At 41.0% G+C, this 243,793-nt stretch overlaps 4 protein-coding genes and 2 long non-coding RNA genes across 21 annotated transcripts; 3 read left to right on the top strand and 3 right to left on the bottom strand.

The window, feature by feature from the left end:
• Positions 1–1,690: 1,690 nt before the first annotated feature.
• On the top strand, positions 1,691–65,188 carry EDAR (ectodysplasin A receptor). 2 transcript variants are annotated; one of them, XM_069877407.1, is made up of 12 exons: positions 1,691–1,731; positions 38,848–38,916; positions 39,617–39,739; positions 41,345–41,526; positions 46,394–46,479; positions 56,975–57,061; positions 58,231–58,356; positions 58,443–58,517; positions 58,819–58,891; positions 59,792–59,951; positions 62,847–62,907; positions 64,166–65,188. In XM_069877407.1, the coding sequence occupies exons 1-12, from the start codon at positions 1,699–1,701 to the stop codon at positions 64,483–64,485; spliced, it is 1,395 nt and encodes a 464-aa protein (XP_069733508.1). In that variant the 5' UTR covers positions 1,691–1,698; the 3' UTR covers positions 64,486–65,188. The 2 variants fall into 2 exon arrangements, with proteins under 2 accessions (XP_069733508.1, XP_069733500.1); XM_069877399.1 differs by having other exon boundaries at positions 1,692–1,731; positions 58,228–58,356.
• Positions 65,189–75,690: 10,502 nt separating this feature from the next.
• On the bottom strand, positions 75,691–110,900 carry CCDC138 (coiled-coil domain containing 138). 5 transcript variants are annotated; one of them, XM_069877574.1, is made up of 14 exons: positions 110,833–110,900; positions 110,062–110,200; positions 109,359–109,438; positions 106,820–107,004; positions 105,143–105,301; positions 101,902–102,021; positions 100,522–100,599; positions 100,332–100,442; positions 98,195–98,359; positions 97,361–97,477; positions 96,548–96,740; positions 92,293–92,469; positions 77,642–77,780; positions 75,693–76,521 (listed from the first exon to the last, which is right to left on the bottom strand). In XM_069877574.1, the coding sequence occupies exons 2-14, from the start codon at positions 110,193–110,195 to the stop codon at positions 76,350–76,352; spliced, it is 1,830 nt and encodes a 609-aa protein (XP_069733675.1). In that variant the 5' UTR covers positions 110,196–110,200; positions 110,833–110,900; the 3' UTR covers positions 75,693–76,349. The 5 variants fall into 5 exon arrangements, with proteins under 5 accessions (XP_069733703.1, XP_069733693.1, XP_069733675.1 ...); XM_069877602.1 differs by lacking the exon at positions 92,293–92,469 and having other exon boundaries at positions 75,691–76,521; XM_069877592.1 differs by lacking the exon at positions 105,143–105,301 and having other exon boundaries at positions 75,691–76,521.
• A 4,092-nt stretch (positions 110,901–114,992) lies between these two features.
• On the bottom strand, positions 114,993–155,825 carry RGPD4 (RANBP2 like and GRIP domain containing 4). 4 transcript variants are annotated; one of them, XM_069877549.1, is made up of 30 exons: positions 155,674–155,824; positions 151,571–151,638; positions 150,975–151,086; positions 149,937–150,089; positions 148,885–149,115; positions 148,317–148,462; positions 146,916–147,108; positions 146,141–146,231; positions 145,317–145,526; positions 144,622–144,800; positions 144,354–144,529; positions 143,919–144,042; positions 143,394–143,555; positions 142,922–143,059; positions 142,687–142,833; positions 142,020–142,202; positions 141,857–141,940; positions 141,210–141,348; positions 140,936–141,033; positions 135,828–140,409; positions 134,824–134,901; positions 130,347–130,514; positions 119,333–119,425; positions 118,848–119,041; positions 118,104–118,332; positions 117,489–117,587; positions 117,177–117,319; positions 116,430–116,703; positions 115,944–116,278; positions 114,993–115,349 (listed from the first exon to the last, which is right to left on the bottom strand). In XM_069877549.1, exons 1-30 carry the CDS (start codon positions 155,746–155,748, stop codon positions 115,044–115,046), a joined length of 9,210 nt encoding a protein of 3,069 aa, XP_069733650.1. In that variant the 5' UTR covers positions 155,749–155,824; the 3' UTR covers positions 114,993–115,043. The 4 variants fall into 4 exon arrangements, with proteins under 4 accessions (XP_069733650.1, XP_069733639.1, XP_069733622.1 ...); XM_069877521.1 differs by lacking the exons at positions 114,993–115,349; positions 115,944–116,278; positions 116,430–116,703; ... (3 more) ...; positions 118,848–119,041; positions 119,333–119,425 and adding exons at positions 124,693–125,273; positions 125,868–126,202; positions 126,354–126,627; ... (3 more) ...; positions 128,772–128,965; positions 129,353–129,445 and having other exon boundaries at positions 155,674–155,825; XM_069877530.1 differs by lacking the exons at positions 114,993–115,349; positions 115,944–116,278; positions 116,430–116,703; ... (4 more) ...; positions 119,333–119,425; positions 134,824–134,901 and adding exons at positions 124,693–125,273; positions 125,868–126,202; positions 126,354–126,627; ... (3 more) ...; positions 128,772–128,965; positions 129,353–129,445 and having other exon boundaries at positions 155,674–155,825.
• A 5,438-nt stretch (positions 155,826–161,263) lies between these two features.
• On the bottom strand, positions 161,264–236,685 carry LIMS1 (LIM zinc finger domain containing 1). Of its 7 annotated transcripts, none has more exons than XM_069877365.1 (11): positions 236,604–236,685; positions 179,270–179,429; positions 173,105–173,171; positions 170,621–170,741; positions 169,654–169,803; positions 168,315–168,465; positions 167,428–167,520; positions 166,030–166,078; positions 163,747–163,822; positions 163,170–163,361; positions 161,264–162,762 (listed from the first exon to the last, which is right to left on the bottom strand). In XM_069877365.1, the coding sequence occupies exons 1-10, from the start codon at positions 236,633–236,635 to the stop codon at positions 163,214–163,216; spliced, it is 1,047 nt and encodes a 348-aa protein (XP_069733466.1). In that variant the 5' UTR covers positions 236,636–236,685; the 3' UTR covers positions 161,264–162,762; positions 163,170–163,213. The 7 variants fall into 7 exon arrangements, with proteins under 7 accessions (XP_069733466.1, XP_069733476.1, XP_069733454.1 ...); XM_069877375.1 differs by lacking the exon at positions 236,604–236,685 and adding an exon at positions 204,442–204,528; XM_069877353.1 differs by lacking the exon at positions 236,604–236,685 and adding an exon at positions 196,475–196,606.
• LOC138731446 (uncharacterized) lies at positions 182,066–190,964 on the top strand. 2 transcript variants are annotated; one of them, XR_011339167.1, is made up of 4 exons: positions 182,066–182,251; positions 183,945–184,065; positions 186,026–186,084; positions 189,944–190,964. It is a non-coding gene; the product is annotated as an uncharacterized lncRNA (long non-coding RNA). The 2 variants fall into 2 exon arrangements; XR_011339165.1 differs by lacking the exon at positions 182,066–182,251 and having other exon boundaries at positions 183,267–184,065.
• Positions 198,976–201,034, top strand: LOC138716800 (uncharacterized). The gene is made up of 2 exons (XR_011336733.1): positions 198,976–199,465; positions 200,354–201,034. It is a non-coding gene; the product is annotated as an uncharacterized lncRNA (long non-coding RNA).
• Positions 236,686–243,793: the final 7,108 nt, after the last annotated feature.

Genomic DNA, 243,793 nt, shown 5'->3' with positions numbered 1-243,793 from the left:
AGCCATTTTCTAGTAATTTGTCTGCTAAAATGACAAATTTCCTTATTATAGCACTGAAAACAGGAACTTCACTGTCTTCTAACAGAAGTGACTTTACATATTTCATAAATCTAAGCCAAAGGCACTGCTCTTGTTAGCTGGAGTTAGTGGCTGTTTGGTTGGTCTGGACATGAGAATTATCTACTTCCCCTTCCTCTTTTTTGTTTTTGTTAATGAAAGCTTTCTACTTGACTAAAATACATAGCTATATTTTCCCTTCAGGTGATGTTATCGGAAGCTTTGAGTTGGGGGTTGGGGTAAAAAAAGTTCACTTACTAAGTAAGATTAAAGCAATTAAAGGCTAAGGCTCATGTTTAATTTTCCCTCATAGATGCAATTTTTCATGCAGTGACAGCATCAAAACCTTTTCAAGTTTTATAGCTATTTCACATTTGGCAGAAACAACAGGAAACCATCTGTAGCAAAGCAGGATTGTTGTAAGCATGATATTCCATAATGAAAAAAAGATTAAAAGAAAACACTGTTATCTTTATGTGATAGCTTTGAAGGCGCAAGGAACAGAATGCTTGCATTCACCCATCTATTTACTAGCATCATAAAAATTTTCTAGATGAGGCAGCTACATAGAAAGTGGAGTATTTCAGCAGAAGGAAGAAGTCCAGTAGGAAATTTCTAGTTGAAATTTCCATGATGGATGTTAAGATTGTTGTGCAGAGGAGCGTGTATATGACTGTTATCTGCATATTGTGACTTACACAACAGAGCTTATAAGCACACACATGACTTCAAATAGGCTAGTTCTCCCACAGAAGGCGAGTAATCTACTTGTTCTAAAACTTCAGCTCCCATGCTTGAAAGTCTTTTCTGGACCAGGGAAATAAAAATAAGTCATGGGAATTCAGATGGCTCATATTGCCCTCTGGCAGTATTCCCTAATGGAATATTGCCGTAAGTGTATTTGTTCTTGCTTTGTTGTGTTTTATGTGCTGAAAAGGAGGCACCCAAACTGAAACAGTACCTACTCACCAGTGAGAAATACTTTTTGCTGAAAATTTAATTGTTAATTGTGATGTCAGATCCCAAGGCTGCAATTTTAGGAGTGCTCATGGTGGCCACTGAATAACTCTGCAAACCATACTCAGTCCTGTAACGTTGTTATAGTGCTATAATCATGATCAGATTTCTGATCAGGCTAAAACACTTATCAGTATCTGTTCAACAAAGCAAAAGAACAATTCTTTCAGGTGTGTTCTAAAGTTTAGACTGGGCTCTTTTCTCCAAGTATGTTGAAATTTTGACTAGCGAATAAGAAATGGATCAACCTTTCTGTAATTCCTTTGTCGCTGATAATGTTTCAGGTACTGATAATCAGACCTAGTTTTAAGATAGCATTTCACCGTGCAAAAGCCAAAGTATGTCAGGGAACTGCAATATCTTCTTGTTATTAATGTCTTAAATTATAGCTAGACACCCTGTTTTTCCAGTTTTCAAGGCAAGTTATGAGGGTTTTTTTTTCAAGTGCTGAGCTAATGAGACATTAAAGGTTTCTTTTTTCAAATAGTTTGGCTGTTGGGTTGCTCCTTTCACTCACACCTGCCCCTTAACTTAGAAATTGTCTCCACCTCTTCGGCATCAAACACTGAATTTACATAGGCACAAAGAAAGTGTGGAAGGCCAACAGCTCTCGCCATCATTAAGATGGGAATGCAAGAAGAACAAAGCAGCACAATGGTAAGAGAAATATCACAATACCCTACGTTTCTGCAAGGCTGACTAACCAGGGCTTTCCCACAGGAGGGAACGGTGCTGAGGATACGGCAGGATTAGCAGATGCATGTAGGGCTGCTGGCAATGACTAAGCTAGTAACAGCTAGCAAGTCAAAGTTCTAGACATGAGTCAGATTTTGAACTTGTTGTGGTTTGTAGCGGCTCAAAAGGCTTTGTACAGCATCAGTGTAGAGTCTGTGACTGCAAAGTGATGGGCTTACAGCTGGTAGAGCCACTGTCGGCTTTGGGAGGGAACGCTTGCTTTCAGCAAAATTTTGTAGTAGAATTCAACTCCGTGCATTGCTCGCCCACAGCACAGCCTTGGGTGTGCGTCTCACATTATTTTTATGTTTTTCCAAAGAACTCTTACTTATTAATTCAGTAAGTTCTTCCTAATTATACAAGCATCCCTGAAGAATTTCAGAAATGCACATAAGAAGTGTGGCAAAGTTATTTCTTAAAATATGTGTTGCAAAAAGTAAGAAAAGAAGTGGTGGAAGGATGTATGTGTTTACCACTTAAAGTAAGTAATTGTTTTGTATGTGCACATGTTTTTTTCTTCTGGAATTCTAAAACACAGAAGCATGGTATCTGGATTTGTTTTGTTCCTTCAGAACTTTCTCTTCATTCGTTTTAAAACAAGTTTGGTGGAAAGACTTGAGTCAGAATATCTGAGATACTCCCTTAGTCCTGATGTCATGAGTGGTTTTGCCATTTCTCTTAACGTACTGTGGATGTTGTGCTTTTATTTGCTGTTGCCAGTGCCTGTGACTGAAGTGGACAAAAATTTAAAGAAAAGGTTCAATTACTGCATGAGCTGCCAAAACTGTATTAATTTAATCAAAATGAAAGAAAGAGAAAAGCCTCTGCTTTTTCCCTTGCAAAGCCAAGTGCAAAGGCAGTGCTTACAGCTCAAGTTCCGCAGAAATACATGAAGTAAAGCTGCAATCTGTGGTATTTTCCCTTTCATTACTGATGCTATTTGGATTAATTTAACAAGTGTTGCACATCTTTGCTTAGCTTAGTCCATTTTTGCAGAATAGATGAAAGTACATAAACAGTTGTGTTTAACTTTGCAATATTTTTCATCTGGGGTTTTCAGCCTTTCTCATATATACAGATGAAGTATTTTTCCTTAATCACAGAAGAGCAATTAGCAATGAGGGTATGAAAAGTGCATAAAACATCAGCCATTCTGAATGTTTGATTCGGGCACATTCTGAGGTGGGAACTAGATACTTTCTATTAGATCATGTTGATGGATTTAATCCTATAGAGGAACTTGGGTGTCTAGCAGACCTGTCACTTCACAAACTAAGTCTAAAATTTAGATGCTAAGAAATTTCGCTCACCTGCCCCTTCACCGCAGAGGTACCTACATTCCTTAACACCCACGTTTGCATCAACCGAGTTCCTTGCATGCCTGAACGCGTGCTTCTGGACATGCTTTACCTGGCCTGGCCTGTGCTGGATGAACAGACCCACACACCACATCTAAGTCCTGCCAATGAGAATGGCCAGTCTCACATTTAGTCCATGCTTAGGAAACTCAGGTGGGAGATCTTGGGTACTTGCAAGGGTATGTGAAGATGTGGGCTCTGGGGAGTACGCAGTTTAAGATATTTAAATTTTTGTCAGAGTGAGAACTGGAGCTGAGTTTCCAAACGCTGTCCCAGGTGGTGCCCCAGTCACTAGATTTAGGAGTCATGTGTCTGAGTGAAAATGAAAAAAACTTCCTCATGCAAAGCAGAAAGGTGTCAAGAGGAGGGAGCTGGACAGCCCTGTGAAAGTGTCCCATGAGCTCAGGACAGCCCTGTGAGGTGGACAGCCCATGCTGCCGGTCTGGGGGCTCAGGGCTGTTCCCTCTCTGTGGACCCCACCCAGCCTCCCCGCAGCCAGCAAGGCTGATCTCCAAACTGGTGTTCAAACAAAGGAAGGATCCTTTCTGTAGGCAGGCAGAGATGTTTAGCCTTGTGCTGCCCCATGGATGATGGCTTTATTAAGGGCAAACTGATGGAGAAGCTGTAACGCTGTGTTTAGTGAAAGAGAAGTGAACTGTTGAAGCATTCCAGAGGCAGGATTTTGCGGGGGGCTTTGCCAGTTTCTTAAGCCTTGCCAGGATCTGAGGCATATCTGTTGGCTTTTGAGGATATCTGGTTTGAGGCATCTTGCTCTCCGCAGGCTCTTGCTGTGGCAAGGATGCTACCAGGTCCTGTGGCTTCCACAAAGCACTGAGTCCATCATGACATTGCCCCTGTTGTGAATCTGGCCTGATCCCTGCTGAAGCAGGGAACTTTCTTAAGAAAAATGTCCCAGAGATTAGCCCACGCTAGTTTAAATCAGGGGTGGCTAAGAGGCAGGTATCTCCAGGAGCACCAGCAAAGATGAATGCTGATTTCTGATAAATCAGTGTCTTATGGCTGATTGGCAGCTCAAAGTGAAGCTCTTCCCACTGGAACATTTGCAAACATCTTGTTGCCGTGTGCATTTGTCGATGCCTCACAAGGCAGCCTCCTCCCATGCTGAAGTGCACCAGGTGCCCTGACCTGGCCACCTGCACTATGAAGTCTTTGGGGCCTGAGTTCCTCCTTATACTGTCTCTGTGGGCAGGAGTGCTGGGAATAGGAGCTTGGGGGTGCACAGGTAAGCTGGAGGAATGGGTGGGAAATTATATCATGGCCACACAAGCACCATTTGCTTTGCTTAAAATGGGGGTAAATACACACAGTTTAAAAAAAAAATCAAAAGAAAAAAAAAACCTCCTGCAAATATCCAATAACCCTGTGGTTTTGGCACTTTCTTGAGAGACAGGAGCTGGAAGTTCAGCTCCCTGTTCCAAATTAAACAGAGGGAGCATTTGATGTTGTCCCATGTTATTCAAAGTGTGTCATATTACTCCACTAATAAATTGATCTGTGGAAACCGTATACTCTGAAATGTGCTAACCATACCCTATATGCAAGCCTTTAGTTTTTACTGAGAAGAGAAACAATGCTTTTTAATCTGTTCAAGAATAGCTATTCAGGGTGCAAGTAGAGAGCACATCTGAGATTTAGGAGCAAGATGTCACAGAGGCAAACTTCAGTACTTCAGTGAAGGAGTAATAGATGGAATGGATGTGGTTGTCATAGGTTTTCATTTCCAGGCTTTTGACTGGCTTTGAAGTAAAAATGGTCTACAGGAATTATAGTATTTTCTGAATACTGAAGGTAGACTTCAATAAACCACTTTTATTGTAGACTGGTTTTTATTCAGGAGACATTGCTAACTGCACTGATACACTTTGCTCTTTATAGGCCCACTAATTTCAGCTACTGATGCTGCTTTGCAAGCAGGGCCAGTACAATGTGGTCTTTCTATTTTGAAGATGAAGTTATTCCCATTTGGAAAAGTTTGTTTTCTTAGGGACATAAATTAGGAGGAGCCATTTTGTAGCTCTCTATTCAAGAAGAATATATGTGTAGGCGAGAAACAGGTCCTCAGGGATTCAAGTGAGGATCTTGTTATGTTTGTAATGGTCTGAGCAAGGAAAATGTACAGAACTGGTTCCTTGCAAGCAGGCAAACTCAGTCTTTGTTTCCTTAAGGCTTTAAACTTACATCATCATCAAGTGCCAAGAGATGGGTGGGCCTTATGGCAGATTTTTGCAGATTTTCATACCCAGTATGCCATAACATGATAACAAAAATGAAACTCTTTTAATTGATATATAAGTGGGTTTGGGTCACTTTTCACTACCTATCAATAGTGCAGAAGAAAAGTAACACACACTGCTTACTACTAACAAACAAAATGCAACTCTTTCTGTTGTACACGAGTGGGTCAAGATTTGATGTAATTAAGCATAACATAAAAATAACTCTTCTGTTAATAGAATCATTTGTCATGAAAGGATGAGCTCTCAGTAATGCATGGTTTTAATTAACTGTCACTTGCTGTTGAAGTTAAGATGCAGTATACACATTTGGCAGTTAGGCGTGTGCATGAGTTTTTGGAGATGTCTTAGAAGGCAGAACCAAGGTGGCCAAATAATAACTCTGAAAGCAACATGAGGGCACATGTGAACACAAGCACTTGCTATCCATTGAAATCTTTGTCCTTTATACAAGTTTCCTGTTCGTATACTTTTTTGGAGAAGAATTAGCTTTCACTGTTCACAATTTAAAGCACAACACTAAAACATGCCCCCAGGTCTCTGCACAGAGTGGCATTTTAGACAAGCTGCAAAAGAAACACGGTTCCTAAGTTGTCCTTGTGCACTCAATAGTCGTACCTTCCAGAAATGCTGTTTCTATAACCATTTACTTCAAGTGAACACTCAAGGAAATAAATTATTTTCTATTATAGAGTTTTACTATAGAATACATTTCTACAGCCATAAATGTGATTTTTCCACTGCTCCCACAGGACAATGTATTTAGTCAGCCTAAGCTGTCTTCCAAGAGCTACCCCAGACCAGGGCCTGGAGACTCCAGAGGACTGCGTAGACTGGGCTGTTGGAGAGGAATGGATGTGCCAGGAGGCAGGAAAGGACTCCTCTCACAGCCCTCACAAGTGATAAACATGTGTTGTTACATTTCACTTGGCAAGATGACTTTGACATTACCCATCCCATTGTAGGCAAAGGCTGACGATGCATGATGCCACTTTGCCCTGGTGGCAATGGGTCCCAAGCAGGAGAGGGGAAATTGCCTGGGATTTCACTCCAAGTGAGATTATTCAGATGCAGAAACAGCATGGTCTGGCATGTCTTTGCCACCTTCAGTATATGGGGGAGTTGAATGGCTGTGGAAAACGGCTGCGTGAAGGGACCGGTTAGACCAGGGGATCAGGATGCAGCCCATGGGAGGGAGGAATGAATGTTCAAATCCATTTCAGGGTCCCAGGTGTATGAAGAGCAGAGATGACATGAGCAGTGGCTGCAGGAGCAACACAGGGTGGGCGTGGGGGAAGGGGTACCTGCTACTTTCCACCAATATTCTTCTCCAGCTGGAACAAAGTGAGGCATTGTGGTGAGAGGGGTAATGGAGAGGTAGAGAAGGGGTCGTTGGCACCACAAAGCATGCATGTTGGGGGAGAAACTGAATTAATACAAGACAAAAGATTGAATGGGGACAAAAATAGCAAATGTTTGGAAGACAGGGAGAAAGGTGGTATCTCTCTGGGGGCTGGAGAAGGAATTTCTGGGGAATCCAGGGTATTTGCTGCCTAATTCATTGCTGGGTCTCTCATTAGGCCAGGAGGCCCTAACAGTGCCTCTAACTGCTTCTTGAAAATTGTAAGTTAATTTTAACATGCAGGCAGCAATGGAGAAACTGCCTAGAGCCACGTATTTCTGTTTCCCTCTATTGCTGCTCCCTCCAAGATAGGGCAAGATAAACTGGCCTTGCTTATGCTTCTTTTTTCTTTTTTGCAAGGTTGTGCTCCATTTATTACATTTGACTTTGGGTTCAAGTAGCATTCTGTAGCGCTGTCAGGAGCTGAAATGTCAGAATGAAATACTGAATGCTATTTCCTCAGATGCTTGGTGTTGGAAATTATGGAGGCTTCAGGCAAAGTGTCCACAATGGATTCCTGTGACTGCTGCCATGGTGTCATGCATGACATTCAATACATTGGTCACAGGTTGAGGAAACTGATTTCTCTATAACCTCCTGCTAGCACCAGATAGAAAACATCATCGCCCAAGGAAAAAAAACGCAAATAACAAAACACTCCACAGGGAAAAAAATATAAATGGTAAATCTTTCAAATAGAACAGGATACCTGTGGCCAAGCTGAGACTGATGCTGCAGCTTCACTTGTGTCAGTTCAGCTTAAGTGTAGATGTTTCTTCTCCCATCCTAGTGGGTAGGTGTTGAACATGTTGTACAGGCTCTCTTCCAGCCCTCTCTTTTGCCTTATTTTAAATCTGCCACAAACTTAACCTGCTTTATTCACATTTGTATTGGCATGAGGTTTATGTGCTAGCTGGGGCATGCAGGTACCTAGAAGTATTCATAATTTGCATTCTTAATAAAACATAATTTAAAAGCCTAAATATAGAAAGTGCTCTATACCTGAAATGGATTAAACCAGCTCTTTTTTCCCAGATCTCAACATCCCAAACATCCTTGTGAGCCCAGAAATTTTGGAAGAGGCCCTGTAAAGGCCTGGCTCTGAACTGCTTGAAAAAGAGAATCAGAAAACCAGATCTAGAGCTCTCTCTTGGGTAAAATCCAGAACGTGGTGATGGGTCCTCCCCTATAGTAGGGACAATCTGTGATGCTATAACAGCCCTTAAGGATCCTTAGTTTTGCTGCAAATCCCATATTGCTTCCTGGTCCCAGGATCAAAGATGGATATTATGAAATGCTTAAAACCAGCAAGCTTTTCTGACTTTAAATTTTGTATTAACCACCTGTACTGTTATTTTTGTGTTTTCTTTTCCCTATCAGTGTGATTTCAGAATATCTCCTCACAAATGTTTTTGAGTGCCATGAATTAATGCAGCATTATTCCAAATGCTATGGTAACTTTTCATCCCTGGAAGAAAGCTCCTTAACTGGTTCTGAACAACAAAAGGCATTATTACACCCCAACTTTTATTTGGCCTTTGAAGGATACAACAATATAGACGATAAATATCCTGGCAAATTGCTGTCTGTTATTCTGTCTTTAAGACATTTTCTGCCTGTGTCACTTCAAAGTCTTTGGTAATTAGTGTAACACCTGCTACTGCTAGAGTTCAGCATCCTGAGTTCTGGGATATTCAGTTGTGTCTCTCTACATCCTGACAGTATTCCGAGTACTCTCTTCTTTTCCTCCTGTCATTTGCTTCATATACCTCAGTGTTCTATGGGTTTGCTTCCCATCAGATGGTTTCAGTGTAAAATTAGGTCCTTACTACCGCGGGTTTTCTTTCAAAGGAATTTAAGAGGCTGAAAGAAAGTGTCTAACCCAACCTTGCTTAGAGAGGATGGATATGCCATAAATGAGGAAACCAGGTTTGGTTCGGGAAACATGGGGATGACATGAACTAATGCCACAGTCATCCTTATCATCTTGTCTCCCACCAAGTCAAAAAACTCCTTTTGGTTTTTCACAAGCAGGCAGCATGCTATGACTTCTCTGGCAGTGGTGGTGGTCTCATGCCTGGTCCTACAGCTTGGCTGTTGAAGGCAAGGAGAGGCTTTGCCGAAACACAGGTGCCCACACAGACAGCCAAACCCATTTCACACTTGTGTCCCGTGCTGAGACTGTTGGCTATCCCTGTCTCCTTCCCTGGGCACACCTACTACACACACTCCTTCATGCCTGTCTGTTTTTCCCTCCACCCACTACCTGCATGAAGAGTTTGATTTGTCTTTTTTTTTTTTTTCACCTCAAAGTGATAGCAATTCCTGGTGCATTTATCTTAGACGATGCGGTTGTTGTAAGATGAAGTACCTGAAGCAGCCAGTCTGCGGTTGATTTGAATGCAAGCGAGTCTCAACAATGAGCTTAAAGGAGACTGTCAGGTATAAATCTTGTCTTCAAACAGCCAGGGTGCATTCCAGACTTCAGAGACACCTCTTTGTGTGGAAGGTTGTTTTTTTTTTTATATATACCTCCTTTTTCTTTTTCTTGGACCTGGAAGAGGATGAAAGTGGCGGGGTGTGTGTGTTCATTTAGGCTGATAATGAGAGTGGGGCTCACGGGCATGGTAATTTGGCAGCCTCTTCATTTCCTGTAACAGTTTTAAAAAAAAAAAAATCATCCAAGGGCTGCTTAAAGACAAACATTTTTTGTTTAACTACTAGTGGCTCATTTTCTGAACAACCATGCAATTAATCTTATTTGTGTTAAAGAGGCAGGCTGCTTTTTTGTAAGCTTTTCTGAGCTATAATTAATGAAGATCAAAAATGTTACAGAGACATAATATTTAACTTTCCATAGGTACGACTACACAACATCTGCAGCAATTAGGAAAGCAAAAGAAAAAGGCAGTGTTGGGGTTTTTTTCCCTTCAAAGTGTCTTTGTTAAGCCTCTTCCCAGTGTACAACTTTTCAGTGCTCTACCTGTGAACACAATATTTGGTGAGGACACTAATCGATACTAAGCCCACAGATTTTTAATTTTTTTTAAATTGCATTGGGAGATAAACACATGTTTCAAAAATGTTATCAGCTAGACCAGATTTTTGAGGACTGAGCTTGTGAAGATAAGTGCAGAACTACTCGTGCTGCTTCTTGAAGGACCAGACACAAACAAGAGTGTTTATTGCTTGCATAGTAGTTTTCAAGCAAACGCACGTGTGTGTTGAAACTTCAAAAGCATCACAGCAGTTTCATGATTTTACATGTAAAAAATCCTGGATGTCTTTGCCACTAGGAATTCTGTAGCACAGATTATCTTTTAGCTGTGCTGCTTAAAAAAAAATAATTAGTTTGTAATAAGTAGCAGCTTATTTTTCTCTGGGTGATTAAATAAAGAAAAACTCTGGAATGCATCTCTTGAAGATATATGACACGAAATGTGCATAGTATTACCTTAGCATTAGCTGCCTTCTGCTCCAGCCTTTCAGCTACAGAGAAAAAGGAAAATCTGGTTTTCACTGGCTTGAAATCAAAACAGAGATTGCTTCAAGTGTGTCACTTGGATTCACAAAACAATGGCATGCTTTGCCTTTAGGTACAAACAACATGACTTCATTACACCAGGGGTCACTAATTTCATATGCATGTGGCATTTTACTAATGCTTTGCAAAGAAGAGCTGCAGTTCATCATTGCTATTAGTATCAGAACTCTTCTGGCACTGCTAAGATAAAGTTAGCTCTGTTGTCTGTGTGATCTGGGCTAAGTCTGATCTCATCATTGTTTGAAGAACAAGCTATCCCAGTATAAACCCCAAACCAACAGAGGCACTCTCTGATATGTACTATACCACGTTAAGAATGAAAGAGGAATCAGTCTTTTCCCTTTCTTTGTACCTGGGAGGTGACATACGAAGAAGAAGTTATGACCTAAGGACATCCACCATACCATAGCTGTACCCTAGAAAAGCTTGTGCCACCTGATGCTCAGTCCCGCTGTCTCCTGTAACAATAAACTTTGCTTCTACAAACTCAGAGGCAAATATGAGCAAGGGGCATATGGCAGCACTGAGCACCCTGCTGCTATGCTGTTATAGCCTACACCTCAGCTGCTCCTTCCCAGGAAGACAGAGATCTGGTGCCCTTGTGACAAGGAGGTCCTTACATTTAACCTGTGTTTGATGTCTGAAGATAGATAGGTTTGGAGAAACGTTTGCAAAGCTGAATCCTGGGAAGTTGCACATGCTGATTACATCACGCGTATTTCTGTTTACTTTGTGACTCATAACTTTCCTAATTATATGCAAGCAAAAAAAAAAAAGCCTAACAATTTCTTGTATTTAAATGAAAATTCTTCTATCATATACAAAAGACATGTGGCCTCTAAAGCTCTCCCCCTAATTCCTCTCAAGGTCAAAACCCAACAAGTTTTTTATGGCGAGAGAAGGGATGTCAGAATGCTCATGTGTGAGTGTTTCCCTCTGACTGATGGCTTCAGTGAAAGTGTTTATGCAGAGACTGGCTGCAGCAGGGTGGCACAGTGGCCATCTTAAGGGTGTCGGGACAATTAGCAGCAATGTGCTATCAAAGGCTTCACAAAACCAGACACAAGCAAATGCCAACAGCTTCACCATTTTTTTCTTAATTAGAAACCTGTTGTACACAAAAAATACACAGTTTCATCACCAAAAGCCGTATATTCACTAAATGATTTCAGGAGATCAGAGATTTTTATGTTTTAACTGAGGTGAATCCCTCCCACAGTCCCCTTAGTTACTCATCTTTCCAAGCACTCTTTCATCTTCTTATCTTTCAGACTGTAAGATCTTTGAGGATGAGACAGTTTTTATTTGTGTACTGTATAACACCCAGCAACTTTAAACTGAAATGTTTGCCTACACTGTAAATAGTTGCTAAACAGAGTGTTTTAAGAGGGTGCCAAGGTGTCAATTTCTAACTATAAAGAAGGAAGTGAGAAACTATGTGAAGATACTGTAGTTTTCATTCAAAATGAAATAATACAACTTGAAGATTTCAGTCTGAAAACCCCAAGGACAGTGTTGGTCAGTACGCAGTTGAGACTGCCCGTGCAATGACAGTTTTACTCCTTTAGCTTCTTTCTGCTCCATGCAACTTGCATGTTAATTATAGCCATTGTCATGAGAAGTTTTAGTAAGTATGTTTTTGGGAAGAGTTGGAGAGGTCTAAGAAGCTCACTGTGGTCTAAGAGGTCACTATGCTCACATGTAACAGGCTCTGTTTGCTCAGAGAAATCAGTTTTTTTTCAGGTTTGTCTTTGCCTCTCCAGCCCATCCCATTTTACCTGACAGATCTACCATGTGGGGCCCCAGATTTTTCACTCTGCTCTCAAAATGCAGGCCTGCTTTAAAGTCAGAGCAAGAACATCTTTGATGACTTTATTTATTATACCATATAATACCTGTACGTATGTTCAGTTTATAGATAAAAACACAGCTAGTTTAAGTCTGTGTGGCACTTTTTCATATGATGTGATTATTTCCTCTTGTGACCGGTAGGAGTATGAAGTTAGAAAAATAGAATTTTCATCCTCAGTTCATGTAGGAGTAATTTATATTTGTGGGCACCAGCTACTGGAAGTTTATATCTGTTTTCTTTCCCTGACATCCATCATAACCTGAAATCAGAAAACAACTCTGCATCTTGCTTTTATGTGTTCTTAAGGAAGAGATTGTTCAGTATTGCTTTTTTTTTTTCTGCCTGTGATTTTAAATAAGTAAAAGATCCTTCTGAAGAGCTGTAGTCATCTGCATGCATGTGTGTGGCTACTGACACTTAAGATGTGCTATGTAAGATGTCCATGTGGGGCTGGCAGGTCTGACAAAGGACCCAGAGGGGACCTGCAGCTTTTGGAGGGGCACACAGGGGTCAGGCAGGGTCCCATAGCATATCTCAGATGGCAGCCAGCATGAGCAGCCACATTGAGTCCTTGTTGAGTCCAGCAACAAGAACTGCTTAACGAACAGCTCCAGAAAGCTCCTGATTGCCTCCGTGGTTGTCAGATGACTTCCTTTTCCCTACGCGTATCATTCATTTCTTTCTTCTTTGTCCCATGGTGGTTCCCAGCTCTCCAAGTAACCACAACTTTTACACTTGCTACTGTGGATAGTGGATTCCTAACTTGAATATGAATATGATCACTTTACAACATCCTAGGAGGTTTTCAAAAGCGTATAGATGCTTTAATATCACAAATATGAACTGATCATTAGCTCTTAAGAAACTTTTAAGAAAGTCATAGTAAGAACAGGACGCCAAGATATTGGCTGAGGGATAAGATCAAAGCAGGGTTTTTTCGAGTTCTAGCTTGAAAAACATTGGATATCCATAAAGTGAGCTCATTCCATTTTTTACAAATAATTATTATAAATTTCCTATGCCTTATACAGCTTGCCTTTGTGTTTCCAAAGAAGCATGGAACAAGATCAGGCCTGTGACATTACTGAAGAAGTAATATGAGATTTACTTCAACACATACTATGCTAGATAAAGAAATTGGTAATGCAAATGGTAATGCAAAATGCTTTTTTCAAGCCTGACAAATTGCAGTGACTAGAGATTTAATCCAAACCTTTAGCTCAGTCTTAGCATGGAGAGGAAGATCACAGGGAATTTCAGAAAATCTTGACCTATTCATTTAGTAAAAATTTGCTTCTCTTTGTATCCATTTCTTTATTAAAGACACATGACAAAGTATATCTGTATAAGTTGAAGTTGCAGTATATCTGTACCTGAGACAGGTCACAGATTTGTATCTTACAGTGGTAGTAGGCTGGTGTAGGTCAACATACAATATTGTTTGTGAGGAATAATCACATTTAAAAGTCTAGCAGAGAATTATACCTTCTGCTTCCACTCGTGCCCTTGAACCCAAATTTCTAGCACTTACAGAAACCCTCTTTGTCTACATTACATTGAATCTGGGAAAAGCAAATTTGAGTGTGTAGTGGCATTGATCTGTAGTAATGAAGTGTTTGTAAAAAAAGTGTTTACTTTACCTTGCTTTTGAAGCTAGAAGGTGTAACACAAGACCTATCTTGAAAGAATATGCCTGATGCCATTGAGACTTGGACAGCCTGCATTCTTGGTAATTGCCATCAGAAGTCAGAGCAGAGGTGTCACACCAAGGATTTAATGTATTTTCTAAATAGAAATGTAGGCTGGATGGTAGTTCAGAGGAGGGTGTATGAGGCATGAAGTCTGGCACATTTGAGGACTGTCTGTACATTTGTACAGACTGAATGCCCTGAATGCGTCCAGATGAGGACAGGTCTCATCAGCCCTGTGACCACTACCACAAAGTCCTCAAAACCACTTTTGCAGAGGAGTTTGCATTAATGTTAATAAAGGTTTCACATAGAAAAGACCAGTCTTTTCAGCCAGTAATTTATTCACACACACACACAAACTCTGCCAACAGTGTTTCCAAGTGACTGAAAAGATTTATAAATTCAGTTCTAATCTGGAAAACAATTTTAGACAATAAAACTGGGAAAAGGCTTTGGAAAGTACAAACTGATTGAAACGTAGGATTTGCTAAGTGAAACAGCTTATATATTTACAGTACTTTCTACCTGAGAGAATTACTTCTTTTTAGAAGAGCAACAAAGCTGGTGAAGGGTCTGGAGAACACGCCTTATGAGGAGCGGCTGAGAGAGCTGGGGTTGTTTAGCCTGGAGAAGAGGAGGCTGAGGGCAGACCTCATTGCTCTCTACAACTACCTGAAAGGAGGTTGTGGAGAGGAGGGTGCTGGCCTCTTCTCCCAAGTGACAGGGGACAGGACAAGAGGGAATGCCCTCAAGCTCCACCAGGGGAGATTTAGGCTGGACATTAGGAAAAAATTTTTCACAGAAAGGGTCATTGGGCACTGGCAGAGGCTGCCCAGGGAGGTGGTTGATTCACCTGCCCTGGAGGTGTTTAAGGCACGGGTGGACGAGGTGCTGAGGGGCATGGTTTAGTGTTTGATAGGAATGGTTGGACTCGATGATCCAGTGGGTTTCTTCCAACCTGGTTATTCTATGATTCTATGATTTTAAGGGAAGCTAAATTCTTTCCCAAAACCATGGGGAAGCACTTTTAGCCAGGTCTTCTTCACATGTGCGGTTTCACCCCATTTGAACTCAGTCTTCAGCCTGACCAATCCAGCTGTCTGCAAGTATCCCCTCCAGTCATGCTGGGAAAGCATTAGCTGTTCCAGAGGCACACACTGCCAGACCTGGAGCGGCATCAGTGAGCCATCCTCAGTGAAGTCAAGCTCAGTCCAAGGTCTGAGGAAATTTTCCCCTCAGAGGAAAGGAATGCTTGGCTTAGTGGCTTCCCGTCCTTCCTGCATGAAAAGGTACTTTCTTTTCTCATCCCAAACCAAAAAAAAAAGGGGGGGGAAGTGGCCCAAATTATACCACCATACCTCTAGGACTTAGAGTGTTACAATCTCAGTATTCACAGTGTGAGACAAGCAGGAGACACGTGAAAGCAATGAGGGTGTCCCTGCTGAAAAGCTCCAGGGAGGGTCTCTGACACCCTGAGCTGCCTGAGTTGAGCAGGAGGAGGAACCACAGAGCATTCCCTGCCTGCTCACTGACACGTTTGGGATATCGTGCTCAAGGGGAAACATGGGCTTACTCAGGATTACTGCTTCATGCCATGATGGATGGCTAATTATAGGTTTTGCAGTGAAAGAAGAAGCCCCACAGAGATCTTAAGCTGCTAGAATTTAAGTTGAGATCTTATTTCTGGGTTATTATTCCCACAGGCCAAAGTATAATTACAGTGGCATCTTATGGTTCCTCACAAAAAAAATGTTAAATGAGCATAGTGTACAGTTTTAAATTAATCTTCTTATCAGGCAATCACTTAGACACATTGCTTCATATTATGCTTCCTCCTTTTAACACCATTGATATCTAGGGAAGTCTCTGTTTTGAATCTTTGTACAGCATATGGTAAAAGGACTGAGCAGGTACGGCCTGGCAAGCTTGATCAGGCAAGCTTGGGTACCTTCTTTGAAATCAGCACAAAACCTTACCCTGTATACCAAACAAACAACCTCTGTGCTATCCAGTACGCCTCCAAAAAAAAAAAAAAAAAAAAAAAAGCCAGGGAAAAATAATGTTGTTCCCCCTACATGTGGAAGAATAAGTTCTTGAAGAAGTCCAAGGTCTCCTTTGTTCCTAATGGGAGCCTAGAAATAGGGTTAGCAACACCTGGCTTCTTTAAGGTGGGATATAGCAATACAGGTCTGTGTACACATCTTAATAATGGCCAAGAAAAAGGCTTCCACGAGTTGTCTGTAATTGATCTTCCCCAAAAGATAAAGCGTATGAGAGAAATATTGGGGAAAATTGAGCTCTCGGATTTCCAAGTAGGTCAGAAGAAATTTTGCCCTCTCTAAAAGATCACCTTGAGTAAAGTGATGGAAAGGTGGATGCAGTTTGAAAGCTTGAAGTTGGCATGGAAACGGTCTTTGCTGGTGGGTGTGCACTTCTGGAACTTGAAAATAAAAAAGAGCAGATTATGACAAGGTTAGGAGCCATTGCAGGCCATGCCTTGGGAATAGGCAGTGGAAGAGAGGAAGAATTAACCCATCAGACCTGAGGATCGTGCTTTTACTTGTTTACTGTTGTGTCTGCTGAGAAATTTTCAAAGTCAGGGTAGTGTTTAGAGGGTCCTATGAGTTTACTCAGGACAGAATTGAAGTGCATAAGGCCAAAGTTTGTACGTCTGACATGTTGTGATGTACTACTGAGAAGCAGCATGCAGATGGATGATGCAGAGTCGTTAAAACAGAGGGAAGACAATAGAGGGAAGACAATAGATAGGACTGTATTTTCATCTTATTCATATAATAACTTTAATCCCAAAACACATGGAAGGGTTTTTCAAAAGCAAATACAAATTGTACATAAGAGCGGGCTTGTTCATACCAGCATGTGTCTGGCTTCATGACACAAGTTAGAAAACAAAACACTGTGCTCAGTGATACTTTCCATTTCCACGTGGAGCATGTGAGTTTGGAGCACGTGAATGGAGGGGTAATGTTTTGGTTTTAGAGGAAAATATCAGCTGGTGAAACACTGTTTAAAAAATGGACTGTGCATCATGGAGGTGGCTCAGTTATTTAATCTAGAAAGAGCGGTGGGACTTTGATTGCATGGCTACTCTTCCAGGAGTGAGGTGGTCTTCTGTGGTTGTGTTCTCCCCAAACTCTAGCTTGGTAACACTCCCTTTCCCAAGCACTGAGGATCCTTCCCTAACCAGGGCTTAAATGGTATACCTGTTTACCAATTTTAAGTAGCACCGTCAGCACCTTGATACTTCAAAGATCTTGTTAGGTTTCTGGTTGGGTGCCAACACCCTGAAGGAAGGGTGCCCACATCATTTGGCATGGCAGCCAGTGTTTGTCTTTGTCTCGCCTACAGTCATTGGTGCCAAACCTGCCCCTTTGCTGAAGCACAGGATCTCTCCTAATGCTGTGCCTGCTGACCGCACACCACACATGCAATAGCCTTTGCAAACACAATCCACTTTCTCTGAGATGTACAGAATCCTGAGGAGTGGATCCTTCTTTAGCAAAGAAAAACTGTTGCCTGAGATGCAGGTATATGGAAACAAAGACAAATGGATGTGAGCACTTTAATTACCAAGCCAGGCAGACTGTTGCAGAACTATCCCAACCCCCAGTTCTCTGAAAACATGTAAGGGATGAAAGTGAGTGATTCATGAGGGAAGAGGGATGTAGTCATAACCTAATACCCCAGTTCTAGGGTAAGCTGAGTATTGTTCTTAAAGTCTGTTGGCTTTACAAAGATTTCAATTTGTGTGACAGGATGCTAGATGTATTGCCGAAATAGCCTGTCAAATCTATCACAGTGACAAGGAAATATTGGGCTCTCCTCCTTCCCTCTGAAATTCCTTGCATACCTGGTGCCAGCAGTTCAGCTGATAATGCAAAGAGGGATGAAAGCAGGCAGCCTTGTCTAGAAGAAGTGACTTTTCCAATGGGTTGTGACAGGCTCCCTTCATCTTTCTGTAACATGTCATTTTGATGTAAGCAACAGACTACAAATAAGCCCTTTGGTACAGCAAAGGCTACAACAGCTTTCATATTTTGACTAATTCTGAAGTATTACTTAATTGCTAATGTGCTAGTGACTATTCCATTACTTGGAATATATAGTGTTGCATTTCAGGCTCTGAGCTAGGATTTGGCTATTTTCAAGATAATTTTGAGGTTTCTGATCGGGCTGCTAAGTATGGGTTTATGTTAGGGTATGTCTGCAGTACTTGTAGTGGTATTGTTGTGATTGGGAAATTATACGACTGCTTCCTTTGAGTGCAGTAAACCCACATTGGTTTTATCTACATGATCCTCTTTTATTAATTCTGTCAACTACCATACTGAGCGCGTTGTTTATGTGTCATGGCTCAAATCCAGATGCCGCCAGGATCACTGAGAGTTTCACCGCAGACTTCAGTGGAATTTCACCTGCGCAGCTGTGCCTGATGCTCCGCCTCGGGGAGGGAGCAGTCTTGTTCTTCCCTGAATCCCAGATTGTTCCTTTGAACCAGGGTTGTTCAGACAATGTATGTCCTCTCAAGTGTCTCAGCCCCTCCTCATCTGGGAACTGTGGTCTCTAGCAGCCATAGGGAGGCAGGGACCTCAGTGACCAGCACCCTACCCCACAAGACTGAAGCAGGTGCTGTCACACACTAAGCATGGGACTGTATGCAGAGACATACTCTCTGCCTCCAAATAAACACTGCTGGAAAGTACAGGTTTGAGATCTCTAATGCAAAAGAAAATCTCTAAAGAACAGGGGATAAAAAGTCTGCCTAGAAGACAAGACAGGGATGACAGTGCTTTTTTTTTACTTTACAGCAGGCAAGCACCATGGCGAGGTGTGACCAGAAGCTACTGCATGCTTGCCATGGACTTGGCACAGCAGAAGACATACATCCATGCAGCAGTGCTGGTTTCAGCACAGAGGCTGATGGATGCCTTGGGCCCTGCCTCTCCTGGTTTAGCCCCACCATATATTAAAGTAGCCTGAGGTCTGCTTTAACTTGTATCCAACTATGAGTGCTCCCGCTGTGGATCGGTGAGGTGCACAGGCAGGGTACAGGAATGGTTACAGGTTTTCTAAGTTGTTTGAAGCATCCAGGGCAACTTGTCAGACTAATCCATAAAGATATAACTAAAGTCTACTCAGCTGCACATGAGCTCACCCTTCTGAGACAGGTCCAAGGCCTTGCAAAAATAATCACGTTTACATAAGAGAGCAAATATTTCGCGTATTTGCTGCTTCCAAACCAATCTACAGCAGTCCGTCTGCCATGAGAATTATACTCTTGTATTTCAGCCCCTCAGTTTAAAGCATGTTCCCACCATGCAACACAATAAACAAATTCTATTAGACTGCTTACCTGTTCAGGCTACGCTCAAGTCACCGTTATCACGGCGTGCTTTCAGAGTAACTTCCCTTCCCTGCAAGAGGGAGGGCTTAATGGACAACCTTCATTAATGCGAGGCTCAAAACAGGAGCAACGCTGCACAATGGGGTTAGTGTGCTGTGTTTGAGCTACCTAAGAATATGCATCTGAGGTCTGCCTATGCCTCATATAGTATAGAAAAGTTGTATTAGACCTTTCTGACATGGTGGAGCAATGTCTAACATACCCATGGAGAGACATTGTTTTTCCCAATGAGGGGAGACTCCTGCTTTCCAGACGTAGCACTCAGTCAGTGAGTTTCATATTCACACATAGAATCATAGAATAGTTTGGGTTGGAAGGGACCTTAAAGATCATCTAGTTCGACCCCCCCTGCCATAGGCAGGGACATCCCACTAGATCAGGCACAGCTGCAAATACTAGCACTGCCAACATGCAGGATTTAAGCACAGGACATCAGTGGCAAATCTGTAAAGCATGAGAGACTAATTACACTTGCTTCCCTCAGATTGCCTTCTTAGCTGTGCAGTGATTTAATAGTTAGGCCATTCCAGATTTTTCTGTGCTGAATGTCAAGTTAGTTAAGGAAGCAGGTTGAGAATGCTCTAGCAGCCACATTCGGAAGAAGCCTTACAGGTTTATTGTGCTTTAACTTCATGAGTTTAGTTCATTCCCCCACTCCATTTCCTCTCCCAGACTCCCTCCATGTTTACAAGCCTTTAGTGTTATTTTAACTTCTCACTCTTGCATTCGTCATAATCTGTGAAAATCAGAGTTGACACGATGACAAAAGTTGTCACATTGAATACATTGTTTACTTGGCTCTAACAGCTATTTTTATAGTCTCTCCAGAGAAAGCCTTTTATTCAAATTTACCAGAGATACTCAACAAGTTTAAATAGAAACTTGCCATTTCCTCTTCCAAAAATTCTTCGAATGATATTTTCCAGCAATGGACTAATTGGCAACATCTTGCTTGACAGAGGCACACATCCTTATACATTAGATTTTCTCAACGTATTCACACCTAGAGTTTAGGGATTGGCAGTTCAGCCTGGCATTGCACAACCAGTAAGCAGCTCATCTAGGAAGCACTCTGATCAATTCCCAAAACTCAGTTTTGTGTAAACAAGGAGCAAAAATCCTACCAACTTGTGACAAGAGTGATTCTTCACACCCAGACAGAGGTTTCTCCAGCATTCTGCCCTCTGTATTTTATATACTGAATCTCTCACCAATTTAATTTCCTCCAAGGCTTTTATATTGTTCTAAGGGAAACAACAGCTAAAATCTTTTTCAAACCAGTGGAATGAGACATAGTGTTTGTCAGAAAAGGCCTAAAATTTGTTTTGCTTGCTTCATGCTTAGACTTGAATTTCCCAAAACAGCTTCTCCAAGAAGGGATAGTCTCCTGTTACGTATATCCACCGAACACCGCAGTCACCTCTGTGATCCAGGACTGTCTTTATCTGGGGTATTTTCATATCAATACCTGCAGACAGTTTAACCTAGAGGATGGGTAGATTACTTCAAATTTTATTTGTTACCAATAAGGACTACCCACCCTCCTGACAATTTTAGCTTAGAAATAATACCTTCCACAGATTTGGGCTAGCTAGGTTCACTACCACCACAAAATATTTTATGATATATGCCTTTGGCCTTCAGAAACCATGCACCAGTTTACATTATCTCTGCAGCAGTCACTATTAGATGCCTACATGGGTGCAAAACAATACTTCTAGCTATAGGCAATTGGTAAAAATCAGTGTAGTCAAGGTAGAAGCAAGGGAGCAGGTATGGTAACCCAGAAGCAGTGGCTGTGATTTCAGGGTGCTCAAGAGATCTTGCTGCAAACAAAAAGGTCTGAGTTCTGCATCCTAGGAACGTGTTTGTTTAGATTAAGAAAAAAATTAAGGCAAGATCATCCCTAACAACTGACCCAGCTCTACAGCAGGCAAAAGAAATGGCTAGAGAAGGTCAGTGGCTGGCTGTCCTGCAAGCCACCAGGCGGCAAGCAAAATTGGATAGAAAAAAAAGGAAAAAAAACCAAACTTTGCTGTTCTACAAAGTCTCATCTATTCTGTTTCTGATTTGTATAACATTTTACAGCTTTTCAAACAGCTATTCAATTTGTCTTTCTCAGCTCTAAGATGGGTAGGTTTAGCCTTGCCTGCTGCCTCTTCCCAGTGCCTGGATGCCGAGCTGTGTGAGCACTGGAGCACCCTGCACTAGTATCATTTCCTATTTGGGCTGATTATCTTGCTAAGCTATGCATGCCCTCTCCGTGCCACCCTTCTTTCCTCCACAGCACTATAAATGTATGTCCCTTCATAGACAACACACCACATGTGGAAGCATTACTTTGCTGGTCGTCTTTTTTTTTCCCGACTTGCCATGAAAAAGCATGGTTTTAACAAAAAATGTAACTAATAAGAATACATCAAGCTGATTTGTGAAGTAAATCTCACAGTCTGTCCTGCTCAGGAGGGGAGGTTAACCCATTAGCTAACTCTAAGCAGCACCTCAAGGTCCTCCAGAAGGTATGGAAGGAAATGTTAAAAGTATAAGCTAGGTCTTTATGTTCTGATCTAGCTGAAGAGCAAGCCTCCTCTGTTCACATTAATCCAGCAGACTAGAGCTGTCTTTGATGCACACAGTAGCTTTCTTTTCAGGATAAACTCAAAATTATGTGGTCCCATCCCAACAGCAAGGATTGAGAATATCTGACAGATCAGACACAGTCTTCCCCCCACCCTGTATTTCTTCAAAAGCAGTCAGTTAGCATTGGCTTGCTCATGCGATAGTGTAAGTAAAGCTTTGACCTGTTTCTTAGACTCCTTTCAAAGCAGATACTTGACTCCAGCAATTGCTTTCTCAGGGTGCAAACTCAAGCAAGCTATAATACACCTGAAAGGCACTCTAGTCTATTTTTAATGCACTTCTGAGGAGACTAAAAAGCAAGTAAAAGCTAAAAATATATATTCTCATCACCTGGCTCTTTTCTTCTTGGGACTTGGTATTACTGCAGCCTGTAAGATGGGGTTCTTTTAAACATTAACTCCTGTCCCAAGGTGGAAATTTCACAATTTGAATGTCCTGATTTCTTGTTTAGTAGGGGTCACGTCGTGTTAATGATAGGAAAATTTTAGGATTTGTATGAAATTGAAGCTTCCCATGTTTCTTCCAAGTTGTTGATCTTCAAAATACAGAGGAGCTAGCTCTGCAGAAGCAGTCACTGCTTTATACAAAACAAAGCTTCTGAGGAGTTCACTATCTCCATGCGAAAACCATCCTTCAGTCTTTCACACAGAAAAAAATATGGGCAACACTAAGCTATTGCAGGTGTAGTCCAAAAAGACAAGATATAAGCTTCACTGCAGCATCTCCTATGCTCTACATGTTACATACCATTCTGCCTTGCTTTTTTTACTTCAGGACACCAGTTAAATACAATTAGTGACTTTCATTTTTCTACAGGCCACTTAAGGAGTAAACAACCTAATTTCAACATGGCTTATCAAAGAGCAATTGAGTATGTGCAATGTATGCTGCTGAGGTCTATCGTTTGGTGTTGTTTTATTAAAATAGACATTATGTATTAAGGCATCCTTCAGTAGTTTGAGCTCAGGGTTGGCCACCAAGTGACATACAAGACACTCAGAGAGGTTGATGGACAAAGGGGAGCAATTTCTTTGCTCTGCTTAAAGCAGTACTGTTCTTGCTAACCCTCACAACTGGAATCTCTCCTGACCACGCAAGTGTGTTTGTCTGTAGTACATTCAGTCCTCAAAAAGAGATGTTAGAATTTTACGATGAAAGCAGATTTTTTGCAGCAGAAATATTGCAAAGATGTTCTGCCAGAAAAATCTTTTTCAGCAACTGGAGCATCCAACTCAAAATAGCAGCTCGTGATGCTGAAGTCATTGCTTTCATCTAGCATCACAGTGAAAGGATTTGAGCTGGCATGGTTCAGCAGTCTGCAGGAGTTACGACGACAGCTTTCTGAGGGTGCAGATTGCTTTTGTTCCCCAGATGAAAACACTCTTTCCATGGCAGTCTCAACATCCCCTTCACCAACCTGGCAAAGCAAGGAGCATAGAGAATGAGACTGTGTTTCTATGACACCACTGGCATAACAACAAATTTTGTAGCTTTTACTCCAGCAGAATGAAAAAACAAGGGCAGTCGTCAGGCACAAAAGGAATGTATTTGCTGCTGCACAAACAGCAACACTGCAAAACTGATATATATCACACAAATCCAAAATATTTTTTTGCATCTTAGTAGAAATGCCAACATAGATTATGGAGAAGAAGGGAGAAGAGCAAGTCAAAAAACTTACCAGCTTCAAACATGTGATGCCCTAACAGATGAGATTTTATGGTCTCTAGTAGATCCCTAGATGATTGCAGTACCTTTATTCTCTCCACAACCTCATCCAGGGATGTATGAAAAAGAGTTTATAAACTCTTCAATGAAATGCTCTGTACAAGACAGCTGAGGCCTTCATAAAAATGTTCTGTTCAGTTTTAGACATTAAACTCAGGAAAGATGAGAGTAAGTTGGAGAAAACCCAAGTAGAATTGCAAACAGTCAGTGCTCTAGAAATTGTGGCTTAATGGTGCAAGACTGCACGCATTAGGGCTGTTTTGTGTAAAATATGACCAAGTTGAGACACAAGGTCAGACTCAAATACCTAGCAGGCTACTGCAGAGCAGAAGGAAATAATCTGTTCTTTACATCCATGCTGGGTAAGATAAATGGCAGCAGCTTCAAGTGAATGAAGAGAGGTGCAGATTAGATGTTAAGTGAAACTGTGTAATACCATGAAAGGTAAAGCACTGGAATGAATAGACCACGGAAAATCATGTAATCTCTGTCACTGGAGGTTCCCTAGACCTGGTTAGAGAAACGTTTGCTGGGGTAGCAGAGAATGATTTTATCTTAGTGTGAAACAGAAGTGTGAAATTAGATAACTTCTTGAGGTTTTATTTGGTCCTCGGGGAGGGGGGGTTAATTGAACTATTTTATAATTGATAAGTATATAATAAGCACAGATCTTAGAATCACCTTTTTTTTTCTGACAGGATGCATTTTACAGTACTGATAAATGGAATTGATAAAGGTCTATCTAATTCTCTGTAAAATCTAATGGTTTTATAGTGAGGTGGTTTGGTATTAGGTGTGTCTTGGAGGCATGTAGACTAATAAAGAAAGTACATCTGAGAAGATGCAAGAATCTTGTTTTAATTAGGCTAATTTAATGTAGTTCTGAGATTTGTTTTAGTAGCTTTATTCTATTAATGCTACCTCATCATCAAAATCACTCCTTTGAAAACAGGGAGATGAAGTATAGGAAAAATGTCCACACTGGCCTTGCAAAAGAAATTTTTATGTTAAAATACTGGGCCATGAAAGTAACACACACAGACACAAAAAAAAAAAAAAGCTGTCAGATGTGATAGAAATGAAATATAGGGAGAAATAATTTTTTTCCAAGTTCAGTAATAAGCTATGTGAAAGCCATAAGACAGAGATGCAATATCCAAACCAGTAAATATCTGTGATCCAAGCTTTCCAATAAACATCTATGTGAACTGAAGGAAGTGTTTGTGGTATCTTTTGATTTGCTGGCAAGTTTAACCCAAGAAGAGCCTTCAGCCTCTCATTGCTGCAGTTACAGCATGTTCTTAAGTGCTAAGACAGTAAAATAAATGCTTGGATTTACAGCTGTAAGCTATTCTTTCTTATAATCCTGATAAATTTAAATTTTCCATCAATTACCAGAAATTATCTTTAATCTTCTTAGAATTATCTTAGCTAGTTTTAGCCAGCTCTGCTTTCCGCCTTGCACTTGTCTTCTGTGTACAAGATGAGTGGAGCGACGTGCTTCCTACCAGGTATGTGATGTTTCTCCTCCGTCAGGACTGTAGGGCCAGCAACCCACCTGCCCTATCCCAAGTCTAACATATCTAACTTCACCCCTTGTTTATCAGCTGTGTGGGACCTAGTAAGGCCATATCTTTGTGCCTCTTGGGCCTCTTCCTCCTGCTTCAGAAGCCTCTTCTTTATGAAGTCCAGTTGTGCTCCACCAACCTGTGGCCAGGTAAATCCAAGTTCTTAGGCATAAGGCTCTCAGATAAAGCCATCCATGGCATGTCTAGCCCTGAAAAAAAAAACTGAAAACAGAACAAAGTAAAAAAAAAAAAAAAGCCACAAAACACAGTGAGAATCTCCTCCTCCAGAAGCTCCAAAATCCAAGGACTGATGAGTCAGCACAAACTTTCAGCAAGTTCTGCCTCTTCCTAGCCTAGAGGGATCCGAAGTAACTATAACACTTCTGCCCAGCTCTGCACCACAACCTGTTAGAACATACCCAAACAAGGACATAAGGAGTGACCCGGACTAGCTTAAATCATCAGACGCAGGTACAGTCCTGGCACAAGTATCAAATTTGTGCTTTACATTTCTCTACAGCCTGAAACAAGACACAGAGAAGCACCCATCTCCTCTCAGAGGGTATAGCTGTGCAACTGCAAAACACTGCGAAGGCCACAGTGAGAAGGGATTTTCTCCAGCATGGAGAATGTGTTGCAGACAGCACTCTCCCCAAGCACACATCCTGGGCAGCCCCAGTCCATCTGCCAGCACAGGCTCTTCTCAGCTAAGCAGTTCCTCCCGTGCACCACTCAGGATGAGGGCTTCATTCAGAAAGGCAGTTTGCCCAAGTGCCTTCTCTGCTGTGGTGCAATTCCTGTGTTTCACCTATGGTAGCTTATCTGTGTGTATGCGTTCCTTAGCTATTTAGCTCCTGGGTTCAGGCCAGAATGCCTATGTGCATCCTTTCAGAGTGTGTGTAAGCAAGGTTTTGTCCGACCAGCAGATTTTTCTTTCTCATTCTTGTCATCATCCCAAGGCACTTGGCAAGGTACTGCAGGGCTTTGCCAGGGGACATGCAAGCAGCTCTCTACACTGCTATGGGGCATGCATTGCTGCTCTTTGTTAAGCAGTCTTCTCCCATGCCTTCAAGTAGAAACTGAAGCCTCATGACAGGGATGGTTTAAGGCTCATACTCTTCCCCATCTCACTGCTTGGCACGGGAAGGCTCCAGTTCTGCACCCTGAAGCCTCAGCAACCCATGCTGTTCGCTCATGCTGCAATTGCTTCCAACCCTGGAGGCCCCGTGCGTTGTGATTTCCTCCAACCCTGGAGGGCCTGTGAGTCTTTCTGGAGTCGTGTAACCCAGACATCACCAGGCAATTGTTCCTGCAGGTTGCCATGGAGTGACCAGCAGGCAGAACACCACCAAAGGGTAACCACACCTGTGTTTCTGCTGCCTTCCTCTTATGTCATGTTCCCCACTCCTGTCCTCACTCTCACTGCCTTTTCTCCAGCTTAGGGCTCCCGATCCAGGTGCCAGCCCCCATCCAGCTCCGTGCCAAGACTTTTGCCCTGATTTGTGCTTCCACTCAGCTTCATACCTCCTCCCTGGCTGCCCTCCGGTCTTCATTTCTCTTCTAACCAGAGAACAGGGAGCCCTGTCCCACCCAAACCTTGGTATATAGGTGTGGCAACACCTTGTGGGGTTTAATGCTTAGGCAGTGCTCAGAATAATTAAGGGGCTAAATGGATTCCTCCCACAGCTTGGAGGCCCCAGGAGAGTGGGGATGTGCATACATTACCCCTGCAATCCTGCACATGGCATTCTGACACCACACGGATCTTGTTTTCATGTCATTCCAAGCAGCCTTTGACGGATACAGGTTTGCAGCGTGCAGACAGGACCTTTGCCATGTCAAAATGCCTCCAAGCAGCAACCACCCATGTTGGCAGGCTATTGAGTTTCTACAGAATTTTGACAAGCCTCCAGATGAACATCAAACCATCTCAAATGTCCCGAGGGGCTAAGAACTGAAAAGAAAAAAAAAAGAAGGAAAAAAAAAAAGAAAGTAAAAGAGACCAAAAAATTATTTCACATCATTATTCCCTCCAGCTTTGTAGCTAATTTAGAATCTGTTGATCCTGGTGCCAATAAACAGTTTATCTTCAAACTCCCTCTGTACTCAGACTTGGTTTCATTCTCAGGTTAGTGTTGGTTGTTTAGCTAGCAAGTCAGTAATCTGACAGCATATGTAGCAGAGATATTAATTATATATATATGTGCTTGTGCATATATGTTCCATTAAGCAGAACCTCGCATGGTAGCTAAGTCTTTCTCTGGAAAAACTTGCTTTCTCGTAGGTGAGTGCAATATTAATTTGTGTGCTAATGCACTGCCCCCCAGTGGACTTGAGATCTGGTTTAGGAGATCCAGCTTTGCAAACCTTTACTTGTAGGGTGCATAAGGAAAATACTCACAGGGCATATCTTAAATTAAGGCATTGAATTAGCCATTTGTGGGACGGTCTTAAATCTACTCAAAGATGTTTTATGGATAGTTCACATCTGATTTTAAATGTGCAGTACAATATAGTGCTGTCCCAGAATACCTCCTTTCTCAGCAAGTACTGCAGTCAGAGGGAACAGGTCTTCAGCTGCTTCTGGATGACACCTCACATTTCAGAGCTTCTAAGGGGAGCTATAGAAAATTATCCTTTTTAAAGAATAGCCATACCCAAGATGTCTCAAGGCTGACAAAGTGTTGCACAAAACTACTAAAGCAGCTGGAAAAAGCTGCATTTATTCACTACAACATCCCTCATCACCCAATAGGAAGATGTATCACTTTCTGGTTTGTAACAGAAAATACTATGCTTATTGTATCATACCAAATGTTTGTGGAGATAACTTTAAACTCTATCACTGACTCCTTGTGTCATTGCTTCCCAGAGGTCCCTTTCCTACTGTCATTTAGGTTTTCCTACAGTAACACTGAATATTATAAAACCTAAGATTTGGTTTACAGTTACAGTCAGACCCTGAACGTGTCCAAAGACTCCCTGGACATGTCCAAAGACTCTTTTATCAAAAAACAGATCTAAATGAATATAGATATTAAAAGTGCGTGCAACTAAATGTCTAGATGGTAGAAATCAAGACTATAAGCCCACGATGTTCACCAGTGCTTCCGCTTTGTTCTGGTGCTATTGTCATTTTTCCCATAGTGCTCTGCCACATTCCCATCACATCATCTCTGTGTTAGGACAGGGTAATGCTCCTGAAACCACATCTCCACATTTTCTTGTGCTTGTGTCACTGGAATGGGATGAGGCAATAGATGTGCGTATGGATGATAAAAATATCTTTTACTGCTCACGGCATAGTTGGGTTGTAGCACCATGAAAGGCATCTGAATCAGCTAACTGGTACTTAATGGAAGGAGGGGCAAAAAAGAAATATAAAGCCAATGAGAAATACAGTGTATTTGAAGAGTACATTTACGCTAAGCTTAGCAGTACTCAAGTCAGAAGCAAACATGAGCCTTGCCCAGGTGACAGGGGGAGGCAGTCATGAACAACTTCACAGTGCGTGTGGTCAAAGCAGTGTCTGGTACAGCACAAGCACGGAATCACACAGAATCACATACTCACTAGGCTGGAAAAGACCCTCAGGATCATTGAGTCCAACCATTCCTATCAACCGGCAGAAGTAGTATAGCTTCCTTTCTGTACATGTATTTGCCAAACACTCTATAGGCTTGCCTTCCACATCACTAGTTTGTCAGTCTAAACTCCCCATTTTGTCTATGCCTTCAGGGGTTCCTGCTGTCAGGTCAGCTGGTTGCAGAGCGTGACTCTCAGACATTATAGGGTGGACAGCAGTGTGTGCAATGGTTTCCAATTTCCCCAATACCCAGGCCACAAGTGCCCAGGCTGAGGCACCAGTAGGATGTATGGGAGGCAGCCCATGCCTTCTTTGGTGTGGCCATCCTGGCAGGAGACTCACTCAGCTCACCTGCGGCTAGCAGCCCCTGGACACCACTGGCCCCTTCTCTCAAGTTGGGTGCTGGCAACCGGCTCCCTCTCCCACTCAGCCTTTGCAAGCTCTTCTCCCTCATCAGACAGCTCTTGCAGCTGGGGAGGATTTGGGTTGCTTGGACCCACAGTCATTCATCCTCCTTGTGCCTTGCGGCTTGCTTTGCATGGTTTCAGCAGTCCACTGTGGGGCTGCAGCGGGGCAGCTGGTTTTTGTAACGCTTTTGGCTGGTGGTACCATAGTTCTGAAAATATTCTTCCCTCCCATCTACGCTCGGAATTAATAGCCCCAGTTGTTTTGTCAGTAGTTTTTGCACAAAGTCTAAGTCTTTTGTAATGTGCCTAAGTCTTCTGTGAAATCTCAGAAGAAATAGAGACATTGCACAAATTATATATGCAATACAGTACAACCTTGGTAGTGAATACCAGGCTCCTAAGTTATCATTGACAGGATGCTTTAATTCCTAAATAAACAGGTACCATGGGCTGTTTGGACTTCAATAAAGCATTTGACACTGATATCTACGGATATATGGGATAGGTCCAACAGTTAAAACACGAGTAAACAGAGAGCTATGGACAGGTCTTGTCAGAAAAGCAGTTACTGAACTGCAGGCTCCTGCCTGGTGTCTCAAAACAAAGCATCCTGGGCTGCAAGTTACATTCGGAATTGGCTGAGCATGCCAAGCTAGAAGTCAGTATTCCTGCTGAAATTGCCAAGGTGCCATCACAAGATTGCTGCTTTGTGGGAAGCAGTTCAAGTGGTTACTCACGAAAGCTTACATCTTGCATGGCTCTGCTGGTGGTGGTACCTCAAAGTTCTCATGGTGTGCACAATGGTGGCTGCGGTGGCAGAATAAGCATAGAGAAAGGAGTGATGTCTTTTATTAGACCAGCCAATAGACATAGGAAAAATAAGTATATCAGGCCTAGTTCCTTCAGCAGTCCTAGAAAGCAACAGTAAAAGCCATGCCAACTGCAAGGTAGAAGAAATCACTCAGGAATCAATCTTGCTATGCTAAACAATCCTACCATATAAGAGAAAGAGGTGGTTAACTCCTGTGGAGCATGGTGGGTGTTACCTGGGAGTAAAGTGACAGGCTGTAAGCTCCTGCAGAGGAGAAAAAAAGGAGGAGGGGGGCTGGGGGGAGGGGGGACGAGAAGGGCCATTAGCACCTGTGTTATATTTTTAAATGCATTATTACATTTCTGGTATTTTGTAATTAACCCAAGTTAATTGTAAGCTCTTGGGTTGCACATTTCCAGCTCAGAGGATAACCAGTTTTTGAAACTAGCTTGCTAGTGGGACGTAGCCCACTAATGGGTTTATCAGATAAGGTACTACTAGGTTTAATGCACTCCTTAATTAGGAATGTAAACACCTTCATTAAAAACAAAATGAGGGCCTTAGAGAAATTATGAAGAGATTTTATGATTATTGACTCAAAAGAGAAAGTATTCCAACGGAGAAAGCCATTTCTCCTTCCTTCCCTAGGAGCAGAGGACGCTTACTTTCTAATTGTAACCCTACACGGCAGGTTAAGCACAGAGATTTCCCACTACTGGGATGTTATCTGAGATGTGAGTTATCCAGGCTGAACAGAGATGTGAGAGGCAGTTAGCCTTTTTTTAGCACATGGGTATAAATAGAAGTGTTTGCGTAGACACGCGTGCCTGTAAACACACAAATTCCATAGGTATGTGCATATAGTGGATTGTGACTTGAGCTGCTGTTAGCCAAGGTGGTGGTTGTTCCTCCTTTCATCTGTACGCATGGTGGCTGGCATAAATAGCAGCCCCAACAGGCTGTAGCTCGCAACTATACATAGATAAGGGGGATTTGGTTGCTCAGGCATGTTCCTCTGCCTGGCTTTGGACCGGGAGCTGCGTTTTGGCCTCTCCGCCGCATCCCTTCACTGTTTTCCCAGAATGATCTCTTCCCTCAGGATGGGTGGATGGATGAGGCACGTGGGGGTTGCTGCGGCCACATACCACCCGCATCCCCCTGCTTGGGGCACAGGGTCCCACGAGCTCTCGTTGCTGCTGCGGGTGCCCCGTGCTGTGCCCCCCACCTGCCTCTCCCCTCGAGCACCCTCCAGTATGGTGCCTGCTCGCTGTGTGGCCCGTTCCCAGCGGAAAGCTTCCCCTCCCCATGCTTCCTCTGCCTGCTCTTCCCAACAATGGTGGCCCTGGCAGCTGGGGATGTAGTTTTGAATTTAAATGCAGCCAGCATTTAGTTTACAAAAAGAATAAATCCCCTTCAGAGTCATGTAAAAAGTAGAATAATGAAAAAACTAATGTTTGTTGGCAGCATATGTATCCCTTTGTCTGCAAGACAGAGGTCTGTTGACAAACGAGTTTTTTCTGGGACTCTAAAATCAAGTACCAAAGTATAAATGGCCATCACCTAATACTGACTTCATTACATTTGCCAAACGCAGTGTAACTGTTGCTTAAGGCACTTGTAGAAGGAAAGAAAGCTTGTGGCTAGGACCCTTCCAATGACACCCTCCCCCATGCAGTGACTTGCTCAGGGTAGGTTCACCCTCTGAAGGTGCCACCGTGCTCTGCTGCAGCCCCCTCCTGCAGCCCCCAAGCTGCTATTCACTGTGCCTGCAACACACAATTTTTCAGATGTTTTCATGTAAAACGTGGAAAAAAACCAGAACTTTGTGTTGACCTCACTAACACTTTTCTGGCTTTTAGCTAAGAAATGCAAATGTGCTGCAGAGCTAAAAGCAAGCATTATTTATTGATGAACACCATGGGATTTCTATTCTATTTGCAATTTCTAGAAGTTCTGTTGATGGTCACAGTAGGATTTCACTTCAATTTCTTCCTGTAAAGTATTTCTAAATTTCTCCACCTCTGTCCTGACTGTCAACCATTACTGAATTAAACACATGTTAGTCTCTGCATGGTGCTAAAAATCCTCTGATTCTCAAATGCTGTGAGATTTGAAGGTACGTGGCAGCTTACAGGATCAGACCAATAATGCAAGCCAAGACTTAAACTGTTCTTAATCAGTTATCTATTATCTAGAAAGCATTAAAGCCCAGTAAAAAAATGGAAAGATGTTGAAAAAACATCATTGATGCTTCAATGGTTTGTATTTTTCTTTTAATTTTCTCCTATGAGTGGAAAAAAAAATTCTTTTCTTGGGAAGAGAAGCTTCTGAATCTGAAATGAGTTGGGTTTGTACAACCAATTTTACCTCGCCCCTGGAAGGAAAATGCCAAAACCAAGTTTTGTCTCCCTCAGATAGGAGCAGATGGGGAAACTTCTTAGGAAGTGGTGATGAAGAAAAAACAAAGCTGATGTGGCACTGGGACAATCCAGTAATTGGGGAAGTGCTGTACAACTGCTTGTTCATTCTCTCTTCAGAATTACTAGGCTGGGATGTCTGACATGCTCATTCAGAATTTTTCATGGTGATGTAAGATCCTTCTTGCAACTATTTCCAAAGAAAATTCGTGTGCCCTCTGGCAGCTGTGAGCTGGCAGCAGGGCAAGCTCACCTGGGCAATGGAGCAGGAGCTCTCTTGAGGGTAATGGGGCACAGCCCTGACATGCCTCCAGCACGCTGCTCCCACCACCATCATTGCCATTCCTTTTTAAACGAAAAGCCCAAGCCCTTCTGAAACAACAAGCAAGCAAACAAACCAGAGGGAATAATATGTCAGTTGTAGCACTTCCCAGCAGATGTTAGGAGGGGCTGAAAATAACAAGGAAGCCTTCACGTAAATCACCTTCATAGTTATTTATTTTCAGAGAGGTGGAAAGCAAGCCTCTCCCACTGAGGAAACTTCTCATGCAGACTGAATAAAAAGTCAAGATTCTTTTCCCCCATTACAAATAGGAAGTTTCTGATTTTTTTTAAACTGTGCATCTGAGTAAATCCCAGAATTTTTTTTACTTATTTTTTTTAATAATAGGAAACAAAAGAGATCATGTAACTGAGCTTAAGGGGCAGGGCAGCCTTTTGACTGGGAGGAGGTACAAGTTCCTGCCCACATTTTTGCCCTAATGAGTATTTGCTTGTTTGTATAAAGTAGCACCGACAGGAGAGCTACCACAGCAGCCTATGTGGCAGGAGGTCATGGCTGCCTTTTCTCGACACCATCACTTCCCCACCAAAATATCAGCCTTTCTAGCAGGAACATCACTGAAACAAATGCATTGGGGTGACACGTTGCGGGACCAATGAATTTCCATTTTCCTGCCCAAAAAGCCTTTCCATGCTCACTCCCTGATCACCTCCCCAAGCACCTCAGATTGCTGTGGCGGCAGGGAGGGAGGTAGGTTTGCCTGCAAGCCACATGCCTTGCGAGGACTTTGGAGTGGGGTTGGAGACCCCCGTGCTCCTCTGGTAGCCCTGATCTGGTGGGGTTGGAGGGATGCTGCTGGAAGATGAGACCAACATCAGCCTGGAAGAGGCTCAATCCAGGCCATGCCCCAGTAGCAAAAGGACAGCCAGTTGTGGGTTCCCTGGGAATGGGCAGGGAGATTTCAAGGTGCCCACAAGCCCATGCACCTCATTAGTGCCCCCATTTCTGCAGGAAGGCAAGCCAGCCATGAAAGGTATGTTAAAAAGAGCCTTGCTTGCTTGCTTGCTTTTTTCCTGCATGGTAGCCTCTTTTATTAATTTTTTTTTTCTCTGAAAGCCTTTTCAAAAAGCTGATGGCTTGTCTATAGGACAGCCAACACCTGTCTTTATGTAAGGTGAGAAAGCAGATTCAAATAGAGACTTTTAGATGTATCTCCCAGATAAAATAGTCTGTAAGAGACAGGTAACTCTAATTAGGCTTGATTGCCCCATGTCCTCAGTGCACAGTGCCCTCATTAACAAATTAAAGAATCTTTCATGGCCTCTCTTATCAACACAGCTCCCACTGGAAAAAATCTTGGTTCTATGCCTGAGCAATAAACTATTCTTGTGACAGAATTGCCAGTCACAGAGGCAATTAAAGCTTTAAGTGTAGCCTGAACTGTTCTCTCTTCCTTTTGATGTTTCAGGTAAAAGGAAGAGAGTTGTATCACTTTAATACCTTTTACATCTCTCTCTGGGTTAATTCTTAAGGTGCAAGGTCAAAGAGCTGAAAAAAGATACGGTAAACAGTGCAGTTTGTATTGTCCTACAAATGTAATATTGTTCTGTACTGTATTTTTTCACAACAATACAAACTGTAACCAAGGCTACAAAACAGTTTTCGTCATCATCTCTATTCTTTAATTTGCTTATACTTCTCTAAGTTTTTACTCTCCCGGAGCTTGTGCTGCCATAATTGTTGTCTGGTGACAGGCTCAGGGAACCTTCTTTCCTCCTGAAAGAAAAACTCAGACTGCATTTCTTTTTCATGAGGTCAGAGCCAGACTGAACTCTGCTTCTGAACTCTGATGCCTGTGAGGCCCTGCAGCAAGGATTATGTACTTATCACAGCCAAAAAAAAGGATTTAGTAGCATCAGGAGTATACAGAGATTATCTACTGAGTCTGTGCAAAAAGATATGATGATCTGTGGAAAAGATTGGTCGTAAGGTTCTTCTCACAAACCCCAGGAACTCAGACCAAGCTCTGGACTTTTTGGTGACACCTGTGAAATACATACAAACTGTCTACTTTTATTTATATGAAAACTTTTGTCTCATATTCTGCTATCCATTGCTGCTTTTGGTAGTAGTGGATTGGATGTGGATTTCTGATGGATACTGATGTGCCAGCTACTCAGGAATTACATTCATAATCATAGACCAGCTAACCAAACTGCTTCTTAGAAAATCCCAGAAGAAAAAAATGTATAGAAATACCAAAACAGTGAAGCTGTCTGAGATAGCAGTTGTGCTTTTACCTCTCACAAAGTCAGGTTTTGTGTCCTTGAAGTATATCTACATCAGTGATGTAACTAAAACATTCAGAGACACCAAAAAATCCTACCTCTCTACAACATTAAGAAACACATGTTTCCGTACTTCAGTCTGTGAGTTTTTCTCCTTTTTTCAACTATATTTTTAAAAACTAAAATGTTTATGATAGGAAATCAGCTGTTGCACTGTGTGAATTAATGAAACCACAAAATTAAAATAAAAGCTGAAGTTATCCATCAAAAGCTGCGAGCTTTAGCTTAGACCACCAGCTGTGGTAACCTCACTGTTTGCACTTTTCCTATATTTGTTCTGTTTACTGTAAATATCGTGGCAGTGCTACCTAATCATCTTAGTAAATTATTATATTCAAAGGTTGATTACTGAGAATGATGCTTATTCTCCTTTGGTCAGCATGAACTAAACATTTTGTGCTTGTGGACTTATTAATTTGTTCGTACCAGTCACAAAGAACATATAGAAGGGCCTTTCATCTGAGAGGAGAGATATTTGAGTGATAGAGTTCCAGGCATTTCTTTTCCTATTGCTCCAGGCCAAATTTTTGTCTTGCAGTCTACAGGATAGAAACTGAGGCGTGGAGTCTCCAGCACTTCTTGCTGTGGTTGCCACTAGGAAAATAGTTTTCCTTTTCCTGTCAGTTTATGTGTATATTCTTAACAGCTTTTAACGAATATACCCTGAAAGGCAAATATGGCTGTAATTAGCAACCCCCTCTAGTCATAATAAGGCTTGCTGCATGTTGCACACCTGATCCACAAAGGCACAGGTCTTTTAGACCCGCTCTTTAGAGACACCCATGTGGCCTAAACAAAAACATGACTCTGGATCTGTGGAGGGCTCAGTGGGCAAGCTGCTGGAGATCTCGAATTGCTTGGGGGCAATTGCACTGTCCCACTGAAAGTATACCTACAGCTCTTTCCCACTTGCTGTTGCCTGCCGTCTCGCAGGAGAGAGTTGTTTGCTTTAGTCACAGCACAGCAGAATACCAAGGAAAGGTGCAGCACATGTTGACTCATTAAGAACTAACTGGTTTTAATGATTAGAGGCTATAATAACTGATCATTCTTTTTCCTGCATCTGTGCAGACGCAGGCATACTGTCCAAGCTTTATAGAATCATAGAAACATGAAGGCTGGAAAAGACCTCTAAGAACATCGAGTCTAACCATCAGTCCAGCACCACCATGCCTACTAAAGCATGTCCCAAAGTGCCACACCTACACATACCGGGGAGAATTTTTTCCTAATATTCAATCTAAACTTCCCCTTGCGTGACTTGAGGCCATTTCCTCTCATCCTGTTGCTAGTTACGTTGCTCGCCTTCCAGATGGAAGCAATGTTACCACTAGAGCATCCGTTGTGGTGTGGGCGGGATTAATTTATTACAGGTAAGACAGACTAGGTGTCAATTAACATGCCTGAAAATTGACAGCAAGCCCATGAGTGGCCTGCCCTGGTATCATACTGTCAGGTATCATCCCAGCTGAGGAGCTACCTACAGCTCTACTGCCAGCAACATCATGCATCTGTCCTCCTGCACTCCTGTGTTATAAAAACAAAGTAAGTGTTCTGGTGTTTAACCCTAAAGGAGGGGGGAGTGGTGGGAAGTAAAACCAGAAAATAACACTGCCAGTTTATAGCAGTGCACTGGAATAGGGGGATAAATAATTAAATTTAAGGTTTTGGTATTCCAGTTTGGGGCAAAAAGTCTCCCCTAGCATTCTAAGCTGTCCATATTCAGCATTTTTCACAGGCTTTTTCCAGTTAAAGTATTCCCATATGCTTGACATATTGCTATGTGTAATGATGGTATTCAGGGGGGAAAAAGCTATGTTTACATACAAAACATAACCCAATGTGCATATTTGTATTGAGAGACAGAAAAATATTTTCTGTGTGTATGTATTACTTGACACTTTTAACACTTTATGTAAACAAATACCAAATGGATGAAAAAGTTTCTCTTATACATTAGTGGGCTACACTTCTTCATTTCTGTTTTTCAAATCTGGCTATGATTGCATACAAGTACCTCAAACAGCAGACATCTGGGTGGCTTGAAAGCAACTGAAGCATGTTTTTACTGTAAGATTATAGTAATAATATAAACTTACAGATTCAAGCTTTACCAGTTACATTTTTGGTCCTGAGCAGCCTCAGACTTGATATATAATAAATATAATAATTTTGCAATATCAGTGGGGACAAAGCCTTAATAGTATTCATATTTAAAGTCTAACAAGCTCTTCTATAATTAAGTTTCAGTTTAACAGACATATGCATGAAGACTATATATCCTTGGAATTTTTCCAAGCAACTGAACTGTCATAGCCAAAACTTTCATCCAACTTAAATGTTTTACAGTTTATACAATTGCATGACTATTTTCTATCTCTTACCTCCAAATTTAGGCCAATTTATCTCTGATTCTTTTTTGTTTCTAAGTTTCAAAGTGCTATTTCCTGAAGAAACGAATATACTCATAACTCAGGTTTTCTACCCACCCACCCAGTTACCTGTCCCAGCTAGCCCAGTTGCTGGAAGGGATGTATAAAGCAAATTCATAGCTTGATGCCAGAGTGATATAATCTTTTCTTAATCTACTTAGTGTTTAAAAATGTAAATGTTAGAGGCTATCTCAAACACTAGAGCTCTACTCTCATGTAGGTTGTATGCTCAAATGTGGCACAAAGCAGTAATTGTATTCTTCTGGGAGACTAAAAGCCTGCAGTGTCTGAGACCTGGAAAATCTAAAGAGTAGTTTACATCTGCTAGGACCAAAGCGTTGCAACGGTGTCACAAACATTTGCAATTTGAAGCTGTAAAATCCCTAGAGCATATTAAGTGCTGTAACAATACCATTAAATATGTTGTATTGTACTAACAAAGCAATTTGTGCTTTGTTTTCCTGTCTCTTTTTCCTCCATAGAAAGAAATCCAGTACATGAATATGTAACATTAACTCTTATTCAGAATCAATCATTTGAAGAAATGAAATAAATTAGCACGTGTGTTTATAACAGAAATTGCAGCCTTAATTTCTGCAACCATTCCAATTGCACTTCAGACATAAAGTTTATCTTCTTCCTTGAGTTTAACCTCTTAAACCTGTAAACTACTTACAGCTGCTTATTGAGAACAAAAGGCAGCTAATGCTTCTGAGTGAAGGTAGCTCTGGGCTTTCTCGATGGATGCACAAGTGTTGGCAATGAAGGTGCAGCTCTGGCTACCAGCTGCCCACGCTGTTTACTGCCAGTTTGCTTCCTGGCTCTGTTTTCAGCTGCTCCATCTACATCTTTCCTAGACCAATCTGATCTAGCAGGGTCAGGCACTAAGCGATGTGGACACAAGCTGGGCTATGGATCCCTAGCTGTCTTTCATTCAGTGGTTGAAATGTAGCCTTCACTTCCTTTGTGGGAGGATTTCTCAGCAAGACAAGAAGTTCTGGGGCTCCAAACTGGTTTCTCATCTTTGACGGATATTTATAAAAATTGCAAGACTGGGTTCTCTTTTGCCATCGGTCTTCTCAAAGAGAGAAAAGGGATGTGCAGTACAGGTGTGTAGTTCATGCGTGTGTGTGTGAGTGCACGTGCACATCTCCCCCTCTCATTGTTTAGACCTCCAGGCAGCACTCCCATGTAACCTTTGTAGTGATTATGAGCCCTTCTGTTCTTATTTTGGCAACACACATAAATATTTACTCATGTTCACAAACAATCGCCCGTTCTATCTTTTCAGGTAAAATATCAAGAGAGTATGGCTCACCTAAGTGAAAGAAGATGGACTCATGTGTTCCCTTTTCTGGTGGTAGGTATTTGCATGCATACAGGTCTCTCCAGCTTGCAAAGATAACTACATTCTGCTTGGGTCTTTGCATACATCTCTGAATTTTCATGGCACAGCTACAGGTGACTTAGGGACTGAACCCCTGTGAAGGGATTGGTTTCCATTCAATGAAACACCTAGGCATGTGCCACTTAGACTGAGGCTGCTAGGGAGGAGGTGCAAGAAGGACTCAGAATGAAGCAGAGACAGAAGTTGCTCAAAGAGCCAATTAGCCTGAGTGTCACATGAAGCACAGCCCTAGCATAGTTGAGGCTTGACGTATCTCATTGTCTCATGCTTTTATAACTGTCCCTTGCAGTCACATTTATGAAGGCTTGTTAGAGCTGGAGGGGTGAGCATGCAAACTCAGGCATTTGCTGTGCAGGAGATCATGAGAATTAATAGGTCAGGAATCACAGCCTTCAGTATTTTGAGGATTAGCTGTCCCAACAAGCACAAACATTAGTGCTCTGAGAAAATCTTAGCAAGAGCAAGATGTTGAAAATTGTACCTGCCTCCGTCCCAGGTAGTGTCACAACCCTTTTGGTTCTGATTTTTAGCAGTGTGTCACGCTGCAGTGCCAGCCTTGCCACCACACAGCAGCTGGGAAAGGGGAGGGAGTGAGACACCAGAGATGAAGGCAATGGAAGTGACAATGCTCTGGAATGCTTTCTGGTGACAGGTTTCCCTGGTGTACTCTGCCAGCGCCGAATACTCCAACTGCGGTGAGAATGAATACTACAACCAGACCACTGGCATGTGCCACGACTGCCCAAAGTGTGAGCCGGGTGAAGAGCCTTACATGGTAATTTCAGCTTCTTGTGCTGGCAGAGGGATGCATATTGGGCACCAAATGGAAAAAACAAAGGCTTTGTTACATGGCAGTAACATATGGATAGGAGGGAAAATAGAGAAGGACAGAGATGCTTAAGCAGGAGCGCTCAAGCCTATGAGTGAGGCACCATTTGCGTGTATGCTGGTAAACCACACCCCAGGAGCAGCCTGTTAAAAGTGACATTGTAAAAGTTGTAAGGTAAAATTTTGACACACGGCCTCTGCTAGTCCACTGTCACCCGAAAGTTATTTAAAATTTGTATGCGGCCACTCCAGCATGGTGTGGTAAATCAGTGAGTCTGGCATGCTCTTTGGCCCCCCACACAGGGAATTTAATTTTGCTCTCCTGCTAAGATATTTTGGCACTGGAGGAACTTGGATGCTTCTGCAACATTTTAAATTATGGTTCCTAAGTAACCATTTGATTTACAGCAGATAATTGTTGCTTATTAAAAAATAAGTTACTGAAATCCTGTTTGGTTTTAATGGGATAAACATCCTATTGCAAGAATTTGACACAGTTGGTAGTCCTGAACAAGTACATTGGAATAATAACCAGTTGGTTTTAGTTTTATTTAATCTGAACGTAATGTTCAGCTGGGACGTGTGAGTTCAGGGGTTATGAAATCTCATACAAACATTGCCTTTTGTGTTGTTCCCTCTGGGCTCTCCAAGCATGAAAGCAAAATTGCTGATATCCCTGCTGCAACCGTGTTTCCGTTGTAATTTTCTCCTCTACTTTTCAGTTTTCAGTTCACTTCCTATCTGGGCAGCAACTGAAATTCACTTCCATGACTTGCTAGAAAATGATATAAACAGCTACGGGGGGCCACTTTGAAGGAGTACAATGCTCCAGTTTCCCTTTTCCCTCTGTCCTGGTTTCAGCTGGGATAGAGTTAATTTTCTTCCTAGTAGCTGCTATAGTGCTACGTTTTGGATTTAGCATGAGATTAATGTTGGTAACACAATGAATTTTTTAGTTGTAGCTAAGTAGTGTTTGTAGTAAGTCAAGGACTTTTCAGCTTCCCATGCTCTCCCAGCAGGGAGGTGCACAAGAAGCTGGGAGAGAGTGTAGTCAGGACAGGATCCAAGCTGGCCAAAGGGATATTCCATACCATATAATGTCATCCCCAACTGGGAAGTTGGTCTGAGGTGGGGATCACTGCTTCGGAATGTGGTAAGCATCAGCCACCAGGTAGTGAGCAATTGCATTTTGAATCACTTGTATTTTTTTTCCCTATTCCTTTGCTGTCCTAATTAACTGTCATCATCTCAATCCACGAGCTTTACCTTTTTTTCCAATTCTCTTCCCTCCTCCCACACAAAGGGGAAGAAGTGAGTGATCAGCTAAGTGCTACTTAGTTGCCAGCTAGGGTTAAACCATGACATCTTCACCAGGACACAGTGTGCTGGGTTCTTATATCCCTCCCTGGCAACAAGGAACCAAGCAACAAATTGTTTTCCCTTGGCATGACATTGCACAGCAAAGCCAATGGGCCAGACTATGAGTATTCCGTTTTGGTAGAAACTGATGTGCAGCACAAGCCTGCTTTTCAGTGACTTTGTTTTGTTGCAGACATGTGGATATGGCACCAAAGATGAGGACTATGGCTGCATCCCCTGCCCTTCAGAGAAGTTTTCTAGAGGAGGTTACCAGATATGCAGGCGACACAAAGACTGCGAGGGCTTTTTTCGAGCCACAGTACTGACACCTGGCGATCAGGAGAATGATGCAGAATGTGGGCCATGTCTCCCAGGGTAAGGATTTTACCTGTCCAAAGGACAGCAAAATAATTTTTTAATATTAAAATCTCTGACAGCCTCTCTTTATGTCCCAGCTGACTGTAGGTACTATACTGATGAACTATACACTTAAATGTTTCAAAAGCACCGTTGAATTTGGTGAAACAGAAGGACGTCATTAATCTTACTGAGCCCTCACTGAATAAACAACTGTTTGGGATAACTAGAAAGTACTAAAAGTGAACAACTCATGTAACCGAGCACAAAGTGCGCAGTGCCTTTTTAGATGCTGTAAGAAATCCAGCTTGGCCTCCAGCTGCAACTTTGTAGGGCCACCTTGTAAGTCCTGCATGCTACAAAGGAGCTCCGTGAGGATGTCTTGGATGACCTGTAGTGTCCATGGTGGGCCACAGCGTGTTTAGGAACATAAAAATCTCCTCTGCAGATGGGACTAGATGGCAAATTTGTCAGTAATTGACAGCATTAGCTAAGGCGGCTGTTGGGTGAGGTTTACCAAGGCATTTTGGTCTCTCAGGGTCCTTTCTAGTCAACAGAAAGGGGTCTAAAGAGCTGCTAATGTGGAGTGTGTGTTGTTGTTCAGAGTCAAACAAGTTCCAGGGCTAGCTAAAAGCACTTAAAATAGTTGCTGTTTATAAAGTCATCTTTTTAATATCCTCTTATGCTCAGTATAATTCTGATGTTAAAGGAGAGAAGGCTACTGTAAATCACAACCTCACCTTACATGGCTTTTGGGCAGTTTGCAGGTGCTCTATAGAGCATCTATGCTCCACGCAACTTACAGAGCTGTTAGAGAGGCCCTACAAGCTTCTAGGTTTGTTCTGTTGGAGTCTGTGAAATTTTCACGGTTTACAAATTAAAAAGAAGGACTTGTCTAGCTGCCAGTCAAGTAAACTGATGATGTGATTTGAAAAGAGCTCCCTCTTGGCTTCCCCTCATATATCATAAAGAGCAAGGAAGTTAAACAGTGGTCACAGTTTCTGTTTTGCAATTTTTGTCAGGACTAATGAGGTCACCCAGGTGGGAGCAGGGTGCTAGCTGAAAGTAATCAGCTTGCACAGCTGGTGCTTGGGGAGTAATCTCAAAACATTGTGTTTGCACAGGCATAACCTGTAGCAGAAACTGGCCTAATAGCGTCTGGCTCTCTGCCACTCTGTGTGTGACTCTCAGGTCCTGGGATTCTTTGGCAAGGCCAGCAGGTAAGGAGAAACACCCTCTTACTCTGAGCTTGAAGAAATTAAATTTTCAAGATAAATGAATTATGAGCTAAAACTAGCTCTGAAGCTGCCTTGACTCCTCATGTGACTTAAGAGACCCCAGATGTTGCTCCTGTGCCACAGTGGGGGAAATGCAGAGCCCTTGAATTAAAGCAGAGAGCTGGCAAGCAGCATTGACCAACTGGCCACCCTTCCTCGTTGCCCCCTGTGGCACAGAGACAGGCAGGCATCTACACAAGTGGCAACTGGAAGAGTCCTCCACGTAGTCCTCAAAGTCAACAGAAATGAAAAATTCAAGTCTCCGTTTCCAGAGGACTGTGCTTCTCTAGCATGCTGCAGACCTTCCTAAGGCAACAGCCCACATGCTGCGATGTGTATTTAGGGATATCTCATCCCTCTGCTATTTTTCACTAGCTCAGTAAAGCAGCCTGAAAAAGATGAACATTTACCTTAGAACAGGTGCTATATAATTATATATTTCTCCTGGGGTTTTTTTAGTTATTAATAATCATACAATCATAGAATCACCAGGTTGGAAAAGACCCACTGGATCATCGAGTCCAACCATTCCTATCAAACACTAAACCATGCTCCTCAGCGCCTCGTCCACCTGTCCCTTAAACACCTCCAGGGAAGGTGACTCAACCACCTCCCTGGGCAGCCTGTTCCAGTGCCCAATGACCCTTTCCATGAAAAATTTTTTCCTAATGTCCAGCCTAAACCTCCCCTGGCAGAGCTTGAGGCCATTCCTTCTTGTCCTGTCCCCTATCACTTGGGAGAAGAGGCCAGCACCCTCCTCTCCACAACTTCCTTTTAAATTAATTTTAGAGAAGAGGGAGACCTTTGATACATGAATATGGGTCATCCACTGCTTCTCCGTATTCAGGTTCCCTTCCATATAAAGTAGGAATAAAACTATTTATCAGGCTCACAAAAAAGTCACAAGACTGTGATCAGGGGAGAAATTAAAGGCTTAGCTCTGAAGCCGTGATGTCCAAAACCAAAGTTCAGCTGCCAGTGAACTCTGGAGGTGCATAGGCGTGACATCCTGGGACATGGCAGGCTTCATCCTCTGCTCCTGTTCTCCCATCACGGTAAGTAGACAGGTCAAGAATGTGGGAATTAAGTGCAACTTAGGACTATTTCCCTCAATGGGGTCATCCATTAGGTGTTCCTAGAGTGTGGCTGAGAGCAGCCGACTAGGAGCAGCAACAGTGAGTCAGAGCGAGGGTCCCTTTAGCCTGGTTGTCTTCAGTAGCCACCTTAAGTGGAAACAGAGGACTGAGAACAGGCCAAGTGTATGTGGTACATATCCCTCATGCTGTCCCAGCACCTGTTTTCAGTTCAGAGTAAGTCCCTGGTCTCCTTACAAGATGGAATTGCAAAGAGATCATTTTCTTTTAAAATGTAGTCAGCGATGCCTCTGCTACTGATGCACCCCTTTTTCGTGCACTTGTCCATGGTTACAGCATACACAGGTTCAGTTCTCTTCTTTGAGTTGTTTTAAGAGAAGGAATGAGCTCTTCTCTCTGTTTTCCAAATGAAAAGTTTTACCCAGTGAATTTCTAATGAAATAACATCCCTTCCTGCAGTTCTGGGTGAGGCAGCGGATGCCTGCACCTATGTGCTCATCACCTCCTTATTGTCTCTTTGCAGAGTGTACGCTGCTGAGAACAGGGCACCCCTAGTCCCAGGTGACCCATTCCTCACAGCAGGGTAGACCTAAACCTAGTGCCGTGTCCCTCAGTGAGACATGATGCCACTAAGGTTAGCTTCAGGTAAACCATAAACCACCATGGTGTTAAGCAGGAAAACACCTCAGTCCATTCTTTTTGGTCTAGCCTTTACTTTTGGATTTTGCCTGTAACACTTCAAAATCTGAGCCTGGCAGGTGGTAAGTAAAGAGAAATAATGAGCCTCATAGTGGAAAAGTAGCACCATGACAACTCATGATTTCATTAATGGGCCACTTCTCCATAGTTAACCCTTGAAAACAAATCAGGTATTTCTAACATCACTTTTAATATTTGGTGCATTGCAAAGCAGCCAGAAACACAAATCTGTTGCCAGTACTTCATAGGGATGAATCATTAATATTTGCAGCTGCAGAGCTTCCTACTTACGTGGGTGAACAGTTTTATTTGACTTGAGCAACCTCTTCAGTTCTCCTCACATGTCCTCCACCATTTTACATTGTGGTGAAAACCAAGAAATATTCCACCAGATTGATGTAATTAACTGTCAGGAGGGCTGTTTGTCGTTGCTAATCCACTGTGGCTATTAGACTGTGAATCCTAACTGTCCTGTATATTACTTTTTCGATTTATATGTATCTTTGGCCTGCCACTCTTTTTTTTTTATGGTTTGACAGTTATTTCCTGCTTGTTTATTAACTGCTTCACAAGCTGATGTTACACAGGCCCCCATAAGAGAGGAAAGAGATGAAGTTTTGCTCCTGAGAGAGAAGTAGAGTGGCAGGCAGGGCACAAGGGACATTCAAAGGGATGAATAAGGGCAAATCTTTTAAAACCAATAAGAAAAAGAGGAGGATCCATGTTCAGTTTACCTGCTCTCCGAGGTATCTCTAGATGCCGTTTCTCCCTTGTATCCGTGCATACTCCATTTCCGGGGCCTATAACCCTTATTTGTAGGCTGGATCATTCATTCATGAATGTCCGACTGATTTTCATGGACAGTTTCAGCAGTAATTTCCTAACAGTGCATTTGTTTTCCAGGATAAAAACATACTGCACTAGCATAGATGGGTATATGAGAGCAGAAAACAGATTCCTCGTTGCATAAAGTGCTTATGGTACTGAGTACCTGTTTACATAGAATGGATTATGAATTTATTAATATCTTCATTAAAATTTGTAGTGATTTTCAAGTGATTAGTTAAGTCCAGAATATCAACTTTGTATGATTTTGATGTAATTTACTCATTAGGCTGCCCGTGGATTCAGTTGCTGCATAACCAATTACCTTATTTCAACACTGAACTTATTAGTAGACCAGAAGTTCAAATCATTACATTCTTTCCTTCACACTGTAATTCCACTTGCAAGGACTAATTTTTAGACTATTAAGCAAGGAAATAGAAAAAAACCAAACCCAAAACAAAATAACAAACAACAAAAACAGTAAAACCTAATTTGGCTTTCCATATAAGGGTGGTATTATCCTGTATTTTTTATCCTAATTTGGCTCAGGTTTGTCTCTAACATTAATGAGATTATTCTTATGGTGTTTGTGAAGAAAATTAGCCAACCATATCCAACTGGTGGTCTTGCCTGAAAGATTACTGCTTCAAAAAATAACATTCCCTTATTTTGAAAAATCTTATTTCAGAGCATGCTGTAAACTGCAGCCTGAACTCAGCAGGGAGAATAATGTTGTTTTAGGCAATGATACTACATCATGTCATGTAGGCTTGATGGTTGATTAATTGTCTTTTAGAGGGAAAGGAAGAAGAGAAACACTGTCTCTATTGAAGCAGTTTTTTTAAAAAAAGAATAATCTTTGCATCAAATTGCTTATAAAAGTTTTTTAAAATGATGTTATCTCAGTATAATTGGTTGCTGCTGAACCACGCTCAGTTGAAACATATTAATTTACACTGTTTTGCCTCATCTTGCCCTTCATTTCAGTTACTACATGCTGGAAAACAGACCTCGCAACATATACGGGATGGTTTGCTACTCATGCTTGTTGGCGCCTCCTAACACCAAGGAATGTAAGTGTTCTGCAGTTTCTATGCATTTTGTCTGGTTTTGACTTGGAATCATCTAGAAGCTCAACATGAAATCTTTCAGCAATGATTTTTATGTTCAAATATTAAGTCCATCTTCAGCATGGCAATATCTGCTTCTGACTAGCCTTGCCAATGAAGGAGGCAAATGCTGAGCATTTGGGCAGAGATCAGAAGCTTTGATTTTAGGACCTGCTACTGTTCAGTTGTGCCGCAGTTTTCATCTGCTAAGACCTCCTGTGAAGGACTTCTTATGGTTGCTTAACCAGTAGCTATAGGAAATCACAAATCTTTGTATTATTGAGTTTCAATTCAGCTATGAAGAAAATGTGGGACACTTAGTGAGTCCTAGTAAAGTGCATCACACCTTTTCATACCCTTCGATTTCAAAGTGATACAAGGATTGGCAATGGTGTGTGGTAGTCAGCACTCTTAAGAGAGCTAATTATATAGATTTCATTGACAAAAGAAGCTGTAGTTGGCTAATAGAAAAATACATAAGTGTGTTTCACCCTAGCAGTATCTAATCATTTGCATGCTGTGTGTGTGCAATGGTTTATCAATCCTCATGCCATGGAGAGGATGCTCGGCCACATACTAGCACTGTGTTGCAGAGGTAAACCCCTTGAAGACTGCTTTAACCCCTAGTGAGAGAAAGAAAAGGTAAAAATAGGTTCTCTCTGATGAACAAATTACTTCAACGCCCCCTTGGAGAATCTGGTAGAGATCAGGAAAAAAAGGTGTTTTTTTTTTTTAAAAAAAAAGCAATGATAGGCAGTCCCCTAGAGAAACCTGATACATCTAAAAACAAAATCCTGCTCATGTTGTGTTCTTTTAAATGTTTTTATCATGAAAAAGACTGCAATACTTTGCTTCCTTGATTTGAAAACAGAGGTTGACACAGAAGTCCCCGAGCATTTATTTGTGTACATAAATAGCAATTACTGAGTTCAGATGCAGCTGAACTGTGTATCATTGGTGCTCTGTGAGCCACTTCAAAGGAGGATAAGTCATTAGCAGCTACCACCTTTCCTAAAGTGCTAGTGCTCAGATGAGGCAGCATATAATTACCACCTCACAGAGCTCCTGGTGAGCCATAACAACCCAGGTGGAAGCGTGTCCTGAACCGTCTGCATGCAAACTGGCTGGTCCCTTGTAAATCCGCTCACCCCGTTTGGCTGCAGAAACCCACCAGGTTCTCAGACACCACCTGAGAAGACAGGAGTGGGTGAGGGCAGGGTGAATATGATCTTGCTGAGATGAGCTCTGTATGTGGAGATGAAGTAAGGGTGCTAAGGGAGGATCTGAATGTGAGAAGTGGGAAGGAGGTGGAGAGGTAAGTGAAAACATGAGGTTAGGAGTCTCGATGGGAGATGAGGGAATATGGTTAAGAGGATGTGGACACATCTTCTCCTGTATGCATGCATAGGCTGGCTGCCCTGTTGATGGGAATACAACCATGCCTGCTGGTAGCCAGTAATGAATCACTTCCTCAGCTCTGACAGTCTGTCTCAAACACATGATGAAAGGGGTTTTTAATAGTATCAAACATGCTGTAGCTTACTGATTTGGCAAGGGCCAGATCTTGCGTCTATTACTCAATCCAAAAAACCAAATATTTGTCTTTTATAGGATATCTGGCAGCTACTATATCTAATGTGCTTAGTTCTTTGGGGAAAGTATGAATTGCACAACTGTTTACCCATGTGCAATTTTTAGCTTGAAAAAAGGACAAATAAGTATGTTATCTTTGGGCAGAATTTAGGCAGATGCATGAATTGACAAACTGACTGAGTATTAAGGTAGGAGAACACATTAGTCCTAGAACGAGTAAACATTACCATTTTAATTAAGTCTGTGAAATCAACCATTTGATTACAAGTGTTCAAAAAGTGGGGAAACTTCTTAAAATCCAAATCCCTCAAATTACTAAGCCCAGGTAAATTTGTTTATGATGTCTGAACCTCTGGGCCTTGGTTGGAATGGCAGTTCCCTAATTCACAGGCAATAATTGGTACTCCAGAGGGAAAATCAGCCTTGCTGCAGGAACCACTTGAAAAGCTCACTGTTGTTGTGGCAGGCAGCATAAAATCTGGTACTAGCAAATGATCTTTATCACATATTTTACTGTCATCAGATTATACCAGCCAGATAAAAGAAAAAGTGACATGTCAATGCTGCATAACTGCATAATTTTTTTGAGGCTTACAATTCCGAACTCATCCAAGTGTAGCACTCTGAGCACTTAACCTTAATGCGAGTATGCAGTTCCTGTCATATGAAGGATAATATCAGCTGCTTGGCAGGAGTGCTTCCTCTCTGCAGAACAACTTCTGTTTATTTACTGGCTGTCATGGTGGAAGACCCAGAATGAGAATTCCAAATGGCCCCAGGAAACTTCTATTCCTTTCTTGAGATTTTGAAATATCACTGAACAACACTTAGGAACCTGAATACGACACTAAATGGGTTCCTCTCCCCTCAAGATGCTTTTCTTCAAATACTCCTAACTACAACACACTGCTGGAGAAAAGAGACCCAATGGGTTACAAGGAGACAAGGATGGCAAATTACTTAAAAATAGGAAGCCGGGGGAAACAAGCTCTGGCTTTACACAGACAGAAAAATAGGGGCAGATAAATCCCATTTTAGGCTTTCATTAGGTTTGAGACAGGGTAGAATCATAGAATAGTTTGGGTTGGAAGGGACCTTAAAGATCATCTAGTTCCAACCCCGCTGCCAAGGGCGGGGACACGTCCCACTAGATCAGGCTGCTCAAAGCTCCATCCAACCTGGCCTTGAACACCTCCAGGGAAAACAGTGGTACTCTACCTAGCTGGCAAAACATATTGCTGGGAAAGTGCCTGGCCCACGTGTTACAGAGGGAGAGTGAAGTAGGGGGTGTGTGCTCCTGCATGGAAACCAGCTCAAACAATTCGCCTGATGATGCATTTTACCTGGCAGAAAAGTATTTGAGTTTGATCAAAGGGTAAACAAATAGCTTTCAACTCTTAGGAGCCTGCTGTGCAACTTTCATCTCCTACACAGTCAATAAACCTTGAAATGGCTGAGGAAAAAAGATGAACACCCTGAGTCCCAGCATCTGGAAATATTAGCGTAGAAAGGACTGGAGTTGAGAGAAATTCCCTGGTGGGCCTCTCAAGGGTCTTGAGACATAAATAGCACAAAATAGCATGGAAAATCGGGGGAGGAGAGCAGGTGACATTTCACAGTGGTTCAGAGATTTAGTGGAGTCAAGCTCCGCCAGGGGAGGTTTAGGTTGAACATTAAGAAGAATTTTTTCATGAGAAGGGTCACTGGGCACTGGAACAGGCTGCCCAGGGAGGTGGTTGAGTCACCTTCCCTGGAGGTGTTTAAGGGACGGGTGGACGAGGCGCTGAGGGGCATGGTTTAGTGTTTGATAGGAATGGTTGGACTCGATGATCCAGTGGGTCTCTTCCAACGTGGTTATTCTATGATTCTATGATAGTGTTGAAACTTTCTCTCTGGACAGAAGGATGGGAGCAATAGTGTTCTGCAGTCTGGGAGAGATACTGGACTCTGGCAGATTGTGGGCAGCGGACATGTAGGGGAAGGGGCTGTGCAGATGTGAGTGTAAGGATGCATGTTGTGTATCAGAACGGGTTTTCTTACTGGAAAAAGGGTAAACATCATCATAAAGACTGTGATTTTTCCTGTCTTGTGCACTGTGAAAAACCGGTGTAAGGCTTCTGGGCTCTCTCAGCATGCAGCTCACCCAGATCTCTTGTTAGGAGCTTCAAGACTGGTTTGCTAAGCACAGAGGAGTGCAATGGAAAACATCAAAGATGCAAGACCTTCTGCATGAAGCAGATCGTGAGCCATCAGTGCCCCTTGCTGACATTAAATTGAGGTGTGATACCTCTGTGATAAATAGCAGCACTGCAGATAGTAGGGGAGGCAGGTTGCCTATGCAAATCAAAGAATGAATGTAATGAGCACCAAACCACTTCAAGATGTGGCTTCCCACGTTAATAAGCTAGATTTTTTTTGTCAACACTGCTGGAATTGGAGTCACTTGAGGCCTCTGACTATGTAGGGGGGAGGGGGCTTGTGTTTGGGTATTATTATCCAATGTAAAAGTACATGTGAAAACCAGAAGATTTTAACCTACATGGAGTTTCTTGGTAGAAAGGTACAGTGACTGCTGGAAGAGACTGTGTCTTTTAACAGCTGCAATTCTCTATTAGTTTATGTATATTAACTCCGCTCTTCTCTTAAAACTTTAATATTTGCCATTCCAGTTCAAAAATGATGGAGGAAAACAATAACTTGAAAAACATTTCATTTGAAGTTCTATTTACACAACTACATAAAACATCCAGATCCTTTTCCACTCATAAATTATTTAACGTGAGCAGTTTGGTACTGATTTAGGATTTTCTTTTTAATATACTGTATATATTCATATATGTGCATGAGCAAAAAATACTGTTATTTCCTCTTGCTATTTTTGCTGATTGTATACAAGCAAACCTGTGTAAGTTTTTAAGTCTAACACCTATGGGTGATGGCTTAGAAGAAGTAAAGAAAAAAAAAGAAAGAAAGAAAGGAAGAAAAATGGAGGAAAACAAATGTAGTCAAGTTATTTTTTTCAATTACCAGGAAATGAATAGCATCTAGAAACATGAAAGATCATTTTTATTGTTGTATCTTTAGTACATGCAAAAGAACTAAAGAGGTGAGATCGAACAATGGACTAACAGGCTGATTGCTTCATGTAACGAGTTGTAATCAGGGGATCTAGTCCATACCCATGTACTGAAGACTGAGAACTCAGCCTCCTTAGTTGAAATGCTTAACACAAACAAGCCTAGCGCCAAAAATACCTGTATTGGTGAAAAATAATTACTTCAGAAATTTTTATTCTGACTCTCCGTTCTTTGTAATAGTACTGATTTTCTTTCCTTGCTAGTTTTGTCCTTTTGCAATATTATCAACACCTGGATTTTTTTTCCTTCTGTTTCAAAATATGCTTATGAGGCTTATTAGCTGGAGCTAACAAATTTTCCAAATTATTTTTTTTTAGTTGTTTGATCTCCAGACACCCCGTTCCTCTTCACATGTGTAATGGGAGAGATGTTGAAGGCGATACTTTGTTGTTCACTGGTGGCATGGCCTAATTCTTGTCCCCTTAGGGTTTGTCTATGTTAGGAAGGGAGCCTAACCTTAGGACAAAATTGGCCAGCCTCAGCCATAAAACTTAAAGGGGAGGGATCTAAGAAGCAAATATGGGCGTTGCTATCTTCAACTGCTGGAAAAGGTGGCCCAGGTATCACTCAGGGGGGCAACTGGTCCCAGCGCAGCTTTCCTGAAGGAAAACTCTGATGACTTTGATGTTTTCACCCATGACAGAGCTGCAGCTCCCACCATGAGCAGCACCTGCCCATGGGAAATATTGGAAGGCAGCATCACTGCCCAGCGTCTTGAGCTGTAAAACCTGCAAGAGCTGCAGCTTTCCACCACCTGTAAAGGCATAGAAAGTGGGAGTGCAGCTCCTTGCGGATCCATTTTCTTCTTTCTGATGCTCTGAAATCACCATAGTAGGGTTGAAATGGCAATTATCACCTTCATGTTGTACAGAGAAAGAGGTGATAACACTGAATTCCTGGAGTTAGACTTAATTCATGAAGCATGTGGCTCTGACTTTCCAGTACAGTGCAATGTTTATAGCTCCCGGTGAATCCAAAACAAAACTTCAACAGATGCAAATAAATTACATTTGTTGCAATTTTGTGCAGCCTATAATCATCACCACTTCCCCACCTGGACAAAATAAAAGGAGAGAGAAATAGAACAGTATAAGGCATTAACATACACACAGCAGCATGAAGTATTTCCTCTTATTTGGCTGAACAGCAGAGATACTTACAGCAACAATGACCAGAGCTAAAATAAAATTCCAGGAGAATCTAGTTATCTTCCTTTTTAAAAGGTTTTATCTCAGGAATCAATTTGCTTTGAGCTTTTTCTGGTTTATTAACTGCCTTCACTAGCTGAAGTATATGTCTGTGGCTCCTGAAAACATTGGAGTAACCTGCCCTATAGTATCCTCCATTGTCTAGGATAATCTCTTTTGTTAGAGGTATTTATGAAATTAATATGCAATATATTCAGGGTTGGTTAATGTTTGATTACAGAAGTCATATGTAGATGCCTTAGAGTGTGGCTTGGGTTTACCTGCTGCTTCAACTTCCTTTACTTTCCAAGTGCACAGGGTTTCCATATGAAGGGTTCTTTCCTTAAATTTTAAACAAACCCTTTCCTGTGTACTTGCACACAGATTTACATTAATCTGAAAATTCTGACCTCTGATTTCCAAATATCTAGGTCTTTATTTATGACTAGGTTTAGTTATAATCTGTTTTTTCATGACTTTATTGGCCGTAAACAGTCTACCATTATTGAATTTCAACTCGATATAATTTATTTGTCATCTCGTTTTCCAGGGTGCTAGTTATTTATTTGTGTATGTGCTTTATCTTATTTTGCTCCTGTGAAACAATCTCAGTGATAGCACTTGCAGCTTGGCTGGCAGTGGTGAGTATGCATTGCCATTCATAAGTAGACCATGGCTATGAGAAGAGGAGTGCGTCAGGGAAACAGGCTGTGCTCAATGGCAAGAAATAGATGCATATAAACACAAAGACGTTTTTAAAACATTTCTTATTTTGGGATCACTCTGGTAGTCTGCTGTATATATATTCTGAGTGTTTTTGTAATAAGCCATTAAGTATTTAAAAACTTTAAATAGCTGTTGCTAGCTATGAGCAGCAGTCCTGTGCGTGGACCAGTAAACTCACACCCACAGCAACATATGTCAGGAGCACATATGGTCTCCTACTGCACCAGATTTTATTCACAAGCACTTGTAAGGGGTCAAGTTGGTAAAATCTCCCCTCCCTGTGCCCTCCTTCTCTCACATAGCTGGTAGTTCTGTTTGTCACTTATTGTCAGTCTGTCTCAAGACACATGAACAACTGTAATAGTCCTGCTTCATAAAGCAGAAAGGTTCTTTGAAATAGAAAAAGTGTTTTATTGCCTAGCATTTGTTCACTATGAGGACAAAAGGCTAGTTGTGCGGCAATCTAAGTTAAAGCTATCTTTTGAGTTAAAATAAAAACAAACTGCATTCAATTGTGAAGACAAATTCAATAGTTCTTTTATACACAAAGTATGGGGATTTTAATGAAAGAGTATTTAGACCCCAGAAAGTTATTACTAAATAACAATCTTTGAAAGAATACATTTATAATGCAAAAGCTGACCAACCTTCAGTGATAAACTTCTTTCCTAATGTCTTTATCATATTCCTATAATATTACACACAGGTGTCTAGGAACATGAACCACTCTTTTGTACAGCTATATTACGGCCATCAGTCTTTTTTTGTGCTTGAAACAGAGTTGTTTCCATATGTTGTGCTGTAGCACCATAGGATGTCTTTGCCTGGTGTATATCTAAGTCCTTATAGATTATCTAAGTGTCTTCTATATTGGGACCAGAATTAATGATGTGATTGGGATGCAAAACTGGATATGCACGTGAACAACTGATATTGCAGTCATGGTGTAGTTCTGGACTGGGAAAAAGCAGCAGCTATGAGTTCTATTCCTTTTTGCTCGCAGAAAGGCAATGTGAACTGAACTTCTGCAGAAGCTGGCATTTTTGGTTCCTCTTGTAGTGCAGGTGCATGAATTGGCACTTTCTTCTAAGCCACATCTAAGGAAAAATCTTGGCTCATAATGAATATGCCAAATTATTAAATTTCTTAATGGGCTTAAAATATGCATAACGACCAACTCCCACCAGGCATATGTAAAAGGCCATCACATTCTAGCACTAGCTTTGATTTTGACATGACAGGCACTACAGAACAAACAAAGGTGGCCCCATTCCCATTCAAAGAATATTCTGCGTATAGGCTCTGGAACCAAAGTTGCTCAGTCTTCTGCACAGAGAGGCTCATGTATGTGTACACATGGCATGGGCAACATGCCATATCCTGACATCGGGATAGAGCTGAGTGAAGTGTGATGATGATGCTGAATGAAGAATGGATGATCTTCCTCCTTACTGTTCCAGTGCTACATGCTGCTGCATGACTTCCCACCTTGGAAGTCTCTACTTCCTTTCACAGACAGGTGCAAAACATGAGCTTAACAATACCAAATGATTGAAAGATTGATTAGGCAGAAAGAGTAAAATGGCCTTGTATATCAGATGAAGGGGAAGAGAGAGAGGAGAGTTTTGATAAAACTTGCTATGGAGGAGACGAGCTGGAGCTTGTTAGATAAACTCCACACAGACAAAGCAGAACGGCTCGCCTGCGTTAACTGAAAGGCAGTGTAAGAAAAGCTATTGTTGGCTTGTTGTAGCTTGCAAGGTCTGTACGGAATTGCTATTGGCTGTAATTGGATTTGCCAGGGGGACTGCTAGAATAGGCATAAGCCCGGTAGCTGTGGACATGAAGAAAAGCATCAGGATACCGTATTCACTAAATTTACTCTGTTGTTCAGTCATGATAAGTAAATGCAGCAGTTGAGACTAAGGATGATTCGCTTCAGTTTTGTGAAGAGCTGTTGAAAATTTAACATATTAGCTGTCAATAATCTCTTCTATGTGCAGATGACATCTTCATCTACTGATATGTAAATGGTCTGCTGATGTACTGCAGTTTCTGGAGCTCATAACTAATTCTTCCTAGAAGGAAGCGTGTTACAGAGAAGGGACCAGAGGCAAGACTTATGAAATCTGCCCATCATTTACACAGTGTGAAAAGCATATGAATTAACAAATTAATATGTTTAAAAATTTATGAAAACACTTCTTCAGTTGGGAGGAAAAAACTCTCCAATTATAACAAAAGGATTCATTTCCTTCCAACAAATGAGGTTTGAAAGAAGTTTTACCATTGTTAAAGAAAATTTCTTTTGAAGACATCTGCAACTCATACTTTGTGGCCACTTTAAGTGCACTTTTCTCATTCACTATGTGCAGCCATGTTTTATGTTAGATAGTATTTTTTTTTCTTTTTAGAAAACACTTCTCTGAATTTGAAGAACATATATATTGCTTTGTTCTTAAACATGGAATGTTTCTCAGACCATTCCAGACCATTTAATTTCCTGTGAAGTTTACCTGGTGGTTTTAATTTCTCAGAGCATTTCCTAGGTCAAAAGAATGGCATGGCTAGTTATCAGGTACTCAAGCTGCCAGACTAGGTGGTGGAGCTGCGTGCTGTGTGCATCTTGCCAGATGAATAGTACAGTCTTTCACTTTTAGGTCTGCTGAATTTAATTATCGCTGGACTTTTTCCATAGACAGCTACTACAAAGCAGGAAGGATTTCATACCCTCTCCAAGCCAGAAGATGTTTTTCAGTGTCTCTTGGTAGTAGCTGTTTGCTTTACCAGTCAAACAATGGTGTTAAAGTTTATTTGAGAATGAAGAGAAATTGTTTTCTCCCAACCCTAATGTTTTTATTCTGTTTTGAAATGCTATGCCAACACCATCCTGTATGAAAGCATTCCCAACAGCCTTATTCCTAATAATATGCAGTATTGACTGGTGTTGTCAAAATATGTTAATTTATGACTTGGTTTACTGCTTTGAAAACTTGGTGAATGATACCATCTGAAATATTAACTTTTAGACTTAACTGTAGAAGTTAGACATGGAAACCCCTGTTGGTTAGTCTCGCTCTTCTGCCCACATGACATGTTCCTTTAAGTTCTTAATTTCACTATTTCTGTGGATTTCTTCCCTCCTCAGAATATAGATTCAGACTAGCAGGGGGAATCATAAAAAAGGTGCTGCCCAGCTAGACTGCAGGAAATTCTAATACTCCCTTTTGTGATAGTACAGCTGCATGGAATAGAAAAGCATTCAACACTATTATTTTCCACCTTCCTAGTTTTCTTGTGGGTTCATAAGGGTCTGCATACCCTCATGAATTTCACAGTGATCGTGCTACTGAGGGATGTTTGTTAGAAGCACGAATTTGATGAGTCTAACAGTTGGGACTTGGGCTCTGTGGTTACAAATAATGATGTGGGGGTTGTAAACAGTTTGAGTCCTGGTTCAGGGTGGTGGAAAACTTTCTGCTACCCAGGATGGATCTGTAATATGGGAATCTATGCATAACAGTAGGCCCTGCCTGCGTCTGGGTTGTTCCAAGTTCATAACCATTCAGGAGCTTTGACATCTTCCATTCCCTCTAGATGTTATGCAGAAATGTAGTCCATAACACAATTTTCAATGTGCCTAAAATGCTTACGGGGATTAGTGAAATTTCAAAAAGCAACAAGTACATGAGTTCTTTGCTAATGAATTGGAAGTGCAATCAAGCTAAGTAAAGGCTCTGTTTATTTGGACCAAGATATTCATTTGACTGGACGAAGTCACCATTAAAGTTTAGTGCATTTCTGTTTATATTGCAGGTGCAGGGGCTACCTCTGGCATTTCAGCCATTTTCCCAAGTACCTCCGGCACAAGCACTTTCTCACCTTACCAGCACGCTCACAAAGGTAAGAATGCATTCACAGATTTAATTTAGCAGCTGTTTGTTTTGAAAACGGCATCAGCAGAGTGCAAGCAAGCTGAAAATATCTTTGGTGAATTTCATGGCCACTGTTTCTAGATTTCTAAAACTGCTATTAAAAATAATTCAGAATAATTTTTAATTTCTTGGTTAATCAACACTGCTAGTTTAGTCAGGTGGACTTATATTGGATTTGAACTGTACTCAGTAATGCCAGCGGTAAATTTAACTCATTATATGCAGACTTACAGAAATGGCACCATGGCTCTGCAAAGCTTAGCTTAGACTGATGAAAAAAATGTGATGCACGAAGATGGCCGGTCTCTTATTGAGCTAACAGAAGTCGTTCTCCAGCATGATTATTAAGTTTAAAAATAAAATGTGAACCTGACAAGACCCAACAGGAAAGATGGAGTTAATGAGGCACTGACAATGCTGATCTTCCCTGTATTTTCTGGAAATGTGATCATGAGGATCACTTTTTCAGAAAAATTAAATTTTTCAAGCATTTTAGCACATCTGTCATGTTATGCCTCCTTTTGTGGCTTTTTGATTCCAGTCTGCAGCATCCAAATTCTGCTTCTCAATACCTTTACATGTACCTTATTTTAAATTCACTTTTCAGCCATGCTGTGTTTTAAGTCTCTGTTAGAAAAACATCACTTCTTCTACAAGGGCATTGTGTTCTCTTTTACTGCAAAGGTTTTGAGGCAGACATAGTTATCAAGTCATTTTAGCTCTCACTCCAGCTGTTTGGCGGGGGGGGCTTCTTTCATTTGTTTGGGTTTTTTTTTCAATTCTGCTTCACAGAATAAAGTATTAGGGAAGATGCTAGTCTTGCTTACTTGTAGCTTCCTGTATTATTAGCAGATAATACCATATCCTACAGTTTTGTATCTGATGGATCGTGTCATCAAATATTTTTATGAACACTGTTAACTGGTTATTGCAGCATAAATGTCACAATTTTTAAAAAGCTTTTAATTAGTTTGCCTTTGAGATATAAAGCTAAGCTTTCAATGCTTAATAAGTACCAAGATTCAGATCAACTAAATGAGTATGCAGAATGTAAGTATAGAACAGACTGCAAACAGTTAACTGCTCTCTGGTCTGGAGTTGCCCCTTTATGAAAGTATTTTTTGTTTATTCCAGCAGATCTTTCAGGACAAGGACATCTGGCTACAGCTCTTATAATTGCAATGTCTACTATCTTCATAATGGCTATTGCCATTGTCCTCATCATCATGTTTTACATTGTGAAAACAAAACCTTCTGCTCAAGGTAATTGTTAAGCACATGAAATATAGCTGCAAATACTATATTTAGATAGCTTCCAAGGATAATTAGTCTTATTTTTTATATTCTAGCCTGTTGCAAGAGCCACTCAGTGAAAAATGTTGAAGCTCAGGCTAACACACAAGAAGAGAAGAAAGAAGTGCAAGGTATAAATTGCTTTAGTTTTGCTTTTTCTGTCCAGGACAACATCGGCATTTAATACACCTAATGCATTTCTTTTAATTACAGTTTCTCCTAAGAGTTGTATATAATCCATGTCAGTTTACTAAAGAATTGTATATAATAATATTTATACTTCCAGTATGTCACTTAGTCCTCTGATAGCAATTAAAAGGTATTAGGAGATTTACATTTGCAGTAAGGTTGCCAGCATAACCAACTCCTGAGACAAAACATGCGTTTGGAAACTCAATGCAAATTTAAATTTCTCTAATTGTTGATCTGCAGATAACGTTGTGATATTTTCTGAGAAAGAAGAGTTTGAAAAACTTACAGCAACTCCAGCTAAGGCTGTTAAAAGGTGGGTAAGAAATATATTTATTTCCAGTTTGAAGTGGGGGAGGGACGTGGTCACCATCTACCCTGGTGCAGAGGGCATGAAGAACAAAACACAAGTAATTAGTACCAAGATTTTCAAGCGTATCAGACCAAGGAATAACCTGTCAATGGGAAAGTTGCAGCTGTTAGAGTTTCTGGCAGAGTTAAGGTGACCACAGCCACTTTATCTCAAAACCTTACCTTGAGTACAAGGTGGTCTGAGTCACTTGGAGCTGCCCCTCTGCTTTCAGCCTTTTACAATGAGAAATGGGAATTAGATGGGCATGCTGGTAGTTTGCTGCAGCAGGACTTTTCCTTCTTCAGTTTCTAAGTGAGGATCACGGAACCTACCAAAGAGAAACCTGTCTCCACTCCACTCCCTGTGTGACCAGTTCATTGTCTCTTGGGGCTCCATTTCCCCTTTCAAGGGGGACCTGAGTGCTGCTCCTGCATATGTGCTCTTACTGAGGTTCCCCTTCACTTTTAGGCAGGAGGAATAAAAACAGCTGCTTCAGGCCTTTAGGAAACTCCTCGTCCATAGTGTTATCTAGGTGACATGATATAATAGTTTATCCTAATGTTGGGTCTGCCTGGCAGCCATACCTGGCAGAGTAACACAAATAAGGCGGGCTAAACACTGTCCTCAGAGGAAAATCCCTCTATAAAAGGATTCTTGCAAGCTGTGCATGACTGTGTACCTTGGTGGCTGTCGTACTTGTACCCTGTGCAGGTGAATGCAGTTACATTCACAGGATTTTAGAGGAAAGGCAGTTTAAAAAATAGAAGATATTTTATTCTTCTACTCTAGGATAGCAAAATAGGAGATGATTGGAGTCAACCCACAAGAGGCTTCACTAGGATAACCATATGGTTCATTTTACAGTGAAAATGATGCATCTTCTGAGAATGAACGACTTTTGAGTCGTAGTATGGATAGTGATGAAGAAGCAGCAGTTGACAAGCAAGGGACTCCAGAGAGATGCTTGTTATCTTTAGTACATTTGGCCAGAGATAAATCTTCTACAAGCAATAAATCAACTGGGGTAAGTCTATTTTGAGATCTTAAAATGGAGAGGATTTTTCTATGATTTGTGGGTTTGGGTTTTTTTTTAAGAAAACCATGTATGAGCTATCACTCCCAAAAATACATCATAGTGCAGACCAGACTAATTTACAAAAGCTTCTCCTGGCAAATTTATTATAGAATCTCTTTTGCATAGTGATATATATGTGTGTGTGTGTGTGTATATAATGATCATGGATGAATAAAACCAAATTTCCTACAAGTGTAATTGCTTTTTTAAGAAGTGTTATATTTTAAAGTCTAAAGAAAGAAATAACAAATCACAGCAACCCCCCCAGTATAGCTAACACTGATATAACTATTCCCAATCCGCATTTAATACAGAAAACCCAAGAGAGAAAAATAATGTAGCAGTATGGCTGGATTCATATGACAGCAGAACATCTAAGTACCTTGACCCTGTAGCATCGGTATTTCCACGGTGCAGACTTTTCAGTAATATCCGGTGTTGTGCCTGGGTTTTGTGTATGATTTTGAAAAAGAAACACATGCTTTCAAGGTCACTCCTGTGCTCCGAAGGACACTGCAAATCCACTGTTTGTTTTGCTGCGGAACGCGGTCGCTTCTTCCTGCTGAGCGTGCATTGCTAAGGGCATTTTATCTCACTTGGAGTATTTTAAGGCATAGTTAAGGCCATACACCACCCACAGAACTTCTCAGTTTATTAACATGAAACTATCTGCTTCGGTATTTTTTATGCTTTTACTATTTCAAAAATAATTTTTAAATGGCAACAGCTAGGACAAAACTACATCATTAACATCAAACAACATATACATCTTAAGAATAAAAAGATTTTGAAATACATCTTTTCAGGTTTAAATGTTTTAAATTGCTAGGACGGTTCATCTCAAACTTCCCAAAGTAGCTCCTTTTTTCAGCTGAGACCAGACACACAAAGTCTCAACACAAGAGAAATGTTTTTGTAATTGCACACAGTTATGGCCATCTGAAAATAACTTACCACTCCAATGCTCCCATTTTAAAATTCAGTTTTCTGAGGTCTTTCTAAATATATCAAACTTTATCACGTTGGTTATAAATTGCATAATATAAATGTGGTATGCATGAAATCAGAGCACTTAACAAGAAGTGGGTTACTTTCTAAAGACTGTATATACGCATATAGATACGTTCTCCTGAGTCATTTAGATAGTTAGCTTGTAAAAACACCTGAAGCATGAACTGTTTCTTCCAGGCTTCTGTTCTAACATACTTCTTATGGACTGAAGCCTGGTGACAAGGGTGAAGACAAACTTGTCAATGAAAGGACAGATTGCATCAAGATCCTCCACTCCTCCACACCTAAGATTTCACGATTAAAAGCCAGTTGCCAGAACAACTGGACAATGGTGAAGAAAGTTAGAGGCTTGCTCTTAGCCAAGTGTGCTCCGTCCTAGTTAAACCAAAAACCATTATGCAATGAACTAACTGTCACACAGAGGATGAACAGGCTCAACTTCACCTGTTTGCTTTCAGCATAAGCTTTACAAATTCCCCGTCTTCTGGCTCTGGCAAAATGTGCATTGTGCATAATTTTTCACGGGCATGGAATTATTTAACCTCCCTCCTTGCCCTAAAAATCAATGAGAGAATAATAAAAATGAACATCCAACAGTTTGCTTAGGAGTTTTAATAAATCCCATTAAAAGAAAAATTCCTGTTTACAAGGTTCTTAAACAGCTAATCCAAGCCTACAATATGCACAACCGATTAAGCACATGTAAATTATACCAAGAATATGTGAACAACGTTGCATTGCCCCGCGATACAACATGCTTGTACAGCATCCCTGCAAGTGAGAGAGGCTTTATTTGGGTGGAGCAGATACTTTGTGCTCTTCAGCTGCAAGTCTATTAATTCAAGTTGTTGATGTGCCTTGCCCTTTAGATCCCAAATAAAATGAGGAAAACCTTTCCACAAAACTAATTAGTGAAAGCAGAGCCTTTTTATGGCATGGTTTGCAGTGGAAAGTGGAGAATTTGTGTTGATAATGCTAGAGTCCTATCAAAAAGACAGCTTTTCAGAAAGCTCAGTCCTAATGAGAGCTGGCAGAGGGATGACAATCCTGGTCCCTGAGAACTCATGACATTTTGTCATTTGTTTTCACTCCATATTGGATCTGACGCCAAACCTCAAGAATATTTTTGCTAAATGAAACTATATCAGATTGTCTATTTTCAGCTTGGAAAATGTCAGGTTTTCTGTCCAAATTTCTTTCTTTTCAAAAATGACTAAAGCACCCTTGACCTCAGATTTTCCCTGTCCAAAGCTCCACTGATATAATTTTTTCTGTCTGTCTGTAAAATGCGTCAGATCCAACTAGGCACTATTCAAGGAAGAAAATATATTTAATTAGTAATGCACTAAGCAGTTCTATGTCAAATGACAGAAAGGAAGATCCCCTCCTCTACAGTCCTGTTAGGTTACTGGAAGAAGAAAATTTCAGCCTCATTTTAATTCCCTGTGGCCAGCCCTGTCCTGGGTTAGCTGGACATCCCTGCATTAATTGCCTGTGTGCATGGTATTGACTTTGTCTTCACTGTCAGGAGTTTGCTTCGGTCTCAAATAAAATATACAAACACTGGAGGAGAAAAGTACTTAATCTAAAGAAGTCTGGAAGATGGAAAGAAAGATCTCTAACAGTGGGAAGTGAAATCAGAAATAGGTTTATGCTTCATGGAATAATTGCTGTGCCCTTTTCTTTGAGTCTTCAAAAGAGACTTTTGAGGACATTATGCGATAGCCCCTAGCACCATGAAATTACAGTCTCCCACAGGTTTTCCACTGCTGTCTGCTAATTGTTTACTCCCATGACTGAAAAAAATAATGAAATAAAAATCTTCTCCTTTAGATTCAAAGTCGAAGGAAAAAGATACTTGACGTGTATGCTAATGTCTGTGACGTTGCAGAAGGTGAGTGTACAAAACTTGCATCTGTAGTTAACAACACAAAATCAGATCACAAGCATTTGCTACATAAAATAAGAAAGTCCTCCGCCTTCCTATGGGAATAAGAAGGTCCTAATCCAGAAGAGAAGCTGGGTAGGTGGATTTGTACTCACTTGCCAGGAAGCACCGTGGTGGCCTGATCCCAGAGCTGTCCAGGCTGGGTTGGGGCTGGAGCCACAGCTTCTCTCCCTGCAAGCACATGGACTTTCTTCCCATGGAGCCCAAGGAGGGTAGTGTTGAGGCCTGGTAGGACACACACAGAGACCAAGTTGCAGAGTACATGCTATCCCACTTCTTACAAAAAAAGCGGAGTTTCCAAGTTAATCAGCGGTTTAAGTGTTTTAACCCTCTTTACCACTTGACTTACCTGGACTGTTTTGACAGAAGAGACATGAATTAATTTCCCTGCAGAACAGAAGACACGACTGCATTTACTCCACACACACACTTTGTGTTCATGTGTGCACATGTACTTTTGAATTTTCTGTGGTTCAGGGAGCTCTAAGTTCCCACCAAATTACCGCTGTTGAGTGCGAAGCAGGAAAACTACAGAAGCAAAAAGACTGGATTTGGAAAAATGCTTTAGCTGATTCTCTCTCCTATTCTATGTCTGTGAGCGCATAGAAAAAACGCACAGGAAAAAATAACTTTTTCTTCACAGGATGACTGCTAAATCCTCCCTAGAGATTCAGTGATGGTAAAATCGAGTGCTTGCAGGGACATTTATGCTTGCAAGCATCTGGCATCATTACTTCCCCTCACTTCTCATATTCCTACAAGGGTAACTTTCAATTACAGAGATGTTACCGCAGCTGCTAGTGACAGACTCAGGGAAGGGTCAGAGCTGTCTCTCGAGCTTAAACTCTGTGCCTGACATGCAGAGGTGAATTAATGGAGCTGCTCCCTAGGGAAATGGTTGCAATATACTTTTTCTAATAGCTAATAAATTGTTGAAGGAAGGAGCAGTGCCACAGAAATTCATACAATCCATCTAATAATTCTTTCCCTGACAGGTTTCTACCCTAATTATTGTACTGTACTGTAACTAGGAGAATTAATTGAGTAATACAGAGCAATAACTTTGGAGCGAGAAATTGAGTATCACTTAAAGATCTTAGCTGTACTTATTTCTAACAGTGTATACTGTAGTACTTTAGTAAATGTCTTGAATAGTCAAGACCTGTGCACAGAGCCATCTGACAATATAAATCTCATTTTGCAGGTCTGAGCCCTACAGAGCTGCCGTTTGATTGCCTGGAGAAGACCAGCCGAATGCTCAGCTCGACCTACAACACAGAAAAAGCCATAGTGAAAACGTGGCGCCACCTCGCTGAGAGCTTTGGACTGAAGAGGGATGAGATAGGTGGTATGACAGATGGCATGCAGCTATTTGATCGCATCAGCACAGCAGGTTACAGCATTCCGGAACTGCTAACCAAACTGGTGCAAATTGAGCGGTTGGATGCTGTCGAATCCTTGTGTGCAGATATTTTGGAGTGGGCACAAGCAATGCCTGCTCCTGAACCAGCAGGGACATCCTGACCTGCCTGCCTGGGACCCACGTTTTCACATCACTTGCAACAACCATGATTCCAGCAAGCACCACGTCAAAGACTTTGGACAAATGACCATTTATGTTTCTTCTGCTTAATTGCTCCTGATAGCCAACGGGAAGCTCTTCTCTTTGTCTTCTAGAAAAAATGAAGTTACCTACCAAAACAAGAAGTTTGGTATGAAACATGTCATTAAACAAAATGATCATGTTAAACAGTTACTGGTAATATGTGGACAGAGAAACATCTGTTTTGCAGTCTGTGTATGAGTTTATGTGCAGGTACCTTTCTTGCCTGGCCTTCAAGAAAGCCTTTGAATTGCTCTCTGAAAATATTCCTTTTTCTTAGGCATTTGTTCAATGTTTTAAGAGCTACAGTCAAAAGCAGTACCACAGCTACAGTACCAATTAATACACATTAGGCACGTACATTTCTATTGGCTCTATCATGTTTAGTATGTAATCAGCTTCATTTTCTATAGTTACTTTGGGTATGTTGAATCTAGAAGTATGTGCTTAGGTCTATATACACAGTCCTCAGATTAACTACACTATATGAAAAAGAGCCAGCATAATTTACAGATCAAAGCACTTCAAAACGCTGTACATAATGCATGTAAATGCACCCTTGGTCCGTACTGACATTTCAGAAACCGTAAATTCAAACTGCTGGCTTGCAGAGGACAAGCTTGTTAGCAAGTGGGTAGCAAAAGGTGACAGTCACTCTTTGTAAATTGACAAAAATGAAGCAAAAAAACATCCAGCTTGTCCATTACCATGGAAAAAAACGCATTTTTCCACATCACTATATCAAGTTATATTCCAGGCAGAGGAATTTCAGACTACAGAGGTGTACATATGGCACTAAGGGCAAAAAGAGCAGATTCCTTTAGAGCCACTTGAAGTGTTTTTTAAATGCTATTCTCTTGTAAATGTAGACCACGAACACAGATCCACGGGTGAAAACCAGCTCCTCTGGAAAGTAAAGCATTATTGTGAGTTTGTGTACAACAAAACCTGACCTTATTCTTTTTACCTAATCTCTGATTTTCACAGTTAAAAGTTCTCTAAAACTTGTTCAGACCAGAAATCAGTAGCTGTTACCAAACCTATTTGCTTAATTTATAGCTAAAATAAGTGATGACAGATTTCAACAAGTACAACCACTAAATTAAGAGATGTGTCAGTTAGAAAGCAAACTTTTTAAATCTGAAAATGCATGACTGAACAAAATGCTATAAAAAATATTAGCTATAACCCTGAAGTTAACAACCAGTATTCCATCACTTAGTAACGAGATCTTATCTATGGTAGTATCTTAATTGTGCAGAAAATACAATACCACCTTTTAACATCTACATTTACTATTTTTTCAGTACATAACTTGTATAGCTGAGGAAGTACCTACTGCAGCATAAAACCTAAACCTATCCTCCTCATTATTCTTCTTCCACCATTTCTTCCATGTCTTAACTCTTCATTAATTTGCATACGCCAAAGTTGATGAGAATTTTTACTTTCCTTTAAGTGGAAGCATCAAGCTGCTTTTATTTGAACGTTTAGCTACATAATCAATGTTTACTTTAGAGGTGCAATTCTTACTGTCTTGAAATCAATGACAAATTAATGCAGATTTCGACAGGCTTCAATAAGATTTCTAGATTTCCTGACAACTTGGCAATCTTCAACAAGATTTTAAAGACCCTGAATTTACAGTTTAGGACGAGTGCTACTAAAATGAAAAAAAAAGGGAAAGCGAAAAAAAAAAAAGGGAAAGCAAAAAAAAAAGGGAATATTCTACCTTTTCTTGTGCCAGTGTGTAACTACAGTGTTATTCAGTAGACAGTCTCCTGTATTTTGTTTCATGTAATAGTACACACCATTTATTTGTGAAAAGCAGATACAGAGTCCTCGGTTTTTCATGTCTTTTTTGGGCCTTGAAAAGTTAGAGTCTTGAAAGTAATGGTGCCAATGTGAACACAGACTATTTAACATAATTTTATTTAGTATACAATATTTTTATTGTTACACAAAAGATGTACAGGAATTAAGAAAAAAAACAACCTCCTGTAGATCTTGCCAAAATTTACTTTCTAATAATTTTGTTTAATGCTGTATATATAACTTATTATATTGTAAAATATGAACATAAAATATGCTAATAAAAGAAAGAGGTCAAACACTTGTATTAGTCGTCTATTTGATTTAATCATATAGTACCTAATATATCTGTAATAATATGAGTTAGCCAGGGATTAGCAGGCACATTCCTGTGGTATGGGAGTGTCTAGGTAACCTACATGAAAGAATTTTTGCATTCCTGTAGAATACTGCTTCTTCTGCATCACACTTCGGAAACTTCTGTAGCAGAAACCATTCTTCCTCTGTCAATATAGTTTTTTATTCAATATTTCACCCTGTAGGTACTATGAAAATGCCAAACTCCTAACAACTCCTTGGATAAATTGTTTGTAAGATGTTAAAAATATACTGAGAGCCAGTACAGACTATGAGACTGATGAGTAATCTCACAGTGGCAATACTGTCTCATTAACATGTTTTCATTTTGTGTTCCTAAATTAGCAGTACTTCACCACATTATCAGAGATCTTAACTGGAAGCCTTTACTACATGACACGATAATTATGTCCATCCACTCTTAGGCTGCACTGGTTGGACTGACAGGGGAACCACTAGCTTCCACAAAAAAGCAGAGCAATAAGTTGCTTTTCTCCCAGACACTGGTGACTAAGTGAAGACTTCTGAAGTATTTCATACAGATCAAACATTTTCTAAATGGAAGAAAAAATGTCCCACTTTAAAAACAGTTTGGGATTTTGTTTATTCAGATTCATTTGTTGGTTTCAGTGCGATGAATGACTTTTATTCCATCATCAATTAAAGGTTCCAGAAACTGCAACAAAAAGCATTGAGTTTGGCAGCTAGTTGGGAGAATCTGATGTTCTGAGTTTCACTTTGCTGTCTTTTTACTTTCTGCTCTATATGTGCAGGAGTTAACATGGTGTGCAGCACACGCCAACAGGCATTGCTGCATCTGAACATGTTGCTGTCTGAAAGGCTTGAGCATTCCTGTTTTAATGTGGTTGCAGACAGCCACCCAAAGGAGACGCTTTGGTTTATTAGGCTTAACTTGACAAACCACAAACCTAGATCTGTGTCAAATACCCATGTCCTTCTGCTGTGCAAAATAATGAAACAAAACACAGAAATATAAAAAGCAAACCACCTAAGAACTTCTGTGGGACGTCATCTTTGTTTCGATTTTCCTTCTTTCTTTTTCAGTATTTCCTTCCTTCTTTTTTTTCAATTTTTCACTTATGTGCAGCACTTCCAGCACTCTGGGATGTACCTGTACAAATGCAGGTGTCTGCAGTGAGATTCATCTTGCACTAAAGCAGATTAAATAATCAAGATGCACTAGAATAACCAAGATGGGTTTCATACTCAAACTAGAGGTTGTAGTGTCTCTAGACTATAACGAGCACCTGAGTGATGAGCTATGATGTAAATTTTTATTCTACTGTTGTCAAAGGCTAGATGAGTTTAATCTTGCCAAGCAGCCGATTAATTTCAGGCATGTGAATTGTATTTCAGCTCAGTAACGTCTCGGAAATACCTGCAGCCAGCAATGTGAAGCTATTATGTTAATTAATGTTCTGTTTGGGGGAATTATTAGATTAGATGAATGCGTAAGGTGCACTTCAGGTTAATTTTTCTGAAATTGTGTAATAATGGTCTTGGTATTTACAGAAAATTTGGCTCATATAGGGCCAGAGTAAAGTTATGATTGATTCTGCTCTCCTAAATATGATAAGGAATTTGCAACAAGAAGTTAAACAGAAGTTTCTGAATTTTTGTGCAAGAATATTAAAGATTTTAAACGGTTGCAGTATCTTTACCTCAAATGTAAGCACATTTCTTATCTCACAATCTTAAACTAATCTCACTTCAATTATCCCGACTCTGAAGAAAACACAATGACCCATGATCAGCAGCTGATCAACCACAGGCTGTCATCTTCAGAGCAGTATCTGTTCTGCTTTTGGTGTGAAGAAGCCAATACATATTTTTGCTTTTAGAAAAGAGCTTTTTTCCTGCTCCTGACAGCTCTTCTCCAGGAAACACTCGTTATTTTGGTCTGAGTTTTTTAACTTAATGCTGAAAGACCAGATGAAAGGAGGAAAAAATGGCTACTTAAGGTAGTGTATGTGCTCAGGTACACTGATTTTAGTCTGACTAACCCATAAAATGTCTTTACACAGCTACAGATCCATTTTGACCATCCCTGGAATCTTGCTGTCTTAGTCATTGCAATGAATGCCACGTGTTCCAGGTGTTTCCTAGCAGTTAAAAAAAATAATTAAAAAAAAATTTAAAAACCAAAACCACAGTTACATTATAATATTCTGTTCCTTTAAAAGGCTGCCTTTTCAAAGCAGAGTGGAAAGACTGTTTTGACCTTGTCCTGATTGCCACAAACAGTTTCAGACCTTTTCTCTGGACAGAGGAAACATTATACTTTCCTTCAGAGCAAAGGAGCACGCCAGCAGCAAGAGGTGTTTCAAGAAGGCAGGGTGGGAAAGGCTGAGAGGCAAAGTGAGAGAGCAGAGCCTCTGTGGCACAGCAGGGAATGGGAGACCACTAGTAAGGGCAGGGGCAGGTGCAGGACAAGGCCTCAAACAGCTGTGACATAAATTAGATTAATGTTTCTGGGAGTTAGAGGAGACACACAGAATTTGCTGCAAAAAGCAAGATATTAGAGTTGGAATACAAGGTAAGACCCTAAAGGCCTCTAAAGAAATGAGCTGGTGAGGGAGAGTATTACTGACAAGACCTTTTACTTCATTTCTGATGTCCTTTGGTGGGTATTTTTTCCTTAAAATATGGTTGTTCTTTGTACTCTAATAAAACCCAGGAAAAAAACCCTTTAAGTCCTTGTGCTTACTTAAAATAAAAGACTGAAGAGATTGACTCAAAGCTCTGGTCAACCAAGACTTTGCTGCAAGGACTCCTACATCCACTGTAGGACACCGTAAAAGTAATGGCAGGGCTTTCTTCTTTTGTTTTATACCAGCAGTCCCTACTAGATAGAGCACTTACCTATGTGTCTGGAGATAAACCTATTCCAAACTCCAGCACTCGCCCATGACTGTGGAAAGTTCCTGCCAGGCAAGATCACTACTTTGCAAGACCTTTCCCACCTAATCCCAGCTTCCTAGTCAGATCATTATCATCCCAGTTTTTTCTTAAAGGGACTTGCAGGATTTTGCAGACTCTCTCTATTCTTAATCTTGTAGTCAGGAACTGCCTCCTGCATAGTGTTTGATATCTGATGGTCCTGGTCAGATGCCATTAATAACCAACAGAGGTAAGGTGGGCTGAAAAGGATTTATGTGCTGCAGCATAAAGCAAAAACAGCTGACTGCCTCCATAATCTATAATTTGGGATCATTAATCCATTACCCATGAACAAAAACATAATGTGTTTAAATGCTCAGCAGCAGGGTTGGAGGATGAGCTGAAAAGATATGTCAGTTTAATTTCTCCCCATTGAACTCAAAGCCTCACACAGTTTAGAACTTCTGCTTTGTTATGAGAAGGGTATATTTAAGGAGATGGGGAAAAAAAACCTCTTACATTTGCAGGTGAAAATCATGACCCAGAGGTACACGAGTGACTCCTGCATGCAGCAAGCAACCTCTGTACTCCTCTGTGATAATGAAAAGCAGAGAGAGCTCATGCCTTTACTATGTATTGGATAGGCTTCCTAATACATATTCTAATAAGCATATTAATATAAACAGGGTAAGAATGTACTGCACGTCTATATCTAGGTCTAGGCACATAATAAGGCATATATATTCTATTTCCCCCCCACTCAAATAAGCTCTTTTGATTATTTATTTTGATATAATTTATAATGCTTGTTACCTCGGGCATTAATTTATCACTATCGACAACTCTTCAAGGACAGGAAAGCGTTGACTGCTTTTCAGCAGCATCCTGCAAAACTAGGCTGTCTGAATACTTACATTCTGCAAGTGTGATAAGAAGCCTTTGCACGCTCTGCTGCAGAAGTTGCCAGTGATGAGCTGCTATACAGGTCACACACAGGCATCTTGTCTGTCCATCACCTTTTTTAAAAAGAAAGAGAGAGAATTAATTTTTTTCATAGCTGCTGAGAGGCTGCTTTAACTACAAGCTTGTGATAGGATCCAAGTTAGTATTACAAGAAAGTTTAGGAATACACAATGATTTTCCAATTTCTACCACACAGAAATAAATGAAAAATCTGAAGAAGATAACACTGAAGACTAATTAGTAGCAAGACAACTGAAACAGGAAGGAAGCAAAGTTAGACATCTGTTTCTGGAATTTGGCCTTGGTGTGCAAGACTGGTGTGAAAAAATAATAGTCACATTTCAGCGTGGAGGAGGACAAACCAGGAAGGAGGACATCAACGCTGCATTTTGGGAAGGACTGTGGAACACAGAAATTCTGTTTATTTGCATTTCTTATATAAATAGCTCTTGAATCCTCATATTAGAATACGATTTCTTCTGAAGGGCAAAAACCAGTCTGGCAACACTAGTTCCCTCCAATCTTCTTCAAAGGCATAGTTCTTTTCCAAACTGCTGATGTGTGGGTGGAATATTATGCTTCTGTTGGAACTCTTGTACCACGATACTTATTCTTTCCCATAAGCGAGATATAGATTTTTTTTTTTTATTTCTTTTCCTCACAACATAACATTCTAAATGAGGATGTCATTTTATGGAGCTGAAGATGACCCTGAAGTAAACTTATTAATAGGAATGTTATCCTATGTTGAGCTTTCACACCCACTGTTCTTAGCAGTATCCCAGCCACTGAGTTTACGGTTCTTGCTTGTGAATGTCTATCAGAGCAATTTACTTACCATTAAGTTGCAGCGATCAGAGAGAAGTGGTATATTCAGGGAAATTTTCCTTGGGAACTAAATATCCTTCAGAAATGAGCATAAAGAGAAATGGTTTGGGAAAAAAAAATATATATATGGCTTCTCAGATCTGTTTTTCTGAAGTAATTCAGTGTGAGATCAGAATGTCTTCTGAGCTATGTCTCGCTAAACCTCAGCTCAGGACTATTCACTCAAAAAAGTAGCTACAAGCAAATAAACAATAAGTGGTTTTGTTTGAAGTTATATCATCTATTAGCAATCAGCTAGTCATAAATATACAAGATACTCACTTTCAAAATTATGTAAAAAACAGAAGTCTAAGAAACAGGAATGTTCCTAACCGTGGTCAGAAGATGGCATTAAAGGCTTTAATTAGCCAAAACCACATTTATTTTCGACAGTGGATAGTGCTGGTTTTGACAGGGCACACTGCAGTTGTCAGTATAACACAAAAGGATGCTTTGCTCATCACAGTATTTCTCAGGGGAGTGACAAAGTTAGGATCACAACACTGCACAGCACTATTACTTTTAAAACAATTTTTATGAATTTAGGAATACATAAGCATTACATCATCAGGAGGAGCAGAAGGGGTTACTGCTTTGCCACCTCAGTTCCTCCAACCATCTAGAAAGTGGAAGAAGATTACCAAATTTTTTCACAGATCCAAATTTCAGAGTTTCTGGACTAAGTTTAAATGTGTTATCCTGAAGATAAACATTTTCTATCAGACTATCAATCCCTCAAGCTGTATAAGTTTTAGGTGAAAAATTCAGCGTATAATTAAAGGATCCAGTGTCATAGCTCTGAATTATGAGCTCTACTTACAACTTCGTTTAAATCCGGTCTGGTAAGTTAAATGATATATTTTAGACATTGATGCTGATTGGGAACAAAATTCTTCAAAAATACGTTGCCTTCAGCATACTTTCACCTTTCATGTTAATTTACCTATCTGGTAGAAGAAACATTACTCCATAATACATTAAATTCAGTTATATAACAATAAAAATGATGCAAGCCACTTGTATTGAGAACTGGAAGATTACTGTGAAATCCCACTTTAAGAGACAGACCTTTTATCAGCTAGTGAAAGTCACATATATGAAGAAACAGAACACAACTGTGCAGGCTGGATGTTAGTCTACTTTAGTCAAATCTGCAAAGAAAATTCTGCAAACACAACTGCCCCCTGACTGCAGAATGATCTTTCTTCCATATTTAAGAAATCTAGGGCAGATTGGGTCTGAAACATTGCCTGCCCGTTTGTTGACTTTGATAAAAAGCAAGGGCATTTACAATTCTACAACAGATGAGTTGGTAAAAAGAAATAAATTATTTGGTAGTCTTTTCTGGGATTAAAATTATCCTAACATAAACAGGTGCTAAATTCTTGTTGAGCTTTCCAATGAGAGCTCTCAGCTGTTCCAACAACCAGCAACATTAAATTGTGGGTGAATTCTTTATCTTCCTTTAAAGTGACAGGTTGTGACTACCAGAAGCTTTCTTCATTTCATGCCAGTGCTGGTAGTTAATTGCTTCTGGAGACCTAAGGCAAGCAGGACATGGCAGAGTGTAGCTAATTTGAAGTTACATGTTCTGACTGATCATCTGGCTGCTGCCAGAAGGTGTGGGAGTCCCTGTCCTTCTTTTATGTGCAAGTACTTGTAAGGTCTCTCTCTTCTCCTCAAATTCCCTCCAAAGAAATGGTGGAAAATTAATATTCTCTTGCCTGCTGTCAAATCTGGCCAAAGGCAGCTGGCGTATTCAAAATAGCATATCCCTTTTCAGGAATGCAGACAGACAGTGATCACATAAACCACATTTTCTTAGGGAATCAAGAACTGCAGGAAATTGCTGGAGTTACAGTTACCTTTTTCAAATCTCTCTTCTTGTAGATGGTCTTCTGAGAGAAGGATAAAATAGTAGAAATTCATATTAATATTACAGGACATAAATGCTACATAAGCAGAAACCCTTACAGAATTCTAGACTCCATCTGAGAAAGCAAGACTATTTAATAAAGAGATTCCCAAAGTGTGGCCATCCGGACAGAAATCTATCCTTCCCAAACCAAGCCAAATCCACAAAGAAAGCAAGGAATCCAACCAACTTCCTCTGTTTCCCTTCCCCATAGAGACTGCCAGCGTCACTCAGGGGAAGGATAACAGGGTGGGGATATTTCAGCAAGGCCACAACAAGCAGGTGAGTATAAAATTTAAGAAACCAAAAATTTAGAAGCAGAAATATAGAAATAACAGCAAATTTGGTACAATGTTTGTCCTGGTACCTACTTCTGTCTGGTAATGACAAAGGCAAACTAGGTTCCCTATGATTCTCACGTAGACTCCGTTATTAGTTAGCTTAATTACTCTAGGTTATCAACTACAAATTGAAACAGAACAGATCTAAAAATCTCCATTCCAGTTTATTATTTGACCATTTTAGTTCAATTCTTTGGTAGACTAACATTCTACTTCCCTTGAAGTCTCTGATCCTGAAATCATATTGCTGTGAGAAAGACAATCTTTTCACTTGTATTTATAGTCCACATGTCCCATAAACCCATGTATGTTTAAATATGCAATGCAATACAAACTGAAAACTTAATGGCAAATAAAACCAATTCCCAATTTATCGTTGTTTTACCTTCCTAGATGTTACAAGGCTTAACTCATAAGTAATTCTGCGCTAACATGATTGATTAGTAATAAATTTTGGGGGAAAAAATGGTATGTTTTATACTCTTTAAAGATCTTTACTGGAAAGTTTTATGAAAACCTACTAAAGAACTACTGCAAGATGCCTGTCAACAGCTGGCTTAAAAAAATTTCACTTCTACTGTCACAAGTCTAGCCTCCATAAGACTTTGCTGAAGTGTATTTGAGTCTTTCACTTTTTACACAAGAAGAATTATCCTAAGTCAAAAATCAAATGTACATCTTGGAACTTTACTATACCTTTTTTTTAACAGAAGTATCTATTCTGGACAAGAGATTATATTCACTTATAATTCCCTTATTTCTTTTTTTCTGATACTTTTTGTTTACTGTAATATGTGAATCAAGAACACATTTTTCTTCGCGGCTCAGTTAAAATGTACTAAGCATCAAAATCATTACTCTCCCCCTCAGTTCATCAAACAACTTAATTACATTAATATTTAATAGATTTTAAAAAACCTTTTTCTTAATTTTAACAGAAACGTGTTAGATCATAAAACCTTGAAATTAACAGTGATTCATCTTTTCAGACCGCAAACGCTACTGCGTATAAAACACAAAGGGCTCATAGTAAAAGCTACACCATGCTCTTTGCACCTTTAACCACATCCCCTTTGCCGTTACTAGAGCACATTGAGTTAAACTGGCACAAGGCAGTTTAGTAGATTAACTAACAGTGATGAAGGCCAAGAGCACAATCAGCATTCTCATGGATAAAGGAAACCTAACAACTTTCTTTGGTTTTTTTTTCTGGTTATTAATTTTCTGGTATTTTTACTGACCAAACAGAGAGCGCAACACATGAGGACTGGGAACACACTTCCTAAATAAGAGGATATTTTCTCCAGCCAAAGGTATACACAAGCTGTTGCACTGCTGGTAAATCTGACAGAAACCCAAAACCACTGATGAAGAAATACTTATTCCAAAACACTATCAGTTGTCAGCAAAAGCTTTTAGCTATGACTAGTAGTGTTTAAAAACTGCTTAGAACTGGTTTCTTGCCCAAAGAGTACACACCGCTTTGCTCTCTCCTCCAGACATACTTGGTGCCAAATCTGGTGTAGACTCCCTTCATAGGAAAGCTTGTCAGAAATGTATGTCAAATTGCTGGAGAAATACTTTCAGTTAGAATTCAACTTCAAAGACTTCGGGTGAGAAACACAAAGCAAAACCAAGAAAAAAAAAATGAAAATGAGAAGTAAACCTCTATGAAGTTTTATACTGACTGCCAGCGTTCATCAAAGGCTGACATACAGCAGATCTTTAAATTTTAAATGCAGTTTCAATTTTACAATTAAAGAGTATAAATCAGAGAAAGAAGACTTAAGCTGAATTTTTAAAAAGCATCCTATTTCCTATGTGTAAGGACATCTGAACACAGAACTGTGGCAGACAAAACAGTCATCACACTCAGAAAAGGAATATAGGTACTAAGAGACCAAATGAGGATCATATTGCAAATTAATATAAAATATATTAAAAAAACCAATAAAATATAAAAAATCTACATTAGGGATCACCATTGCCAGGCCTTTTAAGAAATGTTTTTATTTACATTTTTGGAGACATTACAACCCAAAGTTACACTAGAAATCACACAAAGCAGGATAAAATACTAAATGCTACATAAATACAGGAAAATATCAAACAAATATCAAGATATTCTGAAATCAAAATGACAACAAAATTTCCCTTTCAACACATCTAGTTATGTTAAATCAAAATCTGGTTTTAATGATTAAAACTATTATCAAAAGAGAATTCGATAAGGTACCTGCCTATTACTTATCAACCATAAATCAAACAAATTTATAAAGCTCTCTGAAGAGTCAAAGCTAACTAATATTCATACCTGTAAGGAAAGGTTGGTATTTCTGATCTGCTTACTCAAGGGATCAAATTTCTTAAGACTGCATGAGTCATTCAGAACAGCAGCAGTATTTCACTTCTTTAAAAAGTATCAAATAAAGCCATTTAGCACATTATGTGATTTTTCATTTTCCTTTTTTTGAATGAGGGAAATATAAATGAGATTCCATGTGATACAGAGGAACTTACATAGCACTGAAGTTCTGCTGAGTTTATTTATAAAAAACAGTTAAAAAAGAAATCCAAATTTCAAGTAACATAGGCAACTGGTATAAATTATACAGACTGAAAGATAACGCTAGGGACTTGTGCTTAGACTGGAGGTAAGAGAGTTGCTCCTAGACAATCCTAAATTCAACAGAATTGAATTGAGGTTTATACAGAGGAACGCGTCATCTGGGTTTGCAGTCCTGTGCAGTTCTTGGATCATTTGGTGAAGATTAAACAACTCAAACATCTTCTTATTGCTTCTGCAAAAGATTTTACATAAAATAATTGTCAACTGAAAATTGAGAGGTTTCATCCAAGCACTACAGATTCTACACAAAATAATTCTTTTAATGAAAAAGAACATGCATTATATAGGGACTTCCATATAATTCTTCTACACTGTATATGATGTCTCTAAGCAGAAGTTAATCAAGGCATGGCAAAAAAAATCTTGGCATAAAACACCAAAGCCTATCATTTCACTTGAGTAAGTGGTATTTACACATAGCATAATGAAAGCTCAAGGAAAGGCTACAATAAGGTTTCACTAATGTGAAATAAGATTCCAGAAACAATTAAAAAAAATAACGATTTCTAAAAGCAAATTTTACTTTTAGTGTATTTCCTATCTAAGTTACGATTTATATCAGATTATTTTACAGGAAAATGTATTCTTTTCCTAGAATTCAATTTTTTTCCTAATAAAGTCAACTGAAAACCTCATTTTTGTCAACAACTAACTCTATTGTAAAAATGATTCAGTTTAGATACCTGCTTGTACAAATGAAACAGTTTCTTTAAGTAATGCACCTATGGAGCTCAGGTGCCCATTACTACTGATATGATGAACACCTCTGTTACAATAAATAACCAGTAAGCAATGGGAATATATTTTATATAGATTAACATTCCCAAAAGAGCTTAAATAGCTCAAGACTTTAAATTTTGGTTTTGAAGGAAATGAAAATTGACAAAACAAGTCAAAGAAGAGGCTACATTTTCAAAGAAGATACTACCAAGTACCCCAGCAAAACTGAAGGTCAGGGGACAAGAAAAGAAGGGTTCTCTTCTAAGTGTTTTTGTCATCTGCATACATGAGGAATATTTCCTCTTTCGGCTAGTTTTTTGGGTTTGGTGTTTGTTTTTTAGTTCGCATCCTATGAATTGAACTAGGATGGACTTAGAAGCATTGAGTGTCTTGTCTTACACATCTGTGGCACAAACAGTTTAAATTTAACTGCTAGCTGAGAAAGTCTAGTGTTGTCTCTGGTGGAGCAAATAAACTTCAAAGACTCATCTCTGTTTTGATAAGGCAGAAAGATAAAGCTCCCCAAGTTTCCTAATCTGATAACTAACGGAATAATGGTAATAGAGGATTACTTTATTCTGGAGAGTTTTTGCAGTAAAACACCGAGTTTTTCCAAAATCTGGACATCTAGCTTAGAACTTCGAAGCAATGCAGAGCAAGTACGGAAGAAAGATTCATTACTGCAGGCTTCCAGGAAAAACTGTAAGGAACCTGTAAAAGAAAACAATTCAAAAACTGCATCACAGAGCTCGGTGCAGAGAAAAGTAAAACAGTTCTTGGTTCTTTCAGAAGGCTTTAAATGCCTTACGTTGTGTAATTATTAGAGCAACAAAATAATTCAGTTTATGCTGGACATGTCATGCAAAACTCAGGTAAAACTAGGAACTGAAAAAATGCAAGTTCCTAAGACTTCTGGCATTACCAACCTTTGCATTAAAACAAGGCCTACTCCTTTGAGAACAAAGGAAAACAAGAAACAGAACCATTTTAAACTCAAATAAAAATTGCTATCTTGAACATGTTTATTTAGTGCTCATTTATCATGGTTCTTTCCTTTGATCATGTGAGGGGAACATTAAGCTGTGCAAAAAGACTCACAAAGAAATACTTTAAGCTGCTGCAAATCACATGGAGAGGGTAGAAGCTAATGTGATACCTGACAGCCTTTCATTATCGAAACACTGTCACTGCACTTTGTTTCAAGACAGGCAAAATAATAATTGTGAGGTAAAAGTAAGAGCTGGATAAAAACATTAAATACCTACAAACTCCCTTAAAATAGTAGATTATTTTTTAAGTCACATTGTATAACATTTCCCTCTATTCTGTTCCCCAAAATGTAACCACTTCAGAATAAGGTTCAATCTGCTTCCTTGTTATCTCATTCTTGATTGATTCAGATATTACAGACTAATTTACAGCAAAAACATAAATAAAATAAGTAACAAATGATTATTCAATTAAAAATGAATAGTCTTTCATATAGTATGGGGGATCTGCATTATAAGGATACAGATGTGAGGGAAATACTCTAAAGTCTAAATAATGTTAAAAATATTTAATGCGTTATACTTAATAAGAAACTGCAATATGGAAATTATAGCATAAACTAATAAGCACAGACATTAAAAAAATTCTTCACATATATGCTGAGCACTGTCATTTATAAATAGGATGTTAAGATGCTTCTATCAATTCAAAGAGGAAAGAAGATATCTTTTGGTCAAAATTTTCCCTTTCCTGGTCCAAGGACATACAATTTATTAAATACAACAACTAGCCTTGGAATGAATTCAAGGTTTTAATTTCTTTAGGAGGCTTACTCATATAAAGTCAAAAGAAATGCCACAGAAAACTGTTGAGGCTTTAAAAAAAAAATTCAACTTGGCAGTTAAAGTCAGCCTGAGATCCTAAACAACTAACTTTCTCAGAGCTGGGCTTTTATACTGAATATTCAACAAATACCCAGTCGACAAATGACCCAGTGTCATTCCCCCTTCAATGCTAAGACCATCTTATCATGCATTACAGCATATAGTGAAGTCAACAAATTTTCTGGGCCTTTGCTGATTTACACTGCCAGATGAAGAAACCACGAAACAGCAAAAGCCCCTAGCACAGATCAGAGAACCTATGGCTACATGTAATCTTTCCTCTCTTTTCAGAGGAGGTGCTTTCACAAGAACTGACTTAAAAGGGTGGATTCAACAGGCAGAATCCATAAAATACATAATAGAATGTGTAGATGGAAACTATACAGATGCAGAACAATAGACTGTGGTACTCAGGGGTCAACCCTGCAGCAATAAAAAGCAAGATGACAACTGATATACTATGAAGTCTGGAAAAGGCAGGCAGATATTTTGTGGTTTGTGCAGCTGAAATGTCTGTTAATTACCCAAAGCAGCACAAACCAATAATTATGCCAAGGGACATACATTAGCAAGACAATAAATGGTTATAAGTTCTTATATTTTTCTGTTTATTCCTCCTTCTATACTTGTTGCATTCTTTCTACCATGTTCAATTCAGATATGGTTTTACGCATACTCTTCTCTCACTTTAAGTAGCACTTCCAGTTACAATTTGCTGTCTCAATATTGTAACAGTAATAAATATAAAACCATAACAAAAGTAAAGTAGAAATGTAAGCAGTAATCGGCAAAAAAAAAACCATACTGAAAAAATGGTAAGTACATATACATTTTTATTCTCTGTCAGGAAAGATACTCTTTCTCATTTTATTTTAGCTTATGGTCTTCAATTAATGATAGAATGCTATAACTGAAGTGATGCATTAAGAACCATTTACAGCTTCTAAGACAAGAAAAACATCACGGATACTGGAATAATGAACTACGGCTGCATTTCTGTAACCTGCAGATACCACAATACATTAAAAATGAATGAATTAAAGAATGGATGTTACAGGAGAATTTCTAAAAGTAACAAAGAAAAGGGCAAAGATGAAAAGATCATCCATCCTTAAGATGAGAAATAAAGTTCATCCTGAAGAAATATGTTAATATATTTATACAATATATTATATACTTTTATATATAACATATTATATATTTTTGTATAAAATAAAAAGAAACCATTTGCCAGATGTTTGCACTGACCTGAAAATTCCTCCTCATCAAATATCAAAAGGGAAAAGTAGAAAGCTGATTTCACAAACAAAAAAAAAAAAAAAGAGAGACAAGAAGAATAGAAGAATATATTCTCTAAGGAAAACTTTTAACTTGAGAATGGGGAATAGTTCTAAGGTACAACTCAATAAGTAACCGAACTCAACAAATTTGTCAGGAATCCTACAAGAGAAGGCACTATTGACCACATTCTGCCCTTGGTGTGCACACACACAGTCCCCAGGACATATTATTAGTTACTCAGGGCCTTCCGCTTTTATTATTTCTTTTAATATTGCTCTGCTTTCACTGCATTAGGTATTATTTTTCAGAAATTGTGACATCAAAAACTCAGGGCTATTGGTCAACTACAGTAAGCAGAAAATCCTTAGATGGGTTCACACTATGTGTTACATTTAGTGATACATAACTGACATAGACCAGAGATTCAGCGCTCTTTGTAGAGCCACTGCTCTCTATGACTGAACTTTGAAGTTATTAAATTCCTACAGCAGAGCATCAAACCAGGAAAAACAATCAACCCACAATTCACTTCCAGTGTGATGGTATCATGCCCTGGTGAGTCTAACTTATTAAAATCCATGAGAAGAGGCCACAAGACTACAAACAGAAACAACAAATAAGCAAAGCCCAATGAACACAATCCTACCATCTTAAGACTACTTTGTATCAAAACATTTCTATCACTGAGGAGTGTCTGAAGTAAAAAAATCTATACAGACTGCAGCAAGAGATAACCTTTCTAAAGGAAGAAAAATCTAGGACTACAAATTACAATATCACTCAAAAAGTAGAACATTACAGAAATTCTTCTACAATTTGCTAATGTTGCTACAAATGACTGTCTCTTCAAGAAACAGAAATGGTCCTATCAATCTACACTGCACTGCAGATGAAATCTGCTTTAAAAACAAAAACTTGAACAGTATCTCTTACTAACCAAAGATGTTTCTCAGAAAGTGAAAGAAAAATGTGAGAACACTGACAATTGAGAACTAAATTGAGAAGAAAGTTTTTTTCTTCTTTCTATTACTGTTAAAATGACAATTGGCTTTAGAAACTTATTTAACATGACTTCTGACTTGGCTGAACTCTATTTCATGAGAGATCCAAAGGTAACAAGACTTCTGGGATGAAGAGGACAGTCCTATAATTTATTCCTATAAATATCCTTAAATAGCCATAAAGTGCTTTACATTCCTTTTCTGCAGGGGTAAACAAATACCATATTCAGCTACATGGGCATTTCTTTGCTGCCTTGTTCTTACTGATTCCTTAAAAATATTTCATTTTATGAAAAATAAAATATCTAGACACATACACACAATACATGCTGTAAGAATGTGTCAACTGTGAAGTTTACAAACCAATGTAAACAACACGCATCACTTTTAAGACACTGCTGTTGGGGCTCTCTTTTTTTTTACTATAAAACAGAAAAGCCAGAGTGGAAATAATTGCTATACAGTCTGCAAAGTTAATTGAAAACTGATAAAGGCACATGTTTAAAAGGACTTTCTGTACATGGCTCACGTACTCACATCAGATAAGCTTTTGCAGGAATACGTTATTATTCAGAAAATGTACAAAACAAGCATATAATTTAAATGCATGTCTAGCTGATCAACCGAAAGAATATGAGCTTCACTTTCTACAATGTTTTTTGGTGTAGAACTGCACAGGTTTTCTTTTATCCACTATTTTATAAAAACGAAATTGGAATTCATCCTGACAAGATTTTGGCACAATTTAAAATAATCTGCAAAAGCCTCCACTGGTATCTTTAAAAAATTGCAGTATGTTGTAGTTGCATCAGCTTAACATGATTGGTAGACTACAATGAACAAAGAGCAATTTATCACTGTTGACAGAATTAATCCGAAATTTACCTTCAAAGTAATCAGTCAGTCACAGCGTAAAATGTCACTAGCTAGGTGTAAAGCAGAATTTTCCATATAACAATAAAGCTATGCCACCTTCAGAAAATAAAGACTGTCAGGAATACCAACTTTAAGTTCATCGTTTAACAAATTAACAATTACAGGCTTGCCTCGTTTCTAATTGCATGAGTATCCGCTGGGAGAACAGAGAACACACGACAGCAATGACAGTGAGTGACGCAGAACTGTCTACTAGTGGGGAAAAGTAGCAAAAGCTACCTGACCATGCACCACAGCAGAAAAACTTAAAAGGAAACAGTAATACCACTTACACCTTGCTAATAATCAATTGTCAATAGAGCCACCTGTAAGATTTGAACCATTTGCTGCATTTAACTTTTTCTCCTGATCTCAATAACCAGGGCTGCTAAATGCCAGTGGTTAAAGCACAGCGGAGGCAGGGCAAGATTCCAACCAGAATAAAGTACCTCACGTGTAGATGCCTATATGGGTGACTGAGTTCAGAGAGCCCCAACAGCAATGTCTACAGGTCACCCGATGTGTTGACCTCACTATGATCTGAATTTACTCTTCAGCTTCCTAGGATGTGCAAGACATTCGTGCAGACATGAGACAGACTGTATGGGGAGACTAATATCGTTCTCAAATAGCAACTGGAAGCTGCGCCCACGGAAGAAATTGTAATAGAAACGGTTAAAAAATCAGTAGGAATACTTATGTCACAAAAGGTGCTTGGAATGAAAAGAAACCTACAAGGAAAATAAACGAGATCAGTAAAGAAAGCTATATCTTGGAGGTCAGAAAGTATCATTGTAATAAGAAGGATAGTATGAAAAGTTTTGTTCCAAAAACTTCTGTTCCAAAAACTTTTTCCATGAGAGCTCGCCTGTCTTGTTTTCCCTGCTCCCCTAGCTCCACTCCTGTAACAACCAGCTCAGAACTAAGCACAGTACTTCAAACACATGACAAACCCAAATAAGGAAGCTTTCGCATAAATAAACCTAACCTGACATGCCCTGTAATTCTGTAACATCAGATTGCAAGTGAGCAGGTAAATAAAGCCTGAGCTCTGACAATGCACAGATGTTACTCAAACTGCACAAATTGTACTACCTAGTTCCAAAAAAAGCCTTTCTTTATAAAATAATTTCAACTATGCCATTGCCCTAAATTCACCCAAAAATTACAGAGAAAATTCAGCTAATAAGTACAGTTGTTCTATCAGTCAAATAAAAAAAAAGTGTCTTAAAATATTTTTTTCTAATTAAATCATACACTTTGTTTTTTTGAAATTAAACTATTTTACAGGAAGCTATAAAAATGTAAACCGTTTATAAGAAATGCAAGTTTAGTAAATACGAGCAAACAAGATCCCACTTAAATAAACTTTAGTGTTCTAAAGATTTCATAAATTAACTTGACCTTAAAAGGGATACTTTTTAAAACTTAGTATTCTAATCTGCCTTCAAAATGGTAGGCTGCATACAAAATATAGTATTATCCTGAATGAACATTGAAGCTTTACTTACAAAGTGGCTACTTGGCTCTACATCGGTTTGTATTTAATGGTCCCTTTTATTTCATAATTGGACTGGATGAGACAGGGGTCCAAAATTCAGAATGGCTAAGCATGACACAACTATTGCCAAACAAGAAAAAAATAATGAAAAGTATGTCTTTTTTTACTAAGAGAGAAGGCTACTATTACCTCAGTAGAAATCAAATTACATTACGGCATTTACTGCATTCATTTTCAAAACCTGTAAACATGTATTTAATCAAAATCAAAGTATTCAAACTAAAGTTGCAATTAATTAACAAAAATGTGTGTGAATTTTTGGTGCACTTGCTTGCTTTTAGCAAGTATACAGGTTCGTCGTAACGTTAGCACAGACTGCATTTAACAGACCTGGAGATTTCTGTCTGTGGTTAAAATATTAAACGAAAACCATCTACTAATCCAACATAATTATTCATTGTTTTCAGAAGAGTAAATAAAATTTACAAAGGTAAGACAGGCTAACAGAGGATTTCCTTTTAAATTGGTTAGTATGTCAATGTTTATCCCACATAAGCTGTAAATCATTCCTTTCACTATAGCTTCAAACTCAGGATAATTTCACATCTGCCTTTCACACAGGTGAGGGAGAATCCTACCTTAGTATGGTATTCACAAACTTGATATTTTTACCTTTTTGGTACTGCAGAATAAACTCATTTGAAAAGTTTCGATCCTGCAAACAGTTACTAGTAAAGATAATATTTCAATCTGTTTAAGCACACAGGCATTTTTTCGCTTCATACCTTCACTGGCTGTGGTCTTCAAAGTCTCAAAATACTGTGACTGAAGAGAAAAAGGTAAAGGAGTGCGTTTAGGTTTCCTTGACAGATTCTGACCATTGATTTTTTGGTACCTGTAGAACAGCGTGGATTGTGGAATACCTAGCATTAGTTATGGAAGCATTCCAACTTGAAGGAAAAGAGGGAGATTATACATAGACAGTCCACGTAAAAAGATTGTCTCCATAATAAGAAGCTGTGGTTATTTACTTGTAAACTGAATCTTTTTATCTCCACTGGCTTGGTTAATTTCCCTACAAAATGAGCCAATCTGGATACAAACTCAGTTATCCATGACAATAATACTGTCTTACGAAAAAAATTAGAAGCAAGGCTCAGTGAAGGTGTAAATACAGCTCACTTTTGCAGTTACTAGAAATCTTGAGTGATGTTAATACAGTTAAGAAATCATACTTAAGCCCTACCAGAATGTGCCTTCACTTACAGTAAGTGTGAGTCATTTAGAGATTTTTTTTTCACTCTGCACTTATCTTAATTTGTGAATAAGCACACACTAATGCAGAATATTCTCTCTGTAAAATGCGAATTAGCTTGAAGACACAGTAAATAGAAGCTTTATTTAAAGAAAAGGCCAGCCTTTTGTCTAATGAGCAAGTGAGTTTTTATTTCCTTGAATGAACATAAGATTGGGAAAGGGGAACCTACTAATCTACACAGCAGAAGTCAGCTACCGTTGCAGGAGGAATTTAAGACGTGTACTGTCTTTCTGTAAAAGTGCAAAAGGGTGAAACTGAGATAGGCAGGTCTCTGGTAAAAGCAGATGTCAAATCAAGTATGAATCAGACTAGAGCTCAACAATGGTATTTTTGTTAGGTGACTATAAACATGCTACATCCTTTGGAACCCTTTTAACCGATGCACAGTAAAAAAAACACAGTAACTGCGTGAGAAGCAAGAAGACAGGAACATCAGTACTCTATATGATTGTATATGACAAGTATTCAACTACAGGGTGATTTAATACTAATGATGTGATGCTCTTCAACACTCACAGAACAAATTTTCTTGCTGAGGTCATGCTACTTATTACTAGATTGTTTCCAGAAAAAGTTTTATGTCTAGCATCCAGGAACTCTCTTGAACAGCATGTTGCAAGTAAGGTCCTAGAAGTAAGGTTTGCTGAGAAGAAACATTTGTAGTCAATAGGGAGAGAACTCCAGGGTATGAGGATGCCCTGGAAGCCACTGGTGTCATACTGTAACAATCTGGTTGATTAAAAGTAACTATTACTTCAATTACTAAACATTAATTTTAATAGCAATTTAAAAGGGAAGCAGTAAAAGCTTTTTTAAGTAATATGTACATTATAAACCATTTGATTAAATTGAAACATATCAGTAGTTAGCAGTTAATACGTTTTGCTCCCAAAATTTCAAGGGGGTCTCAGAGTACTGCATTTGTGGAACTCTCTCAACCAAGCACATTCAGAGTTTAACAAGACACTAAATCTACTTTCTATGACAATACTATAAGAAAAGGTTTTGTTCTTACTTCTACATTCAGACAAGTTCATAGCTCAGAGATGAGACTAAATATACATCATGCTTTGGTCACCTACCTTCCTTAAATAAGGTAAGGAAACCTTCAAAAGCCTTGGTATTAAAATCTTTCTTCCCTGTCAAATCAGCAGGAATATAACTCCTCCCTTTTTGCTCAATGGGTAACAAGAAAGAGGTCTTTATAGATCACTCATTAGTTTAGAAATCAAAAAGAAGGATCAAGTTGAATTTTATGGCACTCATCTGCAGCCCCAGATTCAAGCAAAATGCCACCATCGTTAAAAAAGAATGCAGGACTTGCTTCCTTAATTCTGCTTTTATCAGTTAATCTTTAACAAAGGAAGATAAGCATCCTCCAGAAAACAAACATGGCTTGAAATCCTGGTAATAGGTATGGAGAGCCAAGTAAGAGATCGGAAAGTATGAACATGAACTGGCACTCATTCCAACAGACCATGAAACAAAACCAGCACTGGTGAGATAGCTACAGTGAAAAATCAGCTAACCTGCTGCTTCAGTGCTCTGTTCACACGTATCAGCTATTGGAAAGCACATTTAAAACAGAAGATTGAACAGGCTGAAATGTACAGTTTTATGCACCATTACCATCATTTTTAAGCAGAAATATTAGCAGAATGTATCAAGAGAAAAGGGGTAAAATATCTGTTGAATTGATTTTCTACTTTCAGGTTCATAACAAGCTGTTAAGTCTCCCAACTGTGGAATTTAGAAGCAAGCAGTTGCTCCCACTGAAGCAGACTAAACCAACCAGACTTCAGCTTAGGCTATTGAGCTCGTCTTACTAAAAGAGTAATGAACAGAAGTAGTGAAAGATGAGGGGAGAAGTCTGTTACAGCATGAAAATAAGCTGAAACTGAAGTTCTCTTGGTACAAAGCAAAATCTCTGAAATTACTTCATAACATCTCTAGCAGCTCCTCTCATTCTTACACCCTGAGAAGCTGGTCAAAACTAACCTCAACTTTTTTCACCCCTGACATTTAAAAGTCAGCCTTTGTTCCAACTATGACTGGTTTTGTACATTAGAAGAACAGCAATCTGTATAGCATTTTACTCTCCTCCTTTTAACAGTTTTGTAAAAGAGGTGAGGCAAAGAAGATTGGCGCATATACACATTTTCTGTATCCATGACATACTGTTACAGTTCCAAGAACATTAATTATTGGGACAATGGTGAGATTTTTTTTGGCTGGACCCACAGTTCAGAATTATACAATGGCATGAAAACTCACTGACGTCTGGGAAATGCCTGTGCAGTTGGAATACTATCCAACTTCTGATGTCTAAAATACAATGTAGTCTGGTGATATGTGTGTGATATGAGATCCCAATTCGATAAATACACATAAATCAAATCCCTCCAAGAAATAATGTGACTGTATTGTATCCTATAATATAGGCTCTGGAGCTTTGTATGCTATGATGATGCATCTCAGTTCCAAGAAACATACACAAATAAGTTTCCCAAGTATACTAAAAGCCTTAATCATTTCTTTGCAGAATTCCTGTGGTGTCAAGACCTCTATGTTTCCTGGCTGGACAGGTACACTGGTGTTCATACACACTCTTGCAGAATACAGGTCAACACAGATAAACTTTTCATGAAGATGTGAACCTCAGGTATGTTTTTATTTATACTTTAAGATCAGCTGGCAGCTGATTTACAAGACCTGCAAGATGGGCACCATTCCTGTGGAATATGATAAGATCTCACTAAAAGATTAAAGCATAATCCCTGATCTTAGTAGTGACCAAAAATGTTCCAATCTGGAATCTGAAGTAATACTAAGAGATGAACTAAAAAGAGCACCTTGAAAGTTGGTAGCCCATCTTGTGGTTCTAATGAGGAAATAAGGACAAATGGTTTAACCGCTAAGAATGCAAATGGATAGACCTTTTGACACGAAGAGGGTCAAAATAAACTGATATTCCCCTTCTGTCTTTGAAGTCCTACTTTGAAATGCCTAATTCCTCATTACTAAAGTAACATTTTCCACTGTTCCATCATCTAAGCGAACACTAAGATATTGCTTCAACAGTACCTTGTCACAACGTCACGGATGGGAATGGTAATGCTAGAGTGAAATTCACTGAAACTATCAGTAATATTCACAGCTCATACTTTCTTGCTCTTGTTAGACCTGGGGATCCCAAGTCAGGTTTCCTGAAATAAAGTCTGCCACTAGTTGTGTAGGGGTCATTTGGTGAAGTTCTTCCTTTGTACTTCACACAACTGGGTTGTGCAGGGCAAAAAAAAACATTATCTGCTTCTTCCTTCAGACTGGAATGCATAATCTCACTGATAACACAAAGGAGCTTCCAATTCTTCAGGAGCCAAGAGTTTCATTAGCCTTTGAACTAAAGGGGTATTGATCTTTAAATGAAGAATCTTTTATGGTTTGAACTCCAATCTTAATAGTTATCTTCATCAGCCACAGTCTTAAGGGCATGGATGTGCCCAAACACTGTGCAAACACCCAAAAGCACGTGCAGACACACTGCTTACAAGACAGCAGGATACACAAAGATTTTGGCTATCAGCTGCCTCTCACCATATAGATTTTACTTTTCCCATTGCTCTGTAGGAGTCTTTTTATAAACAGACAATTATTAACATTAGCCTTACTTCGACAGAAGCACGTGGTGAGCGTCAACACATATTTTGAGAGTGACAGAGTGGATCTTGCCAAAAAAATCCTGGTTTACTGCTTATTTTTAAGTGATCCTCATTACTTTAATTTTTCCCAAACAGTAGCCATGAGATGCTGATCTAATGCAAAAAAAAGCCCTAGGAAGAGTCCTAGAATCTTTAAAACCTCAAAAAGTTTCTCTATCAGAAACGGCGTGACCAGCAGGGCCAGGGAGGTTATTCTCTCTCTGTACTCGGCACTGGTGAGACCGCTCCTCGAATACTGTGTTCAGTTCTGGGTCCCTCACCACAAGAAGGATGTTGAGGCTCTGGAGAGAGTCCAGAGAAGAGCAACAAACCTGGTGAGGGGGCTAGAGAACAGGCCTTATGAGGAACGGCTGAGAGAACCGGGGTTGTTTAGCCTGGAGAAGAAGAGGCTGAGGGGAGACCTCATTGCTCTCTATAACTACCTGAAAGGAGGTTGTAGAGAGGAGGGTGCTGGCCTCTTCTTGCAAGTGACAGGGGACAGGACAAGTGGGAATGGCCTCAAGCTCCGCCAGGGGAGATTTAGGCTGGACATTAGGAAAAAATTCTTCACAGAAAGGGTCATTGGGCACTGGAACAGCCTACCCAGGGAGGTGGTTGATTTGCCTACCCAGGGAGGTGGTTGATTCACCTTCCCTGGAGGTGTTTAAGGCACGGGTGGACGAGGTGCTGAGGGGCATGGTTTAGTGTTTGATAGGAATGGTTGGACTCGATGATCCAGTGGGTTTCTTCCAACCTGGTTATTCTATGATTCTATGAAAAATGATGCTGAAGTTCTATTACCAAACAATTCCTCATTATTGTTATTTCCACCCTACCAGACAACATACAGAACATTTCACATACTGGTCACAGTTTCCAGGAGGAACTGAGGAATTTCAACTTCAAACATTTTTTCAGGTATTGAAATCCCCTCAAGGCACCCTCTAGACCATCTTATGATCTAGCAAGCTTTCTCAGACAACTAAAGCACTCTAGAATTAATTATTCTTCCACCTCCGTCTACTGATCCTTCCCTTTGTTGTTGAAAAAAAACATCGATAACAGAAGGCAAAAATAAAAACAGTAGCATATATTGTGTGTGAAGGCATATCCTGAGCCGGCCAGGACAGAACCAAAAAGTACTCAGGAATGTTACTTCTCAATCCTCCACCATTTCCCACTGAAACGATGGCATCATGACCCTCCCAGATTCTTGTTGTGAAACTCCTGAACAGAAATGGAGATGGAGCGCGTAAAAGGCTGTGTTCCAGTAGAGATGCACAGCAACAGACTATTAAATTTCCATTAAGGTCTTCGATATAGATAAAAAACAGATGATACCGATCCCTCAGCTGTTGAATTTGACATCATGTTTTCTGTAACTGAATGCCTTATCAGCACTGTCAATGTATGAAAGAAAACGGATCCTGGATCCATCCTATCAGATATACTAAGAAGGCAAAAGGAATGATACTGATCTAAAACATGAAAATGTGCATACCAAAACCAAATCAGTTAACAAGCTTAAGCAGTACTGCAGACACCCTTGATATCATTTCTACCAAAGCACAGAAATATCCATCTTAGACCAGTAGGTACATTTTTGTTATGCAGCTTTAGGTAATTTTTTATAAGGGAAATCTAAGTTTCATTTATGGAACATGAAGAATGCAATGTGAATCTACAAGAGGACCTCAGTCAGGTGTGGGCTGTACCATTAGCATTCATCACTTATTATAATATAAGGTACATGCAGTTACAGGGATGAGTAGGGCAACATAAAAGCTATTTCATGTCCCATTCACATCTTGAAGCCTGGACAACTAAAATTTGAATCCGTAAAAATGCTTCACCAAAAAAAAAAAAAAAGAAAAATATTAAGAAAAGAATATCTGTTAAAGAAAGAAACACTGTTTTTTTTTCCAGCTTTATTTCTAATCAATTCAACTCTAAACGTAATAACTTTGAACAAAAATACTGGAATACACATACAGAGTCAGAAAATTATTGCAGTGAGTTCAAAGAAAGCCTAGGATTCCATATCTTACCAAAACCCAAAATCTAGACTTCACCTCCTACTGGTCAGATGCTGTCTTTTCAGATAATATAATTCCATATTTTAATATACAGCCAGCTACTTATGACTTCATAGTTAAGGCTGCACACCAACGCAGCTTTAAAACTGAGCATAAATTCCTGTTTTAATCTAACAGAGAACCCAATGAAAATTCTCTGCTTTCTTCTAGTTTGTCTTTTAATGACCCTTAATAGGAAACTTACAAAGGAATGAAAATAAAATTTCCCATCAACAATACTACTTCTCATTGTTAACAATCCCTTGCAAAACACTATGTACTGGAAAAGAGCAGAACATGCCTATAACTTGAGTACTGGCAATTTATTCTACCAAAGAGAAAGGCTTTGCAAAAGGCTTTATTTCCAGTTGCTGACAGCGTAATTCTCTATCAAACGTCAATTCAATTAAATACTACTTCTTCTTCCTTGATTTCACACATATATATCTTCTCTGAGAAGAATGACTCCTGCTAGGTATCAGAAGATGTATTGTTACCAGCATTACCCAAAGTAAAATCAGATACCACCCACCTTGCTTAGGCTACTTTTGCACATACGACTACCTCTTTCCCAATCACTTTACAAATCATAGTTATGGCTATTAGGAAGAAAACTTTGGTGTAAGACTACAGTAAATATACAGTCAAAAAAAAGTCTACAAGGAAGAACAAAACTTTAGTTAAATTTTCTGCCACTTCTCTTGCTACAAAATGGCTTTTAAATCAATGCTGTTCTATCTCAACTCAAACATGCTTTCTATTTTTACCACTACAACGCATCGTAACAAACTACTCCCAAAATAACAATATACATTGTAAAACCAGCAGCAGCCTTTTCCCCTCATCTGTTCTAAAAAGACAGTGAGGTTTTTTATCTTTTTTTTTAAAAAAAAAAAAATCCATAAGGTTTATTCAACATGGCAGCAGAATGCATCACTTACTTCATCCAGTTGGTTAACAACTGATTTTTAGCCTGTACCACATAAAAAACTACTGTGACAAAAAACATTATTAACCCTTTTATAAGGAAACAGCATAGTAAAATTCAGCAAACCACAACCATCTATCTCTTCTAGAAATGCCATTTCCAATCATTCAAAACTGAAAAATTACTGAATATGAGCTATTCATTCAAACTAGAAAAAGAACTTAAATAAAGCCCATTTTTTATCTCCACCTACTGGCAGGTTTTCATTATACGGCCTCCCTGGCACAGCCTTACTTCAAAGAAAAACATCAGCAAGGTAAAACAGTGGAATAAACTGAAAAGCCAAACCAAAAACAGCAACGAAAACATTCAAGCCAATACATAAGAAAGCAACCCAGACAAAATATAAAGCATAGATGATGAGAGGAAGAAGAAGAAACAAGACAATTCAGAAAGAGACAGACTGTTCAGAAATACATTTTATGTCTCTAATGAATGTATATGTTATAAATGAATGCTAATACTAGACTAGATTATTTATACAAAAGAATCAAGCTATTTTTACTTTGTGTAGAATCTTGCCTCACCTGTTATCATCATTATCTTTTTTTTTTTTAATTACCCGAATTTACCAGATTCCATGGTCATCTGAAGTAATCCATCAAGAGCACTGGAAAGCAGACCTCTACTGGACACTTTTAAGTGACTTAATATGACAGGCATACATTGGTATTCCAAAAACAAGGCTTTCCCTTCATCTGTCTTCAAGTCTACGCGAAGGGAATCAAACGCCTGAGCCAAGTAATCCACTGAAAGATACCAGAATACAGAAAATAAAACTTCTAAAATCACAGTTCCATTTAGCAATATATGAATGACTATCCTGATACTTACTGTTGCAGATATATATTTAAAATCTAAAGGGCCAAAAATATTAAATTCTATCTTTATTTAAAGACATTCTGTGCCAGTTTTTATTCCTTAACAATTAACAATTTGTTTTGAGTGAAGAAAAAGACTAACTACAACTCATATGTTGAAGAAAAATATAAAGCCTTTCTAATATTTTACTTAAGGAGGAAGAAACTATAAGCTTGCACAGTTTGAGGCAATGTTGGTTTCAACATCGGGGAAACCTCTGTTAAAGGCATCAAGGGCCAATTTGTCTGAATAAGAGCAATTACTTTCATGAGAGCAACTACTCCCATTCCTTTCTATAAAAAAAAAATGTAGTTTAAGTTTCAGTGCATACATTTCTTATACTCATCCACAGTGGAGTGCATTAAATTATACAAAGAATGCAGATTAAGTGAAACAATTTAATCTTCTTAATTTCCTGATGTCAAATCTTTCTCAGTATCTTGGAAAAGCATTGATCATCTGGAGCACACAAAATTTTAGTATAAGGATAGAATTTATCCCATAGCAAAAGTTGAACTATGGTGCCATCTGCTGGATACTGACATTTTGAGGGAAATGGATATATGTTCAAATGTGCTACTTTACCCCTGTATCATAAAATGCCACGTGGTCAGAGTGATCACAATTCATACACGGTGATATTTGGCATATGTTTAACAACAGATCTCGTTTTCTGTGTCACAGAAGCCAGCAGTAAAAAGCACCCACAAGAAGCTAAACTGATTCATTCTAATCAACAGCGTTCATCTGCTTAGGGTAAGAAAGTCTCTGCAACAACTATTCTTTTTCCATCATTTTTAACAAGCATTTCTAGAAACATGAGTCTCAATTTAAGAGTAATTAACATGCTTTACCAAAATATCTTGACTGAAATAGTTCCCTCCAACAACTGAAATACTGTATTTGTTCATTAATGATTGCAGGGTGGTCTTCTACTATGCTCAAATCCTGTGGTTACTGTGAATACTCACAACATAAACACTGCACAGGTCAGTTAAGCATAAACATATACTAATCTGCTTAATGATCCAACCCAGAAGGATGACTTCCATGAACAAGAACATTGTTCATTATCTACGGATTTAAAATCTTTGGCATCCCAAATTAGCATCAGCCAGGGTGACAGTAATTGCAGCAATTTTGTAATGTCGCTGCTGTCTAAGAAATGGCCCAAAATTCATAATATATTTCATGCAAGAGACTAAAAAAAATCAGATGCCAAACCAGGTATCTGCTTCTGACATCTGTCATGGTTTTTCAAGATTACTTTAAAAATTAACATCTCTGTAACCTGTCTCCATACGTTTGTGTTACTAGCGCAGGGTAGAGCAAAGGCATTTTTAAAGACGAACCATTCTGAGAACAAAGTCAGCAAAAACAAAATCATGGAATGACTTAGTTTGGAATCTAGTCCAACCCTCCTGCCCCAAGCAGAACCACCTCTGAAGTCAGAATGCTCACAGTCATAACCAAAGTGAACAATTATTTGCTATCAAAATGATCCATGCTTTTAAAACGCCTTTGAAAAGGGAAAAATACGTGGTTAGTATCACAAGGAGTTGGAAAAGGGTTATGGATGCATTCACTCTTATCCTATCCTTGTAAAACTTATTCTTGCAGAAAATCCCAGTCAGGCAGCACCACAGTACTCCCAGACTGCTGCAGGTAGGCACTAATTCATCTCTTACACCTGCTCTTCATAGTCTATAATTAGTGTTTTCTGCCAGACTTCCATAAAAAAGGATCTGCAACACCTCTTGTTCCCTGTTTCCCTTGAAGAAAGAAAAGGCTTCTTAACTGAATGCAGCAATTAACAAATCATCCCAGAGAAGAGTTACTCTACTCTTTAAGATATATTTTCCACATTTTTTCTCACCTTGTCCAGACACAATCTGATTCTTGTTAACTCATAGCATCTACTTTGAAATCTTTACTTCCTCCCTCTCCCACGAGGCAGAGAAGACCCTCCTTCCTCTCTTTCTTTGTCAACACAAAATTATACAGGTTTTAAGTAGAGAATCCTACTTTACACTACTATGATACACCTCTGCTAGTGTAAAAATGTGGGAGGATCCTGGGAACAAAGTAGAAATAGAAAAAAACCTCACAGTGAAAGGAGAGTCACTCACCCTGTGATGACTCCCTACACAATCCCCTGCTTCTTTTTGGTTTACAAAATCTGAAAATGAGGTAGCTGTTTCAGATACAATAATCCCCCCTAACAGGCATTGAAGGCTGTCTGCACCATACTGTTTAAAAGAATATTTGAGTTTTCCCTCTTTTCTTTCCCCCAAAAGAAATAAATATACCAAAAAAAAAAAAAGCTTTTATATAGTCAGAAGCTCAGCTTGATAATAAGTGGCAATTATATTGCATTTAGGATTCGGAGGGGACGTCTCAACTCTGCTGCTTTTATACTGATGGACTCTCTTTGAACAGGTGAACAGAACTACTTCATAGCAATCACTGAAGCCATTATTGAATTAAAGCAATTAAGTCAAATTGGAAAGCTAATAAAAGAAGTCAAAATAATACATTCTTGTGGATTACTCATCAAATCTGCAGATCTACAAAATAAGAAAAAGCATAATTCAGATGGCATACCACTATTCAAGTTTTCAAAGAAGTCATATATAAATTGGAAAAACTTAAGAATTTGTTTAAATTACTGAAGTAAACTGTAAGTTAATTTTAAAATATCTCTATGCATCAGACTGATTGAAAGTTTTGGCAGAAAAGTGAACACCAACCTCTATGTTAAAAGGATAAGAAGGAAATGCGTTAAAAATCCGAGTTTGTGCCTCTACTCATAGTGTGCTGACAAGAAGAGCTCATTTGTGTCATCACTTTAAAAAAAAAAATGCTTTGGTCTTTTCAGCTCGTATCTGTTTTCAAAGAAGACCCCACAGAAATTTGCCACTGCATCTTGAAAACTGCACAAATGCAGTAACCTGTCATGATCTGAAGTAGAAGTCACTGTTTTCAGAGCTGTGTTATCTCCTGACTTGACCTTGTTTGCTTTTGCCTTGTTAACAAAGTATATTGCTGTACTACATCAATAGAGGAATTTGGGATATTTGGATAAAAAGGCCATTTTTTCATGCTAGATAGGTGACTTTGAAGTCATGAAGAACATTTTAAAGTGAAGAGAATAAGGTGCATTTGTAAGTGAGTGTTTTTAACAGTGAAATCTACTGGACAATTGTATCAAGAACTGACAATTTCAGAGAGTAGCATTTTTCAGTGTTGATAATGTTTTATGGTAGCCATTGGCAGTGTTAGACTTGGTGGCAGAAGAAAAGGGAAGCAGCAGAGGGGTAAGGGCTGGAGTATGAACTATGTGCTAACCTTAGACCAAAGGAAAAGGCAATTTCAGGACATATATTGTATCACAATTCAATCTAACAATCCACAACACAAGTGGCTTTCCTATGTGACTACCGATGCATCAGAAGTATCTATGAACACCACATTCATCTATAAAGATAAATGCAGCAAACTATGCCAGGAAATAAACTGCAGCTGATCAGCCCTCAAGGGATTGGTAAACAACCTACTAGCTTAAACAGGGCAGTGAAATTCTAGAACCATACACAATTTGCTACTTATTTCAGTTTATAAAAGAGCAACTAGCTGTGCCATTACATGCAGTAAAGATCTTGGCAATCCAATCACTGCTGTAGAGACATTTTGACAGAATTACCAACACGTCTTTTCTCCTTTTTCAGAAATGTTTATTTGTCTGACAAGAAGTCATCATATTAAAAGGAGCACATAAATACCAACAAGAAATGAATAATAGCAAGAATCCTGGTTTTTTGCAGTATATTTTGCTTCACAAGGTAGTAAAACTCAAATAAAAAAGGTTTTCTCTAATAAAGTGTAATAGACACTATAGTACCATGGAAAAGCTTTTTGTCTGGGCACATGACTGAAATAAATATTTTTTAAAAAATCAGAACTTACCTTGTGTCACTGTTTTAAGCACAATTAAAGTTGACAGAAACCTCAAAGGCAGACAGGAGCTCTTAAAGAAAGCTGCCGATTTTGATTTACTCTCTGTAGACTGTTCAGAAGAAATATGTGGGTTGCCCTTACTTACTACGCCTTTGAAAATATCTTCACCAAGTCTCCTCATTGTTGATGTCATTATTGCATGCTGTTTCAAGTAATACACAGTCAGCATAATCATTAAAACACATTAAAAATCCTGTGTATTATGTAGAGATGTATATGTTCCCCTAGCAATTAAATATTAAATAGCAAATGGTTTGACCATGTATTAGAAAATAATCTGTATAGGAGATGCTACTCTACACACTCTTTTGGTGTTCCAAAAGTCGATGAACAATATTATCACAGCACTTTATCAAGTGCTTTGCCACTCACTTCCATCAATTTTGACAAATATCGTGCATAAAATGAACCTAAAAATATTGCCTTTTCTAGTGCAAAAGTTTTGTAAATATATATGTAAAAATATAATTCCCGAGGTGCTTAGGAGACCAAAACAGATATCACAAACTTGTGAAGACTACACTTAAATACACAATTCAAAATTTAACATAAGCTTGAAAAAGAATTTATTTTTGTCATTTGTTATGTATTTAGGGTAAACACTATGAATTTATGCTTTGCAAAGACAGCAGATTTTCTTTCATGTATACTACCAGAAAACATTCACTTTTCCTATTTATTTAAAACACAAAATGCATTAATATTTTCTGGGAATTTAGTTTTCTAAAAAAAAACACACCACAAAAGGATTATTTGTTTTACCTGAACACCAGTGTCCAGCTGTCTTATAGACCAGTAAATAAATTTAATCACAGGCATGTGTAGTTTAGGATTCACAAATGGCATCCACTGGAGTTGCTCAGCAGCTAGAGGCAAAAGCTGTACAAATATACAAAACTAAAATTACATGCAGCATATGAAACTACTGTATAAGCTAATCATAAACAAAAACCAAACAAAACTTCCAACTCTCTCTTGGAGTTTAACAGATTACATACGCAAATCCTCACTGGGCAGAGCCAGTACAGGTAACAGATTTATATGCATACAATGATCTTGAATTTTACAGAGATTTACATGCAGAAGCGGAAATACATCATGTGAGCTCAATCACAGTAAATCCAATCTCAAGGTCTATAAATCTTTACTATAATGAACAAAAACTGAAAAAGAAAATTTTCTGAACACCTCACTGATTTCCAAACATTGGCACCCCCAGAAGGAAAACAAAAGTATAGCACAGTATCACCTTCTATCAGTCACAAATTGAAACTTTTAATATCTAATATAGGTATCAAAATATTTTAAATTAGACATATTTCATCTCCTTAGAAAAAAGGAATTATGTAAAATGTTACATATAAATCACAAGATGAATTATCAACTGACAACTTTCAAATTGAGATTGAACACCGCGCTTATTATTCTAACTCACTGCCAGAGATAATATTGACTTATTAACAGTGATTTTGTTTTAATTACTGTATCCCAAGCACATATAATAGAGCCTGATCTGTCATAACTTCAAAGTCATTTAAAAATACCCCATAAATCTAAAAACATATTAACACGAGCAAACAATCCAGACCCCTTTACCTTCATACACCTTTCCTGGGTGCAGGTTTTTTTTGAGGTTTGAGCAACTGTAAATCTACAACTGTCCTCTCTTTCTTCTTGTATTTTCATTTTGCTAAGGTGCTGGTCTGAGATCCAGTCCATAAGGAAAGTTAAGAGCTCATAAACTTGTGAATTCAGTGGTAGCTGTAATACATCCACAAGATCACATACTTCAGCTTTCGAGTTAACGTTTTTTCTAAGCCAAAATGGTAACAGACAAACATATGAGAGTACATTATTTTGGAAATATTACATATAATTAAAAGGATGACTAGTATATGCCTGATAAACTATAGGAGGTCAGTTACTGTATTGGGAGCCTGTGGAAAACACCATATTTGAGGAAATACTGATCTCAAACAGCCCGTGTCCACTTTGTTGGGCCTTGTATATGAGGTTTGAGAAGCCTCTATGTTATTAACATAACCTATAACTTATAATATCTCTGGGAAAGGTAAATTGTCTGTGGATCAAGGGGTGGAAGGAGGCTATCTGACCCAGAAGCCACTGTATATTGAGGAGTCAGAGATCCACATCAGTGTTAACCTCAGAAAATGCAGCCTGTGCTGTGCTGCACAGTTTATCCTGTGCTTAGCTGCAGGAAAAACTCAGCCAGCTCACTGTAACAGGAGCCTGCAGGCAGTTCCCACTTTGTACTGGTTATCACACCTTCCAGCTGGCCTTGCCTTTGTCTAAAAGGGCAACAAGTTCTCCTGTGAACATCCTGGGTGGCGTTGTTGTCTTATTAAAACATTTATTTCATTAAGCCATATGTTGTCAGGACATTCTTATATAGATCCAGAAAGAATCCTGCATCTTCCCTGTCCCCACTGGAGAACAGGTACTATTTGTGATGGTTTCTGGGTGGGAAAAAATACACACATAATTTATTCTGTACTTAGACAAATCATTATAAAAGGCCTGGCAACAGATTCTCATATGCAAAATCACACCATTTTATAATTCTGGCCAAATGAATCACAGGAGAAAACAAATCTTTAACGGCCTTTGCACGTGGAAATTCTCATTTCAATGCACTAGACATCCTTTGCTTTATTTCACAAAATCCACTGTTGTTAAAATGTAACTGGGTAACTAGCACTGCTAGAAAAAGTATAAAGACTTCATTAAACTGTCATTCTGTCCCTGTACCACACTGCATAGAAAAATATCCAGTACCTGGTCCAGTACCTGAAAACAGGCTGTATGAACAGTTCTCTAAAGACTTCAAAAGATTTCTTATATCTGCCTTTAGATAACTGTTTTCCTTTTCATTCAGAACTATAAGTACTGATACTGTTTATATTTCACTTGCAATCAAAACACACTAAAACCTCTGTAAACAGAGAAATATGTTGGCTATTTATAGACAACACAGTTTTAAAGCACTCAATGTAGATTAATTGAGTAGGATGGTGTGAATATCTCTCTTCCACCTGACAGTTTAGCCTCTAGCTGGAGAAAATCATTACCAGCTGGGAGATGTTGGCAGAGGACTACCAGAGGACCTACTACATGGAGACAGAAAACATTTCATTAAGTGACCTAAGAAGATATTTTAAGGAAAACAAGGTGATCGGTTTTTTTAACTGTGTATGAACATTGCATTTAGTCTCTTTCCCTCATTAAAGACTGTTTCTCAAAAAGTAACAGTAGTACAGTCACCTCTGGTTTACAGAATTAATTTTCTTTATCTGATACCTTTGACTGACCACTTTTTAAGCCGATGTTATTCATAAGAACAATGCTGTATGTTATTCATAAGTATTGTAGCAGTAATCAAAATGAGTTCAAGATCTGCTCTGACACAGCAAAAGAAACCACTAAGACTAAGCAGGTCATAATTTTATTTAACAGATGAAAGATGAGATGACAGGAAGAGGAAAACATGCCACGTACATACACTCTGTGCATAGACAGTATGAAATCCAATGTTTTTAGCAGCGAGCTTAACTGCCTGTTTTCCTCCAATATAATCTGCATCTTTTCTTACTGCTAATAATTCACTCGTAAAATAAATACGATTGGAAGATGCATTCTCTCATTTCTAGCAGATACACAGAGACTATTCCACTAATATCTTTAGAAGGAACCTTTCATTTCACCCAATTCTTACCTTAGCAATTTTTGATGTTACTGTTGCTTTTTCTTGCTTGACAGGTTTACTTCGTTGCACAACTTGACATATATCCTTAGACTTCCGTACCATTAAAAATTCATGCTTCCTCTATAACAAAATGTAACAATGAATTATATTTCACTTGTTACCTATAAAGGAAGCAGGTACATGTAAGAACAAACCTTACTTGTAGGTTCTCTAAACGAGCTTGTACTTTTCTTGCTTGACCTTCCAACTTCTTGTTCAGCTCAGTCACATCATTTAACTGAAAGAATTAGGAAAAATTTAAGTATCTGGATAATATTAGGAAATATTTAAGTACTAATTCAAAACACACATCTTGACTTAATTATCGCACTGAAATAATCTGATGTGGCTGTTGAGCAGTTAAATTATTTAAGTTCATTTTTTTTTCTTCTGAGTATGTAAACTATTAGAAACAAAATCATTATCCACCTCCACAATAAATCACAAAATCACAAACTGGTTGAGGATGGCTGGCACCTCTGAAGGTCACCTGGTCCAACCCCCAGCTAAAAATGGGCCACTGAGAGCCAAATACTCAGGATTATGTCCAGATGGCTTTTGAATATCTCCAGTGTGGGACACTCCACTACCTCTCTGGGTGACCAGGTTCAGAATAAATAAGACAGCAGCAGCACTTTGTTGACCTGCAGCCCAACCTTTCAGTCTTCATGGGAAGAATGAGCTCTACAATGCCTCTCTAGATATACAGGCACTACACATTTGATTACTTTCATGAAGCAGTAACATATAAATGGAGTGCTCATGCCAAGAATGGTCCAATAGCCTTGTTAATGGGGAAAGTTAAAGTTTTCTTCTCTGCAGAATGAAATAGCTACCAACCATACTATAAAAACAGTTGGCTCTATGAGAAAAGATGAGGGAAACTGTAACCTCCATTTAAATATAAGAAATATGCTCTATGCATGCAACAATCAACGGCATGATTTCCACAAAGCCCTCAGTTTGCAAACAGATGCAAAGATTTTATAGTAAGAGGAAATAAAGACACAAATGAGTTGCACCAGAACCATCGACATTCTAGGATTTAGGTCTGACTTCCTCTAAGAGAAAGAACAAGGCTCTGATGTAGATTTTTATTGCAGTCAGAGTGTCAGAACTGTAATTAATGCACTGAAAAAAAACAATGACCAAATGGTTTAGATAGCAGTTTGTGTGTCAGTATTTTAGGTCAGACGTAACTATCAGGTGAGATGAAAACTCTTATTTTGCATTGCTATGAACCACTGTCTCAGTTTAAGAACTATCTTAATTAACTTTTGTAAAAGTAATTGAAAATACTGAGCTAACATGAAGTTAGAAATACATATTCTACTTTCTATTTAATAGGGTCAGCACAGCAATTCAGCACAGGGTGGATTCTATCATGCTGTAAAATACTTTCTCTCCATCCACTCTCATTTTGCTTCAGAGGACATGAGTTTGTCCTCCCTTGCAATTAGCTGTTGCTAGTGGGTCAGGGAACAAGTCCAACTATTTTTATACTGTAAAAGATCAGACAACAGGAAATATCTACTTTTACCTGTTTTCTTAAAGAGTCATTCATTTCCTTCAAGGTATCAAATGACAACTTCAACCTTCTGTTTTCTTTAGTTATTTCTCTCAAGGCTTCTGTTAGCTGTTTAACTTCTGCCTCGTGTTGCTATAGAAACATGAAATTTAAAAACATGATTTGCAAGAGACCATTTTGAAATAGAAACAATTCTAAGTTAAGTTCCATTTTAGTGTTAAAATAACAGGACAAGCTTTCAAAGATCAAATTTGTAATTCTGCATGGCCAAATTAGCACGCTCAACCAATGTGAGAAAAAAACTCGTATGCCACATATTAAAAAGAATCCATAAAGAAGCTGAAAGCAACGTGCAGAGTCAACTGTTATTCTTCTTCCCAGATTCTGCCCAAAACAGATATAAATACGTACATTTCTCAGACAAGTCAAATGTGGGAAAGGTTCATGAACTAAAACCAGTGACAAAGCTTTTACTTACAGCTTATTCTTCCAAATAATTTTTAAAAATTGTGATTCTGTTTTGCAGCAACTTTTGAGGTTTCAACTGGTTTTTCCCACTCTGAATCATGTGGAGTAAGAAAGAATTCCTATGTCTGTTAGGCTAGCACTCTAGTTTACATCACAAACATATGAATTGCTAAATAAAACCTGCATATTCACTGCATCTTCTTATTCCCCTGAATCTTATTTTCTTTTATCTGTTTAACTTCTCTGCACACCACTGCATCCTGTTTACCTCCAGATAAAAAAGTAAAGTATTATTTCACTGAAAATATTCCAGCTACATATACTATCTTTAATTTTCCCCTTCCATGAATTCACTACTCTTTACTTATTTATCCACTCATTCTCTGCATTTCCACTTACAGTTTAATCCTCTGTTCCTACACGTGTAACTAACAAAAATAAAGCATAGTAGAAGCTTAAAGGAAGCAAGCCTCAAAAAGATCTCTCTCTATTATGGGTCCCTTACATCTTGAGATATTCTATGACTCTGTATTTCTGCTTGGAAGGACAGTACCTTCCATCCCAGCTATACAGAAAAAACATCCACAATTCCTCTTTTCTTAATTGCTGCTCTTCCTCAGCCAACAGGATCAAAACAGCTGTGGGCAGTACATTTTTGTCTAAAAAAACTACCCACACTTAGCTAAGATGACATGAAATGACAGATCCCCTTTTCATACCAATAAACATGCAGACCTTGCCAACGTACAATTGAGTGCACCTTATCACATCACATCGAATGTTTCATTTCCATTTTCTACATACACAGTTAAGAGTTTTATCTAAAGTTCAATAGCTGCTCTAGGAAGAATCAGGAGAGAATTACTAACATGAAAGTTAAGTAGAACCAAATCAGTTGTTAAACTGTAGGGTTGCAGGTGACACCAGATGTCTAAGCCACCCACTTCCATAAGTAAATCAGGCAATGTCCAAATGTTTGCCTAGTCTGTTCTCAAGACCTCTAATACTGGAAACACTGCAGTCTCATCAACCTACTGGTCCCTAGGCTTAATTAACTTTGTTTAGATACAATTTTTCCTAATACTTAAAATAATTTTCCCTTGCTACTTCTCCTGTAACAGACATGGAAGAAATATTAGATATATTATTCCTCTGCGTTGCAGCCTTTTACATGGCTGAAGCTTGGCACATTCACCCTCAGCTTATCCTGTGTGTTGAACCCATACATCTGCTCATCATCCTCTATTTCTGCAGCAGATATTTCTAATCAAGTGCAATACTATACACTCACACCTCCTAAACAGTATAATGGGTTTTTTCAGACCTACCATAGCTTCAGTTTGTCAAGATCAATTTTAATCCCAATGTTCTTTTTCAGTATGCTTGAAATTGCCCCACGCTTGCTATTTTCTTCAAATTTAATAAATGTGCTCTCTCTCATCATCAAACTTTGTATTGAAAATACTGAATAACACTGGACTGAATAGATATTCCAGAATTGACTGTAAACATTCCTTCATTTTTACTGTGAACTACTGTCTCACTACAGGTTTACACCAACTGCATTACGTCTATGTTATACTTTCCAAATCTGTTTATGAAAATCCCATGCAAATCTGTACAAAAAAAGTCTCTAATTAAGTCCAGACATACATATATAATGACTAATCCTTTATTAGCAATGCCCATTATGTTGCTGGAGGAGAAAGGAGACCAATTTGACAATTTATGATTAAGGTTCACTAGTAGCTATTTATTGCATTTTCTGCACCGTTCTTCCTGTGGTTAGTTCATAGCTCATTTCAGGATTTATTTATTTATTTTGAGAACTGGCATTAAGCTGATGGTTGTACAACTCTTTCTTTTCTAAAGGGAAAGACACCACATTTCTTCAGTCTTCCAGTACTCCATTTGACCTCCACAAATTTTCATATAATCACTAATTTTCCCTGTGTTCTCATCAGCTAATTCTCTGACTGGTATAAACAGTCTTAAAGCCCAGAAGATTTGAAACATCTAAATTAACATCTTAACTTATTCCTGCACTATTCAAAAGTTTAGGTCCCGCTCTCCTGACACTCTTCCCCTTTCTAATATGCAGTCTATGCTCCCTTGACAGTTTCTGGGAAAAGTTTATCTGCACACTTCAAAGAAATTGAATTTCTCGGCTTATGTTTTTCACACAAAGTACGTATATTTAAGATTTTCCCTTGGTGATCTTCTGGATAATAACTAAAACTTTTCACAAGACCTAAATTCAATAACAAACACACACAAGAACAGTGTTGTTACGCACATTTTTCCATTGCTGAAATCATACCATTTAATTTTCTGCCACATACCCAAAATTAGGTTGTTCTTTTCTTTCTCTCATCTTTTTAGGTGTTTTTCTGCTAATACTCTCTGCGGTAGTTGCTATGTCATAAGATCTCATTGTGTCTTAAAGCCTTCCCAAGGAAACCTACTTCAGCTACAGCTAATGCAAAGATATTCATATGGGTTACATACAATTACAGGTAGACCACAATTTTTTTCTCTAATACTGGTCATACACCTTTTGCTATTTTAGAAACTAGTTACCTCTCTTGTCTAAATTGTAACAAGATGTACTGTTCTGAAACAAGCCATATGAAAACCTACCAATATTCTTTGGTATTTCATTTAGCTATTTCAAGCACTTCAAAGAAATAAGCATTTTATCCAGCAAACACATGGTGACTTAAGATAGCCACAAACAATTTAAATGGCATGTAGAGCATAAAACTCATTAAATATATTACTACACCTCTTTTATAATTCCAAATTTTGTGTGAACTTCTTCCTCAACACCTCTTATTTTAGCCAAAGCTGCTTCATGTCCAAAAAGCAATGCTTCTCGCTCTGTTAAAAAACGCTCTCGTTTCTGGAGTTGCAGAGCATATTCCCGCTGTGCTGAACTTTCTCTCTGTATCAAGAAAGCAAATGTTGAAACAGCTGTAAAGTCCATGAAATTATCTCAATTTGCACCAAATTTAAATTTCTTCTCATAGAGATATGCTTAGCTTTTTATAAAATTATACAGTGTTTCACAATAGCTTACTAATCAAAAGATTGTGATGGGCTGGGGAGAATGGTGAAGGGCTCTGGGGCACAATTAGTGTTTACCTCCACCATTCCAACAACAAGGAACAAAGAGGGAGAGTGCAAGAAAAAATCAGTTAATTAATACCTGGCTCCAAACCTGGTGTGAGGAGCAAAACTTCAGGTTCTTTGTTCATGGACTTACCTGTACACCTCCAGGCTTCCTTAACAGGGAAGGGGCACACTTGTCTCCTAGGGGTACAAAATTCCTGACCAAAAATCTAGCAGGGCTCATTAACAGAGCTTTAAACTAGATGTGAAGGAGGAGGCAATGGCCTGAAGCTAGACCAGGGGAGGTTCAGACTAGATATCAGAGAGAAATATTTCACAGAAAGGGTCATCGGGCACTGGAACAAGCTGCCCAGGGAGGTGGTTCAGTTACCGTCCCTGGAGGCGTTTAAAAGACAGGTAGACGAGGTGCTCAGGGACATGGTTTAGTGGCAGATAGGAATAGTTGGACTCGATGATCCAAGAGGTCTTTTCCAACTTGGTGATTCTATGATTCTGACATCTATGCTCAGTTTTCCCACATTTTAACCCAAATGACTTTGATGTGCAGCAGGACCCCCCAACCTCTCAAAATACAAAGTCTGGCTCCATATGATTGTTCAAGTATAAACCCAAACTTTTCGCTTCCAAAATGTTTTTGGATAACAGTATTAACTCTAAGACAAAAAAGAAACAATAGACTAATCTAGTGTTCTGTAATTAGTGGGAAGCACCCCTGAAAAAGCGATGAGGAAAAAAAGGGATACAAAATCTTTTTTGCAAAAGACAGTCCTGGCAGGAAATTTAGCATAAGCATAGCAGCTGTTACAGAAAAAAAAAAACCCATACAGGATGCTCTGTTATTGGCCTAGGTCTGCTAGGGGGACGCACTGCTGAGATTCCACAGCAGCAGAAAATTAAAGATAAGGCAGAATGGAGGGTTCTCACAGGAAGCCATGAAGACAAGCACTCTTGAATGCCTACAGCCAGGAGAATGGTTTCAGATGCTGTTGGTAGAAGCAATCGTTGCACGTGCTTTCCTCCATGCTCACTGTGTCACAAGACAGTCTTCCTGGTTGCAACAGCACTGAGCTCATACTCCCCCTCATGCTAAATTTTATCTGTAATACCTCCTACGCAAGTCAAAGCACCACTACAAGATCGGTGATTTAGGTTAGGGAAAGAGGTAGGTGATGAGAGAATTTTAGTATATAATTAATTGTGATTAGCTTAAGTAATAATAGTTTTAGTACATAAGTAAGTTATGGTGTATAAGTAATTTCTGAATTCTGTCAAAAGTGAGAATCTTCATAACATTACTTAACAAAATGTTTAAGCTGATTCCAGTTCTTACCTGAAGTTTCTGATGTATGATAAATAATTCACCATAAATTTGATTGATGTGAGGCGGTATTAAGCCTTGATTATTGCATGCTTGGGCACCAGTTCCACTCAAAATTTTCCTTATCAAACCATTAATAATATTTTGGTCACCATTTTCTCGTGCACTTGCAGCCAAACGGGATGGCAAGGTGCTGCCTGCAGAAAGAAAAAACCCATTTGACATTAAAAAATTAGTCTTAGATACATAATGACATAGTTGTTCTTCCAAAACAGCGAAAACTTATTTTAAGCATTTAGAATGACAAGTGTGCAGCAAGAGGTATCAGAATGAGAAAGTAATCTAAAGAATTATCGAGAATTGCTTAAAGATTTGTTACATGACTTGTTTGAATTGATCAATGGAGTTCTAAAAATAAAACAATGCCCTCCAATACAGAAATTGCACAGGTATCTGTAAGAAATCTATGCACATACTGAATCATAATGTAGACAAAATCTGCTATTAATTTTGTAAGAGCTTCAGGCAAGCAATGCACTGCTGACTAGACCTTGACCAGACATATAAGTGAATAGAATAAAACTTAATAACTACTGGACATCATATAAGAAACTGCTAGACATAAAAGATTATAGTGTAAGAAGCTGATGACAGCTGCAGATAGTGCAGTGAGAAATGGTTGGATTTCAGATATTCAAATGGCCAAAATTCACAGATAATTGAAGGGAAGTATCTTGTTCTTTTGGGGAGAGACCTCTTGCAAGGACAACTGCACCTAGGTACCACATCAAGATTACCTAGGTAACAGTACAAGAAACACAAATTTGGGTACTGTGCTGGTTTGGGCTCTCTTTTTCTTATTTATTTCTTATTTATTTTTCTTCATAGGAGCTGGTATTGTGTTATGTTTTGGATTTGTGATCGAAAATAGTGTTGATAACACAGGGATGTTCTAGTTATTGCTGAGCAGTGCTTGCACAGTGTCAAGGCCTTTTCTGTTTCTCATGCTGCCTCACCACTGAGCAGGCTGGGAGGGGGCACGGCTTGGACAGCTGATCCCAGCTCACCAGAGGGATAACCCAGACCACATGATCTTGAGCTCAGCAGCAAAAGCTGGGGAAAGAAGGAAGGAGGGACTTGCAGAGCAATGGTGTTTGTCTTCCCAAGTAACTGTTAAGTGCGATGGACTCCTCTTTTCCTGGACATGGCTGAACACCTGCCCACTGATTGGAAAGAGTGAATTAATTACTTATTTTTGTTTGCTTGCACGTGCAGCTTTTGCTTTAGCTACTGAAGTGTCTCAATCCGTAAGTTTTCTCACTTTTGTCCTTCTGATTCTCTCCCTTCATACTAGGGGGGCAAGAGTGAGCATGCAGCTGTGTGGGGCTGAGCTGTCTGTGGAGGTTAAACCACACCAGGTACATACATAGCAAAACTCAGACCAAAGAGGAAAAGGTAATAAGGGATAAGTTGTTTATTTGGTAGACAACTGGTCAAGATAAAAAAAAGGATAACAAGAAGTAGCATCAAGAAACAGGCAAAAGGTTACTAACTAGATAAGCAACTGACGTAATAAACACTAACTGGTGGTATGCATCAGGCAGCCCTATAGCTGATCATTGTTGCAGCCAGAGCAGGACAGTAAACCAAGCCTGTTGTTCTACCACAGTGTGCCTGCTTCAGGGGTGAAGGAGAGCATCACTAGTACAAGGCCATGTAAAACAAATATTTACCAGAGTTTTGTGTTTATTTTGTCTTTAATTCCATATACTGTAAGCTATGTATTTTTCCTGGTGCAATTAAACTTTTCCCTTTCAGATAGAATGTGTTTTCAAAAACCTGCTCTTATAATCTTCCCCACTCATTTAATACAACTCTTGGTGAGAGTCTATTACAGTTCCATTGACCTGTTCTGCCTGGCCTCCAAGATTCCTTTTAGCCACTTTGGAGTTGTTTGGCTGGATAGCCAGCTCCAATCTTCCAGATATACTTTCAAAAGAATTCAAGCATGTTCCTCTAAACCTAAAACTCTCCCCATTCATAAACTCCTCCAGCTGCAGCAGAACTTTCAGGTGGTTTTAGTGAACTAATGCCAGCTGGTCCCTGCTACAATCTTCCAGCTAGAATTTCCTGACCTGACTGAACAACAGATAACATTGGCTCTCTCCCCATCGCCAATTTGCAACAAAAGACATATGATGTAACAGAGTTCTAGTATATATTAACACAGCTAGCTACATAAAAAAAAATAAAACAAAACAAAACAGAACCCACCCTGTTTCTTCATTCACATTATAAAGTCACCTGGCAACCAGTTTCATAAAAGGTTGATTTTTCTTTTTAAAATGTATTGCATCAAGTATGTCTGGACTTCCTAAGCTAATTCTAAAGGATCTATTCACACTTACATGACAGGTTAAATCCCAAAATTAAAATGCATTTTAGCCAATTACTGCATTTTTGAAACGAATACATTTACTAAAAAGTTTTTTAAATTACATGTTATACTTCATCCAGAATTGTAAAAATATTTAAATTCAGTATTTATTACCTGTTTCAAAGCAATTAACAGCCTTTTCTTCTATTTCTAGACCACTTGAATCACTAAAACAATCTTGCTCATCATCAAAACTAAAAAGACACAAAAGAAGCAACAATCTGAAATTACTCAGCCCCTTTCTAACATGGTATATATAAAGAGCATTGAGAGAAGTCTCTATAAAAAATGTACAAACAGCAATGTTGCTGACTTAAAAGTAGTAACAATAACTAGAATTCTTACAATACTCTTCTTTCATCACTAATAAGCAAATTCCAGGAAAGCTAAAAATAGAAAACCCTTTTTTAAATTATATTTTTATATTTGGTGTAAAGTAGATCTGAAAAGAGATTTCTTGGCTTTTGTAATCAAATTACCTCTAAATTAACTTAAAGCTGTACATCAGTCTGAGCTATTTGCTTTCCTCCTAATCATTTATATCATCTAGTTCAGTGCATATCATCCCTGTATCCCATTAGCAATTCCAACATACAGATTAGATTAGAAAGCGAGTGAGACAATACCTCTCATCAAAATCAGCGTTCACATTCTTTCATACATCAGCCAAAAATAGTTTATTACCTAACAAGACTCTCATTATAACTTCTGGATCTGTGCAATCCAATTGTACTGTTTACTCGTGGTTTCGGATTTTTTTTTTGATTATGAGAGACAACAAACGATAAAAGAGAAACAAAGAGAAAACACCTCTTACCAATCCCAGTCTTCAAAATTTCGCAGAAAACCATTAAAAGATCTGATGCTGTTCTCTCTTTCACTTTCAGTAAATTCCGACTCTGAAGAACATTTGGATAAAGAAACAGTAGTATTTTCCAGTGAGCTGTCCATGTCTCCTGGAATATATAAAATAAGAACAATTTTATTTTGCTTTTAGGAAGCTGACATTAAGAAATTGACAAGGGCTAATTAGAAATTCTTATCATGTAGGTTTAAGAACTAACAAACCCACTGATACAGCCTGACAAATGCATGAAGAATTATTATAGGCTAAACTATATGAAGAAAGTTTTCAAACCAGATTTGCCTTTCTGAAGTTTTATAGATTGCTTTTATATACTAATTTTTATGTAAACAACGTCTGGCAAATACATTTTTATTTTACACTGCCGTTCGTATGCACCAGCAATATGTTCCTCAAGAAGCCCAAGGGCATTCTGAACATTAAATGTGTATTTATCTTTAAATTAAAGCCAATTGTATGCATTATAAGGTGGGCTGCTACCAACTACTTCAAGCAGGGCTTATCCAAAACAGCCTTGGAACCGTTGCTCTAAAGCATCCTTTGTGTTCTTCATGTGAATATTAAATTCCCAGGCCAGCTCCTAGACATCACAAACCTCCAAACAAGAATGACTACCTATGTAAAATGAGAAAATACCGAAGTAATTAAAAAAAAATTAAGAACTATAGTTTTAGTATATATTTTCCCCGAAAAAGACATTAAAGCACCATTGTTAGTTATTACCTCTGTACACTAGGGAGCTTTCGCTCTTACAGTCAGTGAATATTGTTTCTAAAATGCAATCCTACAAGAAAGCACAAAAATACTGTAATAAAATCAGAACTTTCATGAGAAGTGTATGTTACAAATGACTTGTTTAAGAGTTACAATGCCTTATGACAGAACTCTTACTACAACTACACACTTGGAAAAGCAAAGTGGTTTTTTTTCAGTATGTAAGTGGCCCTTATACTAATATAAAGAGTCAAATATATTTTCCAAGGTCTAATAACGAAACATTCATAGTGTTATATGTCAAAATACTTGAGAGGCTATAAAGACAGTACAAAGAGAGTAACATAAAGTAAGGGCATAAAAGTAGCATGAGGTAATCAACGGAAACAGCACCATCTACTGTTACAAGGAGGCTTTTTATGTCAGTGTTCCTTGCTCTGCTTGTTCCTACCAACTTGTAATTATACTAAAAAATAAAAAAAGAATGACAAGCAAAATCAACTAACTGTACATTAGAAAACCATACACTTAGGCTCAAAGCAGCTCTCATGATCTCAGATGTGTTTCACTGTATCTCTCTGCTATGCTCTAGATTAAGCAATCAACTACAGTGTTTCTTGTACACAAACACCATTTGTTAATGAAATAACAAGCACAAACAAATCTAGCATTTCCTTCCTTGCAAGCTTTACACTTTAAAGTCTCAGTGATAGTTTTTAAAGATAAAGTTTGAAAACTATTTTTCTTTAAAGAACGCAATTCAAAGAAGAATTTTCCACATGGAAAACACAGCACCTAGAGCACCACAAAATACTACCAGAGTTGCAAATACTTCTGGATGAAATAAGGGTAGGTATATCCAGATTTTCACTGCTAAGGAACTCAAATCTTCACCTCATATTTGGGGCAGTTCTTAATCTTAAAATGGCAAGTCGCATTTCCTCAGAAAAAAAAAGTGTCTTTGCTCATTTGATGATTCCCAGGACCAACTTATCTCCCAGTCCAACTATATGCCTAGTGCAAATCCAGCTCTCAATCTCTTCCAGTCTTTGGCTGCTCATGCGCATTTTTACACTTACTTCCTTTGCAGCACAAGTCTGAATACTTAAATAAGTTATCCCCTGGGCACACTGGAAGCATCTGCCTCATGGAATACAGATGCAAGCAAGAAATTGCAAAAATTTGTATCAGTAAAAAACAAACAGACCTCAGGCAAAACAGAAGTGAGTGCCTACCCAGCCTATATTGCTTCTACAAAGCATCAAAGGCCTTTGAAACACCAGCAAGGGAGGGGTGTCTTCGCTGCTGGATTTTTGGGCAGATTAATAGATTAGATTCATAAACACTTATGTCTGTCCAAGTAATGGAGAAGAAATGACAATGCAGCTCCTTCATTCACATTGGTGCAAAGAACCCAGCTCTTTCCAGTGTAAAACAACACTGTTTTACCTCAGCAAGGGAATAATGCCAAACATAATTTACTGTTTGGTCCTTGTGGCAGGCTCTTAAAAACGATGGGGTTGATTCTCCTCTGGTTGACTAGATACAGTACAGATTCTCACTCCCTGAAAAAAAGAGCTTTCCAAGAAACCACAAACACTTCTAACACATTCTAAATAAGGGAAGCGGTCCCTGCAGTGAAAGCAGAGTTTCCCTGTTACACACATTTTGTGCATGCCCAGTTAACCACTTCTAAGATGATTCGGGCACTACCCCGCCCACCTGGCAGCACCAGAAAATCACAGGCAAAAATCATAGAATCATAGAATAGTTAGGGTTGGAAGGGACCTTAAAGATCATCTAGTTCCAACGCCCCTGCCATGGTCGGAGACATCCCACTCTATCAGGTTACCCAAGGCCCCATCCAACCTGGCCCTGAACACCTCCAGGGGTGGGGCAGCCACAACTTCCCTTGGCAACCTGTTCCAGAATCTCACCACTCTCACAGTGAAGAAATTCTTCCTGATGTCTAGCCTAAACCTGCCCCTCTCCAGTTTATACCTGTTCCCCCTTGTTCTATCACCACAAGTCTTTGTGAACAGTCCCTCCCCAGCTTTCTTGTATGCCCCTTTCAGGTATTGGACGGTCACTATAAGATCTCCTCAGAGCCTTCTCTTCTCCAGGCTGAACAATCCCAACTCTCAGCCTGCCAAATTTTTTCTCATCGGGAAGGTGCTCCAGCCCTTGGATCACCTTTGTAGCCTTTCTCTGTACATGTTCCAACAACTCCATATCCTTCTTGCACTGAGGATTCCAGAACTGGACACAATACTGAACACCTGGTCCCTGTAGGTGCTCAGGGCCAGGCTGGATGGGCCTTGGGCAGCCCGATCCTGTAGGGTGTCCTGGCCAGTCACAGGGGCTGGAACTCCATGGGCTTTAAGCGCCCTCGCTACCCAAATCACTCTATAGTTCTACAAAAAGCAGAGGCGAGGAGCTCCTGGGAGCGCACAGCGTTTCAAACCGCTGTTTCCTGGGAGATCACAGAATCACAGAATAGTTTGGGTCGGAAGGCCCTTAAAGATCACCCAATTCCAACCCCCCCGCCACGGGCAGGAACACCCCCTAGGCAGCCTGTGCCAGTGCCTCACCACTCTCACGGTGAAGAAATTTTTCCTATGTCTAGTCTAAATCTGCTCCTCTCCAGTTTGTACCCATTGCCCTTTGCCCTATCACCACAAGCCTTTGTGAACAGTCCCTCCCCAGCTTTCTTGTAGCCCCTTCAGGTACTGGAAGGTCGCTATAAGGTCTCGCTGGAGCCTTCCCTTCTCCAGGCTGAACAAGCCCAACTCTCCCAGCCTGTCCTCGCACGGGAGGTGCTCCCGCCCTCAGGTCACCCTTGCAGCCCGCGCGGTTCCCAGGGGCCGCAGCCCCTTCCCCCCGCGCCCCCCGCTCACCCCGCCCCGGCTCCCGTCGTGCCGCTCGAACCAGCCGCCGCCGAGGGAGGGGCGGGGCGAGGCAGGCGGCGCGTGCGCAGCGGCTGCTTCCCCTCCCCCTCCGGCGGGCTCGCGCGAGGGGCCGGGCCGGAAGCGGAAGGGGTTGAGGTTACTCTGGGTGCTTAATCGTGGGGCCGGTGGGGCTGGAGGGAATTTCAAGATCACCCAGTTCCAACCCCCCTGTCACGGGCAGGGACACCTCCCACCGGACCGAACTGCTCAATGGCCCATTCATCCTGGCCTTGAACACCTCCAGGGATGGGGCAGCCACTGCTTCCCTGGGCAACCTGTGCTGGTGTCTCACCACCCTCATGGTGAAGAAATTCATAGACTCATAGAATCACCAGGTTTGAAAAGACCCACTGGATCATCGAGTCCAACTATTCCAATCAATCACTAAACCATGCCCCTCAGCACCTCGCCCACGCGTCTTCTAAATACTTCCAGGGAAGGTGGCTCCACCACCTCCCTGGGTAGCCTGTTCCAGTGCCCAATGACACTTTCTGTAAAAAATTCTTTCCTAATGTCCAGCCTAAATCTTCCCCTGGTGGAGCTAGAGGCCATTCCCTCTAGTCCTGTCCCCTGTCACTTGGGAAAGAGGCCAGCACCCTCCTCTCCACAACTTCCTTTCAGGTAGTTGTAGAGAGCTATAAGGTCTCCTCAGCCTCCTCAAGGCTAAATAACCCCAGTTCCCTCAGCTGCTCCTCATAAGACCTGTTCTTCAGCCTCCTTACCAGCCTCATCTGTCTTCTCCGGACATGCTTCAGAGCCTCAACATCCTTCTTGTGGTGAGGGGCCCAGAACTGAACACAGGATTCAAGGAGCGGTCTCACCAGTGCCGAGTACAGAGGGAGAAGAACCTCCCTGACCCTGCTGGTCACGCCGTTTCTGATACAAGCCAAGATGCCATTGGCCTTCTTGGCCACCTGGGCACACTGCTGGCTCATATTAGGTTGACTGTCAACCAACACCCCCAGGTCCTTCTCCTTCAGGCAGCTTTCTAGACAGACTTCTCCTAGTCTGTAGCTCTGCATAGGGTTGTTGTGCCCCAAGTGCAGGACCCAGCATTTGACCTCATGCCATTGATCTCCTTCCTTTAAAAAAGATACAAAACCACCTTAAAGCTGAATACATGACTTCCATATTTTGAACTCACAGATCAAAATGCCAGATTGATTCTCTTTATTAAACAAGTCAGCATGAATACATGAGTCAATGATTAGTCAGTAAGCTCTAAATACTGACCGACACTGCTGGAATATTTCAGTACTCGAAGTGATAATTCTATATTTGTCCACAGTCTGTAATGACAATCCTCCCATTCACAAGCCCTTTAGGAGAGCCAAAGGATTCCATCTTTTTCACAACATCCATGCCATCTTTCACAAACCCAAACACCACGTGCTTGAAGTCCAAGTGTTCTGCTTTTTTAAGTGTTATGAAGAACTGGGAAGTATTTGTATCTCTGCCCTTATTTGCCATGGACAACAATCCAGGACCAGTGTGTTTCACTTCAAAGTTCTCATCTTCAAATGCTGTTCCGTAAATCGACCGTCCACCAGTTCCATCGTGGTTTGTTATATCACCTCCCTTACAGAAAAACAGAAAAACAAAAAAAAAGGCACAGCATTAGTTTGCAAGCCCCCGTACACAAAACAGCAGTAAAATCCTATTGCCTTTCAACAGTGAAGACTGAGCATTCTAACAAAGAATCCGCTACATGTCAATGAGATCTAGGAGACTTCTTTTAGAGGGAAAATTGAGCATCTAAAAAACTTTGGAATATCAATGTTAAAGCACAAGTTTTCTAAAATACAAAGTGTACTTTAAAATGTAAGGGAAGCCTGGAAAGATGTGATCTTGGCAGGTGAGCGTCCCTATCTGTAGGGAAAGCTGAATGGTTATTTTGGGGACCCCTGCTTTCCTTGATGTTCCTGTTCAGCAACAGGGCCCTCATCCATCGTAAGAGGAGATCTCCATCTCCAGTTTGAAGTCCACACTAACATGGCAGCACTAGGTAACACTACAGCAGCAGGCAACTCGCAGATGGAAAGGGCAGGTAAAAGTATCTTGCACATACTGCCAGCAAGAACATGTTCTCCCATGGAAGTGATTCCATAAAGTGCCACTGCAAGGCCAGGTGTATCTCATTCCCTCAATCCAGAGGCTTCCTGCTATGCTTACCTGGCACACAAAGTCAGGGACTATTCTGTGAAAGCTGGAGTTCTTGAATCCAAAGCCTTTCTCTCCCGTGCACAGGGCCCGGAAATTTTCAGCAGTTCGAGGGACGATGTTGGCAAAGAGCTCCATGGTTATGTGTCCTAGAGGTTCGTCATCGGCAGAAACTTCAAAGTACACAACAGGGTTGGTGTCCTTTGACAGTCCTGCTGCCAGAGATAAGTGGCCCTTCTGCAGCTCTGACAAGCTCTGCTGGCACTCTTCAAACCTCCTCTTGAAAGAATCAGCCATTTCTTGGCTTTTAAACCGGACTGCGAGTTGCTCCACTTTTACTTCACCATCTGAAAAAAAAGCCCAGAACAGGTTTCTTCAGCTGCTTTCCATACAGTCAGAAACAAACACCTCTTCTCTTATACAATCTCCGGGAAAAAAAAACAAGCCACAGAAACTAGAGATTACCTAGAGAAAACAGAAACCACCTGAAACACTCACCAGCGTAATCGGTGGCTGTCCAAATTAAAGCATTGTTTGAGGTATCAGAGGGCACCAAGTTCATTTCTTTGGTGATGACGTGGTTTGCACAGACTTTAAGCACTTGGTCCCTTCTCATGAGGACTCTGTAGTATTTCTTTTGTGTATGGAAGAGGATCTTGATCTCTCCAACACCACGCTCCTTCCACTGAGTAGCATCCCGGTCCCATCTGTAAAGTTTTGCCCTCTCTTTGAAGAGAATTTCTTCATCTTCTTCCCCAGATTTTACCTCCACCTAAACAACAGCACAGCAAAGTTCCTGTGACTTCCAGAGAGCTTCTCTCACCAACCATATTAAACTGTATTACATACAAGCGTGACAATTCTGGCATATTAGAATGGAACTTTACTCATTGAGTTTCTTTCTCCAACAACAGCACAAACAAGGAGTTTCTCCCTTTGCTTTTCAAGTATGCCATAGTGTATCAGTTTTAGCTCCTACAAGTCAGGTGTACAAATTTGCATCCAGATAACAAGGTACAAAAGCCTTCGAAGTTCATTTCATTAACTGATGCACCAGGCACTTCCCAAGTGCTAAGCAAAGGTTTAAACAACAGGTGTTTCTACACAGGCAGTGCAAGACCTACAGAACAAAGCAAACAACTCTGAAAGCAAACTCAGTTAAGCAAAGCATTTTTAAAAATCCTGCTGTGCTAGAAGACATTCTTACCATCTCAGTGTCGGCATATATCCCAGAAATCCCCTTACCTCTGGCAAGGACACAATTGGCTCAAAGTGGATGTCATCACTATGTACCACCTCATCATCACTACCACCTTCCTCTTCATCTGCTTTACGGGCTGTCTCTCCAAACACAGCTGCTCCTGTATTTGCCCATTTGAAGTTTTTATCTAAAATGAAGAAAGCTACATTGTAAACTTCTTGTGCAGAACTAAAAAAACCTACACAGAGTCCCCAAACTGTTGCTCACCAAGCAATCGGCAGAAATTTGGTGCACAGGGGTGTATTGTATGAAGCAGAAGTCCAGCTGACTGCCTGCCTCAGACAAGTTTAACTCACCTTTTGAGCCAAAAGCAAAGTCTCCAGAGTTCTTGGAAGCCAGATCTGCAAACGACAAGCCTGCACTACTGCCAAAACCAAATGTGATGGCTCTGTTTTCTGTCAAATAAGAGGAGAAAGTCAAAGGTTTTTCCGTGCCTTTTGCAAAGAAAAAGTGAGCCATGTATGCAGTCACAAGAAGAAACTGGAGAAATCTCCACGTTCTTCTAAACTTTCAAAACATTTAAAGCTTGTAGGACACTTGTCACAGTCTTTAATTAAGTGTGTTACAAAGGGCCTCCAGACAGAGTGAGAGAGTTTCAGCACGTGATTTCTATGCAGATTCACAGAGCTCTAAGTAGTCATGCTCTATTGAACAGCGAACTTCAGGAAGTTCACCCTATATAAATACAACAAGCACTAACATTGCTCTGTGGGAATTCCATTTGAACACACTAGAATTTGATGGATACAACTGTTGTAATCCCCAGTCACGTTCCTACTAGACTAGTACTCATGCTCCTCATTCGGTATTGGTCCTACTTCTCCCCAAGGCAGCAAATGCATCACACAAAGTCATCTACTGAAAAGCATAATTGCATTCCCAAGAAAACGAGAATGCACCCCTGACCTTACCTTGTGTTGACTCCAAGCAGTCCAAATCACTCTTTTTAGTTGACAAGTCTACAGGTTTGTCATTAGCTCCCGATAAATTCTCTGACACAGGCACAGTTTCTGAGGGGGAATCTGGTTCTTCACTGCGCGTAACTGACTGGACAGATGATGTCACCTCATCGGCTGATGGGGTAGGCGCTTCCTCCTCGCTGGCACAAACTAAGCTGGTTGAGCTTGTAGCCTCGTTCTCCTGAGATTAACATGAAGTAAAGCAGTAAGCAAATAAGCGAGCAGAGCCTACTATTCAAACTACCTCCTTAAGAGACCAAACCCAGTCATTTTAGAAAAAAAAACCAATAAGATGAGCTGTTGTTGTAAGCATTCCGAAATTCATCATTACTCTTAACACACAAGGACATAAACATGACATGAGACTGAAGTATCCCTGAAGCTGTATGCTTTTAAAGAAATACTACTACTCCTGAAACCAATTAGTCCTACCTCTGCGCATTAGGAGTGATATAATGTGGCCAAAGCAGTTTATACTTTACGAGAACAGCCGTGTCACCTTTCTCTTCCCAAGAACTTAGTCCTTAAGCCGCTGGTTTGGTTCTGGCCGAAACCTGAAGCACAGCCACAGCAGACTGACACACTCCCCACTGAATGTTTTAGTTTTCACAAGCTGAAAACCACACAAAGTCTTACACCTCTGAGGCACTTGTACAGCTTTAATGACAAAATGTTTAGTAAAGGTGTAGTTCTTACTTTTGTTTCTTCGGTTTTAACTTCTGCCTGAACGTCTTTGGGACTGTCATCCTCAGTATCGCTGCTGACACCACAGACAGATGCAGAAAGATCCTGTGGAGTTTCTGATTTACCCTCCTCCTCAGGAACTGAGTTCTTTTCCCAAGCAGTAACACATTCTCTTTCATTGCCAGATTCACTTCCTTCTGTGATGCCTAAAGGAAAGAATAAAAATTAGGGGAGAATAGCTGGCAAGGCAGCTAAATACTCAACCAGTTTTTGGTACCCACATTATTAAATAATCTCACGATGGCCAGAGCAACTTCAAGTAAGACTTGAAGATTTTTTCAAACAGCATTTCTCTTCATGCAGTAGAAGTCAAGATTAACTCAACTCTGCTTCTGGTGACTAGAACTGGAAATTCACCGTACATGGTTTTCTGTTGCCATCAGGGAATTTCCATGCAGCAATGAAGAACTTTAAGGGTATTGTGTTTGAAGATGTACCTTTTACAGGATCTTGCAATTTCTTTTTCTCTTCGGAATCGCTGGGATACAGCCTTCCATTAAGGTTTTTAACAGCTGTTTCATAGTCTTCATCTTAAATACAAGAAACAAGCATAAGTTATCAGGCACCCTCTGAGTACAGAGAAGGCTGCTAAGCCCTTCCAACACACAAGCCCAGCAAGCAGGCATAAATTTTGCTTTCTTTCCAAGTTGCACAGATCAGCATGTAAGCTTTCCCTTTCTATTTTGCCTACGCGTGCTGCAGGGCACTGCTGAAACTTTTCTGTGCCAGGATTGTTACAGATTTGTGGCACAAGTTTGGTTTTTAGAAAATACATTTCTTTCTGAGTGCTTTTGTTAAGCGTACCACTAAACGCTGTACATCTTCAGCCATAAGGAAGATGACAGAATTATTCACTGCATCACAGACTACACAAGATGGAAGGGACCCAAAAGGATCACCAAGTCCACCTTCCTTCTCCTTACTGGAGTTCGTAAAACTAACCCTTATCACCAACAGCATCACCCAGACTCCGCTTTGCACTGTGACATGCTCGGTGTTGTGACCACTGCCCTGAGGAGCCCGTTCTAGTCACCAACAACACACTCAAAGAACAATCTTTTCCTAAGTCTAAGTTAACTTCCCCTGATGCAGCTTTGTTCCATTCCAACCCTGTCCTGTTGCAGGTGACCAGAGAGAGATCCCTCTCTGCTGCCCACCTTGAGGAAGCTGGGGAAGGCAGGCAGGTCACCCCTCAGCCCTCCCTTCTGAATAAAGCAAGTGTCCTCAGCTGCTCCTCGTAACTCTTGCCCTCAAGGCCTTTCACCATCTTGGTTACTCTACCCCAGACACACTCCAACAGTCTCATGTCCTTCCTCAGATCGAGGCACCGAGAACTACACCCAGTGCTTGGGGAGGGACTGCACCACTGCAGTGTGTTACAGTCTTTCCCCACACAAAAGCAACACCAAGATCAACTGTGCCACTCCTTACCGTCATCCTCGTCACTCACGTATCCAGGCTTGTTCTTGTAACAGAAGAACGTTGGAGGTAGCTTGAGAAAGCCAGCGAGAGCTCGCTGTTCAGGGGTAGGTGTTAACTCGTACACTATTACGACCTCATCGGATGGAAGATCGTCTGATGACATTGTTGTCTTCTCAGCTTTTTACAGAAATGGAAAAATAAAAAACCGACCCATTAAATCCAACTAACTTCAGAGCAGGGAATAACATCAACCCCATGTTGCCATTAAAACAGAACTGAATGAACTCTAAGACAGCTAAAAATACATTTGGAGCTTAGGCATTCTCGGCTGACCCACAGGAAACAAAGTTACAGGCTGCTAGGACTTAAAACTTAAGAAATTCTAACCCATACGCCCAATTACATCCTATTCTATTGCCTTCGTAATTGGAGCAGCAGAACAGAAGCAAGCTTGCAGCTCTATATTGTTACAAGGATTACTTAAGCCCTCGTGTCAAGCCCAATCTGACTATGGGAAAGAACAATACAGGTGTTACCCAGAGAGAGAAGCAAACTTCATGCCTGAAAGAAAGAAAAAGTAAAGTTGTCTACAGACATGTGTCCTGTTGTCTTGCTTACAAGTGCTTTAAGTTCCAGAAGATATTGAGCAGCAACTGAACACAACATGCTTCACATTACCGATGGGAAATCTGAGCTTTTTATTAGCTCATCTCATTTTCCCATAATAAGCGATGCTGAAACTTATTGTTACAGAAGAGAATTTTCAGCTCCATCTTCTTGGGCAACAACAAATAGTTCTTTCAGCCTATTTGGCTCTTCCACCAGGGACAGATACCACTATAAATTTTATTGCATAGCTTTTTCTCTTCTCCCTTTCAACATGAACTTATCCATTCCACAGGAACTGAAAAACAGCAGAAAATAAGGACTAAAGCTGAAAGCACAGCCTAGAGGAAAGTGCCAAAAAACACCTGGCCATGAGAACAAGCAGCCAGATTTGGAAAATAAGATTGGAAGTTTTCTTATGGGAGAATGTAAGCAAAGAGGGAAGACAGACCAGTGTAAGCATTGTGTATTGGCTGGTTGGAGTTTTGTTTGTTTGAGTTGGGTTTTAGTGCCCACCTGGGAGGCACCTGAAGGTTTTAGACAAAAACGAAACATTCTAAATAAGGGCAGCAATTCTCACAGTGAATGATACACGGCAGAAATTATTTTCCCCATTACACGCATTCCGAGCACTCCCAGCTCAGCACTCCCAGGCTGATTCATGCATCGCCCTCTCGCACCCCCAGCCTTACAGAGAATAGGATGTAACTGGGCATGAGGTTAGAATTTCTTAAGTCTTAAGGGGATGCGGTTACAGTGGGGGTTAATCATGGAGTGGTTTTGGTTGGAGGGACCTTACAGATCATGCAGTTCCAAGACCCTTGCCATGGGCAGGGACACCTCCCACCAGACCAGGTTACCCAAGGCTCCATCAACCTGGCCTTGAACACCTCCAGGGATGGGCAGACACAGTTTCCCTGGACAACCTGTTCCAGTGTCTCACCACCCTCATAGTGAAGAAATTCTTCCTTATGTCTAGACTAAATCTGCCCCTCACCCTATCACCACAAGCCTTTGTAAACAGTCCCTGTCCAGCTTTCTTGTAGCCGCTTCAGGTACTGGAAGGTCTCTATAAGGTCTGCTCAGAGCCTTCCCTTCTCCAGGCTGAACAAGCCCAACTCTCTCAGCCTGGCCTGGTATTGGAGGTGCTCCAGCCCTTGGATCATCTTTGTAACCCTCAGCTGGACCTGTTCCAACAGCCCCATCTCCTTCTTATGTTGAAGATTCCAGAATTGGACACAATACTCCAGACGAAGTTTCACGAGAGAGGAACAGAGGGGCAGAATCACCTCCCTGGACCTGCTGGCTGCACTTCTTCTGATGCAGCCCAGGATGTGGTTTGCCACCTGGGCTGCAAGTGCACATTGCCAGCTCATATCAAATATTTATTTAACCTGATGTAGAGTTAAATTTCAAATTAATTGATTAATTGTATTTTTTGAAAGCTAGACAGAACGTCCCTGAGTGTGTTTTCTTTGAAGCAGTGTTTTTCCCAGACATGGTTTATTCTTTGGAGATAACGTCGTGTGTGCAGCATGAGCTGTGCTGAGCGGAGGGCTCTGCTTCTGTAACCACCTCTGCCTGCAGACTTTCCCCATCTCAAATGCAAGGTCAGGCAGAGTTGGACACAGCCCCAAATTAGGAAGAGATTTAGCTGTTATGAAGTTCATAATAACATTAAAATTAGACTTTAAAAAGTAACAGAACATGCATAAGATTCCTCAGAAGTTTTATCCATATGCATCATGGCACTGGGAAATAGATCCCATCCTCAGCTCGTGTCTCATTGCATGCGATCAACGAAGATCATTCCCTCATGCTGCCCAGGCCTGATAAAGGATGCTCTGCCGCTCAGCCAGTTCTCAGCCCACCTCACTGTACATTCATCTAACCCACACTTCCAAAAGTTACCTACAAGGATGCTGTCTACGGTAGAAAATGTCAAAGCCTTGCTGAAGCTGAGTAGACAACATCCACCATCCTACCCTGTCTAACCAGCCCATGATGACATCATAGCAGGATATCACACTGGTCCAGAATGGCTTGCCTGTGGTGAAGCCACACTGACCACTTCCGATAACCTTTTATTCTTGGTGCTTGGAGATGATATTCAGGATGAGCTGTTCCATCATCTTACCAGGGATGATGCAAATAAGGCTGCCTGGCCTGTAGTTTCACAAGTGCTCCCTCCTTCTTGCCCTTTTTAAAGATTAGATTGATATTAGCTTTTTTCCAGACCTCAGGCACCTCTCTCCTGTTCTCCATGATCTTTCAAAGATGACAGAGAACAGCTTAGCTATAACATCTTCCAGCTTCCTCAGCACTCTTGGGTGCATCCCATCAGGGCCCATGGATTTGTGGGTGCCCACTTTGCCTAGATGATTTCTAACACAATCCTCCTCGACCAAGGTTCAGTCTTCCTTTCTGCAGACTTTCTCTTTCCTCCAGGGTCTGGGTTTCCCAAGTGCCAGCCTTAGCAGTAAAGACTGAAGCAAAGGCAGCATTCCGCAATTCCACCTTCTCTACATCCTCTATCACGAGGGCACACACCTCATTCAGCTGCAGACCCACATTTTCCCTAGTCTTCCTTTTGCTTCCAATGTACTTGAAGCAGCCCTGCTCGTCCTCAGTAACCTTCGCCAGATTGAATTCCAAGTGGGCCTTAGCCTTCCTCATGCATCCATACATACCTGACAGCATTCCTCCATTCCCCCCCATGGAGACAGTCCTTTTTTCCACCCTCTGTAAACTTTTCTTATGGTTAAGTTATTCCAGAGGCTCTTTACTCATCCATGAAAGCCTCCTGCCTACTTTGCTTGATTACTTATTTCTAGGGATGCACCAAGCTTGAGTGTGGAGGAAGAAGCTCCTGACTATTCCCTAGCTCTCTGGGATGCCGCTAGCTGCTAGAGTCCCCTCCCACAGGATTCCTCCAAGTAAGCCTTCGAAGAGGCTAAAGCCAGCTCTCCTGAAGTCATTTTGTAATCCTGCTAATTGCCCTATTTCAATGCAGGATGGTGAACTCCACTGTCTTGTGGTGGCTGCAGCCATGGCTGCCCCCAGCTTTCACATCACCAAACAGTCTTTGGAAGAAGCACCCTTACCTTGCTTCCAAAAAAATATCAGAAATACCTTAAGGCTGGATAGAGGAGTTCCATGTTTTTAACACAAGGATCATAACGCCAAATGGGTTACCTTGGAAAAAATAATGCCAGCACTGAGCCACAGAGTGGAGATATATTAAAAAAACACCCCACCCCCCATTTATTCATGCATATCCACTACTGAGAAAGTTTGAAAAGATAAAACTACTGCTGCAGTTACTCAGTTGTGCAGCAAAGTCAGAGAAGGAAACGGAGCAAATAAATACACTGAGAAGAAAACAAGGAGAGTCCCATCATAGCAGAAGCACAGCATTTCAGGCAACATCAAAGAGCAGCCAGAAGGTTTGCACTAAACTGCCCTTTAGAAATAGTCTATGTATAAAATAAAATGTCAGTATGCTTCTCTAGCAAAAAAAAACCAAACCAAAATGCTTATGAATGATGCTTGAGCTTTCAAATATCAGAGGGGTGTGCAGGCAGCACAAACCAGCACCTACTCGCTTGCTGCCTCAGCTGCCTTCCTGCAGATTATCTTGCAAAGGCCTTCGAGTTAACTGATCAGCAAGTACCACCTACAATTTCCACATTCAAAAGAAGATATTTACATGAGCAGGAAGCGAAATTATCCAAGTTTCTCATTCTTAAACCAAAGTGAAAACACCACATTTATTTTAATAAGACTGAGGATTTAATTTTTAAAATTTGACATTTAATACAAATGTGTCAGGATAACACAAATACACCCTAGAAGATACCAGTGTCTGAACTCTTGATTTGACATGCAAAAATTCAATTAGAACACAAAAAAACCCCAACTATAACCTGTCATTTTACATTTATACATCTGAAGAGTCCATTTCAAGAAGCTGAAATCGTAAGTTAATAACACCTAAATAATGACTGACACTGCTAGAACATCTCAGTACTCAAAGTAATAATTCTATATTTGTCCACAGTCTGTAATGACAATCCTCCCATTCACAAGCCCTTTAGGAGAGCCAAAGGATTCCATCTTTTTCACAACATCCATGCCATCTTTCACAAACCCAAACACCACGTGCTTGAAGTCCAAGTGTTCTGCTTTTTTAAGTGTTACGAAGAACTGGGAAGTATTTGTATCTCTGCCCTTATTTGCCATGGACAACAATCCAGGACCAGTGTGTTTCACTTCAAAGTTCTCATCTTCAAATGCTGTTCCGTAAATCGACCGTCCACCAGTTCCATCGTGGTTTGTTATATCACCTCCCTTACAGAAAAACAGAAAAACAAAAAAAAAGGCACAGCATTAGTTTGCAAGCCCCCGTACACAAAACAGCAGTAAAATCCTATTGCCTTTCAACAGTGAAGACTGAGCATTCTAACAAAGAATCCACTATATGTCAATGAGATCTAGGAGACTTCTTTTAGAGGGAAAATTGAGCATCTAAAAAACTTTGGAATATCAATGTTAAAGCACAAGTTTTCTAAAATACAAAGTGTACTTTAAAATGTAAGGGAAGCCTGGAAAGATGTGATCTTGGCAGGTGAGCATCCCTATCTGTAGGGAAAGCTGAATGGTTATTTTGGGGACCCCTGCTTTCCTTGATGTTCCTGTTCAGCAACAGGGCCCTCATCCATCGTAAGAGGAGATCTCCATCTCCAGTTTGAAGTCCACACTAACATGGCAGCAGTAGGTAACACTACAGCAGCAGGCAACTCGCAGATGGAAAGGGCAGGTAAAAGTATCTTGCACATACTGCCAGCAAGAACATGTTCTCCCATGGAAGTGATTCCATAAAGTGCCACTGCAAGGCCAGGTGTATCTCATTCCCTCAATCCAGAGGCTTCCTGCTATGCTTACCTGGCACACAAAGTCAGGGACTATTCTGTGAAAGCTGGAGTTCTTGAATCCAAAGCCTTTCTCTCCCGTGCACAGGGCCCGGAAATTTTCAGCAGTTCGAGGGACGATGTTGGCAAAGAGCTCCATGGTTATGTGTCCTAGAGGTTCGTCATCGGCAGAAACTTCAAAGTACACAACAGGGTTGGTGTCCTTTGACAGTCCTGCTGCCAGAGATAAGTGGCCCTTCTGCAGCTCTGACAAGCTCTGCTGGCACTCTTCAAACCTCCTCTTGAAAGAATCAGCCATTTCTTGGCTTTTAAACCGGACTGCGAGTTGCTCCACTTTTACTTCACCATCTGAAAAAAAAGCCCAGAACAGGTTTCTTCAGCTGCTTTCCATACAGTCAGAAACAAACACCTCTTCTCTTATACAATCTCCGGGAAAAAAAAACAAGCCACAGAAACTAGAGATTACCTAGAGAAAACAGAAACCACCTGAAACACTCACCAGCGTAATCGGTGGCTGTCCAAATTAAAGCATTGTTTGAGGTATCCGAGGGCACCAAGTTCATTTCTTTGGTGATGACGTGGTTTGCACAGACTTTAAGCACTTGGTCCCTTCTCATGAGGACTCTGTAGTATTTCTTTTGTGTATGGAAGAGGATCTTGATCTCTCCAACACCACGCTCCTTCCACTGAGTAGCATCCCGGTCCCATCTGTAAAGTTTTGCCCTCTCTTTGAAGAGAATTTCTTCATCTTCTTCCCCAGATTTTACCTCCACCTAAACAACAGCACAGCAAAGTTCCTGTGACTTCCAGAGAGCTTCTCTCACCAACCATATTAAACTGTATTACATACAAGCGTGACAATTCTGGCATATTAGAATGGAACTTTACTCATTGAGTTTCTTTCTCCAACAACAGCACAAACAAGGAGTTTCTCCCTTTGCTTTTCAAGTATGCCATAGTGTATCAGTTTTAGCTCCTACAAGTCAGGTGTACAAATTTGCATCCAGATAACAAGGTACAAAAGCCTTCGAAGTTCATTTCATTAACTGATGCACCAGGCACTTCCCAAGTGCTAAGCAAAGGTTTAAACAACAGGTGTTTCTACACAGGCAGTGCAAGACCTACAGAACAAAGCAAACAACTCTGAAAGCAAACTCAGTTAAGCAAACCATTTTTAAAAATCCTGCTGTGCTAGAAGACATTCTTACCATCTCAGTGTCGGCATATATCCCAGAAATCCCCTTACCTCTGGCAAGGACACAATTGGCTCAAAGTGGATGTCATCACTATGTACCACCTCATCATCACTACCACCTTCCTCTTCATCTGCTTTACGGGCTGTCTCTCCAAACACAGCTGCTCCTGTATTTGCCCATTTGAAGTTTTTATCTAAAATGAAGAAAGCTACATTGTAAACTTCTTGTGCAGAACTAAAAAAACCTACACAGAGTCCCCAAACTGTTGCTCACCAAGCAATCGGCAGAAATTTGGTGCACAGGGGTGTATTGTATGAAGCAGAAGTCCAGCTGACTGCCTGCCTCAGACAAGTTTAACTCACCTTTTGAGCCAAAAGCAAAGTCTCCAGAGTTCTTGGAAGCCAGATCTGCAAACGACAAGCCTGCACTACTGCCAAAACCAAATGTGATGGCTCTGTTTTCTGTCAAATAAGAGAAGAAAGTCAAAGGTTTTTCCGTGCCTTTTGCAAAGAAAAAGTGAGCCATGTATGCAGTCACAAGAAGAAACTGGAGAAATCTCCACGTTCTTCTAAACTTTCAAAACATTTAAAGCTTGTAGGGCACTTGTCACAGTCTTTAATTAAGTGTGTTACAAAGGGCCTCCAGACAGACTGAGAGAGTTTCAGCACGTGATTTCTATGCAGATTCACAGAGCTCTAAGTAGTCATGCTCTATTGAACAGCGAACTTCAGGAAGTTCACCCTATATAAATACAACAAGCACTAACATTGCTCTGTGGGAATTCCATTTGAACACACTAGAATTTGATGGATACAACTGTTGTAATCCCCAGTCACGTTCCTACTAGACTAGTACTCATGCTCCTCATTCGGTGTTGGTCCTACTTCTCCCCAAGGCAGCAAATGCATCACACAAAGTCATCTACTGAAAAGCATAATTGCATTCCCAAGAAAACGAGAACGCACCCCTGACCTTACCTTGTGTTGACTCCAAGCAGTCCAAATCACTCTTTTTAGTTGACAAGTCTACAGGTTTGTCATTAGCTCCCGATAAATTCTCTGACACAGGCACAGTTTCTGAGGGGGAATCTGGTTCTTCACTGCGCGTAACTGACTGGACAGATGATGTCACCTCATCGGCTGATGGGGTAGGCGCTTCCTCCTCGCTGGCACAAACTAAGCTGGTTGAGCTTGTAGCCTCGTTCTCCTGAGATTAACATGAAGTAAAGCAGTAAGCAAATAAGCGAGCAAAGCCTACTATTCAAACTACCTCCTTAAGAGACCAAACCCAGTCATTTTAGAAAAAAAAACCAATAAGATGAGCTGTTGTTGTAAGCATTCCGAAATTCATCATTACTCTTAACACACAAGGACATAAACATGACATGAGACTGAAGTATCCCTGAAGCTGTATGCTTTTAAAGAAATACTACTACTCCTGAAACCAATTAGTCCTACCTCTGCGCATTAGGAGTGATATAATGTGGCCAAAGCAGTTTATACTTTACGAGAACAGCCGTGTCACCTTTCTCTTCCCAAGAACTTAGTCCTTAAGCCGCTGGTTTGGTTCTGGCCGAAACCTGAAGCACAGCCACAGCAGACTGACACACTCCCCACTGAATGTTTTAGTTTTCACAAGCTGAAAACCACACAAAGTCTTACACCTCTGAGGCACTTGTACAGCTTTAATGACAAAATGTTTAGTAAAGGTGTAGTTCTTACTTTTGTTTCTTCGGTTTTAACTTCTGCCTGAACGTCTTTGGGACTGTCATCCTCAGTATCGCTGCTGACACCACAGACAGATGCAGAAAGATCCTGTGGAGTTTCTGATTTACCCTCCTCCTCAGGAACTGAGTTCTTTTCCCAAGCAGTAACACATTCTCTTTCATTGCCAGATTCACTTCCTTCTGTGATGCCTAAAGGAAAGAATAAAAATTAGGGGAGAATAGCTGGCAAGGCAGCTAAATACTCAACCAGTTTTTGGTACCCACATTATTAAATAATCTCACGATGGCCACAGCAACTTCAAGTAAGACTTCAGGAGTTTTTCAAGCACCATTTCTCTTTTTTAGAGGCCACCTGAAATGTACATTTCTCCTTCAGGTACCATTCTACTGATAACAGTTCAACAGGCTGAGCTCAGAGGAGGTTTTGGAGATGCAGCTTTTCTGCTACCAGCATCACTGCTTTTAAAACCTCTCTCAGGACATAAAAAATTCATCTCAGTGCCCAAGGACCCTTCAGTTTTAGAGCTTCTGTTTCAGTAGAGAAGAAATTTTAGAGTATCACGTTTGAAGACGTACCTTTTACAGGATCTTGCAATTTCTTTTCCTCTTCGGAATCGCTGGGATACAGCCTTCCATTAAGGTTTTTAACAGCTGTTTCATAGTCTTCATCTTAAATACAAGAAACAAGCATAAGTTATCAGGCACCCTCTGAGTACAGAGAAGGCTGCTAAGCCCTTCCAACACACAAGCCCAGCAAGCAGGCATAAATTTTGCTTTCTTTCCAAGTTGCACAGATCAGCATGTAAGCTTTCCCTTTCTATATTGCCTACGCGTGCTGCAGGGCACTGCTGAAACTTTTCTGTGCCAGGATTGTTACAGATTTGTGGCACAGGTTTGGTTTTTAGAAAATACATTTCTTACTGAGTGCTTTTGTTAAGAGTACCACTAAACGCTGTACATCTTCAGCCATAAGGAAGATGACAGAATTATTCACTGCATCACAGACTACACAAGATGGAAGGGACCCAAAAGGATCACCAAGTCCACCTTCCTTCTCCTTACTGGAGTTCGTAAAACTAACCCTTATCACCAACAGCATCACCCAGACTCCGCTTTGCACTGTGACATGCTCGGTGTTGTGACCACTGCCCTGAGGAGCCCGTTCTAGTCACCAACAACACACTCAAAGAACAATCTTTTCCTAAGTCTAAGTTAACTTCCCCTGATGCAGCTTTGTTCCATTCCAACCCTGTCCTGTTGCAGGTGACCAGAGAGAGATCCCTCTCTGCTGCCCACCTTGAGGAAGCTGGGGAAGGCAGGCAGGTCACCCCTCAGCCCTCCCTTCTGAATAAAGCAAGTGTCCTCAGCTGCTCCTCGTAACTCTTGCCCTCAAGGCCTTTCACCATCTTGGTTACTCTACCCCAGACACACTCCAACAGTCTCATGTCCTTCCTCAGATCGAGGCACCGAGAACTACACCCAGTGCTTGGGGAGGGACTGCACCACTGCAGTGTGTTACAGTCTTTCCCCACACAAAAGCAACACCAAGATCAACTGTGCCACTCCTTACCGTCATCCTCGTCACTCACGTATCCAGGCTTGTTCTTGTAACAGAAGAACGTTGGAGGTAGCTTGAGAAAGCCAGCGAGAGCTCGCTGTTCAGGGGTAGGTGTTAACTCGTACACTATTACGACCTCATCGGATGGAAGATCGTCTGATGACATTGTTGTCTTCTCAGCTTTTTACAGAAATGGAAAAATAAAAAACCGACCCATTAAATCCAACTAACTTCAGAGCAGGGAATAACATCAACCCCATGTTGCCATTAAAACAGAACTGAATGAACTCTAAGACAGCTAAAAATACATTTGGAGCTTAGGCATTCTCGGCTGACCCACAGGAAACAAAGTTACAGGCTGCTAGGACTTAAAACTTAAGAAATTCTAACCCATACGCCCAATTACATCCTATTCTATTGCCTTCGTAATTGGAGCAGCAGAACAGAAGCAAGCTTGCAGCTCTATATTGTTACAAGGATTACTTAAGCCCTCGTGTCAAGCCCAATCTGACTATGGGAAAGAACAATACAGGTGTTACCCAGAGAGAGAAGCAAACTTCATGCCTGAAAGAAAGAAAAAGTAAAGTTGTCTACAGACATGTGTCCTGTTGTCTTGCTTACAAGTGCTTTAAGTTCCAGAAGATATTGAGCAGCAACTGAACACAACGTGCTTCATATTACCGATGGGAAATCTGAGCTTTTTATTAGCTCATTTCATTTTCCCATAATACGCGATGCTGAAACTTATTGTTACAGAAGAGAAGTAAATTTTCAGCTCCATCTTCTTGGGCAACAACAAATAATTCTTTCAGCCTATTTAACTGGCTCTTCCACCAGGGACAGATACCACTATAAATTTTATTGCATAGCTTTTTCTCTTCTCCCTTTCAACATGAACTTATCCATTCCACAGGAACTGAAAAACAGCAGAAAATAAGGACTAAAGCTGAAAGCACAGCCTAGAGGAAAGTGCCAAAAAACACCTGGCCATGAGAACAAGCAGCCAGATTTGGAAACAAAGGTTTTCTTATGGGAGAATGTAAGCAAAGAGGGAAGACAGACCAGTGTAAGCATTGTGTATTGGCTGGTTAGAGTTTTGTTTGGTTTGAGTTTTATTGTTGTTTTAAAAGTCGGAGTTTGGGGTAAAAGTGGGAGAAACAAATTTGTTAACTGTGTATAACAATTACCCCCATAACATTTATATATACACACCACCTGTTTCTAAGAACAATTTGACTGTTTTAGGAGGTCAACATATTTGTTAATGTTCTTCAGGTTTGAGTTACACTAGTCAGAAGTTGAAGGTTGTTCTTAAAAGCTCACTCTTCTCTTCAGTGGGAAATATTTGCTAAATTTGTGACACTATGTAGTCTGGGGGAAGCTAAATTTTCAGCTAGGAACCAGACTACTACTCAGTTCCTGAGCAACATCGGTGCTCCTGCTCATGCTATTTGACATTCATTATTGCAAGAGGATAAGGACAAAATAGAAGCACAATGTTTTAGACCTACTCCTTGATTCTGTGGCACAACTTAGGCACTAAAATAAATCTGCTTTTTCAAAAGCTGTTTTCCCACTAGTATCTTCCAACAGACTATGGGCAATATAAGTAGTAGAGTAAAAGCAAAATCCAAAGTACTAGTTCAAATTTGTCTTCTTTTTCAAGTGTTCCCTCTCCATCTTTTGCCCTAATTGACTCTCCCTCTGATTACAAATTAATAACTTGACACTTATGTACCAGAGTGTAGCTCAAACCCATTACCACCAGCACATGAAATCTTGAGTAATCCTTTTTACTCACTTTTTTCTTTTTAGATCTCTATAGCTCTTTTAAACTGGTATAAACTAAATGTTGGATAAAATTCTTGAACAAATTTCGAAGTTCATACCATAACAGTAAGCTGTAGATATTTTAATATATATTCTCAGAATCTTTTGCAAAAAACCTAACTCCAGCTGATTTAACAATCAGAATTACATCTAGACACACAGGCATCCTGCCTGTTATTGTGGTTTTTTTCACTCAGATTAATTAAACAAGTGTCTCAGTTGGACTGATAGGTTTGCACCAAGTTCACCACAGAGGTTTAAGTGTGGAGTATTCAGTCTCACAGCCTTTACAGGTTACTGCAAAAAATAACTTTTCCTTATGATTAGAGAATTTTCAAAGACCTATCTTCTACAACAAAAAAAGTTATTCCAAGGTCAGGCACGCAGGTGGTGAAAGTGTGAGCTTCCTTTAATCTGAGCAGTACAAATCTAGCTAGAAGACCCTGGCAACAAATGATATAGTCAATCATATTTGGCAGATAGCATTCCCAAAGAATTATCATCCAGTCTCTTTCAGTCCTTGTGCTAAGTAGCTAAATAAGAGAAATACTTTAAAAAGTCACTTCAGATTAATCTCTAGGTAAAGTTCTCCATGAAACTGCTCTATCAAACAGTGGATTAAAATTCTAGGATTCCAAACATCCGCTCAAGGTGACAAAAGGGTTCAAGAAAGATTAAGGCTACAACATGTATTTGCCCTCAGAATACTAAGACTGAGTAAGATGGTCACTGGTTTTGTTGTCAGTTTCTACTCAATCCCCCCATAAGAAAGTTAAATTTTCTTAAACAAAATGCTGCAAACAGCCTAAATACATCTTCACAGGCAGCCATGAAAACGAAGAGCCACGCATACATACAGCACATTCTTCAAAGACTGGTGGCTTTGTGATAATAGAACTTTTTGCTCAGGGTTAAAAATCTACACAAACACTGTTAGTACCTGAAAGGAACAAAAAGAATCATACCATGCACAGCAGTTCTTTTCATAGGTGCTATTAAATTTTTGTTTCAAATGACATTGTTTCAAATGACTATCTAGTTAGTCACAATACTGATATTTTTTCTCATGCAGGTATTGGTGAATATTATAAGAGAAAAGTACCAGAAATAAAACCTTAATGTGTGTCACTGATACAGCAAAATGCAATTGACACAATTTTCATCCTGATTTGTAACCCACTTATAAAAAGCTCAAGACGTGACCATAGAAAAAGCAAAGTACTTTTGCATGGAGGTGCAGAACTACTACAAGGTCACATTTATTGCTCTACAACAACTCCAAAGCTGCTCCCCAAAAAGATGTTTCCCATCAGAAAGCCTCAGATTACATTTGTACTAGGTAGGCTTGAAAACCTGATTTAGAAAGGACTTCTAAACATCATTTGCTATTAAGTCAGTACTCAAAACAAAGCCATCCAAAACATATCATGAAGGCAATTACAAACTGTAAATAAATCACTAAGTATGTAATCATATCCTAGTTAACAGAAAACTATAAGCGAAGAACAGTCTGAAGCAGCAGAAAAGCATAGTTTTTTTTTAAGTACACACTTCCGCCCTTGCACACATCCAATATAAAACCAGCATCAATCTGAGGTAGCAAAAGGTCTTGCATGTATGCATTGGCACAGAATACTTAATCACTTCACATAACAGACATTGAATGATGAAAATAAAACTGAATTGTTAATAAACTCCATGCACAGGGATGTCTAAAAATGCAGAGCAGCTGTCTTTAGATCATGCATACAGAACAGGATTTCACTGCTTAAATAAGAACAGGTTCTGTAGAAGTATAATTTTGAGAAAATGTGTTTGGAAAGACATTTTTCAACAATGTAAGACACTAACATTAGAAAACTGTCCTGTGCAGACTAGAATAAAAGTCTGCTTTTTAAAATTAAAATGCTGTTGAATTGCTGCCTAAGTTGAGCATGCATAGAGCAAGCATGCTTGCAAGCAGCACTGTTAGTAGCAACTTGTAACGACATATAATCAACCTATAAGCTGTAATAGTTTTGGTTACAGGCTCTGAATACAAAAGTTTTCCTACCAGCTAAGGTGGACTTCATATTGTACATGAAATATATACACAGAAACAGTACCTGAGGGGCTGGCTTTCTCATTTCTATGAACTTGTTTTTAAGAAGAGTGGTAGTTCACACATTGATAATTGAGAAACTGAATTAAACATTTCCAACACAGACACTAATTACATCCAAGCGTTTTACTGGATAACCTGTCCTGAGACCTTCAGGCATATTTAACTGAAGTGGAAGATCTCAGGTACCAAGAGACGTATTGTCTAAAATTAACAGGATTTAACTTCTTTAGAAGAGAGGAGTTTTAGAGATCTAGTATGCATGTTCAGCAAAATCATGACAGAGAAGTGCAAGGCAGATACCCTCAGTAAACAAGGCAAACAGAAGCCAAAAGCTTAAACAGGGTGATCCATTATGCTAGCTCATATTAACACACTAAGGGCTGAAGACATTCTCCAATAGGATAAATACACTAGTGAGACACACAATTTGAGTCGTCTTCTTCAGCATGCATGTTAATTATAAGAATTACCGAGCCAACTGCTTTGCCACAGTTGGGTTACTGTCCATGCCTGCTAGGGTGTTTTTATCACACGTTCAGTGCAGTATGCAAATACCTTTACTATCAGGTTGCAAGGAAGATGTGCTTGTCCAAAAGGCCATTGGATTAGATTTAAAAAGGCTAAAATTAAATCCTAAAAAAAATAAATTGTTTGGATGTAAGTGTTTCCCTGGAATTTTAAAAGGGTAAAACAGACTTACCTATGTTGTGGAAACATTCCATAGTCATATTTCATAGTAGGAAATATCATCAGTTAATACTACAGAAGCTTAGCCAAGCTATGCAAATAGACTGCAGCTATCATCTTCTGCCTTAGCACTTTAGTTAACAAACAGACCATAAGCCTTCATAATTCTGAGGCTCGTATGTAGATTAAAAACTATTATCTGATTACACAGTCTTGTACTGAAGGGAAACAGCACAGAGCCTTCAAGGGTACGTACTCTACCATTAAATTGCTAGCAAATCCCACTCTCCTCCCACAGGCACTTCAGCACGTTATAGTGGTCATGTCGCAGCCACAACTTCTGGAAGTACGTCTTGGTCGTACAACGTCAGAACTGTAACTGAGGATGTAATCCCATTATCTCTTCTCAGGCTAAGGAAAGAGGCTATCATCTGGTACTAAGCTACATATCTGAGACTGCAGAGGCCAATCATTAAGACTTCAAGCAAACGTAAAGAGAATAGTTTTAGAACATCCATCTGTTCGATCACAGGAATAACTCAAATTTTAGATGAAGCATACATTTGCTGTTCTCGTACTTAATCACTCAGAGTAAATGCCCAGGTACATATACCACAAATCCAACTACTTGTTTAAGTGTCAAAAAGTAAATCCACAGTTCCTTCTTTAAGCACTTAGGCCTGTGATTCAGCATTTCACAGAGCTATAGCTCCTACCCAAAATACCCTTTCTCACTAATCAAAACTACCCTGCATCACATTAGCAATCAAAGAAAACTACACATCAAGACACCAAAGAGTAATGAGTAGCATAAAGAGGACTCCTAAATAAGTTGTGTAGTTGAATAAATTACTTGTTCAATTGACACTAACCTTTTTCCAGAATTCTAAATGAGAAGTTAGAGGGTCCCTCTTGTGTTGAAGTAAGCAAGTTGTCTGCCTTGCTATCTGGAGGTTTCTGAGTACTAGTAGAGCTTTTTGGTGGTTCAGAGACTTCCAGTTCTTTCTGTGTTGTGTTCTGAGACGTTGGAATATGGTCTTCACTCTTTTTTGGAGGATTAAAGCTGAAGCCAAAGAGAGAACCAGTGGCTGAAGTATTTCCAAATGTGAATGTCTTTGACTTTTCATTACTGAAAATGCTTTTGACAGATTCTGATCCAAACACAAACTTTGGAGGAGAAACCACTGCTTTTGTTGGTGTTTCAGAAGTGTTTGACACCTCTGCCACCTCTACAGTCACATCAGAAGTAGTATCACCATGGCTGAGGTCAGTTCTTTCTCTCGTAGTTTCTTCTAGTACAGCAACAGCGTTTTTACCACATGGAGACTCCTTTGGCGTATTGGCACGAGAAGAAAGAGGTGTTATGAGTGTTTCCCTCTCCTGAGCATGCTTTGCTTCATCAAAAATTTGCTTAAATGAGTCTGCAACATCTTGCAGCTTGAATCGTACAGCTAGAAGTTCTACTTTCCTTTCCCCATCTGCAAAGTCACATGCAGTCCATACCCATGCTCGATCAGATCCTTTCATCTGTTGCATATTCATATCTGGTGTTATTCTGTGATTGGCACAGAGTTTTAGTACCTGGTCCCTTCTCATTACTATCCGCACTTGTTTGTTGTCGTAGTTCTGTAGTATCTTGATATCTCCAATACCCCTCTCTTTCCACTGATTAGCATCTTTGTCATATCTGTAGAGCTTAGCTCTATGACTGAAGACAACTTGCTCATTTTCCTCACCGCTGGTCACTTCCACGAGGTCAGGCAGAGGTACCACAGGTTCAAAGTACTGCCCATCTCTCTCTTCTTCTTGAGTAACATCAGAATCTTCATCTGTGCCTACTGATGTTCTACTCTGGTTCTGTTTGGCAGGAGATTTTGATGGGCTCAGGGCAGATTTAAAGCTGAAACTAAAACCTGTAGTAGACTCTCCGAATCTAAACAGATTTTTCCTTACAGGACTACTTGTAAGAGGTGACGCATATACAGAACTACTCACACTGTCATCCAATGCTTCTTCACGCAAGTCATAGTTATCCCATTCCAGAGTAGGCCCAGTACTTTCAGCATGCGGCTTTATAACCACATCAGAAGTGCTGCTTGCACAAACAGAGTTCACATTTTCCTCTTCTGGCAGTTTAGTCTTGTCATCTGTCAGAAACGTTTTGAGATCTTTTAAGCCACACTTCATTTCTTCTGCTTTCTGTATAAGTTGAGCTGTCCTGCCTGTATCAACAAGCTTATGTGGTGTCTGCAGTGGTATATCTAATAGCAGCCTCTGGCACTCTTCAAACTTCTGTTTGAACTCCTCAGCCTGCTCTGGCGTCTTGAATTTTGCTGCCAGATGTTCTAACTTTGCATCACCATCAGAGAAGTCATTGGCCATCCACATCCATGCTTTGTCTGAGCCAGAAAGCTGTTTCAAGTTCATTGTTGTTGTTATCCAGTGATTTGCACACACCTTCAGTACCTGCTCACGCCGCATTAATATTCTTACTTTACCATTAACTTCATTTTTAAGAATCTTCAGGTTGCCCACCCCACGTTCTTTCCACTGGCTTGTTTCTGGATCAAACCTGAACAGCTTTACTCTTTGGGAGTATAACACTTTCTCATCTTCCTCTCCTGTAAAAGGTTCTACTTTTTCAGGCATCTGAACTATAGGTTCAAAATGGATATCATCACTGTCCTCTGTCTTATACACATCATCATCCTTCTCACCAAGGTCAGCAGATGTGTTTGGTTTTGGATCCGTTTTAGAAACCTGTGAAGAAAACAGCTTTTCACCTGCACCTGAGAAGCCTTTGAAGTTAGGGTCTTTTTTTCCAAACTGGAAGCTTTCCCCAGGAGTCCTTTTTGCAAGCTCGGCAAAAGTAAAAGTGCTGCCATTTTGCCCAAAAACAAAGTCACCTTTCTCCTTGCTCGCCGTTTCCTGAAATTGGAATGCAATTCCACTCTCTGATGACGTTTCCTTTTTGTCTTTTTCATCACTGCTTTTTAAGAAGCCAGTTGTACATTCTTTGGATGGCTCATCTTTCTTAGTTGCATTTTTACTGGGCTCCTGTATCCCAAATTTAAATCCGCCGGCAGGCACCGGCATGGAAAAGCTAAACCCTTCCTTTGCAGACTTAGTTTCAGTATCAGAAGGAACCTGAAATGTGAATGATGGTGTCTTGCCTTGCTCAGCAGTACCAAACTTAAAGCCCTTTTCTAAGGAATCACACTTAAAGCCTGTTCCCAACTGTCCTCCAGCAGGTTCAGATAATTTACTTTTTAAACCAAAAGTAGGAGTCAATGAAGCATCACCAGCAGCTTTATTACAGGGATTTGGTGTTCTGCAGGCTACACAGGCTGGTGAAGAGCGTTCATTCCTCACTAAGCAAGTACTACAATCCCACTGTCCTTCCTTTTTAGCAAAAAGCCCTTCAAATCCATTTTTCAGTGGCTTACTTGCATCAGCAACAGTACCAAACTTGGGAGCAGGGGATGCCTGAACAGTAGGTATGGGCGTATTTGGATGGCTTTTTGAGTTAGGATTCTGACAAGAACGACAGTTCACATCTTTTGCTTCATTTTGGACCAGGCATACAGTGCAGTCCCACTGACCTTCTTTTTTAGGAAAAGCAGTTGCCAAGTCTTTTTGAACAGCCTTTGGAGCAAGTGCTTGGTCAAATTTAAAGGATACCGCTGTATTAGTTTTGTTTGGATTCTGGCAGGCAATACACTTGGAGTCACTGGCTTCATTTCTTACTGAACAGACGCTGCAGTCCCATTGACCTTCTTTTTTAGCAAAAGCAGATCCAAATGTGTCCTGCACAGTGTTACCACTGGCTTTGAAAGTTGCAGAAGATTCAGTTGATGGGGTGCTATGCATTTCCGAAGTATCCGGATTTGGACTTTGACATGACACACAAGTCTTTGCACTTGCTTCATTTGGAACCAAACATACTTTACACACCCACTGATCCTTCTTCAGGAGATACTGCCCAAACCCACCAGAAGAAGAGGTTTGCGGGGCTTCTTTTCCAAATGAAGAAGTGGTAGGACCAGACACAGTTGATGTAGCTGTAAGGCTGCCTTTGCTATCAGATTCGCTGCTCACCTCGTCTTTCGGGAACTGAAAGCCAAAGTTCAGGGTCCCAGAAATGGATCTGCTAGGCTCCTTGATGTCCCGATTTGTTGTTTCTCTTGCAGTCCCAGTACTCTGAGTCACAGATGTGTTAACAGTTGACCCCAAGGTTTTTAAAATATTCTGTGCCTCCTCAAATTTACTTTTGAAAAGCATTGCTTCTTCAGGTGTTTTAAATCTAATTGCAAGCTGTTCTGGTTTTGGCAACTCATCTGCATAATCCAAAGCATGCCATACAAATGACTTATCTGATCCAGCATTTGGAGTTAATTTCATATCAGTATTTATGTAGTGATTTGCACAGATTTTCAGCACTTGATCCCGTCTCATTAACAGACGGAACTTGCCAGACACTTTATGTTTCAGTATTTTCACATTTCCAATACCCCTTTCTTTCCATTCTTTAGATTCTGCATCAAAACGAAAGAGCTTGGCTCTGTTGCAGAAGAATTCTTCTTCATCTTCCTCACCCGTCTTTACTTCAATCTTGTCAGGAAGTGGCACCACAGGATCAAAATGAGGACCATCATCATCCTCATCTCCACCATGGGTGCTTCCTCCCTCCGTTTCATGACTTCTATTAGCTAAATCTGAATTTGAAGTCATGAAAACTGGCTTGCTTGGTTCTTGAACACTAAACATATCACTCTTCTCAAAACTCAGGTTTTTGTGTGCATTTTGTCCCACACTTTCTTTGAAAGAGATGCCTGAAATATGTTTACTGCCAAAATTGAAGACATTTCTTTGACTATTTGTGTGATCATTAACTGCTTTTTGTTCAACATATCTATCTTCCTGTAAACGCTTATCAGATGTGAGAAGACCCAGGAGGCTTTCGCTGTTATTAAAAGCTGCATTAGCAGGCTGTGTTGGAACTTGTAGAGAAGAAAAGGTAAAATCTCCATCATTAGACTTGAAGTTAGTGTTGAATTTAAAGGTTGTTGGCTGACTTGATTGTGCTGGTGTTGGCAGAGATGTTTTTGATCCTTCTGCTGTTCCAGGCTGTCCAAATTTAGGCTTTGTAAATTCTATCACTTTTGATTCTGCAGGCTTTAAAGTTGGTGGTGGGACTGATGGCTTTGTGAAATAGCCTGGTCCAGGCAATGGAGGATCTGTGCTTGCCTGTGGAACACTGTAATTGTAGTAATCATCACCTCCACGAGGAGAAATGAGTCCAGTAGCAGGAGAATCAAAACGCAGAGGTGTGCCATATATTTCTTGAGAAAACATACAAGCGGAAGTATTTTGCAGAGGTGGCGTATGCATGGGTTGTTGATAAGCATATATATGTTGCTGAGGTGCAAGTCGGTTCATGCCATAGACAGGAGGCTAAAAAAAAAAGCAGAAAACAATTGCTTTGCTTGTTATGGTAATGTAGAGGACGATCTTACTGTGCTGAAGCCCACACAAAATACTCATAAAAGCAGGGCATACTTTAGGTTAGACCTAGAGTAGTTTTAACTTAGGTTAAACCGATTATAGTTTAAATCTTAAGACATCTGGAAACAAGCATTAAAAAAGAGGCACAAGATGACTGAGTAGTTTATGAAAAAAATCCCCAAAAGTCTTGAACGTCCCATTCTAATTTTTCATGCTACTCTGGGGAAAACCAAGTGTCACACATCCTGTTGGGGACATGTACTACATATAAAGGACATTTTTTGCTGACTTTTCCTTGCAGACCCCATATCCCAAATATCAGGCAGCAAGATAAATTATCAGCTTATCCCTAGCAGTCCAAGTTTACAATATACTCTATAAGGAACTGCAATTTTATCCAACTACATACAGAATCAGAAGCAGTAATTTTCAGTGTATCATTGGAAGAAGCTTAAGTGGATAGGTTAGTTCTAACCTTTGTTGGCGTTACACTGGTTGCGGCAGTTCTGAGAAGATACTGAGAGTTATAGGCAGGTGACTGGCTGTAGTAAACAGATGGGCCAGTGGTAGCAACTGAAAAGGGAACACCAGAAAAACAGTTTATACTTTTTTGTTGTTGTTGTTTCACCAAACGGACTCTCCCCAGCAATCAGTTTTTAATTGTGAATCACTAAAACCTTTCTGCAGTATTTTCTAAAATGTTATTTGGTTTAGCTAAGGGTTTAGACAAAAATTCAGAGGCAACTTACCTGTTAATGGAGCTTCATGAAGATTCTGTGCTCTTTGATAACCCTCTGACATTGTATCTGTTCCATAACTTTCAGCAGGCCAGCGATGAGATGATGCATTTGAGTTGGAATTATTCAGCTTCATTTCTTGCATTTCATTCTGTCAAGACAGTGTGCCAAGCAAGAGTGTTAAGTATGTGTTATGTAAGCGTTTGTAGAAGAAACCGTAAGGAACAATCCCTGCCCTTTTTCTACTTAAAAGAACATTCAAGCTCGGGAAAAAATTAATAAATCACAAGGCATCTGCCAGAATTATACAAGATCTTCCCATGCCGTACAAGTACTAAGCTTGGGTTCTAAAGCCAAAAATAAATAAAAAAAAAAACTAGAAGGATGAGAACCAAGCTGATGAAAGCAGAACTCTTTCTGCATGCAGTCCTTACAAGGGATCCCTCTGCACCTCTGCTCAAGTTCCAAATAAGGGTTTTTAAGCAAAAACACTTACTCTTGCACTCAGTTTAGGCAGATGTTTACAGAGGACAACTCCACTGATATAAGTAGTAGTCTAGGAACATTAAATCAGCCCATGCTGTTATCACGAAGTCTTCACAATAACTACAATAAAAGGTCAACTGTTCTTCATTGAATACGGTGACAAAATTGTTTACCTTTAAAGCTTCCACTTGCTGACAGATCATTTGAAGTATACATCTGTGATCTTCAGCCCAGTGAGGAGGAGTTTTAGGAGAGAACTAGAAAAAAAGTTAATTGAATCTGGTGAATTTTTATTTGAACATAACAACTCCCTAAAATAATTGCTGTCTAATATACCTTGTAGGTCTTAGACGGTGAAATAGAGAATGTAGTTGGTGATGGAGTGGAATGTTTCATCTCTGAATCTACAACTCGTGACAGACCATTTCTGAAGGCAGGACTTCTCTCCTCATCATTCTCACCGAGTTCCTGGACCACCGTATCTAGCATTTCCTTCACAGTTTCAATAGACACTGGCAGCTAGAAAGTTATTTGAAACATGAATTGTAATGGCAATTCTACCTCAGCACAAGACCTGCTACACTGAGTTCTGGCTGAACAATTCACTAGGCTTTCACTACATAGACATTGGTTTTTTTTTTCCAGCAAAGTTCTAAATCTGGTAAGATTCAAGTTAGAAAACAATTCACACAAACATCTATTTTTAAAAATCACCAGCCCATATAAAAAGACAGTGGCAAAAGCTAGTTGTTTACATTACAGCTTTCATCTACAGAGTAGCCAGAACATAGCACGACCTGGTACATTACAAAGTTTGTAGAAGAATTTATCAACTCACTGATGCTAAGCAGGTTTTTTGTCTTGAGCAAAGAAATAAGTTTAACTTGCCTTAATGCAAAGCTTGGTCTAGAAAAGCTAACATAAATGCAATCATTTCATTTTGGAACACTAACCAAAGGCACAGCATCTCCTGAAACAAGTTTGTAAAACAAGAATGACTTACTTTCTCAATTACTGACATATCTGAGAGGCTTTCCTCAATGATCATCATTAGATAATGCTTGCTCTTAAGAAGATAGGTTTTGTGTTCTTCTTGTTCTTCCTGCAGCATGGCATCCTTTTCAATCTCTTCTGCCTTTCTTTGGAAGATCTAAAGAGCAGGATGCAGAATAATTAGGATCAGTCAGAAGACAACTTAATAGAGCAAAGCATTGCAGTAATGCCATTTAGAACCTTACCACAGCAAGATTCCAGTATGAAACCACATTTTTAATAGCTTCAAATGCTAACAAAGCATCATCAGTTTTGCCATCAACTGCATCCAACACTGCAAATGCGATACGTGCCTCCTCTTCATATGCTGCGACCTGAAAGACCTACAAAGAAAGTTAAAGACAACTCAAACGTAATAATGAAATTATATGTTCATTCTTATTTTTCTTCCTATAATAGAGGAAAAATACTTTTTAAAGCAAGTTGGTACTAAGGCATTCAGTGCCTTCCAATGATATATTCTTAAAGGTAAGAATAAAATTATAATAGATTTTTTGCCTCCTTTATAAGACACTGATACAAGCAAATCTCATCATCAACAGCCTAATTGCAATAACAAACAACATCAGTTGTACAATGCAGAGAAAAATCCAACAACTACATAGGTTTCTGACATAGACCTTCTCTTACTTCAACCTTGGTCTGATCAATCTGTACCTGAATATCTACACTATGGAAGTGTTTGAAGAGAGGGTCAATAGGTTCAGGTATGCTCCTCTTCTTTTTGATAGCTTCCAGCATAGGCAAAACTTTCTTCCAGTAGCAGACACTTCGCCCAATGTATTCCTTCTGGTCGTAGAAGGAGTTAAGGTTAATGCCCTGGCGAAAAGAAAGGAATAAAAGCATGTGTTAACAAGTTCAAATCAAAATGCTACTGATAGATATCCTTCTCCTGTTTTCTTGAAAAGTTGCAAGAGTGCTTCTCTGATACTTGAGAGAAACCCCCAGAGGTTTATCTCAAGAGCTACATAAACTAACGTACATGTAGAAAATTACATTAGAGTTTAAGACAGTACTTTATAGAGTGACTAGAGTAAATAATTTCCCTGACAAAACAAACAACAGTTCTCAATAAGACATTCTCATCTGATTTTTTTTCCTCCCTCAGTCTGTTCATAATTTTGAAAATAAGACAGACATACACCCCCAGCTTCTACACAATTAAAAATAATCTCAGCTTACTGTTTTTTGCAGGCTTCTTGCCCAGTGTATAATTAAGGCAGGTTGAAGGCCATGCTTCTCCAGTGTTCGCAGGGTACTTAGTCCATGCTGTACAACAAGCCTCAGTTTTGCTGCTGTTCCTAGTCTGAATATCAGAAGAAACATTCCTTGATTAGTATTCTCTATTTATCATCCGTTCACACCGTTTGCATGATGAACATAGCCCGCAGTTTTAGTCCTAACCTGTCTCTAGTTTAGAAATGCATTGTTAGAAACGAAAGCTCCATTTTTTAAAATCTTACAAGTGTATCCAGTCCCTACCACAAAGCTTCAAAACCTACAACATGTAAAAAAAGTAATTTTATTTTATAAGAATCTATTAGGACGAATCCAACCTGCTGCAGCAGAAGCTGCCTAAAGGCCTGGTCAAACATTTCCAAACTGTAAAAGCCTTACGTTGCTTTTCTCTGAATAAGAGTACAAACGGCATCCCACCAGGATCCTTGCTTTTCAGTATAGAGCTGTCTGCACACCAGCAATGGTAAGAATTGAGGTTGATGTGCGCCGCAGTGAGAATTAAACTTCTCTTGCAATTGTAAGTTGCTAGTGAATATCACTCCAAGTAGAAATACCTGTTTTGTAACAATAAATAAATAAATAAATAAATAAAAGGTATGGAACACGTTAAATTATATACATTTAAGAACTTGGAAAGTTTACTTACTTCAAGGTCCAAAAGGCAAATGGATTCAGGAGCATCTGTCTCGCGTCTTGATGTTTCTTGGGGCAAGTGAAAAAGCTGTTTTAACCATTTGCGCATTGGGGGTAAGACTGACATAGAGTTCCACTGCAAGCCAAGCCACACAAGGTGCTGGAGACTGCCATTGTGCATTCGAACAGCACCTATGCAAAAACAAAGTTGGATGCAGATGTCAACTTCCTACAAGTCAGTGAGACTTGTATCTGATCAAAGCTGGTTTTCACATTTCACTCTGTCAGAGCAGCCAAAAATACTTTGCAGATCAATGAGGATCAAGATTCCAGCTTTCGCTTATGAAAGACTACAAACTTCAAATTAGCCAAGCATATCAAAGTATGCAGTTCATCCGAGTGCTCAAGCCATTAACCCTCAAGTCACTTTGAGGGGTGACTCTCAGATTTCCTTTCACTTCCATCCTCACCATATTCAGTCCAATAGGTGATTACTTTTAGCAAAACTACTCAATTTCTCCAAAAATCTTTTAGGAATTATTCAAGAAGCACTTCTTTACTTTGTAATGAAGCATAACTCTTGCGTAGGACATTAGGGCAGCTTTAGGCAGCTATTCCAGGCATTTGTCTTTTGTTGCAATATGAAGTATTCGTAGAAGAGCTTCTGGAACAAAGTTTTCTTGAGTTTCAGAAAGTAACATCTCTTACCAATATCATATTTATTAAGTTCCATTTGCACCGGTGCTTGTGCACTGACATTTCCAATATCATCCGTGCCAATAAAAGATCTCTCTTTAGAAGCTCCACTCTCAAATAGGCTATCAAACAATGTAAATGAACCACTCTTGTTTGCAAAGGATTCCACAATCTCTTTAAAGAAATCTTGCTTGCCATGGCTTAAGTTCAGCAGCATATGACCTAGAACACAAAAATATAACATCATATAAATAGTGGGCATAAAGAAAGTAGTGTTCGATACATGGGACTGTTCTCCCTCCTGAAGGCTGGGTGGGAATTAGGATTTCCCCTTATGAAACCTTCAGATCTTTAAGTTACGCTCTCCCTCTAATTAAGTCAGTGTTTCAGCACAAAGGCTTTCCAAGCTTTTAGTCAACAATCTCATAACATTTGTATATACAGTTTTTTGGGAAAACAAAGCCATATTATTATTACCATTCTACTGGCATTGCAACTGTCCTTAAAATAAGTAACTGTAATACAAGTAGAAGTCTGCCTTATCAAAATCCATTCTGAAACAAAGGAGCCTGATGTTCAGTGGGTTTGTTTCCTTTCACCTAGGCCCTGCAAGAGAATGCACTCTTCTAGCATGTTAAAAAGGGGACAAAAGCTTCGTGTCAGGATCAAACTACTGGTTTGTTTTACATACATATTAAAAATCCAGAAGGTTTTACTGCATATTGAAGTACTAATGTTACATTTTAATATAACAAATGTGTTCGTTAACAAACCACTTGGCTCTTGAAGTAATTATCCCTAATGCTAAAACGGAACTATGTAGTTATTCTCATTACCAGACTGGCTTTTTCGATCACAGGCCAACATTTCTAGCATGTCTTGTCCAGTTTGATCCCCCTTTATTACTTTTGACTTTGGTTTAGGAACCTGGTGATATAAGGAGAGAATTGTTACAGCTTTTTCCACAATAAGAGCACATCATTTAAATTAGTCTTAAGAATGAGGAAACAAGTTGCTGCTTAACTTTAGAAAACTATAGAAAAAATATACAATTCATTTTGCAGGTACTATGCACATGTCTCGAGGCAAGGGTGCGGAGAACTCCCACAAAACCTTGAGGTGGACAATTATAGCCATTCCAAGTAACATTAAGTGTGCACAAGTGCAAGCAATACCTAAACTGCAAGCACTGGTGTATAAAAAAAGACAATCAATTTGACTTCATAAGGCAAAGAATTAAGCTTGAGTTTTTAGTTCTCCTGCCTACAAATAAGTAAATGAGAACTATTCAGTTCATGCCCTTCTCTCCCTATAGCAATAAGCTTAGTACTTAACGTGTTCAGCTGTGTTACTGAAATGGGAACATAGTGTAGGAAACCAAACTCACTAGCCTTTCAGAATCCGGTTACTCAAAGGGAACAGTTGAAGACACTTTACATTATTCACGTAATTTAAAACCTTTTAGACTTGTGAAAAAACAAGGTTTGGTAAGCGAGGAGGAAATTTTTCCTAAGGCACTCAAACACTAGGAACACAGGAGTTCAACACATGTACAGCAAGAACATTTCAAGAAGTGTATCAACTAAAGGCATAAACTGAAAAATTACTCACCTGGAAACTTATCAGATAACACAATGCTGCTAGTTCACACACAACTCTCCACTGTGCCTCATTGTGTTGGGCCATTTTCAGCAGCAAAGTTCCAGCATGCATGTACAACTGCCCCTTCATTTCCACAAAGGTATGAGACAACTCATCAGCCCCATTCACATATGGTTTCATCGACTGAAGCAGATGGTCAAAACTGAAATGCAGAAAAGATTCATTCTAAACAAGAGCCCTGGTTAAAGCCATAGCAGAAGGTTTCGGCTGATGCTATTTAACTGTGAATCAAGTCAACTTCATGACTTAGTACTGTGCTGCTTAAGCCCGAGTTGCACTAGGAAGTACAATAATGGTCTCAAACTCCCAAAGCTCTCAACTTGGTTTACTGAAGTATAACATATTAAATATTACAGCACATTTCTCCACAGCTGCTTTCAAAACTCGTTCTCCCAAACCACGTGAATAAACTTGTTCACTATTGTAGATTTAGAGACATGCAGGAGACACTTCTCTTTACTTCATTTATCAAAAAGGCCCAAAATGCAGCTAGACAGGCTCTTCAAAAATTACAAGATACTGTACATAACTGAGTAGCTGTACGCTAGTACCCAACCCCCACTCAGAAGAGGCCTTCCAGAAAACAGTTTCAATTACCTGACAAAACCATAATGGCTGTTAGCACTGCCATGATTCTGGAAGTGCCTCGAACCTCATCACCCTGAAAGACTCTAATAAAACTGCGGCAGAAAGCCCAAGATGATTTTGGTACATGTTACAGGAGATAAAGAAAAAACATATTTGGGCATTAAACATGCCTCATACATTGTCTGTATTACTTTACATACTCATTCAAGATGAACAGACTGAAGAATATTGTTTTACAACAGCCACTGCATAATTGAGGAACAACAGTTAAATCCATAAAAGAAAGCAAGAAAGGGAAGATAAAAGAAAGGAAGGAACACAAATCTTAATCAATATATGGACTACTAACTTTTCTTGTACCACTCTAAGTGTGCCACAGATCATATGCCTTAACGTCAGATGGCTTAGCTGGCCCTGTAACATCATCAGTTTTCCCTGAAGGAGAGTGTTCCTACTGCAGCTGGTTACCCCTCTCCCAATTACACTACATACCTAAAACTCCTAATTATTCCATTATGCATTGTGTTAATTCAGAACAAAACGGCAAAATACTGACTATTCAAACAAGGTGTGCATTTCTGACAAAAGTTAGCTTGGGGTTGCAATCCAGTAGGAACCATACTTAGTGGCTGGTAGAGAATCTTTTCTCCCACGCACAAACAAGCTAAACAGAGAAATAGAAGCTTGGTAGGTGTTCTGCAACTCAGGAAAAAAAAAGAGCAATTCTTAGAGGTTTCTTTTTTCACAAAGTTAAAACAGTACCTTTCAAGTGCCTCTCTGCTTTCCTGAACATCTCTAGAAGAAAGTTTCATTTTGACAAAGCTGGAATAGGCCAGCAGATGATCCTTCTTGATAGCTCTCCAGTTATTCTTATCAGACTCCAAGTCTTGTACAGATTCCAGATATGCCTATAAAAGAAAGTTCATCACAGGATAAGGAATAGTCATCCTTCCATGTAGGCAAGGTCAGTACTTCTACAAAGTATATTAGTAGCATCTACTGCATAATCCAGTTTCACAGGTGAGACCTTCACATATTCTTTGGCAGCAAAATTCCAGGGAACTATTTGCCTGAGCAATTTTAAACATAACGGAACTGCTGTATCTAACTCAGCTTTAGAAGTTAGAAACTCCATGTGTCTATAAGGCTTAATTTTAGGAAGAAAATACCAATTTTAAAAAATTAAGTACTTTGTAATTCTACCAACTTTAGTAGACTTGAAGTTGAAGGAGTTAAATCACTTGAGAAATAGCTGTCGGGAGTAATGACACTAACAGACTTGTTAAAAATATACAGAAGACTATCACAGAATCAAAATATGATTAAACACCTCGTATGTCTCTACAACACAGGAACACCACTCCACGCTTGACTGCAAAGGTATTTTCTTCTCTGCCTCCTGACAATGAAGGACAGCATCTCTTAATCGATTTTGTGAACGGTAGAGTGCAACTAGTCTGATGTTTAGGTAGACATCATCTGGTCTTGCACGAAGTTCTGCTTGAATCAGGTCAAAAAGCTCATTTTGTCCATCTTCACCTTTACAATCCAATAACTTCTCCTGTTAAACATGAAGGTAATACATTAATATTTAATTTCCCACACGAGTCTTTTCAGCAACTACAGTATCAGTTTTCTTTCCTTCACTACGCAGATGACATTACTCAAACTACACTAGTAGTGCAGTATCAGGTATTACATCAAGTTTGACTAAATACTCAAATACTTTAAAATGGAGATAACTATGATAGAAGAAAATCCTCACAAGAATTTGCATCTTACAAATTTTAAGTAATGCTTATCAAATCATATGGTTCAATGACAGCATACCCTGCTTAAAAAAAACAGACCTCTTGAAACTTAGATGTGGTTGCTGCCTCCCAACACAAAATTAATATACCTGTGCACGTGAAATAGCACGACTGAAAGCATTTACATAGTATTTGAGAATTACAGCATTTTTCACAATCTGCAGAGTTGATCATTATATAGATTACTTAAAAAAAAATAAAAATAAAGCAGCATAGAACAAAAAAGCCTGAGTTCACAGGCCTGCAACATTCCTCCCAGCCACACAGCAGAAAGATCAAGTAGTGCCTATCTAGTCTCCTCAGATATGGTAACTAACAGCTTCTTGAGATTTTTTTAAGAGGGTTAACCTTGAAACATTAAAAAGGGTATGAAAGCCTGTAGTTGCAGTGTTCTTTAAAGCAAGACAAAAATGCGAGACTGCAAAGAAATTAACACCTAACAGTTGTAATACTAAAGATTCTAAAACAGTTTAGCCATGAAGAGCTTTGCATGATGTGACATGCAAAAAGCACCTCTGTCAGATGCTGAAAGTTTCTTTAAGCCACAGAAAAAAAGTGGTTTGGAATTTACCTTCAACCTGTAAACAGAAGGACTCCCAGGAAAAAGCTTAGCAGCTCTCTCAACCCAGTATTTTGCTCTTCCATCAGTAGTGTCATTATTGCATAATAACTCTGCAATCTTCAGTACAAGATCTTTCTGTGTTGGGTTCAACTCCACAGAACGCTAGTGTTCCCCATGCAAACATAGGAGGAAAAAATGAAGAAAATTGATCTTACGATCCACAAGGAACAAGAAAGGTATCCCCCCAGAAACAGATCCAGCTATTCAAATTAGTTAGATTACTGATACAGAATATATTTTAAAAAGCTTTTTTATATGCTGCCATTAGTTTACAACGCCTAGACACAACTGCTGGCATTCAGAAAAACGTAAGAGAAATAATGCAAAAGCCAGCTTCTCTGCATCTACTCCTAGCTACTGCCATACTCATGCAGCAGGACTACAAGGACCTCTAGTCTAGCCAGACACGAACACTTAAGAAATAGTTAAGACACACAGCTTAAGTTGTGTTGGTGACCTGACTCCTTGGTACATCATTTCCCTCCCCAGTACAAAGACATCCTGATTGGGAATGTGACAGTTATATGCTTGCCTAATCAAAATTAGATTTGCTCATCCCTTCTGCCCCAGTCCCCACCAAAACCAACCAACTAGAAAACATAGACTAGGCCTACAGTCTTCCAGTAGCAACTATATTCCTATCGTTGTCACAATTCACATTAAGGAATTCTACAATAGTAACAGATCGTTAGCCCAAAGAGCAATGTATGACATGCGAATAATCTAACAGGTATGTAGCACAGAGATCAAGTTCAGAACAAAACCAAAAGAAGAAACTTAAAAATATACTGCAGAAGCAAACGATATCAAGGCAAGAATCTCCTCTGCAGTACTTCATATGCTTTTCACTGTCAATATGCATAAATAATACAATTTTCCAGAAATTATTTTTCTTCTACAGGTTTAAGAATGCCCATCACAGAAGGATTTTAGAAATCCATTTACAAAGCTATAAAGCAAGACATTAGGGGTTACTTTAGTACTTACCTTGTAACACCCAACAGCTTTTTCTATGTTATCCTCAGCTTCGTATATTCGTCCAAGAAACCTGTGTGCTTTGGGATCTCTCTCCTGTACGTTAAGGTATGCAGATACATACCTATGGAAAGGAAAAAAGTCAGTTACTCAACCAATATCTTCCAAAACTACTCTCCTTCCCCAAGCTATAATAACTTAATTTGCTGTATATAGTAAGTACAGATGTAATGCATTTTGTTCTAGATACCCTGCTTGGACCTTAAAGCAATAAGCAACACTGTTTTACATGTACAGATGCTATTGACTTGCTAGCAAGTATTTCCATTTATTGAAAAAAAAAAAAGCAGTACTTAGCAGAAATGGCAAGAACTACGTAATACAATGAGGAAAAAAAACAAAGCTATTTCAACCAGGTAACTTTTTCAGTACCACACAATCTTCTTTTAAGTTATTGTTTTATAAAAATTCAAGTAGCAGTCAATACCCACACTTACTTTAAAACAGTGTGGTATTAATTTTTGTTTCTCTAGTCTACTTTATATTCATTTAGCTTTTCTCTTACACTTCGGAGAACAGTAAAACAAACATACATCAATGTACGTTACCTCTTAGCAAGTTCATATTCTTTTATTTCAAAATACAGCTTAGCAAAGAGGAATCCTTTTATCGATTTCTGCAGGAGAAAAAAAACATGACAGATACAATTTAGACATACAGTACCTTTAAAATATTTCAAAAGAGTGACTCCTCAGCAATGCATAACTTTCAAGTGACTGAATTGACAACTTGTTAACAGCTCAAATCCACTTCTTTTATTTAAGAGTTTGTTTATCAAAGATGTAGAATTAAGAATGAAAAGAGTAAGAGTTTTTCCTATAATTGGCAAAGGCTATGAGCCGAAGTAGAGATTAAAAATGAAGCAAGCAAAAAGCCCTTATACATGTGGCATTTCATAAACACTTCTGATTAAAGATTGGAAGACTGGGGTAAGCTACATTTAATCTCTTTTGTTGCAATGTAGCAAGGAAAAAAATTAATCATACAAACCAAGACAGATCCTTCACCTAGCACTGAGCATACTCTCTCACCAGACACTAGTGTTTAAATATACTTGAGGAAAAACAATTTATAACGAAAGCAGTCTCAGTCTGGGCAAGAAAAATTTATGCAGTAGCTCATTTCCACTGTTGACAGCCTAAGACATACACACTCTATAGGTGACATGTCTCCAAAGGTATCTTCTGGAGTGTTGAACAAGGAAGAAAAAAAGACAAACCAAAATAATGCAGAAAGAGCAGGCAGAGGGAAAGATGGACAGGAGGTAAAAAGTGAAAGGAATGACCTAACTAAGTCACAAGCAAATCTCAAGGCAGATGTAAACCAGACAGAAACTTAAAGCCTAAGCTCCCAGTAACAGTTCAAAAGCAGACTGTGCTTGGCAAACCAAAAAAAAATACTGGCACTAGTTACATCTATGACACCAAACAAGCATGTACATTTTGAATTCACTTGAATTACTAGTTTCCCCCCTCTCCTATCCCCACTGTTCATGCAAAATTTTCAACAGTGGCTTAGAATGAAAGCAGGCCTCATAAGATAGCTTAAGTTTCCAGTCTGTATTTCATAAGTACAGCATAAAAAGAAAATGCCAGAATATGTCAGGAGTCAAGTCATACCTGGCACCTCCTTTTAGGCATAAATGAAAACAAAACTCAAATAAACACTTTGCAGCCTTATAGACAACTCCTCCCTTTCTCCCCGCAAAATGAACACAAGAAAACAGGCAACTATTTCAAACATTGATACAGTTACTCCTAAGCTTTACTTAAAAACAAAGAAACAAACAAAATTAAATATGCACCAGGTAGCCTTAAGCACAACAGAAGGAGAGGAAATCTTTGAGTAACCTGACCTAGTAGAAAATGTCCCTGCCCATGGCACGAGGGTTGGAACTGGGTGATATTTAAGGTCCCTTCAAAGCCCAACCATTCGATGATTCTTTATTTTTGTTGTTGTCGAGTTTAATATGAATTATAAAACACTTTATGAGCATCTCCAATTCTGGCAGCGATCTACTTCACATTGTCTGGTCTAAACTGCACCCAAGCCAATTAAAGTCATAAGACAACTTTTTTTGCTGCTGGGAAGGTACAAATGATGACAAAGTACGCAGGCCCTGCAAAGACCCTACTGCATAATGGTGATCATGGATGCATTCACGCTACACAACACACTGCTGAATATTCTACCTCCTCAACAACAACAAAAACAATCAATTCAGAGCAGAAGAATAGGATCTTTCAGGATTAAATAGCTCCCATGAACTGCATCAGACTGCTCACTATGACCCATATACCACCTTCCACATATGATGGAAAATGGTAACCAACTACAAAGAGTTCCTTTATCCTTCTGTCCAGTTACTAAAAGAGTAAGTAAATTATTTTCTCCCAGTCTTCCCTCTCAATATTGTTACTTAGCAAAGCAGTCATACAGACAAGAATACAGGAAGACCTTACAGAAATCTTCCAGTACTTAAAGGGGGCCTACAGGAAAGATGAAGAGGGGCTCTTTATGAGGGACAGAATGAGAGGAAGTTTTTTTTGGTTTTTTTTTCCTGTGAGGGTGGTGAGGCACTGGCACAGGTTGCCCAGAGAAGTCATGGAAGCCCTGTTCCTGGAGGTGTTCAAGGCCAGGCTGGATGAGGCTTTGAGAAACCTGACCCAGCGGCAGGTGTCTCTACCCATGGCAGGCGAGCTGGAACTGGATGATCTTTAAGATACCCGCCAATACAAACTGTTCTATGATTCGATGATTAACCCCGTAGCAAAGACAGAAACCTCAAAGTAACTTGTATATTCCCTATTTCGGTTCCTTATTCTTCTAAAAAAGAGAAACTTGGGAACTACACTTCCAGAAAGCTGAAGAACCCTGTAGTTTTCCTCAGAGAGGTGGTGTGCTCTTTAAAGCAACACCAGGACTTACCAGGTGTAAAGGGGAGGTGTGCAGCTCTGGTAAACCACTGTTCCTAGTTAGGGAAAGCACCTCCAGCAAGTGAGACCCCATGCTTTTCCTCACAGCAGCCTCCCTTATCTCATTCGACTTAAAGAAACCTCAAGTTTGAAATACAGGCTCACTCCAAAATACATAATGATACAAGAATATTCCACTATTACAAAAAGTGAAATATTTTTGATTTAAGCTAAAGTAGAGTTAAGTTTCATTTAAGTAACTTTATTATTTGGATTTCAGGCAGAACGTCCCTCTGAGAGCATGTTTTCTTTAAAACAGTAGTTTTCCAGACACTGTTCATTCTTCAGAGATGATAATATCACGTGTGAAGTGCGATCTGTGCTGAACAGAGGCGTCTGCTTCTGTCATTCTGTAATAACAGTTTGTGTTGAAAGGGACCTTAAAGATCACGCAGTTCCAACTCCCTTGAAGTGGGGCAGCGACACATCCCACTAGATCAGGCTGCCCAAGGCCCCACACATGTAACAGAACATGCATAAGATTTTTGGGAAAATTTCTCCATCTGCATATAAGTGGGAAATACATTCTGCTGTACAAAATTGATAGGGATCGCTCCCTTGTCTTGGCCAGCCCTGATGAATCATATTATCATAGAATAGTTTGGGTTCGAAGGGACCTTAAAGATGAGCTAGTTCAAAACTTCCCTACCATGGGCAGAGACATCCCACTAGATCAGGCTGCCCAAGGTCCCATCCAACCTGGCCTTGAACACCTCCAGGGACAGGGCAGCCACAACTTCCCTGGGCAACCAGTGCCTCTCCACTCTCATGGTGAAGAAATTCTTCCTTATGTCTAGTCTAAATCTATTCCTCTCCAGCTCATACCCATTGCCTGTCATCCTATCACCACAAGCCTTTGCGAATGGTCCCTCCCCAGCTTTCTTGTAGCCCCCTCTGGGCACTAGAAGGTCTCTATAAGCTCTCCTGGGAGCCTTCTCCAGACTGAACAGCCCCAACTCTCTCAGCCTGTCCTCCTATGGGAGGTGCTCCATCCCTCTGATTATTTTTGTAGCCCTCCTCTGGACTCGTTCCAACAGCCCCATATCCTTCTTATGTTGAGGATTCCAGAACTGGACACAACACTCCGGGTGAGGTCTCACAAGAGAGGAACAGAGGGGCTGAATCCCCTCCCTCGACCTGCTGGCCACACTTGTTTTGATTCAGCCTAGGATGCGGTTGGCCTTCTGGGCTGGGAGCGCACACTGCCGGATCATGTCGAACCTCTCATGGACCAGCACTCCAAGTCCTTCTCTGCAGGGCAGCTCTCAATCACATCATCCCCCACCGTTTACTGAAACCGGGGACTGCCCCGACCCAGGTGTCGGACCTTGCACTTGGCCTTGCTGAAGCAACGATGAAGAATACTCGCTTTCTAAAACTCCAAAACGAGCCTTGAGAGAGTGGATTTGCCGGCATTTTCGGCGTCAGGCAGGGCTCTCGCGGGCTCAGACACACTCCCGGAGCCCCCACCAGCTCCCCCTTTTCCCCCCGGACCAGCGGGGCCTCGGCGGGGCCCAGCTCGGCCTCCACCGGGGCCGCTCCCGGCGCGCGAGGCGGGGCCCAGGCCCGGGAAGCCCGGGCGGCCGCCACAAGGCGTCCCGGTTCCGAAGAAGGCGAGAAGGGGAAGGCGGGAAGGGAAAGGCGTTCCCGGGCCTCGGCGGGCAGCGCTCACTCACCTCTCTGGGGGAAGGCAGCATGGTCTGCACGAAGGCGACGTACCGGTCCACCTCGGGCTTCGTGCGCCTCATCATGGCGGCCTCGCGCCCCCGGCGGGCGGAGCGGGCCCGGCGCCTTCCTGAGGGGGGAAGGGAGGGAGGGAGGGAAGGGCGCGAGGAAGAGGAGGAGGGCGAGGGGGAAGCAGCCGCCGCCGCCGCCGCGCAGCGATCGCACCCGCTCCGGCCGCTGCGCAGAGAGCGCGCCCCGCCCAACGCCCGCGGCCGCGGAGCAGGACGGGAAGGAGGAGGAGTGGGGGGGGTAGGGGGAACGTCTCGGTTAGGCTCCGCTCTCTGCGCGTGCGCCGGGCCCCGCGCATGCGCTGTGCGCCAGCCGGGGTTGGCGGGGGCGGGGGGGGGGGGCCGAGGGAGCGGGTCGCGCGCAGGCGGGGCTGAGGCCGGCGCTGACGGGGGAGGAAGGGGAGGGGGTGGGAAGGCGCGCGTGGCGTCGAAAATGCTGGAGAATTTCGAAGGACTAATTTTAATGTTGTTCTGAACTGCACAACAGCCCCGTCTCTTGCTAATTTGGAGCTTTGGCTCCAGCTCTGCCTGAGCCTGCGTTTGAGAAGGAGAGAAGCTCCAAGCAGAGGTGGTTAGAGGAGCAGAGCCCTCCCCTCAGCACAGCTCACGCGACGTTATCATCTCTAAAGAGTGAACCGTGTCTGGAAAAGCACCGCCTGAAAGAAAACCTCTTCTCAGAGGGACATTCTGTCTTAACTTCCAAGAACTAAAATTACTTCGATGAACTTTAACTTAAATCAAAATATTCCGCTTTTCGTAACAGTAACTGCTTCTTGTATCACGCAGAGGGATCTGGACAAACGGGAGAGCTGGGCAAGACCTTATAGCGGCCTGAAGGTCTCCTATTAGCCTCCTCTGTTCCAAGCTGAACCAGAACAAGTGGCTTTAGCCACTCCTCATACAACTTCCCCCCCCCACCACCCCAGACCCTTCACCAGCCCTGTGCTTGAAGGGACTGTACAAGAAAGCTGGGAAGGGACTTTTTACAAGGGCATGGAATGACAGGATGAGGACGGATGGCTTTAAATTGGAAGGGAGAGGATTTAGACAGTAGGATGAAATTCTTCATAATGAGGGTGGTGAGACACTGGCACAGGTTGCCCAGGGAAGCTGTGGATGCCCCATCCGTGGAGGTGTTCAAGGCCAGGTTGGATGGAGCCCTGAGCAGCCTGATCTAGTGGGATGGCCCTGCCTGTGGCAAGAGTGTTGGAACTGCTTGATCTTTAAAGTCCTTTACAACCCTAATTCTGTGAAGTTTAACGAGGGCAAGTGCTGGGTTTTGCAGCCAGGACATGACAACCCTGGGTATACTGTACATACAGACAGACTTGGAAGTGAGAGGGTGGAGAGCAGCTCTGCGAAAAGGGATCTGGAGATTCTGGTTGACAGCAAGTTGAATGTGAGCCAACAGTGTACCCTGGCAGGTAAGAGGGCCAACCATGTCCTGGGGTGCATCAAGCTACTGGGGTGTGTCTAGAGGAGGGTCATAGGGTTGGTAAAGGATTTAGAGGGGAATTTGTATGAGGAGTGGCTAAAGTCATAGAATCATAGAGTAGTTTGGTTTGGAAGGGACTTTAAAGATCATCTAGTTCCAACCCTGCTGCCATGGGCAGGGATATCCCACTAGATCAGGCTGCCCAAGGCCCCATCCAACCTGGCCTTGAACACCTCCCGGGATGGGGCAGCCACAACTTCCCTGGGCATCCTGAAGTCACTTGGTCTCTTCAGCCTGGAGAAGAGACTGAGGGAAGTCCTGATAGTGGTCTACTGCTTCCTTACAAGGGGAGGAGGAGCAGTAGCAGGCGCTGATCTCTTCTCTCTGGAGACCAATGGTAGGACCTGAGAGAATGGCATGAAGATGCACCAGGGGTGATTTAGGTTGGGTATTAGGAAGGGGTTCTTCATCCAGAGGCTGGTGGAGTACTGGAACAGGCTCCCCAGGGAAGCAGTCAAGCCTGATAATATCGAACAAGCACTTGGACAACACTCTCAGGCACATGGTGTGAATGTTTGGATTGTCCTATCCAGGGACAGGAGTTGGGACTCCATGATCCATGTGGGTCCCTTCCAACTCAGGACATTCTATGATTCTGTGATTCATGTGTGGGCCTTCTGCTGTCACAGAAATTTCTCACGTCTGTGGAAGCGAGCTTTAGTATTTTCTCACTTAAAACTGTATCTCGTGTCTCACCACAACTATAAATTTAATCCATTGCCGTGGACTGTATCACTGAGATCCAGTGCTCTAGAAAATGAGTTTCCAAATATTCTAGCAGTTATGGTGAAAAACTTTATTTCCCAGGCACTGTGACTATCATAGTTACACATTTTCTTACCATCTTGATGCATAGCTGGAAATATGGATCAAAAGAAGACAATATTGGCAGCCCTCAAAACAGGTGAAATTTGCAAGTTGCAGCTGTAATTACAAGTTTGGTGATGCTGAGCAATGGTGGTTGCCACATGGTGTAATTCCCAGCTGGCATCCTGAGATGCTGGACTCGCCTATCTCGTCTCTCCTCTGCCAGTGCAGGCACTTTGGTCAAAATGTGGCCACCGGGCTCTGTCACTGGAGAAGCATAATTAAAAATTTGTCCCATTCTCAATCTCAGGTAACCTGTTGAGAGCCATACGATTCCTTATATACCTGAAAATATGGCCATCCTCAAAGCTCTTATGATCTGTGTGAGACAAATGTAGGTAAAGTGCAGGAACAACCACAAAGCCATAGATAAAATGAAAAGATAAATTTATTTCTGTTACCTCACAATGTGGGGCAACTCCAGAAAAGAGCACCCGGGCAGAGGGAATGCAAGCGGGAACACCGGCCCCACGGAGCTCTGTCCTAGCTAGAAAGTTTGTGTATCTAAACTGCTGCTTTGCCTGTATTTACCAGGGCAAAATAGAGTCTTTGAGTCTTTCTCACAGCAAGGTTGGAATCTCAAGCTCTCATGGTCCTGAGTTTCACGTGCCTATGTTATCTAAACACAATAGTTCAACTTGCCAAGCACCTGAGACTAAACAAGTTAGTATGATAATATGCGTTTTTCTTCACCCCAGCTGCAAGTCACTTAAGCATGTTTGTAATCCTCCTCCCCAGTCTTCCCTTATATTCCGACACCATATCTGCCAGAAGAATAAAAGAAGGTGACTCAAGTTGTTCCTGTAACAGCAGCAGTCGTGTAACACCCTGGCTGAAAGACTTGACCCTGTCTTTTATTATTTGCTCTATTACCAGTGGTTTATTTAGGTACTAGATTTAATCCTTAAAGAAGAAAGAGGAGCTTTTTTTTCTCTGTGCTTTTTCAAGTGGTTCATCAACAACTGGGGCTGCCAAACAATTTATCAACACCTGCTTGGCTAAGTAACAAAGTCTTGGTACTGGTGCAGGCAAGAATGCTGGAAGTGGATCACTGGAGGAAGTTACTGCTCTTCAAGTGATGGGGAGGCATGGGAAGTTGCCTTCATACAGACAAGATCCAGCGCCTTGACACTCATCACCATATCTCATCCATCCCTGTGGAAGTGGCACCCAGTAGCCGCAACACCAGTTCTGGGCTCCCCAGTTCATGAAAGGCAAGGAACTACTGGGGAGAGTCCAGCGGAGGGCCACAAGGATGATTAGGAGACTGGAGCATCTTCTTATGAGGAGAGGTTGAGAGTCCTGGATCTGTTCAGCTTGGAGAAGACTGAAAGCAGATCTTCAGTGGTCCCTTCCAATCCCTACCATTCTATGATCCTTTGAAGGCAGGTCACCAGGCAGGACAGCAGTAGCTCTAGTGCTGTCCCTGCAACCAGCCTGTGCTCAGCTTGGCTTGCTACGTATCTGTGGGAACAGAGCACAGGGCTTGCCACTGCCAGTGGCAGAAAGGCTTCTTCCCCCTGCAGCTACATCCACTGGACCTTCTGTAGTGCTCCCTACCATTACAATTAAGCAGGGGCTTCAAAAGGAATCTCTTCCCCATGCAAGAAAAAGGGGCAAAACTTCCGAGACATCCATTGCCACATCCCAGGCACACAGCCTTCTTTTAGAGATAGTAGGTCTCATGCATAGACAAACAACAATCAATTCTGCCTCTTTCAGGAAAGTGTGTGCAGCTATGCAGAATACCTGGGATGCTGACAGGCCAGGAAGTGAGCTTCAACACCAGACCTGTAATTGTCCAGGCTTCCTAATGGCTAGCTCACTCCCTGGCTCTGTTTTGCAACTGCTTTTAATTAATCCCCTTCATGACAATGTCCAGGGGTGTTATTTCAATGACAGTTCATGTTGAAGACAGCTCCCAAGAGAGCAGTATGGATTTGGGGAACCCTCCACTCAAGATATGACTCCAGTAATAATAAAAAAGGTCACCATGAGGGTGATTAATCACTGGAACCCCACAAAAGTCTGTGAAGTCTCCTTCTGTGGAGATACAGCTTGGCTGAGCAAGACCTTCAGCAGTGATCCAGTTTTGAAGTTAGACCTGCTTTGAGCAGATAGCTGGGCTAGTGGATCTCTAGCAGTCCCTTCCAAACAACATTTGTCAATGATTCATCAGACTTTGAACCCTCAAGTACCCTCAGATGCTACACCGCAGGTTCCAAGATACACGTGCTCATGCTCAGGAACTAGAAACTGCTGCCTTGGTGAACTGGAACACAATGTTCACCATTGGGAACTTGGAAACAGAAAAAACATCCTGTGTTAGGGCCACGAGGCTACCACAGAGTCAAGAGGAGACCTTGGCCGCACAGCACAAACAAGGCCATCATGTTGTAGATGGATGTAATCCCAAGGAATGTGGATGTAAGCAGGTCTTATCAATTAGCCTTAAGGATAGAGACCCTTCCTGACTCTTTGAGCTGCACCTACATAGGCTGAAGGAAAAGTACAGTCAGTGTACTCCGAAAAACCTAGAACGGGAAATGTAGCATTGCTGAGTATGGTGTACTGAATCCATGGCATGGTCCAAAATCCCAACAGTGCTACCATGCTAGTTATGTAAATGTTTTTCAGGGACATTTTAAGTTTTTCTAGTCTTTAACACAGTCAGGACTGCATTCAGTTACTGAACTGTTATGGCATTCAATAACTACATCAGATAAAATAGTAAAGAATACCCTACCTAGCACTAAACTGGAAGTTTGGGAAAACGGCTTCACTACTGTGAAAAGAGGAAAGTAAAGATTGATAGGAAAGTGTATGTTTTAAACTCAGACAACATATTTTCTCTAGGAAAACCTAGTGTCTGTGCCAGTTGAGAAAATATCCAGAAGAATCAAGCTGTTCAATGTGAAATAACTGTGGTTTCTTTCATGAACCTTAGGTTCTAACTACATGAATCTATGAACTACATCAACCTTGAACTACATGAACTTTCATGAACCTTAGGAACTAACTACAGTGGGATATTTAGGAAAGGCACAGGTCTCCTTTAAATTGGGAAAATAAGGAAGCATTTACATACAGTCATAGGTAAAAGCACAGGGAACCAAGAGAGCCTATTTGCTTTCCCCACCCTTTTCAAATACTCATTTAAGAGAGGCACTATGAGGTTTAATAACATAGCCTTTATTGATGACACTGGAAAGTAGACATTTTAAAGCAACTAATTCTTCATTAACAGGAAAGGAGATTTTACTTCCTATAATGTCATTACGTAAAATGTGTTTAAATCACTAACGTAAAAAAAAAATTAAAAAAAAGTTTGCCTACTTCATAATGTAGTACCATCGAGAAGTTCTAAGTAACTGTATTTTCTACAAGAAAGGGAAAAATAGAACAGATTTGCATGGACAGAATTCAACAGTACAAAACAATTAAATGTATGTTTTAAGGAATTCTGATTATTTGTGAGCTCAGTTCTTGAGGATGGCTAAAGAAATAGATCCTAGCAGGATCAGACCTTGTATATTTACACTCATAGGTGTAAAAGTAATATTGCCTTTTAATTGAAATAGGCATTTTCAGTATTGTTCTGAAAACTAATGAAGTCTAGAAGCTTAATTTTAAGCTTAGGTGTTCACATTTAAAATAAAATACTTCTTGCATCCTGTATAATTAAGGCAAAGTATGTTATCTTTGGAAAATACCTTGTATATAGTTTCCGCATAAAAATACAAAATAAAAAATAAAACTATATATATATATATTATGGAACACTGTTATGTATGGTCCAGCAGGATAAGGCACAAAAAGTAAATAGAATGCAAAAGCATGTATAAAAGCTAATATGTTATTTTGAGTGGAATTTAGCAAAATTCAAGTAGTTCTGAGTATGCTCATTTCTTGCAATAGGAATATATGTTTTATATAGGTATTTCATGCTAAGCCTGATGTACAAAGCATAATCTATCAGAAGTAGGTCACGTGTACAGTGACTGTATTTAGAAATCCGATATTTTTCCAACTATCTGAAGGAAGGCTCCTTCAATGAGATGACTTGGCCTGAAATCCAACCATGAGTTTTTCCACAAGGTGAAGTATGTCAGTTTCTTGCCCAAGTCACTTGTGTGCATGCTTAATATGAAGGTTAGTACTTTCATTAATATAAATAACAACATGTGCCCCTGAAGTTGGACACATTTGCAGTTTGTTTCTGCAGATATTCACAAGCAAATTTTCTGTCCCTGTAAAATTCTGCACAGATCACTGTGCAGAATGGGCCACTCACATCAGTTCAACTGCATTATCAGGGTCAGAAACCTTTCAGGTGAGCTGGTATTGAATTTAGACTGGAAGTGTGGTTTGTTTATCAACAATAATCTTACATGTACACATATAGAGAACAGAGATTCTTAGATATTTCGATTTGATAGAAGGCATACAACATCATTTGTTATCTGCTTGCAGCCTCAAAGCAGCACCCCTACCCCCACCAAGTAATATATATGTATGATTTTCGCAAAGGCAGGGGAGAGAGCAGATGAAGTCTTTACTTCCTTCCCAAAGTTTCAGCCAATTTCTTCAGTCTTTTCTTCAGCTCTAGAGGAAACTTCTCGTAACACTTTTTGCAGACAGGCTTCATATCAAACTCGACAAATTTATTCCTAAAATGACAAAGCAAAAACCAGACAAAGTTTTAGCAGCAGGAATAGTGAAAAAAAAATCTCTAGAAGTATCTTATTAAACTATGCATAAAAAATAAGCAAAAAAAGAAAAAAAGTACAACTGCAATTTATACATATATATGGTTACTTTCATGTGGTTATACATGATGAACAGTAATTACAATATCCTGGTAAGTGAATTATGCAGTTCTCACCCAAATATCCGTATTTATTAGCTGTGTCATTTAAAAAGTCTTCCAAACCTGACTGTAGAGCTAAAGCGACTAAACATAACATAGCAGAACAACAAGTTAATATCTCAAGTTGCAGTTGTGTGAAAAATATTTTGGGTTTGACTGGCATAAATTCATGCAAAAACTCAAAATGAAAACATCCTTAGCACTGACCAAAGAAGAAAGGAGCAGAGGTGGTGGTGAGAAGGAAAAAAAGTTTACAAACAGATTGGCTTTTTCTTTTTCTGCTTCTCTTTATCCTTTGCTTCACGTTCCCGTTTGGCAAGTCGTCGCTTAAATTCATCTGGCATTTTCTCATAACAGTGTTTGCAGACAGGTTTTAGATCAATTTCAACAAACTTATCCCTTTAGAGTTAAACACAGGAAAAACAAAGGACAGGAAAGGAGAGGAGTTAAGAAGACTAACTGAAGGAAGACCTGAGCAGACAGATAAGAAAGATATAAATTCATTAAGTGGAGTAAAAGGAAGAAATATGCGCTTATTTCAAGGCCAGGTTGGACAAGGCTTTGAGCAGCCTGGTCTAGTGGAAGGTACCCCTGCCCATGGCTGGGGGGTTGGAGATGGATGATGTTTAAGGTCGCTTCCAACCCAAACCATTCTATGATTCTATGACTTTATAACTGCTGCTTGTATGTTTTTTGTACCATAACAGTTAGACTATAGCAACATCTACACTTTGAAGATAACCACTGATATGTTTTGAAGGTGTAACAGTTACTGAAAACTTACTTTAGTGTTAACTTAGTGTTGCACGTTGAACAAGCGAAACAGTTCACACACCATGCCTTATTCAGAGCAGACACAACTAGGGTGATGGGGGAAATAAAGAAATTATTAGCATTATGGAAAAAAATAAGGTGTTACAAAAAACTTAAGCTCACACATTCATGAGGCATGAAAAGCAGTCATCTGATTCTTGTACCCAGTATTAGGGGCCATAACAATAACGTGGCAAGGCTAGGAAGGTACATGTGAGTGTAGTGTAGCAGGCCTGTGAAGCATCGATAAAGCTGCCTCTGAGGGTTAATACAACTCTGTGTTCACCAGCAAGACCAGTTTAGCCTATTTCTGCCTCCTGTTGCCTGCTTCCACCTCATCTCATGGGATGCTGACCTCAGGCAACTGTTTTATGAGGCTATGTTTCCAACTTAATCAGGAGACACAGTCAGCTGAAAAGCAATCCAGCAAGATTTACGCTGTGTTTATGTTTTCATTTGGTTTTATTCCTTAGCTCCTGTTCAGACTGCAGTGCCATCAACAGCAGCGCCATCAACAGCAGCGCTTGGCCAGCCAAAGAACGTAACATGTAGCCAGCAGTCAGGACACTGCTGGTAAACCAATGCTACCAAGGTGACAAAAATTATGGATTCATGGGATAAATTACTTGATCAAGACAAACTTGGATATATTTTTATTCTTTGGAGAGAAAGTAACTATTTTCTCTTTGTTCTGATCTCAGTCTGTTTTCTGTTCTTCCTCTCTTTCAAGATACCTTTCCACCTTTTCCTGGCAAGATTTGCCTGTTTTCTTAAAGTTGAAGACGCAGGGCAATAGTTTTCTCACAAAACACATCCTTTTGCCAACAAACAGAACCACAGCATTGTCATGCAGAGCTTTTTTCCTGCACTACGGGGCAAGCACATCCACAGAAGCATCGTTATTCCACCGCTTGCCAAAATAATACTAGTCTGATGAAAATCTTTGCTCGCAACCAACCTCTGGAATACAGTCACAGGGACCCTCCTGAAAAGCTGCTGTCATGGATGTTTATTTCATCAGAGAAGGAGATGGAGAGAGAATAATGCTGGATATTCTTTGTTCGTAACAACCGTGTCAAATTTATGTGCAGAAATGGAAGAAGAAATAATTGAAAATGTACACTGAAAATAACAAAATTACTGCATTACATGATATTCTGTTCGGTTTAGAGACCAAAACATACAATATGGGTGCCAAATTATGTGGTGTAACATGAGAAACATACAGAGACGTAGTCATCAGACAAGGCTGAATTTATTCATTCACCTCAAGATCCAGTTCTGCACATTCTAGTCAGATTTTAATGAAAAGGAGGACACTGTTTCCTCCAAGGCATTCTGGATTGTTGTTCTGCAGGTATAGTCCGGTCCAGAAAATGTGACGAAAGCACATCTCTGGAATGTAGGTCTCACCCTGTATTTACATGACTGTGAGCCAGTTTATGTCTCTTTTTACATGCTAGAGGCTTCCTCCCACTTTGCTAATAGCTTAGACTTAGGTGAGAATAACACTGGTATTATAGTATCTCCTTCAGCAGGGGTAAATAGGCATATAATAATGTTGCAGTACTTCAGGTAGAATAATTTGCTTTTTGATATTATAGCTGGTTGTCCAAAAAAACCCTCCAAAAACTTCCTTCCCTGTCAAAAAAATCCCCGAACTTAAATCACTTGCTTTAAGTTCTGCCTTTGTAGGACACATCTTTCCAAATACGATGTTTCCTGGTTTTGTGACATTATCATCAGCCTAGATTTTCAAAAGACAGGTGCCTGTAAATATCTCTAGGAACCAAACAGAAATAATGGAAACTAGGCACTTCAGAGTGCCCACCCACATCTTTCAATATCTCAAATTTGGTTCATGATACCTTAATTTGTTTGAGGAGATGCCTGTGTGATCAACCTTGCCATTGCACGTGTACTTTTTTGAAGCTGGTGGGGCAGGAAGCCACCTCTGTGCATCTCTCAGCATCCCTGGCCTTTGCATGTCCCTGAAGGGTCTCTGCTTGACCACAGTTCCCCTCAGACACTGAATGATCTTCTGTACCATCATGAAACGTTTGTCATTAATGTTTTCTTACCATTTGGTCTGTGACTTAATTAGCTTTAATCTAATTTCTGGTCAAAGGAATGGCTAGTTTTGTTTTAATTAGACCAATCAAGGATTCAACAGGCTACTTTCCTCTTATCTTCACTTTTAAAGAGAACTTCCCTCAGAAAGGAACAGTAAGGGAACAGTTAGAAAAATGCTTACCATCTCCTTCAATCACACGGTTGCAATGGAAACAAACATCACCGAACAGCTGAAGAGGAAAGAGAAGGAATGACTTTTTAATGTAATGATTTTATCAAGGGTAGCTTCTCAAATGAATAAAATAAACACATTCCAGCTGCTGGGCACAATAACTTCCTTATTTATTTCAGTAAAGTAAAGAGAATGCTGGCAAGTCTGCTTTCATTTTTTTTCCAAATGTTTTGCATCATCTCATCATAAAAAGTCTTTAAAATATTAAAGACAAACCCATTTATTTATATCTGTTTGATCCTCTGTATATATGATTTTGTTTAAACATTTCTCTAATCCCGAACATTTGAAATACACCTGTTGGTGTCACATGCTCGTCATTACTAATCAGTGAATTTAACATTTGGACTTAGATGAATGACTAGAACAACATATTGCTGTTTCTGGCAAAAACCATAAGGAAACATTATTTAAAATATAAAAAAAAGGGTAAATTTATGCCAAAAGCTACTCATTCTATTCCCCAGTTTAACATTTGTTCACAGCGTAACAATGAAGAAGTGCCCGAAATTTCATGTATTTTTTCTAAATGTAGTAGTCAACCTAGTAAAAGACATCCATCTCTTGTCTGGTCTATGTACTTTACCCTATTACTACTACTATTACAACTAGTGTCATGGCATTTATTGCCTGCAACTACACCGGCAACTCTTCAATCATTTGCCCTTCATCACTGACAAATTAAGAATACATCTGTAATTAGCAGATGCCATACAACTCCCAGCTGTAGCCCTTACCCTTGTATTTATACAAGTGAAGAGGTGGACATGACACAACACAGAAAACTTCCAAATAAAAAAGGTCTATACATTGTGTTGCTGGACTATATATTAAGGGAGTCGGGAGAGAGACAGTACCATGGTATATAACTCCTATATAAATGCAAGTGGTCGCTAGGTGGTATCCTCTTACAAATTTAGTCTTTGCAGTCTTCAGTAACCCAATGAATGAGCTGGGTGGCGCAGTGCATATTAACACACCATCACCCCACGCTAATCACTAGGGCCTCATCTTAAACCACAGCTACTGAGTGGCAAAACTTCTTTAGCTCCTTGTGAAAGATTGGGTGTCATTAGCTGCTCTGATCTGACAGTGTGTAAAAGCTCGTAACAGTACCACTTGTCTTGGCTAGCCTTTGTGAAATACCTTCCATTTTTTCAATCTATAGCAGACCAATGTATAGAGAAGCCCGTGTAAATTAACTGCAAAAGAACATCTGCAAATTGGCATTACACCCATTAGTGCCTGTAAGAGAACAGAAGAACGCCCATGGTTTTCTACCTCTGTCTAATAAAACTAACCTTTGAGTTTACAAATTAATGCTGTTTTTAAAAGTAGCAGCCTTACCTGATTGTAGTGGGTTTCGCAATATGCCAAGCCTTTTCTCTCATAATGACGATGACCCAAGAATGGCTTTTCACATTTTGCACAAACAAAATGCTACAAACAAAATTACATACATACATTATGTTTTGATTACCTGGAAATAACAGTATTTTTTCTGGAAACTAAACCTACCAAACCCAATACTGAACATGATTGGAGTTTACTGAACTATTTTGAAAAGGAGAGTTAAAACTTTTTTGTTTCTACAGTTAGACCACTAAACTAATGCTCCTTTTAATGGCTTCAACATTTCAATCCAAAACTTAACAAAAAAATTAAAGAAATTAAGCAAAAGGATTCTGATATGTTATCAATGAACAGAATGAAGAGATTTTTAAAAATCTGCGCCATTACTCTCTTGTGAAGAAAGTGTTTGCTGGAGGAGATTTTCAAAACAACAAAAGGTACAGAATGTTTGTCTTCCTAAATCTTGTACATGGCCTTGAAATACAAACTCTTACATAAAGTGCTTTAGAGATATTTACATGGCGAGTGACTATGGAAAATACAAGGCTATTACTATGCTCAGTAATATTATAGTTGCCACAGAATTTTACTGCCTTCCCACATGTACTGCTTTGCACTCTGAAATTTTCTTCTGTAAGGACCTTACAGCGCTTCCTTTGATTGCTGATTTTGGCTTCATAGTCAAAGCTTTCTGTAAGGTAGGAGATAACTCCTATTTCACAATGGAAGACCAGTCACAAGAAGGCTGAAAATAGGATTAAGAGAAGGCACTTACTAATAATTGCTGCATATTTTGCTAATCCTTTCATTGCAATTTATCAGCAAAAGCCCAGGTAAGTATGTTTATGTTAGGAAAAGACAATGTATTATCTGATGGTTACCTCCACATGCCATTGTTTGCCCATAGCATTCACCACACGGCCTTCAATTGGTCTTCTACATGCCCCACAGATGGGGACACCCATTTTGTCATGGCAGGGTAAGCAGTATAATTCTCCCTTCAACTCACGAGCATCAGCAGTAAGTTCCTTCCTGTTCAAAGGTTAATGAATTGAGAGTATGAATAAAGGCACTGAACAATGTCAACTATTGAGAATTTCTGAAAAGAAAGAGAAATTTTTAGAATTTGTTTTAGAAATTGTATTTGTACCACATGAATGCAGCAGCATCAAATATGACACAATTAATAGTTCAAGACTGATCAAGTCCATAGTAAACTGAGAACAGGCTGCTAAGCGAGATGCACTAAGTCTCTCTGATAACAGCTTCTGAGCTATTGTCATTCTGCATCCTGGTTATGTAGCACAAATGTTTGTGTGCCACCTGTGGACATGTTTGGCTTATATTCTGGCATTCTTATCACCAGTTTATTTTAGATTTGCATAACTGTAACTGAAAGTAAAATGTAGTCCTGTACATTTAGGTGTGTTTTCCCTGTTGTATCAAACTTCAGAGAAAGAAAACTACAGACTCACATGAGCTAGCTACATTTACTAATTACCAACTGCAGAAACTCATGTACTCTACTTTTTAGTAGTTTGCATGGTTAGAATACTGAGAACAGCTAAACTTTAAATGTGACTGTACTCACTAATGGTCTCAACTGGTTGCACTAATGCACCACCACATTGTTATTCAAGTCAGCACTGAAATGACAGCGTCCTTGGCACCAGAAATAAACAATTAGTAACCCATGCTATTTCCCACAATGCCCCTGATCCCTGCATCAGTGCAGGATGTAGAAATGTGCAGCTTCACGTACTGCAGTTGCAGAAGCTGATAAAATGAGGTGGGAGAAAGCTTCTAAAAAAAGATAGTTTTTAAACTGAGAGAACAAAATTTGCATGCCACCTAACTACAAAGCAGTATCACAGGCAAGACAGTAACGCAACCAGCTAAAGGGGACCACTTTTCCTAGTCTCCTAGCAGAATAACAAGTTATCATTTTTCTGCTCCAGAATCCAGTATCTGTGTCCATATTTCCTAAGGTACTACCTTATTCTGCAGAGTCCAATCTTTCACCATTCCTCAACAGATGAGCTGTTGTTTGATCTAAAGGCCCAACTCCACCATCCCAAATGGAGTAACACACATTTAGCTACAAGGCTTCTAAACCCAACCCTCTTGCCAGTTGTACAGGACAGGTTTTCACTTTAAAAAGTAAATAAATGAAGCAAATAAACCCCACATTTTCCTGCTTTCCTCTGCAGAATTCATTACCCGCAGTTTGTACAGTTGAAATGATCAGGGTGATAAGGATCATTTTTGAATATAAGAGGTTGTTCATCAATAATGGCATGACACTTCTGGCAAATGTACTTTCCCAGGCCTCTGGCTTTTTCCCTGTTATGGCAAGGACGGCAGAGATGTCTGAAACAGCATTAAAAAGAGGAGATAAGTACTGGTACCAGGTATTATGGTGCAAAATATAAACCCAAAATCTATTAGAACTTCATTTCAATTAGCCTTTTTTTGGAGAGAAAATAGTCTTTTAAACACTTTCCTTGTTAGGCAAACCAGGTTCAGAAGAAGGAGGGCTATCATTTTATGTTCAGTCACTGCAAGGATATAATTTCTTCAGCTCATCTGAGTTTAAGCTGTATTCAAAATTATTTACTCTCAAAATCTTAAAAAGTTAGATTGGAAGCTGTATGACCACACAACTCCTAATTCTGTAAATAACTATGTACCACATTATACACATAAAGACAACGGCCACAGAATCCATTTGTAAAACATTCTTGTGACCACAGCTGGTAAAAAAAATCCTACTCTGAGAAGTGTCCCACTGAACTTAAAAGCAATAATTCATAAATAAGGTGCTAGACTACATCAAAATTGGAAACATATGTTGGACAAAGAAAGTAAAAACTGATATTAAAAAAATAACACAATGCTTCTTTATCTGAATGTTTTCTCTCATATTATGTATCACAATACCCCCACAATGCTACTGGGTAGAAAACACGTTTGCTGTGGAATCTGATGTTGAAGTAGGTAAACTGTTGATATTTAAGTGTCTATTTTAAGATACACATTCTGAAGTTTTGTGATGCACTCTTAGACCTTTTCCCCATAAAACACATTTCAGTTGCTCCACCTCAGCTTCAGGAACCCAAACCTCTCAGTTCCCTCTCTCAGTACATCTTATTCGTGATTAGTAACAGAAGAAAGGGTGAAGAACTACCTGCCAGCATTCTTGACAAATCCAATATCAGCCAGTACTTGTTGGCAGATATCACAGCAGAAGCACTCTGGATGCCAGCTGTTGTTCATAGCTTTAATAACACGACCAATAATGAACTCACCTGTAAGAAAGACAACACTGGAATGTAAAATACCGTGCTAGACAAAGTCAAAAGAAGCCCACAACCAAATCGCTACAACGTCATCATCCTCTCCCCCCGCTGCCCTCCTTGATCTGGTAGAATATATTGCTTTCAATATCACAGTTCTTGTTCTAAACTCTGGAATTGGAGTTTGTTTGGTTTTTTTTTGCCACGGGTCAGAAGAAAACACCTTTCCTGATGGACAACCTTCTCTTCATAACATATAAGCCCTTCTACAATGCACACTCCACTTTCTCTCTGAAGTCATCCTTTTTCGGTCTCTTCCCTGTTTTTACTTGTCTGTTCTCAAGCTGTTAAGAAATATATGTAATTCTTTATATAACACAGCTTTTTTGTGTCCTAATCATCTTTCTCCTTCTTTTCTTTCAGAAGACAACAATTACAACTTGTTGTGTACATAGCAGAGTTTTCTATCCTCAAAAGCACAAAACAACTGAGCTTGGGTGGCTGTGGAACTCCTGCAAAAAAACCTCATGGAGTTCACAATGCAAAGGTGTAAGTGAAGCTGCAGAACAACACACACAACTTCTGACCTACCATTAGGAGTCCTGTCCTGCGAGGCACTAAAAAAACTGTGAGAACTACTGTTTTGCACATACTGTGTGACTCTACTGCACAGGCAGTGGAGCCGTGTCCATCACACACATGACTTAGTTGTTTTCTATGTGGATGTTGTAGCCAAGGGTCCTGAGCAGTGCAAAGGCTCTGCCTAAAATGTGTTGGAAACTTAGCTTCCCAGTTCTGTGTGAGGCTTAGTCCCAGCTCCAGAGAGTGTACAACTCAAACAGCTGTCAAAGCGGAGTGATTAGGCAGTAACGGATGCAGATGGCAACATCTAGCATGCATCTGTGTGGTCCTCCCATGAAGGCACAGCTTTTCAAGAACAAAATCAATGGACTTTGGAGATATTAGGAATGCTCGCGGTGTCATCACTGACAACAGCCCCATCAATTTTGGCCATGCTTACTAAATTCAAGCAGTGGCAAAGCCAAGCTCTGTACAGGACCCCAGTGAGGTTTTGAGGAAGCTGGTGCTATGCAAAGCCAGGCAGGAGCAGTGGGAGTTGGGAAGAAAAAGTTCTGGAGACAGGCAGCATAGCTCCTCCGTGCTACCCCTGGCTAGGGCCAAAGGCGCTTTCGGCTCCAGTGTGCTTAAAAGCATTCCCTCTCTATCCAGGTTGCTGGGGGGAGTATGGGTAGCAAACACCAGCAGAAGCCAGCAGTGTGTGGGCAATGCCAGTGGCCAAGAAGAGTGTCACATTGCATAAGGGGTCAGGTATGAGGATTCAACCAATATCGTCAGAGGCAAGAGGTAGGGAAGTAGAAGAGGCACAAGGAAGCAAGAAGGGGAGGAAGGAAGGGGGCTGTGCAAGCAACTGGAGGAGCACAAGGGGCCCTCACACATGGGAAGTGACTGTCTGGTGGAAGAGACAAGGTGACAAGACTTCCTGGTTTGTCACGCACTTCAGGCTTCCTCAGAAACCACCAATGACCTCTTTCTTCCTCTCCCCCTGCTTGCTCACATCTGCAGCTTTAGATTCAATGGTCCACAACGTCTGTTTCCCTCTGCCTTGGTGTTCAACTCCTCCCTCCACACAAGACAAAGGCCTAATTGAGATAAGTGAAAGCCGTAGCACCTTGCCAAGGTGCCACAGAAACACACGAGCTTCCAGATCAGTTTAAGCAACAGTCACATAGTGACTTCTCAGCCCTGCTTGAGCACAATGTGTCACATACAGGGGAAAAAAGCTTGCAAATAATTACAGCATGGCAGACACACAAGCATTGACATCAATAGGGGCAAATAAAACACAGCTGTCAGTGTTATGTAGGGTTGACACCAGATGCTGAAGCCTTAAAGGTATTTGTTTCAAAACTACAAAGGAGGATCAGCTGTCCCATCAGCTGATTATAACACTAGATAATAAAGACTGTCCTCATGTCTGTGGCATAGGGCAGCATGAGTGGGTTACAATAGTCAGAGCAGATGACAAAGACTTGTTGCAGGGTTTCAACTGCATGAGCCCATGCATGTAGATGTATATAACCAGGAGTCATGAATGGTTTGTTCATTGAATCACTGGATCAACAGCTAAACTACTCATTCAAGTAATGTAAACTTTTCTTTAAATTCTACTGTTTGGTGACCTTTAGCAAAAGCGGTTCCCCAGATTCTCCTAAGCCTAGTTAATTCTGGAATTTCAGATGCTCGGCTGCACTGGGCTACCTCCCAGAGAACATACTCATGGGTTGTATGTCATCCCTAAGTGACATTCCCATTTGGAATCAGTGTTAAGTGTTTCACGTTGATGTAAAACTTACCACATTGATGGCAGCAAGGGGCAAAAAGCATTTGAAAATCATGTTCACAGTACTTCCTCCCTTCAAACTGTAAATGGGAAAAAATCCAAGCATTAGAGGGATGAGGAGCATGCCTTTACCATAAATGCAGTAACATAACAATTTGTTTCCAGATGCAATTAGGTAGTAAAATGTGAAGGGGCAGCACAAAAAAATCCAGACCAGGTGCTGTGCTTTAAATCCACACTGTTAATTCAGCTACTAGTTAGCACGTAGCATTAATGGCACACCACACCTCTAATGCTGCTGAGAGTGTAAGGCAGTTTCTGTCACCCATTTACATCACAATAAACGTCTGGATTTTGACAGACTGCTGAAACTGATGCAACAGAACGAATTCTGGGCAGGAAATTAGCTAACAAAAACCTTTCCTGGGGGGAAGCATTTTCTCTGAACCCATTTGATCTCTTTCCCATTCTACATTTCCTGCAAGAATGACCCAGCATACCAAAGGAAGTAAATACAGGGGAGAAGAACACCCAGGGATAGAAACCTTTGCAATTTGTGGAGCAGTACAGATAAAACACAAAAGGAAAATAAAGGCTTTTCCTTCTTGATGCTTATTTCATAGAATAATAGAATCATTTAGGTTTGAAAAGACCTTAAAATCATTGAGTCCAAATATTAAGGAACAAAGTTCCTTACACCAACCAGATGAAACAGGGAACCAATCTTAAGGGATTTGGATCTGAATTTTCTCACAGCTTGGAGAAGTTCAGCTGCAGTTCAAGCTTGCATAGAAAAAAAATGTGGAAAAAAAAAAGGGTCTACAGCACTGCATTAGCAGCTTAGCCAGAGAATATGTAAAAACATGTAGGCAAGTATGTTCTGAAACGAAGGGAAATGTTTAGATACCTTCAGGCACATCATTACCAAACACACATGCCAACTAGCATGTCAAAACCAGACAGACAATATTAGGTATGCTATAAGGTGTTTGGATTTGAATGTCTTGGTTTAAAACATTGGGAAAAGGGGGATAGCAGGAAACCCCATTCCTTTCTATTTTTACTGGGTGTAACACAAAACAAAGTGAATAGTATAAAATAACAAGCCACAAATTAAGTTTTGGTGCATAGATAGAAAATAGAGCAATGTCCCTCAAGATTACTTGTTTTATACTATGAAATCCCAAGGATCCAATACAACACAAGAACAGCAATTACTCGTGCAATATACAGAGCCACTGGCAGGACACAAATCTAATGAAACACTCTAGAAGTAATTCTATACTTAGGACTGGAAACTTAATTCCTGTGCCCAACCTGACTTGCACCTACTAGCAAAGAAATATACATGCTCAATACAGATTCTTCCAGAAGTCTCTGAACGCAATTTATCAAGTGTTTTTCCAGTGTAATACTCTAAAACAGATGAATTCTTAAATTGGAGTTTTCTTTAAAAAACAACCGAGACAGAGGACTATTACTGTCTTGAAGAGTAATGGAACTTACTGGTTCATTGAGAATTGTGCTTGCTTCCTGCTGGCTAAAATACTTTTTAAACTGAAAAAGAAACCCAAAAGTTTCCTGTTTTGTGTAAACAGGTGGTCTGATGGGAGGTGCTTAGGTTTACTTGGATTTCAGAGCCACCACGTGCAGATCCGGGTGGACCAAACAGGTTTTCCTCCCCTCTGGTTTGTGTTGGGTAGGTTGGTAAGCATTCAGTCTTGTTTATATTTTCGACCTTCTTGGCTCGTTTGTGTTGCCTTTCGTGGATGACCCAGCAGCTAATCCATCAGAAGAAGCCTTGAGCTTCTATAACAAGTCCCACAGCACATATTTTAAAAGCAAGGTCATTTGAATGCTGTATGCTGGAGGTTCATATGTTAAATGGCTTTGCACAGAACATTTCACCACTACATGACTTCCAGCTGAGCTCCATGTTTTTAGCTAACGTAGTTGAAAGACACGCACAAAAATTGAGTCTTTAAAGACCCTTCTTCTAAGATTCACTTTTTGGTAAAGCCCATTTTAAGAAAACACTCCAGGTGCAACTGGAATCAAAACAAATCTGACAAGCTCAGTTGTGCCTTATTTTAATCTTCCTATTGGTTATTTCAAACATCTTAGGAATAATACCAAACTGAAAGCAACTCCCTTTCATTTAGGAGACAAAAGTCACACGCCACTCCTTTTTAATAGTAATAATGACGATGATAATAACAATAATAATAGTGATACAGATTCCCCAATTACAGCTCTTATGAGTACTTCATAAGGATTTTGCCGTGTTTCTTCTGTCGTGGCATGCACCACTCTAAGCCCTTCTGTCTCGTTCAACACCAGCACAGCACATACAGAGCAGGTTGGACTTTTTCTGAAAGCATCCAGAAAGAGGCTTTTAACAAATGGCTGGGTGAGGGGTAGGACTTATTTCTCCCAACCTCCCCTGTCTGAAGATGAGGTGCCCACACTCCCCAGTGGAAGAGACAGGCAACCTCTAGTAGGGAGGACCCATTCTTGGACTCGAGAGTAAGGCGAATTGGAGTAAATGCCTGCTGAATAATTACAGTGGGGGTAACGTGTCCCTCTGTGGGCTCACTGCTCCAAAGCTCTCCATTCAAGCTGGCTGTTCTGCTGCTGTCAGTACAGGATTGCGTTCTGCTACCTGCTGCAAGACTCTGCAAGAGCAACTCTAGGGAATACGTGGCTTCCAGGTTATGGAGTAAAAGCAAATGAGAATTGCTATCCCTTCACATCTGACAGCAAAGCACAGTGAGTTCAGAAACTCTTGTGGCATGGCGCTTGTGCTAATCTGTGTTTAAGGTGAGTGCATAAGAAAACATGCTAAAGCAATGACACCGAGCAAACTGGAACAAAAATATACCCTTCTATTAGGCACCCTTTTACTCTTGCTTACACCCTGGGACAGTAAGGCCAACACCAGCTGGTTATGAATCCATATTATTATTTTTAACACAGGCTCATGAGGACACCAACAGAATCCCTGTCATGCTGTGCAAACTGCCTGCTGCAGGTGGGTGCTGCTCCGGCGTGCCACCACTTGTGTCTGCAAGCAGCTCGGCTCTGATGCTAGATCATGGCAAGCTGTGAGGATAAAGGCCCCTGCAAGCAGCCTGGAGACATATGCTATGGCACAGAGGACCTGCATTGGTATTTCTTCCTGTGTAGCTTGACCAGTTCAGCCCCTACTCATGGATCACTGTGTGAAAGCTTTTCATGGCAGCGTCTGGTGTCAAATATGATAAGCAGTTGGATGACTAACTGGAGGAAGCTGGTAAGGCTTATGATAGGCAGGGGAAGAATATCTGACTTCCCTAACAGCAAGAGCTGGAAATAATTTCCAAGAAACACTAGCCTGCACAGAATAAACATAACGTCACGCTGAGTGACCAACAACGCCTGTGTTTACCTATGGGGAACCTGCTCAGGAAAACATGTTACCTGTCCACATCTCCAAACACTTCTGCCTTCTCAAAGAGTGCATTAAGCTAGACAGAGGAAGATATCCTTTCTGCCCAGCTTCTCCAGTCACTTTTTCTTGACAGTGATGCAGATATCTTGGGTTTTCAGGGCACTGCCACCTATCTGCTGAGCACTGGCCAACCTGAGACCATCCTCTACCTGCTTAGTGCTATCGCTCCCTCTCCTCTAAATGTTGTCACCGTGTTCCCAATGCTCATGTCAAGGTGCCGAATGAAATAAGAACAAGCTGTGCCCTTGATCCTCCTTCACCCTGAGCAGCACCACCAGGACACGTGCCAGGGTTTCCACTGCAATCATCTCACTGATCACTTCAGGCTAAGTGAGAGCCGTTCTGGCAGCATGGGACACACATGGGTGCTATAAAGGATTATAAAGGATGCAGAGACAGAGGAGAAGGCCCTACCAAAGATTTCTCAGCTGGAACAGCCCCAAAAGCACAAGGGCTACGACAGCAGGGATGCCTACTGACCCCTGCACTCTTTAGAAGATGCCCAGAACCAGCCAGTGGAGATAGGGGAGGAAGGCTCAGTAAGATTTATTACCCATTGTGTCAGAGGGCTTAAACAGACCAAAAAGTATCTCTCTTCAGCAGTAGCAGACAAGTCAAGGCAGTGTTTCCTTGCTGAGGCAAGGAAACACTGCAAGACCTTGTGGTGGAAGGGTGATGTAAAGTTCAAGCCACATACAAAGCTTTACATACTCATTTAACCCTCATCACAATTATTTTACATCTGTAAGAGCTGTGGCAAGAAGCGTCTATCCTTAACTGAAACTTTCCACTTTCTAGGTAACACTTCTCAAGAACAAAGCGTCTGCCCAGCCTGAAAAAAAACCCCTAGCAATGTTAACCAAAACGTGTTTAGCATATAACCTATTTTCATTTTCAGGACAATCTACTGACGCTCAGTTGTGACCTACGGTCTTTAACAGGGAGCATCACTTTGCATTAAGACAGTGCTCAAACATCAACCACAATGCATATGAATGTTAACAAGGTAGCAGTAGGCAGCAAAATGTCCACATCCAATATACCTAAACACCACTAGGATATTTGCCTCTGCCAAGGAGACTCAGATACGGCCATTGTGAGCAACAAAGACATTGTAATTTTCCTGGATTAGGTGCAAATATAAGACATTTTTTTCCATCGTGGTTCTTCTCCATCCTCTAAGAGATACAGGCTGCCTAGAGCAGGATTTCTTAAATCTCACACTTTTACCTCAAACAAAGGACCATACAACTTTCTGAAAGAAAGGTCCCACTGCCTTTTTGAGTCAGAAAAAGGATGAATAAAATACTCATTATTTAGAGAAAATGCATATTTTTTTTAATGACAATTTTATTAACACAGTTCCACCTATTTTAGTTTTAAAACATTTGTATCACTTTACATTTGCCTCAGGTCTTTACACATAAGAACTCCTTTACCATGCCTGCAAGAAGCTGCTCAGTATACATTAACAATTTTAAGTATCTAGAGGGTGTTTTGCTTTGTTTTTTAATTGCTACTGCCCTGCAGCTCACCTTTTATTGTCTTATGGAATACTAATGGCTCATTTACCACAATTTGTGCAACACTATCCCTACAGCATTGAAAAACTGCTTGATCCTCAAACAATAGGAGGAAAAGCAAAGCCCAGGAATCCCCTTTGCCAGTCTCTTTTCCAATCTACATTCTTCCCTTAGCCTCTCCTCATCACCACATAATGTGGCTCTGTAAAATTAAAAATACCGCTGTGTAAGGTAAACTGCTGTGCTCTTGCCACAAGGATGGTACACAGTATGTGAGAGGATAGCATTGTGCTTCACCTTGCTTTCCAGATCACAGTATGACATATAACCTGTAACCGCTACCATAAGTTGGACTACAATCTACTTGAGCAGGACCTTATCTCTCAGGCAACAATTCCCTGCCTCACATCATCTACCCTTCCTTATACCAGTCACTTCATATTTTATGAACCAGTCTAAAGCTTTCACTAAAGCCACTCTGTACTTGAGACAGCTGAGCCACATCCTAAATACCCACAACAGAGGAAGAAAAAAGGAAATGACACTGATATCAAAATACCCATCTGAGCAGAGGGCAATCCACCTGGAGCTGAAAAATATGAGTGAGAGCGGGTTTTAACCCTTGAAAGTGTCTGAGAACTGCTAATTTTGAATGCTCCAGTTTGTTAAACCCAGAGCTGACCCTGCATAGGCCCTGCTTGATCTGGGCTCTTAGCACACCCTGATCTGACTTGCAGGACGTGTCTATGAGCAACTGTTCATGTGTCGTGCTGACCTCACTTGACTCAGCAACAAACCTACAGACTGTCGGATGCTGGGATTTCCTTCTGTATGACTATTCTCCTGTAAGAAGTATGCTTTCTCTGTAATTACGGAATAATATACAGTTTTCACAGATTTCAGGGAAAAAAGTCTGCACTGAGAGAGAAATCTCCAGCAATTCTTTGCTCAGCTCTGATAACATGACTAGACATTTAAATAAGGTGTCCTGATGTCCTCCAAAACAGCGCAGAAACAGTTTTGCTTTTTTAGTCCCTCTATTTGGTGTATGCTTTCAGAGCCCTATTCTTGCACGAAACTTTCTAATCTACCAACCTGCCTTTAGCTGCGTCTTGTAGTAGGAGGAAGGAAAAAGGCAAAGGCTGGAGGCGAGATGAGGGCTTACCTCATAGAAGAGCCCTTCTGGAAACTGCTGAAAGCACTGGGCACAGACGAAGCACTGCTCGTGGTACAGCTCCCCGTTGCTGTTGACGATTTTCTCAGCAGGGGCAAAGCCACCTCTGCAGCGCTCGCAGATGGCGTTTGCAAGTGCGTTTGCCATGTTGCTGTCAAAAAAAAAAAAAGAGACAGAAAGAAAATAAGCCCAAATAGGCAACACCACTGTTTTGGGTATGGGTTCTCTTCCCCCCAAAGCCAACTGCATCAGCCTAATGCTAGGCTGATCAACACAAATTTTCCAGTGGACTTAATGACTTGTGTCATCCCCATAGAAATAAAACTGCCATTTCCCCCTGCTACCAAACTCTTTAGAAACAAAACCCCTGCAACCTACTCTAATAACTACTAATTCAAAAAAACCAAACAGAAACATCATTAGTACAGATAGTTTTACAGGCTTTTTATGATGAGAAAAGGCAGGCAATTCAAAGAGGTACTATAAAAAAAGAAGGGCAAATATTACCAATAATTGAGGACTGGTATCACACAGGAAAACAAGAATCACATTCAAACGTGAATTTGATAATTTCAAAATAATTCCCAATTCTAATATATATATATAACATCATTGGTTCCAAAGCTCTAAATAAGCAACATGAAAGAGTGTATGGTACGTAGTCTGTTCAATATTACTGAAAACAGGTGAACAATTATTCCTTAGATAAGCTTTGCATAGCTTGAAGTTATTTTACAAATTTAGTTTGAAGCCATGGGATTTTTGGTTGGTTTGTTAGGGTTCATCTCAGGTAGGTCAGCTCATGGTGTGCCAGCGCTGGTCCAAGGGACCAAGAGGGAGGGCTGGAATGCTCTGGCTGCCCCACTGCGACCTACACACAGGCCAACACAAACTGGTGACCCCTTGCCAGGAATGCAAAAATTACTCAAATTGCAACCTTGATTGCTTCTCACAGGCACGTGACCATAAAATGACAGCACAGTAGCTGCCAAATATCACAGGAATCAGGACACTAGGATCATGTCCACATCTGCAGAAGACAGGACAGCTGTATTTCAGTTAATTAATGCTCCTGTACTAGAAAAAGGCTCACTTGATTTTTCCTTTGCAAGCATTTGTGTACTCGTATCTAACTTTCAAGCTATGCCTTTCAGGATCACCTCTCTGCGCTAACACCATTTGATAGCAGAGAGCAAATACAGAGGAATATCTGGTTTTATTACAATCTAACCATAGCTGACAGAACCACCAACTCAAACTTATCTACATGGAAGCTTAATAAATAAGCTGGAATAAATAACTCTTGGCTCCCACCAGGTTCCATAAGAACTGAATTCATTCCTCACAAAGCATCTGAGGGTGCAAGCAAACACCTAGCACGTGGTTCAAAAAGGAATGTGCTTTATCTGTCTTACACTGCCTCACAGAAAAACACTACACAAGGTCACATCTGACAAGTTATTATTAGCTGGCTTTTTTTTTTTCTCCCTCTCTATGGAGATCTTTGCACAAGAGGAAAAGAGTAACTACTATCTAAACATTCATCACTCTCTCAGTGAAACAACTAGTGGGCAAATTTCACAGAAAGATCAGATGGAGGATGGTCTGTCCCATACATAACAGATAAGCCTATAAATGAATGGCAATGATTATACCTATAAACTGTGGTTAACTACAAAGCTTGCTGATGGTCTCCATGGATTGTGTAGGCTTTCTGTGGGGTAAAACCTCAGTCACTTCACCTGTCCTCCTTATCAATCTAAATGAAGCATAATCAAAACAGAAACTGGGATGTTGATCATCACCACAACAGTTCTTGAGAGCTAAGGAAGCTAAACTTAAGAAAATATTTCATGTTAAGTGCTGCCAGACACAAAGTATAATCCAAGCAAAAACATAGCTCAAAACCAAATGAAAGTATAAAGCTTTCCTCCTCAGTATGCAAAAATACTTCACTTTGAGACATGTCATATATGTAAAACCAGAGATGTACGTAATGCTCCTGCTCTAGCGAAGCAGCTTAATCATTTGCCTAAAATAACAGGCAAACAACCTAAAGTCAGAGAAACTGCTTGACAAATTCCAGCCGTGCTTCAACTGCTGATAAAAATTTCTGATGCAATTAATGAAGTTGAAAACAACGGCTCAAATTTTAGTTGACGATTCCAACTGGCAAAGTACCAAGCAGAACTGTGGTAAAGGATGCATTAGAGAATGGCCTGCCCAGAGCTCAGATAATAAAATACAAAAGTACAACACACCAATAATGTCACCGTAGTTACACCCCGAAGCCAAACAGAACGAACTTACAATTTTGCATAAAAGTCGCAAAACTCTTTGTAGAGCTTTACGTCACTGTGTCTACGTTGCAATTTTGACACGGGTTTCTCATCTTCATTTCCTGCAGAGTTGTGAGCATCAGGAGCGAACTTGTGTGCAACCTCTTCATCCTCTGGGATGGTGTAAGGGTGAGCTCTGCGCTGGAAGTCCATCTCCCTCCTGATTGCTTTCCTGGGTATATGTATTCTACACTTATACTGCAAAGAGGCTGTAGGCAAAGTCTGCTAAACAGTATGCTGGACTCCCCCTTGTTCCCAGTGAAGCGATTTACTTTCACAGCTCCGTGTCATGTAGCCGGAGCTGCTCAGTGCCCTGCTAGAGCTTCAAGTTAAAAGTTCAGTGGCGGGGCAGTGAGCCCATCAGGCTGTGATTTACTGACGTTGGCTGCAAGTAGAGGAGAACATTCCCCTGTCAGGCCCTCATGCAAACTCAGATGCTGGAAAGGGGCTTCACTGCCAACTGCGAAGCCTCCCAGCAGAGCTGTGTTACGGGTAACCTATGTGACCGAACACGTTCATTGCCAAACTTGTCCACAGCTACTCTCTGCTGAGGGGGGTGGAGGCAGATTCCAAGAGTATTTTATCATGGTCAAACCAGCAGTGGAAAGCACAAAGAGAAGACTTCTGTCATTAGGTAAATATTGCTTTAATGCTACAGTACATTAATTACATTGTAAAAATGGCCTTTAACGTTCTGCTTGTGTCTTCTAATTCACATGTGCTGAATTTATCTATAGGCATCTTTCTTCCTGTCAGCACTTCAGAGAAGGGGTAGGTACAGATGGATAGTTTGGTTTCTGTTGTGCTTCACAAGCCATTAACCAAACTGCCAGATATGCAATAACAGGCAATATATGAAGGAGGCAAAACGAAGCTCGATTTCCAATGATGTGCTGCATTTAGTAAGATTATCTAATGTAAGAACACTTCATAGGTTTGACATTTGGAGCAATTTACTGTGGGTATTAGGGAACTGAGTGAGCAAGACCAGGAAGAAAGAATAAAATCTAATCATTCCTTCACCACAGAATGCCCTCCTAACGTTGCCATTATTTCATGGTTATACTCTATTTTAAAACACCTTTTGTGCACTGCTTACTAGGGAAGGCAGGGTTGATTAGCTTCAGATCTGCAGCCAATAATTACACTCCTTCAATCTCTCCCTGCTTGAAGTGCAGCGCTTGCAGCAGACGTGGGATACTTGGCTTCCAGTAACTCATAACTACAAGCAAAGCAAGGTTTTGGGAAACTGTCCTAAGTAACTATCTCTAACGTTGAACTGACTCAGCCTTGTTAGCAGTTGATTGAACTGCAGAACTGCATGCACTTTGTGCTCATAACACATTGTGTCTTGGTATCCAAAGAATCTGCTAGTCTGTGAGGGGGCATGCAAAAGTAAGGTAAAGGAAGAAGACAAACAGATGGAACAAGCAGAGAAATTAGGAGTAGAAGATCATAGAATGGTTTGGGTTGGAAGGAACCTTAGGGATCACCCAGTTCCAACCCCCCTGCCATGGGCAGGGGCACCTTCCACTGGATCAGGGGGCTCAAAAGCCCATCCAGACTGGCCTTGAACACCTCCAGGGATGGAGGTGATGACAAAGGATATAACAGGATGTCCAGTCAAGGCTACTACTTCTTAATATGCTTTCACTTTCTTAAGGCCTATTGCAGAGGGTCTGTTTTACAATGCTTTCGGGCCATATCTCTAACCAGTAGTTGGGACAGCTTGTGCAGGGAGCATAGAGCAGCGCACGTGCCACTCTCCATGCAGGTCTGAGCTTGCATGTAGCCATCTTCCCGCGGCCTCGCCAACACAGGACTATGTTTCTGCTGCTGCCAAATTTGCGGGATGGGTTTGGTCAGGCACCTTGCCTTCATCTTCCCTTGGCAGAAAGCAACCTCTGGGCAAGCTGTTCCCCTGTGCCACAAGGCATCACGGTAGGTGGGACGCAGGCAGCATGACCCTGTGTATTTACCCATCCGTAGGTGTGATTATCCATCTTATACCAGAGCTACCAGGAGTCACAAGCTGTAACAGGCTTAAGGAGGCTGCACCCTCACCACTTACACAGCTTGGATGGAGTTCAAGGCCTATTTTTATCCATTACGGAGTAAGCCCCAGATCAAGCAATGCTCAGGCTGTAGCCCTAGGCTACGATGAACTTGCCAGAGCACCACTGCAGGAAACAGCACTGGAAGCAAAGGTTTCCGCATCCAATGGAGCACCAGTGATAAAAACGAGTGCTTTTTGCCAATGGAGATAGATGCAGGCATAGTGATGCTGCCTCTTCTTCTCCATGCTGCTTCCCAACACTTCCACACAGATCAATGCCGAGCTTTTGTGGGTATGAAAAACTCCAGGAAGACTGGTTGCAATGGACTAACCATGCTGATTCATCCAAGATGAGTGCAGGTGCACCAAGCCACTAAGATATGAGACAACAGGTCAGTCTATCTCTTTGCCTTTATCACTAATCTATTCCACCTTATCACCACCTACTCAATTGTTTTCCTGTATTTTGTCCCATATCAAAAGCAATTCTCCTGGGAGGCTGCTGCTGCGATTCAGAGAGCCCCAAAGAATTTCTTTGTCCTGGTGAACTACTTCAGTCCTTGCAGCAACCTGAAATCCAAAGGCAACCGAAGTGGCTGGAAGCCACTTCTGCTGCCTTGTATCTTCTGTGGTCAACAGGAAAATATTTGCTTGCTTCTTCAGCTTACTACTGCACAGTCTTCTGTATGGTTGCAGCAAAGCAAGCAGCACAGCAAGTCAGTGCAATAAGATGTCAATCCAAAAAGCCTGTTTCATTCTTCCTAGCTTTTCTCAAGAAGCAGTCCTACAAGGTAATATGACTCCATATCCGCAATAAGTAGAAGCTGCCTGTTTCTCAGGGCCTATTGCCATTGCTGCTGGTGGAATTACTCCCAATTTGTTTTCCATTAAGCAAGAAAGGAGCTTGCCAGGAGTTTAAAAAGGGCCTTTATGCTATCAAAGCAAAATATAGTTTCTCCTGTGAAAGCCTGGTAGTCCTCAAACCCAGAGCAGCTGCCTAGCTTTCTCTTTTCTGTTATTTCGCTAGAGGCATGCTGCTGAGATCTGAGATATGCTGTTAAAAATACATGGTATTTTCATTAGGGAATTCTAGGTTACTCTGAGGTGAAGTCATCCACAAGGAGCAAGAAGCATGTTGGGGGTTGTTGATTTGCAGCAGCAGCTTCCCAAGGCCATTCCCTGGGACCTGGGACAAAACTTTGCTGTTAAGGAAGCAGTGACAAGGAGAGGAGAAAAGGGAGTTCTTCAGTATTTAATTGGAAAAGGTACATAGGAAGGAAGAAGACAGAGAGGCTCCTCCTGGCACACTGAGGATCTTATCAGAAGCCAAAGCTGACGGCAGGGAAGGTGCTAAAGGAAATTGCAGAAGAGGGGAGGGGAAGTGTCCCACTGCAGGTACAGACCATTGGAAAACAGCAGCAAAAATAGCCACAAGTGCTGCTCTGCTTACAGGCTGCTTTCTCTGGAGAGCTTTTAAATCTGGCTGCCAGTGCCGGTGGCTGCCAGAGGCTGACAGGGACTCTTACAGAGAAGGCTCGGTGGCCGACCGCTGTGTGTTGTGCTCCATGCCACAAATAGATGTGCTGAGCAGTCACGGCTCCAAACAAGGTGCTTGGCAAAAGCAGCTGCTGCTTGGCAACCTACTCATACCGCCACGAAATATCACTGCGTCACCACGGCTGTCGGGAGGCCGTGTGCCTCATCGGGCTATGCAGTGGGGGGGATAAGTAATGACAGTGCATCTCTCCCCTTCCTGCAGCGGTAAGGGTGATTTCATTTTAGTTATATTTAACACAGATGCAATGCAACAGTCCTCACATGCAAAATACAGAACAACTAGAACAGAAGTTCTGCTGCAAAATATGCTTGAACTTGCAATGCCCTCCATTGATTTCTGCCCTTTAAAGTGCTAATCAATCTTTTGCCTCGTTTTTTAATTGAAATTAAAACCACTCTTGGGTTCTGGGTAATGCAATTGTTTATTGCTTAAGCAATAAAATCCTTTCTATATTAAGCTGGACTCCTAAGGCAATTTGAAAGAAGGTATAAATTATTTCTATAATGAAGATACACATTACAGGTAGGATTTTCACATGTGCCCAGCACTGTTCTAACTTCTGTTTCTATTAAAAAGGATGGAAAACCACCCTGAAACCACTGCAATAAAAACCAGGTGAATTCTGAGTGCTCCTAAACATTTCATCCTTCAGTCTTTGCCACAAAAGGCATGATTAAGCTTATGTGGTGGGAGTTTAAACAGAGCAAATAAAAAGACAACTCTAGCTGTTTCATATACTTCAATATAAATTTGTTCTAGTATAAACATGTCCAAAAATGCTTTCCTCTCCACAGTCAGAGAAGGTTCACATTCCATCTCTCCATAAGGAAATGAATATAACTGGAATAAACAGGTAAGCAGCAACTTCCCACACAGCTTTTTATCAGACATACAAGCACAGTGAAAAATCAGTCTCTGACAGATTTTGTGGAAAGGGAGGGCAATATTTAATGACAGCACTTTCCTCTTTTAAGTAATATTCAAAAGCCCCATTGTATCTTCTTTCTGATGGTTACAAACATTAGCAAACTAAGCCACACTTCATGTAAAACAAGCAATTACTTCTTTTGTGTACAAATATTTGATAATCTTAAAACAGCTACCTCTTCCTCCTCCACTATTATTTTTTGAATCCTATATAGACAGGAAAAACAAAACAACAAAAAGATGCAGTACCAAATATAAGAAACTCACAAGAGCTCTGGTAAATGTGTGTTACATGAGATACTATCAATTGCTCTTAAAATGCACACCTTGTGTAGTTGACTGCATATATACTTCACCACCGTAAACAGAAGGCATCCAAATTCTTCCAAGTCAATACATTTTAAGGATGCATTTGCACTAATGCATTTCAAAGAACAGCATTTATATTATCATTTCTAATTTAAGTATGTTAAAAGAGGTCAACAATACTATGGGCTGTCCCTGAGAGACTCACTCTGAAAAGAATCACCTTTTCAAAACCAATGAGCCAATATCAAGCTCAAAATTGTCCTCTTTGGATGTACGCACAGTGAGCTTCACAAAGTGTTTGAGCAGAGTAATATTTATACTGGCGGAAATCAAACCACTGTAAAGTCAAAGGATGCACAATAGAGTGTGATCAGGCAATTGCAAGGAAATTACAAGAAGTGTACATGTGGTCCTTATCCATTGCTTAAGGAACAGATTTAAAGTTCAAATATGTAAAAATGTATGAGGTTTATCTTCGCATTTTCTGACATTTCAGGAAAGTAGCAGAAATAGTGCAGCCAGCACTACTAGGAAAGTGATTGTCCCTCTGTACATGGCACTGGTGAGGCCACACCTCTACTACTGCGTTAAGTTTTATGCCTTTCGCTACAAGGAAGACACTGAGGTGCTGGAGCATCCAAAAAGAAGGGCAACGAAGCCAGTGATATGTCTACGGAACAAGTCTTATGAGGAGCGGCTGAGGGAACTGGGCTGTTTAGTCTTGAGAAACGGAGCTCAGGGAAGACCTTATCGCTCTTTGCAGATACCTGAAAGGAGGTTGTAGCGAGGGGGGTGTTGGTCTCTTCTCCCAAGGAATAAGTGATAGGATGAGAGGAAATGACCTCAAGTTGTGCCAGGGCAGGTTTAGATTGAATATTAAGAAAAAAAATTTCACCAAAAAAGTTATTGCTGTCAAGCATTGGAACAGGCTGCCCAGGAAAGTGGCCGAATCACAATCTCTGGAGGTATTTAAAAGATGTGTAGATGTGGTGCTTAATGGCACGGCTTAGTGGTGGACTTGGCATTCTTAGGTTTACATATGAACTCAATGATCTTAAAGGTATTTTCCAATGATTCTATGATTCTAAGTTGCTGCACTACCGTATTTCTCTGATTCAGAGTAACAGTTTCCTAGCACCAATATTCAGTTCATGTCATCTATCACTTAAATCCACTGAAAATCCTTTGCTGAATCCTTAGCATAAAGGCAAACACCAGCCTTTGCTTCTGCCTTAGCCATCTGCCCACACCAGCTAGAACCTATGTTTTCACAAGCCAATAACTATGATACAAGTGGTTCATCCAGGAGCTATAATAATACCATGACTCAATGTAACACACTGGCTACCAGAAGAGACTTCCAGTACATCCTTGCAGTTCCTTGTAGGGCAGAGATAATTGCAACACCAGCCTTCCTAGCTCACAGTGACATCCTTATTATAGTAACGTCTCCACTGGAAACACCATGCTGAGGACTGACCTTCAGCTTCACTAATCAGCACATCACTTGCACACACATTTCCTCTCAAATACTACTATTAATCTACACTTCCAGTGGCATAACCTCTGGAACCATTTTTCACCTTCATTGTTTGTTTTTTTCTATTCTATACAAGGAAGTGCAAAGTTTTTCATTGCCTGAATTAATTTGTTTTGGGCAGAAGTAGAGTGTGGTAAAGAAAAAATCTCCTCAGCTGTTGCTCTTCCCTCACACACATCTTAAATTGTAATTATTAGTCACTCTAGGTTTTGGTTTCATCTTTTGCGTTTCCCACGTTCACTGCAGCATTGGCAAGCTTTAAAACCAGCAGAGGATGGCAGATAGCTGAACCATCTGCACTTATCATTGCAGAATTCAATAATGGCCCTAATATTCAATGGCCGAAAGAGAAAGAGAATAACCAGAAGTGATTTATGTTCCTAAGAGTAAAGCATGAGTAATGTATCAACAAATAAAGCTAATACAAAATAGCATTGCTTTCATATTTCATTATGATGTCTTAACATTTTGGGTAATACAAACTGAAAGTCTTCATCTTGTACTTTATATTTATTAGCTGTCCGATACTATCAAGTAAGTATGAACAGATTTCAGTAGCAGTTATTGCAAAGCAAGACTTCCATACACTTTCCAAACCAAAGGCTTCAGTAACTATGGCAAGTCCTTTTTAAAGTATCGGTTTCCACCCTACTACTACAACTGACTAATCCTAAATGACTAAAGCAGGAGTGAATGGTGATAACATATATGACTTGTGAGGGGAGATGTAGAAGTTACTCATCGCAGCAGTGTATTGTGATTATCTGAAGGAGCAGCACAGGCTGTTGGCTTGGCAGAACAGAACTGAAGGGAAAAGGGAAGACGATGGGGATTTGAGCTTTGGATAAAAGGGATCTAAGCCCTGCCAAACCTCCCTCCCTTTTGCTATATACCATGGAGAATTTGAGCATTATCTTCAGAAAGGAATGGAGTATACCCTGAAGCTGCACTGCTAAAATGTGGAGCAGCTTTTTTAGCGTGTCAGGAATATAAGCATATGCAGTGAGGAGAACCATAAAAAAGAGTAACTGCAAAGCCAAACCTCAAGTAAGACAGACAATGCAAACTTTCCATACTGGAACAAGCAGGGGACCAGTTAGGGCACTTTTGAGTCATGACTCCAAGTGGGTAACATATTTCCAATAGCTGCATAGAAACAGAGTTCAAAAGGTAGATTCAACTCAGGATCAAGAACTTTATGATCCATGAAAAGCATGGCATGCATGGATGTAATATGCTGGAAAAGACAAATGCCATTTCACATCTGCTTCACCCTTATCTGTTCATTCCTTGCTGGAACAGTTTGAATCTTTCATTGAAAAAGGCACCACTGAGAAATGCTGCCAGCTATTGCTAGCTATGTCTGCCAATATGCTACTTCCTTTGCAGCTAATAACTAATAATTTCTAATTAATTTTCTTTGAGCTCTATCATGGCTATTAAAGCGGACAGAAAAAGCAGGGCATCACACAGGTTTGTGAAATATCTGAGATTCCTAAACGCATGGTGAGACCAAAGAAGTTAATTGAAGGGAAAAAGACTGAACATTACAAAATCTGTAAGAAGTCTTAGAGGCACAGCTGGTGGCAAGCTGGGTTTGCTACCAAGGGAAATCCCATAAAAGGCTCGCTCTTTCCTTCTGTCTCCCTCCACAGGCATCAGCTTTGGCCACTGCCACAGGCAACATACTTGGCAAGGTGGAGCTCTTCCCATGTCTGGAGAGCATCATGTAAAAGGCTTATGGACATGTAAAAGGCTCTCAGGACAATGTGTTTGTTAGGTTTGCATTTCCCAGAACAGCTCAGAGAACAGAGGAAAACAGAATAAACAGAAAGGGAACCCAAACTTACAGCCTTTAGCTAAGATTGCTCTTCCTGATGTCTGCAAGTTATTAAGTAGTGACACCAAGATAATTTATGTTTTCTCTCTTCTGCAGAATATTCCTGTGTGTAAATTCACCTTGGTGTGACAGACTGCATTCAAAGAAAAGCTAAATTATAATGAAGAATAATGAACAATCACAGCATATTTTTTTGTAGAGAACACCTTTGATTAGGTGCTATCAAAACAGAGGAAAGCAAAAAGATGAAACCTACAATTTATCTTTAGCCAGCTAATCCTGTAAGAAAGAGTAATGAAAATCCTAATTGCTATAATAATTGAAGCTTAATAATTTACTGAAATCATAGATTATTACAATGAAGCAAACCTAAGAGGAAACAGTAGTAATTGCTTGGGTTTCTGTTGAGCAAACAGCTATCTCCGGTCATTTGGAGTCACGGGAGGTGACAGTCGGGTTAAGCATGTCAAACAAAATCGCTTTGGAGTTGTTATGCAATGCAGGAGGCAAGGGGTGAGAGAGAAGGCAAGGAAAAAAGGGTGTGTTCCTCATGAGTTGTTTTAACCCCTAGAGCAATGAAAAGCAGAGCACAAATGAAAAGTAAAGCCTCTAGTCATCTGGATACCTCAAACTAAGGCTCAATGCAAATTCTAAGTATTGCAATATTAAAATATAACCATGAAGTATATTTTTGCTGGCTAGAAGTTAGTATAATTAATAATAATAATTCAGTGTTACGTTTACATGGACAAATCCTCTCTTCAATTAGAGCAGCTAGCAGATGAGCCAAAGTGGGTTTTAGTTGAGTTCCCAAGCTTCTGACACAAATGAGTATAGGTCCCAACTCTCTACTATTCCAGCAGAGTTTCTAACCACAACAGATGATTTTTTTTTTTTTTGTGGCTTAACATTTATTTTTAAGTTTCTCCTGGTTTAATAAATTAGTCTCTTTTTTTTACCAACGTATTCAATAATTACTGTCAGCTTTACCTGCTGACACTGGCACTGTGAACAAAGGAAACATCCACTTACAATAACTGGCTATATAAATATTAACATTTGTGAATGCTATTAAGAAACACTACCAGTGGAAATTAAATTTAAATATGCTTCCAGGTGCAGACAGATTTTCCCTTCTGCTTTCTCCTTCCCTCAGCAGCCTAAGGCCTCTGAAAGCTCAACAGGGTCCCTTATTCCCCAGTCCATCCCCATCCAGCAACATCTTCTCTCCATCCTAGGAAGAGCAGGAGGTGTTCAGGGGGGATAAACAGCTGGAAACAGCTGCACACCTTTGCTGGCTGCTACATATAGGCTGAGGAAATCTGTGGCAGCCTGAGGAAATCTGTGACCCAGCACAGCTCCCAAATGCTCTATCTCATAGAGAAATGGAGGCACTCAGCACTACCGCATTGCTGACGTTTGGGGATTTTATTCGTTTGTTTCTTTTTATACTCACGTACGAGCTTTGCTGTGCGAAGCCTAGCCCCCCAAGGCTCAGTGGGATGTAAGAACGTGCTTATGTCTCCAATTTCATCTGCTAAGGAGTCTTTGTGCATGAAATTTTGGGGCACACCCACATGCCTTCCAGCCTGGAGTCAGTGTGCAAGGGCAGGCAGGAGCCTGAATGGACCCAGCAGAAGATTGCCTGCACCTACTCACGTAGATGTACCCATCAGCTTCAGCAGCAGAAAGCAAAGGGAAGGCGGATATTTTAAAGCTATTAATTTGGAAAAAAATCTATGGTGCTTTCTGCCCAAGAGAGCAGAATAGTGAACTACCTTAGTGACAGATCGCCACCCACTGAAGCTTGCCACTGACTATTTGTTGCAAATTTTGACATTCACTGTTTGGTAAAAACTTGAGACTAACCTCTTCAAAAGTTGTTCACATTTTTAAGCACACTTGAATCCATACGAACTTAGAAAAGAGAGCTATGGACAACACACCAAACAACCAAACTCACTTTAAGTGTAATTGTCAAAAAACAATCCCCGCTTTTCCCAGTACACTGTATTGAGCTTTGGAAATTTATGGTATCACATTTTTTAGAGGAATCATTCTATTTTTACAAAGGCCATGGAATGAGAAGGGGAAAATACAAAACCAGCAAGCATATTGCTCCTGTTAAGTGATTCCTAATGATTAATCATAAATGTATGCGTACAATTTCCTTTGCACCCTGTTTGCTGAGAAAAGCAAGAAAGAATAGCTCAGCATACAGACAGAAATTTTTTACATGCCATTCCCAAAGTCAAAGCAAGACAAGATTTATCAGATATATAATTTTTTTTCCATCAAATAAATATTGCAGGAAAAGAATGAGTCTTCTCTCTGTTGTGAAAAGCAAAATTTTTAGGTTGTATTTAATTCAATGACTCTTGCATATGTTGCAGACAGGAGAGGTGAAGGTGCCAGGCAGCCTGCTGCACTTTTGAGCTCTGCACCTGGGGAACATCCTGCATAGTTAAGGCCCATGTGTTGGTGAGCCAAACTCAAGCAGAGGAAGAGAGGACTGTGTTCAGCATCCCTACCCCAGTGGAGGTCTAAACCAAGCACATTTTTGTATTGTGGAAGTTCAAGAAAAGGATGAGCTATCCAGACCATCTTTTATGCGTGGCAGGCAGGCAGGCTCCGGCTCCTTAAGGTCAGTAAAACATCAGTAACATCTACAGAAGTAGATTAAAAGGTTCGCAGACAGATCATGGCATTTAAATGATACACAGAATAGGAGAGGTAGAAAGAGAAGCCCATCAATGGGCTGTGCTGTCAGGACAAGGGCCTGGACTCCTTTCACCTCACTGCAGCTGATGGGATAACCTGAACATGCGTTGTGCCAGGAGAAGGTGAGGTGGAGGCAACAAGAGAGGCTCCCTGGAAAGGCAACTCACTCCATCCTAGGATAGTTTTCTCAAGCAGAGGGGTAAGTCCTACTCTCACACCTGGGTCCTGATCTCAGTTTAACTTAGGACTTGCTATTGACAGCTATGGAAGGTTTAGCTTGTAATGACCACACTCTCCTCAACCGGGTGGGCTCTGGCAGTCCTTCCCAGCTCCCTCAGGTCCTCACCACTATCAGTGGGACAGTTGAGCAACTTGGCCACTACACTGTACAACCCACAATATGGAGGTAGCTGGGGCAGATTTTGAGCTAGCACCAAGCACCAGCCTGTAAATCACAGCAAAGCAGTGGGTGCCCTGCAAGGCATCAAACTCCATGCACAGCAGGATGGGGAATCACAACAACTGGGTGGGCAAAATGAGAACAACCGTGCACTGAAGTAAGCTCTGCTGCTTACCAATCAAGCCCCACAGACATCCACATCTGCATGAGTTCCCCTCGAGATGACCTGGCACCTACTCGCTAGAGCAAGAGGTATTTGGAGAGATTTTGTTAAATTTAAACACTTATTTAGGAGCTTTTAGTGTAAACCGAAATCTGACAAGCCATAAAACTTAATGGAAAGAGCCAAACTATATTCCTATTGTCTTTCCTGCAAAAGACAGAGGGAAGTGTGCGTTGAAACTGACTCATCATAAACTGAATAGCAGATCTGGAAGACAATCATGGGGGTCAAACCTTTGGGTGAAGTGACATCAGTGGACACATGTGCAGAAGCTAAAGCTCACTTTCCTGTTGTGGAGCTCAGAGCCCCATGGCTACATGACCTATCGTGAAGCTATGTTAACATAGGAAATTACTTTTATTCTGTGAGGAGAACTGTTTCAAGAAATTTTGGTTCCTGGAAAATAAAATGTATGCGATTTGTTATATGACAAACATATACTCTAAACACGTTTCGGAGTTCCAGTGCATTGCTTCACAGTGCCCTAATTCTTAGCAATCTCAAGTGTTTTAAATACAAATGACACTGATGTTCCCAGGAAAGAACAAAGGCAGAGTTCTGGCACCAAGCTCCCCCAAGCTGCTTTGCAGTGCTGACACTGCCAACACTTGGCTAGGTGTTGGTGGCAGTTAGCAGGCAAACAAGTGTCCATCCTAGAGAGCAGTGTCTGGCTCCTGCTGTGCAGGCTGGACTCGGGAGCCACAGTTACAGCAGAGCGGAGGCATTTCAAGACATCCTGCAGACAAGGTGAAGGGATATGAATGCCTGGCTGCTGGGTCACTTACTGCTGTTTCGTGCCTTAACAGAGGAAGACCTCTGCCTGGATCCCAGGAAATTGCTACCAAAGGACACACAGACCTCACGGAAGGCAGGCGAGAGAAATCTCAAACTGGGGCAAGGGGTAAAAAGCTCTACAATGAAATCTGGCAGATACCATGTATGACTTGAACAAAGGGCAATTTTCATTTTTATTTTTTTTTAAATACAGAAATTCTCACAGGATACCCTGAGGACATTGGCATCTTGAGTACATTTTGGCCTAGGATTAGAAAAATACAGTACTTGAAATGAGAAAGCAGTTTTCAGTGAACTGTTCCTCAAGGGCTGATCTTACTTAACACGTGTGGATTAATATGTATGTAAAATGAAATACAAAGGCACTAGAACAAAGAACTGGAGAGAGAAAAGATGGGAGGGCATTGCAAACCTATGGAGGACAGCGAGCTAAATTTAGCAGACATGAAAGAAACCTGCTGTCTTTCTTGTGGACTCCACATTCTCTGTAAGTATTTGCTAAGGACAGGCATCTAAGTGTCACCAGGGAGAGCATGTGAAAAAAGCTAGAGGTTTCCAGTTTTAGAAAACTGAAGAACTTTTTCTTTCGTTCCTGATTGCTCTTTGCCCTGGCGTTATGTCATTACGCCAATTCTACAATGCCACAGCCTTTTGTCATCAAGAATACAGTAAAAATTACAAATAAGGCTGCCTGCAACACACTGAAGTATCACAAAATGGGTTAGGAAGGAGCAAGGTTTAGTTTGAGTAAGCACCAGCCTAAGCTATTAGCAAATACAAGAGAAGCTCTGCCTTTAGGTACGGGTACTTCCCCTGCTCCAGGAGCATTGTCTGACCATGATCTATTCATCTTGTACCTGCAATACCCTGCCCTGAGCTGATTCATAAGTCTCTTGATCTGCTATTTCCTCCAACTTGGATTTTATTTCTCAAGCTCAATCCTTGTTTTACATATATCTCATCTTTGAGAGGAAGTGGCTCAGGAAAGGGTCAAAACAAATAGTGTTACACTGGTACAGACAACCCCTTCCCCTCACCCAGCCCAAAAGAGTCTCATTCCCATCTTGGATGTGGATATACAGAAGAGAAACAGCAACACAACTATAGAGAGCTAGCACTCACTTTTATGTATATGCTTTAAAAAGCAGCTTTCTCCCCTAAAAAAAGACTTATTCTTTCTCACTGTTAGTTTTGTATAGGTGAAACTAAACAGAAAAATTCAAGAATCTCTGCATAACTCTTACTCTGCTAATCCTTACTCTTATTCTGATTATTCTTCCAGCTCTAGTCATAGAATATAATACATACTGCTAATGCTATTAGAAATCCACCTAGGAAATCAATTCAGAATTAATACTATAAATAGATGCCAAGCACACATTCAGACCTGCAAGTTAACACATTCCTAGAACTGACAGAATATTTCTGAAACCTCATGGGAAATAATCTCAGCAGGTTACAATCATGCATTTTGCCATAATAATTTTTAATTAAGGTACTTAGTTATAACAAAAGAGTAAATCCCCCAAACCTGAATACTCATCCTTCTGGAATTGCTAATTCAGGTAATGAAAGCACAGTAACAAAATCCTTTTAAATCACACAGCACACATGCCAATATGATGTAAAACCACCACCAATGAAAAATAATCTAAAAATATAACCAGGGAACAGGCATAGGAGTTAGGAAGCACTTCCTCTCCACAGAGGCTTTGTTAGCATTTACACAAGGATTCTTTTCTGAGGAGCTTGAAGCAGGAATAGATTGGTTTTACGCCGAGCACACTTAGAAAAAAAACACATTTGCATTTTTACTATTTTTTTTTGGTGTCTGCGCTTACTCAGGATACAAACAATTGTTTAATCTCACTGTTCCAAATAGAGGCTTTCTGAAAATTCGCTGTTACTCTTTCAAAAGGCATGCAGCATCAGGAAGATAACTCCAGACGTTAAATGGCTTTCTGATTTTTGGTCATCCTTCCTGGATAAGGTCAGGCTAAGCAGTCCTGCCGCATTCTTTTATCTAAAGCCCCTTACACAACAAAGAACCCCCTATGAAGAAAGCCAGAGCCCAGGAGCCACTTCAGCCCTCCTCAATGAAACCAGCCCAGTGGAGGGGCTGCATCAAAATCTCACGGAAGCAGCACAACCCAGAAGCTTGGATGACCCGAAGATGGAGCAAAGCTGTCAGGCTGCAGAAAGTTATTTACGTGCAAGTGCTGGCTGTCAGAAGGGATCCAGAAGCAACCACGGGCTAACATTTGCCCTTCCCAGAGCCAGGGAAGCGAGTCACACTATCACCACAACCCACAAGGTCACTGTAGGGCTCGTGCTATCCCTCCTTCATCTTTTTTTTGTATCCGTAGTGTTTCGGGACTCCTTAATGCATGTGTTTTGCAATAACTTTCCGGAGCTGTGTTTGCATTTTGTCTGCTGAAACCACGGAGAAGGGCTCAGCGCCCCGCGGTACCCGTCAGTTTGCACTCACCTCAACTTCTCTTCACGCGACCCAGGTAGTCCCACACTATCAGGGCGATCCCGTCTCCTCCTGTACAGACCTGACTGTGACAACTCTTTCAGCTGCAAGGCCGTCATATTTCTCTACCTGGAGGGTTGTTGGTTTGTTGTTTTTTGTTGGTTTTTTTTTTTTTCCTAAGGAAGGGGGTGTTTTGGCTTTGGGTTGGGTTTCTCCCTTTTCCAGATGTTGCTGACGAGGAGCGTGCCTGCCAAGATGCCTGGAGAGAAGAGGCTGGGCGGCTGTCGGCACACCTGCGCCCGCCTGAGAGACCAACCTCTGCAGGCAGGCAGGGCAGGCGGCCTCTGCTCGGCTTCCTGTTTCTCATAGGTACACACCCTCCCAAAGGGCACCACATTTCCTTTATCACACGATCACACCTAAGGGATGTCTGCGACAAGCTCACCGGCTTCCCGACAGCTTTCTTCAAACTCTCCGCTGCCCCGACGGGAAAGATCTTGTTGTGTGCTGCGCAAAGCATGCGGCTCTCCCAGTGTAAAAATCTCCAGAGCTATTAACTCTTTCCCGCAATTAATTTATGACATAAATAAAGTCATTCACATTATGAAAAATCCACGCTTACTCATGCATGTGAGCAAACTCCCACAGGGAAATCGATGCAGCAAAGAGTGCAGCAAAGTAACTTCAGTAATCAGCATTAAAATACAATTTTGGAAACAAAATAGCACTGGGCTCATCAGACATTGCTCTTTTCCAGGCATCTTGAAAACCAGAAGAAAACCACAATGCATTTTTCTTCTTACCCTCAGCTATCAAAATATAACCACCGCCAACTGTTTGTCGCATTTCATAGTGATGGAGTGTCCTGTGTAATTGTGAAACAAGAATGAAAGTGCTTTAGGGTTCCTGTAAGACAGGAAGGTGACTTGCAGGGATTTGCAAGCTCAGCATCTCACCTTATTCAGTAATTTTTAGTAATAAAACACTTCTTTTCAAGTTAAAAGGAGGCTTCAAAAAGCTTATTATTTTTTGAAAAATTTTTGCAATGTCTTTGACATTCTTCTTGGCTCATAGAAACAAAAATTTAATTTAGAATTTTTACTTCTGTGTTGAGAGTTGGGGAGGGTGTGTTTTTAAATGAACTTGGTTTAACAAAACCCATAAAATTTAATAATTTGCAAGAACTGCTTTGATGAGACTAGGAAATAAGTTCTGTGCAGCATAAATTTCATAGTTGACTATTAAAGTGTTTGTTTTGTAGCAGAATACATATAAGAGCAGTTTTGAATTCTTATAACAGAGAAAAGCTAACGTATGGGCTACATAGGTGCACGTAACATGGGCATGTCCCATGACACCAGTTTTGTCAGGACTACCAGCTTGAACACAAGCACAGTAATTTTAGATAATACTATCAAGGTGCTTCAGTCTGGAATGTCATCAACATATAATATAAAACATCGCACAATGGAAAAATAAGAGAAATTATTTTGGAAAAGGAATCACGTAACATGCCAAACAGGTAGTGGTTGGGCAAATTCAAAGTGATTTATATGATGTTAGAAGGCTGTACACACTGAAACATCAACACGAGCTATGAGCTCCTGTTCTCAGAAAATAAAAGAGAAAATGGTCACGATATTTGCCTAAACATGCCGCATTCCAGTTCCAAACAAAGTATTTAAGATTGTTTCTCAATACGCAGCAGGATAAGCTTAAACATAATCAAATGCCAATTCCCTGCAGCCAGTCAATCAGTGATTCAATGAAAAGTTAATGCTGTTACAAGCGGATGCTGAGTACGGCAGATGACAGACACCCATGGCACAGCAGCTTTATACATTACCAACAGTTTTTACTGTCCTTTAAATATCAGGGTACCAAGGATTTATCTTGGTCTGAACAACCATTTTTAGATTACAATAACATAAAATGTGATGACAGAGTAGATTTTTTTGCTGTGAAAAAGCTCCTTGTAAACCAATGAAATTGAACTATAACCTACAAATTTGTTCAGGAGATTTTACTCAATACAATAGCAGACTCTTCAGCATATACTGAATACTTTTGCATTAATTGTGACATAAGTCTATCAAAAGTTTAAAGATAACTCTTCACCCGCTGCGCTAACGTGAAGTACGTAATATTAAAATTCATGTTCATCTGAACAAACAGCTGCCATGCTTGGACAGCGTATTTGACAATGGTTTTTACTAAAATGTATTTAAAAAACACAGCTGCACCAAAGAGAATCATAGAATCATTAAGGCTGGAAAAATCCTCTAAGACCATTAAGTCCATCAGCCCAACACCAACACGCCTACTAAAGCATGTCCCAAAGTGCCACACCTACACATTTTTTGACATTCAAGGATGGAGACTCCACAACTTGTTCCAATGCTTCATCACTCTTTCAGTAAAGAAATTTTTCCTAATATCCAATCTAAACCTTCCCTGGCACAACGTGAGGCCATACAGAGCTATTATTAAAATTTAAAAACAACACCACCAGACAGAGCATGTAAATCAAAGAAATAACTAAGCCCAGACACAAAAATGAGTTCTTTGTTACAGAGAACAAATCCACCCTGATATAAGAAAGGGTAAGATGGTTAGGTTTTTAAAACAGATCTGGGAATCATCTCTACAACATCAATATCTCACAGGCTTCTTCAGCAAACTCCAACGGGGTCTAAGTTGATTTAGAAAAGACTTTCTTGGAGGACTTGAAGACAAGCTAAAAGCTTTCTATGTGAAGAAATCCAAATGGGACTTCTTTTCTGTGCTGTGGGATCCTCTACCAATCCTCATGAGAGATGAAGCCTCAAATCTGAAATTACTCAAACAGCCAAACCTTAAGTTCTGAATATCAAATACATATCGCATGTGTGGTTTTTGGAGAGATGTTGGAGAACGCAGATTATATTTCTCCACTAACTCACTTCAAGGTTGCCAGAAAGCAACTCGGATGGACCTTGCTCTGCAGGAAAAAGAACTTGCCCAGTGAGTACCTCCTGCTCCACCCCCGCGTCCCCTTTTACCTTCCAGCCCCTATCTACTGTTTATAATTCCTTTTTTAAGAGATGGCATTCTTCTCGTGTGGGATGGTGCCGTCTGGACCTTTCACATTCCGTCAGAATTTTTGAGGACCAGCCAAGTTACCATGGCTTTTCTTGTTACCAGTAACAGCCTCCTTTTAAGTCCCATACTTTGAAGGTTCACTCTTCATTTTCCAGTGCGTGTCGGCAACTCATGCAACTGATCTTTCTCCCACCCCCAGAGACAGCTAACATTGCAACTGCAATCTGATGGATTTTTTTAAAAAACAATATTTTATTAGAGGAAAATATTCACCTATGTCTAAGCAGCAAAAGGTGGAACAGAAACTATGCAGTTCTTCATTCATGTGAAGCTATAAATAACTTCTTATTATGTGGGACAAAGCTCATGCTCGAGTTTTCATTACAGTCCTACAAAGTATTTACCTTGATACACCAGACACAAGATGCTCTCTCTTAAATTTCTGTGAAAGTACTATTGTTCCGGCGACTGTAGGTGATCAGCAGAGTTTTGCAATTTAAAAATCTTTAAGTTTATTTTCAGCTGAGTTACGTCTGGTTACTGTTCATTATGTTCAAAGAGATGTCAACAGTAATCCTTGATGCTAGAAATCATGTTGGTGAAATTAGAAATAATAAAAAACCACAAGTACTTCTATTTCAGAAGATTTCTGCATGAGTCCACACTTACAGAGAATGCATGTTAACTATAGAAACCAGAAAAACCAAAAGTTTTAGCTTTTCATTCCCCACAGATAAGCCCTCATCGATGTGATTGATCTGTTTTTCCACTCCAGTGCTACATTCCTGTTTTGTTGTTTGTTTTTTTTAGACTTTGAAGAAACCATCAAATTTCAATTAAATCTAACTGAAGATTTTCACAGCGATACAGAAAACTGTTTTCAAAGCAGCACAAGATGTCAAAACAATAATCAGAGGAGCATTGTAAAAACAGCATAGCAGTGCGTGTAGTGCAGAGTGTGAAGAGGTGGCTGCAGTGGGGGAGCAAGTTTCTCCATCCCCCATCGCTCACCCAGCTTATCACTGGGATGAGTCTCTCCAGAGGAATGCGCCCAAGAGTGTTGGCTTTCTATTATTGCTTGCAAGGTCTGGAAGAAAAATACTCTTTAAAGCCAAAGAAAAGACTTGTATGTCAGCAGGAAAGCATGGGACTTGCTGGTGCAAGTGAAGGAAGGTGGCAATAACTCTTCCAGCAGTTTTGCAAGAACACTCAAGAGCCCAACTGATGTGCTGAAATGAAGCTTTACACCTCTCTGAATTAGGCTGCTGTGGCAGTCCCCACCAATGGTTTTGAATGTCAAAGAAAAGCATTATCACACCTTGGGTCCCCACTAGGGCAGGCGGTGATAAAAGGAAATGAGTGGAGAGAAATCAAGCCACAAATCTAAGGTTGTGAACCTTGAAGATAAAATTTCAAGGCTTTACAGGAGCCTAAACTGTTGATTCAATGAGTTAAATAATTAACTAATTAAATGTTTCTTTCCTTGTCTAACGTGACTCCAACGTATGTTTTGAAGTTTCTTTCTGAAGCATGCATATTTAATCTGCAGGTTAGGCTAAGTACGGAGGTACGTGAACTATCTATGTGGACACTGCGAAGCAGTGCTATGGATTTATGGACATGCTCCAGCTGACCAAGCATGTTTGCTGCAATTTAATGTTAGTTGCTGTGGTTTTTAAACCTCTTCTACAGATGCACACCCCTGCCACACAAAATAAAGGAAAAAAAAACAAAAACATGACAATGTGCTCAATACCCTTCAGAGCAGTGATGCACTCAAAATCCCAAAGTGATTGGGAGTAGTGAGTATGTAGTAGTGAGTATGGGGCTCCCTCCTTGTCCTGGTGGTACCAAAGGCCTCTCCACCTCCACCACAGATGGCCCATGAGGTTTGGGTGAGACAAGGCAGAGGTCCCTGCTGTCATTCCAACTGTTCTATTCCAATTATATTAAAAAATAGGAAAATATTCCGTCTACCCAAACGTGGAGTGAGGTCTTTCAGCTGCCTCCTCCAAGCTCTCTGCACATGCTGCCCCATGAATTCCTACAACTCAGCAAAAGGAACATTTTTCTCCAACAAGCGGAATCCCGTTTTGGCTGAGCTTTACAATACCTCCCTCTACTGGGAAGATGCTGCCTTATTTCTCAGTGCCAGTATTTCTCTCTATAGCCAGAGAGAGGTATAGATTAACTCACATGTGCTTTAATAATTCAGATCAGGGCCCAGCTGAGAGTAGAGGGGAATGACAGACTAGCGGATGAAGATGCAGGTTAGCTTTATAACTACAATTTTATGCTGTTAATCAGTGGATGACCAATGCATGAATAGATGTGCAAAGAAGAAACCATGTGACACAGCATGAATCAGTTTTGTCCTGCAATTTGTACATGAGGCTCTTTAAAAAAAAAAGAGTGATAGACAAGCTGACAAGCAGCTAAAGCTTTAAGATTACTCATTCCCTTCAGAATAATTATTACTGTATTAGAATCAAGCGCCTTTTCCCAAAAGAGATTTTCAAACATGCTCAGAAACATACTTTTTACATATAAGCACTTTGCTTTATTATGCATGAAGATCCCAAGTCTGAACAAGATGACTGAAAAATCTCTTTAAATAAGCTGGATTTTACTTGAACCCTACTACTGTAGACATATCCAGAATGTTTACTCTGCTCTACCGTAACAGGATAAAATGCCTGAGGAAATGGGGATAAAAGGCCCTGGGTGCTAGTTGGCTTACTGGGCGATTAAAGTTCCACAGCAGAAGTCTAAGGAAGCCTCCAAGGACAAAAAAAAAAAAAAAAAACAAAAGCAGAACCTGAAAATGGATCAGAAATGAAGGAAACTGTCCAGAAAGCTGTTGCCACAGATATGCTCAAGAATCACCTGCTCTGATGGCTGGGTTTGTGATCCAAAAGCCAGCAAGTCCTTTCAGGTCTGCAGAAAGGCTGACTGAGCTGTTCCAGGTGGGCAACCACTAAGGCCAGGTTTTACTCAAGAACTACTGGGTGATCTGAAAACAGGCCCCAGGCTGACTCTGCCCTTTCATTGAAGGAATGGGAATATTAGGAAGCCTTAATTTTTCTCCAAAATGTCACTCATCAGGATTAAATAAATGCGAACAAAACTAAAGTAGTCGATGAACTTATTCCTCTGTTGACTGCCTAGCAATTATTCTCCTGGCCCCTTTGTTTTCCATCTCACAAATAATTTTCACATGACTAATGCTACATTACAAGTCGGGAAAGAAAAACCTCTCAAGGTTTTGTGTTCTTTGCATTGAAATGAAATTGAACTGCCAAGGAGGGAAGGTGGCAAGCTCCCCTTGGAAAGGATGAAAGAGGTGCCGATGACCCTCACAATGTACACGTGCTTGAAGGCACAATCACCTTATGGCACACAAATGATTGTGAATGCCCAAGCAGTAGGTGACGCTCCATTATGGCTGCAAGTGCTGTGGTTTCACAAGGGCAATGCACCTCTGAGCTCCAGAGAGGGTGCCAGAGTCCTTGAACGCTGCTGGCTGTAAGAGAAACGATGAACTAAACAGTGAGGGATAGTCAACTTAGCAGCACAGAAGAAGCAACCATCCTAGCTATATATCTGTGACCATACCATACAGCCACCCCACATTGTCCCTACTACCCAAAAAACAAGGCAAGGGAGGCAACACATTACAGAGGAAAGGTGGGGAGACAGTGGTGGCAGAGACAAAACACTTGAGATAGCACGGGAGACCAGATATACTGAAACATGGTCCTATACTCTGACCAGCATTTCCAAGAAGGGTAAAAAGCCGTAGTTCCCTAGAGATTATCACCTTTAAAAGGTCAGAGATTAGCAGTGTGATGGTTTCTAGTGTAAGAACTAATGTACTCCCTAAAGCAGAACATACAAAATAACTCATATGTTTACAAAAATAAAGCTGAATACGTGTGAACAGTTAAGAAAGACAAACAAGCTGCAATTTTCAACCACGCAAAAAACTCTTATTTTTTAAGAACATACTTCTCAGTTTCAAAGTTAGTAAAACTTGTAATATGTATCCATGCAGAAAAATCCATGCTGAGAAAAGAATTCATAGTGCGAAAGAAACAAAACTAATTCATCCTGAAAATTCAGAATAACGCAAAATGGAAACACCACTTCCCTCCCCGTAACACTGCAAAAACTATTTTTGCATTCAGCACAAAAAATAAGAACACAAACTCACATGCTTTTATCATATATTTTTAAGTACATGAAAAACACACTTAAGATTTTTAAATTAGAGCAAAAGCCTTAAACCAGAAAAGTACAGCTGCCCTACTCCAAAAGGTTTCCTTTGCTGGAAAAGTGATTGACTTCTGAACAAAAGAGACTCCCTCAAACATTACCAGAAGCAATACTATTTATGTAAGAGGTGGGACAAAACCATTCCTTCCACTGGAATCACATGTTTGGGTTCAATTACTCCATCACTGTGTCCCCTTTCTCAGCCAAATCAGCACTGACAGGTATCCCATTGCTCAAAAAAAGCCATCAGCAACGGTGGTGCCTTTAAATCCTCTTGTTCTGGGTGGGGACAAAATAGTATCCCTAAAACCAGTCTAGATGGCCAATACATAAAAAAACCTATTGAGAACACCAGAGTACCACGCATTCCAAGAACGAAAGACTTTGCTCAAAGCTCTGTTACTGGTGTCACTCACTTTTAGTAGTAATAAAACCCAGCAAGCAAAACCATTATCTACCCTCCTCCTAGCTCCATTTAAGACAGTTCCCATACCTGGCTCCTGCTCGTAACAATTTTTCTCCCAAAATGACTAGAAGACCATATCATTCGTTGCCAGGCTGTTGGCTTGGAAAGCAGCACAACGAGGCAGATCCTCAGCCCAAACAGCCGGGTGGACACTTACAGGCAGGGTGTAGCCTCGCTGGCAGCAGGGTCGCAATGAGCGGCCTTTCTCACATACAGCTTTACACTGAATAGTCACTGTTTGCGTGTTTTCCCTGCGGTTATTACTGGTGGTTGTGATAATTTTTTTTTTTTCCAAAGTGACTTAGCAAACCACTTCCTTCTTTCACCCTGTAAAAAATTTAACACTCAGAAGAAGAGCACAAAGCCATCGAAGTTCACAGTTCAGCTCCACAAATTGCACCAATTCTCCATCTCAAAATGACCAATGAGACAAAAGAAAGCAAATCCTCCATCTCACGGGAAAGGGCATACCTTTAGTGATACATCAATATTTTTTAAATGACAAAAGTACAAAACCTGGAGAGGGAAGAGCCAACAGCTGTAGACCCAGTTCTCAGGATCGTTGAGGTGTCTCCTTTTTAAAAATTTCCTGATATTTCAGAGACTGAAGACGATTGTGACAACTTCAGTCCCTCCAGAGGTATACCTTAACTTATAGTTTTTTACCCTGTTATTCTGGAACAGGCAACAACTCTGTCCATCTAGCCCCAGATATGTCAAGAAGCATGACTGGGTCCCAGGTCACTCCCTGAGAAAAGCAACCCCTGGAATAACCAGTAAGTGTTGAGCAGCTGTGCAGGACCACCCTACTCCACCACAAACACTTCCGCCAATGATAAAGAGTGGGGCAAGACCCTCTCTCCCCACTCTCCCACATACTGAGAGGTGAGGAATACTCCGATTTTCTCTTTACAGAGACAAAGGCAGCCAGTTTCACTCTCTATCTCCTGAAGACCACTGCCATCTCTGACAACCTCAGCATGGGACAAGGACTAATTGGGAGAAGAGCCACCAACTTCTAGAACTGGTCAGGGTGACTAACCTGCACGATCGAACAAGAGTTGAGCTGTGTCTCTTCTGTGTGGACAAAGGCTCAAGCTCAGTCTTCCTAGAGCAATCTGAATCACTTGTACACCTCTTCAAAGACCCTGGCTAAGCCTTTGCAGGTTAAAGCAGCAATATCGTCAAGATCGACACTCTTCCCCCATCACTTGCAATGCAATCAGCTGTATAAAGTGAAGCTTAAAACCTTGCTCACCACCAGTGACAGGGACAGAGAAAAGAGGCCACAACTTGACCTCCACAGGAGACATGCAGGACATGCCTCCAGGCAGAACTTGTCCTCAGCTCTGCTCGTGCAGCAGTCTGGCTTCAGGACACCTACAAGTGCAAACCCATCCACCAGCATTTTCCACTGCGTGCTCTTAATAATGTGCCTTTTGGCCTGCTACTGGTTACAGAGAAAAAATTATAAAAATATAGTTTTCATTTATCATGTAATCCATTTAAAGGCAGAGTTCTTCTATGTAAGTACTGGCTTGGATAGAATGAGCCAAACAATTTTTCAAGGCTTATATTTGTAATCACAAACATCTAACTGTCAAAACACTACTTTGCTGCTCGTTGGCAATAATGGTTAAAAAGCATACTTGTATAGTTTATAGAAGAATTCAAGAGAAATGGCTATTTTTTTCTTGGTCATTGGGAAGGTTATTTATTAATTTGTCTGGTTATGGGCAGACATAGCTTAAAAGCAAATACATCATGTGAAAACACGACTACTTGCCCTCCATGCTCCAAAGCTGTGAAACTAGAGCAGGGCCAGCCCCAGATCTACAGCAGCATTTAATGGATAAATTGATGCGCTCCTCTAAGCAATAGCATTTGTGCTGGCATTTGACAGTGACCCTGAAGGCAATCCAGAAATCGTCTCTGTTTAGATACTTAAAACTGTACTTAGTGCCCTGTATTGTGTTTATCTGCAATATTCAATGCATCTTGGTGAAGCCTGGTGCACAATACCTTGCCTTCTTACAAGATTTTTGGCAGACAATGCACATGCATCTCATTAATCCTTCTTACCTGCTTTCACCACATGCTCCAAATAACGCTATGCTGTACCAACATAACCTCATTTTGCTTCCCCTCCTCCACGACGTTTTTCTATATCTTGCTTCTTGCTCCTTCTATTTCTGTATTCAGGCCACTTAACATTATCACTAACCCTTTTCTGTGGACAAATTAACAATATAAGTTATCTTTTCAAGCTCCTGTTTCCCATACCATTGCATAGTGCTTCCTCATTTGAACTTATCTCTTCCTGCAAATGCCTTTCAAGTACAAAAGCAGCAGCAAAGTTCAATTAAACTTATCACTGGACAGTTACTAAACTAGGAGAAAGAATGCACTACAGCTTTGTCTCTCAAAATAATGTGGCAAGTGTCAAGGTAACAGCGGTTTGTTCTTGAGGATGAAGAAATTCACAATAAAACAGTTGCTGTGCAGAATGAAAGAGGGGCCTTACTTGCTATTGCAATGCATGTTATTTCATATATTGCTCATATGCCAGCAGTTGCACTTTTATAGCAAGGCAAGGACAGTTTGTTGATCCATGATAACTGTAAGAGCTGCAAGACTTCTCGGAGAATGCCAATAAACATCTGCTAAAATGGAACTGGGAAAACAAGCATTAACTCTTCAATTTTACACTTTTAAAGGCATGTTTGAGTAATTTATTAGCCAGCTTGGCCCGGCTAAACTATGTTTTTCAGTTTTGTTCACTTTTCAGTAGTTGGTCATATTGCCTCATCAACCCATTTTCCAAAAGAGCTACGCTAAAAGAAAAATTGTGAACGAAATTACAGCAAAGGAGAGCAGGACAAGGCCAGACCCACAGAGACCATGCTCATAAGCCTTTCCAGATTGCTGCAGTCTGTGGTCACCCGGAATGGGTGCTAAGGGAAGTGCAGCGCCCAGCCACATGAACAGCTCTAGACAAAGTCACACCATCCAGCCACACCTATCAACTTGGTCCTGGCACCAGGGCTTCCAGCATCAGCAGAGGATGGAATCAGCAGCTGTGGCTCTGCAGTGATGATGAAGCTCCTGAGGTAGAGGAGAAGGGGCTGGACCTGGGATAGGCATGAAACTAGGCCAGCGTTGTCAAGCAAAGGCTGACTACAGGAGGGAACCATTGCTTCCCATAGTATTTTTCTTTGCTCCTGAAACAGGCTACCATGAGCCAGAACAGTAGCACATTGGTGGAGACGGATCCCCAGGGACGCTCAGGGATGCTCAATGCCCTGCTGCTGCCAGCCAGGTCTGTCCCTGCTTCAGGCAGCTCTGCAAAGAGACATTTAAGGTGCCTACATTGCCAGGAGCTGGCAGAGAAGCCAGACAGTCACACCCTGCAGCTGTCTGCTTCACCACTCCGTGAGATCACCACTTTTGGGGCAAAATAAGCAGAAGGAAACGTACTCATGCCTCAGCTGTTCCAGTTTGCTGAGGGTATACAAGAGATGACTAAGATGATCAAGGAGCTCTGCGTCACTGAAAGGACGAAGTCTAGTTCCTTTTCTCTCGTTCTGCTGCTCTTCCTTCCTTCACGACCACACTCTTTCCTTCACAACCACACTCCTTCCTCTCCTCATCTCCACCCCAGCTGCAAGGAGCTGCACCCACCTTCAGGCTACCTCTTGCTCTCACAAGAGCCCTCTTTTAGCCAATACCGCTTGCCAAACTAGCAGAAGGCTGGTTTTGATGGGTGGGTTAACGAATCAAGCTGGCACAGAGCAAGGGACCAGCCAGAACCACACCTAGCACAAGAGAGCAAGATGCAAGAAGCATCTCTCCATTTCAACAAAAGGGAGATGTTCCCTCAGTGTGGGCTTCCCATGCTGGTATAACTGGCACAGGACTGGCAGATGAATCCCCTCCCACCAGGTTTGCAGCAGGAAGAAACCCTGCAGGCTGGGGAACAGGGAGCAGGCCATGGCCATGTGTGCACTGGAACGGAGGGGAACTCTGTGACAAATGTTTTAATCACCTTTTCAGGACCCCAGGATCCCAGTCCTCTCAAGTCATGCAAACATCTCCCTCTATTAATCAGAATCAGTAAAGCACTTGTAATCAGTAGACAGCTCTCATACATTTCAGAAGCCATCTGTAGATGAACTGTGTTCTTCCCCCGACAACACCACGTTAATTAAAACCTTCGACTCATGCTGTAGTGCAGAGATCGGCCACAGATCTGAAACACCGCTTCTTTACTAAGCTGAAAGAAGGGAGACTTCGATTAGATACTAGGAAGATATTTTTTACAGTGAGGGTGCTGAGCCACTGGAACAGGTTGCCCAGAGAAGTCACGAATGCTCCATTCCCAGAGATGTTCAAGGCCAGGCTGGATGAGGCTTTGAGCAACCTGATCCGGTGGTAGATGTCCCTGCCCATGGGCTGGAACTAGGTGATCTTTAAGGTCCCTTCCAACCCAATCCAATCTATGATTCTCATATCTCTCATCTTCCTTCTTCACACCAAACGCTCCCAACATCTTTTGCATCTCCCGCCCTGAAAGCGATTCGAGAAGATGGCCCTTTGGAATCTCCCGTGGGCAGAATCCCCGGTCCTCACGGGAGCCGCCCCGGTGCGCTCCCGGCGGCAGGAGGAGCTGGAGAGCCGCGATGCTAAGGGAACGAGAACATAGGACACACACAGCCACGTAGGACTTAGATATTATTGGCAGCTGATTGTGATAAACGGAGTATTGTATTAAGAATATAATAACAACAGGTGCTTGAAATCAATCGTTAATGACTGGTTGATGAGCAGCTTGACCTGAGCCAGCAATGTGTGCTTGCAGCCCAGAATGCCAACGGTATCCTGGGCTGCAACTAAAGATGTGTGGCCAGCAGGGCGAGGAAGGCGATTCTGCCTTTCTATTCCTCTCTTGTGACACCTCATCTGGAATCCTGTGTCCAGCTCTGTGACATAAGAAGGATATGGAACTATAGGAACAGGTCCAGAAGAGGGCCATGAAGGTGATCAGAGGGCTGGAGCTCCTCTGCCATGAGGGTAGGCTGAGAAAATTGGGGTTGTTCAGTCTCGAGAAGAGAAGGCTCCAGAAAGACCTTACAGCAACCTTCCAGTACCTGAAAGGGGCCTGCAGGAAAGCTGGGGAGAGACTGTTTACAAAGGCTTGTAGTGATAGAACGAGGGGGAATGGCTATAAACTGAAGAGGGGCAGATTTAAACTAGACATAAGGAGCAGAGCAGGAGCGGACCACAGGGACTCAAGGGCCAGACAAACGTACTGTGCTGTGGGGCTGGAGTTGCAGCAGCTGACGGGAGGAAGTGTTTGAAGTTGGGAGCTGTCAAAAGCTTCCTCTTTTCTAGTATGCTTAGGAATAACAGCAGAAAGGTCAAGTCAGCGTATTGCTGGAAGAAGTGAAAGCAGCATTTCATAGAATCATAGAATCACCAGGTTGGAAGAGACCCACCAGATCATCGAGTCCAACCATTCCTATCAAACACTAAACCATGCCCCTTAGCATCTCATCCACCTGTCCCTTAAACACCTCCAGGGAAGGTGACTCAACCACCTCCCTGGGCAGCCTGTTCCAGTGCCCAGTGACCCTTTCTGTGAAGAATTTTTTCCTAATGTCCAGCCTAAACCTCCTCTGGCGGAGCTTGACACCATTCCCTCTTGTCCTGTCCGCTGTCACTTGGGAGAAGACGCCAGTACGCTCCTCTCCACAACCTCCTTTCAGGTAGTTACAGAGAGCAATGAGGTCTCCCCTCAGCCTCCTCTTCTCCAGGCTAAACAACCCCAGTTCCCTCAACTACTCCTCATGAGGCCTGTTCTCCAGCTCCCTCACCATCTTCGTCGCTCTTCTCTGGACTCGCTCCAGAGCCTCAACATCCTTCTTGTGGTGAGGGGCCCAGAACTGAACACAGTATTCGAGGAGCGGTCTCACCAGTGCCGAGTACAGAGGGAGGATAACCTCCCTGGACCTGCTGGTCACGCCGTTTCTGATACAAGCCAAGATGCCATTGGCCTTCTTGGCCACCTGGGCACACTGCTGGCTCATGTTCAGTCACTGTCAACCAGCAGCCCGAGGTCCCTCTCCTCCAGGCAGCTTTCTAGCCACTCTTCTCCTAGTCTGCAGCACTGCATAGGGTTGTTGTGCCCCAAATTCAGGACCCGGCATTTGGCCTTGTTAAACCTCATGCCATTGGTTTCAGCCCATTGGTCCAGCCTGTTCAGATCCCTTTGCAGAGCCTCCCTACCCTCCAGCAGATCCATGCTTCCACCCAGCTTAGTATCGTCCGCAAACCTGCTAAGGATGCACTCGATGCCTTCATGCAGGTCATTGATAAAGATTTCTCTTGTTTAGCAGTTAAACAAAGCAATAAATGGAGGTCTAAAACAAATAAACTCTATTCCCCAGTTACTTTTTGAATCCCAAAGAAATAAATGTTCATCTGCTTTGAATCTCTGCATGGTCGTGGTTACCAATCAAGCTACTGAATGCAAATGGGAAAGGAGGCACTGTTTGGAAGGTCCTGGTTGGGGGTGGTCCTGTTTGTGGCTCAGTATCAAAACAAGAACTGCCTAAATGCTTCTTTTCAAGCAGTTTCTGGCAATTCCACCTAGACTATTATTTCCAAATGCTCCTCTACTAAACAGGGCCAATGGCAGTGAAACCCAGCATGGAGTCCAAACTAATACTGCTGGCAAAGGGAAGATAAAGGAATAGGAGAAGGTAGCAGCAGCATTTCTGCTTTTGCTCCAGGACAGCAACAAACCAGTAGCAAGAGCAGCTGGGTGGATACACAGAGGAAGAGAAGCGGCAAGGCTTGTGCTGCAACGAAGTTCATCACGATGGCACTAATTCTAGAGCCTCTTGGTTGCTCGCAAAATTCTGTGCAAGACTGCATCAGCAGATACACCTTGTTTATTCCCTCCCTTTTGTTTCTGAGGCACGCTCATCTGTCAAGAGTTGGAAAATCAGCTGCTTTGGAACATTCTGATCTCAGAAATCCACACTGCTTTTTTAATGCACTTACTCAGTAAGTGCTTATATATTGACCTGTTAGCTGCACTCATGCCTTCCTAAGGATAAAAGTTAGGCTGACTGAGCTTTAATTCTCCAGCAGCTTATTTTTGCTACCATTTTCAAATATAAACACTGTATTCACTATTCTGCACGTCTTCTGGGGCCTCTCACATGAGCTCTGGAAAAGTACCCCTAATGAGCATTACAGCATTATCTGAACTATCCCATACTACTGCTGGCACCACATACATTTTATTAAGCCAAATTATTATAAAAATTGTATCATCTTACGCTTGACATTAATGTTAATAAAAGCATTCTTCCTCACCATTATTACTGCAGATTAATAGCTTTAAGGATTAAACAGGAACAGTGACAGCCAGGGAAAATAAACAAAATGCTAACTGGAAGGTTATGCCTGTGAAATTGTACAAAGGGACCAAAAGATAAATCTCCTGTGAGAAATTATTTACATTTTTCAGCCTGGATCTGGCTCCATTCACCGCCACGATTTCATTAATGGTCTCTCCTGTCCCTGGGGTTATGTGAAATGGGAAATGAGGTAATGGCCAACCCATCATTCTTGCAGTTCCCCAGCCCTTTGTACAGCACTTAGCAGCCACACTTGAACACTGTCGCTCTCAGCAGTCACAATCTAACACCATGGGTAGTCACTCTCCTCCCAAACTTACTGGCAGCCAACAAGGGATCGCTCTCCCACCTGCACTGCTGCAGACCCAGAGCCAACTGGCTGCTGCTGGTCACCCTGCCTCCCTCACAGTCCCTCTCTTCTCCCTCCCATTTGCTCCCTCACTGTTATCTTGCTGAAGGATGAGACAAGATAACACCTGCCCTGACTTGTCCACCTGGTCAGGTGTCAGAAGAGAGAGTTGGGGCAGAAATGCCCACCCCAAACTGAGCGAAAACTCAGAACAACCTACTCGCTGCGAAGACTGGATTTCTTTCGAGAGCAATTTGCTCAATGTCTAGATTAAGAAGCTGCACTGAATTATGTTATTTGTGGCAATCCTCCCTGAAGCTACAAACTTCTCAGTTACTGATTGACTGCAGCATTAAAAAAAGGTTATTATAAAGGTTCACATTTAACAATACTACTTGCGAGGTAAATATTGGCAGCAATAGAGGGAGAAACAACTTATTACATACCAGACCAGTGAAGATGAGCTCAGTGAAACAGTTTAATTATTTGGAGGGGAAAATACAGTAAGTCACCCTTTAAAATTTCAAGTGTTCTCAATACAGTCTCTCACAGACAGCAAACTACTTTAAAGACAGAAAGACAATGCAGGTGCTCAGATTCAAACATTCCACTCATGAATAACTGGTTTGATTATTTGGCTTCATTCACATTACCAGCTGGGCCTCCGGTTTCAATGAACCTGTCTTTCAACATGAAACTGCCTTCAAGGTTATTGATATGTAGAGGTGAGTATATTTGCATACTGCAGAAGCAAAAGAAATGCATATGTATACCACATGGGTAATACAGGCAACTTCCATACTCACCACTCACCCTCCCACCTCACTCGCTATGCTGTTCACTCTGTTCACCCTTTTCTCACTCTGTTGCAGGACATAAAGAAAATGAAGAGTGCAAAGACTGATACAAGAATTCATCTTCTCCAAGCAGAGAGATTTTCTAACCAATTGGAAATACACACATTGCTTTCTGAAGATGCACAGGACAACCCTTTCTAGTCTGCCTGTCTGTCTTGTATGGCAGTGCAGGAACCTTCAAGAACTCATCCACTCCTTCAGGTCAGCAGCACTGGGGTCATGCATCTGCAGAAACCATCCCAGAATCTCATCCTTTCCACCACCAGGGAGGATTGCAGTCCTGTCCACCCTCCCCTCCTTACTCAGCACCCTCATCCACTCACCCGCTGGCTTATCCAGGGACTTATTTTCCCTATCAGTGCTTTTACAGCAGCACAGCAGGAATGTGCAGCATCATGTGCAGCAAGAGAGGCAGGAGTGTGTGCTGCATATTTAAGCCAGTAGTAAGTGAAAGATACTCTTCAGATCATAAAACTAAAAAACTTATCTGTAATCATTCACCACTGAAGTCTTGTGTTTGACCTTAGAGGCATAAAGCTTTGGCATAACTGCTGCCAGCAACTGTGTGCCAGTTTGTAGGTTAAAATTCTTGCAATTCATTCTGCTTTATGTGACAGCAGCTGTGCAATAATTTTCCAAGCTGGCATCATCTGACTCTTGCCCTTTCCCCTCCCTGAAAAATGCAGACACCTTACAGCAAAGCAGGGCACTCACTTATGCAGGATAACCTGAAGTACTACTCCATTCTACTGGCTGTAGCAAAAACAACCATTAAGGGCAAACAAAAATACTTTCATTATAAGTCTGAAACATTCAATCACCTTACTGCTTAGTACTGAACAATATAATGAATGGATTTAGTAATTTAGTACAAACATTTTTTAAAAATTATTTTTGCAATGCCACCTGTGGAACATTAAGCACACCGTAACCCCGTAATTATATTCCTCTGACAGTTTTACCTGATTTTGCTTATTTTAGGTAGGAAGAAGGGAGTGTCAAGGTAGGGACTCATTCCTCGGATGACTTAACCTCTTTACATATCACAGTCCTCCACTGGCTGCTTCCCTCTACTGTGTACAGATCTGACTCTAGTGTTTGTGCATCTTCTGATCTTTAAACTATTTGCCCCCAAGTACTCCCATAAGGCAGGGAGGTTGTGCAAGGCTCAGCTGGGAGTTGTGGAGCTTGCATCCTTACCTCAGACCACCTGGAGCCTACAGGTATGCTCTAGCAGAAAGGCTGTTTAGTTAAGAAAGAAAAACCACCTAGAATAGTTTAATTTGAGCAAAAGTAAAGGACTTCAGGGTGTTCAAGCCTGTGAGCAAAGCACTTATTAGTGATACAGTCCCACATCAGCTGGATTTGCAACCTGCCTGCCAGCTGGGCTGAAGCGCTCTGGCGTTTACGAGGTGGCTCTGAAAGCGCTGGCTGGGGACACAGCTAGACAGGAGATGTCCATCTGTCCCATTCCTCTTCCCTACTCCTTTGCCTGAATGTTTACACCAGGCAGTGCAAAGACGAGCAAATTGCTTCCTCTGTGCCGGCCACCCACTTGAGTGCTCATGCGGGGGCCGTTAACTTGAACCTAAATTCCTAACTCCAAATAGGGTAAAGTTGCAGGTTCACCAGAAGCTCATCTGACTGCTGCTGGGATCAGGCTCCTGCTGCTGTGCCCTGGCAGAGGTCACCCTCCAAAGCACCTTGCCAGGCTCCTGCTTTTTCGTTTTCGGAGAAGGCAGGGAAGCACCGCTCCAAGAGAAAAGGAGTGGCAGGAGGAATCCGGGCCTGGAGGCACAGCGGGGTGGAGGGTAAGGATGCTGCCTGAGTCACCTCGCCTCCACATCTGCTGCTCCCTGCCGGCCCTGCAAATTTCAGTACTCGCACCCCGCTCCGCCTCAATCGCCCCATCGCCCGGCTGTGCCCCTTTGCCTTTCCTTCCCTTAAGTGGCCTCAAAAAATAGAACACCAGATACCAGGCATTTCACTTTAGGAGAAGAAAACAGCTCTTTCGCCTGCACTGGGAAACCAACCAGCTGCCACTCAAATCAAAAGGAAAAGATCACATGCATGCATTTCAATTAAAAGCAGGCTGCAAGCTGCTTCCCCTTCAGGCAGACTCAGTCATACATGTTTTCTTCTGGAGAAGGAGTAACATTCAGCTGAGTTACTTGGGGGAATAATTTCACTAGACGGTGTCTAAAAGATGGGAGGAGGCTGTACTTGTGGAGGGATGAATTTAGCAGAGCCATAATCAGGGGGCAAATAAGGAAAAAAAAGAACAAGCGGATTTTCCATCTGCTAGAGCTGTGGTCTCTATACTATTTTGATCATGTATCCCTATCAGCAAAGACTTCTGAGCACACACACACCCCCATCCCACCCCCAATATAACTTTTCATTATATTTCAAAAACACATTTATTTATTTATAAATCATATGTGTATACTACTGAAGTCCTAATATTTCCTTCCCGCACCCCAATGTGTCATGCTGTGCAAGCATCCCCCTTTGGAGACTGCTATGCCAGATAACACGTTAACAATGGCTCCTTGATGCAAGAAGCAGGATGCATTTCAACAGCGAGCAGACAACTGCAAGCACTCAGTCTGATGTCAGATGAAAAGACGAAGGAAATAACAAATGAAGACTAGAACAGAGTGGCAGGAGGTTGTACCTTTGCACGCACCCTATGCCCTTTTTTATTTCATTAGCTAGTCTTCCCCAAAATATTTGTCCAAACCCTTCCACCCTCTGCTCTCCTTGGTGGGGACTAAAACAAAGACAACATCAAGTCTTACCCTTCTGCAGTTATATCTGCTCAGGAAGCCACCACAAGTAAAAATCTGCTTGTTGGCTCTGCTGGGGGAAACTTAATAGCAAAATTTAAGGGTATGTGAACAACCAGAGAAGTAGTGCGTTCGTTCACACATGAAGACTGCAGTGATTTAAGAATTGTTTTAAATTGACTTAGAAAAACTGGCATAACCATCCTTGTTTGGATTTAAAGAAGATTTTTGTTTTTTTAGGATAACTTTAGCGATGATCCCAGGTACACTAATCTAAGAGGGATATGGATACATCATCCATTGTCTGCTCCCTGGGATAGGCCCATCATGCAGGCTGTTATGCCAGTACCACCATCAAATATTTGTGTACAACTTTCAGGTAGTATACATCTCAGGAAGCAAAAAGAAATATAACCAAAAGAAAAAAACAGCACAAGGCTTCTTTAGAAGAAAAGGGTGTGGTATTTTTCAGATTTTTTTCCCCTTAAAAGTAATTTTAATGCTTCTGTGGACACACACCCTTCATGAAAGAATGTGAACGAAGAGCATTCACAGTGATCCTAGAAGCGATCTAAATATGGGTCGCATATGAAGTGTGTTATGCACACAAATAATCATGTACAGATAAAGAACTGCCATTGCGGTGTACCCTTAACAAGCAGTTAAAAACAGAGGTCTAAAGTCAGTACTAATCTGCAGTGTTTTTTGCCATGTCATTAGTGCTTCCTCTGACAACAGACATTCCCATTTCTACTTCCATTTACTTCTAACTTCTATAAAAACAGCAAGTCATGAAGTTCTGTTGCACATCAATTACTCAGCATATAAACAAATATAAACTTAACATCAGGTGTGAGGTAAGGTACAGGGTGCTTTTATTCGTGTGGAAAACAGGGCAAATGTAGGATATAGGCCATTTCAGAACTTGTATTAGAATTATATGGGTTTTTTTTCCTTTAATTTGTTTGTTTATGCTAAATTACCTGTTCGTAGTAACGACAGGAATAGATGAGGAAAACACAAGCCCTAGAAGGAAATGTGCATTAATTTGGGACTTCCATAAGCACTCGAAATTTAGAAGAACTCATTTGAAAATAATCCTGCTGCACAGCTCAAAAAAACCCCCCTGATATACTTTTCAGAATAACCACCACTACCCTAATTTGAACATAAGATTTAGCAGAAGAAACTGAAATCCCCAGATGTTGTGCCTAACAAAGAGTAAACACTAATTTTGTGCATTGGATATACCAATAATCAAAAGAAGTTACTTCAAAAATTTACTTTTTTGCTTTCTAAGTAATACAGAACTGCAAGGATGCCAAGCTATTTTGAACATAGCCCATAACAGAATTCATTCATAACAGCAAAAAAGTGCCAGCTCAAAGAATCTTTATTTTACTACCATTTTTGGATTGTGGCAATGTCAATTCCATACAATTATCTATCTTGATATATGAAAAGAGTACCAAATTAATTTTTAAAAAGTTACTTTGTGTCTACCTATTTTTGGTAGCTCTGATTGCTACTGAAAAATGAGGCATCAGTCCAAACTAAAGAGTAAGCCTAGGGGAAAAAAAAGGTCTTTGAATAATTCTCAAAAAATTTTCCACTAGTTCCTTTGACAGAAAGGAAAGGAAGAAGAAAGGCATTTCCATCTGAAACCACACATGGAAAAACAGTTTGGGTTCCCTTAAGGGGAAAAAAAATGCAGAGGAAGTTTTTACTAAAAAAACAACCGAGAACACAAAAGAACCAAGACAAAACCGCACTTGGCAGCTGGGAGCCTGGCTGTGGGAGTCTACTTTCCTGTAGCATCTCCTGCATACTCCACTCCCTGCTTCACCCTGGGTACCACCCCATCGCAGCTGCTCTGCTGTGCTGCCACCTGTGAGCAGGGGCAATCAGGAGAAAAGTAGAGGCTTTTTGTCATCTTCCATTCCAATGAAGACTGTGAAAATAAAACCTGAAAAGAGACAGTCAGCTTAACTGCAGCTGATGAAACTTGCTACTTAATGCTGTCATCTATGACAACCAGAGATTTGAGAGACACGTCTTTTGACTACTTTGTTTATGCAAGAACTTCAAAATATACCAGGCAGTTACAGAAATGTGAAAAGACGCTTCCCATCCTAAACACTTAAAATGAAAACAAAGACAGGGGAAAAAGAACTCAGTGAAACATGTGATTTTGGGCATATAATCTTGATTTATTTAAAAATCTTATCTTTTGTGCTGAGCCCCTGGCTGCTCTTCTGAGTCACTTCAAGTTACTTAAACTTCTTGCAGTCACTGCAGAAGAAGAAGTTCAGATGGGATTTGTGAGAACCTGTGCCAGGAGCCTTCTGCCCCCCACGCAGGAGGAACTGCAGGCACATTTTCCATCAGGACCATCCCAGGAAAAGACACACGTGGGAAGCGGGGACGGAAGTGGCAATAAGCAGGGACAGCTCTGCAGTAAGAGAGGTCTTCAAATGACCAAGTGAGGGGAAGGCAATTGCCAGCCACAACCTGTAACGGGAAACAATGAATTTTCATCTTGGAAAGCTCAGCATCCCACCAAGTCTCAATATGTTCCAGATTTATTAGTGGTTAGCAGCACATGCTTGAAAGGAAAGCACAAGAATTCCAGTAAATGGATTTGAGGTAGTAATGCAGCCAGAGAAGATGATGTACACTGGTATTATATGAAATACATTGTGTGAAACAGAAGAGAGACTAAGAGGAGTGCCTTCAAAGAAATGGCTGGGAGAATATATCTGAACTTCTGCCGAAATCAATAAGAATGGCTTCAGATGCTTAGCGGTTCCAAAAATGGGACTTGTAACCCAGTGCCTTCTTTTCCTGGAATCATTACAGAAAAACAGCTTTTAAATTATCCTAATTTAAATTATCTTAAACGCTCCGGTACCTAAAACTTGACATTAAAACTGATTTCCTTAGAGAACATGCTCAACGTTTTTTTAAATTCTGGACTCTCCATATTCTGACTTTCACCCTACAGATGCTAGAAGATTTTAAAACAAAAATAAAAAAGAAATCAGACTTCATCTTTAACCATCAGTGCCAGGAACCATGGAACAGCAATTACATACTGGAAGTAGGAGGCAAAAGGGACGAAAACAAAACTTTCCTTGTGGTCAGATCAGCCACAGGATCTCTCAGTGAATTCCTTTCAGCTATGGAGACCTTCACTAGTACATTATTTACACTTGCATAAAGTACAAGAGAAATGTATATTTTTAATAAAATCTTAAAAAACTGTATAAAAGCAAACCATGCCAGATAGCACCCACTCACCCAAAGGGAGGGATGAATATCTCAGTAGGGACTGTGCTACACTCTCGTCACACTCCCAGTGGGGAGCCAGAGAACGCTACGCTTCTGGGTTCCTCTGTTCGAGGGGGGGAGGTTGCTTTATCAACATTAGCATATGCTTAGATTGCTCAAAGGCACCTGTCCAAATACAGAATAATCAGTTCAATCAACCTACAACTGAGAGTATAAAAACAAAGAGTTTGTAAAACAGACACCACTAAGGAACAACGCAGACTGTTTTTTCACCCTAAGGCAGAAGACGGATGCCAGTTCAAGAGCATCTCATTGCTGATGTTCTTATGAGCCAGACATTTGGCAAAGCAAAGGCTTCCTTTGTTTGCTGCTTGTGTTCATTTGCTTTTAGGCTCTCTTCTTCCCAAATAAACAACTACAACAAAAAAAAAATCTGTATATCATTTCTGGCCCTGCTCTCTGACCTTCAGGAAGCTTCATCTCCTTCAAATCACAGTTCAGAGACACAGTTTATACACAGCCCATTTCACAGCTTCCCAGAAGGGATCAAACATGCTGAAGCAGTGCAGTGCTGAGTTCCAATCCACTACAAACCCTCTTTTGGCAACAAGGCTGGTGAAGAGTCTGGAGAACAAGTCTTGTGAGGAGCAGCTGAGGGAACTGGGATTGTTTAGGCTGGAGAAGAGAAGGCTGAGGGGCGACCTTATCACTCTCTACATCTACCTGAACGGAGGCTGTAGCAAGGTGGAAGCTGGTCTCTCCTCCCAAGTAGTAAGTGATAGGATGAGAGGGAACAGTCTCAAGTTGCACAATGGGAGGTTTAGAATGGATATTAGGAAAAATTTCTTTACTGAAAGAGTGGTGAAACATTGGAACAGGCTGCCTAGGGATGTGGTAGAGTCACGATCCCTGGAGATGTTCAAAAAACATGTAGACATGTCACTTTAGGACATGGTTTAGTAGGCATAGCGGTGTTGGGTTGATGGTTGGACTGGATAGTCTTATAAGTCTTTTCCAACCTTAACGATTCCATGATTCTACAATTCTACCCAGACCAGATATCTGTGACCTGTGACAGGTGACCTATCCTGGTATAAAACCTACTAACGTGAAGTTATCATCATTCTTCCCATAGCTGGCATAAATTCTGTCCATTGTGCCCTATCTAATTAAACAGAGATATCATTAGCACCTGTGTCTACTACATTTATACACATGTGAAGCCCAGCCCTAAGCTACATTTAATTTACACATAACATGTACTCCTCAACAACATCGGTAATTTTTTCTTTCAGAAACCAGGACAGGAATCAGAGTTGCTTTACAGCATACAAGAAAACATGCCAATACTTTTAACTGGAATAAAGTATATCTAAAAATGCTAGTCTGTACTCTTACTGCAACATTTCAAATGTCGATGCCGTGTACAACACACTCCAGAAATTTAAACGTCTGGATTCCTACGTGAATGACCCATTAGAGAGCATCGCCACTATAACCCTCCCTCAGGAAGCGATTCAGAGGACTCGTAACTTGTAACGTGCATGAGGCTAGGCATTTTTTCTCAAGTACTGGTCAAAACCAAAGCTTTTAAACATCTCAACCACTTTTTTGTGGTCAGTCGTCTTTCACTCTTTGGAAGTTTTTGGGAAGAGGCCAAGTGAGATCTGGCATCCCTCCAGGAGAGCAGCAGTGAGCTCCTGGATCTCCACCCAGCCCTCTGATCAGTGATGCAGGTGAAAATATGATCAGCATATGGACTCAAAGCTGGTCAAATAACTTTTCAGAAGATCCTTTCCTGCTCTGTTCCTACAGCTAAATCTTGCTGCTACCACACCTGCGTGGCTGGACTGCAAGAGCAGCTCCACACAGAGGATGGACCCACCACTGCCCCTTTTGAGGCAGCAGGACTGAGCTGAACAGAGACCAGGACAGACTGAGGCACTTCACCACCCTGCTCCTGCTGAAGACTACATACTCACAAAACAAGCCTGAGGGAAACAGACCTCTCTAATCCCCCCACCCCCACCTTTGCAGCAGAGATGTCTTCCTAATTTTGTTGGCTTTTAGCTATCCTTGAAATTAAAGTGCCCTCTCTCTCATTCCCTTGTCTTTGGGGATGCTATGATGGGAATACCGCTGAGAGGAAGCCAAAGTGTTCCAAGAATCTATTTAATATCATATTTAGTTGACACTGTTATGGCCAGGGTGGAAAATATTTTGTTCCTTGCCTTTTAACTATCCCCTTCAGAAGCTGGCTTTTCCATGGGTATTTATAAAGGACATAACAGGCAGCTCTGAGCAGCCTGACACAGTGCTCAGCATTCAGCAGAAATCACCATACTTGCATACATTAATTAGGAACAGAAACACAATGCAAGACACACACAGATTATGGTTTGAATAACTTCATGTCCAGAGTCAAATCACGTTCACCGGGGAGTGGGGGATGATATCAAATGAACAGAAATCCTGGTTTTGCCATTAAATCTCAATGTGCTGTTCCTAACGTCATTGAAAAGTACTGGTACTGCCAAGTAACATAAGAAACATCGAGGAAGCAGTACAAATAAACCAGACACTTTAGAAACCACACTGACTTACACATTGTAAGTTTTATCTTCCCCTTCCTTCTTTCTTTACCCTCTTCTGCACTGAAACACCCTGACAGATATTTCAGAGCCCTGCTGTTTGTGGGATACTCCATGATTCAAATACCTTTGTCTAAGTTGATGTATAAATGCTACCTTCCCTATGTTTTATTCATGTACATCATTCACTAAGCCATGCTACAAGGTGGAGCACATCTCCCCTTCTCTCCCTTTCTTGAAGGGCTTTGTCAAAATTTAACTACTGCAAAACACTGCCAGCAGCCAAGTGTTCTGCTGCTCAGATAGGACCGACACATGCCCAGGATATCACTGGATCTCACTTATTCCAGAGACAGTGTCTCACATGCAAGTCACCAGCAGCCCCACAGCCTGCAGTCCCACGGGCTCCATCCCTACCCCACTCCCAGCCACTTGTAGTAGCAACTCCACTTCAAACCCAGACCTTGGCTTCCTTTCACAAACACAACATTATTGCTGTAAAATCCACTCCACAGAGCTCATCCAACAATCCATGAAGGCTGCCATGAACAGGTACTTCCTTCTTGCTTATCCATCCATAACTGTTTCATTTGCACCGAAACAGAAAGAATGACACACAGTTCATCACATAAGCATCTACCAAAGTAAAATTATAAATTAGATTATACCAGTTCGCACTACACTGAGTTAATACACAACTACTCAATAGTCCATTGCATGAGACTGAAACCGAACTGTCATTTGGGTGCTGACTTTCTGAGCAAGCAAACCTGTGCAGACTCGCTTTTTGTAGCCTGCGGCTCTGGACTTTGGTTTTCTTTCTCACATTTACATCTGCATGACTGTTTGCCAAACTATGCAAACCAAATTATGGCAATGAAAGGGCGTTGCCAAGATATGTTGAAAAACACTGTAAATAAAACTATAGGACCATACAAGTTCAACAACCCCTTTTTAATTAAATTTAGATCCTTTGTATGAAAAAAAATGAGCTGCCTTAGTTACTAGCTATAAGCAAGACACAAGTTATACAAACTATACTTTACTAGGTGTAAAATCCAACCTACAACATCTTCAGCTGAAGGTACTTATCTGCAGGCACAAGGATGTGACATTGGGCAGGCACGTCATACCCATTTATCTAACAAGCAGCTGCTCTTCCTTAAATAAAAGAAACAAAAGATAAGGAAAATATCCTCTCGAACTGTAACTGTTATGAAACTGGCCTTACTGTACTGTTTGGGCAAAACTAACTCAAAACTGTGATAGTTTTGTCTCTGCTTCTGAGATGCAGAAGCAAGGTTTCAAACCTAACAGAGTTCTTTTCCAAGTATTACCATGTATTTTGTCTTATTTGGCCACTGATGTCCCACTTACGGACCCGAGTCTAAACCAAACTCCATTAAACTGAACAACAGAATTTCACTTGACTTCAAGGAGGACTGAGAAGGACTTGCTGTAGTCCATCAGCATTGAATAATCACACTAACCTCCAGCATTTGCATATGTTTTCAGAAACCTTAAACAAGTGATCAAACATATGGCTTGAGGTATTTCTGTGTTCCTAATGACATGCAGAAGATAATCAAATATTACCTTAAAATGGCGCAGAATTGAGGACTTGTCACAAAGCTCCACTAATCTGTTTTTATTGAAGTTAATGATACATGCCCCTGCAGATTTGAAAAGAACTCGATTCTGAGTGAGGGGAAATTGCCTCTATTTCTGACAGGCAACCATTTCAACCTTTATTATAGAAACTGGCAAAAAGACAAATTAGGACAACCATTTTTTAATCAAAACTGCTTTTTTTTCCTTCCTTGTCAGGAGTTTACTATTCTCCATTACAAATTCAGTTCCTGTCTAGGCTACAAAACTCACATCTGATTGAAAAGCTATTAACGTAACAACTGCAACAGCACGTGGGATGTGACAGTAAAACCTCGGGGCTTGTTCACAGATGGTTTTGTACCAGAACAAATTGACATCCGTTCCCATCAAGCATGCCTTAGATCTTCCAGATATAGGAGTCAGGGAAGATAAAACTGACATCTTTAGAGTTTAAAATAAAAAAAGAAATAACAAGGGCGGATGTGGGGAAATATTCTCAAAACCTGTTCCTCAGGTAGTTCCATATCACTGTCAAGCAGCAAAAATTAAGTAACCCTCTCATTTTAAAATACCTCTGCAAAAGCTATTCTGTTTAAAAGAAATGCTCAAGGCAGTTTGTGGTACATCTTATTTCCCTCTTGATGTGGAAATGCAGAAAGCCCCTTTTTGAATCAAACTCCTTCAGTTCTAAGAGGGTGAACACATTTCTTGCCCTGTAGAAGACACTTCTGTACTCACAGAAAAAAACATGCAGCAATTTAATCTTCATCGTCCCTGGGCTCCTGGCCTCATGTCCCAAAAGATGCAGCCAGAGGGATGATGCAAACAGTGCCTCTGCAGAGAGAGCTCAAGAGAAGCAAGCAGTAGCACGTTGGCCAACTAGCTAGAAATGACCTCAGTTTGGCTCTTCATAACTAATGAATAAGCAAAGAATTCCTTACTTCAGCTGCAGTTTCCCCTCTTTTCCCTCCTGTACATAAGTTATGAGTGCAATCAGTTCACAATGTGACCTCATGCCTGCATGCTGAAGAGGAAGAAAAAGACACTGTTGTGGCTTGGATGGATGAAGCATTGAAGACATCCTCTGCAAAAGCACATGTTTGTTAGTACAGAAAATGCATACTTAAAGAAGCAAAGAAACAGGATACACCCAAGATGTTAGAAAATCAAACATCTTAGTAAGCCACAATAAGGCAATAGAAATTATAAGGCACATAAGGAAGAAGAATTCTTTTGGTGTTGAGAAAAGACAGAAGAGGTGGCATCACAACTTGGCGAGGTTGCCAGCAGCGTTCCCACACCCATGCCACCATGCAGGCTGCCAAGTGCTGCCTTGTGTTTGGACGTCCCCAGTTGCTGTCACTGCTTCTTTCAACTCCTTTGTTAATTATACAGAGCAAAATATGCAGTTCTGTGCATGAAGCCCACCAGGACAGTCCTGGCAGGAGGGTCTGTAACTTCTATCACTCACCAGGCAGCTGTTTCACACGCCTTCCCCAGCTGCTCCACGCTGTTGGCTTCTCCTTGGGTACAGGCAGCATCACCTCACCGAGTGGCAGTCGCAACTTTCCAGCATCCAAGGAGAAAAACGCCAGCAATGACAATTTGCAAAGGCAAGAGGCAGAACTGTAGCAGCCCTTGCCACAGTGCTTTGGATGCCACACCATCACCCACTGAGGCTTTAAAATGTTAGCAGTTCTTGTTGATGCATTTCTTGCTTCACAAGAAACACTTCAGCAGAGTCATCCTGTGTTTGTTTATACACCTGCCCAGGCAATTGCTAGTAATATTTTGGAGACAACATCCTATTGCAACACCTGCTTGTACACAATGAACAAAGTTGTGGAATAATTTATGGCAGAATCACTTTAAAAAAAGGAAAACATTCGACATTTTCTCCTGCCACTCTTTTACATGCTTGTTTGGTTTAAATGCTTCACATTTTGTGTCACAGCTATCTCAAGCATTTGAACAGGCTGCCCCGGGAGGTGGTTAAGTTACCACGCCTAGAGGTATTGAAAAGACATGTAGTTGTCAGGCTTAAGGACATGGTTTAGTGGTGGACATGGCAAGGTTAGGTTTACAGTTGGACTCTATGTTAAAAACGATGCCTTTTGCAATGACATAAGTCTATGACTCTATCCCTAGGAAATCTTATAAATAGAAGAATGTAGCAGTTTAAGAAGATGCAGTTTAACCCTCATATGAGCCACAGACAAGGGTGAACCCAGGCGCTGTTACTGGGGACGTATGCTATGCCAGCTCCATGTACTAGAGCTCCTGGCTCCAAGGAAATGAAATATTAAACTTGTAATTTGACCTGAGTGAACTCAGGTAATTAATTCAAGTGCTTTGTGTAACCAGGACTAAATTGTCTTCAGACTAAACAAATGAATCTAATTATTTTTATGCAGATACATTTCACTGTTTATGAATTTCTGAAAAACAAGTATGTCCTTTCTGTAAATTTTGAATGTTCACTTTAAGATAAGTATATTTGAGACAAATATTATAACCTCCTTGCCTCTTATGACTTTTGTTAATATCAAAAGGAGAAAAGGAAATTAAACCAAGTTTTCAGTAAATACAAGTCTGTTAACATCCTTGCAACATTTCTAGTCAAGCATCAGTGAAGCATTCAACACTACAATCTGAAATATTTGACACTAGTGGCACAAACACTTTTTTTTCTGGCTTATTGAACTTCAGATGAACATGAACTTTAGCTTTCCATAGAATGCAGAACAATGTATTTCTAGTGTGATGAACTAAGATTTTCCTTCCAACTATTTCAGGTACAGCCTGCCTCCCTCTTACATCCCCAAGACCAGCTACAAGAACATGACTATTTAATCATCAACACAGAGTGGATAATTTAGTTTTTTCAAGTTTGACAGAAAGTCTTTTGTTCTGGAACTAAGGCCCTGCTCATTCTGCACACACTTCCATGAAAAGGGATTAATGATGTGTTAGAAAATCTGGATTCAGCAGTTTTTCATTATGTTCTCCCCCACTCTGGCAGGGAGAACTGGTAAATATCTGTAATGCAAACTAAACAAAGAACATTACCCATCATAAGAGAGAAAAATCCCCTGCTTAACCATCAACATCCTTCATGACTACATGGGTGGGATGCTAGATGACAGCTTTCAGTGAAGTGGTTCCTCCTCCAGCAGGATTGAGCCCTTCTTTCCCCAGAAGGCCTCCCAATACTATGTCGCCACCACTCAACTCATCCAAGTGATGTCTGCACGGCCGTGGCAGCTCTGCCAAGCACACAGTGACTTACAACCCAGCATGTTTCTCATCACGTCCCTCTTATTTTTGAACATGCATGGAAGTAACACTGCTGTAACATTTTAAACAATATGTGTATGGACTTAATAGAAAATCCATTATCCCATTCAAACCACTACAGAGCTACTCAGCCACACATTACCAAAATCCACCAGGTAAAAATGACCACACCAATGTTATCCTCAAATGACAGAGAATGCTCATTTCATAATCCTGCCTACCTTGGGAACCTGTCCATGCTGAAACTGCCCTGAAAATACATTGATATCATACAACAGCATTAAAATCTTTCAATGTCTCTCTCAAACACAGGTTCACAAAGCTATTTATAAATGAATAAATAGCCCAAGGTGAGTAGAAAGTTTTGTCATGAAACTTGAGCAATAACGCAATATTACTGTTCCTGGATCCTCTGCCATTTCATCATGTTCTAGCAATTTTCCCAAAGGTAACATCAAGGATCCTCTTAACTGTACTGTTTACCCATCACTGCATGGTAATAATAAAAATATTGATTTTCACATTTGTGACTCAGATTCAATTCAACACAAGAAATACAAATAATTTTCCCCGTGCACACTATCACCCAAGCAATTGCAAACACAATTAGCTTCATCCACAATGAAATGAAGCAGCACTGCAAAACGGGACATTTAAAATAACACTGAAATTTCTTTATACTTTTCAAACTGAAGCCTTGGTCCAGCAGTAAATTTAATGCATGCTGAGGAAGGGATGGGTCTGAAGAGCAGTTTTGGTTTGCCTCAGGTGCCTTCTGGTTTGCCTCAGGTGTGAGCCAACACTGGGGATCATCCTGTTGTCCCTTGAGAACAGTGCTGGGATGTAGAATCATAGAATCATAGAATAACCAGGTTGGAAGAGAGCCACCGGATCATCGAGTCCAACCATTCCTATCAAACACTAAACCATGCCCCTTAGCACCTCGTCGACCTGTGTATCGACCAAGCCAGAGCCAGATACATTGAATGCCCCACACCACTGAAAACCCCTGTGGCCTCTCCAGGTCCCACTGGAGAGGCCAGGGTGATGGTTGCCATCCTGCATGCAACCAAGCATGATGTTGGGCTGACAGTTGGACTTGATGGTCTTGGAGGTCTTTTCCAACCTTAATGACTCTATGATTAAGAAAAACACAACTTTCAGTCTTAGACAAAGATTGTAAACTCTGACCTTTGGGTTTACACTGTACGTAGCCACCAGCGATATTTTATCCTTTCTCCCTTGCTTTATCTAACTGCAAAGCCATGGCACAACTCATCATCTCCTCTGAGCTCAGTTACTCTCCAAAGCTAAACTCAGCCTGGTAATTGGATGACTTTGTGCCACTGCCAGAAGAAGTCCAGCTCTCAGTGTGGCATCAAGCAGAGTTAAGTGACCCCCATTTCACAGGGGATGTTGTGGGAGTGGGATGCCTGGGGAGAAGCAGAGCCTTTACTCTTTGGAAAAAAAGAGAAATTGTAACTGTTGGAGATTTCAACAGAGGGGGATTCATCCCGGGGCTGTGAGCCCACCAGTTTCCCCCAGAGACTGTCCTAGCTTTACAGATTGGGTTTGTTTTTTTTTTTAAATGTGAAGCTGAAACTGTTCTTCAGTGTTTGAATGAACAGGAAATCAGCCAAAAGAATAAGCCCCACTGGGCTTTAGGTTATTTCAAACAATTAACAATAAGCTGCTATTCTTTGATATAAATATAGAAATCACACTTCTTTGATGCATGACGGCAAACAAGCACCACTTAAGGGGCAAAGGGAGGTAGATTTTTTCCCGGGAGCTAATTACTTTTCTAAATAACACCTACCCTGAGGACCATATTTATACAACTATTTCAACAAGCAAGACTTTTCAAAGTCCACTATAATCCACTGATGAGAAAAGATCAAAGAAACTAGCAGGAAGGCCAGGATGCAATCAAAATATTTGATCAGTGAGAGGTTTCTTATCTGAGCCATAAACTTGAGGGCATTTCAGTGGGAGCTGTGGGAGCAGAAGCTGCTGTGAACACCTGGAGGTGGATGAAGCCCCTTGGGGGAACCTTCCATTTATGCCTTGCTGCCATCCCACCTTCATGGGAAAGTGCCGGAGCCCATCGTTCATAGTCTCTCCCAACATTTTTGGTACAGCTACTTTAAACAACCAAGGGTGGAAATTCAATTCTTTCTCCTAAATTCCACCACCTCCCCCAACAAAATTAAATATTTGGCCTTCAGTTAAACTAAATGGATTTTTTTTTACTTTTAAAATGGAGTCTCACGATCCCTGTGTGACCCTGGTGGGAGGACACAGGGAGGCAGTGAGACCCTGACGTTCACCCAGAGCGCTGCCAGCACTCAGCAGTATGTCAGATCACTAAACAACAGAGATTGGCATAATGAGCTTTTAATTACTTCCTTTTCCTTTTTTTTTTTAAAGAACAAGAGAAGAGCTAGTGGGATTTTCCAGTTTTCTGCCTCATACTTTTTATTTGCAAAAAAAAAGATATTTGACAAAAACTAAAGAGCTACATATTTGGAAGCAACTCACATTAAACAACCTCTTTGATAGTTAAAAAAAAAAAAAAGCAAATTCTCACTTTCTATAAAGGCTTTACTTTTACTTGTTTATATACTCCCTAGGTTATCAACGCATTTCCCTTGGCTTTTCTGACAGCAACATATATATATATATCCTTGTAACCAGAGAAGTATGGGAAACTCCGGAAAAATCCAAATGTGTACAAACATTTTAAGCTAAGACATCCCAATATAAAACAAGTACCTCTCTGAAACAAAAATCTCCAGATATTTTAACATATTTTTTATATATAGACATATATATACACACACATAAGATGTGACTCAGGCATGGAAAGCCAAAAGAATGTTCTCATTTCCTGAGGCTGACTAACAAAAAGAAAAAAATGTGAATGAAGGAACAAAGATTACGGAAGTCAGCTTTTTCTTAACAGCATCAGCTTTAAAATGATCTGCTTTGACTCCTTTCTCATACAGTCAGAACATTGACTCTCTCTTTCAAAAGGCAAAACCCTGTTTCCCAGGATGTTTAAAAGTGCTACAGAAACATTGCACTCAAGAGGTTCCTGCCCTTCTCCTTTCAGTCCTGGTGAAGTTCACTGGCAGTTCCCATCAAACCCCCTTTCCCACAGCAGCTTGTCTTGTCTCCATGGTTCGGCACTTGAGTAAAACAAGCGAGTCTCTATACGGTGGGACTCCGCTGGTTGGACCTCAAGGGCTCTTAGCTCTTGCTCCGTTTTTTTTGTTGACAGTACAAGTGGGTGTAAACAGCATCCAGTTCCTCTGGGACCTGAAAGCAATGGGTGAAGGAAGCCTCTGAGCACCTTCAGAGCATGAAGTTGTGCCATGCCTACAAATGTTAGGTAGATTTAAACAGGTGTTGATGTGCCACTGTTCCCTGTGCCCTTTCCAGCCATAACCTACATGTCATGGGGATGGCACATGGGGTCTCCTTCCTCTGATTCCTCTGATGGTAAATTTCTGCAACTCATTCTGTGACAACCATGCCAAAACCACTGCTCGAGTGGCTTCTCTTCAGGCAGGGCTGTAGGAGGAGACAACAAGCTGCAGAAAGAACATGCTCAAGTGTGCTTCCAAGAGCAGCAAACAAAAATACGTGGCGGATCCTCCTTGAACAACCCAAGGGCAGGTGATCTCTCTTCCATTGCAATGCAGCATGGTTGTGTCCCTTCCTAACACCACATCTGGGACGGCTGCAGGCACTCCCCAGCCCCAATCCAGACCATTGGCAAACACTGTTCCCTCCTTCTTTAGATCCAAACACCTCTTCATAGGACTTCACTTTTCACATTGCTCTCCAAGGCCACAGCTACACAACCCAGGCACAAATCTGTGCTTCTGTCAAAATGGGTATTTCCCCATTTTGCTTCTGTCAAAATGGGTATTTCCACCTTTCCCATGTCCCTTCCCCTCTGCCCCCCAGACTTCACCACCTCTCACACGACCAAGGAACTGATCCAGATTGAGATAAACTCAGTTTTAAACCTACATACCTATCAATCTCTTGACACGGGTTTTCAGTTGGCTCAGGTCCCCAGTGCTGGCACAAGAGATGTTGGGGGACAGGAGTGTGTGGGTCACCCTGGTCAATTGGAGAACAACCACACACTTAACTAAAATGCCGCTACAACTGCCGTCTGAGGGAAGAGCAGCTGCCCTGGCATAGCCCAGAGATGGTCTGTTCTGCTTCATGACACTGGCCAGAGCCACTTCTGGGAGATGATTGCTGCTAGGTGAATCTCAGCCCACTTACCAGAAGACCCTGGCAAAAATAAATTACTTAATCCAGTACAAATGTTGGTCTCTCTGCCACAATACACAAGTCTGTCCTGCTACTAATGCAGTTCAAAAGTGCACGATGTTCATCTGCAAAGCTACACACCAAAACATACATCTATTTGTAAGCACTTCCTCATAACGGATGATTTACCAAAACCGGAGGGTTTTGCAAGCAGAGACTGCTGTGCTGATTCAGTCCTGAATCTGTGGGGGCCACCTTCCTCTGACAGTGCTGGCTGGCAGCCTGTGCCACCCTGCCAAGCTGTACTTTTCATTCCCAAATCAGTGGTGGAACATGCCAGGAAACACTGAGGGAGGACTCGGATGCTGCAGCTCTGGGAGGCAACAGGCTGACAGCCAGTCCCTCACCCTCAGCCCCCGTAGGGAAGGCCAAGCCCCCTCAAAGAGTCCTTGCAAAGCATGGAGGCACCCTCTTTCCCTCCCAGGTGGATTTGAAACTATTTCTCTGTGTGATTTTCTCTCCCTGCATCAATCTCACAGCTGTTGCACATCAGCGTAGGGTCTGGACAGGAGCCACTCTGCCATGTTGTTGCCTTCCAAATATTTGCTGGCGTTAACTGCATTGCTTTGCTGTGGTCTTTCCCAGTGCCCCAAACTACACTAAACCAATATATTAATACAGAAAACTCTTATAATTCTGAGCACGGCAGCTTCCTCGTGCTGCTCAGGCCACCCAAGAAACATTCATAAAATCATTACCTTGCCTTAATCTCTCAGATTATCCACACTGGCTCCCTAACCATGATGTGAGCAGCAAGTTTTTAACTGTACCGTTCCCACTAGTTCAAGTTTTAGTCAGCCTAAAGCCCATCCATCAGTGTGTTCTCAAACTATTTAATGCAAGCAGTGATTGAAACAACCCCAAATGCACCAGGCTGACTTAGCAGTCACTTCCTTATCAAATTCTGTAGAAGTGGCTGGTGAATTATTTTATCAGTTAAAAAGTGACAAAAAGAGTATGATCAGAGCTGGAATCAAGGACTCTTTATTTTAAATATAAGGAAAAGCAATTAATATGAAAAATACAGAGCATAAAACCTCACCCTGGGTGCTGGCCTTGTTATAACGCTATTTTTCACACACGCTAGGATACTCCAGACCACACCTTTTCACACAGGAACATGGTTTCATACTGCAGACACGAGGTCCACTTGGCCTGTAAATAATTTGTCACTGGGCACACGATCAGCTCCTGCACCCTGGACCTCACCAATGTCTTCAGATGCTGAGACAAATTAATCAAGCTGTTCCACATGAAGAGCCATGGAGGTTTTTTTTTTCCTTCTATCTGCTTAAAAAATCATAAGTAAGCATTTTCATAAAGACTTAGACACTTCAGGAAGTGAAATGCTGCCATAATTGTGAAGGAGTGTCCTAATACGAAGAAAAGTATTAACCCCAGGGCACAGCTCCTGCTATGTTTTCTGTATTTGCCAAGTTGGATTCGGACCTTCCCATCCTTTTCCCACCCTTTCTGCCTCAATACCAGCCTTTCTGCACAAGCTGCAAGGGTGACGTGAACTGTAACACATCACTGAAACAGCAAGCGCAGCAGACCACATAGCCGGCTGATTCATTCATGCTACAGACAGCTTACACAAGGGAAGGTTTTGGCTATCAAACTGTGACTGTCATTTTCATTTTCCTTGTCATCAGCAGCTGCCATCATGGAAAGACCTGATATAAGTGACTTCCCCATAATCTATCAAGCTGCTTTTAGCACAGCTAGTAATTAAAGAGTGCCTATACTGAAAAGTAATAAGAGACTGCATTATGTTACGGTGTGAAAAAACATTAAGCTGGGCTTTGGAGGAAAACAAAACACAGATGAATCAGGATGTCTAACCTAACACACTTAGCATGAAGCCACAACTGCAGGAACTGAAAAGCCTGCCTTAAGTGCTTCAATAATAAATATTTTATTGTGACTTGGAAAAGAATTTGTTAAAGATGCACACTGTCCTCTGTATACTGCAGGCCATTAACAGACCCCCTGCAGTAACTGTACAGAGCCAGTTCTAAGAAAGAGACCTATGGTTTATAATGGAGTTTTAACTGCAGCATCACATTTACCTTCTTATTTAAGGAGTTCCCTATCAAAGACAGTAACACTAAGTGCCTGGTTTTAAGCTTCACAGGCTACAGTGGATCAAGATCCAATGAGTCCATGCTGGTTTTTCAAATGTAGTCATGCTTTGTATAAAATGAAGCTTGTTTTGTCTAGTATTTATTGCATGCTGGCCTGTATTTATTGCTGCAAAGAAAAACTTAAGTTTCCCCTAGGAAACTACAAAAGCTTAAGATAATAATGGTTCTGAACTGCAAGCTGATATTTTTCTCTGAACTGCATATGAGGCTTATTCCGGTGACAACACACCAATATGAGTTTGGCACAACCAGCTGGAATGCTGCCTGCTAAACCCAGTCTGAGATCCCCTCTGCCCACCCTAAAATACCATCCAACTCACGCACTCTCAACCCAGAAGTTGGAACCCAAACTGCTACCCAGCACCATCCAAGCCATAGGGAAAAACGTACATCCCTCCCTGCTCAAATATATCTCCTCCAGGGCAGAGACTAATCTCTCAGCAGTATGCTGAGCACGACAGCCAGGTAACCGGTGTTCAGGTTACAGAGCCAGCCTGCAAACTTCTTTCATTGCAAAACAAAAGCCTCAGCGACAACTGCAGTTCAAAAAGCCCCAATAAAGTAAATAAGAAAAACAAGAAGTTAAAGGGAGTAGTATTTCAGAGGACAATAATGAACCCTGTGCGCATACCTGCTGACCAGATGTTTGCTCCTCTTCCATGTGCCAAATCTGGAGACAGACCTCAAGTCAATCTTTCCTTTTTTTTTTTTTTTGTTTTCTTCCCCAAAACCTAGATTATTGAAACTCCCTAAATCAGAGCAAAAAGCCAAGATTCAAAATCCCTTAGGGGTTTCAGCCTGAGAAAGCTTTGGAGATCATCTTACATTTTGTTACAGTGGGTTTGAATAAACATTTGCATTTTTGGTGGGTTTTTTTCCCCAAATCAAAACAAGAAAACACACCAATTTCTAATTTCCTCCCCTTGCATTTTATCAAATCGAAATGTATCTTACACAACTTACCCTTTCTATTTATTTTGACCTCAACAGACTGGAATCCTCTAACAAAACCCTCCCTGAGCAGAAGTCCTGCAACCAGCTCCTCTGAAGGAGCTGACCCTGCAGCCTCTCCCTGCTGCGCTGCCCTGCCAGGTGAGCAGCGCTCCCCACTCCCCTCAACAGCTCCCTCCGCTCCCTCTAGAACCAACTGCACAGCACCTTCACCTCCCTAACCACAGCACAACCACATGTCCTCAATACCATGATTCACCCCCAAAAATGGGGAGAAGCACAGAGGATACCGGCCAGTTTAGGCAAGGGGTCCCACATCCAGTCCTTGCTGGGGGAGCACTTCATATCCAGAGCCCGACTGCAGCAGTGGGATGCCAGGTTGACTCTCAGCTGCGTGAGGATTTGTTCTGCCAGGATTTATTCTGCCAGGGAAGGATCCTTGAGCCGCCAGCTGTACCCTGGGATGGGCGCTCTGCTGTCGCTGCTCCCCTGGTTACGTCAGCCACTCTCATGCCCACTGTGAGATGCACTGCGCACATTTTGGACTGAAGAAGCTTCCCCCCGGACAGCCTGCAGTCAGGTGGGCTCCCACCAGAGCACTCTGCCTACTTGATCTCAGCAAGTTTCTGCAAGCGTAGGCTCTAGCCTGACTTTGTCCCAGAATTTCTCGCTGTGCTACGGGTGTAGCCTAGCTCATATCCTGGGAAGCGTGTACCAGCAGGGCAGCTGGCCCACTCCCTGACAACTTCAGCAGAACAGATGCCAAATATGTAATTGCTCTATTTACCCAGAGAGGCAGGCTCCCCACCAGAGCTGAAGCACCTGTGCAGGGCTGAGCAACGTGGAGAACCTCGCAGTCGCAAGAGACTGACACCTGGAGCACATATACTAACAACTCAGCCAACTCAGGAATGCAGAAAGGAGCCTGGCCTGTAAGAATCTACCATCCTCTAAGAAACCAAAGGGCTTTTGGAACAACTAAAGAAAACCCAGTTACCTTAATAGACATGGACATTGGAATCACATTACTATCTTTTTCTCAGCACATGGTGCAGCAGCTAGAGCTAAAGCTGGTCAAGGCTGGCGAGATCCTGCTGCTTCCCTGCACCTTGCCTGAGGTGCACTGAGGCACTGACCCTGGGAGCAGAGCTAGCTCAGCGCGCTGCCCAACCTGCCACACGCCGGCACAGGGTGCCACCATGGTAGCCCCTACTCAGCTTGACTTTGCTACTGCCACCGCTTTTCTCCAAAGGCGTGGTGCAGAGCTGGAGCAACGTGCAGTAGAAATCCACTGTGGGAAAGATCAGTTCGTCTTTAGCCTGGCTAAATTCTGCACGCCAGCAGCCATCCTGAATCCACAGCCCAAACCAGCTACAAAATCAGTCTTTTCCCTTCCCTCCACCCCAGGTTTCAACATTATTAGTGTGGCATTTGCCAAGTGCTTTGATTTAGGACGTTTCTTCCCATGAAACAACTACAATGAGCGAAGCTTTGAGACACTGGGAGTCGAGTTCTGGAATCCTCAACATAAGAAGGATATGGCCTCAATGGCCTCAAGCTCCACCAGGGGAGATTTAGGCTGGACATTAGGAAAAAATTCTTCACAGAAAGGGTCATTGGGCACTGGAACAGGCTGCCCAGGGAGGTGGTTGAGTCACCTTCCCTGGAGGTGTTTAAGGCACGGGTGGACGAGGTGCTGAGGGGCATGGTTTAGTGTTTGGTAGGAATGGTTGGACTCGATGATCCGGTGGGTCTCTTCCAACCTGGTTATTCTATGATTCTATGATATGGAGCTGTAGGAATGGGTCCAGACGAGGGCTATAAGGATGATCAGAGGGCACCTCCCATAGGAGGACAGGCTGAGAGAGCTGGGCTTGTTCAGCCTGGAGAAGAGAAGGCTCCGAGGAGACCTTATAGCGACCTCCCAGTACCTGAAGGGGCTACAGGAAAGCTGGGGAGGGACTGTTTACAAAGCGACAGGACTAGGGGCAACGAGTATAAGCCGGAGAGGGGTAGATTTAGACTAGATATAAGGAGGAATTTCTTCACGATGGGGCAGTGAGGGACTGGCACAGGTCGCCCAGGGAAGCTGTGGCTGCCCCATCCCTGGAGGTGCCCGAGGCCAGGTGGATGAGGCTTTGAGCAGCCTGGGCTGGTGGGAGGTGTCCCTGCCCGTGCCAGGGGGGCTGGAACTGGATGATCTTTAAGGTCCCTTCCAACCCAAGCTATTCTAGGATTCTGAGCACGGCAGCCTTTGCTTTCCACAGCCCTTCCCTAGGACAGGACCCACTCCCACACCGCGGCGTGTGCACGGAACTACCCGACCCCGCACTGCCCCGCGCCCACGGCCGAGGTTATTCACCGCGGCGCCCCCCGCGCCATCGCCTCCCTGGCCGAAGGGAGCCTTTTCCCGCGGAGGTCACTGAACGGAGCGCGGTTCCAAGCGCGTTATCCCGCTCCGCCGCCCCGGGACACGCCGCGATCCCGGCGGCAGGGAGGAGGCGCCCCCGCCGCCCCGGCCCCGCGGGGAACGGGAAAAGCGCGGAGGAGGAGGAGGAGGCGGCGAGCCCCGAGCCCCCAGCCCCCCTCGGCTTTTCCCACAGCACCGTCCCGGGAGGCCTGCGAGAACTCGGGCGGCCCCCGCGCCGCATCCTACCTGTTACAGGTCATCCCCGCCACCCCCAGCATCCCGCCGGGAGCAGCCGCGCCGGTAATGGCGCTGCGGACACCGCGCCGCCCGCCGACGCCGCTGGGGGGCGCTCGCCGCCCGCCCCGCCCCGCGCCGCCATAGGGCGGGGGCAGTGGGTGTGAGCTGGAGAGGGACAGATTTAAACTGGACGTGAGGGGGAATCTCCTCACCGTGAGGGCGGGGAGGCGCTGGGACAGGCTGCCCAGGGAAGCTGTGGCTGCCCCATCCCTGGAGGTGTTCGAGGCCAGGTTGGATGGGGCCTTGAGCAGCCTGATCTAGTGGGGAGGTGTCCCTGCCCAGGGCAGGGGGGCTGGAACTGGATGGTCTTTAAGGTCCCCTCCGACCCAAACTATGATTCTGTGAGCCCGGTTACTCCCCAACGGGAAGTTAAATCCATGCAATCCCATGGAATTGGGTTATTTGCACCTTCCATGTAAGTGCACGCAGGCAGAGAGCCCGTCAGAGTAACACAAAGTAGATGCTAGAGAAGCGTCTGTTGGTGGTTTTTTTCCCACGACAGAAAATTGCTGTCAGATCCAAATATTTTTACTCTTTCTTACACGTGGTTGCAAGAAAACAATCTATTTTTCTAGGAAAATACAATTTATAGCAAGATAGCTGTTGCCTCACCTTACAGCACCAAATATTTTAGGTATAAATGAAATAAATAAACTTTAGTGTTTATTAACTACCTGAAAGGAGGTTGTGGGGAGGAGGGTGCTGGCCTCTTCTCCCAGGTGACAGGGGACAGGACAAGAGGGAATGGCCTCAAGCTGCACCAGGGGAGGTTCAGGCTTGACACCAGGAAAAAAAAATTTCACAGAAAGGGTCATTGGGCCCTGGAACAGGCTGCCCAGGGAGGTGGGTGAGTCACCTTCCCTGGAGGTGTTTAAGGGACAGGCGAGTGAGGTGCTGAGGGGCATCATTTAGTGATTGATAGGAATGATTGGACTCAATGATCCTGTGGGTCTTTTCCAACCTAGTGATTCTGTGATTAAGGCAAGATACCGCTTTTAATCAATGTATTTTAAAATATTTAACAGCGCTAACAAGGAATCGCACGGGAACAGGCCGGTACCTTACTCAGGCTTCTTGCTTCGAAAGCAAATCCAAATCAGTAACCTTCGACAGCAGAGCTGCCAAACCTGCAGGCAGGGGCCCTGCTTTACCTGGAGAGAAGCAATCTCATTCCAAACCACACAAGTTTCAGAGACTTAAGGATGAATGAGAAAAGCATTACAGAAAATACAGGATTATTACACTATGTGTATCACCACCTGTTGCTGTTCTTAGTATCAGAACAAGGAAGTGGCATAGTGAAATGAAAAATGCAAATATTTGACTGGCGGGATTAAGGAGGTCTTTATATGGCTCCAAGAAGAAAAATGTCCAGGGAATATGTTTAAGCCACTGAAAATCATCGTAGACGGCTACAAATGAATACACATCAAAGTAATTCCAACCATGTGTACGTGGAGTACATCTACTTCAGTACCATTAGGACCAGGAAATGAATGTATACTTTCAGAAATATAGCTCACAAAAGATATTTGATCAGTATGCCCCAAGCATAGTTCTGTACCAGACTGCAGCTGTGAAAAGAGAAAAATCATGTTGCTGTCTTTTTGTTTGTTTGCTTCGTGGTACAGTTTGTTTTTTCTTGTCAAATTTACCAACCCAAATGCAGCAAAATTTTAGCATCATGGGGGATACATTTCTGTACAAAGAGGGAAATAAAGTATATGGCTGGAAAATGGAAAGGATAGTATGTCAGAAGAGAGGTAGGTGATCCTCCCCCTCTACACAGCACTGGTGGAGCCACACAAGGTCTGTTTTTCCCCAGTATGAGACACACAACAATACCAGAGAAAGTCCAATGAATGGCTACTGAGATGACGAGGGGACTGGAGCATCTCTGCTATGAGGACAGGCTGATGGAGCTGGGACTGTTCTGCAGCTCAGGAGGATCTTATCAATGTATATAAATACCTCAAAAAGGAGGGTACAAAGAGCATGGAGCCAGGCTTTTTTCAGTGGTGCTCAGTGACAGGACCAGAGGCAGTTGAGTGCAAACTGAAACACGGGAGGTTTCCTCTGAACATCAGGAAATATCTTTGTACTGTGGGGGTGACCCAGCACTGGCATGGGTTGACCAGGGAGGTTCTGGAGTCTCCAGCCTTGGAGATATTCAAAGGCCACGTGGTTAAGGTCCCAAACAATTGGCTCTAGGTGGTCCGGCTTGAGCTGGGAGGTTGCACAAGAAAGCCTCCAGAGGTGCCTGCCAACACCAACCAGCCAGTGATTGTGTTAAAAAATGAAACAGCCAAAAAAAAGACCAACCCCAAAACAAACCACAAAACAAAACAGCCACTCATTTTAATGATACTGTCCTTATTCCATATAAATAAGTGCTCATTCTGTGCCAGTTGAAGGTAATAGTACCCTTTTGTGTTTTTCTAATCAATTATGGGCAGTCTGCCATTACTTGTAGGCAGCTCCATGAATGTCTTTAATTAACCTCAGTTTGTCTGCAAGGATTTTGGGGTCTCTCCTTTGCCCATCCTCCTAGGGAGCTGTACAAGGCAGTTGCCTCTGGCTGCTGAGCGCGGCCAAAGCACCTCTGACCAGCACAGCCTGAAACAGGGGGATGTGGCTGGGCAGACGTCCAACTACCAGGGCAGCAAACTCCGAAACAGTAAACTCTGGAAATAATTAACAAGCAGGGCTTGCCAACAAGCTCAGCCGTTAGAGTCCTTCCTTTCGAGAGCACATAGATTTAACGGCAAGTGAATTGCACCATGTGCAGCATTCCAGTGCTTTCAAAGATGACATCCCTAGAGCCTAGCTAGCAATATAATGTCTAAGTAGCAAAGGCATACATAGAGAGCCAGAGGGCCTCTGCCAAACATGTACATACGCCAAACACTAAGTAGTAGCAGCTTTTGGAAGCGCCATACCAAGAAAAGCCAGGAATTCAGTTTCACAAGCTGCCTCCCTAGGCTCTGTACGCTTTACAGCGAGTTTTCACTTTGACTTTGGGGTCTGATTTCATTTTTTGTTGTGTCTTGCTGTACAACATAATATTAGAGCATGCTGGCATTCTAATTAACTTGTAAAATTCAGTCCAGAATACGTAAGCAAATAATTTAGTAGGATTCACAAACACACACCGCAAACTCAAAAGAAATAAAAATTGTGCCTCTCACTCCTGTATAATGAAAGGCTGTGACCATTTTCTTCCTACGCAGTTTTTAAAAAAATATGGTAACCTCTCTACTTATTTCTGCTTCCAAGTTCATCACAAAGTTAAACATTCTGCTGCTAATGTACTTGGCATCAGGAGGAGAAGTGCCATTATCCACAGCAGACAAGTGAAGAAACAGAGACAGAGAAATTAAAATTAAATTCACAAAGGAAGCATGTGGTGAAGCAGGGACTTTGGACTCCATGTCTCCAGACCATATAATGTCTCCAGATCATATAATATGTCTCCAGCATATTAATTGCAAAATTCATGTCTCTTTCATTTCCCCTCACATTTCTCCTTGCTGAAGTAGAGTAAAAAGCAGTTTTAAGTAGACATATGCTTTTCATGTTCTGTTTCCAGAGAAGTTTAAGTCTTGAAATGCCAACATACAGTACTGCGGCTGGCAGTGGTAGAACTGACAGCACAGAACCTTTATCTTTTTGGAGCTATACATGTTATCAGCTTTGCTGACACCAAACAAGACCATTCATGTAAGCCTAAGAAAGAGGAGAGAAAGGAAAGGTTACTAGGTCAAGAGATGAGAAAAAGGCCGTGTGGTGAAAGAATTTAACTGACTGCCACTAGTCACCAATGTCAGAATCTTTACACTAAGTTCTTCTTCATTTCTAGAAAATGTGTTACAATTTTGACATAGCGATATGAAGAGACTCAAGTCTGACCTCAGTGTAGGGGAATGTCCTGGAGCAGGTCATCTTGAGTGCTATCACACAACACATGCAAGACAATCAGATGATCAGGCACAGTCAGCATGGGTTTATGAAAGGCAGGTCCTGCCAAACTAACCTGATTGCCTTCTGTGACAAGGCGACCTGCTTAATGGATGAGAGAAAGGCTGTGGATGTGGTCTTCTTGGACTCCAGTAAAGCCTTTGACAGAGTTTTTCACAGCATTCTGCTTGAGAAACTGGCTACCACTGGCCTGGACACATGCACCCTCTGCTGGGTTAAAAACTGGCTGGATGTCCGGACCCAGAGAGTGGTGGGAAATGGTGTGAAATCCAGCTGGAGGCCAGTTACAAGTGGTGTTTCCCAGGGCTCAGTGCTGAGTCCAGCCCAGTTCAATGTCTTTATCAATGACCTGGATGAAGGCATTGAGTGCACCCTTAGTAAGTTCGCAGATGACACTAAGCTGGGTGGAAGTGTCGATCTGCTGGAGGGCAGGGAGGCTCTGCAAAGGGATCTGAACAGGCTGGACCGCTGGGCTGAGGCCAAAGGATGAGATTTAACAAGGCCAAATGCCGGGTCCTGCACTTGGGGCACAACAACCCTGTGCAGTGCTACAGGCTTGGGGAAGAGTGCCTGGAAAGCTGCCTGGTGGAGAAGGACCTGGTTGTGTTGGTTGACAGTGACTGAACATGAGCCAGCAGTGTGCCCAGGTGGCCAAGAAGGCCAATGGCATCATGGTCTGTATCAGAAACGGCGTGGCTAGCAGGACCAGGTAAGTGATTCTCCCCCTGTACCCTGCATTGGTGAGGCCACACCTTGAACACTGTGTTCAGTCTTGGGCCCCTTGCTACAAGAAAGACATTGAGGTCCTGGAGCACATTCAGAGAAGGGTAACAAAGCTGGTGAAGGGACTGGAGAGCAAATGTTATGGGGAGCGGCTGAGAGAGCTGGGTTTGTTTAGCCTGGAGAAGAGGAGGCTGAGGGGAGACCTTATCACTGTCTACAACTGCCTGAAAGGAGGTTGTGGAGAGGCAGGTGTTGATCTCTTCACCCAGGTGATAGGTGATAGGACAAGGGGGAATGGCCTCAAGCTGCACCAGGGGAGGTTCAGATTGGACATCAGGAAAAACTTCTTCACAGAAATGGTTATCAAGCACTGGAACAGGCTGCCCAGGGCCGTGATTGAGTCTGCATCCCTGGAGGTATTTAAAAGACAGGTAGGTGAAGTGCTTAGGGAGATGATTTAGTAGTTGGCAGGTACTGTTGGACTTCATGATCTCAAAGGTCTTTTTCCAACTTCGTGATTCCATAATTCTATGATTCCAGGAAGTAAGTGACCTCCATCTGTGGTATTCATTCTAGCTTTTTTCTCCCAGAATTTCATGCAACAATGTATGGTATATTCTTTGTCATTGATTCTGAGTACCTGTTAACAAAGCAGCCCTGCAGTTGTTTAACTTAACATAATCAACAGAATGCAAAGATTCATCCACAGCAATTTTTATTGTTAGTGATACTTCAAAAATTTTTAGGGCAGCTATTCCAAACTGAAAGCTTAGTCTATATCGTTAGATAAAGCCATAAAAAGAGTTAATTTAATACACTCATCCTTTCTGTTTATCGTGCTATTCTCATTATGCTCCACCTATCATAAAAAAATAAATCATTCCCTGGGCCACACCAGATTCCTAACCTGCCCATCAGAGATAGTTCTTCAAAGTCATCACTGTTCAACTAGGGAAGGAATGGAACAAATCCAGTGGTAAATCCTACCAACAAACCCATCCTTCTCTACTGCATATGGACCATGAATTAGCAAAAGAACTCCTAGCTATTGCAAGATGAGTGGTTTTCCCATTGGTTAAAAAAAAAGTCATTGCTTGATGACAACAATTTGATGCAACTGGTTAGAATTACATCTTTATTATTCTGTATGGTCTTTTGGATGTTTTTGCCACTGCCAGTATTGAGAGGTCCTCCAGAGAGTGGAAATGTAGCTCAGGAGCCAAGCAGCACAGAAGTCACTCAAATATCTTTGGATAACTAGAGGGGAAACAAGTTCCAACTCAAAGTAATTTGTCGTTTCCCTATTTTAACTTTTTGTCACTGCAGTTTCCATCCTTCACAGAACGTTACAAAACCTTTTGCTAGCTTTTCTTCATTTTCTGAAAATCCTCCTCCTGCAAGACGAGTATCATACATTCACTGGCCCCCACTGCTCTGCAAACAACGGCTTTATCCGGCTTCCAAGAGAAAGGCTGATAGGGAACTAGGATGGACAGAGAGCTGTCACACCAACAACAGGAGCTATTTGAGGTTTTATTGCTTCCAACTGCTTTTCTCTCCACTCTTCCAGAGGCTGTAGCTCTCTGCCCATGGAGCAGTGACCACTCATCTGTCCAACCGCAAAGGCTCGCAGCTTCACACATGTTGCTGCAGCTGCAGGTTTCAGTAAATGGGGTGACTACTTGTAAGAGGAAAATTAACTGGTCTGTATAAATAATTCGATGCTAAAAGCCAAAATGATATATAATTAGCCTTCTCCCTTGGTAAAAGTAATCCTGAGAATCAGCAACTTAACTCTTCAAAGGGGAATAACAATAGTTAAAGCAGTACTTAAGTAAAAGACTTTCTGGGGTTCTCTATTTCCACAGTTTTCACTTCAGAGATGCTCTGTATGCTGCAGAGGGTAAGAGATCCAAGAACTAATTCAACTTACCTCTGCTCTGGAAACAGTCTGAGTATTCTTAGAACAAGGTTCGATATTCAAGCAATTAAGCTTCCAGACAAAACAATAAAAAAACCCTTAAAAGCCATATTCATAACAGCCACTATCCAGTGTCTATCAATTTAAAACACTTTCAAAGGCCATTAAAACAGGACTGGGACTGTGCCCATTCCCAAAATAGCACACTGCTTTTTACACTGATTACCTTTACCTTGGATCTTAAGAAGCCTGCAGGCATTCAACTAACAGCAAAAAGAAAAAATGATTTGCTAATACCAAAGGAGATTGAATTGTTGGAGCAGTAACTGATGAATGTTTTTCCACTTTGCTTTACTGTCCTTGGTCTTCACTATTCAGTCCAGCCTTGATCCTTGGGACAAGAACAAGGAACAGCACAGGAAGGAAGCTCTGGAACCTAAGACATATATTCTCATCCTTGCAAGACAAAATGATAAATTTTAGATCAAATTCAGTTTGAAAAGTAGCCAGATTCTCG

Source organism: Phaenicophaeus curvirostris, chromosome 1 (assembly GCF_032191515.1).
Source record: "Phaenicophaeus curvirostris isolate KB17595 chromosome 1, BPBGC_Pcur_1.0, whole genome shotgun sequence".
In the NCBI taxonomy this organism is placed as follows: domain Eukaryota; kingdom Metazoa; phylum Chordata; class Aves; order Cuculiformes; family Cuculidae; genus Phaenicophaeus; species Phaenicophaeus curvirostris.
The sequence above is the reverse complement of the archived record's forward strand: the minus strand, read 5'-3'. Positions and strand labels throughout refer to the sequence as shown.

Excerpts from the sequence above, each read along its gene's own strand:
- CCDC138 (XM_069877574.1), bottom strand. The coding sequence starts at position 110,195 with ATGGACAGCTCACTGGAAAATACTACTGTTTCTTTATCCAAATGTTCT. Across the intron at positions 107,005-109,358 it reads TGTTAATTGCTTTGAAACAG|GCAGCACCTTGCCATCCCGT; the intron begins GTAATAAATACT and ends TTCTTTCTGCAG. Across the intron at positions 98,360-100,331 it reads TAACATCAAAAATTGCTAAG|CTACCACTGAATTCACAAGT; the intron begins GTAAGAATTGGG and ends GATGTATTACAG.
- EDAR (XM_069877399.1), top strand. The coding sequence starts at position 1,699 with ATGGGAATGCAAGAAGAACAAAGCAGCACAATG. Across the intron at positions 39,740-41,344 it reads CGGGTGAAGAGCCTTACATG|ACATGTGGATATGGCACCAA; the intron begins GTAATTTCAGCT and ends GTTTTGTTGCAG. Across the intron at positions 58,892-59,791 it reads CCAGCTAAGGCTGTTAAAAG|TGAAAATGATGCATCTTCTG; the intron begins GTGGGTAAGAAA and ends TTCATTTTACAG.
- RGPD4 (XM_069877521.1), bottom strand. The coding sequence starts at position 155,748 with ATGATGAGGCGCACGAAGCCCGAGGTGGACCGGTACGTCGCCTTCGTG. Across the intron at positions 144,530-144,621 it reads TTTGCCTTTTGGACCTTGAA|GTATTTCTACTTGGAGTGAT; the intron begins GTAAGTAAACTT and ends GTTACAAAACAG. Across the intron at positions 130,515-134,823 it reads CTTGCAACCTGATAGTAAAG|CTGAGAAGACAACAATGTCA; the intron begins GTATTTGCATAC and ends TTCTGTAAAAAG.
- LIMS1 (XM_069877337.1), bottom strand. The coding sequence starts at position 181,770 with ATGGACTTCCAGCGCAGAGCTCACCCTTACACCATCCCAGAGGATGAA. Across the intron at positions 168,466-169,653 it reads TTCAACTGTACAAACTGCGG|GAAGGAACTTACTGCTGATG; the intron begins GTAATGAATTCT and ends ACCTTTGAACAG. Across the intron at positions 166,079-167,427 it reads GCGAAACCCACTACAATCAG|CTGTTCGGTGATGTTTGTTT; the intron begins GTAAGGCTGCTA and ends TTTCCTCTTCAG.